The following is a 278,188-nucleotide window of genomic DNA, read 5'->3' as shown; positions in this document are numbered from 1 at the left end:
GCCCCATCTCACCATGCCAAAGCCCAGATCCTTAGCCTGGCCCTAAAGAACAAAGTTCATGGGGCCATGGGGCTGCCCAGGGGCCAGAAAGCCTTGATAAGGGCTGGGTCACCTGAAAGGTAGAGGCCTTGGGAGTCCAGACCCAGGGCTGGGGAGCCTGCACTGAGAATTCTCCCCAAAACCCTGTCCTCAGAACACAAGTAAACACCTGGTGTGTCTCCCTTGAGAAAATAAGGGGGCGGGAGGGCAGAAGATTCCAGGTACCATGTGGACATGCCAAACAGTGGCAGTGCCCAGCTGCGTGGCCAGCCCTCCACCCAGGACAAGGCCCACGGTGACATCTCTGGGCACAGAGTGTCAGCGTCCTACCCCTGCCACACACGCACACCACCCCTGGGCTCTCGTGTCCTATAGGTGACTCCCGTCCTGACGCCCCCACTGGCTCCACTGTCTTTCTCCCTCCAGAAGGGCTCTCCCCTGTGCCACTTTCTAGCCAAGCCCCAGGCCCCAGCAGTTCCCAAGCTCGGGCCAGCGCCACTGCGGACCTGGGGCCTCCTCATACCGGCCCAGGCTGCCCACCAACAAACAGGGCAACATGGGGCTAGCCCAGGGCTGTCAGGAGGGCTCCACTTGGGGAAGGCCCACAGGCAGGAGTCCCAGCCCCTTGAGAGGAAGCAGGTGAGGGACCCCTGAGCTGGGGGGGGGGGTCTGTATATGTGGTGAGAGCCCCCCTGGGCAATTTAGGTGTGAACAGAGGGGTGGAAATAGTGAAGGACATTCTGATCCGAATGGCCAACCAGCCACTGCCCTAGGTCAAGACAGAACCACAGATTCAAGTAAAGAGGTTTCTGCCCCCAGCATTGTCCCTCCTCCACTGGGGTGGCCCCCTGTCCCGGACCTGGGGTGTCCCCTGAAACCTTCAGCCTGTCTGCAGGGTTGTAGCGCCATCTGGTGGTCAGTTCTGGGCTCCACACTTTGGTTGGTGGGCAGAGGGTAAGGGCATCCTTCAAAGAGAGGAAGCACATGGCCCTACAGGTATACTAGCCAGGCCTGTGACCACTCCAAATATTCCCCACTTCACCAGACCCCCAGTTTCTCACTCAAATCCTTTGGGCACATTGCCTGGGTTCAGTGACGGGCCCCAGGATCTCATGGCACAGCCCTGTCTACTCCCAGTAAGAGCCAGGCAGAGGCAGGGTGTGGACAGCAAGATGGGCAAGCACCCCAGATCCCAGTCCTGGTAAGGACCTGGCAAGCTGACCCTGGCACTGGCCATTAGGCTCTCAGGCCAGGCTGACTCCCTGGGCACCACTGTCCAGCTAGCAGGGCAGACGCTCACGGAAGTGCAAAGAAAGGGGTGAGCTTGGCTTGGGTGGGATATTCTGCAGAGGTAGTCTCCAGGCCCAGGCAGGGGTAGGCACCACCAATTCACCCACCCAGGAGCTGTGGGGCCCGACAGCCCCCAGAACTACCATCTCCACAGCCCGGAGCCCTCAATGCCTTGGCTGATAGTAATTTATTGGAGCTGTACATCCCTGAGAGGATTTTCCTTGACATTCTTATTATCCCTCCGATTCTTAAATAAAAAATATGAGCAGTGGGTGTCCAGAGAGTCACCCTAGAAGAGAAGACAAATGGCCTGCCACTGCCCAGGGACAGGACAGACAGAAGAGCAGCCCCTTCTACCCCTAAGCCTCGGCTCTTGAAATGGGACCACCCTAGAAGGACTTCATAGGCCCAGGCTCCACCCCCACCACCGCCCCCCACCCCACCCAGTGCCCTCCCTGCCCTTCGCCGGCATCCTAGTGGGCCCTCCCCCAGTCCATTCTCTGTCCACCAAGTCTGCCCCCACAGGCTAGAGAAGGGAGGGGAGGCACCTATCTCAGCAGCTTTCATGTACTTGCCTGAAGTGTACCTGTTGGCCCCGGGATGGGGGGTCATTCTCTAAGGAGCCCCACCACTCACACGGCAACACCCAGTGCAAGACCACACTCAGATACCCTTGGCCCCAACCATGGGCCACCCTCTGCTACCTGCTCAGAGCTAAGGAGAGCTCACCTCTTCCCAGGCCTTGGGAGGGAAATGAGGGGCCAAGAGTGACCTGATCACCCTCCCCAGGTAAGAGGGATTACCTGCAGCCTGGGGCCACACCAGGAAGCCTGCAGGGCCTAAGGGACATGTAGGGTGGCTCTGAGGCCGGGAGAAGGGAGGGTTTGGGTCAGGAGCCTGGGTTAGGGGAGAGATGGGTCTCCCCCTGAGGGGCTGTGCTGACCCAGGTACCCCGAGTTCCATCTGCTCCAGGACTGTTTCCCACCCTTTGATAGGAATGTGGGGCATCAAAACTTGAAGTCCCAGGCCAAGCAGGAGCACCGCGGCCTGGCTCAGGGCAGGCAGGGCGCGGTCCCCCACGCCTCCTCTTCCTCCCTAGCCAACCCCTGCTCACAGGCTCCAGGTTCCCTGAGGCCACTGGGCATCATGGCAATTTGGGCAGGAAGTGGCTGCCATGGCAACTGGCGTCCAGGGAGGTGCGCTGCCTGGCAACAGGGGCCACGGCCCGCTGCTCCCTCCAATGCACTAGGGCCCCACTTCCCGCCCGTGGACAGGAATTCCGGCCAGTGGCAGGAGCCAATACGGATTCACTCCCCACCCTCCTGTGGGCATCCTGACACCATTCGCTGCAGAACCCCCAGCCACCCGAATCTGGGATGCTGGTTTGCAGTGTTCTTTAAACGTGTTAGCGTATCTATCCCCATTCATGGGAATGCCAGCCCAGCTGTGGATCCTGAGCACCGTCGCTCCCTCTGGGAGCACCCCCACCACTTGGGATGTTCTCCAGCCCTGGCCACGTGGCCAGGACCAGAGGGACGGGGTGAAGAAGGCTTCAGGGAGCTGGGGTCTGTGGGACCAGGCTCTGAGCCTCCAGCCAGGGGGAAGGGGCACAGCCTGAGTGAAGATGTGGGTGCATCCGGGAATGTGGGGTTTCCAGACTGGGAAGGGAGGTGTCTCAAGGTCACAGGCAGGGGAGCCAGAGCTCCTGTGTCACTGGGGGTGCTCTGAGACCTCCTCATACCCACTTAGGGATTGCCACTGCCTTTGGGGCTGACAGCCCAGCCAGGATGTCCACAGTGAGACGTGAGGACACAATCCGCCATTTCCATATGTGACAGCCACCGGAACCACCACCTCCATGGTGGTTTTTGCTCCCCTATTTAACATTTCTGAGCACCCGGCAGGCTGAGGGACACTGAGGCAGTATGCAGCACCCGCCCTGCCCACCTGCCCACGCCCCGCCCTGCCCCTCCCCCACAGCGGCCACCGCTTGGGGCTTTGCCTGGACTCCTTTCCCTTGGCTGCCTCACCTCCGAGGTCCTCCAAGAAGACTTCCTGGGCCCTCCACTTGAGTGGCCTCCTGCAGGGTGCTCTGAACCAAGCACATCCTCACACCCATGAGATTCCAGTGAAGAATTATAGGACAGAGGCTCCCTCCTCCCTCTGCTGGCTGAGCAGCACCGCCCCCCCAACCCCCAACACCACTTGCCTGGCAGTTTGGGGGACCAGCTCGGGGGGTGGGGGGCAGCTCCAGGAGCATCCTTCCAGCTCATCCCTGGGCAACAGGGATTAACCTGTTGTTAAAGCCTGGACAGAAGCCCCCCGACGCACACACCCTAGAAACACAGAGGGGCCTCCTGGGGTTGGGGCCACACATGTGGCCTCTGGATGGCAACCCCCAGCTCCTCTGTTGGTGAGCCCCCCACCAGGGGATCCTGCAGTATATCCCCTGGTGACAAAGAGTACAGGAAGAAGACATCAGCACACGAGAGATTTTAACTAACTTCTCCAGACAGGATGTGGGGACTAGATTAGTGGTGGAGACAAGCAGGAAAACAGGGCTTGCTAGGGGACAGTTCGACATGACCATCCAACGCGGAGGCGAGGCAAATGGTGCTCTACTGATGGTGATGGCAGGACAGCAGGCGACCTGAGGACTCCCCATGCTGTCCCCTATTCCAGACCGCAGAAATGCAGCAGCTAGACGTTTGCTCAGACAGGAGGGCCTCTTCCCTGGGGACTGACATGAAGATGCTCCAGCAGCTCTTAAAGTTAATGGGGAGAGAAACATGCCCGTCAGCTCTTTCCTGCCTCCTTTATACACAGGAGCAGAGTAAAAAGAAAACCCATGTCCAATAGGCGGTCCCAAGACCAAAAAGAAAAAACAAAAAAAACGCCACAAACAGAATAAGGAAAATACAGGAAACAAAAAGTTTCCCTCCCTTCTAAACCCGCTGTATCCCTAAAACAGAGCAGGATGTTCTAGGAAAAGAATAAAGGGCATTCAAAGAACAATAGCGATGTCTTGGCAATTTAAAACATGATTTCTGACATTGAAAAGACTGCCGGCCATGCCTGGCTTGATCCCAGCAGCACTGAGGGACCTTGAGGGCCTCCTCAAATTCCCATAGGAAACGCCCTCTGAGCTGATTCTCTCCCCAGCCCTACATCTGAAAAGCCTGAGGTCAGAGTAAGGTGCTTTCTGGAGACCTGTGAGGTGTCTCATTATTCCCACGTGATAGGCCCCTACAAAATTTAGTGGCTAAAACAATCACGATGTAGCCTGGGGCTTGGCGACTTGGCTTGTCCCTCGGAACCATGCTCTGAGAGGTGCACTGGGCTTGTCTGCCCCTTTGGGCCTCTGGGGACAGGCTGGAATGACAGAAACTTCTTTCTTCCCATGACTTCTCATCTGATAGCAAGGCCATGCCTCTGCAATGACAGAGGGTCCACAGGGCAGCAAGAGAGAGAGGTCAAGGCCCAGCACATATGCCCAAGTGATGCTCAAGGTTAGTCCAAAATCCAGGATGAAGAGAGAGACCCTGTCTCTCGATGTGAAGGGGGCAAAGTCATATTGCAGGGGAGCGAGGGCACTAGGAGGAAAGGGATCTGTGGCCCTCTCTACCATGCAAGGACTTGAATCCGCCTTTCTGAGAGTGTTACTTGAGGATGGGCTTCCACAGAACAAGGGAGGGCACTGAAGAAGAAGATGTGGACCCAGGATGTCCAGGGGCAGTTGTGGGGGGAGGTGGCTACAGTAGCATAGGCCACACCAAGGGCTGTTGGAAAGAAGTGAGGAGAAACAGACCAGGGGCCTGAATCTGGCTCCAGCTGTGGGTGTGGTCTCAGCGGTCATTAAAAAATCTCTGCCACAGAACTAGAAAAAATAATCCTAAATTTGCATGGAACCACAAAGACCCTGAATAGCTGAAGCCATCTTGAAAGAGAATACAAAGGGAGGTACCACAATCTCAGATTTCAAGATTTACTACAAACCTATAGTAATGGAGACAGTTTGTTACTGGGACAAAAATAGACACAGATCAATGGAACAGAATAGAAAACCCAGAAATAAACCCACGGTGATATGGTCAATTGATCTTGGACAAAGCAGGCAAGAATATTCAATGGGCGGTCTCTTCAACAAACCATGTTGGGAAAACTGGACAGCCACAGGCAAAAGAATGAAACTAGACCACTTTCTTACTCAGATTCAACAATCTCAAAAAATAAACTCAAAATGGATTAAGGATTTAAATGTGAGACATGAAACCATAAAAATCCTAGAAGAGAGTACAGACAGTAATTTCTCTGACACTGGCCACAACAACGTTTTTCTAGATAGGTCTCCTGAGGCAAGGGAAACAAAAGCAAAAATAAAATATTGGGACTACTTCAAAGTAAAAATTTTCTCCACAGCAAAGGATATAGCCAACAAAGCTAAAAGATGACCCGCTGAATGGGAGAAGATATTTGCAGATGACATCTCCAATAAAGGCTTAGCATCCAAAATATGTAAAGAATTTCTAAAACTCAACACCTCAAAACAAAATAATCCAATTTAAAAACAGGTAGAAGACATGAGCAGACATTTCTCCAAAGAAGACAAGCAGGCGGCCAATGGACACGTGAAAAGATGCTCAACATCCCTCACCAGAGAAATACAAATCAAAACTACAAGATACCACCTCACACCTGTCAGAATGGCTAACCAACAACACAAGGAAAATCAGATGTTGGCAAGGTGTGGAGAAAAAGGAACCCTTCTGGGACACCTGGGGGGCTTGGTCGGTTAAGCGTCTGCCTTCAGCTCGGGTCACGATCCTTGGGTTCTGGGATCGAGCCCCGCATCAGGCTCCCTGCTCAGCTGGGAGTCTGCTTCTCCCTCTGCCCTTGCTCCTGCTCCTTCTCTCTCTCTAATAAAGAAATAAAATCTGGAAGGAAGAGAGGGAGGAAAGAAAGAAGGAAGGAAAAGGAACCCTCATGCACTGTTGGTGGGATTGCAAACTGGTACAGCCACTGTGGGAAACGGTATGCAGTTTCCTCAAAAACTTAAAAATAGATCTACGTTATGATCCAGTAATTCCACTCCTGTGTATTTACCCAAAGAATACAAAAACACCAATTCAAAGAGATACATGCCCCTTATGTTTATCCCGGCCTGATTTACAACAGTCAAGATATGGAAGCAGCCCAGTCATCCATCGACAGATGAATGGATAGAGAAGACGAGGTATGTATAGTCCACGGAATATTACTCCAGCCATAAAAAAGAGTGAGATCTTGCCATTCGCTACAACACGGATGGAGCTAACGGGTACAATGCTAAGTGAAATAAGCCAGCCGGAGAAAGGCAAATACCATTGGATTTCAGCCATACATGGAATTTAAGAAACAAAACAAATGAACAAAGAAAACAAGAGAGAAACCAAACCAAACCAAAACAAAACAAAACAAAAAGCCACTCTTAACTACAGAAAACAAAGGGCTGGTCAGCAGAGAAGAGGTGGGTGGGGGGTGGGGGTGGGGGGCGGGGGTACTAGGTGGAGGGGATTCAGAGTACACTTGTCATGATGAGCACAGAGTAACAGGTAGAATTGTTGAATCACCGTATTGTACACCTGAAACTAATAGAACATCATATGTGAACCACACTGGAATTTAAAAAAAAAAAAAAACTTCTTAAACACTGAAGAACAATCTTACATCTGGTTCCATCACTTAACAGTGGAGTGACCTTGGGCAAGGGACCCAGTGTCTTCATGCCTCAGTGTCCCCACCTATAAAGAGGATGATAATCGTCCTTCTAGAACCATTAAAGTAAATGTTCAATAAATTATTATTTTTTTAAATCCCAAAGATCGGTTAGGTGCAAAAGCCAGGCTGTGGGATAAGCTCTTCTGTGTGAAGCGGGGGGGAGGGGGGCATGCCGCCCAGCTGGGCAGAATGTGCAGCAGAACCCCAGAAGGATCTTAATGATCAGGCTTTTGGGGGTGGTGGGTGGTGGGAACTGGGGTGGGAGGACCACACTGGATAACACGTCTGGCGTTTGATTTTGTTTTAACTCTGCACCTGCATTATCTGTTACATTTTCAGAAAATGACTAATGCAGGTCGGGGAGCTGGGGTGGGGAAGATGCATGGCGGTGAGGGGAAGGAGCAGAGAAGGACACTTCAGGAACAGGCACCTGGGGGGAGGGGCCCCACCAGCCCTGACTCTGGCCACCACCCCAGCCCATTATGACCTCCCTGGCTGTGCCCAGGCCTTTGTGACAGGCACTCTTGAGGCGGACCTGTGAGCCATGACACCTAGAGGGCCCTCAATAAGAGGGTGGCAGGTCGGGCCAGGCTAGAGCCTGGACCTGGGGTAAGGAAGGGGTTACAGGGAGGTATGGAGGGGCCCAAAACCCTGGGCCCCTGTGGCCACTCCCACCCCCAGTGCCCCCAGCCGTCAGCTTCAAGCAGCCACGGAGGATGCCTGGATTCACCCTGCCAGGGCTTTGTAAGGTGGCCCTGCCTGGTGCCTCTCAGCTCCACTCACTCCATAGAGTCTGCCAGGCCTTTCCCACCTCCGGGGGCAGGGGGTGGGGGGCCCAGGGTCGGGGGTGAGGTACCTGGGAACTTTATGGCAAGCGAAGAGGGCGAGATGCAGCAACAGAGACCGAGAGACCCAGCGGGGGCAAGACAAGCACAAGTGGAGGCAAGGCTGGGGTGGGGATGGCCCCTGCACTCGGGGCGAGAGCAAGGGGCACCCAGGCAGGGGGGGTCCCCCAGCTCAGGGCCCAGACCTTGCCCTTGCCCACCCCTGCCAACGGGGTCAGGAACCCCGGCCTCGCCCAGGGCAGCCCCCTCCCCTCTCCAGAGCATGCCCCTGGATCCTGCAGAGCAGTCCTTCCTCCAGCTGGAGCAGGAAAACCAGAATCTGGTGAGTGAGGAGCCCCTGTGGAATCAGCCCAGGCTCAGAGCCCATCTGTGCAATGGGCTCGCAGCTGTTACAGCTACGACAAGCAGTCCCGTCTCTCTCTCTGCCCCCGCCCACCCCCCCCAACCCCGCAGAAAAGACAGAACCAGGACCTGCGGGAGCAGCTGGGGGCCCTCCTGGGGCCAGGGCAGCAGTTCCTACCCCTGTGCACAGAGCACACGAGCTGCACAGCCCTGGCCTGGGTAAGTGCACGGCGGATGCCCAGCCATGGCAGGACGGAGGGCAGCTGTGACTCCATGCGCCACAGCCCCACCCCGGCTCTCAAGAAGTCCATGACCACAGGTGCTGCCCACGGCCTCGGGGCTGACCCCAGGGCTCTTCCACAGCCCCCCGAGCAGGCCAGTACCCGGCCCCTGGAGGACAGGGCACCCTTGCAGCTGCTTCGGCGCGAGCTGTGCCGGGGGGAGGAGTCCTTCGTGCAGCAGTCGCAGGTAGGTCCCTGGGAGCCAGGCCAGGGGAGGGCGCTCTCTGTGCAGCAGTCCTCAGTGGCCGGAGGAAGGAGCTGACACTGTTGGCCCTGCCTGTGCCCACACTGTGCCCCTCCCCAGAATGAGCTGCAGCAGATCCGACTATCCTTTGAGAGAAAGAAGATGGCCATTACCGAGGTGCCTGCCCGGTTGGGGTGGAAGGGCCTCTGGGGAACCCAGCTGGTGGGACACATCTTGGAAGTGACTCTGCCCCTCTTCTCCCTCCAGGTGTGGGACGGCGTGGCCGAGGTGCACATGGCTCTGAACAACCAGGCTACAGGGCTCCTGGTAGGTCCCCAGAGGGTGACCCCTGAGGCTGAGGGGAACAGGGAGTAGGAAGAGGGTGCTGGGGCGTGGGGGAGCATTAAGAAGCAGGGGAATACAGCAGAGGAGTTGGGGTGAGAGGACCTGTTCTACCTCCTCTGCCCCCCCAGAACCTCAAGAAGGACATCCGGGGAGTACTAGACCAGATGGAGGACATTCAGCTGGAGATTCTGGGGTGATGTGCAGGGTCAGGGGCCTGGGGGGCCTAGCTGAACTGGGCAAGGGGCAGCAGGTGTCCTGACCGGGATGGGATGGCTCAACCCCAGACCCTTCCCCAGTTCCACCGAACCAGACCCAGGGGGTGGGGCAGGCTGGGGTTGGGGGTACACGTGGCCCTGACGGTGCACCCCTCCCCCCATCCAGGGAGCGGGCCCAGTGCCGCACCCAGGCCAGGAAGGAGCAGCAGATGGCATGCGTAGCGGTAAGCCCCACTGCCCACACTCCGGTCTCACCCTGGAGGCCCCTCTTATGGGAGGGGTTGTGGGCTTCAGTGAAGGCGGCCCCAGGGCGGGAGCCCCAGCAGAAGCCAGGTGACCAATTATCCCTGAGAGGTGGCTACAGGTCCCTGTCCTGAGTAAGAACTCCCAGCACAGGGAAACCGCCCTCCCCCGCCCCCAGCTCAGCCCCTGCTCCCCATCATGGGGTCAGGCTCTGACCCAGCCCCCCCTCTGCAGAAAGCAAGGCCGCAGCAGCTGGGATGTTCGGAGGGCCTCAAAGGCCAGCTCTGGTAGGTGGCTTCGTGAGTGCACGGCCGAGCCCAGTCCCTGGGGACCATCCCCGAGGGCACCCCCGCCCCCTGACCGCCGCCGCCCGCAGGCTGCTGGCCCTGAGGCTGCTGCTGGGCGCCCTACTGGCCTGCACCGCTGCCTACGTGTACGTGGTGGACCCCGCGCCTTTCGAGGGGCTGGTGCCTCCCCTGCTGAGCCGCGCCGCTGTCTGGAAGCTCCGGGCCCTGCTGGGCCCATTCCTGCGCCTGGAGGTGGACGACTTCCTGCCCTTCTAGGCCGGAGGCCCAGCGGCCCCAGCGAGGAGGAGGCCAAGCGGCCGGCGTGGCCCCAGGTGCCCAGCGGCCGCGCTGGCCCCTGCCCACGGCACTGCCGCGCACCGTCCCCGCCAGGAGCTGCGGAGAAGGGTAGAGGCGGGGTCTGTCCTGAGGGCTGGGCCTGCTGCTGGACATATAGTCGTGACACACACGGTGCGTGTGAGCTTGTTTCCATGGAAACGGGGGGGTGGCGCAGGCAGGAGGTTTTGCCGCCTTCTGAGGCCAGTCTCACACCAAGGTTTCCTCAGGGAGGGGCCTCTCCCTTAGGGACCGTATGCCCCATCCGCCTGCTGGCCAGGCAGCCCCTCCGCGGGAAGCCCCCAGCCCACCCCAGGCCACCAGGGAGGCCTCTGAGCAGAGGGTGTCATAGGACAGTCTCCACTGAAATTGAGGACCAGGGGTCCTCGGGCCTCATCCCTGGGGCCAGGCCCGATCAGCAGACCAGATCAGGTTCTCGGCCCTGAATCTGCTGACCCACCAACTTGGCAGCCCTTGCATAACCCTCCATCCCCATCTGGCCGACCACACCACCCCCTCCACACTCGACCGGCCACCAGTACCCCCCACCTCCCACTCCTGTCCCCTCCCCCAACCTAGGATCCCTGTCCAGTCCAGCCTCCTGGCATTGCCCCAAGGCTCGGAGGACAGGGGGACCACGTTGGTGAACAGAGCTGTGGAGGTAAACACCAAAAATTTTATTTAGGGCATTAAATTGGGGCGGGGGAAATACCTTTGAGAACAATAGAGAATAGCTCTGTGGCTCACTCATCCCCAAGTGGGAGAATTAGAGGCACCGCCCAGGCAGGAAAAGGGCCAGCCCAGAGTCCCGCCCTGCCCCCGGGGGCGTCCAGGCCCGGGCTGGCTGGCAGGGACTGCAGGGCATGGGGTAGCAGGGCCCTCTGAGCTCCCCCAGGTGCCGCATCTCGGAGTAAAAGAGTGAAGACAGCCGGGCAGGGCTGGGCAGAGCGGTCACCAGGAACACACTGGACTGGCAGGGTCTCCTCCCCGCCCTGGCAGGACCCGGATGGCTCACCAGGCCGGCGGCTCCAAGAGGTTAAGGCATCTGTTCATGTGCTGGGTGTGGGGAGGAGGGAGTGCAGCGACCTGCAGGGGCAACCTGAGACCCCCACCCCAGCCCAACCCGCAGAGGCCTGGGCTCCCTGGGGAGGAAGTGGCGTCTAAAGTGCTCGGTCAGGCAGGGGAGGGCGGTGTGCTGGTCCCAGCAGCTCCGGGGCCCCTGCCTGGGGAGTGGAACCCCATGCAGCAGGTGGGGACTTCCTGAGGTGGGTGGGCACAGGGTCACAAGCCCCAGCGGGCTGGGAGTCAGTCAAGGTGCGGCTGGTGGAGAGAGGACCCCCAGCCCCCGGCCCAGGGTCTGTGGCTGCCTGGCTTCCTGGGCTGTCCTCTCCGCCCCAGAACTGCCTACTTGGTGTCCCGCTCAGGCCCCGAGAGACTGGGGAAAAGGCTGGAGGCAGCTGAGTGCAGGCGGCACATAGTCCCTCGGGGGGGTACCCCAGCGGCCGGGCTCCAGGGGGCCCGCAGCGGTGGGCGGTCCTCGGGGAGGCCAAGGTGGCATAGGTGCAGGCCGGGGGGCACCCTGGGCTGGCCACGCCGGCCCCATCCACGGCTGCAGGTGCCAATCCGCCCCCTGGGGGCCGCAGCGTCCCATGAGAGAGAAGCAGAAAGGTGGAGGTCAGCATGGGGCAGAACTGCCCAGGGCAGGGTCCGAGGCCCAGCTAGCCTCCTGCATTGGGCCAGTCCCCGCCCCAGATCCTCCCAGTCTTTGCCCTGGCTGTCTCAGCCCTAAAGAGCCATGGATTCCCAGTGCCCCCACCCCCAACATCTGGCAGCAGGGCATTGGGGGCGGGGGGTAGGGGAGGCTCAGGTGGCCAAGAGCGTGAGTTCCAGTGAGTGCAGCTGCAGGAGGTGGCAATGGCCCCCACAGGGCCCTCCGCCGATGGGTGGCCCCCTAGGCACCCCCTACTCCATCTCCCCCAAAAGCTCTTGGGTTCCCAGGGGGTTCCAGGGGGTTCCCAGGGGGTCTTGAGGCGGCTGCAACCCCAACCTTTCTTCAAATGCGCTGTTAACCACCAGGGATGCCGCAGACCCACGGGAGCCTCATGCTTGTCAGCCAAAGACCCATCGGCCAGCCCCCACCTCCCAAGCTTCCAACTCCGCTTAAGTCAGTGAAAAGAAACCCACAAAGAATGCCCGTATGCCTGGCCAACGCCTCTCCCAGAGCCTGACCCACTCTGCTCCCACCCCCGGAGCCCCTGCATTGCAGCAACAGCCCTGGCCTTGCTCAAGGAAAGGAGCGAAATGACTCTTTTTCTTTTTTTAATAAAATTATAGATATATAGATGTAGATATAAAAACATAAAACAGACACAACGCAAGCGGACGCTGCCGTGTGCTTACTCTCGGGTCCCTGGCGCCAGGCGGAACTCTGACCCACGCCCCCGTGGGCTTCCCACGAGGGCGCCGAGGCTCCCGCGGGGCCTGGACTTGGCATGTCTTGGGGTAGGGAATCTCCAGTTTGGCAGGGGAGAGGACTCCTGGTCTCATGGGCCCCCTGTGGCAGCGTCCAGCCTGTGCCTGCTCCCACCTGCCCCCCCAGTCGCCTCCCACAAGAGCATAAAGCAGAGGTTAAGGCTTCAATGAAAGCGAGTTTCCCGGCAGTGGGGGCAGCGGGGGCCCGAGCATTAACACATGGGACGTGGCATGGCAGCTCAGCGCACAGACAATGGGGACGCACCCACCAGCTGGGTGAGACAGGACACACGGAGCCAGGACCCCACCCACAGCTGGCTGTCTGTCTGTGCCTCGTCCACCTGTCTCTCAGAACCCAGAGCCATCCCCGAGCTGGATGCCTGTAGGCTGGGGCTGGACTCCCCGAAGAGGAACTGGCCTGGCCAAGCTACAAGCTTCCAGTGGGTCCCTGAAAGGCAACGAGTTAGGAGCAGACGGGTGGTGGGGCCCCGGTCCAGGGCGGCCAGGGACCCAGGACTCTCTGTCCATCTCTGGGCCACGGTGACCCTTCTGTGAGGGGAGTAGGTGGGGACCAGCCTGGGGATAGCCTCAGGGGCACGAGGGCAGCAGGTGTAGATATAACCCACACCCCCTGGCCATCCCCGCCTGTGGGAGCCAGGGCACTGGCACACAGATCCCACGGCCTGGCGGCCCCCACTGAGCCCTGTCAAGCAGATGGGCAGATGGACAGGCGGAGGAAGAGGGGTAGGCTTGTTGGAGGCGTGTTCTCTTCCGCTGACGTGTCCACACCAGGCCTGGGCCTCCTGGTCTCCCGGAGCAGAGCAGTCGGGAGGGGAGGGCAGCCGCTGGGGGTCCTGGTCCCCGGGGCTCCACGGCGGATGGATGGCAGTCAGTCCTCACACTGAGATCTCGTACGTGGTCCCACCCACGCCGGACACCTTCTTAACGAGCGTGTGCCGGGCAGGGCTGGCGGAGGGCCCCGGGGGGCCAGCGGCAGGCCCCAGGCGGGCCAGGCCAGGGGACTGCCCGTTAAGCTTACTTGGGGGGGTCTTCAGCTGAGGGTGGTCCCTGCATCAAAACAAGCACATACACGCGCACACACAGTGAACACGGGACCACGGCATGACAGAGGCCAGCAGAGGCAACGGGACAGATGAGGCAGACACAGACAAAGCCCGGGGTGGCCCCTGCCTCTGAGCTCAGGAGGGCCCACCCAGAGGGTGGGTGGGGGTATACAGCCTGCAGAGAGGGGACTATGTTGCCACAGGACAGACAGATGTCAGAATGGCCATCAGCCCCCTCCCAGGTCTCTCAATCCCTCCCATTGGCACCAATCCCAGAGCCCTGCACTGTCCCAGTGCCCCAAGCTGAGGAGCCCAGGGGTGACTCTGGCTCCTTCCCTGCTCCCTCTTAGGAAAACAAGAGGCTGTCTTCCTGCCCTCCAGCCTGCCCAGTACTGGCCAACAGCATTTCTGACATCGCTGCCCAAACACTCACGAGGATGGGCTGCCCTCCTGTGGCTGCCATCCCACCTCACTGTCCAGCTGCCACCCACTGGGCCGGTTCCAGCCGCAGCAGGGGCCTCCTCACTGAGTCCATGCTCAAGGTGGCAGAGGAGACGCCCTGATGACAGCCACACACCCCAGGCGCTCAGCTCATATACTTGGACCTGACCCTGTGAAGCAGCCATCCCTGCTTCCTATTACCCACCTGCCAGGAGCCTGGAACCAGCCTGCCCCTCTGGGCCTATTTCCCCATCCCCTTACTTCCTGCTCCCAGGCCATCATGTCCTGCTGCCGGATGATGTCCCCCAGACTCAGCCTCCTCGACCCACACTGTCTCCAGGGGAAGAAACCCCGGGGTCCCCCTGCCACTTGGTTGCACCAGCTGCAGGAGAATGTGCAGCCTTGGGGCTCAAGGTGCAAATCCTCCTCACCTGCTATCCTTGGATGTGTCAGGGCATCCTTGGAGCTGGGCAACCCTCACACAGTCTGGGTGGGAGCCTCTAAAGAGGATGAGCACCCCACTGCCCCCAGAGGCAACCACTGGCTTCCCAGATAGCCCCCGCATGCTCAGCTAAGATGTCCTACAGGCAGCCAGATACCTGGCCTGTGCCGGGAAGCCCCCCGCCCCCAGCACCCACCTCTGCACGGCCAGCGAGGGTGGTGACTCCGGGAGGTCCGTGTGGATGAAGGCGACAGCTTTGGGGCCTGCATAGGAGGGTGAGCGGGGAGTGCTGGGTGGGGAGGGCGGGCCCTGGCGCACCGGAGACCTGTGTGAGCCACTGCCAGGCCGAGGCCCGGGGGCATTGTTGTTGGCCAGGTCAGCCTGTAGGGAGGAGGAGGAGGTCCGCGGGGCCCGGCTCACGGCGCTGGACAGCGAGGACAGCGAAGTCTGCAGCGCAGGGTTGCGGGCACCACCGAAGCCGGGCCCCGCAACTAGGTCATCTCTGGAGCCGTAGCGCAGGGCCGGGCCACGGGGGCCCTCGGACAGCACGCTGGCCTGCTGCAGGCTGTAGGAGCTGGGCGCGTCATAGACGCCCGAGTCGCCGAAGAGCGAGTCTGCCTGGGAGCGCAGCAGCCGTTCCCGCTCTTCCCTGTCCTTGCGCTCCTGGATGGAGGCCATGATGGTCCGGGACAGGTTATCGTAGCGCACAGGTGAGGGCTCCCGCGGCCGGGGGCCCAGCACCGGGCTGAAGCTACGGGGCGGGGGCCGCGGTGGGTCACCCACCGCCCCTGGGTGCAAGTAGGGCGAGCGATAGCTGGCCACGCCGGCCGAGGGGTGGGCTGGGCATGTGTGGCCGCTGGGCGAGCCGGGGTTGAGCAGACTGTCGTAGGACAGGCTGCCGTTGCGGTTGGGCAGCGCGTGGGGGGCGAAGATGCTGCGGTGGGGTGTTGGGGGCCCGCCCTCAGAGCGCAGAGGCTGCAGGGCCACGTGGTCCCCAGCCCTCCGGCTGGCCGCCTTGAGGCTCAGGGAGCGCAGGGCACCCGAAAACGTGTCAGCAGCGCTGAGTGGCGGGGATGGGGGGTAGGTGGCGTGCAGGCCTCCGGACGTGTAGTCAGGAAGGTCCAGGCTGGGCTCTGACACAAAGTCCAGGCTGTGGATGCTGTCCTCTCCCAGCGTCAGGGAGTCGGGGCCAGTGACCTGTGGGGAGAGAGGGCACACATCTACTACGGCCCAGCCAGCAGGTGCTCTGTGCCCCACCCCTAGAGGCTACAATCTCAGTGACCCGTGTAACCGACAAGCTGCTCCCGGAAGGTCTCCATCCCCTAACCACCTCTTCCTTGCCCACCACAGAAGGAAGTGGGGACAGGGGAGAAAAGAGCACCCAAACGCTGCCTCCCCAGGGAAGGCTAGGCACCCTTCTCCTGCTCCTACTTCTCCACAGAAGAGGAGGGGGCTGTGGGGACAGCCTCGGGAGCTGGGCCTTGAGGAGATAAAATAACCACACAGAGGCCCAGAGCCCTCTCCCAGGCACGTCACAGCTGAGAACTGCAGTCATGGCCACGTAAGACCAGAGCTGGGTACTGCATCTACCCAGGGCAGGCCCCTCAGAGCCCACATGGGGCAGGGCCTCCTGGGGGACAACCATAGCAACAGCGAGGAGGGGCCTCTCTGAGTCTCTGTGAAGCAAAGCAAGTAGGCACAGGCTTGGGCTGGGGATGAGAGCCTGCAGAACTCAAAACCCAGAGGGGATTTTGACAAATGTGTCCTCAGGGTCCTCAGGCCAGAATCCTTGTGGGACCCAGGACAATCCCATCAAGATGAGGCAGGCAAGGGCACCTAAAGCCCCCCATTCCCAAGAAGGGCTGATGGACACCCCTCCTGGGACAGGACCATGGCATGCTGGCCAAGGAGGCCCAAATTCCCTGCCTAGCCCAGAGATGCTGATGCTGGCTTGAGCAGGGCATCAGTCCTGGGGGGAGGCGACCGACCAGTCCAGGCATACTGGCCCAGTCACAGGCTCGCCTCTTAGATGGCCACGAAAGAGGGTGGGCAGCCTGGGAATGTTTGGGGTTCTGGATCATTCCTCAGGCTGTCCAGGGCTGCCAACTGCTCCGCAGTGATCTCAGAGTACTTATACAACTCAGAAAAAATAAATGTGCTTTCTTAAACAATCTCAAATTCTTCTGAAGCCTTCCCGTGGGCCTTACAGAGTGACTAATAGTGGAATTCCAGGCATCCTGGCACACACTGTCCCTGGGGGCAGCCGCCTACCAGGCCAGCGGGCAATGCCACCAGCCAAGGAGAAGGGGCCAGCCAGGACAGCCTGTGCCAGCCCTTCCTTCATGCCTAGCTGGAATTCCCACAGAGTGAGGTCCTGCTGGCGCCCACAAGGCTCTCTATGACCCTATGGCCCCAGGGACAGGGCCTCCTGGAGCAAGTCCTCCAGGAGTGGGACCTAGGGGCTAAGGCCTCTAGGGACAGGGTCTCTAGGAGGGGGAGAGTAGGACTTCCTGGGGTGGGGCCAGGCCTCCTCACCTGATCACCAGGCCCGCAGAAGGGCGCCTTGGGACCCGAGGGAAAGGCAGGCCGGAACTTGTACATGGCAGGTGTCGGGGGGCTGGTCCTCTGCGCCGACAGGGCGCTCTCTAGGGAGATGGACCACGGTCAGGCTGGGGTCAGTCCATGTCCCTCCCTCTGTCTGGCCACCACCACCTCACCAGCACTGCTTGGGCGTGGGGTCTGCAGGTCACCTCCGAACGTGCCGGCCTCCGCCTTGGGGGGCAGTGGCGGCCCCAGGTCCAGCGGCTTCTCATCCAGCCGGTCCAGACTGCCCTTGGACTGGGAGGGGGCGTGGTCAGTGTTGGGTAGGGTGTGGGCCAAGGGTGGGGCATAATTGGGGATTCCTCCCTGAGCCCTGGGCCCTAGTCCCTTCTCCAGAATCTACCCAATTCCTCCCCCTTCCACTCCAGGCCCCTTCCAACAAAGCTGCTTCCTGCCTCCAAGGGTCTGCCCTTTACCCCACCCCCTACCTGACCCCAGGGCCCCCACCTTGCTGCGGCCCAGGCCAGACTTCAGCCCGTTGTCACTAAGCTTGACCTTGAGTGGGGCAGCTCGCTCCAGGAGCTCAGGCCGAAGGAAGGGCGGTTTCAGGCGAGCAGCCAGCGGCAGCCGGGGGGGCTCCACCACGTACCTGCGCCGGGGGTGGGGGCAGAGGGGTCAATGGCCAGACCAGGGTGACCGGGCCTGAACGCTCACCAAAGGCAAGGCTGGCCGCACCTGCCAGAGGCAGAGGTCAACAGGGCTGAGGGTCCACACCTGCCCACCCCAAACCCGGCAGAGGCCCCTTGACACCCCATCCAGGCCTCACCGGGGTGCCAGAGGGCTGCACAGCACGTGCTCCACATTCCCATAGCAGCCTCGGGTGAAGGGGTTCACGCCCCCGCGGAACTTGCCCGTCACCTGTGGATGTGGGACCCCTCAGCCAGCCTGGCCACCCAAGGTCCAGGACAAGGCTGACAGGGACAGGCAGGGATGGCTGGGGTTCCTCAGCCAACTAGCAATGGTGACCCACCCTCTGGGGATTCCCTGTCCCTCAGAGGGCAGGTTGGGCAGGGTCGGCAGGGTGCCCCCCACCCATTGCCCCCCGATGTTTCCTGCAGGAAAGCTGTCAAATTTCTGGGCCCTGAGTTACTGAGGGCTGCAACGTCCAGAGGTGGGAGTGAGTGGGGGAGGAGCAGCACAGGTGCAGCCCCATACTCCATGCACCACCCTGGGTCTCCTCCCCCTATGGAAGCTGAGGGAGCCAGCAGCCCTTCCCTGACACCCCCCAACATGGGCCTGGTGCAGCCCTGGCCCTCTTGGCTTGTAGGGGATGCCCCCTATGCCCATCGCTGCAGGGGCCCTCCTCGGGTCAGCACCTGCTCATTGGTGGTACGCCCCCGAGTGACCAGCACCACATGGAAGCCAGTGAGGCCGATGACAGGGATGAAGAAGAGGCCAGCCACACACATGACGGCCATGCTGGCCCGTTAAGGCCAATGGCCATAGGCGAAAACACGGAGCCGGTGCCCATGAACAAACCACTCCCACTGCCACCCAACTAGCAATGGTGACCCACCCTCTGGGGATTCCCCGGCAGTCACCCCATCCCCCCGAGGGCCAGCCAAGGATACGTGATGGTGGTGTGGGCAGCTCCCAGCCCCTCAGCGTGGTTCAGCACATAGACCAGGCCAAAGGCGACGACACCCACCATGTGTGCGCTGAGTGACAGCAGGAACAGGAAGAAGTATCGGTAATTGCGGCGCCCAATGCAGTTGTTGACCCAGGGGCAGTGGTGGTCAAAATCCTGAGCAGGAGCAGTGAGTCAGGGCACAGGGTGGGTGGGAGGGGAGGGACATGGCAGGGGGGCAGACAGGGTGGCGGGACGGTCACCTCTACGCAGTTGTCGCAGACGCTGCAGTGGGAGCAGCGAGGTGGGCGGTAGAAGTGGCAGGTTGCGCACCACTTCATTCGGACCTGGATGCCCCGCACGTCCACATTCTTGTACAGCGGGGCCCGGAAGTCGTCCTCCTTATCCTCGTCCTCATCCGCTGTGAGCCAGGGCCAGAGGAGGGTGGCAGGAAAGTGACTTCCCTGCCAGGAGAGTCCTTCCCGCATCTCTGCCAGCCCACCCACCAGGACCCACCCCTGAAAGGCTCTCACATGTCAGCCACTCACATTGTAGTGAAAGTGAGCAAATCACATGCCCTGGCACAGGGCCCTACCTCGGGGGAAGACGCCAGGGTCCATGAAGGTGGCCATGCTGAAGTTGGCCAGGACAAAGAGGAAGATGATGCCATTGTAGACAGGAACAGCTGGGGACACAGCTCGAGTCAACCACGGGCACCTGCGTTGGACAGCAGGGCAGAGTTCGGTCTGGGGGTGCAGCAGATGGGCGGGGATGGGGCGTGGGGACAGATGAACTAGGTAGGCATGGCTACACATAGGCAGGCTGGGCCATCAAAGGCCACCATCAGTTCTCAACGTGGCAGTCGGGGAGGCCACTGCCACCAAATCACCGCTAGGAGACCTCTGCCCATCAGCCTGCTGCTTCTCTCCTCAACAATTGGGGCGGGGCCCCTTGTGGCCTGTACATGGGCTGCCCACATGTGGACAATGACTCCAGCAACCGTCCAGGTGCGTATTAAGAATTCAACTCGCAGCTGAAGACACTGAGGCTCAGAGAGGCCTGTGGGCCCGGGCTCCCACATTTAGGAGGGGTGGCAGACTGGAGGCAGGAGTCCAGGATGAAAAATGAGCCCAGTCCACCTGGCTGCTAGGACAGACAGAAGCAGCCCCGGTCCTCAGGCAGACCTGTCCCCAGCCCAGCAGGGCCTCCTTGCCAGGGAAAATCTGGGACGAGCGGAGCTCCAATTCTCAGTCAGGAAATGCATGGTGGGTGGCACCCCTGTTTTTTCCCTGAGGCGTGAAGTCTCAGGGTCTGGGCCACTGGGCATATCCGCATCAAGCCAGCCCCTTCTTTCTAGTTTGTCATCTTACTATCCATCTGACAATGGGGAACACCCAGAGACTCTAGAAAAGCATGATACCCCCCCGCCATCTTTTACTACCCCCGCACCCATGGCTCAAGGCTGCGCCTTCTTCTAAGAAGCCTTCCCAGATTCCTGGCACCCTACAAGGATCTCACACACCTCCCCAATGGGTGCTCTGCCAGACGCTGTCCTCTTCTGCCCTCTAGGGACCAGACCAGAGCCCTCTCTGGAGATCTACCAGTCCTTGGGCACATAACCTGTGGCCCCATGTCCCAACCCTGCAGCGGGTCCCTGAGTCCAACCACTTGGCTCTCACAAAGTTCCTCTGGCCTCAGGCTCCTGATGGCTCCTGGCTGCTTTGACAAATGGGAGGCTCCTGGCGGGCTGTTTCCCTCCCCATACCTAGCCCCTCTGTGGAACTGGATGGCCAGGGAGATCCCCCGCAGTAGCCCTGACTGAGAGAACAGGGCATCGTGGCCTCCAGCAGGGTGAGTAGAACCCATGGCCCTGCCCACCGCCCCAGCGCACGCTGGCCACGCTGGTGTGCCCACGCCTGCCTTGGCCAGGAGCCAGCCCCGCCACCCCAGCAACCACCTCCATGGCAGCAGAACTTCGCTATTTTTAGTGGAAAGCGAGAGGCTATTTAAAGATTCCACTTCCCACGGCAGCAGGCGCAGCGGGCCGGGAGCCGCAAGTTACCCCTTCCTTTTCTCCAGGACCTGCTGTGGAGGTGGACGTGCTCCCTGAGGACATGGGTTCCCTCTGCAGGGAGGGCCTTCCTCCACTACCCCCTGCCCGGGCAGTCCTGAGTGCCCACTAGTCAATGCCCTCTACATTCCCCAGCCCCGCGAGCTAAAGCATGGCACACAGACGGCGCTCAATGTATGTCCTGGTCTCTGACCCAATCCCATTCAGCAAGGTGACAGCAGACCCTGGAGGCCTGGTCTGCCTGGCAAGGTGGGGTGGGGGACAGAAGCCAAAATGCCAGTGGGGACAGGCTCTCCAGGCAAGCAGGAGCTGTCAGCTCCGGAGAACCAGGAGGCCGGGAGAAGCGGGGGCCCCACTCAGGTGGGGCAAGCCAGCTCCCCATGGTGCCTTCTGGGAGGGGCTAGCTGTGCGATCTGCACAAAACGAAAATGCAGGCCTGGTGTTTAAAAAGTGTCAAGAATGCCAAGGCCAAGACAGCAGAGCACTAAAGGCAAGGGTCAGCTATCATGCACGTGCAGGGCCCGTGCCAGTGGGGCCAGCCCGCCTCTGAGGAGGAAGGGACAGGGAGGTCCTGAGGTGCTCTGGGGCTAGCAGACGTGCACACATGAGCTGCAGCAGGTGGGTGCTGCATGGCTGGCACAAGGACACGGTGCAGGCTTGGTGGGGGGCTGGGGGGGAGACATGGGGACAGTCAAAGGCTCCATCCCCACCATCCGGGTTTTGCCAGTGGATACCAGGAGCCTGTTGCCCAGCTGCCCAGTGCAGTGAACCACAGAATCCTCCCTTCCAGCTGTAGGGAATGGGTGCTTCCGCTTTCCTATTTTAGAGACAAGGAGTGGGTATGGGACAGTTTGTCACATACCTAGACCTCGGTGTGAGAATACGTCAGGGCTGGGATTCAAACTTTCATACAGGCAGGCGGAGGACTGAACCCCACGGGCAGCCCCCACACCCGCACTGGCCAGAGTCTCCCCTGGCCCAGGTGGCCCATACTGCTTTGTCCTCCCTGAGCCTCAATGAACACCTACTCCCACCCTGGCTGGACAGGCTGGACAGCTGCCCCGAACAAGATGCCTAGGGTGACACCTGGAGAGCAACAGGGCCACATTTAGGAATCTGATACATGACAGGACAACATCTGCACTGAAGTGTAGGTGGCCTCTGTCCACTATGGGCGCCACCCCTCTGTGTGCCTGGGCCACACACAGGAGGGAGAGGGGGCTGGGGCCTTAGCTGATGCTAGGCAGGCTTGTGGCTGGGGGGGTGCAGGCCTCTGTCAGGGATCTGAGCCACTGCCCCATCCACCCCCATCACCAGGCCCCAGGCTCGACTCTGACCCAGGATCGGGACCTCCCGGGCATTCCTGACCCCTCATCCTCCCTCAGGAGGCCTCTACACCCAGGCCACGCCAGGAGGGTCCAGGTCTGGGTCAGGCCAAATGAGAACTGGCTCCCCGGCCAGAGCCAACAGGCACATGCACAGACATGTGTCCCCACAAGCAGGGAGGGACACATGCACATGCACATGTGCGATGCACACAAAGACACACAAATACACTCCCGGACACACATGTGTGAACACATGCCAGTGGATATACACATATACAGACACATGTACACACACGACCACATCCAAAAGGCACGTGGACATGAGCTTACACCATGTGTTGACAAGCGAGACACATGTGCATAAATGTTTGTGAGAACAGACCTGCCCGACACACAAACACACAGCCGCAGAGACACACCTGTGCCCTCGTTCATGTACACACACACTCATATGCACATGCGAACACACACAGATGCAGAAATGCCATGCCCTTCCTCAAACCGACCCCCTGTCTACACGCTCTGTCTCCCTGCGGACCAGGCAAGCGGGAGGACGCGTGAGGACATGCAAGCTCCGTGGGCAAGGCCTGGCAGGCAGAAGTGCTCAGGCCACCTTGAGTCTGTCCTAGGCTCCAAGAGGGGCCCCTCCGCCCACAGGGACAACATTCCACTCCCACCCAGGGGCTGGTGTGCTCCAGGCCGGGGCTGGCCATCCCTTGCTGGCTGCAGCCACCCTGTGGGGCCCTGGGGCGGGCCTGGTGGGGGGGGGCTGGCCCAGCTCTGGGGCTAGAAGCCCTCCTCCCAATCCAGCCCCCACCTTCTGAGTGTTAGGGCCACACACCACTGCCATGGGCCCCACCCAGATAGAGGCCCCAAGTCCGCCTAGCCTGGCGGGGAGACACCACCCAGTGGGGGTGGGGGGTTCCACAGGGCCAGTATGCGCGCCACAGCTAAATGTGGAATGGAAAATTTTAACTCAGACGTTTTCATTTAAATCGGGTTCTTCATTAATACTGTTTGTGTTTAAGAGTGATGCACATGCGCAGGGGCACCTGGGCCCAGAGGGTCTGTGGCCACTCTACCCTGGCCAGGCTAGGCAGGGGCCTCTGTCCTCCTGCACCCATCCAATTCCTGCAGGCACCTAAGAGATGAGGCAACTGAGGCTCAGGTGGCCAAAGATACGGTAGGCCACAGGCAGTGAGGCCTGGCAGGGGGCCCACGCCGAGTTTCCTTCCTTCCCGTGTGGCCCCTGCAAGGGGCTCTGTCCACCTGGGCCTGTCCCTCCACCATCCCATGCTGGGTGTTCCAGCCTGCCTGGGCCTCTGGGCATGGGGAGGGCTCAGGCCCATCCTGGGGAGAGACAGTGACATCCCAGAAGTCAGCCCCCTGGTCCTACACAGAGACAAGATGGCCCAGCCTGGCCCCCGGGATTGGTAACCCAAAAGCAGCCCTAGCTTTCTGATGTTTCCAGACTCCCTGTCATTCTCCAAAGTGGCTCTGGGAGGAGGAAGGGTCTAAGGCAGAGACCTGGCCTGGGGGCTCTTGGAAACCCACACAGCACCTGACCCAGCCTGGCACTGAGACACAGTATGAAGGGCTTCTGGGGCCCCAAAAAGAGCAACTCAGGTTTACTGAGCAGAGAAGGGACCTGGGGCCACGCAGCATCCAATCAAGTTCAAGGGGTAAAAGCAGAGAAGAGAGAAGCCAGTGGAAACCCCAAGGGCAAGGTGGAGAAAACACAGGAGTGGCCTGCTCTCTCCTCCCTACGTGTCTAAGTCTGCAGCAGGCCTGGACCCAGAGAAAGGGTAAAAGTGTGACTGCTAGGGTGACCAGAGACCTATCCCAAGGAGGCAACCACTGGGACCCCTGCTTGCCTGGAATTCGGCACACTGTGAGTGGTGTCAGTAGTCCTGGTTCGCCCCGCAGAACCCCTTTTCAGGAACCCAGTTGCTTTGGAGGACCCCGGTGGAGCTAGGGTTAGGGTAGGCCAGGGAACCCAGTGGCCTTTTGGCCCAGGGATTGTGGCCTCCGTGGCTGAGGGGAGCCCTGTCCTAATGATGACCAAGGCTCCATTGGCTAGAGGATGCCTGCACCTGGCCCCCAGCTGGTGCCCCTGCACCCTCAGCTTGCTGCAGAGGCACATGCCACCATCTCTCAGGTACAGTGGGTCACACATAAGGCAGGACACAGGGAAAGGCCTGCAGCGCCCTGAGCCAACCCTGCCCCTCTCTTGGCTGGTGTCCCTGAACCCAGAACCCCCCAGCTCTGAGGAGGAAGAAAGAACTTGGCAGGGTGCAGGAGCATCAGTGCCCACATCTTGAGATGTTTCAAGTTCATAGGACAGCCATGTAAGGGCCTTGTGCAATCACAGCCAAGGGCTTATAACAAGCACACTACCTCGGGACTCAGGTGAGCCTAAGAGGAGAGGAGAGGAAACAGGCAGGCTCTCTGGAGCAGGGTTGGTTTCAGTTTCTTGAAAGATTTATTTCCCTGCATTTCACAAGTTTTTGAAAGAGAACACATATTACTTTTAATGTCAGGGAGGGAAACACTGAATTACACTTTGGAAGTGAGAAATAGGACCAGCAAGTGGAGGCCAGGCTACCAAGAAGCACACCTGAGGCCAGGTGTCGGGGACCCCAGGGCCAGGACTGGGCCAGGTCCCACCTCTCCAGAAGACCCTACACTCGCTGCCCACCTGCCTCTCTCCTCTCTGCCCCACAGCCAACAGCATCTGAGTAACAAGAACATGCCTACTTGCCAAAGCCAGAAATAAGCCCATCCACACAGGCCTTTTTTAAACCCGCTTTTGGCAGCCTGTGCGCCCACCCAGCCCCGCCCTCCAGGTAGGGAGCTCTTGAGCCTCCATGGGTACCCAGTGCAGGCTCGCCGTCCTCATAACTGCTACCCTCACTCTCGCTAAGGCAAAGCAAGGGTGCCAAGCCAGCTCTTGCTCCCCTCGACCCCAGGCTCATTCACCCTCGGGCTGACCTGCCTCGGAACAGAGGCCCCCATGGACTACAGCCATTGGTGACACCTCAGTTTCCCGGGAAGGCTTGAGCAGTCCTTGCTGTAGTCACCTGGGCTGTTTCTCAGCATGGGACTCGGGGAAGCGGGTGGTCCCAGATCTTCATGTCTGGAGCCTGAAACTCCCACCCCTCCTTGTACTGAGGGAGCCCTTTTGGCGGTGGGGGGGGGGGCTGCCCCACAGCCATGGTGTTGTCAGCAGGCTTATGTGTGAGCCAGCCTGTCTCAGATGAAGTTCTGAGGCCCTGCCTGCCTTCTGCCTCAAGGGTCCCAGTGCCCAATATGGCCGGTGTCCCTGGGTGTGGCCTGGCCTGGGCCCTGCAGCTGCGACCCCGAGCCTTCCTGAGAAGGTCAAGGGAGGGTGGAGGGCACTGCCAGGCCAGCATCAAGGGTGGCTTTCGGACAGGCACGTGGCAGCCTGGCCAAGCCACACCTACGCGGGAACAACTTGGCTCTGGCCCTGGACTGGACAACCAGGAGTGGACCCAAGAGCCACCCACAGCTCCTTGTTGGAGGGGCTGGTGGCTCTCAGCAGCCTATATCCCCCTCTCATGCAGCTTGTGGAAAGGGGAGGGCTGCAGCCACACCCTGGGCAGCCACTGCACACACTCCCCTGTTTGGGCCCAGCAACTGACACCCAGGGCCTGGCACAATCATGAGGTGCCAGCCAGGCACTCGTGTCCCCACACAGAACTCACCTGTCCCTGGTGCCCCTGTATAGGCACACTCACTGTTTCTGCCTCAGCCCAGGTCGGGGTGGGGAGCTCACATCACCCACAGCCCAGCCCTGGTGCCAGCCCTGTCTTGCCCAGCCCTCCTGGCCCCTGGCCCCCTGCCCTGCCCAGCCCGCGGGCCTTGTCCCCCCAGGCCTGCCAACTGCATCCCCCGCTGTACCGGCCCCTGCCCCTTTTGGCCCGTCTGCGGCCGCCTGTGCACCCCTCCGGTGACGCGGGGGACTCACGTGAACACGAAGAACAGGGTGCTGGAGCCGACCAGCAGCGCGGCGGCCGTAGCCACCGGGATGTACTTGGCGGGTTTGAGGCGCGTCCCGGGGCTGCGGGGCATCCTGGGCGCCGCGCCGCCGCATCCCTCCCCGGGGCCTGGCGGGCGGGGCCGGCCGGGGTCGGGCCGGGGTCGGGCGGGGCGGGCTGGACGCGGCGCAGGACCCGCGGCGGCGACGGCGACGGCGGCGGCGGCGGCGGTGGCGGCGGCGGCGGCGGCGGAGGAAATCCCACCCCACGGGTAGCGGCGGCGGCGGCGCGCTGATGTCAGCGCGCCCCTTAAGGTGGACCGAAAGGAGAGGCGGGGCAGGGGGGCGGGAGCGGGGAGGGGCGGGACGGAGCTGAGCGCTCGGTGGACGCGCCCCGCCCCGGCCCCGCCCCACACCCTCCTTCCCCGGCGCTGGGCGGCAGAGCCTCCCAGACTCCGGAGCTACCGAGACCCCTGGGCCCCGCCGGCGCTGACGTCTGGCGCGGCGTTCAGGACCCGGGCGCGGCCGCTCCTCCGCTTTGGTGCCCTGGCCAGACGAGTGCCCGCGGCTGTCGTCGCACACCTGCAGTCCTGGCCCACCGCGTGGACAACGCGGAGAACGCCAGGCCCCCTGATCCCGGCCCGCAGGCCCTGGCGCTGGGGCATGTTGGTCCCCTCCCGGGCCTCTTCGCAGGTCTTTCCCTTAACATCTCGGAGCCGGTCCTGGGGTCAGACTGATGTTCCTGTTTCATGCTATTCGCAAATAGGGCCAGACCTCTCTCATCCGGAGACCTCCTGGCATTTATGAGGGTGGGAAATTTGTGACCTTGTTTATTTCTTGCCCATCTCACACCGCTTGGTTATAAGGGTAAGGAGGACAGGGTGTGCAGGATTCTCGGGCTTCCTTGCCCAAACTGCAGGTTCGGGAGTGTGTGTAGGTGGGAGAGCTAGGGTCGGTTGAGCCCCTCAGCCTCCCAGAGGCAGGGTGGAGCGCCCCTTGGGAAGCCTGTGAAGCACTGGGCATCTTGCCCCGCCAGGGATAGGCCTGTGGGCAGGCCCACCTCCTGCAGGAAATCCCACCCGCCAGCTCCACTGGGGCTGCCTACTTAAGGTGGACCCATGCCTTTGCAGTGCCTGGCTGCAGTGTGGCCAAAACAGGCTGAGTGGCCAGGGAGAGCAGTGCAGAACCTCTGGGAGGCTGGGACCTGGGTGAAGCTCTGAAGCCTCCACAGTGAGGACCAGCAAGTCTCTGTTCCCTCTAACATAGCCTCAGGGCTCTCTGCTTGGAAACCAAGACCCATCAGCACCCTCCCAAGGTGGGAATCCACTGGGGCTCTGAAGGGGGGTCCTCACCCTCCTTGGCCCTGGGCACCTGCTCCTCTCTGGCCAGAATCCCTTGCTGCCCAGGGACCGCTTTCTCAGGCCATGCTGCCACAGGCCCTGGGGCTCCTTGGCCTGGAAGCCCTTCCCTGCCTATACATGGGCCTTGTGAAGGCCCCAGCCTCAGTTTGGCAGGCTGCTGGCTGTGGGCCATTAAAAAGACCCTGGGCTGGGGGGCTGAAACTGGGGCATTAGTACAGCTCATTAAGAAAAGAAATGGTCATGGGCCTTTTCCCATAACACTCCAGCTGTAGCCTCTGCGGAGTGGGGAGCCCACCACAGGGGGCCTAGCATAGGGTTGGGGGGCACCCTAGCACAGAGTGGCAGGCTCGGGACACAAAAGTGAGTGAAGAGAGGACTCCTCCTTACCTCTGCCTATGGTGCCTCAGCACCTGGAAATGCAAGGTCCAGGGTCCTCACAAAGACTCTGGCCAAAAGATGCCCCACCCATGGCTTTGCCATTGCTCCTGCTCTTCTGCAACCCAGCAATGGGACCCCAGGCCCTGGAAGCCTCTGGATGCAGGCTCACCCATGGGGAGCCCCCTGCACAGGCTCCCAAATTGTGACTCAGGCCCAGGTCTGACTTTGGGTCTGTGTAGGGGTACCAGGACAGCTAAAAGTTGTGGAGTGAGCACCAAGTGCTGGTCATGGGGAGAAGGGGTGCTTGGTGCCTCCTTGGTGAGGTCCTTGCAGACTTCCTGGGCAGAGGGGAGTCCTGGGTGGGGGGAGGGGAGAAGAGCAGGTGAGACCCAGTGAGGCCTCCGGCCCAGGATTCCTCTCCTGCTGAGTTAAGATCCCAGGGAAAAGGAAAGCAGAGCAGAAAGCTTGCCCAAGGGACTGACCTGGAACAGAAAGGTTTATCAACTCACTTCTCACTCCATCCCCAATACCATCAGCACCCCAATTATGGCCTACCGTTGCCTCTGCCACAGGGAGGAACTCACCTGAAAACACAGTTGCTGAGGGGCTTGAGAGAGGTCCCACTGGCATCCCTGCTCATCCCAGTGGGACCAGAGGTCAGGACTGCACGTCTCCCTTTCTGCAGCACTCTGCAGTGTCGGCAAGCCACCTGTAATGTAGCCTGATCATAGCACATCTCTGTTCCCCAGCCACTGTGAGGGGCCTACCCTGCTGTTGGGGTTGTCCCCACCCCTTGGAGACACAACTCTTTACCCAGGAGGGAAGAAGTCAGCCTGGGGTTTCACATCAAGTGGGATTCATCTTGTATTAGAGCCCAAAGCAAAAACAATGTTCAACAACCATTCTGTACTCAGTGAAAGGGGAGTCTGACTGCCCCTTCCTGAAGGATCAGGCCTGGGCCAACCTTTCATACATCAGTGCATCCTGCAGAGGCCCAGGGGGAAGCAACAGCTGCCTTACGTCAAAACTTGTTCAAGACAGGTAAGGTGCACAAGCTTCAATGTCCCTCCTTGGCCAGAAGGGCCTCTGTGCCAAGTGACTTCAAGAGCACCCAGACCTGTGCCTCTAGAGATTTAAGGATGCCAGGACACAACAGATGCACAGCATCCTTTGGAAGTGCTTCTCCGAGGTTTAGAACAAGATACGTCACGGGACACACACATATGGAGACATCGGATAGAACAGGGCCCCAGCCAGTAGACCATGGCCAAACGTAAAGCACCTCCAGAAGGTGTCAATGGCCAAATGCCAAGTGAGGGTTATCTATTCCAGGGCCAGGTACAAACTTGCTCCACAACCCCTCACCCGCATCGGAAGGCTGTATGGCCACAGTCTGGATCCCCACTGGCCTCCCAGGACACACGTTACATGTGACCACATGCTTTGAAAAGTCTGCCGGTGCACCAAAAACCCTCTTCCCCCACCTAGGACACCATTCAGACGCCATTTGTTTTACCAGACAAGCCCCCAAATGGCACCCATTTACATTCTTGCAAACGGCCCTTTATTTAAAGCTATTGCAGATATCCACAGTTCCACCCAGACAGAGATGCCATGAGTGAGCAGGTAGGCCAATTTTCTCTGAGGACAGCAGCAGGGTATCCAAAGAGGGCTGTGGGGCCGAGCTCCCCACCCACCCAACACACTGCACCAGACTGGACAAGTGTGCTATGGGACCGGCCTTTCCCTCCACCAGGGCCGAGGGCCAACCAAACGCAGCCTTGGCCAAGGTCTGGAAACCTACTTGGCTTTCCCATGTGAAAAGCCAGGGTGTACTCCAGTGCTCTCCCTTTCCCTCCCCCAGAGGCAAGAAACAGCAAGATCCAGCAGAAGCCCACCTACCCCTTGCCACAAGGCAGAAACACATGCCACAGCAAGCACCCCTGCCCCACCCTGGACACAGCGCGGCCCCAGAGGCCAGCAGCAGCCCCAAGCCCGAGCCGGAGCCAGGGGTGGCAAGTGGGCCCCGCAGCGCCGCCCCAGCACCCCGGAGCCAGCGGGCACCCACACTGCTCCCAGGACAGGGCCGGCGCACACATGGTCCTGCCCTCTGTGCAGGTTTCGAATGTGTCGTTTATTCACTATTTTTGATGACTATAAATAAGTGTTTCCACTATGGAAAAGAAAGTGAGCACAGTACATTTTCATGACTGGGGAATGGATTTTCTGAAGTCTTCTTCAATAGGGCAGAAACTTAGAAAAAAACAACCTGAATGTTGGAATTCAGTTCTTTATATAAAGTCCCTTGTAAAAACAAAACAGAATAAAAACAAACTGAAAAGAAGGGGCAGGGCAAAATTTAAAAAAAGAAAAAAGAGGAAAAGAACGGAAGGAAGAGAAAACAAGGGGCGGTGGCTTATTGCTCCTCCTCCGCTGCAGCCTTGCTCTCGGTGTCTTCCGACTCCTTGCTCTCCTCCTTCACGGAGAGAGCTTCTAGCTTCTCAGTCACCTTCTCGGCATCATTGTTTTTGCCCGACCCTGCTAAGACATAGGGAAACACAGTAAGAAAACAAAAAACCACTGCTCTCTGCAGCCCACCCGCCTACCATGTATGTCCCTGGGTGAAGGCGTAAGAACATGCCATTTCACCATGTGCCGGCCAAGCCAGCCTCCAGGGGCACACAAACAAGTAGGAGCTCAGTGGGGGACGGGAGTCAGGGAGCTCAGTTATGTCAGGTCACTTGCTATGGCAGCCATCGTCAGGCCCCAAGCAAGCAGGTGATTGCAAGGACCTCCTGAGGCCCCCTTCACTATGGGCTCTAGCCAGATGTCACTGGATCCCCAGGCTGGGAGCTGTCAGGCCAGGCCAGGGAGCACATGTTTGGGACCCTGATGGCCAGCTCACTCCCCAGGAAGCAATCTGTGTCCCCAGATGGCTGTATCGCCCTTGACAGGTCGAGGTGGTCACAGCACCCCGGGATGTTTCTGTGGCAGACGGAAAAAGCACCCGCCTGGGGCTGCAGCCGGATGCAGAGTGAGTCTGCGAGGAAGTCCCCTACCCAAGACACCATGTCACCTTTCTTTTCTCTCTCCTCGATCTCTTTCCTGCATTCTTCAAACTTTGTTTTGAATTTCTGTGCATCTGTGGAAAGAAGAGAAGAGACCTTCTAAGATCCCTGAGCAGTGAAGGGGACACATCTGAAGGGTGTGAAGAGTCAAGATGCATCAACGGCTCATCCCATGGCCAATATGGACTTAAGGACACAGCCTTGGGCTCACTGCTACCCAGACCAGGCAGTAACTGTTTCTTGAGTCCCTCCTGAGACTGGTGACTATGTCGCGCTGTCTCCCTCCATCTGACTCTGTGACAACTTGGGCACAGCAATATATGGCACTGTGGCCATGCACAACCAAGGGAAGGAGTCTCCCTCCCACTCTATTCTCCACTCACATCAAAGTTCCTGCTAGATGAGGCCCACTGGGCACTTCTGACAATCGGGGCTAGAAAGGGAAATGCCTGCCCCGGGCAGACTGAATGCCCAGTCCCCTTTGAGGTTAAAAGGGAGAAGACCCTGCTCGTCATCTCAAAGCCCAGATGAGGCCTCATCCGCACACGGCTCACGGTGCAAGGCTTGCATCCTGCCCCCAAGAGAGCACCAGACAGCAGGGTGGGACCAGTCCCTACCACACACTTCCCAGGCACTACCAATTCTCCCCGAAAAACTACATGGTCAGATGGGCGGCTGCAGTCAGGCGGTTCCCACGGCCCAGCACCCTGCTGCTTACTTTCAGCATTTAGGAAGCGGATGGCCAGCAGCTCTGGCTTGGGGCACTCGTCGGCAAAGTCAGCATGGGTGTTCCAGACCCAGGCACGGTCGCTGCCCGCGTTCGGCTTCAGTTCCATCATCGGTGTGACTGGGGAAGAGTAGCAATGTGAAAGTCTGGTCAACTGCAGCAAGGCCAACTGGCCCCAAAGGCCCTGGTTGCCAGCTCAAGGTCCTAAACAGAGGACCCCTAGTTGGGGTCCACCAACCAGGCCTAAACGAAGTCCTGTGGGATACGGATCTTAAACACGTTTCTTTGCAAACACCTTGCATTCACTTAAAACCAAGACTGCTCTAAATGTGGAAACAGGGCAGCCTGCTCCCTGACCCCAGAATACCTCAGCAAGTTGTCTCCAGTTCCACTGGAACAAGGGCTCCAACACCAGCCGAGCCGCTCACACCTAGCCCTCCCTCCCTGTGGAGCACCCATCACATAGCTATGTCCACGTTCAGTCATATCATCAGAGACCTGGCCCATTGGGACATGGGGGACAGAAACCGTATGTGGGGTGACCACCCTGGAAGGCATGGGGTCGGATCAGGGCAACCACTCTGACACTGTCCAGGGACTTGGGGGACGAGGCCACCACAAGAGGACACAGTGGGGCTTGTGACCTACATCATGGAAGACAAAGCCACGACCTGGAATAAGCACAGCTACCCTAGTGTCCTTGGGCTTTGCACAGCCCCAAGGCGGAAAAGGGAGACAGGTTGCACAAAGAACAAAAGCAGCCCCAATGCCACCCCCACCGGTGTGCCCCTGTACACCTGGCAGAGATCTCCAGGGATGTGGGTCGGCCCATGCCGAGCCCCAAACACACATGACCGTCTGAACCACGAACAGTCACACCATCTCAACACCAGGCAAGCCCTCGAGCTGTAGGGAGCACAGAGGTGCCACTGCCTCCTCCTGCCACTACCCACTGGCACATCAAGGGTCTGTGACATGTTCCAGGCTCAGAACCTGCCTACAACCTGGAAACAACCCAGTGACCTGACCAGGCTCTGGAAGAAGCACAGGGTGTCAGGAAGACCCCTGGGGAACAATTCAAACTGGAGTGGAGGCCAAGGGCCAGAGAAGACAGGTGGGGATGGTGGGGTTCACAAGAGGACACCCAAGCAGCCCTAAGGAAGGGCATGAAAGGGGTACCTGGGGGGCTCAATCAGTTAAGTGTCTGCCTTCGGCTCCGGTCATGAACTCGGGGTCCTGCGGGTATGGAGCCCTGTGTTACACTCCCTGCTCAGTGGGGCATCTGCTTCTCCCTCTCCCTCTGCCTCCCACTTGTGCTCACTAGCGCGCTTGCTCTCTCAAATAACTAAATAAAATCTTAAAAAAGGAAGGGCATAAACGCCCCTCTGCACCACCCCTCAGGGTCTCTGCAAACCCGTTTGCCCATCCTTCCACACCATCAAGAACTGTTCTGCTCAGGTTCTTGCTGGTCACCCTGTGTGCCCTGATGAGGGGTCCTACCCTGCAAGACATGCAGACATGTCCCTGGATCCAGAAGGCAGCCCCAAGCATGTCTGCTTCCCAATACACACAGCACTGCAGAACAATCCAGAACCCAAGAGACTGATATGGTAGGGAACTTACTATCGCTCCTTCACAGACAAGGCCTGATGCGGCTTTTCCAGCCCCCAGCCCCACCCCCACCATACTGAACCCAAGGATGATGCATCCAAAGTCCTCAGCCTGTCACCACCCACTACCTGTTCAGTCTCACAGGCACAAGGATAAGGTAGCCACCTTCTCCCCCGACTCTTTTTCCCTTTTGTGTCCTTCTTAGGAGACACCCCACAGGGACAAAACACACCCAAGAATGGAAACGCTTCCTGCTGGGCACATCTAATACATACGGGAGAACACGTCCTGACAACACACAACCTCATAGTCCCAAGCCCACACTGGGGCTGTGTCTACCCTGTCAAGTCCTATCTGCCTGGACTCCACACCTCATATGTCAGAAACTTCTCTGAAAGTCTGCTCTGAGTTCAGAGCACGTGGGAACACCTCATTTCCCACTTTAAGTTCTGAACACACCACAAATATGCGCCCCATGTCCCACTGCACTCCTGGGCACCCAGTGCAGCACTGAAGGCAACCTGGCCAAAGACCTGAGGCATCCTCGTGTGGAACTCAGAGTAAAAACACAGCCCCCAGAAGCCACCTACTGTAGTGGTTGGCGCATATCTTCAGGGTCTTGTCCCTCCTCATGAGGAGGCGGATGGTCCCTTTTTCCTTATGCTTCAGAAGCTTAACGTCACCAGTGCCTCGTTCCTTCCACTCTGGGAGATCGTTCTCTGAAGCGAATCGGAATAGCTTTGCCCGCCTTCAAGAAAAGCCATTGAGAGAGAATTTAGATGAGCAAAGAGGGAAATAAGTAGTGAAACACTGGCTTAGAAAGAACACTGGTTTTCTGTGCACTGAACAAATGGCTGTATCTGGCGCCTCCAGAGATGCCCTTTGCTTTCTTTGACCGTCTAGGACTATTGGTCAAAAAACTACCAAAAGAGCAAGACAATAACAAAGTTCAAGTTTTTACTTAGAATAATGAAAGGAGAAAGAAAAAACAATTTCCAACATAAAGACCCAACTTCTCAGCAAACATACCTCCGAGTACACCAAGCTAGCCTGTGGTCACAGTGCTGGGGAGCCCCTGGGGTCCCAGAGGGCCACAGGGATAACATAGAAGCAGGTGAGATCAAGGACCCCTGCCCTCCAAAGGACCAGCCCTTCCCTCTGCTGTGAGATGCCCCCTTTGCTTCCCTGGCCCCCCAACTCAGAGAGAGGGCTGCAGACCTCCGCTCAGGCTGCCAGGCTCTGACCAACACCCTGCCTTCCTGCGCAGAACCACCTCATACTGGGCCCAGCCAAGGCCCCCACCCAGCCAGGCACCGAAGCCCACATGATGAGCCCAGCAGTCCTGCCTTTAGGGCTTTAGGCTGAAGCCCTCCATTCCCTCTCCCCACCCAACCCAAGCAGTGTTGGTCCATTTCCTGCAGAACACTCTGTTCTCTCCCCGCAAGCTCAGTTCAGTGTCCTCACAAGGATGCCACCAGAGCTTTCACCTGGAGCTCAAGGCCCCAGACGAAAAGGCCTGAACTGCTGGCCTTGCTTCCCTCAGGAAGGTCCTGTGCCCAGGGCCGCCAGGAGCAATTCTTAGCCCTTTGTGGGCGCACATGTGTGTGACAGCAACAGCACCAGCAGCAGTCCCCAGTTCTGGGAGAAACCAGTCCCTGGCTATCGCACCATTTCTGGGCAAAGCAGTGATGTAAAGAACCAGTGTCTTCAGGGACACGCCCACCACTCTCTGAGACCAAAGGGGTGTATGTGACTCTCCCTCCCCAGACCTTTGGGGATGGTGGGAAGGGCTCGTCTCCCCAGTCGAGGGAGGGGTCCTCTCCTTAGAGGGAGGGGTCACTGTCCCTGCCCCCCACTCACACCCTCATCTGGCTTCTTCAATAGAATCTGAAGTGGGGGGGGGGCAGTGAGGGAACTCCACAGCTTAGACAGGAAAAACACTCCAGCCTATTTCCATTAGCCTGTAAGGGAGCCTAGTGTTTCCTGTGATTCTGAGTCTTGGCAGTGCTGATTTTGTTACAAACATCTCAACACATGGCTGGTTCCAGTGCTACTTAAAAATGTCCCTTGCCATTGGAGCTTCTCACTGAAGGTGCCAAAAAACATGTGGAGATTAATTTTTAGAAAGTCATTTTGGTAGGCCTAACACTATCCACTTTCACTTATAATTCCAGGTGTTACTCTGTGCGTTAAAAACACTGAACTGGGAGTTCCCAAACTTCAAGATGCTATCATGCAAAAGAAAAAAAAATAATAAAATTTGAAAAAAAAAAAATAATAATAATAATGGCAAACTCCCCGTTCAACCAGAGGAAGGGTGCCAAGGGAGTCTTAGAAGTAACAAGCCTGGAAGGTGGCAAGGACAGGGGGCTGGTAAGATGCACCTTTGTGGACAGAGCAGCAGGGACAGGACACCAGGGAGCACCTGTGCTCACCACAGCACTGGCCACCAGAAGCAGGGGCACCCAGTGAAGAGTTATCCAACCAATGTATTCTAACAGCCGCCCTGATTTCCACATTAGCCATCATACAATTCCAAGCCCTTTCTTCAAGCCTCGCTCCAACTGAAAGTCAGGCCAAGACCCTGACACCCATAAAAAACACAACTTCATTTCACACTAAAGATTCCTATGTCTGGAGCAACACGAGCTTACTTACATTTTAAAAAGCTCTTCTTCATCTTCTTCCAGCGTTTTAATTTCTTGCTCAGGAAGAGAAACTATAGGCTCAAACTGGGGGTCGTGGTTGGACTCGTCGGCATTCTCAGTGGAGGTATCATGGTCCTCATGGGTGTCCTGTGAAATGAGGTGCAGAGAAGTGACTCTGCTGGCCCTGGAGCCTGGCCCCCACACAGAGGTCAGCAGTACCCACAGTGGGCAATCTCTCCTAGTGATCTGCCTCATCCCAAAGCAAGAGATTATGCCCACAGTCTTTCACACAAAGAGAGGTTTGCACCCACATTGAAAGTGCAGTAAGATGCTGAACTTCGGCACCCTCCCCAGATGCATCAATCCCATGTGTGGACAGCGGGACGGAGGTCCCTAAAGTTGGGCCTCCTACTGGCCAAAGAGACACTGTCTCACCACTTTGCACCTCCATTTCCTCACCTAGAAAATGTGAATAATGACAGTGCTAAGATTAAAAGACACAATGACGGAGCAGAGCCTAAAGGAGAGTGCCACTCTTTAAGCAAATAGCAACCCTTTGAATGTCTACTGGTTGGAGGGAAAAAAATAAATCAGTGCTGTTGTTACTGAACAGGGCAAAAAAGTTACTACCCAACTGTTAGTATTTACATGGAATTCACAGTTCTGTCAGCAATTTTATCTTACATCAGAAAGTTGATGCCTCGACAGAAATCACACAAACGAGAGCAGTAAAATCCGGATCCAGTTTAGAAAACCACAGAGCACAAAGGATCATAATTTAGGTTCAAGTCTTACAAACACGTGGTTTGGTGATCTGTAGTCCAGAAAAAGCTGGGAGACTTTGCTACCAAACTCGAGCCAAAAAAGAACAAATATAAGGCTTCGTTGCTTTCCTTGGTTGAACAGCAACTGCGGCTCCGCCGAGGGCAGCTCGAGTAGATGCCCGCAGTCAACAAAGCCGCCCCCACCCTGGGTCGGTGAGGCCACGACCCGACCACCTGGCTGGAACGCGAGCTTTCGCGACAGAGGCCTGTGGCGGTTCAAGACGTGAGAACAGAATGAATGAAGTGCTGTGTAGGCGACGGCAGGAAGGGACGCACGGTTTTGGTGGGAAGCCTGCAAGTGGGCCGAGCCGGAGGAAACCGGCCATCGGCCCCTCATCTCAGTCGAGCAGCGAAGTACACTAGAGATCAAGAACCCGGGCGGCGGGCCTCCCCACGCCCCGATGGGGCTCCCGGCCCCACCTGGGACCGCCCCAAGGTCACGCGGCCGTCCCGCAGCCACCGAACACGCGCGCCCCAGGCATCGCGAGCCCTGGCCCCGAAGGCCCCAGGTCGCGCTCCCCAAAGCTCCAACCACGCGCCACTGAGGCCCGCAGGCACGGAGCCCTCAAGCCAGCGGGGGTTGGCGGCGGCGGCGGCGCGGGCCGCCCACGTGGCCGCCAATAGCGGCCTCGGCCTCCGGGCCCCCACCCAGTCCCCGTCCGGGCCCGGCCGCACCTTGGCGGCCGCCATGGGGGCGCGGCGGCGGCGGCGGCTCGGCTGGCTCGGTCGTCGCTGGCTCCGCGGCCTCTCGGCGGCTGGTTGTAGCTCCTTTCCTCCGCGTCTGGCGCCGGCGCCTCCCGCCCTCCCGCTCTTCCCTCCGCCCCGCGACCCGAACCCCGACCCCTGACCCCGGCGGCGGGAAACGCGACGCGATTCAAAACCAGTGCAGCTTTATTGGCTCACACTGCGGACACTCTCATTGTCCAGCCCGCCCCGCGCTTCCCGCCAAAACGCCCGCGGCGCATGCCCGGCCCGCCCGACAGCCAGAAGAGCGTGCACTCCCGGCGGCCCTAGCGCGCACTTCCGCCCCGCGGCGGCGCGCACCTCTGGAGCTCACTAAGGAGCAGGGGAAGCGAGGCTGGCGCGTGGCGATGACGTCACCGGAAACCAGGATGATAGAGACGTGCGGCCACGGCTGCACGCGTTGGCTGACGGGAGAGTGGCCAGCAAGGCGAGCGGCCGGCGTACCCCATACCTGAGACCCGAACGTGAGCACCGAGGGTTCGAGTCCCACCCCCCGCCCGGGGCGGAGCCGGCGAGGGGTCTCGCGGCGTTGCAGCCGCCGCTCTGAGCGCCCGCTTCCTTTGCTGGGCCCAGGACCGAGCAGCGGAGGCGGCCCTCGAGGGGAACCCCAGTCTGGGCAGCGGACCGACCGGACGATGAGTGACAAGCTCGACAACGAAGTAAAGTGAAGGGAGATGCTGATGGGAGACGGAGGAGGAGATGGAGGAGAACGGGGTGTGGGGGGAGATGGAGATGGAGGCGGGGTAGGAAACCGCTGGGAGAAAACGGGACAGGGGAATACGTTGGGAGAGGGGAAAACGGAACGCGGTAAAGCTGGGTGTAGATACAGTAGCGGAGGTCGGGGTGTGGGGCAAGGGACCCTGGGGCGTTCAGGTTCTAGGGTCGAGCCTTCAGCCCAGTCCTTGCCTCTCTCCACACAGGGCCCTGTGCCTATGGAGGGCTGCGGCCAAGACGGCAGCAGTGCCCAGGGTAGCTCTGCAGCAGTAGCCCCCCAGGAGGAAGACAAGGAGGAGGAAGGGGGTGCTGAGGCGGCTGCAGAGTCCGTGCCTCAGCCAGGGCTCTACAGCTACATCAGGGACGACCTGTTTACCTCTGAGATTTTCAAGCTGGAGCTGCAGAATGTGCCCCGCCACGCCAGCTTCAGTGATGTCCGACGCTTTCTGGGCCGCTTTGGCCTGCAGCCTCATAAGACCAAACTTTTTGGGCAACCTCCCTGCGCCTTTGTGACATTCCGCAGTGCTGCTGAGCGGGACAAGGCCTTGCGTGTGCTGCACGGTGCCCTCTGGAAGGGCCGCCCACTGAGCGTGCGCCTGGCCAGGCCCAAGGCTGATCCTATGGCCAGGAAGAGGCGGCGTGAGGATGAGGGTGAGCCAGCAGCCACATGTATCGCAGATGTAGTGACACCTCTTTGGACTGTGCCCTATGCTGAACAGCTGGAGCGGAAGCAGCTGGAGTGTGAGCAGGTGCTACAGAAGCTCGCCAAGTGAGTGTGGGTGCAGAGCAGCCCCTTGGCCCCAGAGCTCTGCTCGGCTCTGTACTTGTTCGCCCATCCTGTGCCTTGTACAGACATCTTCAGGGTCTGCATGGTCTCTTGGGTAGTTAGCTAGTAAAACCCATGTATAATCAGTGTGGATAGTTGGGTCATGAGGGAGGGGCCAGGTACATGGGCATTTAGAGAATGGCTGGGGATGGCTGCAGGGGAAGCAGACTGAGTCCAACCTTGGCCCCACCTCATCCTGCAGGGAAATTGGGAGCACCAACCGCGCCCTGCTGCCCTGGCTACTCTCACAGAGGCACAAGCACAACAAGGCCTGCTGCCCACTGGAGGGGGTTAGGCCATCACCCCAGCAGGTCAGGTCGTGCTGGTGTGGCCAGAAACTCATCTCATGTTCTTAAAGGATCTCTTCTCACTTATTTCTGCCATCCCTCTTCTGCTTTGCATTTGCTGTTGGTATTTATGGTGTGACTGTTACTTCTTGTCAGCCCCATCCCTTGGATGGCCAGGGTAAGGGCAGACATGTCTCTTTGCCTCCCTGCAGACCGAGTATCGTAATAAGTGTGAGTTTCTGGTCGGCGTTGGGGTGGACGGGGAAGACAACACAGTCGGCTGTCGGCTTGGCAAGTACAAGGGCGGGACGTGTGCTGTGGCCGCCCCCTTTGACACCGTGCACATCCCTGGGGCCACCAAGCAGGTGGTGAAGGCCTTCCAGGAGTTCATCCGGTGAGGGCTGATGGCTGGCCTGGGGGCCTCAAGAAGTTCCGAGGTGGTAACTCTCTGGGAGCAGAGAGTCTGCCTGGTGGTGGGGGGGGTGAGATTCTGGGATTGTGATTTGGCAGGTGTGGCTGGAAGAGAGAGCAGGGATGCTCACCCAGTCCTGGTTGGCAGATGTTGGGGGACTCAGGGCCATTCATGGCTCCCACAGGTCCACTCCATACTCAGCGTACAACCCAGAGACGTATTCAGGCCACTGGAAGCAGTTGACTGTGCGCACCAGCCGCCGTGGCCAAGCCATGGCCATTGTCTACTTCCACCCCCAGGTCTCAGGCGGGGTGGCCCTCCTGGGGGAGGATGTCTGGGCCACAGTGAGCTGTGACGCAGCCTTACAAGGCCTTTTCTGCTGCTTACCCAGAAACTGGGCCCTGAGGAACTGGCTGGGCTGAAGGCCTCCTTGGCGCAGCACTTCATGGCGGGGCCAGGCAAGGCCACTGGGGTGACCTGCCTCTACTTTGTAGAGGAGGGACAGCGGTGAGGAGCTTGGGTAGGGGTGGGGTGGGTCCCTGCAAGGGTTGGTGACACTGACAGATGTAACCCTACCACCCACAGAAAGACTCCCAGCCAGGAGGGCCTGCCCTTGGAGCATGTGGCTGGAGATCGGTGCATCCATGAGGACCTGCTTGGGTTGACTTTCAGGATCTCTCCTCACGCCTTCTTCCAGGTAGCCCTGAGTTTCTGGGCATAATGAGGATACATGGAGGGGGGCGCTTGACATGATGTCAGCATCTGATGGGGACAGTGGGCTAGGGCAGTGATAAGGGATTAGCCTGGGGAGAACATCCAGAAAGGAGAGCCACCAAGCGTTGTAAAAGGTAGGGAGATCATTTCCTATTAGATTCTCTGATCACCTTTTGGGAGGGTCATATGTAGAGGTAGGAACAGGAGTTGGGGTGACGCCAGGACTCTGGTGTGAGCTCTGGCACTTAGAAAAGAGGTGAAGGGGGGGTTATCACCATCAAGTTACTCTTTAAAGCCAGGAGATTGGGCGGAATCGCTAGGCATGATGGGACTGAGGGTCATTCTGAGGACCGGCCCTTTGGCACTCAGACGGCTAGATGGTGAGGGGCCAGGGATATCTGGAGACCTGCGAAGAGGGTGAGTGACCCAAGGATAGGGCCATGGAGGCCCCCAGGCAGGAAGAATGCCCACGGAGTGCAAGTGCTTGGGGGTGAGGAGGGTTGTGCAGGAGAGAGGCCAGTGTGGGCAGTGAGACTGCCGGCCCATTCTCCAGGTGAACACTCTGGCAGCCGAGGTGCTCTACACAGTCATCCGAGACTGGGCCCAGCTGGACACAGAGAGCACAGTGCTGGACATATGCTGCGGCACAGGCACCATCGGCCTGGCTTTGGCCCCAGTGAGCTCTCCTTCCCCACTGAGAACACCCTCTTCCTACCCCACCCATGTTGTCACCTGCCTCATGACCACCCCCAGTGACCCTCCCCCCCAGCCTGGTCCAGATCCTCTTTCACTCCAACACCTCCTGCCATTTCTCTCCCTAAGGCAGTGGGGATGGGGTGGGGTGCCATGAGTCTGTCCTTTCCTGGCTTCAGAGAGTGAAGAGAGTCGTGGGGATTGAGCTGTGCCAGGAGGCTGTGGAAGATGCCCGCGTGAATGCCCGAGACAACGGTGAGAGCCGGCGCTCCGCGCAGTGGGTGAGCAGCAGATACTCCTGCTGCATACCTCAACACAGCACCAGGGACCCAGCCAGGCGTTGTTAGGGCCTGCAGTGGGGTGAGGGGCAGAGAGTACAGTAGGCCACCTACTGTTTGGACTGAACAGTGCGTCCAAGATGCCAGAGCTGGAGGAGGATGAGCTGGCTCCTTAGCCAGCAGGTCTTCCTGGGACACCTCTGACCAGGGACTTAAAGACATCATGCAGACTCTATAGGGAGAGTGTTCTGGGTCCCCTGTGACATGGCTGTGGTTTCATGTCCAGAGTTGAGCAATGTGGAGTTCCACTGTGGGAGAGCCGAGGACCTGGTGCCCACTTTGGTGAGCAGACTGGCCTCCCAGCAACTCGTTGCCATCCTGGACCCGCCCCGTGCTGGCCTGCGTAAGTGGCCTCCATCTGAGAGGTGTCGTGGGGAAGCGGGGGGGGGGGCAGGGGTGTCTGGTTGGCATACCACACGGCACAGCTTCAAGCCTGATGCCCATCCTGTTTGAACCTCCTCAGATTCCAAAGTGATCCTGGCCATCCGAAGAGCTGAGAACCTCAAACGGCTCCTCTATGTCTCCTGCAACCCCAGGGCAGCCATGGGCAACTTTGTGGAGTGAGTGTGAAGTGGGGGGCCTGGGGTGGCCCCAGGACAGGGTGGACCAGGGACCCATGTGGCTGATCTTGACATCCCTTTCCTACCACAGCCTCTGCCGGGCTCCATCTAACCGGGTGAAGGGCACCCCCTTCCGGCCTGTCAAGGCTGTGGCTGTGGACCTGTTCCCGCAGACCCCACATTGTGAGATGCTCCTCCTATTTGAGAGGGTAGAGCACCCCAATGGCACAGGGGCCCTGGCACCCCAGCCCCCACCAGGGCCCCCAGTGGACACCGTACAAGAAACCAGGGCTGCTGCCTCTTGCTAGGTCCCTGGAGAACTAGAACCTTGTCCTTTCAGAACAGGTGGTTCCCCAAGTCCTTGCCTTAGGATGCTCAGGCAGCATCTAGAAGGCACAAGACTTTGTGTTCCATCTGTCTCCGTGGATCCTAGGCTCCCATAGCCTGTCCCCTACCACCCCTCCCCTTTCCGGGTTAGCTGGGATATAATGCTAGAATAAAGAGTTTCTCAACTACTGATGTTACTGTGATTGATGAAAATTCCTTAGCCCACAGCGTTCCCTTTTGCCCACCCACTGTAGGTGCCGGGGGGCAAGGTCAACAGGGCACCCTGAGCAGCCAGTCTGAGCCTCCATTCCTGCTAGCACTCTGCCAGCCCCTCTGCATGGTGGCAAGTCAGAGCAGTGTGCTGACAACATCAGGTTTTATGCTTTTTGCCAGGGAAGCAAACATCTCAAGGCCCAGAGCCAGCTGTACACATAAGGTAGAACACACAGCAAGGGGCAGCCTGTCTACACAGGAAGGCCCTGTGGTCTGCCCATTTTCCCTGTGCCTTGTGAGGTGAGGTTCTGTCCCCAGCCTAGCCCTGAAGGGAAACCATAGGAGCTGGGGCTGGGATTGGACGCTGCCCAGCTGCTATAGGAACAGTGTGACCAGGCACAGATTAAAGGCTGTTTCTGGTGAGTTGAGGGTCCAAAGCCTCACGTGCTAATTAGAAAGAAACACCAGTCATTCCCTTTGGGACAGTTTTGCTTTATGTGTTCAGATAATCAAGGCTCACCCTTACAGCCATAGTTGAGCTGCTGCCTGGAAGGTACACGACGGCCAGTGGCCAAGTGGAGGTGGCATCAGCACAGACTTCCCCCCTGCCCTCCCCACAGCATGGCTGTGTGCACACAACACTCACACCCACAGGGAGTGGGGGGAATACAAGAGGAAGGACATGGGGAGGCTGCAGCAAGGCTCACTGCCTCTAGTTAACACATGTGCACAAAGCTTTGGTTCACAATGGCGCATCTGGCTGTTCCGGGGGCAAACAGTCATATAGTCAAAATGATGATTCACAGCTGCAGACAGGAGGCAAGACAGAAGCAAGTGTCTAATTACAGCAACTTGATCTGAAGGTTTTGTTTTATAAAGGTCAACAGAAAAGCCAACCTTGGTCACATAGGTGGTAAGGAAGAGATACACTGTGGGTGGCACGCAAGACCGACATTCTGTATTCCTGAAAACAAATGCCATCAACGCCTACCACGGGGAACAGGATGGAGAACAGGCATACCTGTGGAGAATATAGCCCAGCAGTGGGCCCCTACAGCCAACAGTGCACCCCTGAACAGGCCCAAGGAACAGGGAGTGGATGGCCACCCCTACCTTGCACATGGGGACAACCCAGAGCCTCAAACACACCCACATCCCCAGGGGCTCAGGGTAGGGACCCACCTACCCGTTGCACCTGTCTGCAGGAGCCACCTGGAGAGCATGGACTGCTGATCAAAGGAACAGGTGGCCGTGAGGCCTGGCTGCACAGGGCAGGTGCCCTTAAAATCCAGTGCAGCCACTGTCACAGGCAAAACCGCCACCCTCCACATGCTTGTGCCAGCTCCAGGCAGGAGCGCCACTTTGTGAGCACAGATGGTCTACATGAACGGTCCTGGTTTCCTCTTCTAAAATCGTGCTAAAATGCTTAACTTGTTTATATCTGCTACGTGATTCCAAATCTATCTTCTACTCTTGCTGTAAAAGTTTCTTCCCAAATGCTAAAATACCATAAAAGCTTTAAAAATTGATGGGTGGACAGATGGACTTGACTGTGCAAAAATCTTTAGTAAAAAGTTGCCAGAGGCCAGTGAAGAGGGCCTCGGTGTCTAAGAAGGCGTGTTTTTAGGACATTAAGACTTACTCAGAGGAAATGAACCACACGCCAGCCCAGGGTAACAAGCCAGGCGGAGACCAGCAGACTGCATACTCCCACTGGCAACAGGTTTCAGGAGTGGGAAAGAATCACCTTGAGGGCTCGCCTGCAATCTCTGAAAAATAGCTGATTCTAAAATTGTGTTTATTTTAAGCCAAAAAGGTCTGAAATACTCCTTCCTATTATAACCTTTTCAGAGTAAAAGGGAAAACACAAGAGGCAGGAAAGGGGCGGGGGTGCCAGCACGCACCTTCTGACCAGACCCCTGCAGTGGCCTGCGAGAACCAGAGGAACAGAGTGCCACAGGACTTGGCCACCACTTTCTCAGTCTGTCATTTCTTGTCTGTGCACGTACTGACACTCATGAAAACCTTCATCAAATCAGTCTGCAGCAAGTCCCCAGAGGCAGAGGTCATTCATAGCTGTTGCCAAGCTCTTGGCTCTCACCCGGGTGGGTAAGCGGAGTCCATCCTTGAACACATCCACTCAGACCTGTGGGCGGCCCCCAAGGAAGAGCTGCGTGGCCCAGCTGTCCCTGTGCACCAGAGCCCCACCCCTCTGGTCCCGGCCTCAGATGCCTGGCCGCAGGGGAGGAACTCAAACCAGAGGCCCAAGGCTGCAGAGTGAGTGGCGGGTGGTCTTGCTGGCAGCAGAGCTGGCAGTCCCCGCGCCTGACCCTGCTGCCTCCCTCACACGTCTACAGTGCACAGGGGCTCGCCGCCAGGCTGGGCAGATGCCACAATAGACATCTTGGGCTTCTTCCGAGTCTCCTCCTGGAAGAAGAACGAAGGACAGGGATACCAATGATGTGGGAACATGTGGCCGAGCCCAAGCTCAAGCAAGAGGTGCCCAAGGTAGGGAGCAATGGGGGTGAGGATGGGGACAGTGAGCTCAGCACATTAGTGCCAGGTAGCCTCTAGTAGGAGGGCACCACTGCTCTGCCATATCAGGTGGAGGGAGGGGAGGCCTGAGAAGTGGGCCACATGGGAGGCTGGCTGGGTCTCCCTGGGTGCCGTCTCACAGCACTACGTGCTGGTTCTTCCCTGGGACTCAGAATACACCCACTTATGTATGTAGTGATAATTAATATTGGGCCAAGGAAGTTACAGCCACCAGGGACAAGCCACATGGGTGGGTCTCTCTCCCTACTCCAACTTGAGGGCAGGGGTGAGGCATCTCCACCAGAAAGGCAAAACAGCAGATACCCCCTTCTCAGGGTTTTATACGGGCCCAGGCAAATACCACAGCTACAAAAGGTCCTAGCCTAGAAGCCTGTCGAGCGGGTGGCTTGAGGAAGTTGACCAGCATCAAGCATTGCCCAGGACCACCTGCTCTGTGAACCATGCTCCTCTCTTCCAGAAATGCCAAGGGCCTGAGGTATAGGTCCATGATAGCAGTCTGTCACCCACTGGACCCTGAGTAAGCGAGGCCTGGCAGGTGCACTGTCCTTGCCTTCAAACAGCTGGTACTAAGTAGAAACACCCAGAAGCCAAGCCCTACACAGCTGCAGGCCAGGGCTGAGAACTCTATGATGTAACTAAAAAATGACATGATTTGATGCAAGTGCCGTGAATGCTGAAACAGAAAAGGAAAGGTACTCTGGAAGTGCTGCGGACTCACTGGAAAGAGGGAGCACTACACTGGCATCAGGAGCCAGGGACGGATTCCTGCAGGCTGACGTCACCCCCACAGCTGCCCGCGTGACCCCGACTCGGCCCTCCCCTCCTGAGTGCAAGGGGATGAGGGAGTCGAGGGGCCATGGCTGGGGTGCTGGCCAGGCCTCCTGCTCACCCTCTCCTCGGCCAGCCTCTTCATTTCCTCCTGCAGCTTGCTCAGGATGTGCAGGTTTGGCTTGTTCTTCTTGGCGTACTGCTGCAGCTCAATCACGCTCTTGTCCGAGGTCTCCTGGGGGAGCACCGCGCCTTGCTCTCAGGAGGGCCCTAGGCAGGCCTCAGCAACACATTGTGGCCAGCGGCCAGAGCTGCATGACCCCACCCCAACGGCCCCACCCTCAACTGGCAAACTGACAAAGCCGCAGAGAACGAGACCAGTCCACGGCTGCCCCAGCTCACTTTCTGGCCTTGTCACCCCCACTTCCACCTCACCCTCAGCAGGAAGAAGCTATGGCCTCTTCCCTTCATAAGGCAAAAAGCACCCTGGCACACAGCTGCCTCCAACTCCTGCCGTCGGCGTCAAGAACTCACCCTGCCCTGACCCTCACAATGTAACAGCCAGAGCACGGCCTCAGCCAACAGCAACGGCATGCTGCCAGATGGGACACATCCTGGCACTGGGAGCCCACCAGCCCCAGACACAGGGCTCTCTGCATGCCCTATGACTTTCAGCATGGGACCAAGCTGTCCTGAGGCCCTTCCTGGGTGAAGTGGCCATCTCTAAGAACGCCTGCTGGGCCTAGGAGTGTCAGACTCCACCTGTCCTCCGAAAGATGTCAGCTGGGGCTGTGCCCAGACCGGACCCTCGCCCTCCAAGCTTGGAAGGGTTTCCATTCATGGGCCAAAACAGGCTTTCTCCCTCTCAATCTTAGTCCAACCAAGATGCTGCACAAAAGGAAGGGACATAAAGGCACAAGTCGGCTTCATCTGCATCTGAATTTTCTCAGCAATTCCTATCGAGGTTCCTCAAAGCACTCTAGGTGCCCAGTGTCACCTCCTTCACTCCATCTTGTCAAGTCCAAAATGAGGGCCTCTTCAGGGATACCACAATGACCATCCCTCCCCTTACTGGGGTGCCAATAACCCGAACTATTTCTGGGAACATTAGGGGAAAACTTAAAAACCACAAACACCTCCCCATATTTCCTTCCACCTCACAAAGCACACAAACCTAAGGGTATTGCTTTAAATCTCAGGAACACAGCAAAACAGCCTAAACTAACCAGATGACACATTCACGCTGTTGAGTTAAAGGTAAACCGATATTTATAGCCAGGAAAAACTGTCCTGCATCTCTTACTCTCTGTCAATCCAAGGACTTCCAGCCCTGTGCACAAGACAACAGGGCTTAGCTGAGAAGCTTCCTCTCCACTTGGGCTGGCAGCACCCACCACCTGCACCTCCTGTTGGGCAGCCCTTCCCATGTAGCCAGTGCCAGACCCAGGCTTCTCAGGGAGGGAGACACAGCAGAAATGACCTCCCATCCCAGACATGCCCAGTAGAGGGCCCAAGAGGCAGCACTAAACAAGAGCAGAGCTACCCAACTCTGCCCCTGGGACAGCGGGACCCCAAACACGTGCTCCACGGTGGGGGCCCAGTTACCTGTTTGACCATCTTGCTGCTCTCGCGGCCATACATGCGAAGTAAAGACCCCCAGTTCTTGACATGTGGGTGCAGCAGCTGAAGGATTTTCTGAGAGGCCAACTGTTTCCCAACTCTCTTGTTCTTACCTGCGAGGTAAGACGAAATGTGGAGAGGGAATCCCTAACACCCAGCTGTCAACATGGCCACCTCTCCTAAAAGGAGCACGCCTGCTGTGCCCCCAGCCCACCTGAGGGTATGTTCTAGAAGATGGGGTACAGATGTGTTCTAGCCCTGCACTGGGCACCAGGTCTCACAAAGATGAGGCCAGGAGCCATCCCACTCCACTTTGCAGAAGAGCCCCCTTGGGGGCTTCATGAACTCAGCACAGGCATAACTGACAGGGCCTCCTTCCCACCACCCCCACACTTCCAGAGCAACAGACAAGCAACAATGGGTGTTGGCAGGCAGAGGGGAGGGGAGACTCCGCCAGAAAGCCCAGAGAAGTTTCCAGAGGGTGCATGCACTTTGGAGGGGTTTCTATACAGAGGGAAGGCAGGGCCAAGGAGCAGAGTGATCTGGAGAACAGTGAGTGCCAGAAGCCTTCTATGGCCAGACAGAGCAAGGCTGGCCACGCTTCCCAGACGGCGGGGGGGGGGGGGGGTGTCAGCGGTGCCAGCATTCCTCCTCTGCCCCTCCTGCCTGCTCTGGAAGGTAGTTCCGTGAAGACAGGTGTCTGCTGGATCATGGGGACAGCTGGGTCTGTAAGTGATTCTGCAGTTTTCCCAGGGACAACTGGTATGTTATCTTCCAATCTAACCAGCACTGGTTTTGTGTATATGATAGTCATACTCAGATTTATGATAGTCATACTCAGATTCCTTTTAAAATAATGTTTTAAAAAAGTGGTTACTCCAAAAACCAAATTCGGTAAGGAGTGCAGGTGGTGCACACAGACACCAGAACACGGGGACACAGAGTACGGCAAGCCAGGGGCTCTGTGGCCATTCAGGAAACCCCTCCTCCTGCCACGGGGACCACACAGTCTAACCCAAATGACCAATCCAATCCCAGGAACCAGGAGGACAGAGAGGGTGTGGGCAGGACTCCCACAGCCCTGCCTTAGGGTGGCTGGCTTTCAGAGGCTGAGAGGAGAGGCCAGTGGACACAGCACAGGTGATCAGCACCCAAGGCAGAAGCTCAGGAAAGATGCCAGAGCAGTGGCCAGAGACCCAGCCACAGAGGCTCAGGGCTGCCAGAGAGGCCACATGGCAGGGTGCGCCCTCCCCAGCGGTCACAGGAAATTGTGACAGGGCAGCGCGAAGCAGGGGGGCAAGGCTTACACCAGCCGCGCACTGTGTGCTTGCCACACGCCATGACATATTCGCTCTTCTGGTTTTTACCAGGAACCACTTCAAATTTGATGGATGTGTCACCCATTCCATGGTTTCTTTAAGAAAAAACAGAGACAACAGGTGACATCAGCTGCGAAGGGAGGAAAGAACTTCAGAAAAGCCCCTGAAAGGCTCTTTGATGAAGACCATTCCAACCCTTTCCCCAAACCACTTCTCAGCAGAGGAAGAGTCTTCATGCCAGATCTGATCTCATGGACTCTGACTGACCGCCAGGCACAAGGGGCCTCTGTGCACACAATGAAAACCTGTCAGCCCAGTCTTTCACAGCACCTCTTAAGCCAGGATAAATGGCTAATGAAGACACTGGGCACTAAAAGAGAAGCCCCCATGACCCCTCTCAGGAGGGGAAACACCCACCCTACCTTTTAAGGCACTCGTGGAGGATCTGATAGGGAGACAACAGTCCGGCCTTGCTGGTCAGCTCGTAGACCCGTGAGTCCTCAATACTGATGTGGTTAAAATACTACAAAACAAGGAAGCCACTCCTAAGTGCTGGACGCGCAGGGCTGCTCCCCATGCTGTCTGCTTTCCCCAGAAGTTCCCTGTCCTCTTTACTACCTCAAGGAGCAGGTCATAGCCCCACCACACTGTCCAGTTGCCCCCTGGGACGGGTTGAGCAGTGCTCTACTAGGGTGGGGAGAACATGCTGCAACAGAGCCTGGTGCTGCCTGGGAGCCCTTTCTGAATCTAAGTGCGATCAGACGCTTAGAAATCTAAAGACAGACAACCTTAGGAGAAAAAATGTGGAGATCTTCATAAGATTATAGAAGAGACACACTAAGTCAGACAAAAGCAGTGTATTCTAAAAAAGGGCAAGCCTCCTGAAAGCTACAAAAGGCCTGGCTGGCTCCCGTTTCAAACAAAGTCACCCATCCTCACTAGTAAGACACCACATAACCCTTATGTTAGGAGGAAAAAGGGAAGTTCTGCACAACAGAGGCAGGCGGCAGCCAGGAAGTGGTTGTGACCCCATTAAGGCTTGGGCCTCTGCTGAGCCACCCCAGTGAAGGGAGGCCATGGCCTACCCTCTCAGCATAGCCCACCTCCCTGTTGGGGACTGCTGGACTTCGGGGCTGCCGAAACAAGGTACCACAAAGTGGGTGGCTTATTTTCTCACAATTCTGGAGGCCAAAAGTCCAAAACAAGTCAGTAGGCCACATTCCCTCTGAAAAATGAGTCAAGGAGATCCTCCTTGGCTTTCCTGGGTACTAAGAGCCCCACACTTTCCTTGGCTTGTGGCAGCACCGCTCCCATCTCCGCATGGCCCTTTCTCCACCTCCCTCCCTTTTCTTATAAGAACATTAACACTGCTTCTCTGGGCAGGGAGACAGGGGTTCCTCTCCCTCCACCAGCAGACTCAATGTGACAGAGTCAAAAAAAGCAAGGCACTATTTCTGAAGAGAACTCCTGATTCTGATAAGCTGAAAATCTCCCTGCTCCCATTTGTCTATTGTCTTCCAACAGGTCCCCACAAGATACCTCCATTTTCAAGTGTCCATATCAGCGGGGATCGGTTTCCAGGGAAAGTTATTCACCAAGATATCAAGCCCAGGCCCCGTCCTCAGTGGTTGGCCAGGTAGCCAAACCATCAGTGGTGGCTGGCGCTCTCACTCAGCCTATGAGCACTAGTCTCTAACCAGCAGCCAGCACCTGGGCTATGGACCAGGCTGATCAGGTAGAAAACAACTGTGTGCTAAGGATCCTCCCTGAGAGAGCCAAGGCACACACACACACAGCTGGGGAACACCCACTCAGAAGCCCAAAGACACCCAAGAGCCGCTGGCAAAGGCCCACGCCACAATTACCCGTACCAGGTGCCATAGCCACATGTGGCTGATGGTTAACCTGTGAGGGACATATAGGAAATGCAGCACAAAGGGCAAAAATGACCCACTGACAATGGTATGGAAGAAGCCTTGCACAGAAGCCTATGCCCAACAGACACTGAAGGACCATGAGGGAGCACCATGGACAGCCCAGCACCCATAAATTCAACAATTCAGAGAAAATGGACTAATTCCTTGAAAAATGCAAACTACCCAAATTGCCCTTTTCAAGAAGCTGAATTCGTAGAACTTTCCTGCAGAGAAAACTCCACATGCAGATGGCTTGATTGGTGACAACTGCCAAACATGTAAGGGGCGGGGGACACAATTCTAGACAACGTTCCAAAAAAACCTCAAGAGAAGGAACAATTGCCAATTCATTTTATGATGTTAGTAGTACCCTGTTATTAATACCTGACAAAGAGAATCTGATATCCCTCAATGAACACACGTGTAAAAATCCTAAACAGAGCATTAACAATACACAACCAGTAACAAATATAAACAAATATATGCCATGCCCAAGGAGGACTTATCCCAGGAATGCAGTTTTTAAATAAATCAACCAAATTCACTCTATCAACCTATTAAAGAGGAAAAGGCCTATCATATCAATAGCTGCAGAAAGGGCCATCTGACAAACTGCCAACACCCTTTCATGATAAGAACACTCAACAAACCCAGAATAGAAGAACCTGTCCTGAACCAGATAGAGGGCACCAACAAAAAACTGACACCTAACATCACAATCTGTGGTCAGAGGCTGGATCACTGCCGCCTAAGATCGGAAACAAGACTAGGATGGCCACTCTCCCCACTGCTATGTAATGGAGCTTCTAGCCAGAGCAGCAAACCAAGAAAAAGAAACAAAAGGCACCCAGATTGGAAAGGAAGAAATTCAACCAACTTTTAATCAGTCAGCCTACTCTGTACACAGAATTCCAAATAAATCTACAGAAAAAGTACTAGAATAATACAGTTAGTGAAGATGCAAGATACAAAGTCAACATACAGACAGTAAATTCCATCTCTCTACAGTAGCAATCCAGAGTCAGGACTGAAACCAACAGTTCCCAAACACGTATGAAACACTTCTGTCTAAATCCAAGAAAATGAAAGCAAGATCTGAACACTGGAGATGACCCAGCAACAATAAAATGACATGGAAGAAAACCTCAATACATGGGGAGACACACTGGGCTTGTGAGCCGAAAGACTCCATACTGTTAGGAATACATTCTCCCCAAATTTATCTACAGATGTAACACAATTCCAATCAGAATCTCAACAGAACTTTCCATACTGACATACTACTTCTATATGTAAGGGCAAAGGAGCATGGTATGGAAGTCCTTTTGAAAAAGAACAAAGTCGGAGGGTTCACAATCTGATTTCAAGAATTCACGTCACTGGGGCGCCTGGATGGCGCAGTCAGTTACGCATCTGATTCTTGGTCTCAGCTCAGGTGGGGATCTCAAGGTCGTGAGACTGAGCCCTGCATTGGACTCCCCACTCAGTGAGAAATCTGCTTGGGATACTATACCCTCTGCCCTGTCACACTCGCTCTCTCTCAAATAAATCTATCTTTAAAAAAAAAAAAGAATTCATCTCATTAAGAAGGTGTGGCATTGAAGGGACAGACACACAGACCAAAGAGATAGAACCAAATGCAGAGACAGACCCACACACACATACATGCTGCTCCCACAGATAGGCAAAGGCATCCAGTTGAAAACACATCTACTGTACTGCCCAGGAGAACCATCTTGGGTGTTTACTTAACTACGCTCACAGGGAATCCTGACAGCCTCGTAGCAACACTAAACACCCAAAACTGGAAATGTGTTCAACACCCCTCAATCAAGGAAGAACACACCCAGCACTGCCCTACAGTAGGCAGTCAGCAGCATAAACAACCATAGACACAGGCACCAACAGAGACGAATCCTACGTGCATCACTGAGCTGGAGCCTGGTTCTCAGTGGGACTCCACTGATAAGACATTTGGGAATTGGCTAACCTAGGAAGACAGCTCAATGCCTAGCAGGGTGAAAAGAGAGAATTCTGACTACAAAAGGACAGTTCAAGAGAATTGGGAGGGGGAGAAGATTTGAAAATGTTCTGTCTTGATTGTGCTGTGGGTTACATGATAAAATGAAAGGCATGGCTCAAAACTCACAAATGTCTACCCAAAAGTGCATTTAACTCTCTATAAATTAAGAAGTAAATTGGGAGGGGGGGGGACCAAAAAGGCAAAAACAACAGGTCACTAATACCTAAATTCTAGAACAACCATGAACCAACCAGAACCCACAACTATCTAAAAAGCAGTAATATACTGAGAAAAAAAAAAAAAATCACCCCAGGTCTTACGAGTGGGTATAGTGCCATTTCTGGTCCTGTGTTTTCGCCTTTTTTTTTTTTTTTAAAGATTTTATTTGTTTGACAGAGAGAGACGCAGCAAGAGAGGGAACACAAGCAGAGCGAGAGGGAGAATCAGGCTCTCCATGTAGAAGAGAGCCTGATGCGGAGCTCGATCACAGGATCCTGAGATCATGACCAGAGCCAAAGGCAGAAGCTTAAAGATTGAGCCACCCAAGCACTCTGTTTCAGCTTTTTTTTTTTCTTTTTTCTTTTATTTCTTTTTGTTGGGGTGGGGGGCATTTATTTTATTTTATTTTATTTTTATTTTTTATAAACATATATTTTTATCCCCAGGGGTATAGATCTGTGAATCGCCAGGTTTACACACTTCACAGCACTTTTTTTTTTTTTTTTAAGATTTTATTTATTTCTTTGAGAGAGAGAGAGAACATGAGAGGGAGAAGCAGACTCTCTGCCAAGCAGGAGCCCGATGTGCGACTGGATCCTGGGACTCCAGGATCATGACCTGAGCCGAAGGCAATTGCTTAACCAACTGAGCCACCCAGGCACCCCTGTTTTTGCCTTTTTAATCAACACCAAGCACATCCTGCCCACATGGCAGCTCTCACACTCTGGATGTTCTATACATCCATGCCACCACTGTGTGTTAACTTCCTCCACTGCACCTCAAGTACAGGAGGACACAGAACTCCCAAAGAACCAAGGCCCTCCAGACCACCTTGGCATCCTACCGTCCCCTCGCCCCCTGGAGTCCACATAAGAAGGGAATGCTGCCCCTACAGCCCCAGCTCTGGCACCAAACCTCCACAGAGGCATCATGGGAAAGAGGGGCCACCACCTACGAGATACTCACAAGGATATGACAGAAACACCGTCACAGTTTTTAGGAGCAAGACAGCAAAATCAGGGGCACCTGGGTGGCTCAGTGGGTTAAGCCTCTGCCTTCGGCTCAGGTCATGATCCCAGGGTCCTGGGATCGAGCCCCACATCGGGCTCTCTGCACTGCAGGGAGCCTGCTTCCTCCTCTCTCTCTGCCTGCCTCTCTGCCTACTTGTGATCTCTGTCAGATAAATAAAGAAAATATCTTAAAAAAAAAAAGAACAAAATCAGTCAGGATTGAGCTGCTCTAATACATCCAACCTGACAGAAAAGCTACTTTCTTCTCTGACAAATTTTAAAACAAGGGAAAAATACAAATGTGTATGTGTGCACACATATACAACTAAATTCTAAGTGTGAAAAAACTTCTCCAGAGAATGAGGACAATTTTGGTCACTGGACACATATTTGGATCCTTGTATCCAGTTCCTGGCATGGAGCTCCTAAAACCCTTAGTATTTCCTCACTCACCTGAGTTTATGCTAATGAGGAGACTAAGGGGGCTAGGTGAGGACCCTAGATAGTTTCATGATGGGAACTTCATGATCGGACTGGTCACCAGAAAGATGAAACACAATTAAGGAACTGTTCGTTTGGCTGTCCATTTGTATCCTTTATAATAAACCAGTAAACAAAAAGTTTTTCCCTGAGTTCTGAGAACAGTCTAAAAAAGCTCAAATTCAGGGCGCCTGAGTGGCTCAGTGGGTTAACCCTCCGCCTTTGGCTCAGGTCACGATCTCAGGGTCCTGGAATCGAGCCCTGCATTGGGCTCTCTGCTCCGCAGGGAGCCTGCTTCTCCCTCTCTCTCTGCCTGCCTCTCCTCCTGCTTCTGATCTCTGTCTGTCAAATAAATAAATAAAATCTTAATAAATAAATAAATAAGCTCTAATTCAAGCAAATTAATGTACCTGAGGGAAGTCATGAGAACCCCTGAATCTGTAGTTGGCTGGACAATGTGGGTGGCCTGGGCACCCCACTGGTGGCCGGAGTGTGAAGTGTACAGTCTTCTGGTACTGAGCCAACTCCATGTAGACCGTGTGAGAACTGACAAGATAAAGCCCCTTGTGTGAATAAGGGAACTTTTACCTGGGATTTCCAAGCTGCCCATGTGGCCTCCTCCACCTAGGGAAACTTTTCTCAGGCTATTTTCTGATGTCACTTCTGGAAAGATTCCTCACCTTCCAGAAAAGCCCCAGAGTACAGGACCAGAACCTGAACCTTATTACAATCCACACAGCCCGAGGCACAAATTCCAGAAACCCACAACATCTGTCCCACAGATGCCTCGGGCAAATGCAAGGAAAAGGGTGCAGCCACAATGACCTTGCAGACTGAGGGCAGGAAGAAGGTGGAGGATCAAAGAACAGAGCACAAAGACTGCCAGCTGGTCAATGTCAAAGCCATGCACCTCCAAAAAAGAAGAGGTAAGTAACCCCAGGCCTCTGATCTCCAGGTGTGAGGCAGTGACAGGGTTGATGGTACAGCTTAGGGAGAGCCTGCAGCCCTCCAGGTGCACATCCCACTGCATGGCCACTATGAGGAGGCCACAATGCAGGTGGTAGGCTGCAAAGGGCAGCTGGGCCATAGCAGGGAACTGGACACTGTGCAACACACATATCCTGCCAAGGCTCTAGGAGCCACGGAACACACCCTGGGTCCCTGTGCTGGCCAGACTGAAACCCAGAAGTCCCTGCTTAGGGAACTACAATGGTGCCAAACACGAAAGTGAACCATAGCCAGAGACACCAGAGACTTTCAGATTAAAAACTGGACTTAACTGCTTATTCATTCAACCACCAACCAAGCAAGATGGTGGTATCGTAAAGGCTACAACACGAAAGATAGATTGTCTTGGATGTTATCTTGAAACCAGCCATTCCTAACCCTTGCTCTACTAACCCTGGAGAATTTTCCATTATCGCAACAAGTCAAAAATTTCTGAAGTCAACTGTCATTTACTGAGTTACTTAAAAGTTTTACCACAATAATAGCCACAGACAAGTAGATGTGGGTCCTTTAAGACCTCCCATTCCCCCACCGCCATCCACCTATCCCCTGCTCCCCACTGGGGTTCAACAGTGGAGCCAGCTCAGAGAAGCTGCTGAGACAAAGTAAAGTTCCATCCTCCAAAAAGGCTGCTGGAGCCACACATGCCCTGCCGGCCTAGGCCAGGCCGACTCCCGGCACCGGAAGGGCAATTACCCTTCCCATTTCTGCTACCCTGTATCAGAGTGCCGAGCAAGCTATATAGCCCAGGCATCATCAACTGCAACAACCAGTCCTAAGGGCCTTAGCGGGCTGTGGGCAGGGGCCCAAGTACCAGGCTCTCCAACATGCCCTGGAAGCCGCCCTAAACACCGCTGTCCCACAGCTGGGTTCTTCAGACTTAGACTTGAAGATGTGAGGCTTTTCTGGAGGACCTAGTCCTTTTGAGATTGTCTCTGGGGATTAGGGTCTGCGACCTCTCTGTGGTCCATCTATGACAATAAAGCAAAGAATATAGACGGCTGACTGCCACAGACACTGCCGTATTTTATAACAGTATCAGTCTAAAACAAAGAAAACAATCTAAGGAACATTTATTCAAGAATGGCAAGACAATGAGTTTTGTAGCATTTTAACTTGGCCCATTCCTGTCTCCTCTTCCCAGCTCTATAGTAGCCTTAGGAACCAGCAACCCCAGAGCCACTAAAGAAGGCAGGATGGTTCCCCAATACTCCGACCCCAGAGAACCATCACTATCTGGCCCAGGTGGCAGGGCTACAGAAAAGCCCCATTTAAAAACCTGCCATTGTGTGATCCAACTAAGAGCTCACTCCGTGAAAATACCCCAACTTCCCAGGAAATCTGTCAAAAATAATCAGTGACAACTATTTCCTACTGCAACTATATGAGGCTGGAATATCAGCTGGCAAGCAAGAGGCAGGTCAGAAAACATAAAAGGGAATGTAGAGAATGAGACAGATGCCCATTAAGGGACTTTGAAAAGCTCTAACTTGCCTGGGGATCTAGGTGGCCACGCACATGCCCAGGAGACCCAAGAAAGCCCAAATTTCTCACCCAACTGATCTGGAAGCTCCATGCAAGTGGGAAGTAAAGGCTAATACACAGTTATCAACTACTAGAGCATTAAAGGTGACCCCAACATGCATAAAAAGTCCCCTGGCAAAGGAGACTTACTGGTTTACGTCAAGAAATATCTGATCTGGATTTCACAGAATAGACTGGAAAAGTCACTGTTATGGGCTGAAATATATCTTCCCACAAATTCATATATTCATAAATTCATATACTGAAATCCTAACTCTGAGTATGCCATTATGTGACCTTTTCTGCAGCCTTATAGATAATCAAGTTAAAATCAGATTATTAGGGTGGGCCCTAAATTCAATATAAAGAGGAGATTTGGAAACACACACACACACACACACACACAGCCTCTTAGTTATCTCCAACAACTATCTCCAAATGAAGGAAAGAGGCCTGAAAGAGATCCTTCCCTCCCAGCACCCAGAAGGAACCAACCCTGCTGACACTTGCAGATGTCAATTGTGAGGCAAAAAATTTGTCTAAATCACCCAGGTTGTGATATGTTGTTATGCCAATGTTAGCAAACTAACAAAATCACTAATAAGTCAACAGCAGCAAAAACAACAAATCTTGAGAAGGGGTGGTAATCTGATATCTAGAGTTGCCACATTATTTTAAATGTCCCAGATTTCAACAAAAGAAATCATGAAACAGGAAATGAAACACAAATGTATATGCCCTACGAGATGCAGGAAAGCAGTCAATATAAACCATCCCTGAGGAAACCAGACTTTAAAATAGCTATAATAAATATGCTCAAAAAAAAAAAGCATGTATAAAGAATTAGTGATTAGAAGAAACCACAAGAACAATATCTCACCAAACAGAGTATCAATAAAGACATAGAAATTATAGGGGCACCTGGGTGGCTCAGTGGGTTAAAGCACTGCCTTCAGCTTGGGTCATGATCTCAGGGTCCTGGGATCAAGCCCCACATCGGGCTCTTTGCTCAGCAGGAAGCCTGTTTCCTCCTCTCTCTCTCTCTCTGCCTGCCTCTCTGCCTACTTGTGATCTCTGTCTGTCAAATAAATAAATAAAATCTTTAAAAAAAAAAAAAAAGACATAGAAATTATAAAAAATTCACCAGAGGGTTCAAAAGCAGATTCGGTCAGAAGAAAGATCAGTAAACTTAAGATAGGCAAACTGAAGGCATGTCTGGGTGGCTCAAACAGTTAAGCTTCTGACCCTCAAACTCAGGGTCATGAGTTCAAGCCCCCACACTGGTTGGGCTCCATGCTAGGTAGGCATGGAGCCTACTTGAAGGAAAAGGGGAAAAAAAAAAGGCAAATAAAAAATATCCCGTCTGAGGAACATTTAAAAAAAAAAAAGACCAGTGACTATGATGTCTGTGTGTCTAAGACTGGTGAGATACTGTGGGAGTGTACCAGCTTACCTATAATGGGAGTCCCAGAAAGAGAGGAGAAATAAAAGAGCAAAAAAATATATGTGAGGAAACAACGTCTCTAACTTCCCAAAGATGAAAAACATTACATATTCAAGAAGTTCAACAAATTCCAAAAATGAAAGCTAAAGAAATCTATACCTAGATATCACTGTCAAAGGCCAAAGAGAAAACCTTGGAAACAGTAAGAGAGAAACAATTCATCAATAATGTGACTCTAAGTAAGATGAACAGCTGACTTCTCATTGGTTGTAGAGGCCAGAAGGCAGTAGGATGACATAGTCCCACCATGAAGAAAAGAATGTCAACCAAGAATTCGGTAACAAAACTATGCTTTTAAAAAGGGAATCGTGGGCGCCTGGGTGGCTCAGTGGGTTAATAAGCCTCTGCCTTCGGCTCAGGTCATGATCTCAGGGTTCTGGGATCGAGCCCTGTGTCAGGCTCTCTGCACAGCAGGTAGCCTGCTTCCCCTCCCTCTCTGCCTATCGCTCTGCCTACTTGTGATCTCTGTCTGTCGAATAAATAAAAATCTTAAAAAAAAATTAAAATTAAAAAAAAAAAAGGGAACCGTTACAACATTCTCAGATCAATAAAAAGTGAGAGAATCTACTGCTAGTAGAACTGTCCTCCAAGAAATACTAAAAGCCTTCCCTCTGAAATAAAAGGAACACTACAGACTGTTAACAAACTGAGGGCACTACAGAAAGTAAAGGTAACTACAGTAAATAAAAGACAGTGTAAACACATATTTTAACTCTTTGTTCTACCTTAATTAAAAGACAACTACATAGGGGCGCCTAGGTTGCTCAGCGGGTTAAGCCTCTGCCTTCAGCTCAGGTCATGATCTCAGGGTCCTGGGATCAAGCCCCGCATCGCATCGGGCTCTCTGCTCAGCAGGGAGCCTGCTTCCCCCACCCCTCTCTCTCTGCCTGCCTCTCTGCCTACTTGTGATCTCTCTCTCTCTCAAATAAATAAATAAAATCTTAAAAAAAAAGACAACTACATAAAGCAATAATTATAAATCCATGTTTAAGACACACAATATATGGGGAGATATCATTTGTGACAGTGAAAGCACAAATATGGGTGTCAACAGAGCTATAGAGGAGCAAAGTTTTTGTATATGATTGAAGGTGGCAATAGTCCAAACCAGATTGTTTTCAGTTTAAATGTGACTGAAATGTGGTTAGGTCAACCACTGAGAAAAGAACTGAAGTATTTAAGGCAAAGAAAGCAGTAATGGAGGAACTGAGGAACAAAAAGACATAGAACAGAAAGCAAACAATGTAATGGCATACATCAATTCTACCTTATCAGTAATTACATTTCAATGGACTAAGTACCCAACCCCACTGAAAAAACAAAAACAGAAACAAAAAAAAAAAAAAAAGTCAATAAACTGAAATTAAAAGGGGTGCCTGGCTGGCTCACTCAGTGGTGCATAGGACTCTTGATCTCAGGTGATTTTTAGTTCAAGCCCCACGCTAGGTGCAGAGATTACTTTAAAAAAAAAAAAAATCTTTTGGGGCGCCTGGGTGGCTCCGTCAGTTAAGCGTCCAACTCTTCATTTTGGGGCAGGTCATGGTCTCATGGGTGGTGGGATGGATGGAGCAGGGTAGCTCCACACTCAGTGAGAAGTCTGCATAGGGATTTTCTCTCCCTCTGATACTTCTCCTACTCTCATTCACACTCTCTCTCAAATAAATTAATTCTTTAAAAATAAAATAAAATGAGGGGTGCCTGGGTGGCTCAGTGGGTTAAAGCCTCTGCCTTCGGTTCAGGTCATGATCCCAGGGTCCTCGGATCAACCCCCGTGCCAGGCTCTCTGCTCAGTGGGGTACCTGTTTCCCTTCCTCTCTCCCTGCCTGCCTCTCTGTCTACTTGGAATCTCTGTCAAATAAATAAAATCTTAAAAAAAAAAAAAAAAAAAGTAAAAGTAAATAAAATGAATCTTCCAAAAAAAAAATTGCTCTGGTAGGTCCTCTGATCAAAAGACAGAGACTGATAGAAGGATAAACACAAAACCCAATTATATGCTGTCTATAAGACATGTTTAGATTCAAAGTTACAAAGAGGCTTAAAAGGTATAAAGAGGGAAAACACATATCACGCAGAGTAATTTAGGGAGTAGGAGTGACTATCAGATAAAACTGACTCTAAGATAAAAACTGTTACTAGAAATGAAGGATACTTAAAAACAGCAAAGGGCCCGTTGATCAAGATGACATAACTATTATAAACATTAAACAGAACTGACTTCTAGTTTCAACACTTGTGACACCAAGTGAGTGGGCTTCCACACCGGGCAGCTCTACCACTAACTGCCAGGAGCTGCAGCAGACTCCACAGCTTAAGGGCTCAGACCCACAAGACTGTTGCCACCACTTGACTTCAAGTCCACGTTGTGCTTCTGACTGAGCAACTGCACAATGCCAGTTCCCAACCCTTCCTCAGCTTCAATAATTTCCCAGACAGCTCACAGAGAACTGGTTTATTACAAAAGGAAAGGGCTCAGGAACACCCAATGGAAAAGATAAATATGGCAAAGTATATACGGCCATCTTTTTAGCACCTCAATGTGTTCACCAACCCAGAAGCTCTCTGAACCCCTCAGTTTTTTGTTTTTATTTTTGTTTTTTAAGGAAGGCTTTACTACATAGGCACAACTGATTACATCATTGGCCATTACTGATCAGCTCAACATCCACTGCCCCCTAAACACACACACACTACACACATACGGCGCAAGCGTGGAGGCTGAAAGTTCTAATCCTCCTGGTAGATTCCACAGGCAACCAGCTCCTATTCAAAGGGATGGTCCAAAAGTCACTTGATTAACATGAACTCAGGTGTGGTTGAAAGGGATGTGTTAGGGGAATCTGGCTGGCTCAGTTGGTGGAACATACAATTCTTGATATTAGGGTCTTGAGTTTGAGCCCCAGGTTGGGTATAGAGATTACTTAAATAAATACAAGTAATGGAAGCAAAGAAGGAAGGAAGAAAGGAAGGAAAGAAGAAAGGAAAAGGAAGGGGAGGGATGGGATAAATTGATATTAAATATAAGAAAATAAGAAAAGACATTCCATTCTCCTTTATCAACCTGCAGCTTTTTAAAGAACTTGGGACAAAAAACAATGTATTGTAGAAGCTCTGCACCAGGAACCAAGAACAAAGACCAAACATACATTTCTTATTATATCGCAATACCACAAACATGTATGTATCTAACAACAGCCCCAAAATACTTTAAGCAAAAATGGAGAGAACTGAAGGGACAAATAATTCAAGAATAACAGCTGGAGACTCCAATACCCATTCTCAACAACAGACAGAAGGAAGACAGTGCACCTGAGTGGCTCAGTCAGTTGGGCACCTGACTTGATTTTGGCTCAGGTTGAGGCCTCAGGGTTGTGAGACAGAGTCCTGAGCTGGACTCCAACTTCATGCTGGGCATGGAACTTGCTTAGGATTCTCTCTCTCCATCTCCCTCCGCCCCATCCACCACGTGCACACAGGGGCTCTCACTCTCTCTTAAGGGAAAAAAACCCAAAAAACAAAAACGGATAGAAGAACAAAGCAGAATACCAACAAAGATATAGAATAAACACTATTCGCCAACTGGACCTAACCGACACCTGCTTCACCCAGTAACACCAGGAAGCACACTCGCCTCCTGCACACACGTAAAACTCTCCAGGGCAGACCGTATGGTAGGTCCTAAGACAAGCCTCAGTGAACTTAAAAGGACTGGTCGAAACCATACAAACTATGTTTTCAAACAACACAGGAATTAAATAAAGACCAACAACTAAAGGAAATTTGGGGAAATTCACAAATATATGAAAAGTAAAATGACCAATTGTTCAAGGAAGAAATCACAAGGGAAATTAGCAAAATACTCGGAAATGAACGAAAACAAACACAACACAGTAAATGTGCTGCAGTAGTACACAGAAGAAAATTTATGGCCATAAATTCCAGTATTTAAAAAGAACACCTCAAATACCCTAACCTGAAGACAGTAAATGTGCTGCAGTAGTACACAGAAGAAAATTTATGGCCATAAATTCCAGTATTTAAAAAGAACACCTCAAATACCCTAACCTGAAGACACTAGAAAAGAAGAACTAAACCTAAGGCTGGCCAAAGAAAGGATATAAAGGCTAAAGCAGAAAAAAATGAAACAGAAAACAAAAAAGCCAATAGGAAAACAAACAAGTTGGGGCGCCTGGGTGGCTCAGTGGGTTACGCCGCTGCCTTCGGCTCAGGTCATGATCTCAGGGTCCTGGGATCAAGTCCCGCATCGGGCTCTCTGCTCAGCAGGGAGCCTGCTTCCTCCTCTCTCTCTGCCTGCCTCTCTGCCTACTTGTCTCTCTCTGTCAAATAAATAAATAAAATCTTTAAAAAAAAAAAAGGAATAAAAAAAAAGAAAAAGAAAAGAAAACAAACAAGCAAACAAAATCAGAAATTGGATCTTTGAAAGATCAACGACAGTGACAAACTTTAGACTGACCAAGAGAAAAAAGAAGACTGAAACTATGAACAGGAATGAACATAGGAGCAGCACAAACAACAAAATATAGCGAGTCACAAGGGAATACTATGAAAGAATGTATGCCAATAAAGGAGACAGTCTAGGTCAAAAGGAAAAATTCCTATGAAGACACAAAGTTCCCAAACCAGCTCAAAAAGGAGCAGAATATCTGAAGAGAAGTACACGAGGGGTGCTTGGGTGGCTCAGTCAATTTAGCATTTCCCCTTGGCTCAGATCATGCTCTCACCGTCCTGGGATCGAGCCCTGCATCCGGCTCCTTGCTCAACATGGAGCCTGCTTTCCGAACCTCTCTCTCTGCCTGCCGCTCCCCTTGTTTGTGCTCTCTCTCTGCCAAATAAAAAAGACCTTCTTAAAAAAAAAAAAAAGAAAGAAAGAAAGAAAGAAAAAGAAGCACACATGAAAAGACTGAATCAGTAATTAAATAATCTCAAAGTCAAGTCTAGACTCAGATGATTTCACTGGTGAATTCTACCAAATGCTTAAAAATTAATACCAACCTTTCATAAACTATTCCACACAAGAGAGGAATACTTTCCACCTCATTCTGTAAAGACAGTATTTCCCCAACACCAACACCACAAGAAAATTACAGACCAGTATCCCTCATAAATACAGCTAAAGTCCTTAACAAAATACCAGCACTCTAAATCCAGCATACATAAAACCAAGTGGGATTTGTCCCAGAAATTCAAGGTTGCTTTACTATTCAAAAACCTATGCAATATACCACCATATGAGTAAAAAAGACAAAAACCACACAATCATCTCAATAGAAGCAGGAGAAACATTTGACAAAATCCAACCATTCCTGAAAAAAAACTCTCAGCAAAACAGAAGGAAGCTTCCTCAATCAGTTAAAACCCAGAGCGAACACCTCGTGGCTTAAAAAGAAGCCAGTCAATAAAGAACCACATATGTCATTTGATTCCACTGATACGAAGTGACCAGGGCTGGCAAATCCATCAAAACAGAAAGAGGATTAGTGGTTGCCAAGGGTTGAGGGGCTGGGGGACAGGGAGAAATCAGGAGTGACTGCTAACAGGTATAGGATTTCCTTTTAGAGAGATGAAAATATTCTAAGATTCGACCACTGCGATGATTGTACAACTCAATATACAAAAATCCAATCAACAGTATAGTTTAAGGGAGCAAAATTTATGGTACATATAGATCAATAAAGCCATTATAAAAAAGAATGCCTTCTTCAGATTTTGAAAATCCCTCACTACACATAACCATAGAATCATATTTACCCAAAAAGGTTTACAAGTAGTTTTAAACAGTTCTTAATACAGAAAACATAACTTACAGACTCTGTCTTAAAGACAGATTCCCACCATAGATCTACACTCCAGAGAGCTGACAGTGCGCATTCTTTACCCCCATTGCAAGACATGAAGGGCAAGCTTGCACAAAGACAAATAAGTTTCCCCTTTTATGAAAGATTAACAAATGAAAACCACCTGGAGCTGGGAGGACTAAATCCACAGCTCGCACTAGCCTGGGAGGTGGGGGTGGGGCAGTGGCGCAGGTGCTGCATTGGAGCCACAGCTCTAGACATAGCAGGACTAGGAAACTCACCTCAAGCTCTTCACTATCTTTGGGCTTCTCCTCAGAGGTCTGTTTGACAAAGTCAGGGATAAGGATCTCCAGCGTAGCCCGGGCTATGAAAAGAAAAACCCCAAGGGTGAGGGCTTGGGCCCAGCTTCCAGACTCCAGAGCAAGCCACATGCCAACTCCTGTGCAGGGCCAAGCTTCCCAGGGCTCAGAGGGAAACGAGGGCCCTGGGCAACAGCAGCGTTTCAGAGGCAGGCATAGCTTCTCCTCCTGAGCAAAGGACGCAGTGGGGCAAGTGCGAGGCTGTGGGCAGCCTCAGAAGCCACAAAAGCTATATGTTCTCTTGCCCTGAGGCGCTTGTAGCAGGCAAGGCAGGAGAGATGTTTCAGAGAAATCACGGTGGTGGCGTGCAGGGAAATGGCTCAGCAGGACCCAGGCCAAGTAGTGAGGCCAGAGGACTGAGCAGGCTGCTGTTGAGTGTGGGAGGGAAAAGCAGTGAAACCGAACAGATGTTCTTGAGAAAGCACCTGCAGGACGGAGCAGAGGGATGGCTCAGTGCTGAGCAGAGACTTCTAAATGAGCAGGCTGCCACTCACCACTGGGGTGAGGAAGTGGGGATGCTGGGGAATGCAGAGGGGTAACCTGTCCCTATAGAGTTGGAGGTGCTGCCAAGACATCCGAGTGAGTTATCTAGAGAGCAGCTGAGGTCTGAGCAGAGGAAGTGGATCCTCCCACATGGGGAGAGCACAGCCCTGCTGCCAGGACGCTTCCACTCCTACCGTGCGCCCAACTCTGTGAGCCCTCTGCCCCATGACCTTGGCAGCACTGGTTTGTTGAGCTGAAAAACCCTTTTGGCACAATCTCTCTAAAATGGACAGGAGGCCTTCCCAGAGGAGTGTAGTGTGTGAGCCCAGTACAGCCTCAGAGAGGGAAGGACAAAAAGTGACATATCTTCCCAACCATCCTCAGCATACACCACAAAAGAAAGCAACTCCAAGGTAAACTCTGAGTCCCACAAACAAAAGCACTTTTGCCACCCGAGATCTGGTAAGAACGTGATGAAGCCGTCATACTTCATGTGGGTACAGGGCAGAGCTGCTTTGGAAGACACTACAGCAGAGGCAGAAACCTTAAGAATTGAACTGTGGGCACCAAGCCTGGTGCACACCGCCAACACCCACCCTAAAATGTGCTCCACATCCAAGAAGAGGCCATGTAACCCTGACGGTGAAGCAGAATGGCTTCCCTTAACTGGAAAAGGAAAACATAGGCCTTCCCAGGGATCTGACCACTTACTTTCAGTCCCAAATCTAGAGATTGGAGGACTTACTTAGAAAATCATCCTCACACATGTCAAAACCACTCAGGAAAATCCCTCTTGGTCATCGAACATGCCCACATTTTGCTCAGTTTACACACCAACCCATAGAATGTGTGCTCACCATGACCCAGTCGGCATTGTGAGCAGTGGGGACAAGGGTAGGAGATTCTAGCCCAGCTGCCACAGAGCAGAGGTTTGAGTTCTCTAGTTTTATTTCTCACATTTTACTTCCTATTTGAGTCTTTGAGCACATACTTTTTAAAAAACCAAGTTAAAAGATTACATAAATCAAATGGCTTTTCCCCATGCCCAGCACTCCCTAGCCAAGGGGAGGGGCAGACACTGTGGGCAGCATGGGTCTCTGACATCTAAGTAGCCACATTACCAGCTTTGTTCTTCGCAAGTTTTTTGCTGCTTGCAGTTCCAGATCCATAGGTCACACCATCAATGGTCACCGAGGCACCAAAAGGTTCACTTGGGTTCTCTTAAAATTAAAATCATGGTTTTAAAAATGCTTACAAGACATTAAAAGCGTGCATATGTGCACACATACAATCTGCTAGCACCAACAGATAAGGCAGGGTTGGGGCTACTGCTGGAAGGGAGACATGGGCACTCCCTGAGGCACGGAAATAGGGCCAAGGACTAGGCAGCAGGCAGACAGCATGCCAGGAAAACTGGGAAACGGAGGACCAATAAGCTGGAAGGGAAACAGGAGGCCAGAGGCCAAGCCAACAGGCACAGGGAACAATGTCTATGAAAGATGGACAGAAGACTGTGAAGAACAGAGATGTACAGACGCAGGAAGCCAAGCAACAACATGAAAACGATGAGTGACGCCTGGGTTCAGGGTTCCACGGGGAAGATTAAACTGGTTTTCACAAAGGTGTGATGCAGATGACAACAGGAGACAGCTGGTGGGAAGTGCAAGCCTGAGGCCCCTTCACCCACCTGGGGGCAAGTGGAGACACAGTGAGAGAGCCTTTCTCAGAGCAGGGGATGAGAGGAAGGTGGGAGTGGGGGTAGTGGGAATGGTGAAAGGGGGAGGCGGGGGCATCTGCCCGCAGAAGGGGTACATGGCTGGGAAACCAACCCGCCCCTCTGCAGCACCCTTCTCCCTGCCATGCCCTTTCACTTCTCTCCCAGCAGAGTGGGGTTAACGGTCAGTTCCCACCTCCCCAGCCATGGCCCCAGTGAGGTGTAGGATTCTTCAAGGCTGAGGTGAGGGAGGTCAAACTTACCACATTCAAAGAAATTATAAACAGGGCGGACCTTGAGGACTCGCTGCATGTACTCGTGCAGGATGCAGACCTCGGACTTCCCATTAGGGTTAATGACAAACTCTGTGACAAGAAGGTCTATCTCAGCAACAGCGTGAGGACCTGTGGCAAGCTAGCTCTCAGGGCCAGCTCTCACCATCCACATTAGTGCCTCACTGAATTAGGGGCTCACCAATGTGAACGCAGTGCACCTCTGCATTCATACGATCGACATAAGCTTAGAAACAAATGCAACTCACACACACAGCATACGTTCTAAGACCATCAAGTGAAAAACAACAGGATCACCCATTTGCCGAAGAGAAAATTTACACACCCCAACTCACCTTTCTTTGTGGGTGCATCCTGCACAGACAGGGTGATGAGCTTCTGATTGGCTGGCAGGATGGGCCTCTCAGACTCGGCCTGTTTCCGTTTCATTTCTCGGTTAAACTGCCGCCGCTCGGCCCAAGTCCTGAATTTCTTCACAGTGACTTGCTCAAAGTCAAAACGCTTTTCCAGGTAGTTCCGAAATTCCTCAAGATCTGTGTGGATTTACCACAGAACAAAACTGCTAACTTCTAACCCAAGAGTCATGATTCCTCCGTCCAGTGAGTAGGATGGTGCTAGGCTGCCCATCAAACAGGTCCTGCCATGCCATTCCCCATTCCCCTTTCCCTTTTCCTTCTGAAGGGCAAAGAAAGCAAAGAATCAGGTCCTTTTATGTTTTCTTTCTTTTAAGATTTTACTTATCTATTTGAGAGAGAGAGAGACTGCGCAAGTGAGAAGAGCACAAGTGTGGGAGAGGGGTAGAAGGAGAGGGAGGAGAGGAGAAATATGGGGCTCGATCCCAGCACCCTGCGATCATGACCTGAGCCTCAGGCAGACTCGTAACCAACGGAGCTACCCAGGCACCCCTGAATCAGGTCCTGTCACTCAAATTACTCAGGAAAATCCCATATGGGCAAAGTTCTGAGATGCTCTTTTAGTCTATTTGGAACAAGAAGAAAAAAAGCTTTAAAAACAACAACAACAACAACAAACCAGCTGGCCTTCAAGACTTTTCTTCCCATATCAAAACAAGTACCACAGCAGCTGAAGCACTGCGCACCTTGCACTCTCCCCTCCAACCACCCTGGCTGCTCGCACACTCAGCAACACACCCAGGCAGCTGCGGCCCTGGCATGCCTCTCCCCACACAGGTCCTACTGGTCCTACTGATCACCACCCACCCCACTCAGTGACGTTCCCAGGGGCCCCCTGCTTTTACTGTTGTACCCACTACCTCTCTCTCTCTCTCTCAAGATATCCTAGAGGCTCACATCACCCTCACTGGTTTCTTACTCAAGTGTAAGCCCTGAGGCAGGGACTCTTGGGCCTCACACTCAGCCCTAAAGAACAATACGTGCAGAAGCAGAGGGAGGAGTTCCACATGCAAGACAGAAATACATGGTTAAAGCGCTGGGCTGTGAAACAATATACCTGCACCCACTAGATTACACCCCTAAACCACGTATTTCTTTACACGTGAACACAAGGAAGGAAGTCTGGAAACAAGTCCAAGTGGTCACCTCTCCCACGGGACTAAAATCAGATGCGAAAACAGGTGTTTTCCGAAAAGAACAAATCCAGGTGTCGTGTGCGTAAAAAGATGGATTTGAAGAAAGAAACCATTATGTTGAGGTCTTAAAGCATAAGCTCCTGTCCAGCTGGGTCCTGAGAAAAGCCCTGATATAGACAGAAGACAGGGGAAGCTGACATGGTGGGGAGGAAGGCAAAAGGCACGCAGGTCAGGGGGAGAAGGCAGTCAGTGCACAGGAGAAGCTGGGGGCCAGTGACACACCCTGCCTTTCCCCAGATGCTTAAGGCTCCAACTGGCCCTCTCCACCAAGGCCACCCCTCCCTCAGCAGTGGTGCCTCCCCCCAGCCCCCACTCTGCCTTAGCTTTTCTAGGCTCCTCAAACCTAAGAGTTACAAGAAAGGCTGGGCAACAATACTCAGACAATATCTAAATAACAATAACCAAAAACCCTAAAAACACCAAGTCCTCTTTGAAAGAGATTTAGCAGGTGAGCTGAGACGTCTGCCACCATTGTAGAAACAGTTAAGACTTGCATGGGTAGGCCTAAGCTAAAAAACACAGAAGAAAGAAGAGAAACACTGACACAGAGCCAAAAGCCATCATGGGGTTGAAGAGGGGGAACATCCACAGAATAGTGGCTATCTGTCAGTACTAAATCTGTAGATTGAAGAAGTTCATTGTGAGTGTATCAGGAGAGATCAAAATGACACCATGTGAGCACGTGCTATTGAAAAATCAGGATTTCAGGAAAGGTCACCAGAGAAAAAGGACAGTCCATACTGACAGCAGCCATGTCCATGGCAGCACCCATGTGGGGTCCGCAGACCAAGATAGGTCCTAAATCATGGAGACAGGCATTTCCCACCATGTAAGAATGGAGAGAGGTCCCCAGAAGTCCCTTCCTCATTGGAAAAAGCAGTACAGGTGGCCTTCAGCAGGAGGAATGTGACCCTAAGGAAGGCGTGGAGTGCAGCCATATCCCTGCAGATGGATCCGAGCCAGCAAGGAAGGAAAGAAAGTTCACCCCAGAAACTTACCAACTGATTCGTCTTTGCACACCTCAACCTTGGCCTTCACCTGCCCCAGGGCCCCAGGGGCAGCCTCAGCCCCCAGTGTGTCCTTCTCATCTAGGGCCCCCGAGTCAGCTCCTATGGAGTCGGGCTCTTCCAGGGGGAACTCCAACTCTGCAGATCGGCTCAGGGGCTTGACAGGGGACACTTCCCCACTGGGGGCGAGCTCACTGTTTTGCTCTCTTTCCTCATTGTCCTTCATTTTCTTGTAATGCAGACATGGAATGCTGCTCAGAGGAGGATCATGTTTCTGTGGATAGTGAAATTGCAACACAGATTACAAGGATGACCCCCGAGTTCCGAACATCTGAAGACTTCCACTTGCCTCTTCCTGGCTACCATGCAAACACAGCACGTGCATATTCAGTCAGCAAACTTACAAGACTAAATTCATGACTGATGCATCCCCTACCCGTATGCTTCCCGTTCCCAGGAAGTACGGCCTGGACCAGGTGACCACCCGAGACTCTCTGTGTAGGTACACTGGGATTCCGGAGTTATGGAATGTCATGATCCACCCATCGGGCAATGGTTCTGTAGGAGGACGGCCACGACCTGCACGGAAGACAAGAGAATTCCACATTCACTTCAAAAACACTTGGGAGTTATAGAGATGGCTTCAAAATTATGACCCAAGGCAGATAAAAATAGCAGAGTCAACTGAGGATAGAAAAGAACGTCTAAAGAACTAGGGGAGGGCGCCTGGGTGGCTCAGTGGGTTAAGCCGCTGCCTTCGGCTCAGGTCATGATCTCAGGGTCCTGGGATTGAGTCCCGCATCGGGCTCTCTGCTCGGTGGGGAGCCTGCTTCCTCCTCTCTCTGTCTGCCTCTCTGCCTACTTGTGATCTCTCTCTGTCAAATAAATAAATAAAATCTTTAAAAAAAAAAAAAAGAACTAGGGGAGTGGGGAGTACCCCACCCCCCCCACCAGACAGAGCCTACCCAGCCCTGCCTGCCCACTCAGCACCACCCATGCATGAACTCTGTTCTCAATGCTGTGCTTGTTTATATGGCTCCAATCCAGAGAATCTAAGTCCCTCCTCAACCAGGAAGCTGTCTGCCTTGTTCACTGCTGTCCTCTTGGGCCTAGAACAGCACGTGGTACATGAAGGAGCCTGGGACGAGGTTCTGCAAGACGCAAGTCCTGACCTCAGCTGCTGTCTGCAAGCTGTGGGAACCATGGTCCTCAATCCCTCATTGCCTGCCTTGGCTGTGGCCAGAGGCGCCCCAGGGGCTGAGTAAGCTTTGCTAATCTATTGCATGCCTGCTGACCACTGCTCCCATGACTCGAGAGCAAGTGTTCCTTGTACCTGAGCTGCACACTCTCACCGGCAAATGAAACACTACTTCCAATTCATTCATTTTTTAAAAATTAAATTTAATTTTTTAAAAAGATTTTATTTATTTATTTTACAGAGAGAGAAATCACAAGTAGGCAGAGAGGCACGCAGGGTGTGGGTGGGGGTGAGAGTGGGAATGCAGACACCCCGCTGAGCAGAGAGCCTGATGCAGGGCTCCATTTCAGGATCCTGAGATCATGACATGAGCCAAAGGCAGAGGCTTAACCCACTGAGCCAACCAGGTGCCCTCAATTCATACGTTTCTAAATCAGTTTTAAAAACACTACTCCCAATCCCTTCTTTGCTTTACAGACAGTCACAGAAAAAAGCTCAAGACATATCACACACTTGATATCTGCCACTGACAGGCCCAGTGACTAGGAAAAGTACAGACTTTACTGAAATTTATAGGAACTAGGAGCAAGTAATTTAGGAACAAAAGAAAAAAACAAATGAAAACTTAAAAACAGAGACATAATGAAATGGCATGAAGAACTCTCACGGACAAGGGAGTAGCCATCCCCGTGCCAGGTCCCCAGCCAGCAATGTTAAGCCCTGGCCTGATATCAGAACGTAACAATACTGGCTTGATAGCTAGCTGATACCAGGATGGCCCACAGGAGGGAGCACTACAGGTCAGAGGTGCAGAGACACTGTTAGGCACTCTCCCCTACCCAGGCTAGAGCCAAGGAGCTGCCTTACACCAGCTTTGGGCTGAGTCAGGACAAAGAGAGACAAACAAAATTCCAGCAAAGTACAATAAGGGACACAGATCCTACTCATTTGTGACAAGTAGCAGTGATAAAATTGGCCCAGTCGTTTGAAGAGTTCACGTGCAGCTTACACACAGCCTGTGAGTGTGAGGCCCATGCTGCAGCTCCTGGAAGGCAGCACTGTTGGGCAGGCTGCCAGGCAGGTGAGGTGGAGCAGAAGGCTGCAGAGGGAAAGGCACAGCAGTGCCCCGTGCAGGCAGGTCCAGTGGCAAGCCTGCAGTCATGGCCAGCACTGTGAACCTAAACCAGACCGCTCATAACAGACAGGGCTTTGTGGCGCCCGGCACACCCAACCCATCCACTCTGCTGTGGAAGACTGCACCCCACCTACACCTCGTTTCCCTCCCATCACGCTTGGCCACCTTCTGCACCCCAGTCCTCAGCCTAAGGTCTCAACTGTGCTCCCGAGTCCCCATGCATCTTCTGTTCAGTCTCGTCGCAAGGCCCAATGCCCAAGCCCCCCAGGCAACTCCAGGCCGACTGCTCCCCCCAACCCCAAATCCAAGTGCACTTTTGGAACACCTTTACCCCTACCATAGGAGCTCCGACCCTGGCCACCTAAAGCACACACACCAGGCTGCAGCCATACGAGCTATGCTTTTAGACAAAAACTGTTTAACAACACCAGCCTGCTTCTAGAGGCTTCTCCTGACACTTGGCATTGAATCCAGAACCCACACTGCAACCATCACCTGCCACAGTGCTGCACCCACCTCTGGCCTTGGCCTCACATCCCCAGTTGTCCATCTTCTCATCTCCCAGCAACAACACCATCACCAACTCCTCACCCCATCAGAAGTGCCCCCCCATTCCCCTGCACAACACCAGCTACTCCGGTGTGCAACCACAGTGGACACCACAATCTGTAACCAGGTCATCGTGCATCTGGTGCACCCCCCCGTGTCTTGTCTGTTTCCCCTCATCACACGTGCCTGTCCTCCCTCAAACATGTGCCCACTGCTCAGACCACTGCCTGGCACCCAAGGGCTCTCTAACCAGCACTTCTGCCACCCCACGAACACATGACTTTCTACCTGGCTGACTTACTTTTTAGCACAGTTTTAATCTTGGTCATCATTGGCTGCACACTTGTCTCTCCATCAGATGGATGGTCACTGTCTCCTCCGTACTTCTCCTCCATTCTTCTCTTTTTGGGAGCACAAAGACCCTCTTCCAGCAGAGCATCAACATCGTTGTCAAAATCATCCTGCAAAACATGCTGTTCAGACACCAGGGCCCCCAGAGCCTGTGTTCCTGTACCGTAGGCAAGCTCAACAGCATTAGTGAGAACAGACACAGAAACGAGGCACTCTCAAGTGGGGGCCTAGGTATGCCTTTATGTTGCGTGATTATCTGAAAAACAAACAGGAAAAAACTGAAAACTGCAACCAACACACTTGACACTTGGCATAGGTGCACACGCCATCAGCAGCACCTTCCAACTCAGGCTGCATAAAGGGTACAAAGTCGACTGCTCAGCCAGTTTTATATCCAAGTTTTAAAACTTGGATTTCTTACAGTTTTTTTCTTTTCCACATTAACATTATTCCACCTCATATGGGTTTTTTTTTTCCTCTGTAACATCAGCTTTCAAAAGATGATGCAGTTCCCAACACTTCTTTGGGTTTTGCTAAGAGTGCTCCAAAGGAGGGGTCGCCAACATACCTCATAGGAGAAGTTCAAGGCCTCTTCATCCACTCTGTCTCTCTGCACGATTGCTTTAGCCGTGAACCCGCCTGCTCCTTCTTCATCTAGCTCCAAATTGTCAGTAAAATCTTCTAACTCATCGAGCACTGCGTACTCCACTCTCTTTTCCTGATCCAGCTCATTCTCCTCATCCTTCTTATCAGCACTCTCACCCCCTATACCTACCCCATTCCCAACACTCCCGCCAAAGGGACAAGCATGCACGTCTCCACTGACAGGGCTAAGGGCCAGACCGCACTCTGCACGAGTGTCGCGCTCCACTCCTGTGTACAGCACCTTCCTGTCCTTACTCCTGCAGCTCTCGGTAAAGCTCACGCTAATCTTTACATCCTTAAGCAACTTAAGGTCAGGGGAGAACTTCCGGACCGCAGGTGCGTGCCGGGCGGTGCGCGGGCTGTGGCCACTACAGTTCGGGTCTATGAGGAGGCGGGCCTTAGAGAAGGATCCTTTGGAGAGAAGAGAAGCTCCGTAGAAGTTGAGCGGGTCCTCAGCAGGGGGTTCGGCCTGTCCATCACCACCAGAGCCAACGTCCATTACCTCTGCATCACTGGACGTTTGCAGGGGAGGTGGTGGAGACTGTTCACGGGGCAGCGCTTGGAGGGGGCAAGCTCGGTTCTCCATCACCGCTCCTCCTGCGGGCTCACGCGGGAGAGGAGAGGGACTCTCATATGTCTCCATAGTAAAAGTGGTTAAGACTATTTTAAAAGACCAGAGTTTTAAAAAACCTTACATAAATCTATACAGCTAACATGCACAAGTCCGTTGAGACCCGGGTGCCGTCCTGCCCGCGCTGCACACGCTGGCGCCTTAGTCAAGCTGGCCACATTGCTCTTTTCATTAATGTAGACAGCTTTTAGAACCACTGCCTCAATTATTGGAAATCACAATGCACTCAGCTTAAATGACTGACGACTAAGTGAGTCTGTCTTCATGCCAAAGTGGCACCTTTCTTCTTCCACCTGCAAAGAGATTTAAAAACATCGTCACAAAATGACAGAAACCTTCTGCTTCCCTGGTACTGAGAGTCAAGTGCTATTAACAGTGTAGTAAAGAATGTGAAATGCTATTGCCTTAGAGAACCTTCTAGGCTTTAAAACAACTGCTCTACATTCTTCCTTCAGAACCTAAATTATAATGTAAGTGCAAAATTAAATATCTTAATTGTCCACTGTAATTCCTACTTCAAAAGCAAAAAAAACAGTATTAATATTAAGGCTCAAAAAAAAATTTTTTTTTAAACTAGGTTAAGCTTCACCGCAGCATTCCCCTAACTCAGTTTAATAGGTAAGCAAGCTCGCGGTGCAAGGTTGCCCTTTCCAGAAACCACATAAGGTGTGTGGCCTCCCTCTGGCCATCAGAGTGATATGGATCCACTCACCTGCTAGGGCTGGGTCAGTCAGAGGGCGAGGGCGAGTGCGAGACCCTCAGCTCAACTCTGCGGCACTAGGGCCTCAGAGGTACGGCCAGGCGCTCTGCCACCCAGGGACCCCAGGGCTCTCCTGGGCCCACAAGGTGGCAGGTGGACCGAGACAGTGATGCAGCGTGCTGAGGTCGCCAGAGGTGGCATGGTTCTGTTCCCAGTAGAGGAGGGGGTGGTGGCTGTGGGGAAGGGAACCTGGCCAGGCTTGGTGGGGGGAGACTCAGGAGACAGCTGGAGCCAAGGCACAGGAAGCCCTGGGTGCCATCCGGAACCTGGCTCCCTCCTGGGGAGGAGCCACCAAGGGTGAAGTGATTCTCATGCCACAATTCAGCCCCTATTTGAAAAGGGAAACTGACAGCTGTGCCAGGCCCAGTGCCTATGCCCAAGGCATAGAGGGCAGTCAGTCCTCCGGGCCAGTGCACAAAGGTATGAAAGAGGCTCTGTTAACGGGGCTGGAGCCCTCAAGAACAGTGAAGACACAGAACTGACCACACTGCTGACCGGGTAGAGGTGGAGAGCAGAGACAAGAGGGAACTGAAGGCGAATGAGACTTCTCCTCTGGAGGGACACACGTGTTCCAGCATTCAGGCAGGAGCCTGCAGAGGAGAATGGATGGAGCCTCCAAGCAGATCTGTCCATTAGGTGCTGAGGCCACAGCTCTGGAGCCGTGACTGACCCCGAAACAGAAGCCCAGAATGTATCAGCAAGGTGACAGTCACCAAAACCACAGGAGAGAGGCTGCCCAGAGAGGCAACACAGACCAAGAAGAGGGTTGAGGATGCAACTCTGGGAAGCTTCCCTTCAGAGAAAGGACTACAAAAGGGATGATGTGAAAAGGCAGGTCAGAGGAACAATCCAAAAACCCAGAGGTCTGCAGGGGGGCTGGGCATCAAATCAGGAGAAGCACGTGCAGATGCAAATGTGTATGCGCACACACTCCCACACCATGCAAACACACACACAGACACGAACATGCCATGCACACGGATGCAGATATGCACATGCATGCCCATGCCCACATAGGGCAGGCTTGACTGGCTGCATGGACAGAACAGAAGACAGCAGATATCACACACTTAAGTTTACAGTGAAGAAGTAGTGCATGATGGTTGTACTTTCAAGGAGACACAACATAAACACCAGAGGCTTACTCAGATTTAATTAATTCATTCTACCAATATTCATTCACTGGCTTTCTACATGTACCACCATGAACAAGAGACAAGGTTCCCACCACCTGGACACAGCTGGAAGGGCAATGACCACTAAGCTGTCACTCTATTTCCGAGATTCTAAAATGTCCTTACATTTCTGAATTCAGTGGGAATTTTACCACAATACTTCCCCCAAACGTATATCTGTCAAAGGTGCTAAAGATCAAGGGAATAAAGCATACAGATAACAAGACTCAGAACTGAGGTAAACGCTAAGGAGGCTGCAGCTGAACAGGCATGAGGAGAACTGAGCAAAATAAGGCCAGTTTCCTGGCAACCAACAAATATCATTTCAGAGAAGGACAGACAGGTCAGCATGTACAGTGCTACAGAACACAGATAAAAATCAGGACCAAACCTCTCGGCTTCTGGTAGGTCTGTGGAAACACTACCAAGAGCCAATCTGTGATTCTGAGAGCTGAAAAGGAGGGGAGAACTGAAAACAAACAGTGGTACAGGATGGGGACACCTGCTACCATGTTAAAAAACCAAGCAGCTGCCATCACCAAAGCACAAAGCAAAGATGATAATGACAACAAAGCAGGGAGGCCTAGAAGAGGTGAGGGGGTGGGGTCAGGGAGCTGTAGAGAAAAAAAAAAGTGTTCCTTCTCCCTGGGAGGTCAGGAAAGGCTGACCAGCCCCAGGCGGCAGCAACTCAAGGTTCAGAACTTAACAGTAAGGCAGTCCCGGACAAGTTCCCTACTTTCCCCTGTAAGCTTGCTCTCCTCATTCAACAAGTTTGCTGAACGCTTTCTATATGGCCCATGTGCCATTCTAGATGCTAAGGACACAAAACAGACAAAATCCCTACCTCACAGAGCTCACTTTTTAGAAAGAGAGATGAAGAAACAACTAAGAAAAGCTAAGAAGTATCAAGAAAAAACAAAACAAGGAGTTGGGGGTGGGGGCACAACTTCAGAAAGGACAAACAGCAAAGACTACACAGTCAGAGACCACCTGAAAGCAGAAGAGAGTGAACTAGGTGGGTAAGAGGATATTTTCCAGATAACAGAAGAGGAAAGGACTGGGGTAGAAGTGCAGTGCAGCAGGTGAAAGCAGCATGCTAAGGGCAACTGAGACCAGGCTCTTATCTTAAGAGATGGGCCACTGGACAGGAGGGTCTAAGCACTGAGGTTGCAGGATCGAGGGACGCAGAGGCAACCAACCCCTTAGGCAGGCCCTGCTCTAAGAGGTGCGTTTTCACTCACCAGTTCTCAGGCACTAAGAGAAAGGTTAAGGACAGAAAGGTTAAGCAACTTGCTCAAAGTCACACTGCTAGAAAGCAGTGTGGTAAAGCCGCTTTACCACCAGGCAAACTGGCTCCCCTCCTAACTTCCTTGGTTTTACACTATCTTACAGTTCAAAAGAATCCTTCTGTGTCCAGAAAAACTTTCATGGGTGAGTGGGGGGGAGGGGCAGGGATGAGAGCAAAGAGAAGAATTAAAAGGCTCACCAGGCAGTTCAGAATAGCACATTAAGCTGGAGGTGGTAAGAAACGGTCCTGAGTGTTGTATGGAGGCCTAAGAGAAAAATCCAGGTGACTCTACGGTCATGAATGGAGCTGTTATGCATTGAGGTGGTGAAGGCAGCATGGGAAGTGTTGTGGAGTGGGTGAAAATAAGGATTTAGGTTTGGCCATGGTTACTTGGCATCAAAGTAACATATGGAGATCCTGAAGAGACAGCAGCTCAGAAGAGAGGTCAGGGCTAGAGAAGGCGATGGGAGATGTCATGTCAAACAGAGAGGGCATTAAAGCCGGGAAGCTAGCTAAGACCACCAAAGGGGGAAGGGCAGCTACTAAGAGGGACCAAGACCAGGCAATCCGGTAAGATTCATGTTTTCTACTACCAAGGTCATGGGCAGATTATAAAACTATCCCCAGGAAGTGCCCTACAGAGTGCCTGGCCATAAAGGGCTCAAAGAGTGACTCTTCTACCATCAGCCTCACTGCTGCTGCAGCTGATTGAACACATGGATGCAAACCTTGCTTGCCAAGTGAACCATAAGCCAGCAGCAGACTCGCAGCAGGCTCCCTGGATCCCTGGCACATGGGGTAAAACCAATAGGCTTGGACAGCGCCCTTCACAGAAGTCCACTTGCTGAGCTGGCATTGGGGCGCTGGCTGTCATGTCCAGTGCTGGGGCTGGTGCCTTTCCGTCAAGCCTCTCACACTGCAGCCTCCCGCCCAACCCAGCAGCAGTATGACCTCATCCATTCCTTTTGTCATCCTCTAACAGGCCTCACATCCTGTACTCACAGGCGCACTCCAGACTATCCATTCACTCCCTTTGGTGAGTGATAGCCTGCGGCAGAATTTGAGCCACTGTGCGTGAGGCCTCGGACTGGGAGTCCAGGCTTCGACCAGGAAACAGAGGGTCTCCGCCTGCTGGTTGGCCTCAGAGTCACCAGCCCTAGCCTGGACTGACGTGCATCAGGTATCAAGGTACATGCAAGCATGCACAACAGCAAATCAAATTCCTACCATGAGCAACCCAAGTCCATCGAATGATACTTGACAGGTATCACTATCAACAGGTTGTCACCTTCCATTTATTTCTACCACGACCATTGTTACAACAAAACCACATTCCGCCTATCTAAGTGACACTCGGTCCACGAGCATTTGGAGAAGAAAAAGACTTAGGCGACTTCTCAGATTTCCCAAACTGTTACACCCGGCAGGATCCTGGGCGAGCACTAACCGGGTTCGTACCTTTCCCGCCTGAAAGCGACGCTACGACTTCGAGCCCCCAGAACGAGGAACCTCTTTACATTCGGGCTTTGCCCGGGCAGAAAGCGACCCGCGTCGGCGCCACCTGGGCCTGGGGCTCGCCCCCGCCCCACCCCCACCCCGCCACGGCGGGACCCCCGCCCCGCGTCCTCCGAGGCCCGCGGCCATGATGCTTCACAAAGGCCGGGTCTCCGCGTGGCTGCCCCGCCTCGCGCCCTCCCGCTCCGCCCCACCCCGCCGTTCGGCCCGGGAAGGAGGGAGGGGAAGGGCGCGCCCTCGCGCAGGCCGCAGCGCCCGCCCGCGGGGCGCCCCTCGCGCCCCGCACCTACCTCCGGCGCCCGCGGCGTGCCCGAGCTGCCCGCAGCTCGACCAAGGGAGGGAGACCCTCACGGCCTGACCGCCACGGCCGCCGCTGCCGCCATCTAGAAAGGCCTCCTAAGCTCTCTCTCCGGACCGCGGACCCGCCTGCCGCGCGGGGCGAGCGGAGGGCGGGCCTTGGAGACTCGTGGCCAATCCCAGCACGCGGGCGCCCCGCATTGGGGGAATCGCGGAGCGGGCTGCAGAGGCCGCCAATTGGCAGCGCGTGGCGCTCGCGGCCACGGCACGCCGCCCAATAGCGCGACCGCGTGGGCGGGACCAGGAGCTCGGGCCGCGGCCGCGCTAACGGTCGCCCCCGGGGCGGGGCCCGCCGCGCGGAGGGCGGCGGCCGCGAGGAGCGCCGGGAACGGGGAGCGCAGGGGATGCCGGGAACAGGAGAGCGCGGGAAGCGCAGGGAGCCGGCGGCGCGGGGAACGCCGGGAGCAGAGGGCGTGTGCGTGGTTTACGTAGTGCGGGCGGGACCGTAGGCACACAAGTCAGTACGTTTCCAATTAAAAGCATTAGCATAATCAATGGAAAAAAAGGACAAATACGCTAAACTGTCCGGCATTTTTCCACTTGCTAATGCCATTTCAGTAACCTCGGAAAAGGGAGGGTATGGGTAAACGGAGAAGAGAGAGCTCTTCCTTAGCCAGAACTCCAGTGAATAAATGTGGAAGGAATAATGGAAGTAGGAAATCTCCGTTTTGGCAGCCAGCACAAACCTACTGCGGACAACAATAACGGATGCTAAAAAATAGGGGGCAGAAGTATGAGAACTGATAGCGGGTTTTTTTTATTGCTTTACAGAGTTGCAAAATTTCTCCCCAAGACACTAATGTCAAACCTAAAATAGTAACTAAAGTGGAGAAAAACCTGAGAGACAACCAGGTAGCCAAGTGATCGAAGTCACCAACAAATGTACACACATCCAAACATCAAATTTATACCCTGAAGGTGTTCGTTGTATAGTAAACTAACGATACTGATGAAGTTCTAGAACCTAGGTGAGGTTTGGTGGGCTGAGGTCCAGAGCCGATGACCAAGAAAGACATCTTTGGTGCAAAATGGTGGGGACAGGACCCGTGGGCAGGAAGAGCTGCTGCCCCGGGTTGTGAGGGGTAGCAGGTTATGTACCCTGCAGTTGGGGGAAGGTGAGGGGAAGGGAGGTTTCAGTGGAGTTTTCATATGCTAAAGAGGGTCTACAAGGTGCCAGAATGTCCCAAGCCTACCGGAGGCCTTGCCCTTGCGGCTGGATCAATGTTGTCTTTAGACCAGCCATTAACATTAAGATAGTTGGGAGACTTTTTGGTGGGGTGTCACAATCCTGCTATCAATCGCCTTTGTTAGTGAGATTTAGGACATTTGTAAACCACGGGAGACTCCTGTCTAGCAGGATTGTGAGCTCTGCAAGTTAACTATTTGCTTATTGTTCAAGGCATTCACGGCTGCCTGAGGGATGCTACACTTATGACAGAGGGGGAGCGGATGGAGAGGGGGGTGCAAGACGCCAGCTTTTGCTTTGTCTTCAGCCAGCCTCAAGCTCCCTCATCATTACCTCAATAAAAATGAAGACAAAAGTCAGCACCAGAAAAGGGACATATTGTGGCCCTCCTGAGAGGGACATGCATCACTTGTTGGTATTTCTAACCAAAAGGCAAAACCTGAAAGATTAGACGAACCCAAATGAGGGGCATTCGAACAAAAAACTGGCAGGTGCTTTTCAAGTGTCAAGATCATTCAAGTCAAAGATAAACTAAGGACCTGTCTTCAATTACAGGAGACACAAGTAAGTGTGAGGTGGGATCTGGACCCTGTATTGGAACCTGGCTCAGGAAAGAGAAGTAGGACAACTGGCAAAATTCAAATCAGGTTTGTAAATTAGCTGGTAGTAGTATCAGTGCGAATTTCCTGGTTGTAATCGTTTTACTGTTGTTAGATGTAGGGTAGGGTGTTAACATTTGGGGGAACTGGGTGACAAGTTTTTAGTAAGTTGAAATCATTTCAAAATGAAAATGAAAAGATTAAAAAAGGCGGGGAGAGAGAATGTTCCTAGTTGAGGAAGGTAGAGGCCTATCCAGGCCCTTCCCTCCCTTTCTGCCCCTTTCTGTTCACCCAGTTACCCCAGTGGTCAGCACCAGGCAATTCACAATAAAAATATGACCAAGCCCCATGAGGTTCTAGTTCCTGGACTTGGCCAGGGGAGGCCAGTCTCCCAGTGGCTGGGCCAACTGCTTTCCTTGGTCAGAGCTCATGGGAACCCTTGGCATGCCACCATCCAGCCTTAGTGAACTCTCCACACTTTGTTGCTTGGTGAGTTGCCTCAGACTTGAGACCTCACACCAACACACTACAGCTGGCTTCCCACATGGCTTTCCCACACGACCTCCCTACAGTTCCCATCTGACTCCAGCCTTAGGTGGATGCCTAGAAGCTGGAGCTCTAGCCCAAACTGAGGGGAAAACTTTTCCCTCTGGTTCCTAGTTTTCCACTTGAGCCCAGCTCACCCATGAGCCAGGTCTCTGCTAAAGGGCCTGGATGATGCTAACTGCTGGAAGATGAGACCAAAAGATAAGGTGTTGGTGGTGGGGTGGGGTGGGGAGGGAGGTGTCTCTGCAGGCCAAAGGCAGGGATCTCAGGCCTGCCAAGACACGCCTCAAGGCCAGGCTGCATTCCTGAGATGGTCTTGTTTACTCAGACTTGGCTTCCATATCAAGTCATTTCCACACCTCTTGCCTCCATGCCAACACGCTTCAACTGGCTGACTTAGAGCCAGAGAGCAGAAGCAGTTCATCTAGGAAGGGGCATCTGAAAAGGAGGTAAATTCCCCCTCCATCTGGGAAAAGAGGACCATGTTGGGGACTCACGGATCCAACACATCTGATGACTAGCTAAGCCATGCCAAGGTCAGATCCAGCCCTTCCTGTGTGGCATGTCAAAAGCACTTCTAGGGGCGCCTGGGTGGCTCAGTCCTTAAGCGTCTGCCTTTGGCTCAGGTCATGATCCCAGGGTTCTGGGATTGAGCCCCATATCAGGTTTCCTGCTTGGCAGAAAGCCTGCTTCTCCCTCTCCCACTCCTCCTGCTCGTCTTCCTGCTCTCTCTTCTCTCTCTTGCTGTCAAATAAATAAATAAAATCTAAAAAAAAAAAAAAAAAAAAAAGCACTTCTAGAACATGCAGCTTCCCAAGGTCCCTTCTAACCACACAAAGGTTCTTACTTCAAGGCCTAAATAAATGGGGGCTTGGGAAGTGCCAGCAGGGTCATTTTTGGTTCAAATGTCTACCTAGCCTGGGCATCAGGATGGCCTTGCTTTCCTAAAGCTCTTGTTCTGACAGGGAGACACACAAGAAACAATCAAGCAAAACACATAGCACATCACCACGCTAACTGCTATAGAAAATAGAGCAGGGACCAAGGCAGGGCTGACTGCAGCTTCAGATAGGATGCCTCCCCCAAGACTTTACCAAAGAGCTGCAGGATGTGAGGGAGAATGTGGTTTCAGTATTTGGGGGAAATAGTTCTTCAACCAGAAGGGACAGCAAGTGCCAAGGCCCTGGGGCAGAAGCTGTGCAGAAAGTACAACCAAGGGCAATGGCAGAGGCAAGATAAATGACACGATGGGGGCGGTGCAGGGCAGCAAGTGAAACCAACATAGGAGGACCATGAGTCTTCAAGGGGAAGAAACCCCAAGACAGGCCTTATCCTCATCCTGCTCCTTCCTGGCCCAAAGGCTCTGCCTCCCTATGTCCCCAGGGACTGAGACACTGTTATGGCAGCTCCTCAAGCCTCAATTTCCTCATCTGTAAAATGAAGGTCACAAATGTATTAGTTTGCTAGAGCTGCCATAACAGAGTACCACAAATGAGTGGCTTAAACCACAGAAATTTATTGTCTCACAGTTCTGGAGGCCAGAAGTTTGAGATCAAAGAGCCATCAAAAAGCCATGCTCCCTCTAAAGGCAAACAGAGAAGGATCTGTTCCCAGTCTCTCTCAGCTTCTGGTAGCTTCTTGGCATGGGAGAGCATAGCTCCAGTCCTTATAGGCATTCCTGCCTGCCTGCATGTCTGTCCCCATGTCCAAATTTTCCCTTTTTTATAAGGACATCAGTCATACTTGATTAGAGCCCACTCTAATGACTTCATTTTATCTTGATTACTTCTGTAAAGACCCTAAGGTAACATTTTGAGATACAGGGGCTAGGGCCAACAGATCTTTTGGGGGGCACACAACTTAACACATAATAGAATTACATCTTGGGCTGCCGCTTCTTCAGGGGGCTCAGGCACTTGGGGAGCCCAGGGTAGTTGAGGGTTGGGGTATCCCTATACAGGCCCTGTCCCTGGGGTAGAGAAAAACATCAGATGGCTTTGCACCTGCCTAGTGGTGCCCCATGAGGGCAGACATGCTGGCCAGGGTGGGTGCCCATGGGATACTGAGGCATCAGCAGTGCCTGGGCTGACAGCCTGGCTCCGTGTGGCTCAGCCAACAAGTGTTTGCCCCTGGGCCTGGGGGTGTGGGCTATGCCACCACTAAGGGGCCCATTCAAATCTGACCATGATCAAGCACTTTTCCTCTGAGTTCAAAGTGAGCCAAGGAGAGCATCAGGCCCCTGAGGGGTGCTCAGGGTGAAGAGAGGGAAGGGTTGAAAACGCAAGTGGGGCCAGGTACAGGTCCACACCCCACCCCAAGCTCTCATTGGCTCTACGAAGGCCAAGTTGGGGGGCCAGCTTCAAAGGCCGATGGAAGCCTGGGTCTCAGCACTGGACACACATGGAACCCCTTGATGCTCAGTCTGGGCTAGTGACAGGAACTCCTGGCTGCTTGCCACAAACCAGGGTCTTAAGGTTGAGACAGACTTCACTTGCCCCCTTGCCCCAAAACCCATCAATTCCTACCATCCCCTGGCCTCTAGAGTCTACCCCAAGTGTAGGCCTGACCACACCATTCCATGGGGTGGTCCCCAAGGGCTCCCAACTATACCCAGATGAGTCCCTGGCCCCTCAGCCCAGCTCAGGAGGCCCTGTAACTGCCACCCACCATGTCCCATGCATACAGGCTCTCTCCAACCCCAGCCTCTGCCCAAGGACAAACGGATAGACAGGCCAGTGGCCCCTCAGGTTTCCATCATGGTGCTCAGGGACCCATGAGCAAAAGAAGAAAGTGAGAAGAGGCTTGTTCTGGTGGGTGCGCCTTGGGAGTTCCTGTAGACCAAGAAAGCAGCCCTACTGAGCCTTTGCACGGTTGTCCCCCATCACACAAGGACCTGAAATGCATTGACTCACCACAGCCTCAGAATTTTATTATCACGGTCGCACGTTCAAGTACAGATTCCTATGAAGTCTGACTCCCCAAGAAGGGAAACAGCAAGGGTTGGCTGTGTCCCCTCATTGAGAGGGCCTTCCCAAGACCCATGACCCCCAGTGGGCAGGTAGGTGCCTGAGAGCCTACCAAGGTGCTCCAGCATACACAGGACCTCTGGTGCTTCAGGCAGGACCACCCTCCTCTCCCGACAGGACTACCCCATGCACACAGGAGACCACCCCCACCCAGGGCACAAAAGACCACCAACCAGCCTGTGCTTCTATGACAGTGGGTTTTCGTGGGGTTCTTGTCATCCTTCAGCCCCCTCTCCAAGAGCAAGTCTAACTGTCCAGAAGTAGACCACGCCTAGGAGAAAGGGAGCCACTTTTAAACACAAGTCTACACCCTGTTGTTTTGATCAAAGCAAAGACCCACTGGCCGGCAGTGCCTGCAGATGTGAGAGGCACATCTCTGTCTGTCTGGCATGCATATGTGTGTACGCTAGGATCGGTGTGTGTGTTTGAGCATGCGTGTGCCCATCTATTACCTGTATATGTGTGTACTGTGCCCATGCACCCGCAGGTGTGCATGGAAGCATGTGCCTTGAGTTTGTGCCTCTATGCTTGGACAGGGTGCAGGCCCAGTTGCCTTCACACACACACAGCACACCTGGGCCTACCCCAGGCCTGGCTGTGGGACTCTTGTCACTCCCACCGGCATAAGGGCAGACCCTAAGCTGGACACACGGACACGGACAGGTCACAGAAACACCAGAGGGCCCTGGTCCTGCCCAAGTCACAGGCATTGTGTGTGGCTACAGGAGGCTCCTATCCATACTGGTCCTTGAGGCAGGGCCTTCCAGGAGCCCAATGGCCACACTCACAGAGAGGGGTTAGCTCTGCAGCTTGAACTCGTGGGTGCTGGTCTCCCAGCAGGAGGGGTCCTTGTCCAGCATGCTACGCTCTGTGAAGGTCACGTGCCCATCTGCGTCCACAAGGATGATGGTGTTGGTTCTGAAAGAGAGCAGGGGGCCCATGTTCAGCCCTCTGCCTGCCTGGTAGAGCCCCAAATGAGGTCTCTGTCACCAGGAACCCTCTCCTGTCTTCCTCCCCCACTACCCATCCCAAATGCTCAGCACACCTTCTCTCTTCCTGCCAGCTGTCCCTAAGGACAGTCCTCACTTTGTTACCACCTGCCTCACCCTGAGAGAGGGCAGGTACCAGGTCCCCAAGCAGCCCCGGTACAGGCTGATACCCAGAGTAGGCACATGCATGCTGAAGACTGGGGGTCCCAGTCAGGATTGGACCCAGCAGCCACACACCTGGCCTGGGAGCAGACCTGGCATTCTGCCTTATGCACGTGGGTACACATGAGCATGTAATTTAGTCAAGAAAACAAGTCTGTGCTCGAGAAGCCTGAGAATGGATGCCCTGCCACCTGCCAAGGGAAAAGCCTGAGAATGGAAAGGCCACCATTCAAGCATACAACCCTTGGGCCCTGAGCATCAGTGCTGGGCCCTGACACCACCCTGGCCCTGCCTACCATCCCATCCCCCAGCTAGAGGGTTTGAAGCTGTCATCTGCTGGAGGATGGAAGACTCCGGCCAACCTGAACTCGAAAACCAAGCATTATGTGTTGACCTCACCATGTACCCACAGTACATGTGATATCATCGTGGCATCTCTAAGCACTTGTCACCACCCAAGCACCCCGTCCCTGAGTCCTTAGTGGCCACAGGCCCCCAAGAGCTTGGTCTATCCATCATAGTCCTCACCAGGCCGGCATAAGGCTGGTACCCACAGGGCCTGGTTCAAGCCGAAATCCAGGAAGATGCTGCTTTGCCCAAGGCCACAGTCTGTCTCCAGGCCAGGTGGGCCAGGTGCACAACAGCACTCCTAGAGCATCCTGGCTGGTCCAGCAGACCACCCACCTCCAAGTACAGCAGGTAGGTTGCCCCAGACAGAATCACGGGGATGGGATAGGCCTCCCAGGCACACAGAGCCAATCTTCCTCTGCCCAGGAGGGAGAGAGGCACAGAAGGAACTTATTGGGGCAGTAGACACCCATGCCAACAGTTTCTCCTTCCCAGGCATTCCCTCCCCCATTGAGGCTGAGACCAGAAGTTGCCTCTTTCTTGGGTGATGTCCCCAAGCTGAAATGATCTAATTCTGCACTGGTCACACACAGAATGTAACAGACCCAAGGACACAGGGCGAAGTGAGGGGAAGAGCCAGGCAGTGAGACCTCTGGCCCCACAGGGATCTGGCAACCTGAGGGAGCCCACAGCCATCCCAGCCCCCTCATGGCTGCATAGGGAGCAGGAAGCAGCCCAGGAAACACTGCAGCGCCCCTGGAGGCCAGTGAGCATTTTGTCCATAGCTGTCACCTGTGATATCTGCTGGCCCCATAGCCCCACAAGCTGAAATGGCAGCTGCCTGTAGACAGGGCAGAGGCTCTGGGATCCAGAACATTCAGGGAAGGCAGGGCTCCTCATGGGACAGGACTGAACGCACCCAGCCGCCCCTCATACCTGGTGCCATAGCCCGGGCAGCGTACACACACAGCCGCGTACTTGCTCAGGAAGGGCTGCACATACTCCCTGCCCTGGTCCTCAATGGCCGGGTCTGGCAGCTGCCTGGAAGGACAGAGGAGGGGTCACTAACACCCCCTCCCACCTACCCACAGCCCCACCTGCCATCCTCAAGGCCTGCAGTGCCCAAGGAGCCTACCAGCCTCACAAGGTGGTTTGGGAACCACAAGGGTTTTCTGGGCACTTTTCTGCTGAAGGCCTCAAGTCTCGGTCCAGTCTTTTATTTAGGGCTCTGTCACTGGGCCCAGACTGCCAGACAGGGACTGCCAGCCCAGCTCCCCCTACCAGGGCCCCCAGGAGCTTTCCCAGGACCCAGGGACAGGAGCACCTATGAACTCAGCACTGGGGAAGGCTCTGCTGAATCAGCAAATGCTTTGGGGGGAGGTGGTCCATCTGGTCAGACCTGTGCAGGCAACACCCCCCTCACCCCCTGCCCCCGGGGAAGGACAGATGTCATCTCTCAGAGCAAACTCACCTACCTGTCTTGGTGAGGTCTGAGCGGTTGGGGCACTGTGGGGCAGGGGCCTGGCTGAGGGGTCCCCAGCCACACACACACACAGACACACACAGACACACACACACACACACACACACACATGCCTGCCCCAAGAGGTACCCTATGGGCATCTCTCCACATGACAGGAGCCCACTTGAGCCCTGAAGCTTGCGTCACTGAAGCTGGCGCTGGGACCACAGCTGTCGAAGTGGCCAGGACCCCTTTTCAGGCCAGCGGGAGTGACAGATAAGAGACTGAGGGCCACATGACTTACATACAGTTGAGCATGGGATGCTGGACCAGTCCAATTAGGGCTTCCCTGAGGGGTGGCTATGCTGAGGCTAAAGGTCCCATGGTTTGTGGTTCCAAAAGGATCATGGTTCCAAAAGGAGATGGACACTAAGCAAGGGGCAGGGAAGGGTTCCAGTAGAGAGAAGCAGGAGGCAGGCCGTTGGGGCTCTCTGAGGGGCTATCAGGTCATCTAGGCAGGATAGGGGCCTGGCCTGAGTATGGGTGACACTGCAGCATGGGAGGAAGGTAGCACGGCCAGCACCTCTGACTCCCAGGTGGGATGACCATGACATGTGGCGGCGGTGGGGGGGGGGGGGCGTCCCTGAGCCAGGTACTGTGTGCAGAGGCCATGGAGGTGCCTTAAGGAAGTTGGGTCAGGAGCTTCTTTCCCCCAGGCGATTCCTGGGACAGGTGTGTCTGTGTCACAGCACTGGTAAGACAGCATGTGGGAAGGACATTAACCCCCAGACATACTCCCAGGCTGGCTGCTTGCTTCTGTGGTTTGCTGAGCACCTGGAGCTTTCTAGAATCTCCCACCAGTTGTGTGCAGACATGGGGAACCTCCAGCTACTCTCTGCCCCACAGAGGCCCACACCGAGCCTCTGAGAGCATTGAGCTTCCAAGTATACTGACCCAGGAGGGGAGCAGTTAGGAGAGGAACAAAGAACAGTATGTCTATCGGGCACCCCCGGGCTGAGGAGCTGTTCTCAGTCACCTCCACAAGCCTCCCAGGGCAGCACAGCCTGCCTGCCTCTATGTCCCAGGACTAGAGAAGAAGTGGGACCCTCTGCTTGTCCCAGCAGGCTCCGCTCACTCACGCCTCATCATTGTTGAGCACATGCAGGAGCTGGGCAATGAGGACATCCTTGGGGAGTGCCTGGCTCCGCTCCACGGCCTCCAGGAAGAGCTGCTTCCCAAAGCACAGCTTCTTCCAGGGCGTCTCCAGCAGCGCATTGCTTAGTCCATACGTTCCTGCAGGGAAGGAGACAGCCCAGCCAGGGCAGAGGCCCCATTGTGGGAATTCAGGGTAAATGTCAGTAATTCAGAGATTACCCACCCACCCAGCACTGGGAAAGGGACTAGGAGGATGGGCAGGGACACAGAGCCCAGACCACCCCACACTTCAGCATCTTCTCCATGCACATTCCTAACCCATCTGTGTGGCGAAGGATGGAGAACTCAGCATAGCAGGGCACTCACAGGAGACCTAAGGCACAAGCGCCAAGCAGGCTTGATGGAGGAAATTGACGACCTGAATTCCAACGCGGCAAAAGAAAGGGGAACCTCAAGAAGGAACCACCTCCTGGGACATCTCACTCCCATCTCTAAGCTAGGAAAAAGCTGCAAGGTGTCAATCTCCCTGAGAAGGTCAAGAGTGGGAGAATAGCAACCTGAGGCCAGAGGGATACCTGCTGGATATCAGTCAGTGGTTAGGGAGTTGGCCAACATCAGAATAGGCCTCTGCTGCCACTCTGCCTGCCTGTGCTCTCTCTCTCTGGCAAATAAATAAATAAAATCTTAAAAAATATATAAAAAAATAAAATAAAATTTTAGGGGCACCTGGGTGTCTGCCCTTGGCTCAAATCATGATCCCAGTGTCCTGGGATCAAGCCTTGCATCAGGTTCCCTGCTCAGCAGGAAGTCTGCTTCTCCCTCTGCCCCTTTCCCCCACTCATGCTCTCTCTTAAATAAATAAAATCTTTTTCTTTTTGAGATGTTATTGATTTGACAGAGTAAGAGAGAGAGAGTATGAACAGGGGGAACAGCAAAGGGAGAGGGAGAAGCAGTACTCCCCCTCCTGCTGAGCAAGGGGCCCAATGCAGAACTTGATCCCAGAACTCTGGGATCATGACCTGAGCTGAAGGCAGATGCTTAACTGACTGAGCCACCCAGGCATCCTTAAGTAAATAAAATCTTAAAAAAATTAAAAAATAAAACCTCAAAAAAGAGAAAAAGAACTACAACTCAAAAATAAAAATACAAGCAACCCAATTTAAAAATAATCAAAGGGTCTGAACAGGCATTTCTTCAAAGAAAACATACAAATGACCCATAAGCACATGAAAAGATGCTCAACATCATTTGCCATCAGAGAAAGGCAAATCAAAATCACCAGGAGACACTACTTTACACCCACTAGAATGGCTGTAATCAAAAGGACAGACATGGGCACCTGGCTGGCTCTGTCAGGGGAGCATGAGACCCTTGATCTCGGAGTCTTGAGTTTGAGGCCCACACTGGGAATAGAGATTATGGTGTTTTTTTTTTTTTTTTAATTTTAACAATCTTTTAAAAAACAACAATAATAACTGCTGGTGAGGATGGGGAAAAATTGGAACCTCATATACTGCTGGTGGGAATGTATATGGTAGCGCTGCTTTGGAAAACAGTTTGGCAATTCCCCAAAGGGATTAAACAGTCACCTTACCATCCAGCACAGCCACTCCTAAGTATATGCATAAAAAAGAGGAAAACACAGGTCTGTGCAAAAACTTAGAACAAATGTCTACAGCAGCATGATCCACGATGGCCGAAAGCTGAAAACAACCCAAGGGTCCATCAGCCAGATGAACGGGAAAATGAAAAGTAGACTATCTAGGCAATGGAATATTATTCAGCTGTAAAAAGGAATGAAACCCTAATTTGTGCTACAACACAGAGAGACCTTGAAAACATGATGTTAAGAAAGAAGTCAGTCAAATACAAATGAAAGCCACAGTGAGATACCACCTCACACCAGTCAGAATGGCTAAAATTAATCAGTCAGGAAGTGACAGGTGTGGGCGAGGGTGCTGAGAAAGGGGAACCGTTCTACACTGTTGATGGGAATGCAAGCTGGTGTAGCCACTCTGGAGAACAGTATAGAGGTTCCTCAAAAAGTTGAAAATAGGGGCGCCTGGGTGGCTCAGTGGGTTAAGCCGCTGCCTTCGGCTCAGGTAATGATCTCGGGGTCCTGGGATTGAGTCCCGCATCGGGCTCTCTGCTCGGCAGGGAGCCTGCTTCTCTCTCTCTCTCTCTCTCTCTCTCTTTCTCTGCCAGCCTCTCTGCCTACCTGTGATCTCTCTCTGTCAAATAAATAAAATAAAATAAATCTAAAAAAAAAAAAAAGTTGAAAATAGAGCTACCCTATGACCCAGTAATTGCACTACTGGGTATTTACCCCAAAGATACACATGTAGTGGTCCAAAGGGGTACCTGCACCACAATGTTTATAGCAGCAATGTCCACAATAGCCAAATAATGGAAAGAGCCTAGATGTCCAACAACAGGTGGATGGATAAAGGAAATGTGGTATATATACACAATGGAATACTATGCAGCCATCAAAATCTTGCCATTTGGGGACGCCTGGGTGGCTCAGTTGGTTAAGCAGCTGCCTTCGGCTCAGGTCATGATCCCAGCGTCCTGGGATCAAGTCCCACATCGGGCTCCTTGCTCTGCAGGGAGCCTGCTTCTCCCTCTGACTCTGCCTTCCACTCTGTCTGCCTGTGCTCGCTCTCGTGCTCTCTCTCTCTCTGACAAATAAATAAATCAAATTAAAAAAAAAAAATCTTGCCATTTGCAATGACATGGATGGAACTAGAGGGTATTATGCTGAGCAAAATAAGTCAATCAGAGAAAGACAATTATCATATGATCTCACTGATTATCAGGAATTTGAGAAACAAGACAGAGGATCATAGGGGAAGGGAGCAAAAAATGAAACAAGATGAAACCAGAGAGGGAGAGAAACCATAAGAGACTCAATCTCGGGAAACAAACTGAGGGTTGCTGGAGAGGAGGGAGGTGAGAAGGATGGGTTGGCCAGGGGATGGACACTGGGGAGGGTATGTGCTGTGGTGAGTGCTGTGAATTGTGTAAGACTGATGAATCACAGACCTGTATCCCTGAAACAAATAATACATAATATGTTAATTAAAAAGAAGAAAGGATGGAAGAAAGGAAAAAGAAATCACAAAAGGCCACATATTGGCTGATTACACTTGCATGAAATGTTCAGAATAAGCAAATGCACAGAGACAGAAAGTAGGTTAGTGGATGTCTGGGACTGAGGGGTGGAGGGAAGTGGGGGGTGACTGCTAATGGGAACAGGGGTTTCTTTTGGGGTGATGAAAATGTCACGGGATTCTGTATCAGTGATAGTTGCACACCTTCACAGATAGACTAAAACCTGCCAAATGATACAGTGTACGTGAGTACATTGTATTGTAAGGGCCTATTTAGCCAGAGCAGCTCCATCCTGGCCCTCCCTCTCCTCCTTCAGGGAATTTACTTAAAAACAAGTCCCCAAAACCAGTCCCAAGTAACAAAGCCCAAATACAAGGGTGATTCAGGCCAAGTGGAGGTATCCAGTCGGCGGGGGGTGCATACTGTCTCCTCGCTACCAAGGAGTATGGGCCCCACCCTTTGGGCGTCCATTCTGACCAAGGTTATAGGCTAGTTCAAATATCTACTATAGGTTAGGGACGCCTGGGTGGCTCAGTGGGTTAAGCAGCTGCCTTCAGCTCAGGTCATGATCCCAGCATCCCGGGATCGAGTCCCACATGGGGCTCCTTGCTTGGCAGGGAGCCTGCTTCTCCCTCTGCCTCTGCCTGCCACTCTGCCTGTGCTCGCTCTTGCTCCTCTCTCTCTGACAAATAAATAAATAAATAATTTTTTAAAAAATCTACTATAGGGTAAATTGTAATTCAATTGGTCACTTATGTGTGACCTAGCAGGGCTGTGCAGCTTTCTCTGTGTTAAAATCTCATTGGTCACCGTGGCCAGGCCCAACCACATGGCCTTTGCCCTTAAAAGCTAGTCTGTTAGGCAGAGGGTCGTCGCCTCTTTGCAAGAGACGGCCCTGGCCGGTCAGTTTGATTTCGATGCTTGGCACGAAATAAAGCTTTGATCTTAGCTTTGTATCATTCTTGCTCCTTTGACCATGGACCCAACAGTATGATATTTGAATTACATCTCATTAAAGCTGTTAATTTTTAAAAAGTGACATGCTCAGGCAGGGTCAAGCTCAGGGAAACAACCTGACATATTTGAAACAGGCTCACTCCCTCCCTTCCACCTTCCCCCTCTGTGTCCCTTACTTCCTCCCTTTAGCAGAAAAGAAGCATCTCCAGTCACAGGATCTCAAATACTGAGAACTGCAAGAGGGCATCATAGGGGCGGTTTCCAGATACTTCCACAGAGGCCTCTGGGCCAACACATAGAACTGGGGGTAGAAGAGACCTCTGTGTCCTTTTGTAAACACTGTCAGTTTTCAGTTCTCTCTGGGCAGTAACTGGCTTCGGGCTAGGGGAAGGTAGTCCTGCTGTGGGTACCCTGATATGTGGACCAAGTGTAGGCCATGGGCCACTATGGGGGCATAAGGCACACCAAAGGCCAAGGAGCATAATCCCTGGAGAGAAATGTGACCGGGCCTCCGGTTCTCAAAAGTACAGAAGTGTCCCCACAGAAGCAGCCCCAACCTTGTCACCGCCCGCCAGAGTAGGCTTACCTGGTGCCAGGACGACTGGCTCGGGCTCCCCCCGGTTTCCGTAGTAGCAAATGACATCTCCCTTCTCTGTGCTGGGAGGACAGAGAAGGTCAGATGGGAATCACAGGGTGCTAAATCTCTCACTGCCTGGTGATCTCCATGGTCCCATTGATGAGGGAATAAAAGGCTGGCTAAGGACAAAGCAAAAGCTGACACCCTCCAACCTTCCCCACTCCTGGGTGGGACATGTGACATTCTTGAGGAATCTCCCACCTATCTTTTTTTTTTTTTAATATTTTATTTATTTATTTGATAGACAGAGATCACAAGCAGGCAGAGAGGCAGGCAGAGAGAGAGGAGGAAGCAGGCTCCCCGCTGAGCAGAGAGCCCGATGCAGGGCTCGATCCCATGACCCTGGGACCATGACCTGAGCTGAAAGCAGAGGCTTTAACCCACTGAGCCACCCAGGCGCCCCTCTCCCACCTATCTTAATGTTAATAACCTGCTAGAGGGAAAAATGGCAAGGCCACAGGTCCCTGGTATCTTATAGGTCCTCTTTACCATATGAAAGTTCTATTAAGGGCGCCTGGGTGGCTCAGTGGGTTAAGCCGCTGCCTTCTGCTCAGGTCATGATCTCAGGGTCCTGGGATCGAGTCCCGCATCAGGCTCTCTGCTCAGCAGGGAGCCTGCTTCCTCCTCTCTCTCTCTCTCTCTGTCTGCCTCTCTGCCTACTTGTGATCTCTCTCTGTCAAATAAATAAATAAAATCTTAAAAAAAAAAATACCTTTAAAAAAAAAAATGAAAGTTCTATTGAAACCTCCCTTTTCCTTCCCCCACCCTCATGGTACATAACCTGCCACCCTTCACAACCCCAGGACAGCAGCTCTTCCTACCCATGGGTCCTGTCCCGTGCTTTAATAAACCACCATTTTGCACCAAAGATGTCTCAAGAACTTTTTCTTGGTCATCAGCTCCGAACCTCAGCCCATCGAACCTCACTTATATTCTAAGACTTTATCACCATCCCCAGCACAGGGTCAGGACAGGAGTTAGTCAGGGCTCCAGCCTCCCAGGGGCCTCACAGCTAAGATCTGAGACCCCTAGCAATGACCTCACTGTGCCTGCAGACACCACTCCCACCCCCAAAGCCCATCCCCATACACCTCCAGACACAGTGGGATGCCCCAGGGCAACAGAGGCTTCTGAACAAAGCACCAAAGATCCCATTTGCCTACTTTTATGTGCTGAGTGTGCATTTAAAAATACTTCAAATGGCTGGGAGCTGGAAATGTTCCCACTCGTAAATACCATAGTATATCTTCCTTGAAACTGCCTTCTCTGCAAACTAGAGAAGGTCTCTTCCTGGCCTGTGAGCCACCTTCCCGCCTGCAGGTGCAGAGAATGCCACATCGGGACCTAAGCCTCCAGACCTAAGCCTCCAAGCTGAACCGTTGCAAAGAGAGGGCTGGGAGGGGCAGCCAGGGAGTCCCTCCCACTGCTCCCAACCTGGCCGCAGGTGGCTTCACATTCTGCTCCTGTTCTTCCTCCCCACAGACTCTGGCTCATTTCTTAAGCTATCTAGCTAAGAGTTAAAAAAAATTTTTTTTTTAATTTTATTTACTTATTTGACAGAGAGAGAGAGAGATCAGAGGTAGGCAGAGAGGCAGTCCGAGAGAGAGGGGGAAGCAGGCTCCCCACTGAACAAAGAGCCTGACTTGGGGCTTGATCTCAGGACCCTGAGATCATGACCTGAGCTGAAGGCAGAGGCTTAACCCACTGAGCCAACCAGATGCCCCAAGACTTCAGAAATTTTTATAGGTAAAAAAGGTAGAAAGCATGAAGACCCATGGATTAGACATCAACTCCTGCTGTGCTTGGTCAGAGACTGGCCATGACTGCGATGAGGAGCTCTTCTCCTTAACCCTGACTTCTTTCTGGCACCTACCACTGGGGTTGCTTGTTGATGGCCAACTTCCTCAGTTGCCCTGGCCACCACCTGTCCTTGAGGGATGTGTCTAGGGAGGCAGGCTCTGACCCTGTGGCCCCAGGAGGCAGGAGAGCTGTTCAGGCACCAAGGGGCCCAAGCCCACCTGTGGGAGCCGCCTGCCCATGCAGGTGTCTACTCAGAGCACAGGGCCCTCATCACCCAGCCACTTGACATGGTTGGTGAGCACTGAGTCCTGCTGGGCTACTGGTCTTCCAGACCAAGTCAGATGCAAGTAAGGTGTTCCCAGCATGGGGGGTGGCAAGAAAGGCAGGGAAGTTCCCCTCTGGGAGCTGTCCATGGTGAGAATGAGAGGGCCAGGGCCAGCAAGTGCCCATGCCAGCACCCACCTCCTCCCATGGCCACTGCAGCCTCCACATCAGTGTGTCGATACATGCAGCAAGAGTGGGGCTGAGCGGGTCACATGCAATGGACACTCTAGGCACAGTTGGCCTGGGGCTCTTGAGGAAGGAGGTGGGCTCAGGCCACATGTCTGGTCATGGGCCCTCCGTGCCGTACTGACCACCTCCCAGGATGGAAGCTGACCACCTTCACTGACCTCTGGGCATCGGCAGTGGGGGTGCACAAGGGGAGGGCAGGAGGGCAGGACAATGGATGCTCACTTCACTAAAGGACAAAGTCACAAAACCCCTGAAGTTCCCAGGCCACATCTGTCAAGTGTGGGACGGAGCACAGACCACCCTGGCTGCCCTGCCCTCTTCCCACCCAATGCCTGAATCCACCAGCCACTCTGTACACCCTGCTTGGGAAATGCACATGGGCCCTGGGGCATCCAAGGCGAGGACATCCTGCCAGGGCCTCTCCACCTTGGCCACCCTTTGCGGCTACAGCATTGCCACTCTCCCACCTGCCGTGATCTGCCTTATGCATCAAGACTGTCAACAGTGTCCCCAATCCAGTCCCAGCTTGATAGTGATGAGGGAACAGAAGGCTGGCTGAGGACAAAAGCAAAAGCTGACACCCTCCAACTTTCCCCCACCCCCACTCCTGGGTGGGGCATATGTGACATTCTTTGGGAATCTCCCACCAAACTTAATGTTCATACCTTGCTAGAGGACAAAATGACCTTGGCAATGGCAAGGCCTCTGGTATCAGGTATCTTGTAGGTCCTCTTTACCATATGAAAGTTCTATTGAAACCTTCCTTTTCCCTACCTGCCCCCAACTCCATGGTACACAACCTGCCCCGGGTGGGGGGGGTAGCCGCTCTTCCTGCCCATGGGTCCTGTCCCCGTGTTTTAATAAACCACCATTCTGCACCAAAGATGCCTCAAGAATTCTTTCTTGGTCATCGGCTCCAGACCTTACCCCACAGAACCTCACATATGTTCGAGAACTTCATCAGTAGATTGGGGCTACTGTCTCCAGGGGCTGCTGGACCCCAGCCCCATCGCATACCGGCAAGGTCTTACCCACATCAGCAGTCCGTCGGTAGCTTGGCCGCAGCAGTTGCACATGGGGCAGCAGTAACTATGTGCCAGGTGCTGCACAGGAAGGGCCCAGCATCCACCCCCACATGGCCATGCAGCTTACTGCTTGCTACTACTGTACCCCTGTATGCCTCACGGGGCCTGGCAACGCCCCACCGGCCATAGGTCCCTACCAGGTTCCAGCCACCCTACTCCTGACTCTCAGCCAGTGCCAGCAACCCTGAGGCTCCAGGCCTCTTGGGGCCCCTTCCTCCTGCCTCTGCTCCTTGCCTATCCTCCCGACTCCAGGGAGGGGAAAACTTCCCCAAATGACTGTATAGCACAGCTTCCATGTCCTCTGGCGACGGGGCCCATGGGCAGCTGGGACAGCTCTGTCGCCCCTTTGGACAACACCAGGGAGGCCCTGGGAGCTGCCCACTGAGCCCCTTGCAGAACATGAGATGAGCCACGCCACATGCTCAGACACACTGCTCTAAAGTAGCCCCAGAGCTCAGCAGCACCTGACTGCCAGCACTGCTGGGAAGCCAGTCTGCTAGGGACCTTCCTTCTCCAGCCTGGGGCCACTGTGCACACCAGAGAACAGGGCAAGTGAGGGGCAGCTCCAGAACAGGGCACTCCTGAGCCACGGGCCTGGGAGGAGACCTTAGGGGCAAGGGGCCGGTGTGGGCCAGGGGTGACCCCGGGACCAGAGATGCCCGCTGCAGTCACGCCACAGCTCACGTGCAGGAGCTGGTGACCATCTCGCTGCCACCAGGAGCCCAGGTTCCACTTCCTGCATCCCCACAATAGTCAGCCAGCCCTGGGAAGCTTAACCATGCCCACCAGGTGCGATGTCCCTGGAGAGGCTGCCACAACCTGGGTGGCAGGGTGGGAACCCCACTTCCTGCCAAGCCCACAGCTCTGCTCCATGGCAGTGGCCAATGGGCTGCCATCTCCCTCCGAGCAGACCCACCTCAGGTCAGCTGCTATGAGATTAAAGCCGTTGTACAGGTGGCCCTCCGCAGAGACCTTCTTCAAGTAGGACAAGCTGTCCATGTCTGTAGTCAGAAAGTGGGTCACAAGTTCACCTGTGGGTAGGGGACAGACACACATGGCCGAGGTGGCAAAGTGGAGTCCCTCATCCTGGGGAGACTGATGTGGGGCCAGTACAGGCTAAACTTAACCCCCCACACCAGCCATACCTCACTGACCTGGCAACTAAGGAGGTCTGCATCCAGAACTCGGTTTTTGTTGGGGTTTATTTATTTATTTATTTATTTATTTTTCTGCCTTTATGCCCAAAATGGAAGTACAGCATGAAAGGAAAAAACCTTCAATGGGGACAACGTGTGTCCGAAGAGCTGTTTTCCTAGGGGTACTGCTCTGCAAACATCTGACAGGTGGCGGGGGGGATGACAAGAGCCAGAAGTGACACTTTGGCCTGGGGCACAAATGTGGAGAGTGTTTCCTGAGAGGGGCTGACCATGTCTGTGCCAGCAGGGGCTCTGTGGGCCAGGCAGAGCGGGGATTCCCACAGTGATGCTAGCCAGTGGGACCCAGAGCCAGAAACACCCTGCTTCCCCTTCCTCCTCCTCCTGGACCACATGTGCCAGAGGAAAGCCCGCCCTCCCCACCCCTGGAACCAGGGTCCCACGGTACCTCGGCCCCGGGCATCCCGGTCCTGCCGTGGCTGCAGGTAGTTGGTGAGTGCAGCCAGCTTCCCCCGTGTGCTGATGCCCAGCCACGTGCCTCCTTCCTTGCCTTCTTCCATGTCAAGCCCTGCGACAGATGGTAGTGTCACCACCAGTAGCACCTACTGCCCCGTCCCTGTGTCCTGGGGAGACAGATGCTCAGCCCAGCAGCCTAGGCTAAGGAACAGGGCCTTGAACTACTCAGGGCAAGGCACATGCCACAGGGCATGTGAGAGAGGCCCTGCCCCCAAGATGACATCTGATGCCCATGGGAGTCCCTAAAAGCTTGCAGTGGAGCCTGGCATGTGTGGAATACATCCTGAAGCTTGGCTCAACATTGGATCAACACTGTGCTGGGAGCACAGTGGCAGCCACATCCTAGCAAAGGCACCAGGCCCAAGCCCACATCCTGGATCAGGTGTGGGGCTGCTGGCTGTCCTCCCCAAGCAGGACACAGCAGGACACATAGGCCCTAAGGTGGGTGCTTTGCTAGGAGGCCAGAGCACATCTAGGCCCACCTATTTGTCTCATTTCCACCCCATAGGCCTGGGCCATGATTAGTCCTCCATGGGGCCTCACCACTGGGTTGGTGAGGCCCTTAAAGCCACAGGAAAGTGTCTTCCTAGATTAGAGGATCATTTCAGTTGAAGACTGCGGCAAAAGCAGCAAAATCATTTTTATAATAATAATAATAAATTGTAACTATAAGAGAAATAAAAGATGGAAAGATCAGAAAGAAAGAAGTTAACTGTCTTTATTTGTAGACAGGATTACAGGTGAAGAAAATCCAAAAGGAATCTACCCCTCCAAAAAAAAATCTCATGGGGGGCCTGGACTGGCTCAGTCAGAAGAGCATAGGACTTCTGATCTCAAGCTCCTAAGTTTGAGCCCATGTTGGATACAGAAATTACTTTAAAAAATTAATTGATTTTATTTTTTTTTAAAGATTTTATTTATTTGACAGATAGAGAGCACAAGTGGGCAGAGTAGCAGGCAGAGGGAGAAGGAGAAGCAGACTCCCTGCAGAGCAGGGAACCCAATGTGTGGCTTGATCCCAGGACCCTGGGATCATGACCTGAGCCAAAGGCAGCCACTTAACTTACTAAGCCACCCAGACACCCCAAATATTAATTTTAAAAAAATCTCCTACGGGCGCCTGGGTGGCTCAGTGGGTTAAGCCGCTGCCTTCGGCTCAGGTCATGATCTCAGGGTCCTGGGATCGAGTCCCGCATCGGGCTCTCTGCTCAGCAGGAGCCTGCTTCCTCCTCTCTCTCTCTCTGCCTGCCTCTCTGCCTACTTGTGATCTCTCTCTGTAAAATAAATAAATAAAATCTTTAAAAAAAAAAAAAAAAATCTCCTAGAACTGGTAAGTAAATAGAGGCAAGAATCAGAAAATGAAAATTTAAAAATACCATTTACAATAGTATTAAACAAAACAAAACATAAGACAACATTTAAGGAAAAACATGTAATGCCTGAAGACTGAAAACCACAGAGTAGCACTAAGAGAAGTCACGAAGCTATGATTAAAAAAGAGATAGATGGGCCCTGTTCCTTAACCAAAGAGTCAATATTGTTAAGATGACAGTCCTCCCCAAACGGCCAGAAGAGTCAACAATCCAAATCCAAATCCCAGGAAGCTTTCTGTTTTATAGAAATTCACAAGATGACTCTAAAATCGCTATGCACACACAAAAGAGCCAGGAGCCAAAGGAGTCCTGAAATAGAACAAAGCTGGAGGACTTAACACCACCTGATTTCAAAAACTTGTTGAAAAAAGCTGCAGTAATCCAGACAATGTGAGTTGGTATCAGCATTGATGAACAGATCGATGGGATACAAAGAAGTCCAAAATAGATCCACATACATGGGTTCAACTGATTTTCAACCAAGTTGCCATAGCAATGCAATAGACAAAAGAGTATCTATTCAATAAATAAGGCCAGAAGAACTGGGATCGATGTGGGTGAGATATGAGCCTCAACCCCTACCTCACGCCAAGTACAAAAACATAAGATAAATCAGACCTAAACACAAAACCCCAAATCAAAAGGCTTCTAGAAGCAAAAAGAGGAAAATATCTTTAAGGCCTTAGGGAAGGCAAAGACACAAACGGAATAAACCATCAAAGAGTAAACCACACTTCACTAAAAGAAAATATTCTGCTTACCAGAAGATGTCATTAAGAAAATGAGTAGGCAATACATTTATCCAACATACCAATCCAGAATGCATAAAAAACTCCTACAAATCAAATGCTGAAAAGTAAATAAGAATTCCACATCCAGCTAATCAACAGTGACCAGATTTACTCTCCTACCTAAAACCACCAAAAAATAAAATACATGAAACAGTGGGTTTCAAGACACCAGACATCTAAAAACAAAGGACAGAGATCTCTGAGATAAGAAACACACTAGATGAACCCCAAGACTGGAGAGGGTCTCCAAGACACTGTATGGGGAAGAGGCCCAGGCAGAGTCCACTGGACTCCCTGGCAGAGGAGAAGGGCTGGGAGCCTGGGGAGATTGAGGCAGCCAGAGTTCCTGGGACAGAGGACCAGAGAGGAGAGAGCTGCACAGAACCAGACAGCTGACTGGTACATGTGTGTGAGGAAACTACTGTGGCCAGGAAAGAACCATTCAGAAAGATTAGAGGAGACAGTGCTCACACAGGGCTGGGAAGAGTGCCTGTTCCCAGAAGTCAGCCTGGAAAACCTCAAGATCCAGGGGGCACAGGCAGGGAAGATGGAAGGATCTGCCTGAGGAGTAGGGAATCATTAGCCTTAGACTGGACATGGCTTCAGAGCCACTTAACCAATCCCAAAAGCAAGACCTGAAAGGATCAAACTGTTTCTGAGCATCTCAGCTGTGTCTCAAAACAAAGCTCAGGAATATTTATAGATAAACAAAAATATTCAGTCCCCAACAAGATAAAATCCATAAACATTTGGCATCCAACCAAAAATTACCAAGCATGCAAAGAAGCAGAAAGCCACAGCCCTGCTTACTAAAAGTTCAATCAATCTATTAAAACTGAACTAGAACTGAAACAGACGTCAGATTTTGCAGGCATGGATATTCAGTTAATAAAACTATATTCTGCATGCTAAAACAGTTAAGAACTTAAATGTAAAAGAGAAAAATTGAATTTCTAGAGATAAAAACTACATTGTAAGATTAAAAAAAAAATACATGGTGGGCTTAAAAGCAGATTAGACACTGCAGAAAAAAAGATTAGTGAATATGAAGATATGGCAGTAAAAATGACCTAAAATGAAACAGAGAGAAAAGAAGGTTTTTAAAAATGAATTGAACAGGGGTGCCTGGGTGTCTCAGTGGGTTAAGGCCTCTGCCTTCTGCTCAGGTCATGATCCCAGGGTTCTGGGATCGAGCCCCACATCGGGATTTCTGCTCTGCAGGGAGCCTTCTTTCTCCTCTCTCTCTCTCTCTGCCTGCCTCTTTGACTGCTTGTGATTTCTGTCTGTCAAATAAATAAATAAAATCTTAAAAAAAAAAATGAATTGAACATCATCAGGGGTGCCTGGCTGGCTCAGTCAGTTAAGTGTCTGACTCTTGATTTTGGCTCAGGTCATGAACTCAGGGTCGTGAGATTGAGCCCTAGATCGGGCTCTGCGCTCAGCCGTGTATCTGCTTGAGATTCTCTCTTCCTCTGCCCCTCCCCCCATTCATGCACATGCATGTGCATACTCTCTAAAAAACTGATAAATCGGAATGAATCTTGGAACACTGAAAAAAATAAAATAAAATTAAGTTAAAAAATTGACAAATCAAATCTTTCATCAAAGTGTGGGACAACCTCAAGAAAACTAATACATGTGTGAAGAGGCAGAGAGAAAGAGATTGAGAAGAAAGAGCAGGACACAGGGAAAATATTTTTTAAAAATAACACCCCAATTTTTCCAAACTTCTAACAAGTTCCCAAGGAACTGCTGATGTTAGTAGCTCAGAGATCACATCTGGAGAACCACTGGCCTATAATTTTGCACACAATTTGGTAATGCTGGATAGTGGGAGGATATGGATCTTAGTGTCTTCCAGCCCCAACTGGTGCAGTGCCACTGGGCCCACCGAGCACTGTCGTGAAGTCGGGCCACCCTCCCACCAGGCAGGAGCCCCGTAGCAGCATGCCAGAGACCAACTCCAAATCACTACAAATTGGCCCTGATTTTGGGGTAGGGTGCAGGCCGGAGTGCCTAAGCAGGTGGCCAGGATGGCCAAAGGAGCCCAACAGGCTAACCCTTCATCTTTGTCCTCATCCACAAAAATACTCAGGAAGTGCCATCAGGCCCTCCCCCCACCCACCCTGACCAGTTCCCCCACCCCCAACGCCACTTCAGTCTCCCATTAATGCCCTACAGCAGCGACACACACAGCCTGCCCCATGCCCATGACCCCCTTCCATTCTACTCTGGCTCAGGATGGTTGGCATCGTACTGGCCGGGCCCACAAGCTCCCTTCAGCCCTCCTCATGTAGCCCTGCAGGCCTGATCCTCAACCTCTGGGAGAGCCATGGCTAGTCCAGCCAAGGACCCCACATACACAGCCCCTCTGGGGTTACCATACTGAGGTACTTGAAGCTTACACAACAGGGGTCTCCTGCCCCCCATTTCTATCCTCATGTCTAGATATTTCCACAGTCTCCTGTGCAGCTTCTGAGGAGGCCAAGACATACCCAAGCGACCTAGCCTCTTGTTTCTCTTGTACTCACCAACAGGGGTCTCACCTCATAGCCTCACAGCAGCTTTCCCTGCCAGACCTCCTGTCCACGACACTGCCCTGCCTCAGTGTCCCCACTCCTGTCCTCTTCCCACACGGCACCAGGATGATCCAGCCTGGGCAGTGTTTCCCTCACACCACCACCCAACCAGTCTATACATGCCTTCTGTGGAAGTTCCTCAGTTCAGCTCTTAAATATTGCAGGCAAAGCTGGGCACACCTGGTGTCCCCAGGCCCTGAGGCTACCCACTCAGCCCACTGGGCCCCTGAGTACCCTTGTCAGCTCTGCCAGGCTCCCTCGTGCTTCCCTGATACCCAGCTCACAGGCAAAGGGACCCTGGCCTGACCAGCACCTGTCCACGTGCCTCCAAGTAGACCCCCATGGACAGAAACTGCTCTCTGTCCATGGGGCTAAGCTGGCAGGGGACACAGATGTCACCTCCACTTCTGCCTCTCTCTGTGGGAACTCCTCACGCAGCTCCCATCTGAGTGTGCTCCAACCAAGCCTCTCCTCCCCAAATGCAGACCAGCTCTGAAGCGAGGTGCACCGGCATGTAAACAGAAACATGTGCAGGTGTACACGCACACACGCGTGTACACACACACACACCACACAATGACGCTTCACGGGGTGACTGAATGTGAACCTGCACCTCCTATGAACCTGACCACACCCCCACTGCGAAAAGGTGGAGCCAAATAAACCAACCGATTCTTTCCAGCTACTTCTCTGGGAGTCCACAACACACGAAAACAGGTGGCCGGTGCTGGGTACACACTTCGGGGCTGGTCACCTCAATGCTGGTCCCAGACCCCAACCTGGGAGCTTCCCCCATGAAACCAGTCAGTGTCTACTCATTTGTTTTGCACTTACAGTACCAGTTAAAGGCACTTGGGGCCTCCTACTTCCCGCCATGCTGTGGCTGCCCCCTGAGGAAAGACTTACCACTGAGGACTTCATTGTTGTTCCCCCAGAAGTCAGCGACCTTGGATGGTCTGTGGTAAAATTCATCCCTGTTGGCTGCCAAGATGAGCCTGAAAGAGAAAGCATGACTAAAGGTCTCTGGGGGAAAACAGAAAAGCTAATGTTTTCCTCCTGTTGACAAAGAAAATCTGCCTCCATAGCAACAAAGGCAAGTCCTAAAGAGGACACGAACTCTCAGGAAACAAAGGTCAGTGATGGCTCCAGGCAGGTGGGTTTCCTAGGGAGCCTTCGGCCAAGGCTGTGCCCTAGGACCCTGCCAAAGAAAAGAGGAGATGCTGGGCAAAGACGCATATCCCATCCTGCCCTGCATACCCCACTCACCCAAAAAGGGTGGTAGGACCTGCAGAGGGGAGGGCCCTTAGCAGCTGAGACCAAGCATGTCCCAAGTGTCCTGGTGGCAGAGAGGTACCCTTCTGTCCATCTGTCCCTTCCCAAGGCCATCCACCGTGAGCCTGTGACTTCCTAGAAATGTGACCATCCCCACCAGAAGGGGCCAGGGTATGCATTGGAGCAGAGCACAGGCTCTCTGGGGGCTGCTCTCCTGAGTTTTGGGGTGTCTGAGGGAAGGAAGAGGGTAAGAACTTCTGTTTCTCTAGTGGTTTGCATTATGAATCCAACAAGTTTTTGTTGGCAAGTAGAAAAGATGTCAACGTTTTCAAAAGAGCTTTAGTTTTAACATAAGAAACAAATATTTTCTAGGTGGCTTTGCCATTTTAAATAAGAACACAGTGACTGAGTGGGACTGCACATCCATGAGACCTCTCTGGGTCTAAGATGTGATGGCCAAAGGATCCTCCGAGCACCATGGGCAGGTACACAGAGAACACGGGACCAGGAGCTATGGCTTGGCCACCTGTGGTCACACTGGGTCTGAAACCAAGTCAGTCTAGTCAGTGGTCAGACCCCAAGGAGTCTTCCAAAATAATTTCTGTATTGACTCTTAGATGTGTAAGAACATTTAGGGGCACCTGGGTGGCTCAATCGGGTAAGTGTCTACCTTTAGCTCAGCTCATGATCTCAGCGTCCTGGGATCAAGCCCCACGTGGGGTTCTCTGCTCTTCAGAGAGTCCACTTGTCCCTCTCTGTCTGCCCCTCCCCCTGCTCACGCATGCACTCTCTTTTCTCTCTTAAATAAACAAAATATTTTTTAAAAAATGATTTTTATGAGCACTTGCTTTCAGTAAAATGTGAGTTAACAAACTTCATAAAACTGAACATGAAACTGGCACCCACACCCACTGCCAAGACCCACAAAAGTCTTTCATCCTGTGTGCAACAGCCCCCTAACTTTGTACCTCCCCACCTAGCCCCAGGCATCAGTAAGGCCAAGGACTGGGGGTACCTCCCCACAGCCCCAGCCCCAGGCATCAGTAAGGCCAAGTAAACCCTCCGGATCTGCCCTGGAAGTGTCACCAGCTTCGGGACACCCATCCAAACTGTGGCAGCTCTCAATCCCCCCAGACACAGCCTTCTGGGCTGCTCCAGGTCTTGGGGACAGGCACTCAGGGAGTTGTCGCTGTCCCTGATACAAACCCCCAGCCATTTCCGGAACAGTCCTCTGCAGCTCGACCTGTCGGACCTCAGCCCCAGGTTGAGGTAGGCAGCCTTAGGGAGAAGCCCCTGGGCCTTGACCCCTATCTTCCACCATATCTGCTTTGTACCTTTCTTCTGTGATCCAATTCTGGATCCACCCCCGCTGGCACAGAGGGTACTGTTCCATGGGCTGCCTGTATGGGCCGGGGACCCCACCAACCCCTGTGGGCAGAGGTCATTCCATGTGGTCAGCAAACAGTGCTCTCCTTCAGACACGCATTCCTGCTCCTCTGCTCACTTGAACGGGTGGGGGGGTGGGCCCAGGGAGGTCGGGGAGGTGCTTCCCAAATTGACACCGGTACTATTGGCTTCTGGTCCTGATTCTTATGTAAGTCTCCAGAAAAGGAAAAAATGGGGAGAGGGGAAAAAAAGCTGACTGAGCAGAACCTTCTGTCCTAAGATTTCCAACTCCCTACTATTTTTAAAACAGGGAGCAGCAACATGCATTTGTTAATAACTAGAAATATTAACTGCTGGGTTATTGCTGCCGCAAGAGTTGCTATTTAGGGGCGCCTGAGTGACTCAGTCGGTTAAGCAGCTGCCTTCGGCTCAGGTGTGATCCTGGGGTCCTGGGGTCAAGCCCCACATCGGGCTCCCTGCTCAGTGGGGAGCCTGCTTCTTCCTCTCCCCCTGTCTGCCGCCCTGCCTACTTGTGCTCTGTCAAATAAAGAAATAAAAATCTTTAAAAAAAGAAAAAAAAAAGGAGTCACGATTTCGCTGAATTGCTAGTGGTTTGATGGGGATTCCATTACATATCTAATTGGGAAACATGTGGGCCTGAGTACTCAAATCAAGGCTCCAAGTAAGAGAAAGTACTCCCTCACTCACCACTTCTGGGTGCTGCAACCCCAAAAGGACATCTGTGCCACAGCACCCAGAGGCAGGGGCCATGCCCACAAGCCAGGGGCTCTGAGGACAGCAAGTTACCCAAAGCTTTGTTCTAATAACTGAAACCACCAACGACTCATCACTGATGCGGATTCCTCACCCTGCGACTGGGGGTGGGTCTGTGCATTGTCTCGAGGTACTGGGTGTGCACCACCTGAGTGAGCCTGCGCAGCACCCGTGGGGAGGAGTTTGTGCACCACCTGTGGGGCAGGGTCTGCGTACCACGGCGGGCGGGGGGGGGGGGGGGGTGTTGCCCACCACCTGCGGTGCACAGTCTGCGCAGCACCTGGGGAGTAGGAGTCTGCGCACAGTCAGGATGGTGGAGTCTATGCACCATCTCGGGGGTAAGCTGTGTGTTCTCTAGAAGGTGAGTCGGTGCACCATCTGGGATGGGCCTGAGCACCATCTGGGTGAGTAAATCTGTGACTATGGGGTGGGGGTGGGGGTCTCTGCACCATCTGAGGGGGCAAATCTGTGCACCCTCCATGGAGAGTTTAGCGCCAGGTAGCAGGTGCCCGGGGCCATGGCCCATGATGTCACCAGCAGTGAGGAGTCCCATGGAAGCCACCAGAAGGATGTGACAGCTCGCCCAGCAGCCCCTCCAGACTGGAGTCAACAAGGAGACTCAGCTCATGAGTCTAAACAGGCATTTTGGGGCACCTGGGTGGCTCAGTTGGTTAAGTGTCTGCCTTCAGCTCAGGTCATGATCCCAGGTTCCTGGGATTGAGCCCCACATCCAGCTCCATGCTCAGCAGGGAGCCTACTTCTCCCTGTCCTTCTGCCTGGTGCTCCCCCTGCTTGTGTGCTTTCTCTCTCTCTCTCTGTCAAATAAATAAATAAAAATCTTAAAAATAAATAAACAGACAGACAGACATTTTGATAAAGATGGTGGTTCTACAACCACGATGGTGTTACCTGACAGGAAGTGTACTGGTTTTCTTTGGGGCCTCACAAATGGCCACACACATAGCATATGCATGCAGCAGCTCAGAGCGGGCCTACTTCTCATCTGAGTCTGCGGTCAGGAACACGGGCCGGATGTGCCGTGTGCTCTGCTCAGCGGCCCCTAAGGTGCCAACTGGCAGGGTGTTGCTGAGGCTCAGCATCTTCCTCATGTTCCTGAGGTTGCTGCAGAATTCCCGTCCTCCGCCGGGGTCACTCTCAACGCCTGGAGCCCACCCCCAGTTCCTGGCCATGGGCCCCTCCAAGCACAGCAGCTTCTCTCTTCAGGAGGGGCCTGGCGGGGTGTCCCCTGATTACGTCAGACCAACACAGGACTGCTCCCATTTGACTACCTCTGAGGCAGCCAATTATGGACCTTCATCACACTGGCCAAATCCCTTCGCGTTTAGCCCCACAGTCCCACACACAACCAGGGAAATGGATGACACTGATGTGTACAGCGGGGGCAGGAATCTTGAGAGCCTACCACAGGGGTTACGGGAGCTCACATTTTACTTTGTTATGTCCTGTAGGGTATGACTTTTTTCCAAAAAGCGTGTATCCCTTTGCAAACAGGGGGAGAACTGGAATCCTGGAGAAAGACCGCTGCCTCTACAGAGGAAGGTCATGGGGACCCCGAAGCAAAGCTGCAGCCAGCAGGGAAAATTTCTAAGTCAGCACCTCCTAAGCTGCTCAAATAATTTCTCCTCTGCTCCACTCCTCACTGCAGTGCTGCAGGCATCAGTACCAAAACTGAAAACGAACAGAACCGACATTAGGCACCCAGACAGTACTCAACATTGGGTAACCGTCGCCAAAAATTGGAGGTTCCAAGTGCCAGGGCATGGGAGGCAGAAGCTGGGATCACCCAGGAGAATCCCACATCTGGGCAGGGGCAACCCCTATAGGGAGTGACACCCAAGGAGACCCCCTTACCAGGGCCAGTTCAGCACCAAGAAGATAGATGGGGAGGCCCGAGGGCATCTGGGGAGTCATACCAGGTCAGTGGGATGTGACATAGGGACGGCTGCCACACCTGGAGGGACAGGTATCCCCAACAGCGAGGGGCAGAGGGATGGTAACATGGGGGACAGGAGGTGTAGGCCATGGGATCCATGATACCAAGGCTGAGCTCAGCATCAGGCCTGGAGATGGTCTGCGGAAGTGGCCATGCTCATTTCACTCCCTGGGCAGGGGCTGAGCTGGCTCCCTCCCTCCCTGCCTGCGCTCAGGGAGTGTCACTCAATGATATACTAGGATTGCTAAATCTGGGCAAAACAGACCACAGGACGCATGCTCTAGTGGGCTATGCTTTCTCTTGTGGGGAAACAGATGATATGATGATCAAATGAGGCCCAAGAGAAGGAGAGATGCTTTGGGAGGCATGCCTTTCACCAGCAGACCTGCAAAGTGGCAGGCCATAGACCAAGCGCTACCATCGCTGGGCCAGGCCCAGGCAGGGGATGACAGGGAGAGGCTCATCTTTCAGGACTCCTGGGAAGCCAGAAAATACACGCCTGTGAGATCAGCATCGGCCAAGGGTAGAGCCGGGGGTGACACTGCCCATGCCATCAAAGGTGAGGCTGTCTCATTCTTTTCTGTAGGGCAGAGATGTTTAAATTATTTACATATACAGTTATACAGTTGACCCCTGATCACAGGGGTTGGGGCACCAACCCCCCTTCTTGCACAGTCAAAAATCCATGTATAACTTTTTTTTTAAATTAAAGCTCTTATCTATTTATTTGGTAGGGGGAGGGGGAGAGAGAGAGAGAGAGAGAGATGGAGCACAAGCAGGGGGAGCAGCAGAGGGAGAGGGAGAAGCAGGCTTCACACTAAGCAGAGCCCAATACGGGGCTCTATCCCAGGACCCTGGGATTAGGACCCGAGCCAAAGGCAGATGCTTAACCAACCAAGCCACCCAGGCACCCCAAAATCCATGTATAACTTTTGACTCCACTAAAACTTAACTGGTACTGGCCTACTGTTCATCTCAAACCTTATGAATAATGTAAACAATTAATTCATCTGTAATTTATATATTATGTGTATTACATGCCATATTTTTACAATAAAGTAAGCTAGAGAAAAATAAAATGTTATTAAGAAAATCACAAAAAGGGGGGCCTAGCTGGCTCAGTCGGTGGAACCCCCGACTCTTGATCTCAGGGTTGTTAAGTTCGAGCCCCACATTGGGTGTAGAGATTACTCAGAAAAAATTAAAAGTCTTAAAAAAGAATCATAAGGAAGAGAAAAATACATTTATAGTATCATACTTTAAAAAATCGGCATGGGGGCACCTGGGTGGCTCAGTGGGTTAAAGCCTCTGCCTTTGGCTTGGGTTGTGATCCCAAGATCCTAGGATCCATCCACCTGTCGGGCTCTCTGCTCAACGGGGAGCCTGCTTCCCTTCCTCTGTGTGCCTGCCTCTTTGTCTGCTTGTAATCTATCTGTCAAATAAATAAAATCTTAAAAAGAAAATAAAAATTAAAAATATATTTTAAAAAAAATCAGCATGTAAGTGGACTGGCACAGTGCAAATCCACGCTGTTCAGAGGCCAACTTTCTATGCAAGGATGGCTACCATCCCGGCTACAAAAGTCCCCTTCGCAACCATTGGACCCGGGAGCAACGGTGACTGCAGGGATGAGCTTAACCCACAAACAAAACCAGGTGCTTCCCATTACCCCAAGTGTCAAGAGGCCACTGCATGTGTGATGAAATTAAGGGTGCCTAAGACAGTGCAAGGAGCACAGGGTCTTCGATCGGTCCCAGCCACATGGATTGGCTTGGTGGGCAGCAGAGTCCAAGTGGATGGTGGCCCCAGGACTTGGCTTGTCCAGCGTGGTGGGAAGAAGTTGGTCTGTACAATGCACAATGATGATACACTATGAAGACATACTTCGCCACCAAACAGAGACATGGGCTGACATGGCCTGGGAAGCCTGTGGCATGGCCATCAAAAGACACTCGAGGGTATCAATTTGGCAGTTCCTCAGAAAGTCAAACACAGAATTGCCATATGATCCAGCAATTCTGCTTTGGGGTATCTGCCCCCAAGAGAAAGGAAAGTGGGACTCAAACGGACACTGTATGCAAATCTCCATAGTGGCATGAATCACAACAGCCAAAAAGGGGCAACAGTGCAGGGGTCTATCAAGAGATAGGTGGATAAAACTGTGGTCTTGCATATGGTGGGATGTTACTCAGCTACTCAGCCTCAAGAAGGAAGGAGATTCAGACACCTGCTACACCATGACCTTGAGGACCCTATGCTCAGTAAAAGAAGCCAGTCACACAAAAATACTATGGTTCCACTTATATGAGGTCCCCAGAGCAGTCAAGGTCATAGAAACAGAAAGGAGACTGGTGGTTCCTAGGGGTGGGGGGAGGGGAATGGGGTGTCAGTGTTTGGTGGTGACAGAGCTTCAGTTGGGGACAATGAAGGGTTCTGGAGATAGACGGATGGATGGCACGGAAGATTGCACAACAATGTGAATGTACTAAATGCCACTGAACTGGACATTTGTCCATGGTTAGAATGGCACACACTCCTATTCCTGCCAGTTATTGGGGGGTGAGGTATGGGGAGAGGAAGACACAGCAGTGGATGCCAATGCAGGAGACAGAAGCTGGTGCACCCCAGGCCAGGACAGGGAAGGCTAAAGCAAGAGGGGTGCTGGGGCAGGTCCTGCTGGCCCCATCCAGGGCCTCTTCCCTATCACACTGATGGCCCTGGAGCCTGGCCTGCTCCCCATCCCACTCCAGGCACCGGGAACCTCTCTCTAACCTCAGATAGGCCTAGGCTTGGCCTCTCCTCACTGGATCTGCTGCAGTGTCCCTCCCGAGGCGTTCTCCCACTTGCTCCCCCATCCTTTCCTCCTATCATGCACATACAGAACCACGGACACCAAGGGCCTGCGGCCCACCCATTCTCACGGGCCAGAGAGCCCCACAGCTAGAGCAGGCACTGCAACCCGAAACGCCTCTTGCCTTCCCACGCAAGAGGGTAAACAAGTGGATTCGGTCAGTCACCAGAGGTGGCAAATGTAGTTTCTGGCTCGGGGCTTTGGAATACACTGGAGAGAAATGCCAAGGCTGTCTCGAATCACAATCCATAAGGAGTCGTGGAAAGGTCATGGCAGTGACACACAGATCCTGAGCAAAAGCACGAGAGACCTCTTTTCCTCCTTCTTCCCGTGTTTATTTTACTGATAGAGACTGGCAGTAACTTCGGGAAACACCACATCCAGGGAGGCTGTGGCTAAATGTGGTTGTAAATACAGCCAGCAACAGATCCAGGAACTGTCAGACACCAGTCTCGTGTCCCCATGAGAGAAATCCTTCACTTCTCAGGTGAAAACGGAGTCATTTTGTTGGTATATAAGGGTTCACATGAGCACAGAAGGGCGCACATAAAACCGCAGTAGCCAAAGGGGTCGACCATGTCTGTGATCCAGTCCTTTTGACTCAGCCCAGAATTTGCCCCTCGTTGCCTCCTCACCATAAAGGAGCTGAACTTTGCGGCTGATACCTTATTAAGTTTTGTCAGTAGAGGGCGCCGGAGAGACACCCCGGAGGGAGAGGCTTCTTGGCCTGGCTACAAGGTGCTTCCTCAGGCTCCTTCTCCAGGATGATTCCCAATACACATGGGGCGTCCCCCAAGCACCCAGTGGCCAGCACCTTTGCCCAGTATCCTCCCACGACAGTTGCCAGCACACTGGAGAGTAGACTCCTAGCAAGTTCTGCTGCTATGGCGCCCCAGCGATTTCTTTCCTAGTCAATGCACCACAGCTGAGCCTCTCCAGCAAAGTCTGGCTCTCAGCCTGAGGGTGGAAGATGGGGCTCTGCCCAGGGCATTCCAATCCTAGTATGGTTAATAATTCTGGATGTTACGCTTCCCCAGCTCAAATAAATCATTGCACCTGGATTCTGCCCACTGGCTGCACCCTGACTCAAAGAGCTCATTCTGCTGGGAGTCGTTCAGGGTCAGCTCCAGGATCCTGGCCTGGCCCTGCTGGCCACTCTTCTGAATGATGGGAACACTGGGGACTCTTCAGTCCCCAGCCCCTGGCCTGGAATGACTTTCATTCAGCACGAAATTAGGCAACATGGTGTCTGTGCAATTTTGCACAGTGACTCAAATCTAAGAAGCTAGTCAAGATGATTTAAATCATTTCTGGTATAAATTTTAAATGTATTTGTTTTTTAATTTTATTTACTTATTTGTCAGAGAGACAGCGAGCACAAGCAGGGGGAGAGGCAGGCAGAGGGAGAAGCAGGCTCCCCACCAAGCAAGGAGCCCCATGTAGGACTTGATCCCAGGACCCTGGGATCATGACCCAAGCCGAAGGCAGACACCCAACCGACTGAGCCACCCAGGCATCCCTTGGTATAGATTTTAAAATGATGAAAACTTTCCAAGCAATTGCACTAGTGATCAGTTTAAAATATCATTTCGGGGGCACCTGGGTGGCTGGGATCGAGCCCTGCATCGGGCTCCCTGCTCAGTGGGGAACCTGCTGCTGCCTGCCGCTTCCCCTACTTGTGCACTCACTCTCTCACTCTCTCTCGCTCTCAGTCTCTGTCAAATAAATAAATAAATAAATAAAATGCTTATTTGGTTTTTTAAATGTCATTTTTGGTTTTGGGTTACCTCTCAGTCTCATACTCATAGATGAATTCCCACTAGGTTGCCCCAGGGAACACAGGGACACATCCAGAGCCCAGGGTCATGGGGAGCGGGGGGGTTGCATTGGATCATGTCTTACCCCTTTCTGGCCTCAGTTTCCCACCTCCTCTGCTGGTCTCCCAGCTTCCCCACCCCTACCCTCATTCCCCAGTATAGGACCCACAGACCCTCTGTTGCCACCACCACCCAGATTTTCCACTGGCAACACAGACCAGCCAATCCAAACGGGGCTTTTGCTCATCAAACCAGTTCTGCCACCCCTGGTGCCCCTGTCGAGACCATAGGAGTGCACCCCTGGCTGGCCGCATGTGGCTCCTCTGTGCTGCCCACACAGCGACCTTAAGCAGCGAAGTCTCTTTATGTCAGTTCAGCGTTCCTGCCACCGAGCGGTACTCACTGCCACACCCCATACTTACTGAGTAACCACCGTGGGACAGGGCAGGTCCAGCCTGTACAGCCTGTCCCCATCCCCACGTGGGCACTAGCAGGACAGTGGGGACCCTGAGGCCAAGCAGAGGCCCGCAGACACAGAGCAAGGGGGTTACCTGTATGCATTTTTAGAGACAGGGCGAGGATCGAACTTAAAGAAGATGATGCACATGGGTCCCTGAGAATGGTTCTGTTCACAAAGGATCACCAGTCTGCGGGAAAAGGAAAAAAAATGCATTGAATAAACAGCAGACAACACAACACTGCCTTCCTGCACTTGCAGTGCTCCCTAGCCCAGAACGACCTGCCTCCGGGATGCCCCTCACCCTTACGGGGCATGGCAGAATATGCCAGACACCATGATGCTCATCAGCACCAGCCAACCAGCTCCCTAAGTGTGCACACACATCAGCATGGGCCAGACTGTCCTGCGCTGCCTGCAAGGCTCACTGGTCCTGGCCACACCACGTGAAGGCTGGCCACAGGAGCAAGAATGAGACCCACAGGCACAGCTGGGGCATCCGGTGGGCACCCTTCCCCACCACACCTGGGTGGCCCTGTGGTTTGTTCCATCCCCTCCACCTAACCCTAACTATCCCATCCCCTGGCAATGGCACCTATTCCAGGCCCCAGCCCCCAAGGAAAGGCTGCATCCCATCTGACCAGCCTGGGGACGCCAGCCCACGCCATCCACCCACGACAGCACAGATGCAGCCTGGGGACCCATGTAAGCAGGTGAGCCCAAGGGGCAAAACACAGGTGCTGGTGAAGTGGACAGGCAGCCAGGTCCCAAGGAGCGAGGACAAAGTGCCTACCCTTGTACACGCAGGCCCTGGGCCTGGCGGCCTCTAGGCCCACCAGATATTTACCCCAACCGAGCTGAGGATGGAGATGAGCTCCTGAGGCCATTGACCCTGGACAAAGTGGCTGTGAGGAGCTCTGGTCCTGTATGTGTGCCTAAGCCAGGGCACGGTGGTAGGGTGGAGCCAGAGGCCAGGGCCAGGGAATGGATGACACAGAGGCTGCGGAGGTATTGAAGGGAGCCAAAAAAGATACCCCAAGAAGAGCCTCATGAGCAAGGGAGGTGAGGGAGTGTTCAGCAGATGTGCGTGCATGTGAGGCATTGAGGTCTGCGCGCATGTGCGAGTGTACAGCCACGGTGGGTATCTGCGTGTGTGTGCTCCCGCCTATGCCTACATGCAGGCATGTGACTGTGTATGTGTGTGCATGTGCCTGAAGGAGGCCGGTGAGCTCCCAGTGAGCTAGCCTGGGGCCCCTGGGTCTGGGGAGGGTCCGTGTGGTACCCTGCCTATCCCACACCCCAAAAGAGTAAGCACATAGTGCCTAGTAGAGCAGGGTTTGGGGTCTGCATCTGTAAAGAGGGTCTGTGAATTGGGTCCCAGCTGGGAGAAGGTGGGATGTGATGCCCAGACCCTGCCCATCCTTGCTCCAGGTCTCAATATAAACCACAAAAACTGTGCCATTCCTAAAGCCATGGCAGGGTTGGGGGGGCCGAGGGGGTACCAGCCTGTTGTGAGGGCTGCTGGCACAGTGATCCCTGCAGGCATGGGAGGAGGAGTGGGCAAGAGGGGCTCTAATTCAGTGCCCCAAGACAGGGTCCTTACCACCCACACACATACAGTCCTGAGAGAGGCGGACCCCGGCCATGGAATGGGGCAGGGGAACAGAAGAGAGGTGAGGGCCCCCCTCTAGACCCGCACAACTGCTCCCAGTTCTTAGGTCTCTGAAGTGAAACATGTTCTGTTTGGGGACTCACAGAAGGAGGACATTCCCACCATGCCAACACTGCCCTCTAAGCTGTACCAGCACCCAAGTGTGGGCGGGTGGGTGGACAGGTGGTAGGGGATCTAGCCACAGAGCATGGAAAAGCCAAGGAGGGGCTGAAGACCGAGGCTGGCACTGTGGACACGACCACAGCTCGGGGCCACATGGAGGTCTTCCTGTGGCTGACACCACGCTGTCCCTGCCTCGCCACTCCTTTCTGCTCACTGATCTGGCTGGCCTGGGAAGTAGAGGGAGGGGGTCAGGAAGAAGGGATCAGCGCCACTACTGTCACCACTGGCTCCCACAGGCCCTAGAGGGATCCCCACGACTCAGTCCCATGTCCCCTCTGCCCTAGCCCCTGCAGGCACGAGCACAGTGATACCATCCCTGTCCTTGGTAGAACCCTCGGTTGTGCAGGTGACATCACCATGGTAACCAGTGCCACTGCAGAAATGCAGGGTGCCAGGAGATGGAGCTGAAAGCAGTGCCTGATGCAGAAGAGGTCCCCGAGGTGACAGCAGCACGCTGGGTTCCCACCCTTGGCTGCCGGGGTAGTGCCCACGAGGGCCAGCATCCTAGGCTTACCTGATGATATCAAGACTGGTGGGCAGGCTGCTGGAACTGACCCTTCTAGTAAAAACAACTCAAAATGCTTGAAAGAATATGAAAAGATCTTAAAAGCACCCAAGAACTAACAAGGTCATGCAGGATTTGGCCAGTATCTCAGAGAACGTGGAAACCCAGAGAAAAAAGAGAGCAGAGTACACTGGCTATTCCCTGGGGCACTGGCCTATGTGGGCAAACTGGGCTCTGGTGGGCGTGAAGGTGAGGGAGACTGAAGATAAGGCCCAGGGCTGCCCCAAGATGGGACTGTAGTAGGAAACCCTCCCCTGAGTGGAGCTGGGACCCTGAAAGGCACCACTCCTAGGGTGAGGGTGGGCTCTATCCTCAGCCACCCCCAGGTGCCACAGGGACAGCACACAAAGTGGGGAAGAAGCGCTGAGAAGTCACAAGAGCACAGCTGGAGCAACACTAGGGTTCCAGGGATCCTCATGCCAAGACTCGAATTGACAGTGCTCCTCAACACCTGGAGAACGGAAGTTCTCATCTTCTTGCTAGACCTCTGAGAAATCCCATCAATCATTTCCAGGACAAAGAGCAGGACAATCAGAAAGAACGCCACATAACGAAACCCAGCGCCATAAGCAAGGAGCAGCGGAAAGTGATCCACAACACATCTCACAAAACCACCAGGCTCTGACTGCAGAAAAATGAAGCTGGAGAACATCTGCAGGAAAAGGATCCAAGAAAGAAGAAACCAGGAGGTCCGCAAAGCACCAGAAAGGACTTTTAGTACCAGAAGCTCTGGGAACCACAGATTAAAACTCAGCAGTGGATTTACAATGAGCAGATTAGACAATTAGACAGATGAGACCAGTCAAATTGTCCAGAACGTGGTCCAGGGAGGTAGAAAGCACATGGGGCCTCCTGGAGTCCTAAGTGCCCCAACCCACCAGGGGCAGCAGGTGGTCACCTGCCACTTGGCCATTGTCCACCACAGAAGACACAGGCCTTCTCACTCCCAGGGAGCTGGTTTCTCCCACAAAGGAGAACACTACAGGAGAGGTTAACTGCCACTGCCTATGGCAACCAGGCCAACCAGGGTCAGTGGGAGGAGCCCTGCCAAGCCACCACTTCTGAAATCTGAGAGCCCCACCAGGACAGAGGATGGTTCTGAGGCTTACTCCACCAGGGACATGCTGTCTCACCAGGAACATGCAGCTCTGGGTTATCAGAAGAGGGCATGATGTAGGCCTTGGCCTGCTGTGCACCTCTCTAGGCTGTGTGCCTAGCTGCTGGACAAGGCCATCCACTGGGAGCAGCTCTGGCTACTGATGCTCACAAGCAAGAGGTAGAGCCCTCCAACTTGGCTGTAGGACCTCACCATCCTAGCCAGCCCATGTGGGTGGCAGCCCAGCCCTCCAGACAGTGGCAGCAGGGAGGGCTCTGTGGTTGGAGGGAAGGCCACTGATTGATCTTCAAGCAGCCTGGCGCCAGACGTGTGGGCACAAAGCCCAGGGCTGCGGCCTCGATGAAGACGTGGTCATTGGGAGGGAAGGACCAGAGGAAAGCCAGCCCCTGGGGAGGGGACCATCAGGAACTGCCTTTCTCTCCAATCCCTCACCCCCCCACTCAAGCCAGGCCCGCTGCCCACTGCCCCACCCCTTCTCAGCTCCATGTCCCATCACCCCCTGCAACCTCTTTCACCTAGGCAGGTCTCATGGGTGCAGAGCCCTTCTCCCAGCATGCCCCCACCTAGGCCCTGGTGAAATCCTCCCTGACATCCTACTTGTTGGGCCACCTTCTCCCTCCTGCTGACTTGCAGGGCTCCCCGAGTGAGCTCTGGATGCAGCCACTGTGGTCCCAGGCACTGTCCCACAGGCTAGGCACAGGGCAGGCAAGAGGCTGGAACCACTAACAGGGGCAAACAGCGTTCTGCTCTTGCCATCGCACGCCTGCCTGCCTGGCCACTCGGGGCACTAAGACAACACTGTTCTCCACTACCCATGGTTCCGAGGCTGGCACAGTGGGAAAAAGATGGGGACAGGCCTCTGTAGGCCCCACCATGCCAGCTGGGGCAGGGGTTCATCCATATTTGGTGGTTTCTTTCCTTGTCATGGGGAACTCACCTTGGAAGGACACCGGAGCTGGTAAAATGTATAAAGGAGGGTGGAGTCCCAGGCAATAGTGTGCCTGGCTTTCTCAGTGACATCCCCGCCCCTCTGGTCCCCACCTCCACCAGGCATGTAAGCCTGGGCCCTCGTGGAATGTCTGCATCCCCGTGGCAGCCTCCAGGCCAGGGGCAGCCCAAAGTTAGAGGAAGAGACGGGCAGGAAGATCCTGGGGAGGTGTGATCAAGAACCTCACCCATGGACCTTGGCAACCTCGGGGGGGGGGCACCTTGAGGCAGCAAAGCTTGGCAGCATCCAAGCAGTGAAGGAAGCCGCACCCAACCCTGCCTGTTGCGCCCAGGATGCTGTGGGCCCCAGGAGGTGAAGGAGGCAACAACGGTGGTATGCACACCCACCCCCTGGCTTGCAGATGGCACCTGAATGTCATACACCCGTCCTTTTCACATGGGAAGGGTTCCCCTTCCCCTCATTTGGCCTCACAGCAACCAGGAGAGCAGCACAGGTAACCCCATGCATGCAAAGGAGTACCCCCATCAAAAAGGGGCAGGTGCCACAGAATCTGTTCCTCTGGGAGGGTGACACACAGACCCAGAGAAGGCCAGGCCCCCGGTGCCACAGAGCAAAGGACAGGACAGCCAGGGAAAACTTTCCCATGCCAGGTGCTTCACAGGGGTGATTCCCCTCTCCCCAAGAGCTCTGGCAGTGTGCCTAAGGTCACACAGGAGGCCTGTGGAGGCATCTGCCGGCAGCGCTCAGAGCAAAGGGGCAGGCACATGTGGGCTGTTGGCCTCCCAACCCTGCGTCTGCTCCCAGGCAGCCTCCCAGAAAGCCACGACACCCCCAGCACCACACCTCAACACCACTCTGGCCCACCCACAAACCACCCCACCCAGTGCCTTCATGGAATCGCTAAGAAGCCAACATGCCCGCTGCAGTGTTCTCTTAGTGGTCAACCCTTGGAAAGCTGGTGATAGGTGACAAAAAGTCCCCACGTCCACACATGGTCCCACTAGGGGTGCTGTCTCACAAAAGCCACAAACTCAAGGGTGCAGCCGGGCCTCGGAGCTGCCCACAGGGATGGAAGAGCCCAGACAGCAGCCCAGACCCATGTGAGCAATAGGGCTGGAAAATGGAGCCTATGAGGTGGCCAACCATCCTGACGGGGGCCCCAGAACCCCCGCAGGGCACAGAGGCTGAGGGTGCGGGGTCGCCTATCATTTCAGGCTGTGTGTACCCGAAGAGATGCTTCCTGGACTATTCCACAGAGAAAACAAGAGGGCTGGGCCCCACCGGTGAGGAGGCGGCCTCAGCAATCACTCGCTCAAGAGCATCAGCCCCATGGCTTCCCAGTGACACCACTTTCCAGAACTCACAGAGACTCTTATAGCTGCAAGCGGCTACCAGGCAATCTTCGTCACAAGCAAGATTTCACCTGAGAAGCCGACCTCTGTGACCCAGTGATGACTCTGTTGTAAAAAACTACCCAGGCCTTTCCTGGAACTGAATAGGGCCCTCGTGTGGGAAACAGAAAGGCCACAGCTCTAAAGTAAGTTCTCTCTCATGGCATCTGACAAAGGCCCCCAATCCAGGGACTGGGACTCAAGCTGAGCAGGTACATGAGGCCACACATACACGGACGAGAGCAGCACCCCCACACTACACCTCACACCTGCCCACAGCCTGGGACGCCAGCTGTGTCTTTGGCCTGCCTAGAAACACGCCGTGGAAAGGAAGCTCTGCGTCCCCCGGGGTGGCCTCCCCCAGCCCAAGTGTGTGCCTCTCCCAGGTGCCCCCCACCAGGAGCCCAGGGCCCACACTCCCTGTACACACCTACAGTCCCTGGGCATACCTGAGCTCCGGCAGGAAGGACCTACAAGGTGTGAGGCCAAAGCAGAAAGTTCACTTCAAACCAAAGCCATGGGCTGCCCCTTTCTTCTCTCTGAGAAAGCCAGAGGAAGTCCTCCCAGCTCCCCGCTCCTGCCTTCCCCTACTCTGAGCACTTGGTACGCAAAACTCGAAGAATGGGTCCTGAGTCTCCTATCAGTTCTTCTTAGCACTGGAAGCTTTCACGCACTCCCAGCCCATCTGCTGATAAGGCTTTTGAGAGTTCTTAGCATGCTCCACACTGCCTGCTACTCTTCCCCCTCCCCCACTGCTGCCTCTGAAAACTGCCCACTCCAGCTGGGGCCTTCCTCTTCCTCCCCTGCCTTCCAGAAGAACCAACAGAGCTGTCCTACCAGCCAAGGGCAGCCAGGTACATGCCGACATACAGCATAACCAGGCTTTTCATCTGACTCAAGCACCAAGCCTCACTCCACACGGGGTCTAACAAGAGCACTACAAGGAAACGACTTGAGCTGGTGGGCAGACAGCCCGGCCAAACGTGGGTCAGGGCCACACGCCAAGACGCACAGTGACAGCTGCTGTGGCTCAGGTGAGGGCCGTGTGGGGACAAGGCTTGGCACCTGGATGGACCGATGGTGAGGATCTCCTTCCCTGGCCCAGGAAGGCACGTCCACAACCCCACAGAGGCTCATCAGGAGAGAAGGCAAGTGGGGCCCAAGGGCCACAAGGACCACACCTTGCTGTTGCCGCTAGCCCAGATGAGGAAGGGTATGGCCAGGGGATGAGGAGACCTCAGCACTGCTGGGGGTGCTCACTGATCCCTGTGTCCCTCTTGTGCACTCCAGATGCCACCCAGATGCTCGCCCACCCAGCCTGGGGGTTCACAGTCATCACACACCAACTGTGCCCACCACCCACCCCACACCAACCAGCACCATCTCCTCCAGCATTTGCAACAAGGCTGGCCCCCTTCCCTTCCTCCCAGCACACCCATCCTCCCACACCTGCGACCCACTCGTCCATCCCCAGCCCAAGGCTCCACACTGCCTGTGGCCACAAACAGCAGCTCCCATGGGCCAGTGGAGTCTGTGGTTGTGGTTCCCACCATCAGGTTATCCAGGAGCACATATTCTCATCTGGTAAGTTTCCAAGTATACTCACTCTGCAAAAGCCCTGTATCTTGTCGGCAGTACGCCTCCAGATATTTCTCAGTGAAGTATGGGTGTATGCCATGGGGTTACACACACACAGGATCCCGCTGCCCTGTCCTCCTGCTGACTGGCTGTGCAGAGCTGTCCTCACCAAGGGGCAGCTGTCCCCCAAGCCTGCTAGCCGCTGCTTGGCTTCCCCAGAGGACATACCCCTTCACTTGGCCACTTGGCTCTGCTGGATGTTTCAGTCCCATCACGTTTCTAGCCCCTGCAGAGTGCCACAGAGGAGCCCCATGCCCAGGCCCTGCAAATGGGCTGCAGACCTTCCTAGGGCAGAGACGGAGGAGGCGGAATGTCTGGGTGGAGGAAGATGCTCTCAGGTGAGCAGACCTGGCCCAGCTCCCCCCAGACATCCAGTGCAGGTACCACCGGCTGGGTAGAGGTGGATCCCGCCAGCACCACAGCCTGCCGCTGCTGCCTTCCTCGGGGTGGCAGGAAACACTCACCACAGTTATACTGGCAACTCCCAGGGCCACGCACCTTACAGCCACCTGCCTGCCCGCATCCACGAATCACCAATTTGGGTATTAAACCCTGGACTTCTGCCGCACTGATCTGCAGGGCGGTGCACGTGGTATGGGCAGGCTCACCGCCTATCTGTTCCACCAGTAGCCAATATTTCCTCCCCGTCCTGCCCCTGTCCTGCAGCCTTGCCCGTGCCACTGCCCATTGGAAAGAGTCTGTTTCTTTACCACACGTTTTCCCCATCACTACCGCAGAGCAGCCGCCTTCCCTGTCCCAAAGCAAAAGGTCCTTTCCCTTGCCTTCTTCATATGGTTGTATCTTGACTTAGTTCTCAGGTGAGCCTGTGTCCTGCTCCAGCGGGCAGTGTAAGGTATGGACCCCCCCCTTGCTTCTCAGGTGCCAGGCGTCAGGTCTGTCCCACCTCAGCCATACCCTGGACATGCAGTCACTGGGCTCCACAGGGTCCAGCATGTGAGGCAGGCCTCTTAGCTTCAGCACACACTCTGGCCAAGTCTCCCTCTTGGCTATTCAAAGAATCTTCAAAGAGCCTAATGAATGGTGCTGGGCCATGCCCCACCCCCGCTCATGATTACCGACCCCCCCACACACACTGGGCAGGAAGCACAGCAAGCTGGTAAGTCTTGAATGAGCCCTGAAGCCCTGGATCCCTGGATCCTTGGCTCCCTGGCTCCCCAGCAGCCCCATGGCAGCACAGAGAGCACACCGCCTTGGCACGGGTACCAAAGCCAGAAATGAGCCAACCTCATCCCTAAGGACACAAGTCAGGGAAGGGCCATCTGGTCTGGGGAAAAAAGGGGACAGCTGGGTGCTCGAATACCTTTTTAATATGGATGCTAGTGGTGTGGCTGGTGGGCTCCCTGTATAAGCCATGGGGCTGGAAGTTTAAAACACGTGCACTCTCGCTGCAGGTGTGTTTTATGTGTCCTCTCATGGGAAGGCTGGTATAGCGAGGAAAGCAAGGCCAAGAAAGAGCCTGTCCGTGGGAGACCCGGCCAAGAGCAAACGCAGCACTGGTGCAAAACCTTCAAAGCAGAACCCAGCGCAGCAGGGCTGCTGTAGAATTCTGCACAATGACACCAGCCCCTGAGCAGAGAGCAAAACCACACCTGACAACAGGGGTGTCAAGGGAGGTGAGGGGACCTGCCACCTTGGTGGGAGCACTTTCCTTTATCAGCTGGATGGAGGAGAGACGGCCAAATCAGAATGCAGCCAAGAATGATGGGGATGCGCATGAATGAGTGGGGAGCTCTTGTGGCCTCCAAGGGCCTAGACTCCCAGAAAGGGAGGCTCCCCGTTCATATCACGTTCATCTCCCAATGGCTGGCTGCACACGTGAAGGCAGAATCTGCAGCTCCATTTCACTCGGGATGTATGTTCAAGGTTAGCCAGCCTGTCTATCTGGTCTTGAGGGGCCACGTAGAGGACAGGGCCTTTGGGCTTCATGTACCTGGGCTAAGGAGCCAGACAGCCCGGGCTCCCCCAGTGCAGACCAGGCTATCACTGTGGCAGTCCCCCGGGGCGGAGCTGGAAGGCGGGTACTGCTCTTTTCGCGTGACGCATCATGTCCTCCCGGTGGCTGCCAGCCGAGGACGTAAACACACATGGGAACACAGTGTCGCTGTGCTGTTTGGGAGCCTTGGCTGAGAAAGCCCTGACGTCTGTAAATATTCTGAGCAGCCGGCCCACTGCAACACCCCACCCTCCTCCCAGCTCGGCAACCGAGGATTCTACAGTCTGTGTTTTGTCATTTTGACTAAGTGGCGTTTTACCGCGACCAATTTTCCACAGGGTTACTCCCTTCTGAGATCTCCACAATGTTTGGGGAGCACTAACTCAGCTCCACGCCAAGTGTCACTGTCCCTGCTGTTCAAAGGAGCAATACAAATGAGAGGAAGAAGGAACATTAGAGAAAGCTCTGGACACAGGGCAGCCCCTCTACCTTAGCCCCTTCTGACTTCCCCACAAGCCAGGGGCCAGCCCGGCCTCACAGTGACCTCTGCTGTCTCCATGCTTAATAAAGGACAACAGAGTATTCCCACCAAGATGTACTTCAAGTGACAGGAGCCACCGAGAGATGGTGGATGGCCTTTTTTAACTTTAAAGTGCGCACATGTCATTTTTGCAAATCTAAAAAAGAAAGTTAAGAAAGAAAAAAAAAAAGTTGCAATGAAAATCAAAATACAGCTTGGTGACCTGGGGTGACCTTGTTTTCACGGAGCCCATCACCCCACCTCACAGTCTGGACCAACAAATGCCAGATTCCATGGTGATGCCCTCACACACTGACATGTCGCCAAAGGATGGACCCAGTTCCTGCACATCTGGAGCGTCAATGACAAGTGCGGCACCACTTCTAAAAGCCCTTCCGGCTTCCTTGTCGTAGGCCTTTGATCTCCAGACATGCTCTGGAGGCCCCTCATTTCTCCACATAAGTCCTTAGAAGGAACAGGCACACTTCCTCTGTGGGAAGGCACCACACCGCCTCCCCCTCTGATGCAGAAGCCAGGCATGCGAAAGAGACCCCAAGATACCACACACAGTTACACCCATGGTGAAAAGTGATCAAAAAGCCCACAAAATGAGGTCACAAAAAAAGCATGAGGCAATAACAATAATTCAGGGGCTGGGTAGGCAGGGCAGAACTGACAGCCTGTTTCCTTCATTCAGGGAAAGCTGTTGTCACCACCACACATCAGAGCATGCAGTCTGAGTGGACTGCAGTCTCTGGACATGCCAGTAACATGAAGGCATAGGACTGGGGCTGATAGTCAAAAACCAGATAAGGTGGGAGCACCAGGGCAGCCTAGCTACCACATGGGAGCACTAGGATCCTGGAGAGGAGAGCACAGAGCTGTGTCCTCCTGCCTCCACCTCACCAGACAGGTCACCAAAGCAGGCAGGATCCTGAGACAGTGGCCCAGGTGGAGCGGAGGCACTGGGACCTGGCCCTGGCTCTGAGTGACCTTGGGAACACCCCTCGCCCCTCAGTCCGAGTTTTCTTCACCGTGGACAGCAGCCAACCAATGAATATTTATCCAAAAAGGTTGCTCAGGGGATTAATAAGCAAGTCCGAGAAAGCATTTCCAAAGTGCTACAAGCTGTAGGCGCCCCTTATAGCTGCCATCAAATCCCATCTGCCTCGCTGAAGAAAGCTCTGAGTCCAGAAAGCAGCAGCAAAATAGCAGGCAGCAGGTGGGGGGAGCAGGTCGCCAGGCCAGGCTAGCATGTAATATCCCTGCTGGAGGAAAAGGCCTGAAGCTCAGGGACTGGTCCAAGGGCAAAAGGCTCACTCTACAGCTGTGGCCCAGGGGGAGCCCATGAAGCACTTGACGTGCTGGGGCAGGGGAAGGGGTCTTAAAGCCCAACACCAGGGCCAGCCCTTGCCCTGGGTGCAGTCCTGCCCAATCCCTACCCCTGAAGCCCCAGGGGTGGGGGGATGGTCTGACTGACTGAGCCACCCCAGAAAAGGCATGTCCAAGAGCAGGCATGACCCAGCACTTGCTGCCTACTCAAACATCAGCTGTCACCCAGCTGCCCCGCAACAGGCCACAGGGAGGTGGCACCGTGACTCAGGGCTTCAGAACTGAGGCCCTAAGCCCACCCACCCTGCAGCGACCACGCAGCTCCCAGCCCCGCCAGTCTTTGCTTTCCCGCAGTGAGACCGACCGGCCTGCCAACGGACCGTGCCTCCCATTCTGGCGGGGATTACTGGAAACGCCTTCCAGTATCGCATGGGGCTCTTCGTCCGGGTCAGTTTGGTCTCTCCGGACCCAGCCGCAGGACTTCCATTCCACGCATTGGGAAAGGGAAACAGGCAGGGTGGGGAGGTGCATCCCTGCCCCTCCCCTCCCTACTCGCGCCCCCAGAGCCCCACGCCCGGGATCCCTCGCCGGCCCTTCGCCGAGAGAAGTCCGCCGGCCCGGGCCCCCAGCCGCACACTCACCGCCTCCGCCGCCGCTGACTTCCGGGTGCCGCGCCCGCGCGCCACCGCCGCCGCCCAGGCCCCGCCCCCACGCCCTCCGAGCGCTCGCCATTGGGCTGCTGCGCCAGGGGCGGGGAGGCACGCCGCGACCGCGAGCACCGTTGGCTGAGCGTGCTGTCGCTCGGGGGCTACAGCCCTCCCGGCGCCCCGCCCCCAGAGCTGCGCCAAGCTTCGGGTCTGCGCGGGCGTCTGGGGGTCTCGTGACCCCCGCCGCTTTCCCAGGCTTCCAGGCTCCCCACGCCAGAGGACGCCCATGGGAAGTCGCTGCAGCTTGCGGCCGCCCCAAGGGCATGCTTTCGTGGACCCATTAGGGCTGCGGTCTGAACTCCAGGGGCCATAGGTCACCAAACCACCTGGCGGCCTTCTCCGGGAGTGATAGAGGGATGCCCACTTCCGGACCCGCCCCTCAGGCTGGCTCCTGTTCCACACCTACAACTGGCTCCAGACCTGATCATCCCACCCTTTTCCTTATGGCTCTTAGTTACGTTCAGCCTCTACGCTCTGGCTTTTGCACCACCCCCCATTACCCCTATCCACCACCCCCACCCCCCACCGCAGTCCTGCCATACTATGGACAGACCCTGGACTGGGCTCCGGATCCACCCAGGCACTGTGGCCTTGAGCCTACTTTGAGGCGGTCCTATAGGTCCAAGCCCTAGGCTGAAGAGTGGGTCCACCCTCAGCTGTAATATGTGAGCAAGTGAGCAAGAAGGCGGGAAGGGGCACTGACTGCCCCTTTTAAAAGGACAGAGGCGGGTGCCTGGGTGCCTGGGTGGCTCAATGGGTTGGGCCTCTGCCTTCTGCTCCGGTCGTGATCTCAGGGTCTGGGGATCGAGTCCCGCATCGGGCTCTTTGCTCATCGGAGAGCCTGCTTCCCTCTCTCTCTCTGCCTGCCTCTCTGACGACTTGTGATTTCTCTCTGTGTGTGTCAAATAAATAAACAAAATCTTTAAAAAACAAAAGGACAGAGGCAGTTGCTGGGTTCCCTGCCTTCAGTGATCTTAAGGCTGTGTATAGGGTCTAAGTGAACTATGACAAGGAAGACAGTTACATTAAGGATAATAATGTGCTAAGCACTCCAAACCCAGGGTCCCAGTTCACAGGTGTCATTCCCCCCATTTTTTACAGATGCAAACATTGAAGCTCAGAGCAGTTACACCACTTTTTAAAAAGATGACAAGTGGCAGTGGCTGGGTTAGATCCAGGTCTTTTGTGAAGACCTAAACTGTCCTGATCCCGACTCAGAGCACTGATGCCCCCTGGAAAATGAGTTTAGAGAGGGAAAAGACCTGATGGGTAATCAGCAAAGGCAGGAGTGGATCCCAAACCTTCATGACACACCCAAATGCCTATTCCACCCATCTCTCTCGCCATGTTTTCTGTGCTCCTCCTGGAACCCAACAGGAGCCCTTTACAGACATGGAAACTGAGGACTCCAGGTGTCCAAGGACTCATGGGCAGCAAGTGACAGACTCAGCTTGATGCATGGTCCTTCCTCTCACCATCTGGCAGAGAATCCTCCTGGGTTGGTACCAGTGATTTCCCTCTGGACAGCCAGTCCTTTCAGCCCACCTAAGAGGTGATAGTGTTAAGTAAGACTTGGGGCTTAGGCGCATGTGACCATGCTGTGGGGTACAAGACAGCAGTTGCAGAGTGGTCTGCCCCAAACCACTGGGCCATATGCCTCAGGGGAATGGGACACAGAATGGTGCTTTCCTGTTGCTAACAAAGAGGAATGCAGTCATACGTGGGTTGGACAGAGGTTCAAGTCCTGGTCTGTCACAGAAGTATATGCCCCTGGGCCAGCTCCACTTCTAGCTACACTCTCCCCAACTGGATGGATACATGTCAGGTACTCCGATATATTGTTTTTGTCTCCGCTGACTACAGTTGACAACATTTAGTGCTAGGAAGCAGATAAGATCAGATAAGATGGGTTGGGGTGGTAAGCTGAACTCTGGGGTCTCGGGGTTGGAAAGAGTTCACACATCTTTGGTTGGGGAGCTCACTGCCTTATTTGGTCACCTTTTCAGCCTCTGAGCCTTTACCACTGTTAAGAAGTTCTTCCTGACCTCCAGCTGAAACCTTTTTGTCCCAATAGCTTTGCTCCCATGTGGAGCTGTCCAGCAGCGGGGTGTAGAGGGTGGGAGAGAGGGAGGAGACTAGGTTACTGGTCCCTGTGCCAATGGTCACATGGTAGGGGCTCTCCACCCTGCTTTTTGACTGTTATTGACCCCTACCTGCAGCCTGGGTCATGGTGAGGCCACTGCTAGAGAGTGGCCTTGAGTCATCTTGGAACTGACACTGTCCACCCTACTCCTCTGTGTGTGGCTGGTGATCCAGTTTGGGGGACAGAATCCTGCCAGGAGTGGGGGACAGGGAGGCCGTCCTCACCTAGGACAATCTTGGAGCACAATTCTCCCCTTTGCTCTCTCACCAGAGGTCTGTCCAGCCCCTCCTTCCACCACCAGCAAGTGTGTGGGGAAGGGAAGATGCTGGACCACAAGCTCACTATGAAAATAGGGCTCCAGGAGGACCATGAGCCAATGCCCCTGGAGAAATCTGTAGGGACAGTTGGACTAATGAGATCCACTTGTAATGGAGGGAAGAGAATACCCTAGCCCACACAGCAGCTGGCTCAGAATGTCACCAATGGTGCGGTTCCACAGGACAAGAGATACCTTGCTTACGGAGGCCTCTGCGTCCCAGAGAAGGACACTGCCTTCCATCTGCCCAGAACCACAAGCAACATCACTATGCCAGAGTGTCAAATAGCTCTCATCTCAAGTGCCAACCCCAGTTGACTGGGGGAGTGACTGCCTGGCTCTAAAAGGCTAGGGTAGATCTGCTGTGTGTACCAGGTACCACAGGAGGGACCCAATGGTGGTACCAGTGGTGAGTTCCGGCCCTGCATCTCTTCATTTTCTTTGTTCTGAGCAAGTAACTATGGTGTGAACACTCTGGACCCCTGGTATGGGTGGATAAGACATGAATGTCTGGTCCCCCCATTAGCAATGTCATGGGCCTGTGACTCCCTGGGTGGATATAGGGAATATGGTGGGCTGAGAATCTGGTCATCTCCAGGTGCAACCAGGACAGGAAAGGCTTAGAACTAAGCGTGAGCCAGAGTCACTGGCCAAGGGGCCATCATCTCCTGAACCCCCCAAAATAAGCCCCAATGGACAGCACCCCCACTGGTGCCCTCACCACCACAAATTTAAGTGGAGCTGACCAAGGATTATGGTCCCATTTGTGGTCATATATGTGTGCCTCGCGTCCCTGAAGGGAGCAGGGGGCTGCTCTCCACCTGACAGAAAACTGCAACCTGTGTGAAATTCTGCTCAAGTAGTTGCACCTCACAGGGATCCTCCAAGATCCCGGGTAGGGTGGAGGAAATAGGACACCAGGAAGAAGGGGCGGTGATAAACTCACAAACTCCTCCCCCTACCCCTTCCCCAGCTCTGAGCTGTGGTGATGTGACGGAGATGAGGGAGTGCAGTCCTGTGGCAGTCCTGCAGAGTGGGCTGAGCCAAGATGTCCGTAGATTCAGGCCCGGTGGCGGAGGAAAACCTCTATTTCACCGAAAGTCCCTTCCCGCCCTCAGAAATACGGCTCTCTATCCAGCCTCGCTGAGTTAAGATCGGACCTCTGCCCCTCGGTGAGAACCGCGGGGTGGAAGAACCCCCAATCCCGGGAGGTTTGAGTTCCGGTGATCTAAAGCAAGCAAGAACAGTTCTGAGCTTCAGTTTCCCATCTGTAAAATGGGAAAGCAGCAAACTCTTCCTCGCGGATTGTGTGAAGAATACAATTAGATCAATATTGACAGGAGGGCGCGGCACGCAGCGCCCGGCGAACAGCTGGCGCGGGAGAAGGATCCCAGCGAGCTAGGGGCAATGGTGGAGGCAGCGAGCCTGGAGTCCGGGGAAGGGGCGCGGGGGCCTGTCAATCCCCGCTCGGGGCCGGACGCTCCGGGGACGTCCTCGAACGCGGCCGAGAGGGGGCGGCCCCGACTCCCAGGCCGCCGCAGCGGTACCGGCAGGTGCCGGGGCCTCGGCCACTCCACGAAGGGGCCGGTCGTCGGCCGGGACGGACACCCCGGGAGCCCAATGGCAAGCCGGCGTCTGCCAGCGCCCGTCCAATCGGCGCCGGTTGCCGGGCCGCGCTGGGTCTCCCGGCCAATGGGAAAATTCGCGTTCGGATGGGGCGGGGCAGAGGGTCGCGTAGCCGGCCAGACCCGCTTTGCGCACGGGCCGCGCGAGGGGCGGGGAGGGCTGCTCCCGGGGCTGCACGCTGGGCCCGGGAAGGGTCCGCCCCCGCACCGGTCCGAGTTGAGCACCCTGCGGGCCGCTAACCGCTCGGCACCCTAAGGACGCCGCGCTCGGTGCGCCGAGAGACCCGGGGCCGCCCGTCTGGGGGCGGGGGCCACGCTGCGGGGCCGCCCACGCCGCGCTCCAGGTAGGCTCGGGCCGGGGGGCGGGGTCCAGAGGTCGGTGCCGGGACTGGGACGAGGCCGGAGATCCGGGACGGGATCCAGGTTGCGGTCCAGCAGGGGACGGGGTCTAGGTGGGCGGCTGAGACGGGAAATCGAAGTCCGGCCGGGTATCGCGGCCCGGGGAGGATCCGGGCTCCGCCCCACCTGCTCCCTCGCCCGCGCCGCGGTGCGCGAGACCCTGGGCCACGGGGGCGGGTCCCTTTGTGCGCGGCCTCGGGGCCGTGGCCAACAGGGCCGGGGCATCCCGTACCGCGCGCCCCCGCCGAGACGCGGCGGGAACCCGCAGCCTTGACCGCCCAACGCGACGCCGGGCGCCTTGCAGCTGGGGTCCAGCAGCCACGGAAACTTTCCAGGGGCCCGAGGGGCGGCGGGGCCCGGGAACTTTCCTGGGGCGGCGCGGCACTGGAACCCTCTGGGGCACGGTGGGCCAAGGGGATGTCCCAGCTCCTGCTGCTCCCGCCGCCTAGAGGACGAGGGAGGGGATGCCCGGAGTCCCTGCTTGTTGCCCTGAACCGGGCCTCCCTGACCGGGGATCCCCCTGTTCCGCCACCCTTGGGTCCCTTCGGTGGGACACCGGGCCCCTGGCAGAGGTGGGTCCTCCCCACTCGGGGTGGTACTCAGCCGGAGTTTGCTGGGGTGTGGCCCCAGGGCAGGTGGCCCGAGATCCAGAGCCTTCCCATTTTAATCTTTAATTAAATGTTGGGTGCTTAAAATATGTCACTGTTTCTAACCTGTGCGTAACGTATCGCTGAAAAAAGAGCTCAGGGACTCTGGTTGTTTTCCCTCTAGACCCAGGCATGTTTAGAAACAAGAGAAAAGAATCACTTCCTTTTGGGGTAGGCTCTCAGTGTAACCTCGGGTGGTTACGCCTCTTTCGCAGTCATTCCAGTTGTCATCTACATCACTGTGCAGGACATGCACCGAGTCAGGATTTATAAACACAGGGGGTTGGGAGATGAGCTGTTCAGTGATGTAAGGGCAACATCTCCCTGTGAGGACATGCACCAGAGGTGGACTGAGAACCTCCATCCCCTCCCTCTGCCTCCACTTGAGAAGCAGGCCACCACCAGAGGTCTGTTGGTCCAGAGCAGGTCATGCCTGTCTTGTGTTCAGTGTATCTCTGGACCTGAGGTGGTGCCGGACACAGGATACAATCAAAGACCTCTATACGGCATACTGCACCCATGGCCAGTAGGCCCTGGGTCTGGCCATAGCATGTGGAGCTGGGAATTCAGAACACACCCTTTCCCACAGCCTTGCCCTTTCCCACTCCCAGTACTGTGTCTGTCCCCTGCTCCCTCAAGTCTGTGGTCCAGTGGCACCCAACACGGGTCTGGGTCCAGAGTGTTCACTATGCTCAGGATTCTGGTCCTTGGTTCACAGCCAAGCCACCCTCTGCCATGCTCTTCTTCACAGTCTTTTCTGCATAGACACGAGTACCTGCAGACCACGACCCTCTGAAGTAAACTGGGCCAGCTCTCAGTCCTGCTCAGTTAGCTTCCCCATGCCACATTGGGGTTGCATGGTGCCGCCTCCAGACGTGGCCTGTCAGGTCTCTTCCCAGTACCAAGGTCTCTGCCTCTCTGAGGTTCTATGAAGGCATCCCTGTTTGTGCTACATAAAGATTCAGGGTAGATTTGCCACACCCACTTCACCCCAAGAGACAGGCCCGAGGGGCATGAACAGTGGGGTCCTGCACCTTCGAGGGGATCCAGGAGTGACACACAGCTGGGGAGCAAGAACACCAGGCATGCCAAAACCCTAGCCAGTCCCTAGCAGCTGCCCTGTGCCCTAGTTTGGCCTCGGCAGAGGGACGGAGGGTGGGGCAAGCCCTGTGGACTGCCCAGGGGGCCATCGGGGGTTCTGGGGACTTCCCTGTGGCGGCTCAAGTTGGAGGGAAGGCATCTGTTTTCTTGCCACCAGCTTTGGTCAGGATAGTGATAAAGTCTTGGGCTGCTCAGCAGGAGACCCAGAATTAGGAAGTAACTAGAGGGAACACAGGGTCAGGAATCCCTTATTGGGCTTTCCTGACTGGGACAACTGCACAGTTCGGTTTATTTCACAGGTTAGGAGGATGAGTCCAGAGCGGTGGACACCCATTTCATCCACATCTGTCCCTCATCCCTTTCCTAACCTTGTGTCCCGCACAGACTTTTCCCATTGCCCCAGTGGATCTTGAGGAGCCAACGGCCTCTAGGAAGGTAGCGACTAGTGGATACTGCCACCAGAGGGCACCCAGGCCTGCCATGGCAGGCAAGACTAGCCCCACCCAGCCGCCCTCAGGGTTGGGATCCTTCCTGAGGAACCTGGTGGGGAGCCCAGAGCTCTGCTTTTTCCAGACTGCCTGTCCAGGGTACAGAGCTGGAGAGGAGCAAGGATCCCCGGGGTGAGGCCCTCCGTAGCCCCCAGAGCCCCTCACTGCCTTTAGTTCAGGCAAAGGGGAGACCCCGGGCCTGAATGGCCGGGTGATTGAGCACAGGCTCAGGCAAAGACCATGAAAACCAGGCCCTGAGGGAGGCCTCCTTCAGGCTTGTGCCCCAGGTGACCCCTTGGCTTCCGTTGGTTGACCCTGCCCCCATCTAAGGGTGCGGGTGCAGACCCTGAGTCAGCCTGTCAGGGCAAGGCTGGGCCTCTTCCACTTAATCTCTGAAGAAGGTGCCACAGAAGTTGGTGTCTTTTCACATTGCACCCAAAGTGGACAGCGGCCTGGAGGAGCGTGTTAGGATTTGTCATGGTGGAGGAGGACGTGAGGCTTGCATGCAGAACAGGCTTCTAGAAAGACCTGCCTGACCCCCTCACCACCACCCCTGCCACTCCCACCTGGGGTCCTCATTACCTGCCATAGCCCTGAGTTGCCTGCCCAGCCGGGGCCCCATCCCTCATCTAGACTTGGTTTGTGATCGTGGAGCTGCCTAGTGCCAGGGACACACGACCCGACCATGGCTTTTCAGGCCTGGCTGCTTGGCAACCCTGGTGGGCTGGGCTCCTGCCCCAGTCGGAGATGCCACAGGCCTTCCAAGGGTGGGGGCAGACTGGACAGATTTTCAGGTCACTCCATTGTGGGGAGGCCCATGGTGTGGATAGGCTTAGGCTTAAATGGCCGGGTAGAGTTATTTCACTTCTCAGGATCCTCCTCATTTGGGGGAGGGAGCCCCGTAAGAGGGAGGTTTGGTGGCTCCCTTAGCCCCAAAGCTCCTAGTTCGGGATGGGGAGTCCTCGGCCAAGTAAGTGACTCCAAAGCCTACAGATCAGCCCTGAGGGTTTGCTAAGAAGGGATAGCCGAGACAGGTAACCCTGCACTCTGATCATGAATCCTGTCTCTCGTTCTCTCACTCTGTCTGCTCCCTCAGGGCTCCTGTCAGGCTCTGCCCTGCCCCTACCTCCTACACAGTGTCACCCTGGGACCCATGCCTCCCCAAACCACCACCACCCTGCATCCCCCGGAGCCTCCCATTTCCCCTACTCTCCTCCTGCAAGAAGCCTTTGATGCCCCACTCCCCTCCCCCCACTGGTGTCTACTACTGGCTCTCTTCTGTTTATGGAGCTCTTCACCTGGCTGGAGCCCCACAAGGAGGGAGCATGTTCTTCTTGTGGCCAAATATCCCCAGCTGAGGTGGGGGCACTGCGAACAGGAAGACCTAATTTCAAATCCCAGACCCAGTTTGCCCATCTGTAAAATGGGGTTTGGGCCAATCCAAGGCCCCTAGCAAGAGTGACATGAGGGCACATAGCCAGCGCCTTGTGAGGCTCTGCACAGGGCCAGCACTGAGGGGGAGGTTGACAGTTATCTGGACTGATAAGAAAGGCATGTGGTTCTCTGTGGGACAAAACCTATGTGAACGCTTAAGCCAAAAACAGAAGTGTCCCAGAAACGTCACACTGCAAGTTGAGCTGCTTCCTGAGCCTCAGACTTCAGGGTGGGAACAGCAGGTCCTCTGCTGCAGGCGGAGCGGCTGTTGTGGGTGGGCAGGCTCCCTCCCAGACTGCCATCCCAGGCACACACGAGAGTGAGCGTGCTCAAGTACAGACGTGTGCACGCACGCACAACTGCCTGGCTCAGGCCACTAGTGTTTCCTGCCTCAGCCCCATGCATCCTGATCTTCCCACGATCCCACCATGACTCAGAGCCCCTCTTGGTGATGGAGGGGCTGCTGGGAGGCAGGGACACCTACCCTCAGGGCCCCCACCCCGGCCACATCCACAAAGGAAGATTTTGATAGAGAAACAGTCTGGAAAACACTATAGAGCCCGGGGGAGAGAGCTTCTATCACCTCTGACCATCCCCAGAATGGCTTTCCATTTGTTTGACCCAGACCTCTCCTCCTCTTTGTGCCACCCTGGCTTTGGTTTGCAGTTCTAAAGATTTTTATTTTTAAGTAATCTCTACACCCACAGGGCTTGAAGAGTTGCAGTCAATTAAGCATCTGCCTTGATCTCAGATCATGATCCCAGGGTCCTGGGATGGAGCCCCACATCACACTCTCTGCTCAGCAGGGAGCCTGCTTCTCTCTCCCCACTACCCCTGTTTGTTTTCTCTCTCTCTCTCTCTCTCTCTCTCTCTCTCTTTTTCTGTGTCAAATACATTAATAAATCTTAAAGAGTGTTGCATGCTCTACCAACTAGCCAGCCAAGTGCCTACCACCCTGTTTTTCATTTTTATTGATGCGAACGCTCTCTGGCCTGGTCTCTAGCCTTAGGTACAGAATGTGTCCTCTGGGTCATGGGCTGAGATAGGAAGCCCATGGGGGCTGCAGCTCCTACGTGTAAGGGACACATAGCCATAACTCTGGCCACTTGGTCCCAGGGTCTGGAAGTGGGCTGCCTGACCAATAGGAATGTGGGTTCTTAGGGCAGCCCCAAGAAGCATCAGGACAGGCAGATGGCTTGTTACACAAGGCAGGAATGGGTTCCTGGAGAGGAGAGCAGAGCTAGGCAGGTGTTGAGGTGGGGGGCAGTGGGACCCTTGTGCAGAAGTTCTCCTTGCTGTACTGTTTATCACAATGAAGCACACCCGGCCTTCTGGAATGGGGAAGAAATTATTATCCATCTTCAGCTGAACAGTCACAGTTTTGAAGGCCAACAGAGGTAGAAACATTTTTAAGGGATGGTGATAGTCTGACATGGACCGCAGACACCATGATTCCAGTCGAGTGGGGATAAGAGAACATGCATGAAGGTATGGGCTCATGTCAGGAGCTCTGTGAGATGACCTCAGGGTCCGGGATGACACTGCCCCACCAGGGGTCTGGCCTCATCCAAAAGGGACTTATCCCAACAGGTTGATCTCACAGGGTACCCTGTGGTTTCCCTGCAGGAGCTGGGGCTGGCAGGATGGGTGTTTGGACATGCTGATCTCCCCTCAAGACAGGTAAGTGTCCTGAGCTTGGCCTGGGGCCGTCCCCTTCTTTGCATGGGACAGAAGAGTGTCCTCCTGGGCCTGGCAGGTGTGACTGAAAGAGGGCTGGCCCCGGGGTGGTGGATGCTTCTGGTCATCCTCACTCCGGAGGCTAATACCAGGACATTGGCTGGATCTGTTCTTCACCTTTCTTGACTTGGAGGCCTGCCACGCTCAGCTCGGCATAGCCTACCCAGCTTGGCTCTTAGCTCAGGTGGTCTTTGCTGCCCAAGGGAGACTAGAGCTCCCAGCTGGGGACATGCTGGCCCGTGGTCCTGGGCATTACCAGTGTTTGTAGGTTTCCCTGGTAGTCGCTCCTCCAGTGAAGCTAAGGCCTGGAAAGTATGGCATGGTCGGGAAGCAGTATGCTCCCTGTGTCCTCCAGATTCCTCTGAATGATGGGAAAGTATGTACTGCCAGCACACTGGCCTGGCAGAGTTTGCTGCAGTAGTTGTGTTTACAGAGTGGTGATAGCTAATGAGAGTGCCTCTGCTCATTCTTGTCCCTCTGCTATGCGTGTCCAGTCCCCAACCCAGCCATCTGCTCCTGCCCCACCGGGTGCTGTCTCCATGAGAGGCTTGGCCAACCCAGCCCTGTGGATGCTCAGTGGTCCTGAGTATCCAGGGTGGATGACCCGGCCCAGCCAGTGCCATGCTGTGTGGTGAGAAGATAGTGGCCACAGACCTAGGAGCCCCAAGGCCTCCAGACTCCTCAGCGCTCTGTGCCAAGGACAGGGGGGGACAGGGCCTGGCTCCTTCCTCCCTATCCCACATGACTGTGGGCGTGGGAAGCTGCCAGCTGGCTGGTGGTAGCTGTGCCTCTGCTGCCACCTGGCGGTATCCCACCTGGGTCGATCAAGGTCAGGCCTGGCAGCTCAGTAGCAGGCTGTTGGGCCATAGTGGGGCCTCTGGATTGGGGTAAAGAGGCTCAAGCTGCATCCAGGGCGCAGACCATGACCTTGCTTGTGGTGTGTGTGACGTGGTATCTGGGGGCGAGTTTGGCAGGGTGCTGGTCCCTACCCTCCTTAGCTTCTGGTAGGCCACCACACGTCAGGTTGGCCAACCAGCCAAACACCGAATGATAGCTCTGGTCACAGGGTCTCCCTTATCCTGCCTGCCACTCTTGCCTGGTCTCCCAGTGTTGCTTGCTTGTTTCCTGTCCCTGTTTATCCCTTTCTGTCTCCTGCTCCTGGCCTTCTCCCACCTTTCCTCTGGTCTTCTCTGTGTCTCTCTCAGCCTTTTCCTCTCTTTTGTGTCTGTCCTGTCCTGTTCTTCTCAAGTGTGGTCATTGATTATTCTTGTCTGCCATAGCAATTGACTGCTCATGTCTGCCCTGGGCACTGGAATACTCATTGTGGCATCAGTGCCATCTCTTCTATGGGCTGGGACCATTTCACAAATGGGAGCAGAACCTGGGTCCTAGCTGGGGGCTCCTTGCTCTGTGGTCCCTGGGGTATAGCCCTGTCCACATTAAGAGGGAGAAGGGGAAAGGGAGACCTGGCGACTCTGTTGGGAAAGGGGCCGTGTATCTCCCATATTTGCCTTCAGCCATTCTGTACCCAGTTGCTGAGCTCCACATCAGAAGCTGAGTGTTGTGACCCCATCAAACACAGGCCTGCTGTAGAGGAGTCCCTGGCCTGGCCAAGAAGGCAGCAACAAACAGAGAAAGTGACCAACCGTAGAACTGTAAGCCAGTGATGAGAATTGTGGGGCCCCCTGACAAAGGGGAGCTGGAGGCAATGCAGGAGTGATGCTGATACCCGGGGGTTGCAGGGGCCCTTCACTGCACCCATTCCAGCACTGATACCACCTCCTGCGGACCACACTGCCCCCTGCCCAGCCTGGTCTCGCCCTGTGGCAGCCTTGTAGTCAGCCTCCACGTAGCCGTGCCGAGCATGGCCACACTTCTGTGACTGCTGGACCCATGCTGGGGTTTTTTTGGGTTTTGATGTGTTTCTCAGTCATCAATCGGAATCTTTATTTTAAAGCATGAATTCTTCCCTCATCTGTGTGCCTGCAGCAAGTTCTTTCTTAATCTTTCAATTTTTGTTTATGATGGCTTTTCATGTTCAGAAATTTTTCATATTTTGTGGTGAAGTTCAATGAACGTTTTCCTTTTTCAGTCATTTCGTTGTCCTCCTTGAGCTTCTAGTCTGGTAAAGGCACCCCTATCTTTTCCTGAGGTATTTCTAGTTTAGTGTTTTGCATTCAAGCTTTCATCTGTCTAGAATTTATTTTGACATAAGTGTAAGTTGTGGATTTAACTTAGTTTTTCACCTGTATCTGAACTACTTCTTTCTTTCTTTCTTTCTTTCTTTCTTTCTTTCTTTCTTTCTTTCTTTCTTGTTTTAAAGATTTTATTTATTTATTTGACAGAGAGAGATCACAAGTAGGCAGAGAGGCAGGCAGAGAGAGAGGAGGAAGCAGGCCCCCCTGCTGAGCAGAGAGCCCGACGCGGGGCCCGATCCCAGGACCCTGGGACCACAACCCGAGCTAAAGGCAGAGGCCCAACCCACTGAGCCACCCAGGCACCCCTCTTTCTTTCTTTTTTAAAGATTTTATTTATCCATGGGGCGCCTGGCTGGCTCAGTGGGTTAAGGTTCTGCCTTCAACTCAGGTCATGATCTCAGGACCCTGGGATTGAGTCCTGCATCAGGCTCTCTGCTCAGTGGGGAGCCTGCTTTCCCCTACCTCTCTCTCTGCCTCTCTGCCTACTTGTGATCTCTGTCAAATAAATTAATAAAATCTTTTTTAAAAAAGATCTTATTTATCCATTCATTTGAGAGAGAGAGTGTGTGTGTGTACACAAGCAGGACAGAGAGGCAGAGGGGGAGACGGAGAGGGAGAAACAGGCTTCCCACTGAGCAGGGAGCCTGATGTGGTGCTCGATCCCAGGACCCAGGGATAATGACCTGAGCCAAAAGCAGACACTTAACCAATTGAGCCACCCGGGTGCCCCTCGAACCATTTTTTTTTTTTTAAACATTTGATTTATTTATTTGACAGAGAACACAAGTAGGCAGAGAGGCAGAGAGAGAGGAGGAAGCAAGCTCCCCGCTGAGCAGAGAGCCCGATGTGGGACTCGATCCCAGGACCCTGAGATCATGACCTGAGCCGAAGGCAGCGGCTTAACCCACTGAGCCACCCAGGCACCCCTCGAACCATTTCTTGACTAACATTTTCCATCACCAGAAGTTGGAAGCATTGTGTAAGGTGTCCTCAGGTTTGCGGTGCCTGTGGCAAGCATCCAGCCCTTAGCCAGTGCCCACTGCCTGATTAAAGAGATCAGGTTGGAGCCTCCCCTTGAACAGTCTTTGTTCTCAAAAGTCATGGTTATTCTACACGTTTACCCCACATGTGCTTGCTGGAACCACTCTGCTGGGTCCCTCTCTTTGAGACTTCTGTGGGCTTCACCTTAGGCTTCCCTCTTCGGAGCCAGTCAGCCCTCCCTGTATAGATCTGTGGCATGTCCTCCACTGGTCTCCCCATGTCTCAGGGCTCTCACAAGAGAGCCTGTCCACACCCCCTCTGAGCACCCTTGTTTTCTGAAAAGAGGTCCCTGCGTGGTAGAGTCCCTCAGAAACAGGGCCCCTGCTGGTGTGGCCGGAGAGCCTGGTGCAGGGTGCTGTTCTTGTTCCTGTGCAACTCTCAGCCAGGCCTCTGGGGACCTCTGGAATCAGACTCCTGGGTCATTTCCAGGTTGGCAGGTACCCAGAGGAGCCTCAAGCCTTTCCCACCCCCACAGCCCATGCTTCTCAGGCAAAGCAGGAGGAAGAACATTCTTTACAGAGGACTTGGGCTCAGACCCTGGCTCTGCTCACGTTGCGGACCTTGTGAAGGGCTTGGCACCGGTGGTGCTCCGCTGCAGTGATGGCCTGAGCGCTGCACTCACTTCTGGCTATGCCATCCTTGTTCCCGGTGATTCACAGCTGCTGGTATGGCTGGTGCAGCAGCAGGGCTGACTGAGAGAGGCCTGCATCGCCCAGGCCCCCGGGCGAGATGGTACTGGGCTGGCCCACGCAGGCTCTCCTGGCCCAGGGTGTCTCTGCAAGCCTAGGTAGCATTTACCCAGCCCTGCTTTTCCCGGGTCCCCAACCCCCAGCTTATCTGGCCGGCAGGAAGACTGCCCATTATCACTATCAGGTGGGGAGATGGAATTATTACCCCCATGCCCACCCCCACCCCGCGCATCTTGCCAGGTTGACTTTGGAGCTGATGAGTTTGGTATTTCAAATATGCCTTTAGTTAAACTTTTTCTTTTTAAAATATTTTCACTCTCTGGTGAAATCCTAATTAGGCCATTCATTCGTCTGAATGTACTTGCTGCTCTCTGCATTTTGCAAGATAATGAGGTTTCGAGATGCTGCCATCCCCAAGCTATCAGGGCCTTCACTTTCTGCCCTGGAGGGAGATGCTGGCACCCCCTGGGCCAGACCTGCCTGTGGGATCTGGGCCACGGTGCCCAGGGGTGGGGGAGCACCAAGTGCACAGATGGGGAAATTGAGGCCTGGGCTGCTAAGGAGTCTGGGATGATGTAGGTGAAGGGGTCTCAGCCCCAGCAAGGCCCACCCTTCACAAAGCAGCATCTCCCTTACCCCAGGCTAAAGATCAAGGCCAAGGGAAGTGTCTTCTAGCTCCTGGTAGCCCAGGCTCCTCTGGATGTGCCTTAGGGGCTGCGAGCAAGGGAGAGGGCACGAGACTGACCCATAGATGCCAAATGACCATGGCATCAAAATCCCCTGTTAAGCTTTTTAAAGATTTTATTTATTTATTTATTTGAGGGAAATGGGGAGAGAGAGAGCAAGCACTCACAGTCCTGTGGGGAGGGTGGTTGGAGCAGAGGGAGAGGGTAGTAGAGAATCTCAAGCACACTTTTGGGTGGTGGGCTTCATCTCATGACCCTGAGATGATGACCTGAGCTGAAATCCAGAGTCAGATGCTTAACCAACTGAGCCAACCAGGCACCCCCCCACCCACTTCTATTTTCCGTTTTTTTTTTTTTTTAAGATTTTATTTATTTATTTGACAGATCACAAGTAGGCAGAGAGAGAGGAGGAAGCAGGCTCCCTGCCGAGCAGAGAACCCAACACGGGGCTCGATCCCAGGACCCTGGAATCAGGACCTGAGCCGAAGGCAGAGACTTTAACCCACTGAGCCACCTAGGCACCCCTGCTATTTTTTTATTTTTAAGATTTTATTTATTTGATGGAGAGAGAGAAAGCACAAGCAGGGAGAGGGAGAAAGAGGCTCCCCACTGAGCAGGAAGCCCTATGCAGGGCTTGGGGCCAGGACCCCAAGATAACAACCTGAGCCAATGGCAGATGCCTAACAGACTGAGCCACACAGGCACCCCTTCATTTTCCTTTTTTTAAAATTTTTAATCTTATTTTATTTTTTCAGTGTTCCAAGATTCATTATTTATGCGCCATACCCAGTGCTCCATGCAATGTGTGCCCTCCTTAGTATCCACTCACCCATCCCCTCATCCCTCTCCCCTCCAAAACCCTCAGTTTGTTTCTCAGAGTCCATGGTCTCTCATGGTTCCTCTCCCCCTCCAATTTCCCCCAATTCACTTTTCCTTTCCTTCTCCTAATGTCCTCCATGTTATTCCTTATGCTCCACAAGTAAGTGAAACCATATGGTAATTGACTTTCTCTGCTTGACTTATTTCACTCAACTTAATCTCCTCCAGACCCATCTATGTTGATACAAAAGTTGGATATTCATCCTTTCTGATGGAGGCATAATACTCTATTGTATATATGTGTATATATGGACCATATCTTCTTTATCCATTCATCCATTGAAGGGCATCTTGGTTCTTTCCACAGTTTGGCAATTGTGCCCATTGCTACTATGAACATTGTGGTGCATATGGCCCTTCTATTCACTATATCTGTATCTTTGAGGTAAATACCCAGTAGTGCAATTGCAGGGTCATAGGGAAGCTCTATTTTTAATTTCTTAAGGAATCTCCACACTGTTTCCAAAGTGGCTGCAGCAACTTGCATTCCCACCAGCAGTGTAGAGGTTTCCCCTTTTTCCACATCCTCTCCAACACTTGTTCTTCATTTTGCCTTTTAAAAGAAATTATATATGCGTGCTTATTTGTAGAAAATGTAGAAGATACAGAAAAGAAGGAAAATAAAATCATACCTATCGTACCCGTACAGCCCAGCACTTTCTACTCTCCTTTCTGGGGAGGTGATTTCCACATGTGCATGTGTAAGAGGGCTGGAGGTTGGGGTGCCTGGGTGGCTCAGTTGTTAACATCTGCCTTCTGCTCAGATCATGATCCCAGAGTCCTGGGACTGAGCCCTGCCTCGGGCTCCCTGCTCAGCCATAAGCCTGCTTCTTCCCCTCCCACTCCATCTGCTTGTATTCCCTCTCTTGCAATATCTCTCTCTGTCAAATAAATAAATAAAATCTTTAAAAAAAAAAAAAAAAAAAGAGGGCTGGAGGTTGTGATCCCCACCCTAACCCCCACCTCGCCAGCATCTCCCAAATTGGTGTTGGGATGCTAGGCCAAAGCAGATGCATGGGCTCCCTGTTTCCAGGTAATACTTGTGGTTGGCTGTGCTGGTCCTGCCTTTCAGGGCAGGGGCAGACACACCCATGTCAGTCCCCCTCTGTCCCTGAGGCCCATGCACCCCTCAGCTAAGAGTTCAGAAGCACATCCCATCACAGACTCAGGCTGTTTGGAGTTCTCTACCATCAGGGCCACTGCAGTAGATAACTTTTGCCCAGAGCTATTTTTCTACATTTAAACAACTTGGGCTTGACCTTGAGGTTCAGGTACTGCTGGGGTGTGTGTGTGTGTACACACAGACACACTCATGCTGGGGACAGAGCCTTGGTGGGATCCAACAGATGCCAATGCGTCCTGAGAGTGGCCCAGGGGCATGCCCATGAAAGCCCTTCTCCCAAGAGATAGCTAGGACCACTGTCTTCAGACAGCCTAGCCAGGGACCTGCATAGGAGATGGGCCTCCAGGAAAGGCAGACAATCCAGGGAGGAACACCTCCTGTGAGGACCCCATCTCACTTCCTATGCACTCAACTGTGCAATGGGAGCTCAGGGTGTCCCTGCAGGCGTGTGTGAGCTGACACCACTCCTGATGTGCTGAGGGACGCTGGTGATCAGGAGTCTAGGCTGGTCCCTGGCTCTGTGGGCATTGCACACAATGGGTGCTAGGGCCTCCCCAGCCCCTTGGCCTTTGCTCCTACCAGGCCGTCAAATGCCTACTTCCCCACTCCCAGGCTGATGCCCAGGGGATTTGGAGCCCTGGCAGTGCCAGCACTCCCACAGATGATTACCTCTGAGGTGAGTCACTCGGACCCTCTGGAAGGGCGCTCTGATGGCTCTGAAGCCAGAGCTTCAGTGGGGAGTCTCCTCTGCACACAGCTGGAGGCTCCAGGCTCAAGACACCTCAGCACCTCCACTCTTGTCCAGGGGACCATGATGGGGGAAGGGCACTAGGGCTCTGAGAGCGCCAGCTGTGCCCCTCGGAGCATATCATGGGCTGCTCAGTTCACCCATCATAGGGTGCAGAAGACAGGACAGGGCTGAGAGGGAAACAAGAGTGGGAAGGGGCGGGGTGCTGGAAGGAGGAAGGGCGTGGATGTAGGAGTATAGGAGACAAGGCAGGTAGGGGTGCAAGAGGAAGTGGGGGTGCAAGGAGGCAGACATATAGCGGAAAGGGGGGTTTTCGGGAAGGCGGGGGTTCAGGGGAAGGGAGAGGCAAGGCTGTAGGGAGAGGGCAGGGAACAGGGGAAGTGAAGGTACCAGAGAGGTATGGGAGTACAGAGTGGAGGAGCAGGCATGGAGGGAGAGGCAGGGCTGCAGGGGGAAGTAAGGGCAGTGTGCAGAGTGAGGCAGGGATGCTGAGGTCAGGAGCCAGGCCAGCAAGTACTTGAAGGGCCCAGGTTTAGGCCCTGTTATAGTATGTTCTTTTTTTTTTTTTTTTTTAAGATTTTATTTATTTATTTGACAGAGACACAGCGAGAGAGGGAACATAAGCAGGAGAAGTGGGAGATGGAGAAGCAGGCTTTCCGCTGAGCAGGGAGCCCAATGTGGGGCTGGATCCCAGGACCCTGGGATCATGACCTGAGCCGAAGGCAGACGCCTAACGACTGAGTCATCTGGACACCTCTATAGTATGTTCTAAGTACCCTGGCCACACACTGAGCCTTCTGAGAACTTGAGCCTGGGAAAGGGGCTTTCCTGAAGACACCATGAGGGCCGGTGTGGGTTCTGGGACTCCCGACCCTCCTGCCCCCCCATCAGTTGGCACAGACTACCAGCCTCACCTGTCACCTCCTGTCTGGGATGAGCAGCTTATTGCCACCCGGGGGGGCAGGTGACCTGTCCAGGGCCCCAGAGGATGCAGGGCCATAGCTGGGACCCCAGCTGGGGCAGGGACTTGTATGGGACCAAAATCATCTCCTCTCTTGGGCCTCCCCAGCATGGGGGTGGGGAATTATGATGGGGAAACTGAGGCTCAGCAAGCAGAGCTGGGCCCTGTTCCCAGGCAAGCATATCTTCCCTTTCCAGCTGTCTCAGTGACAGTTCTCTGGCATTTGCCTATCTGCAGGGAGCTATTGGTTATGATGAGATTATTTTAGTATTTGTATTTGAAGAAGTAATTGCGGACATGTCTTTGCCAAACCTTTGAAACAGGGCATTGCTTAATTTTTATGTTTTATTTATTTATTTGACAGAGAGAGAGAGAGAGAGATCACAAGTAGGCAGAGCAGCAGGCAGAGAGAGAAGGGGAAGCAGACTCCCTGCTGAGCAGAGCCCGATGTGGGCCACGATCCCAGGACCCTGAGACCATGATCCGAGCCGAAGGCAGAGGCTTTAACCCACTGAGCCACCCAGGCGCCCCATTGCTTAATTTTTAATTTTGTCTTTAGAAAAGGGCCAGGACATCCAGTGGTAGGGGTGGAGTGGTCAATGCCCCAGAGCATGTTCAGGGAAGGAGGCCATCTGCTGACACAGGCAGCAACCTTGTGCCCTGTGGGAACCCTAGGCCCTTGCATGTCCCCTTGCTCCAGGTGGCTCTGTCCTCTGCTGGGACTCCACTGCCCAGAGCATGAGCATGGTTGATGGGCAGGAGGAGTGAATCTCAGACAAGACCCAGGGCCCAAGAATAGCAGCCTTGGGTAGGGGCAGGGGGCTGGGTGGCCTTGGAGGGGTGTTTGCTGTCCCCTTCCCTGAAGCTAGTGGGGGCTGTTTCAGCCAGGGGAGAGGAAGCCTTTCAGCTGGGCCTGGTTCTCTTGCTCACTCCTTTTTTAAAAAATTTTATTTATTTGACAGAGAGAGAAATCACAAATAGGCAGAGAGGCAGGCAGAGAGAAATGGGGAAGCACACTCCGTGTTGAGCAGGGATTCCCAATGTGGGGATCGATCCCAGGACCGAGGCCATGACCCGAGCCAAAGGCAGAGGCTTAACCCACTGAGCCACCCAGGCGCCCCCTCTTGCTTACTCCTTTAGCCAATATTTATCTGGTTTCCCCCCTGTGAGATCCCCCATGGCCTCAAGGACAAAAGCCACATCTGGTCCCTGTGACACCCGCAGCCCTGCTCCTTGCTGCACCCACCTCCGGACTTGGCAGGCACTGCCTCAGTGAGGGTCTCTCTGGACCTACTCCCTGCATCATTCTAGATGCAGAGATGCTCTCAGCAAGGCAGCATTCTCCTAAGTCTTCAGGAGCCCATGGCAGTCCTTCTCCTGACAATTCTCCAGTTTTTCACAAAAATCGGCCTCCCTATGGAACACGTGCTCGGGTTCCTCAGTGCCGCCTAGGCCTGGGAGGCACAGTACTCTGTTGGTCTAGATGCTGTTTTCTGGCTGTTCGTCCTTGCTTCCTTCTTGTGACAGAAACGAATTGAGTGCCTGCCATGTACCAGATGCTGGCCGGCAACCACTTAGCTCTGGCCTATAACCCAGCAGAGGCCAAGGGGGTCACTTTCCCCATCAACCCCCTCACATTGGGTACCACACGTGGTGGCAGGGGAGGTCTTAGATTTGTTGTAATGTTTGGCCCATGCAGAGGCCTGAGAGCTGGGGACTGCACTTCATAGCATGATCCTGGGCTCACAGGCTGATTTTCTGCATCTTCTCTAAGTCCTGTCCTCTCTGAACTACATCTATGAGAAATTTCTATTTCTGCCATGTCAAAGGTATTCAGAAATGCATTGGTCAGGGGCTCCTGGGTGGCTCAGTGGGTTAAAGCCTCTGCCTTCGGCTCAGGTCATAATCCCAGGGTCCTGGGATTGAGCCCCACATCGGGCTCTCTGCTCCGCAGGGAGCCTGCTTCCTCCTCTCTCTCTGCCTGCCTCTCTGCCTACCTGTGATCTCTGTCAAATAAATAAATAAAAAATCTTAAAAAAAAAAAAAAAAGAAATGCATTGGTCATTTCAATAGGAATCTTGGTTTGGGGACTTAGATACCTGTGTGCTAACTATTTTAGGTTTGTCCTAGTTTATTCATATTCATTCTTTTAAAAAAATGTATTTTGGAATCATTTATGTTGTTGATTTTCTGTTAGTAATTGGGTATTACTCCTGGGAGAGCTTTAGAGATAGAGAACAGGGAGCTTGTTACAAGGATGTTTTAGCATTTTTCATTCAGCCCTGATACACTTGTATTCATAGTCATTCTTTACTGTTTAATAATGAAAGTATTTAAAGCTGTGAATTTGCCTCTTTCCCCCCAGCTTATTGAGATAAAATTGACATATAACACTGTGTGGGATTATGATGCATTGTGATGATTTGGTACATATATGTATTACAAAATGTTTACCACAATAAGATTAGTTAACACATCTTTCATCTCACATAAATTACCATTGTTTTGTTGTTATAATGAGAATATTAAACATAGGAATTTCTCTTATAGCAACTTGTAAGTATATAATCCAATGTTGTCAATTATAGTCACCATGCAGTACATTAGATCCCTGGAAATTACCATATAACTAGAAGATATCTTCCATATCTCCTTTGACCTGCATCTCCCATTTCCCCATCCTTGGCCCCAATAAGCACCATTTTACAACCCATATATTTTTATGTGTGAAGTTTGAATATATATTTCACTGTTTGTAAATAGTCAGCTTTGTATGATTAACATTTATTTATTTATTTATTTGAGAGAGAGACAGTGAGAGAGACCATGAGAGGCAAGAAGGTCAGAGGGAGAAGCAGACTCCCCTTGGAGCCGAGAGCCCGATGTGGGACTCGATCCCGGGACCTGGGGACCGTGACCTGAGCTGAAGGCTGTTGCCCAACCAACTGAGCCACCCAGGCGCCCGATTAACATTTTTTTAAATGATTTCATTTACTCATGAGAGACAGAGAGAGAAAGAGAGAAGCAGAGGCAGAAGGAGAAGCAGGCTCCCCAAGGAGCAGGGAGCCTGAGGCAGGACTTGATCCCAGGACCCCAGGATCATGACCTAAGCCAAAGGCAGATGCTTAACCATCTGAACCACAAGGGTGCCCTGTGTGCTTAAATTTTTATCTTTTTCTACTTATTTAAAAGAATGTTTTGCATATTCTAAGAGCCACAAGATGGCTCTTTTTAAATTTATACTTTTAGGGGTGTGTAGGTGGCTCAGTGGGTTAAAGCCTCTGCCTTCAGCTTGGGTCATGATCCTGGGGTCCTGGGATCGAGCCCTGCATTGGGCTGTCTGCTCAGCAGGGAACCTGCTTCCTCCTTTCCTGCCTACTTGTGATCTCTGTCAAATAAATAAATAACATCTTTAAAAAATAAATAAATAAAAAATAAAAAATAAATTTCTATTTTTACTTGGTAAAATACACCAAATTTACCATCATACCCATTCTTCAAAGTCTCATTCTGTATCACTGGGTATATTCATATTGTTGTACAGCCAACCTCCAGAACTTTTTCATCTTGCAAAATTGACCCTCTGTATCCATTAATGAACCCATTACCCCCTTTCCCCAGCCCCTGGAACCACCATTCTATGTTGTCTTTCTAGGAATGTGACTCATTTAGATGACTCATAAAAGTAGCCCAATACAGCATTTGTCTTTTTATTACTGGATTATTTCACTTAGTATGATTTCTCAAGATTCCTCATGTTACATCACGTGTCAGAATTTCCTTCCTTTTAAGGGTGGAATCATCTTCCATTGATAGTAACATTCCATGATCCGTAAGTGTGTATCACATTTTGTTTATCCATTCATCTGTTGGTAGGCACTTGAGTTGCTTTGCCTTTTGGCTATTGTGAATAACGTTGTTATGAGCTTGAGTGTTAAATACCTCTTCAACACTGCGCTTTCACCTCTTTCGGATATATACTCAGAGGGGGAATTGCTTGGTCATACAGTATTTCTTTTTTTTTTTCAGTGTTTCTATTTTTAACTTTCTGAGGAACCACCATATTGATTTTCTTAGTGCCTGTGCCATTTTACATCCCACCAGCTGTGTCCAAGAGCACCAATTTCTCCACATCCTTACCAAAACCTGCTATTTTGTGTTTTGGAGAGTAGTCATCTAATGGGTGTAAGACAACATTTCACTGTGCTTTTGATTTGCGTTTCCCTAACATTAGTAATATTGGGCATCTTTTCATATACTTGGCCATTTATGTATCTTCGTTAAAGAAATGTCTGCTCAAATCTTTTCCCTGTTTTTTTAACTGGGTTGTTTGTTTGCTGCTGTTGTTGAGTTATAGGAGTTCTTTATGTATTTTGGAAGTTATCAGTCATGTATCAGATACATGATTTACAAATGTTTCTGCCATTCTCTGCATTGCCTTTTTACTCTGCTGATTGTGTCACTTGAACAGAAGTTTTTAATTTTGATAGGGTTCGATTTACCTATTTTTACTTTTCTTGCCTATGCTTTTGGCATCATATTCAGGAAATCATTGCCAAATCCAACATCATAAAGCTTTCCCCCTATGTTTTCTTCTAAGAGTTTTATACTTTCAAGTTCTTATGTTTAGATCTTTGATGCATTTTTAATTTTTGCATATGTTATAAAAGCTTACGACTTTATTCTTTTCCATGTGGATATCCAGTTTTCCTAGCACCATTTGTTGAAAAGACAATGCTTTCCCCCATTGAATGGTCTTGACAACCTTGTAAAAAATAGTTGATTTTATATATATATATGTAAAGATTTATTTTTATTCTGTTCCATTGATCTATTTCTGCCTTTATGCCATGACAACACTGTTTTCATTACTAAAGCTTTGTAATAAACTTTGAAATCAGGAGTGATTTCAGTGAGACCCCTAACTTTGTTCTTTTTTATGATTGTTTTAGCTGTTCAGGATTTTTGAAATTCCTCATGGATTTTAGGATGGAGTTTTTGCTTTCTGTAAAAAATGATTTTGTAAAAAATGATTTTGATAGGGACTGAATTAAATTGGTAGATCACTTTGGGTAATATTGGCATTTTAACAATATCAAGTCTTCCATTCCATACGCATGAAATGTCTTTCCGTTTGTGTATGTAGGTATCTTTAATTTCTTTCAGCAAGGTTTGTAGTTTTCAGTGTGCAAGTCTTTCCTCAACTTAGTTAAGTTTATCTTTCAGTTTTTTGTTCTTCTTGATGCTATTGTAACTGAAACCGTTTTCTTAATTTCCTTTTCAGATTATTCATTGTAAGTGATTTGTTCATTGATTTTTTACCCTACAACTTTACTGGTTTATTAGTTCTGAGAGTGTGTGTGTGTAATCTTTACGATTTTCTGCATTTAAGATCATATTATCTGCAAACAAAATTTCACATTTTCCTTTCCCATTTGGATACCTTTTATTTCTCTCTGTTGCCTTACTGATCTGAGATTTCTAATAGAAGAGGACTTGAACAGAAGTGGCAAAAGCAGCATACCTGTCTTATTCTTTTTTTAAATTTCTTTTCAGCGTAACAGAATTCATTGTTTATGCACTACACCCAGTGCTCCATGCCATACGTGCTGTCCATAATACCCACCACCTGGCTCCCCTACCCTCCCACCCCCTCCACCCCTTCAAAACCCCTCAGATTGTTTTTCGGAGTCCATAGTCTCTCGTGGTTCACCTCCCCTTCCAGTTTCCCTCAACTCCTTTCTCCTCTCCATCTCCCTATGTCCTCCATGTTATATGTTACGCTCCACAAATGAGTGAAACCATATGATAACTGACTCTCTCTGCTTGACTTATTTCACTCAGCATAATCTCCTCCAGTCCCGTCCATGTTGCTACAAAAGTTGGGTATTCATCCTTTCTGATGGAGGCACAATACTCCATAGTGTATATGGACCACATCTTCCTTATCCATTAGTCCGTTGAAGGGCATTTTGGTTCTTTCCACAGTTTGGTGACCGTGGCCATTGCTGCTATAAACATTGGAGTACAGATGGCCCTTCTTTTCACTACATCTGTATCTTTGGGGTAAATACCTAGTAGTGCAATTGCAGGGTCATAGGGAAGCTCTATTTTTCTTTTCTTTTCTTTTTTTTTTTTAAGATTTTATTTATTTATTTGAGAGAGATAGAGAGATCACAAGTAAGCAGGGAGGCAGGCAGAGAGAGAGGGGGAAGCAGGCACCCTGCTGAGCAGAGAGCCCGATGTGGGGCTCGATCCCAGGACCCTGAGATCATGACCCGAGCCGCAGGCAAAGGCTCAACCCACTGAGCCACCCAGGCGCCCCTCTAATTTTTATTTTCTTTTTTTTTTTTTTTTTTTTTTTTTTTTATTTTTTTTTTTTAAAGATTTTATTTATTTATTTGACAGAGAGAGATCACAAGTAGGCAGAGAGGCAGGCAGAGAGAGAGAGAGAGAGGGAAGCAGGCTCCCTGCTGAGCAAAGAGCCCGATGCGGGACTCGATCCCAGGACCCTGAGATCATGACCTGAGCCGAAGGCAATGGCTTAACCCATTGAGCCACCCAGGCGCCCTAATTTTTATTTTCTTAAGGAATCTCCACACTGTTCTCAAAGTGGCTACACCAACTTGCATTCCTACCAACAGTGTAAGAGGGTTCCCCTTTCTCCACATCCTCTCTAACACATGTTGTTTCCTGACTTGCTAATTTTGGCCATTCTAACTGGTGTAAGGTGGTATCTCAGTGTGGCTTTAATTTGAATCTCCCTGATGATTAGTGATGACGAACATTTATTCATGTGTCTGATAGCCATATGAGCATACCTGTCTTATTCTTGATCTTGGGAGAAAAGCTTTAACTCTTTCATTATTGGGTCTGATGTAAGCTGTGGTGTATGTACAATATAATTTGTAGCATATGTAGTATGAAGTCCTTTGTTCTCTATAGCCTTTATCATGTCAATGTATTTCTTTCTATTCCTAGTTTGTTTTATGTTTATATCATAGGAGAATGTTAAATTCTGTCAAATGTATTTTAGGTATCAATTGAAATTATCATCTCCCCCCATTATTTTGTTAATATACAGGGCATTATGTCAGTTAATTTTCATCTGTTGAGCCATCCTTGAATTCAGGAATAAATCCTACTTGGTTTTGGTGTATAATCCTTTGTACTGCTGAATTCAGTAAGCTGGTATTTTGTTGAAAAAAAATTTTTTTTTAATTTTATTTATTTGACAAAGAGAGAGACAGTGAGAGCAGGAACAATACAAGCAGGGGGAGTGGGAGAGAGAGAAGCAGGCTCCCTGCAGAGCAGGGAACCAGATGCTGGGTTCCATCCCAGGACCCTGGGATCATGACCTGAGCCACCCAGATCCCCTTTGTTGAAGAGTTTTGCATCAGTTTTCAGAAAAGGGCTGTTGAAGCATAGTTTTCTTTTATGGCTTTGGTATCAGGGTGATTCCAGCCTTGTAGAATGAGTCAGTATTTCCTTGCTTGTCAATTTTTGGGGATGGTTTGAAGATTAATGTTAACTCCTCTTTGAGTATTTGTTAGAATTCACTAGTGAAGCCGTCTGGTCCTGGGCCTTCATGGGAGGGTTTTGATTACTGATTCATTCTCCCTGCTAGTTAAAAGTCTGCTCAGGTTATGTTTCTTCATGGGTCAGTTTTGGTAGTGTGTGTGTTTTTAGGAATTTGTTCATTTCTTCTAGGTTATGCAATTTGTTGGTGTATAATTGTTCACAATATTCTCTTATAATCTTTTTATTTAAAAATATTATACAGAGTAGAGACATACTGAACACAAGAGAGAGGGTTTTTTTGTGTTATTAATTTTTTTTTATATTTTTCAAGTTTATTTTTAAGCAACTGAATTTGTAAAATTAAGGTAGCTAAAAATGTTCCTTTGTCTTTCTTCATTTTTTTTTCTAGTTTCACTGAGTATAATTGACAAATCTATAAGCTACTTGCATGTCATGGTGATAGAATGGTGATAGAATATACAAATACATTGTGAAAGGGTTCCTGCTGTCTGGTTAATGAACACATCCACGATGTCATAACTTTTGTGAGTTTGTATTGTGTATGTGAGTCTGTGTGTGTGGTGTTTGGGTTTGTTATTATTGCTCTTTTTGACTTGGTTGGATTTTGTTTTGCATTCCATGGATTCATACCTAATCTCCCCTTTTTTTTTCATACCTAGTCTCTTACACTCATCAGTCCACAGATCCACAGATACCCTGAGACGGTAAAAATACTCCCCACAGGCAGCTTGCAAAGGATGGCTAAGGACAGCTGAAGTCCTCGTAAGGCACGCAGAGTATCAGGGCCTTGCTGGAAAATCCATTTCAGCCTCTCAGCAGCCCTTGTTCCCCGAGACATGGGGTCTGGAACTTCTGCCTGTGGTGGGGTGACTCCCAGCTGAAATAATGGGGTTAGCCTGGACTTCTCCAGGCTGTCCAGAGCTCCCAGTGAACCCTCGTTGCTCCCTCCCAGAGAAAGACCCGTCATGTGAATGGCAGATCATGACTCTGAAAATCAGGGAATTTCACCCTGAAGTTTCCTTAAGAAATTTCAGAGCACGAGGTTCACACGTTTTTAGTGATGTTGAGTTAAGGAGGCCAGGCATCTTTTTTTTTTTTTTTTTTAAATTTCATTTATTTATTTGACAGAGAGAGAGATCACAAGTAGGCAGAGCAACAGGCAGAGAGAGAGAGAGGGGGAAGCAGTCTTCCTGCAGAGCCCGACGTGGGGCTTGATCTCAGGATCCTGAGATCATGACCCCAGCCGAAGGCAGAGGTCCAACCCATTGAGCCACCCAGGCGCCCCGAGGCCAGGCATCTTGTTGAACAAAGCTGTCAGCTGTTCCTTGCCATAGGAGTGTCTGCAGCACAAGAGATGGTGAGTGGGCGACAGGATGCACGGTTGACATCTGTGGATGGACAGTGCGGCCTCTCCGGGATGTGGACAGCATCGCGCCATGGAACGTTTGAGGCACCGGGCTGTGCTGGCAGGTCGGGCCAAGTGCACCGCCCTCCCACGCTGCGGAGCTGACCTCAAGCATTTAGTAAATGGGCAGGGTGGGGGGAATCCTCAGCCTAAATGCAATCGTAAAATGGAATGGAATCGTAAATTGCAGAAAGAGATGCATCCAAACTTTTCTGAGCTGGTTTGGAAAGCTTCGATTCCCACCTGTACACTGACAAGCCCACTAGAGGCCTCCTCTCTTGAGGGTGGTGGTGGAGGTTTCTGTTTTGTGGGTGCCACTCTGCTCTTTCTCCCGCAGGGGATTTTTGCGATGTGGTGGTTAGTTTCCACATCTCTTGGCTTCGCTCTTTCATCAGCTGCATGTCATTTTCTGTGGCTTTGGAAGGACTGGCCTGAGTTTGCTTTCTGCTGCCTCCCTGTGTGCAGATTTGCTGTGGGGACCCCCTGTCTTGCCCTTTACCGCCTCTGCCCCTGCTTTCTTTAAGTCTCCACGGGGGCCTCACCATTTGTGATCACGCCTTTCCTCTGTGGTCTGTTCCCAGTTCATTGGTTCAACACCGTCTTCCATCTTTGGAGGACACATGTCGGCCATTCCCTAGTACTTGCCCTCATAAGTGTGCTAAATACGAGTTAGCCAAGAGCCACTCCCTCAGGTCCTCCAAAGGCAGGAGGATTTGCCCTGGGTGCTGGTGTGCTGTGGGCAGCTCTGTGCTGGTTGGGTGCCTCTGTCCAGGGTCTGTGGCCCAGCCACCCTCACCCGTCACAGACAGGCTTTGGTGTGGACCCGAGGCTGGAGCCATGTGCAGACTGGATGTCTCAGACAGGCCTGGCCTCTGAGGTCCTGATGGGGGGCAGCCCATCAGGCTCCTGATGGGGAGTTCAGGACAGGAACGGGGTCTGCATAGGACGCTGATCCTTACCAGGAGCCACAGTGGCTACGGAGCACTCATCCTCCCTTCCCCTCCCGCAACAAGGACCTGGCAGGACCTTCGGGCCACCCACCACCCGTTGTCCACTGGGGCAAGTGAGGTCCATGGGGCAACTGTGGTTGAGTGGGCAGTGGGCACACCGCATGGCTGGTGTGGGTGTCCTATGGGGGCATCATCCCTCCCTGTGTGCATGTGCATGTAGGGGTGGCTGCCACATGTGCCTGCAGGTGAGTTTTGGGAGGTCCCCAAATGATAGGCCTCCCTCCTGCAGTGCTCCCACTGCCTCTGGGCAGGGAGGGGACAGAGACAAAGTCAGCTCCCTGGAGGCTCTCCTGGTATGTGTGGGAGGAGCCAGAGGAGACCCTAAAGTCTGTGCTTGGTGGGGGTGAGGTGGAGCCCCCTGCCCTTTCCCACTGAGTCATTTGCATGTAAAAGGGAGGAGTTTGTTACTGGCGGGAGGTTGGTGGTGTCTGGACTTGTTGCCATGGGCACTCATGAGCTTCGAGCAGCTGAGCTGGCTCCCAGCCTGGAGAGGGGGTTAGGAGCAGCAAGGCTGGTGTCCAGCTAAGCTTCTGGAAGGGAAAGATGTGCCTGGGGGCCCAGGAGAAGCCAGAGCTGGCTGTGGTCACCTGCTTGTTGGCCCTGGGCAAGAGCAGACTAGGGGGGACCTGGCCCTTGGATGCTGCCAGCCAGGAGCAAGGCTGGAAGGGCCTGGAACCTCCCTCCCCAGGGCGGACCCTGCTCTCTCGCCCACACTCACCTCTGACCCATCCAGAACCGGATGGCCACAGCCATCCCACCTGTGCCCACGGCAGCTGGAGGGCCTTCCTGCCACCTGTGGAGCTTGTTGGCCCTATCCCAGGTGCTGGGCCATGGGTGCTGTGCTGGCAAAGCCTCGTGGAGTCTCCGTGCTTGAGTCCCCAGTGTTGTTCCTGAGGAGTAAGGGAAGGAGTGGCCCATTTCTGGACCCATCTCATTCTTCCCAGGGAACCTCTTTCTGGAGGCTGAAGCCAATCCTGCTGAGCCCCAGGCCCCATCTCCCTGGATGGCAAGAACCTGGGCTGGTCTTTGTTGGAAGCCCCCTTTGCTAGAGGTCCCCCCTCATCTGCTCCCTCCCAGGGCTGTGGTGAGAATTGACCTGGTATTGCTGATTTTGGTCCAGTGCAGGCATACTGGTGCCCACAAACAGCAGGCAGGAATGTGATGGGAAAAGTAGGCAGGGAGGGTGAGGCGAGGGAGTTAGGGGGTGCTTATTGACTCAGAGGGGCACCACCGTGTCAGGGTTGGCCCCTTGGCAGCCTCCCCAGGACCTGCGTAGATCTACCCACAAAGGGACTGATCTCTCCCGGGGCCAGCTCTGCCTCGTGCTGCTGCCCCAGGGGCCATGACCCCCACCCCAGCGGCTTAGTTAGCAAAGCTGCCGTGGGTCAGGCTGAGGTTGCTTGGGGAGGGCTGCCGGGCAGGGCGCCCAGCATGCAGGGGCACTGCCAAGTGCCTGGTCAGCAGCCATCAGGGTAGCAGGGACCCGCTGGATGGGATGGGGAGGGTTTCCAGGGCTGGGCGTCTGGTAGGGTGAGCGAGGCCCCTGATGGGGCAGGCTTGCTGGCGTTGGGGGAGGAGTTCTCTGTGCTGGGCTCCGACACCAGGTCCGCATTGCTCTCAGGTTCTCCTCTTGTCCAAGTCTGTCTTGAGGATGTGGCTGCAGCAGGCCAGCCCCAGACCACAACTCAGGGCCAGCTGCATTCTCCCCCGGGGGAAGGCAGGCAAAGATGGGGACTCCTTGCAGCAGGGGAAGCCAGGCGAGAGAAGCAGGGGATAGCGAGCTGGGGTAGGTCTGGGTGCCATGCGCAGCCCCCTTAGTGGACCTGGTGCCAGACTTGCTGTCATTGGACCTGTTCACCCCCCAAGGACTTCCTATACCCAGTTCCCACTGGGTCCTGAGCCTGGCTTGGTTCCCATCAGGTGGGAGTTATCCCCACTGCCTGTCCCTTTTCCTCTTATCTAGGTGAGCATGTTTCTTCTCAAATTGATGGGAAAGTTTTGGAAATCCCCCAGACTCTAGCAGGCAGCCCTGGGGCTCCTCCCAGGGACCCTTCTGTGGGCAGCTAGGGCAGGTGGCACTGGGTGTGTGTGTTGGCGGGGGGGGGGGGGAATTGGTCCCAGCTGCTAATCAACAGACTTTGCCACCCTAGCTTCCTTGGCTGTACAACCCAGAAGGAGAGTGACTGGGCCGAGGGGCCCTGCCTCACCCCCCAAAGGCTTATTGGCCACAGGCTCCTAGGGACTGCACCTCTACTGCCCCTCAAAGGGGCTTTGTGCCACCACAAAGAGGCTCTGTCCCTCACTGAGAAGCCTGGGTGTTGCCATGGTGACAGAGGGGGCCAGGAAGAAGGGGGTCCACCGTCTTGGGGGGAAAGGGCGTTCCTAGCGTACACAGGCCAGGAGCCAGCGTGGGTGACTGCTGCACTTGCCTCCCTGCCACCCTTGGCCTGGCCTGGCTAGACAGCCTTCCAGCTGTGCTTTAGTGGGGCTTTCAGGACGCTTCATGGACACCTTGGCCCCTTGATAGGGGCTGAGCTCCCAGGCTCTGGTGCCAGTCAGATCTGTCTGCTTGTGGTCCCAGTCTGGCTTTGAGGCTCAGCCCCCTCCTCGGGAATGCCTTGGTTCCTATGCCTGCCCCAGGGTAGGGTAGGGTGGGACTCTGAGCCTGGGTCCTCAGAACTGGCCCAGCCAAGCTGCTCTGCTGTCCTTGAGATGGAGTGGGGGATGGGAAGAATGTGAGCCTCTGCTGGAAGGGTTGAGGGGAGGCCACTCAGGGGATCTCGGTGGCATTGACCTTGGAAGCAGCCGGCCAGCCCACCTCAGACAGTAGGATACTCTGGGGCTTGACCCCTCCCTTGCTCCCCAGTTTCGCCTGTCATGGCTGAGGTAGAGTGGGTGGGCTGCTGGTGCAAGTAGAGAGGGCACTGTGACTGCCAGCCCCTACCTTCCCTATCTGGAGCTCCACAGCTCCCCAGCCCTGGGGACCTTGGGGTGTCCCTGGGCTGGCTGCTACAGGGACGGCCGAGGAGGTGAATCCTCTTTGCCCACACCCCACACTTGGAGCCTGCAAGGTATCACTGTGGGGCTGTGGCTGCAGCTGGAATGTGAGTCTGCTACTGGAGGGATAGCAAGGGGGCTCCCCTGAACCCCAGCTTGGGACCTGGGGGAGAGCTGTCCATCCCCATCCCATGAGTTCTTGTTTGTTTGTTTGTTTTTGTTTTTTGTTTTTAAAACAAGCTGTGGCCAGTTTTATTAAGGAAAAATTCTGCGTGATATACTTTTCACCAGTCTGTTCTGGCATGCTTCTAATGGTATCAGAATCACTTGGATCAATGATACTCTGTAGTACCTCCCACATGCTGTACCCCATTCAGTGTTATTGCCACTGTAGTGATGGACACCAGTGGCCAACATGGCGTAGTATTCTATTTCAGATTTCCTCAAGGCTGGGCAGTTGTTGGCGAGGATGACCAGCTTCGTTTTGCCAGCAGGAAGAGAGTGAGAGAGGAGGAAGCAGGCTCCCTGCTGATCAGAGAGCCCGATGTGGGACTTGATCCCGGGACCCCGAAATCATGACCTGAGCCGAAGGCAGCGGCTTAACCCACTGAGCCACCCAGGTGCCCCCAAAGTCTGCTCCAGCACGTACTTTCCACTTTTCATAATGAGCTGGAACCTAGAGTTGATTAACTCCAGAGGCTTTTTGGTCTTCTTTTTTTTTTTTTTTTTTTTTTAAAGATTTTATTTATTTATTTGACAGAGAGAAATTACAAGTACACTGAGAGGCAGGCAGAGAGAGAGAGAGAGAAGGAAGCAGGCTCCCTGCTGAGCAGAGAGCCCGATGCGGGACTCGATCCCAGGACCCTCAGATCATGACCTGAGCCGAAGGCAGTGGCCCAACCCACTGAGCCACCCAGGCGCCCCGGCTTTTTGGTCTTCTTTGCGGCCACCATCTTCCTGCCTCAGGTGTGGGACGGCCCCAACCAAGAGCAGCCGCCACAATGGCCAGGAGAGAGAAAGGGCTCCATCCCATGAGTTCTGACAGAGGCAGTTCCCAGGGAACCAAGGAGACTCTGGGAGTGCCTCAGTTGGCACAGGGAGCAAGTGTCTGTAACCTGTCCCAGTGGGAATCTTGGGCCACCCCTTTAGGTGCTTCTGGTGATGGCTCCCTGTAGCTCAGGCCTCCCACCAAGGAGGGGCAGCAGCTGGGATATTCACCTGTCTCTGCCTGCACCCCCGCCAGAGCGAGGCCTGTCTGCCATGTCTGGCTGATACTCCCAGCTCTAGACTCTCAGTTCCCAGACCTCAGGCACTCTGGGTCCCCACAAGTGTCCTTGCCTTGACTTGACCCTGAGCCTCCTTCATCAGTACCACCATAGCCCCTGGCCCTTCTGGACCACCTGCCCAGCAGCGCACCTGTCCTGGGGCTAGGTAGCACTGCCATGGACCTGGCCTGCACTTGACCTAGGATACCCCAGTGGCACAGGGGAAGAGCCCCCCCCCCCGATTGTTCTCCTTGCACATGCAAGTCGTCCTCCATATGATGATCAGATGTGTGCTGGACAGCCTGGGGGCAGGTCACTAAGGGGCCATCTATCCCACACCCGCCCCCACCAGGGAATCTGGTCCCTTGCAACAGGGGTGCCTCCTCTGCTGGGAGAATCTAATTTCCAGGCTGAATCCAATTACCATTCTGTCCCTGGAAATCCTTCTGCTTTCCTCAGCCCACAGGTGGCACTGCCTTGGCCCCTGGGGAGCTGAATTCCCAGGCCGCATCCTTCACTTGTCTGCCTGCTGGGACAGGCAACTGCTTTTCCGTCTCTTCCTTACCTTCAGCTGTAGCAGGAACTAGGCCCCTCCCTGAGCCCTGGCAACACCGGTGGGTACAGAACTCTGCCACCTAGACCTGAGGTGCTTCTCCCTATAGTCTTTCCACAGGGCGTGGGATCACTTGCTGTTTTCCACGGTCATTGCTTTGCATCTTACATCTCTGGCCACATTGCTCGTTTATGGCCTTTACTCAATTGGAGTTGGGGTTCTGGTTTTTCCTTATGGATTTGCAAGTGTGCTTTATAGATGAAGGGTGTCACTTTACTGCTGGGTGTCACAAAGACTTGATGTCCATGTGTTGATTGTCTTTTCGTTGTCTTTATATCTTTTTCTCCTGCTTTCTATTTTGGAAAATTGCAAATGCACAACAGTAGAGGGGCTGGTGTGATGCCTCCCTAGGCGCCCCTCACCAGCTTCTGCCGTGATGAAGTCAAGGTCTAGAAGTAAAGCCATTGCCTTTCATCTGAAATGCTCTCCGCATATGTTACTCTAAATGGTGTCCCTTCAAAAACAAAACCACCTTAAACCACAGCATGTGACGCTGTTTTGCGAGGATGTACAGAAATGCTTTGTTCTTATAAAGCTGAGCTGGTCTGTCTTTCCTTGGCAGTTTGTCCCACTGCTTTGAGGGTAAGAATAGCCTTGTCCCGCCCAGACACCCCAGCCTTACACTGACCTCCAAGCAGCACTGCGGTCCTGCTGGGTTTGGACAGACGTGGACTCTGCCCTGTGTGAACTCCCCGGCCCTGGCCGCCTCCAACGGTGGCCCAGTGCCCATCCTTGTGGGCTGACCAGAGGCTATCCCTGCAGCTGTGGGCACTGTCTGATCATAGTACGGGTGACAGGGTAAAGATGGGCCCCCATGAAGCCTGGCCAGCAGTGTTTGGAGCAGGTCTTCATGCTGGCAGTGTGGAGACATGACGCCCTCCTGGGCAAAGAGGGCCTTGGAACCACCAGGCCAGGGTTCTGCTGCTCACACCACTTCCCTATCTAGGTGGAGGGTGGTGGGTGGGGGGTGGGAGGAGCAGAATGGGTTTCAATCAGTGGCCAGTCCTCTCTTCCTGCTCTTGGGGACAACTGGCAGTGGGCCAACAGATGGCTGATGAGGAGTCGGGACTGGAGCCCAGGCCTCTGGCCTGCCTCCCCCTGCCGGCCTGACCCTTAGGAAATTCCTCTAATTCCTCAACCCAGATTGGACTCAGGCCCCATAATTTGATTTTCTGGAGCAGGGTTTGGCTCAACTCCTCGTGAGGAAGAATGTCTGGTTCAGCAGGAAGACGTCAAATGTGGGTTTAGGTTTTGGGGGAAGGATCAGCGTCTTCCCCTAGCTCCTCTGGTGGTATCTTTGCTTTCCTGATAGACCCAAGTGTTGGCCACAGTTGTGCCACAGAGTGCTCAAGCTCCATGCTCCCCCTGCCTAGCAGCATTTCAGAGCCTTGTTCTTATCTACCTGCGCACCCATTCATCCACCCATCTGACTCTACCCACCCACTTCCAACCTACTCATTCACCTGCCCATCTGACTCCATCCACCGCCATCCTCTCGCACAACCACCTGCCTACTCACCCTCCTATCCATTTCCCCATCCATCTTGCCTCCTGTCCTTTCATCCCTTCATCCACTCAGCAATCTATCTACCTGGGGTCACTGGTGGGATGTCCAAGCAAAGGTAGGTTTACCCCAGGTTCACTGCCTTCATTCCTATCCGGGGTCAGTGAGACTGGGTCTCCACTGCATGTTGGTTCCTGGGCTGTCGGGTGTGGTGAGAAGCAGCCTCCATCAGGGACTGCAAAGCCAGTCCAAAGCCAAAGCTGGGATCTGGCTGAGGGTTGTGAGGGCTCTGCCTGATGGGCAGTGTGGAGCCCTTGCCAGGTGAATGGAAGCTGTGGTAACCCTGGCCAGAGAGGAGAGCAAGGGTCAGCAAAGACCCCCACAAGCATGGTGCTTCCCTGCTGGCCTCAGGCCCTGCCCAGGATTGGGCCCCTCCCTGATGTCCCCCTGGGGATGATGTCTTTAAAGTTTCATGGTCCATCTTAAAAATTCATGCATAGGGGTGTCTGGGGATCTCAGTCCATTAAGCAACTGCCTTTGGCTCAGGTCATGATCCCAGGGTTCTGGGATAGAGCCCCGAGTCTGTCCATCAGGCTCCCTGCTCAGCAGGGAGTCTGCTTCTCCCTCTCCTGCCCCTACCCTCCTGCTTGTGTGTGTGTGCACTTGTGCTCTCTCTCTCTTTCTCTCTCTCTCTCTCAAATAAATAAAATCTTTAAAAAACTCATGTACAGTTTGCTTTTCATGTCATCACATATTTATTGTTTTAATATTTTGAGTTACCATCAGAAAAGCCGCCCTCTGGAGCACTGGCTTGGCTCGCCTGTGCCCACACACACTCCTATGCGCAGCCGTACACCGCGGAACCAGGAAGGCCACCACGTTAGGACCTTGCATACCCTAGGCCTGTCCTCAAGGCCACTGAGGTGAGGAGGCTGTGGACTACAGGCCCAGCATCCTCCCCACTTACAGGCAGAGAGAGGGGTGCACCCTCGGGCTGGGGCACAGAGCCTGGGCCCCAGACCCAGAGTCTTTGGTCTTCATGGATGACTACAGGGTATTCTTCCTCCAAGCCAGCTGGCGTTTGGGGGTGTCTCCTGGGAGACACACAGTCATTTAGCTCCAGCTGAGAGAACTGGGCAATGGGAAGGTCATTGTGGGGTTGCTCCCTGTAGCCTTAGATTTCTGGGCCTCTTGCTGGCCCCCAGCCAGAGTAAGTGGGCTCCCTTTATGGGGGGGGTTCCTTGGACCCCAGAGCTGGAACATGCTGGAAGGCCCAGGGCAGTGGAGCTGGAGGCTGGGGCTGCCCGTCCCCTGCTGTCCCCTAGGCCTGGTCTGAAGGGGAGCCTGAAGTCAATCAGGAACCCATGTCTCGGCACAAGGAAGGAGGAAAGTCACCTAGGTACAGGGCTCACAGATGTCCTGATCCCAGCCTCCCAGGGCCTTGAGACCCGTGCTGCGACCAAGGACTCGAGTGACCCGGCTCCATCCCCTGCCCCACCTTGGGCTGCCCCCCAGGGAGGAAGACCCCACCGTGCCTACTTGGGGCCACCAGGCTCAGTCCTACTCTACTGTTGGGTGGTACCAGCTGTGGGGGTGCGTGCTTCTGGGGCCCCTACCCAGGTAGCGGTGGGTATGCCCAGGAGGCTGTGTGCACACAGCAGTGGACATGCCATGCTCTTTGTCCCTTACTCCTTGCTGGCCCCAGAACCCAGTCTATACTTTCCTCAACCCCTCTGCCACACGCCTCCCCTCCCCCCAAGATGGTCACCGCCTCTCCCAGCCCAACATGCTGACTTGCTGCCCCTCTGCTGGGTCACGCTGACAGTTTTCTTTGTGTGGCAGGTGTTGAGGAAAATGAAGCTTAGCTTCTGGGACCTATGCTGGCCTCTTGCTTCATGGGGCCTGGTTTCCCCAGCTTCAGAGTGGGCTGGGCTCCATGGTGTCTTGAACTCTGTGTCCACACATGCCCCCCAACCCTGTCCCTGGCTCAGTTGGTACCAGTGGCCAGGCCCAGCACCGACCCCTCCTTTCTAGGGTTCTGTTCTTGCAGCTGGCCCTCTGAGAGTATTGCCTACTGCACCATGTCTCTAAGTTCAGGCCCTGTGCTGTGAAGGGGCCCTGGGGCCGGTCGAGTCAGCCTCAGCAGGCTGGTGTGGGCTGGGCCAGGAGGAGGCCCTGAGCAGTGCTGGGCATCGCACCGCACCCCGAGTGCCTAGCCATGTGGTCTCATGGCCCGCACCCCACCTGCTGGCCTGTTGTTGTGAGCGGGTCTGTGCTCCATATCCTTCCCCTGCTTCTTGTTGCTCACGAAGAGCACATAGGCTGGGCTGCCAGGGAGCCAGCAGCGAGGAGAGTGCTGGTGTGTGGCTGCAGCTGCTGAGTCCCTGCTGCCCCTTCCCACACTCCTGGGGCTCTCCCTACAGATGGGGCTTTACATGCCTGGGGCCCTGCCCTCCACCTTCCCTCCTTATCCAGTATGAGCTGCATGGGCTGCTTCTGAGTTCAGAATCTCAACCAGATTTTTACTCTGTCATGCGGGTAGATAGCACTCTTGTCCCCAGCCAGTGTGGCTGTGAGTGGAGGCCTACCTGCTGGTCTGTAGGCCATTGTCATCCCCTCACCTGCCTAGGGGTCCTGCCCGCTTGGTGGCTGTGGAGTGCCTTCTCTCTCCCTCCCCACGGGGGCACCAGCTCTGCCACACGAGCTGTTGTGGGCCCTACCTTCTCTGGGCCGGAGCACTGCCTCCATGAGTTGGGCCTGTGCTGGCCCCATGAGGTTGGGATGAACCGGCATGCGCTGTGGGCAGCAGAGGGCCTGGGTGGTCTGAGAGGTGGTCATACCAGCTCTTCCTACCCTTCCCTTCCCAGAGGGCCCTGGATGCTCGCGGTCAGTGGTTCTGCTGGGCCTGGCAGGAAGCAGGGGCTCCCAACTCAGAGCCCCACACTCTGCAAGGAGGGAGCTGGCTGCTTCCGGCCTGTCTCGGATTAATGGCTTTTAATTTAGAATTTAATCAATGCAGCTTCTCTCTGAAGAGCTGGATGCTCTGGTCTGGGAGTGAGTCATATGATCTGTGAGTGGGTTGGGCAAGAGGCCTATGATGGCCTCTCTAGGCCTCTGTCCTGGCTCCACCTTGACCTTGCTCTGCTTTGCCTGCAGCCTGCTGGCATCCTGGTCATGGAGGACTGCAACATGCACTCAGCTGCCAGCATCCTGGCCTCGGTGAAAGAGCAGGAGGCCCGCTTTGAGCGACTGACGCGAGCTCTGGAGCAGGAGCGGCGCCATGTTGCCCTGCAGCTGGAGCGTGCCCAGCAGCCCAGCATGGGCAGTGGTGGTATGGGCAGTGGGCAGCCCCTGCCAATGGCCTGGCAACAGCTGGTCCTGCAGGTAACACCCCATGACTCTGGAAGGGTGGAAATGGTCAAGTAGGGGAACAATCAAGGGGCCTTGGTGGACCACAAGCCAGTATTGGATGACTTATTGCAAGATATCTTGGGGCCTCTGAAGAGGGGAGGAAAGTGGGATCCCAAGGGGACTGGAAGCCTCACTTGGGTGTACAGGGCACCCTGTGATGAATGGGCAGGACATAGCCCAACCCTCCAAATGGCACCCTCCACTCAAGTGAGTCCTCAGAGCCCAGGTAGCTGGGCCAGGTCTATTCTGGGCAGCTCAGCAGTCACTCTGGTGACACTGAGGGTTTTGCCAGCCCTGGAGTCTGCTTGCCATGATATCCTCCTTTGTCGCATGCATCAGTGAGTCAGCCCGAGGGGAAGACTTGAGCAAGGCTCTGGGGTCTGCCTACGGCTCAGAGGGCTACCTAGAGCCTCAGTTTCTCCACCAGCCAATGCCCTTAAACTGGGCTCAGGCTCCTGCTCAGCCCCAAGAGGCGTGAAGCCCTGTCTGCTCTGTGGCCAGGCCCTAAGCATATGGCCTGGACTCCTCCTTCCGGCCACTGTATCCCAGTACCTAACCTACGGATGAAACACAAGAGCATCTGGTTTATGGAGAAGGAGGGACAAAACAAGAAAACGGGGGAGGCCTGGAGTTCGGTGTGATTTTTCAGTGCATATTACTGACTGAGGGACAAGGCAGGGGCTGGCAAGGCACATCACAGGAGCTCCTATCACAGGAGCCAGGAGAAGGAGGGCCCTGCGTGGGAGTCCACTCTACAGACCTCCCACTATTGCTCCTCCTCACTACCAGATCCAGAGGCTGGTGGCAGGGGGCGCAACCTACTTAGTCTCCTCACAGGGTGATCCTAGAGGGCTCTCCCAGTTGTGGTCTGCTTCTCTGGCTCAGCTACCTGAGCAGGAGTAGCACCATTGCTCTCCTAAACCTGGCAGCCAGACCTCCTCCCAGTATATCCCCCAGCACCTGCTCTCATCACTGGGCCCCTACTCTAGGCAACCAGACAGGCTCTTGGCAGCGTGGGGCAACCTGTACCTATATGGCTGGAGAGAGAGGGAGCAATGTATCAGTCTCCGTTGAGACTGACTCAGTTGGGCCTGACTCTGCCTGGCCAGGGCACGTGGGGCTCAGAAAGCAGCAGCCCATGTCGGGACAGGGGACCTGGCACGTGACCTTCCCCCCCCCAAGACCGTTGATGGTCTCATCTGTCAGTGGGCAATCCACCTACACAACCCAGCGTGGTATACAGTCAAAGCCAAAAACGTGTCTCTAGAGGGCCCGTACGCACCAGCAGTCCCCACCATTGGGAAACTATCTTTCCAAGCCTTGGGTGCTGAGGTGGGCCAAGGAGCCAGTTCTCAGGAGCCCAGGACTGAGGCAAGGTGGGTCCAGGTGCAAGAGCCCACCCCCACCATCCCCTGGATCTCAGGCACCCCAGAGGCTGAGGCCTGCACCCCCAGATGTGGGGAGTGGAATAGCCCAGCTGGGCCACATGGGGACAGTGACAGTCAGTGACTTTAAGGCCATCCTTCAGGCGCCAGGCCCTCTTCCAAGCTCTCCCAGGCCGGAAAGGGCTTTAGCCTCCAACCCAGAGGGCGCTGCTGAAGGTCGGTGCCCCCACAGTGCCCCCATAGCCTGGACCTGCCCCGGCCTCTTGGGGCCTGTGGACTAAAGACTTAAGGCTGTGACCTCTCCCCGCCCACTGTCCTCCTGGCCTATCCTTAGTTTTCTGTCTCTGGGGAGGAGATGGTTTTCTCAGGGCAAGATTGGAGAGAGCCTGTGTTCCCAGGGCTGGGGGTGGACTGGCAGGTCTGATGGGACATTGGGGGAGGCGGGGCCACATCCGCTGACCAGGGCTAGCAGCCCTGATCCCAGAACTGCTTCCCAGATTTGTCTCAGCAGGAGATGCCTAGTGACCTACCTGCTGGGCCCAGGGCTGCCTGGAGCTGGTCTTCAGGGTTAGAGCTGGGGTCTGTGAAGCTCAGGGCCAGTGGCGAGGCGGGTCACTGGGACTAAGTGGGGTTGAGAGGGGTAAGGGGTTGAGAGGCCAGGGGCTACTGCTGTGTTCCCCAGGCTGCAGCGCTGTCCTGGCCACCTTCCTTTAATCCTCCAGCAGGAAGAGCTCCCGGCTCCAAACACTTGGCTAGAGCAGGGCCAGCCTTCAAGCAGTGTGTGTGTTTGTGTGTGTGGCTGGGGAGATGTCTTTAGGGACCTGGCCAGCCCCAGGTTAGGCTGAGGTGGGTTTGTGGCTGGGGTACTAGCATCTGGTGAAATTAGGGAGAAGGCAGAAGCAGCTGAAATGTAAGTTCCCTCAGGGCAGTCCAGTCCTCTTGCTGCTGTCCCTGTTCCAGGTGGCTCCCTGTGGGGTTGCCAAGGATGGAAGATAATGGGGCCAGTGGTCAGGGCAACTCAACCCTGTGCAGATGGGGGAAACGAAGGCTTGGAAGGACATGTAGCCAACACTCAGAGGTGCCTGAGCATGCTGGCTGCATGCAAGAAGGGTAGCCCCGGGGCGGGGGGGGGGGGCGCTGGATTTTCTGCATGGGGTCTGGGGCAAAGCAGAAGGGGGGCAGGAAGCCAGGAGCCTTCCTCTCTTGCCAGACCCATGGAACCTCCTTGCACTGCCCCTTTCCCTTATTCATCTCAGAGCCTAGTTTCCTTATCTGTGATACAAGAGCTGTTGGCTTGCCTTTGTGGGGTATGACCCAAGAAGGCTCCAGAGCCCAGCCCAGCCCTTCTGGGTCTGCATTTCCATCCAGCACCACCAGACTCTCTGGGGCGTGGCTGTACCTTCATTCCTGCCTGGTTTGGAAAAGTCCTGATTAACCAACCAGCCACTGTGACATCACTCCCCCACACCCCCATCGGCTTCTGAGTGCATCAGAAGTATGGAGGAGAGAGGGTCTGTGGCCCTCTTGGCGTTGGGAGCATTCACCCAGAGTCACCCAACTGCTGAGCACCCCACAACCACTCTCACCTATTTGATCTGCTCTGACACCCCTAAGAGTGTGGGGGAAACCCTGAGCCTCTGTGTCTTGATGGGGAGAACCCAAGACAAAGTGGATCAGTGCCAGGTCCATCTGGCAGGCCCCAGCTGAACTTTGTTGAGGCACTTAATTTGGGGGGGGTGGGCTATGCTGGGGTTTGGGCAAGGGCCTGGGGCCCTATCTGGGTCACTTGAGAGCCCTTGTCATGCTGAACATCGCTGTAACTACTCTCTGATCAGCCCTCATTTCACAGCAGGGCAAAGTTTCTCGCAGTCCAGGTGAGCAGCCTGTGTCAAAGAGGATGGCTGCCCTGGCCCCAGCTCGGCCAGAACTCAGTTTCCCTAACTCTGCAGGGGGAGAGGCCTGTGAGTTTTTTATTGGAGGTAAAATGAGGCCTGGGAAACAGGACTCAGCCAAAGTCACTCGGCGGGAAAATATCAGCCCCGCCGGGGAAGTGGGGGAACGAGGAGTCCAGGCCGGCTGCTGGGGAGTTAGGGGCGACCTCGGCCCAGCTCTGGCAGCTGAGCTGCTCCCAGCGCGGGGTTGGGGGTGGGGGGCGGGACCTCGCCCCGCCCCTCCGGCTCCCGCCCCACCACCCCGCTGGCCCCCGCCCCGCCCCGCCTGGGCGCGGCCCAGCTCCATTGGCTGCTCGCCGTGACCGCCGCCAGATCCGCCCCCGCGGGGAGCGAGTCCGCCGAGCCCGAGCCCGAGCGGCCGAGGCGCCGGAGCCGAGCCCGGTTCAGCTGCCGCCACCGCCTCCGTCGTCCTTACCGGCCCGCGCCGCCCCCCCTCCCCGAGCCCGGCCCGATGCCGGCCGAACTCAGACAGGTTGGAGGGAACTTGGTCCCAGGCGTGGGGGCACCGTCCCGGGGGCCAGGCGGCAGAGGGCGGGGCACCGGCCTTCCCGGGAGGACCCGCTTTTGTTCCGCGGAGCCGCCGGCCGGAGGAGGCTATTGTCTGCGCTTTGGGCCGGCGCGTTCTGCCCCGGGGCGGGCGGGGCGGCGGAGTGAGCGCGCCGCCCGGGGGGGTGTGCAAGGCGCGGGGCGGGGCCGCGGGGTTTCTGGGGACCCGTCGCGGGCGCCCCGGGCGGTGCGACTAGGCGCCGGGAAGCGAGGAACAGGATCGGGGTGGGTGCACCCCAGGGCAGCGCCCAGGACAGGTGCCTGGGTCGCATGTGGTGGGTGAGGGCCTTCCTGAGCAGCCCCTCTGCAGGAGGGATGCCGAGTCCGGAGAGGGCAGCCGGGCTAGGCCTCTAGCTCCCTGGGGTCTCGGTGGGCACCCCCTCCCCTCTACACTCTCAGCGCGGGCTCCGACTCTGGGGACCTGCGAAGGAGCTTCCGGAGCTTTAATGGAAGCCCTGTCTGCCGAGGCACTGCACGTGAGGGGAGGGGTGGAAGAGGGCCCTGCCCATGTGCAGAGGCGGTGTGGGGGGGGTGGGTCTCCGAGGAAAACCTGGTCAGTCAGCCTCCCAATGCTGGGAAGGAGCGGGAGGGAGGCATTTGGGCATCCAGCGCCTCCGTGCTCAGAGGGTTTGGGGTGCGGTAACAGGCAGGGAAACTGAGGCTGGAGGAACAACTGCCCCAGGCCCCTTGTGTTTGGGGGCCGCCTGCCTCTTCCTGGCAGCTGAGTTTGTGCCTGCTATGCAACTTTGGTATGGCCCCTAGGGTCGACCTACTAATTGTCCCATGATGTAAGGGGCAGCTGGGGGCAGCTGGGGCCACTATGTAGCTGATGGATGTGGCTTGGGCTTGGAGAAACTGCAGTAGGTGACAGCCAGCCCTGCTATCCCCCACAGCCTCGCTTCCCCAGGCTGCTGGGCACCCACTGCCCCATGGTGTCTTGGCCACTCAGTGTGGACTGCAAGCCCTGGTAGGTGGCCTGCTGCCCTGGTGAGGTGATGAGCCCCCCATCTGCCTGGGCTGGGTAGAGGCTCTGGACATCAGGAGAGGACAACTGTAGTGGCCAAGAGCTTGCCCTCTGATGAGAGATGCCAGCATGGATTATCTTGGACTCTATCAGGGATGGCAGTGCTGGGGTGTAGGCGGTAGGGGGACATGTTCATCCCTTCATCCCTCCATTCATTTATTCAGTGCCGGCTGTCTTGTGCCCTTTGTGGGCCAGGACGGGATTGTGGGAGCCAAGTGTGGGATCCTACCTTAACCCATTCTCTGAGTGTGCGGTGGGACCATGGGCAGGGTGGGGCACCTGGCTTGTGGTTTGCTCTTCACAATACACACCATGGGTGCTCATCTGTGAAGTGCGGTTGGTGACATTGATCCATGCCTCTGGGACCCCAGTCCAACCCCCCTTCCCCATTATGACTTGGCTTGTTTTCCCATCCCCTCCCTCTGCCATTCCCACACGTACCTCAGATGTGGTTGTGGGCCTTTGCAGCCCACAAGAGTGGTGGCCCCTCTGTATGTTGGCCCACATCTTGTATTCTACTCCCCATGTTCCTTAGGTCCAGCCACCAAGGTGTCCGGGACTGGCACTATCCCGCTTGTCCTTTGGCTGTGATATCCTGGGTGCCTTCTGTTTCCATATGAGGAAGCTGAGCCCCAGGTGTGTGACAGGGCCTATGGCCCTCTCTCTGTGCCTCTGGGGACCCTCTTGAGAGCAGTGGTGGCTGGTTGGGTTTACCTTTCTGAGTACTGGCCACTCTGGCCTCGGACTTGGAGTCTTGGGCCAGGCCCCTTCCACAAGTTCAAGGGAGCTCCTGGGAAACCCGGGGTCTGGATAGCAGCCCCACTCTGGGCCAGGCCTATAGACCTTGGACCGGATAGACCATGGATGGGAGTGCCATGGGGATAGTTTGGGCTGTGGAGGAAGGTGATGGGAGACAGGTCAGTGGTCCCAGGAAGAGGGGCAAGAATGCAGCTAGGGGTGGGGAAGGGTGATAAGAGATAGTTGACAGGATTTGACGTGGGATGCAAAGGGCTGGGGGTTATGGGTCCAGGCTGGTGTTCATGTATGGGGTGCAGAGGGGCCCTGAGCTGCATGGCCAGGGGTCTCTGGGTTCTGCCTTCCCAGGTAGGTAGACATGTGGCCCTAGAGCAGAGTTTTGAGGTAGGATGAAGATGCAGGCACCCCAGTCAGCTGCCTCTGTTGAGTGCCATCTGTTTGCCAGTCATCATTCCACAGACCCATGCCACCACCCCAAAGATGTTGCAGAGGCCTGAACCGTGTTTTGACCTTGGGCCTTTCCCCACCACAGGCTTTGGTTCCCTACTCTGCTGCCAGCTCTGAGACCACCCGGAGTGGGTGGTTGAGGGAGTGTCCAAGTAGTCTGGTCACAGGGGTGGGAGATAGGAGGAGGTGACGGAGATGTGTTGGCACATGCAAGTCCCTCTGGGGTCAGCAGGCCCTGTGTACCGGGGACTGTTAGGACAGCATGCAGATGGACACGCTTGGGCCCGTAGGCCAGGCTGGGTGCTTACACATACACCTGTGTCTGTGCACGTGTCCCTGTTGGAAGCACCAGGTACATGCACACATGTCCAGTTACTTATCTGCATGTGTGCCCAGGCGTGTGTAACGGGGGCCGGGCCTTCCTGTGATCACCGGCTGACTCACACTCCTGCCTGCCCGCCTGCCTGGGTGAAGTCATCGCCTGTTTTTAGCTCCCTGAGGTCATTTGCCAGTGGGGGCTCTTGGGGCCTCAGGATCCCACTACCGGGCTGCCTGGACTGGGCATTGGTGGGTGATGCTGTGAGGTTGCCAGGCATTGTGGTGGGGTGGGGTGGGGTGGGGGGTCCTGGCTCTTCTGGACCCCCATCTCTTCATCCCCTGTGCTACACTCTGTCAGACCCTCATCACAGGCTAGAATGAGAATAAACTGAGTCACGGTAGCATTGGAGTCTGAGGTGTGCTTCCTCCTCCTCCTCCCTTATCACACCCAGCCCCTAACTGGGGAGTTGGAGGCTCTTCTCTCCACTCTCAGGGCCACGTCCTCCTGGCAGTGCTCTGGTCCCCTCTTGTCCATCTTGCTCCTCACTCCTCCCCTCCACTTGCAGCCAAAAGGCTGTGGCCCTAGGCCCCTCCATGCCTGGCCCCCCAGGGCCCAAGAGAGAGAGCTCAGCACCTGACACACATTTGCTCCCACAGTTGCTAAATACAGGTGAGGCAGGCGAGACACCAGTGACAGGCTCTCCCTGAATCTTCTGGTCTGGAACTGTCCCGGCTCCCAGGGCCTTCAGAGAAGAGCCCAGGCCGCCTACCCTGGCAGCCCAGCCACACGTCCCTATTCAGGGTCTCAGCTTCCTCCTCCTCCTCAGGGAACATCATTCCTCCTTCCTGGCCACGTCCCCATCACGCTTTCCACCTACAACCCCAAATTGAGTGGCAGCCAAGGCTGCGGCCCACAAGGGGTGAGGTGTTACCTGGAAGGCCTTGCAAAATGGCCTTCCCTGTGGATGCCTGAGATCCCCTGTCAGTGGTTTGTGGAGTCCTGGCTAAGCCGCTCCCTTCTGTCAGGCCTGTTTTCCTTTCTATGAAATCACATACTGTTGTTCTCTTTGGTCCTGCTTCTGGGAGCAGAGGCTGCATTCTGGGGCTTCGTTCCTGTGTCTCCAGAGCCCAGGGCATACGCCTGTCCTAACATGGTGCAGGCCTATATCTGGACCTCTGAAGAGTTTGCGGGGGTCCAGAATCAGCACTGTGTGCAGTTGGGGGCTTAAGCGTTTTATCAGGGCAGGACCCAACCTGAGGAGACTCTGCACCCCAAGAACCTTGGGAAGCCAGCCCCAGGGCAGCCCTGGGCATCTAGGCATACAAACCTCCCACACCCAGGAGCAGAGTAGGGCTCTGGTGGTGGGCAGATAGGGTTGTGGCCTTCCTTGGGCCTCAGCTCTGTTTCTGGATAGGGCCTCAGAGGCCTGGGGGCCCAGACAGGGGACCCATTCCTCAAGGCACAGCATCTGGGCCACAGAGCAGGGCCTGTCCTCCTGCTGACCTGGCCCCCGCTGCCCCCCGCTGCCCAGGAATGTGTTCCTGCTTGCCTGCCCACGGCAGCTTGGGTTTCAGCCCCTATCCATGCTGGTCAGATGCTAATCCTGGGACGTTGGCATGCTATGGGGACCCGTGCTGTCAGAGGCCCAGGGGTAGATGGACTTCAGCTCTCAGCCCCCTTTGCCAGTCAGCACAGTCAGTTCAGCTCTGTTATGGAGCCTCTGCTTTCCCATTGGCAAGTCTGGCCCTAGGTGTAGGGCCTTAAAAAGGCCTCTGTCCAGAGTTGTCTTGCCTGGAATTCCACCACGGTCATCCCGAAGCTGCAGTTGGGGAGATCTTGGAGGGAGGTATATGGAGAGGGGACACCAGGGCTCCCATCAAGGACTAACTGGGGACACCTGGCCTGAATCACCGCCTCAGGGTTCTGAGAAAACACCCAGCACCTCAACAGGGAGCGCCAAATGCTGGCCCAAATGAGGTCGGGCGAGGCTTTGCCCACTCAACACCCCAAGAGTGTCCAGGCCGGAAGGAGCAAGGGTATTTTGGGCATTCTGAGAACTGGGTATTTCCGTCCTGCGAGGGCGTCTGGCTGGCCTTGGGAGCAGTGGGGGCCTGGGTGTGGCCCTGGGGAGTCAGTGAGTGGTGTTGAAGCTGCTCCCCGAGGCCTCTGCATTCAGGGTTTCTTGGGAAGAGGCCCAGGACACAGGGAGGCCCAGCCGGGGGTAGGGAGCTGTGTCCAGAGTCCAAGCTCCAGGTCCCACCAACCTCCTTGGGCCACCAGGAACCTGTAGCAGCCAGGCCTTGGAGCTCAGCTCAGGGAGGCACCAGGACTGGGGGAGGTCAAGCCCCAAAGACCCCCATGAAATAGGGCAGCAGGATCAGTCAGCCCCATGGCATTCAGAGGCAGGAATGGGCTAGGGCTAAGATAGGCTCTGGGGCCTGTGGGTTCCAGGGGTGGGAAGAAGGCCCTCCCGGCCTCTAGGCCAGCACTAGCATCCACACTCTAGGGCCAGCAAGCTGTGGGTCCTCCCACTGACAACCCCTCACCCCACCCCACCCCACCTAGGAGCAGAGCCCGGGCAGCCAGGCCTCACTGGCCACAATGCCAGAGGCGCCCGAGGTGCTGGAGGAGACCGTGACAGTAGAGGAGGACCCTGGCACCCCTACCTCCCATGTGTCCATTGTCACATCAGAAGATGGCACGACTCGGCGCACTGAGACCAAGGTATGGCCAGGCCCAGGCAGTGGACAAGTAGGCCATGTAGCCACGGTTGTTGCATGTACAGAGGGGCCTCCCAGGGCACCAATTGGGCTGGTGTCTGGGTCTCTCAGGCTGCCCAGCCTGCCCACCGGCCACCCACTTCCCCACCAGGTCACCAAGACGGTCAAGACAGTGACTACGAGGACAGTGCGCCAAGTACCCGTAGGCCCAGATGGCCTACCCCTGCTGGATGGAGGCCCCCCGCTAGGCCCCTTTGCAGACGGCCCGCTGGACCGGCACTTCCTGTTGCGCGGGGGCGGTCCGGCAGCCACACTTTCCCGCGCCTACCTCAGCAGTGCGGGCAGCTTTACCGATGGCCCTGAGCCCCGTGATGTCCCCAGCTATGGCAGTCTCTCCCGGGGACTGGGTGTGCGGCCCACACGTGGCCCCCTTGGCCCAGGCCCCGTCGATGGCTGCTTCACACTGCCTGGCCGACGTGAGGCCTTCCCTGCAGGCCCTGAGCCTGTGCCGCCAGCTGGTCGCTCCCAGCCGGAGCGCTTCCAGGCAGAGCCATACGGCTTAGAGGATGACACCCGCAGTCTGGCTGCTGACGATGAGGGTGGCCCGGAGCTGGAGCCTGACTACGGTACTGCCACAAGGAGGAGGCCTGAGTGTGGGCGTGGCCTTCGAACCAGGTGAGGACCCTCAGTCTGGCCACCGCCTCTGGGAAGTCTGTGTTCCATTCCCCCAGCAGAGAGTCCTCTGCAGGAGGTCTTAGCTGCAGGGGCTAAGTTAGTTAGTTAGTTACACACTGGTTTCAATCAGCTTCAATTCAAGGACAGCAGCAAGGGAAGCTTCTGGATAGTGGAAGTTGCACCAGGCACCCTCCCTAGAAGTCTGGAGGATTAGGGAAGTCAGTGACCATGCCCAACACCCACTGTCCCTGCTCCAGACAGATGACCATGAAGGTAGGAACACAAGAGGTTCAGAGCATTTTCTCTGAGTCTGAGGCTCCAGCCTTTCCCCAGGCCTCAATTGCCCCTGTGTACAGAAGCAACCAGAACTAGGCTATCAAGCTCTTCCCAGCATCGACTCTGGTTCTGTCACCTCAGCCCTCAGTTTTTCCATCTGTAGAGTGAGAACATGATCACAGCCTCGGTGTGAATTATGCTGGGTGACCACAGGCAAGACACCTGACCCCTCCTAGCCTCAATCCCTGCTCTAGGAAGTAGGTTTGCTGGTGACATCCCACAAAGACATCTTGTACTCTGGGGGACTGGGGGCCTGAATGCCCCTTATATGGTCCCACCAGGATGGCTGTGTGCAGGGAGGGTCACCTCCTGCCCCCACATCCTGGCAGATCTCATGTCACAGAGATGGTTCTCACGGGAAAGCAGGATCCCAGTCACAGATAGATGTTTCATAGAAATGCATTTAACTCCCAATTGGGGAATGCTGTATGGTGATGGGAGTGAGTGAGCTCCCCATCTTAGGGGGATCCAAGCCCCGATAACCACTGGCTGGTGTTTGGCTAAGTTGCTGGCTGTGAGTCAGTTCTTGCTGGCCTGGGGTGTGACTCGCCGCACCCACTCGGTACTTGGGACGCCATACGAATACTGTAGACCTATCCCCACCTTTCATGGGTTCGTGGTCCACGATAATGAAGATAATGGTGGGTGGCCTTGGAGTCGACATCCTCAGGCAGTGCTGAGATATTCCTGTGCCCTGCCTGCCTGCACAGGCCCTATGAGGATGTGGCAGATGATGGCGGTGAGCTGATGGAGGAGCGGCCCCCGTTTCCAGCTGCGACGGCCCCCCTGGCCCAGCCGGAATGGGGCAGCCTGGGCAGTCTGGACAGAGTGGTACGGCGGTCGCCCTCAGTCGACAGTGCCCGTAAGGAGCCGCGTTGGCGGGACCCCGAGCTGCCAGAGGTCTTGGCTATGCTGCGACACCCCGTGGACCCTGTGAAAGCCAATGCGGCTGCCTACCTGCAGCACCTGTGCTTCGAGAATGAAGGCGTCAAGCGACGCGTGCGGCAGCTGCGGGGCCTGCCCTTGCTCGTGGCTCTGCTGGACCACCCGAGGGCAGAGGTGCGGCGGCGGGCCTGTGGGGCACTGCGGAACCTCTCTTATGGCCGGGACACGGACAACAAGGCTGCCATCCGGGACTGCGGTGGTGTGCCTGCCCTGGTGCGCCTGCTGCGGGCTGCCCGGGATAACGAGGTCCGAGAGCTCGTCACCGGTGAGTGACGCCTGGCCTCCCCCCATCCCTCAGGGAGAGGAGAGTGAGGCTCCAGGGAAAGACCCTCCCCACCACCACCCACCCATTCAGTCAGGAGTTCAGCTGCTGGGAGTAGGCGTTAGGCTTAGGCTGAGGTCCCCAGTCTCTCTACCTGTGGACTCTCAGGCACATTCCCTTTCCATCTTCTGCCCCCACCCTCTCAATCCCCATATTCTAGGTCTAGCCTGGTCCCACCCTCCAATGGGGCTGGTGCTGGGGGATGGTGCCTTATGGGACCCAATTAGCCAGGTAGGGTCATGTGACCACCTTTAGGTGGGGCCAGTGGAGCAGTAGTGCCACCTGCCCCCCCCACCCCCGGGTTCGGAAAGGATGGGGGAAGAGAATGTACCTGCTTGTCCAGCCACGGGCTCCCTGCCAGCCTTTCCTCTGTGTCCCCCGCCCCGCCCCGTGCTTCCTCCCAGTAGGTAGCTACTGTTAGGTAACTTGCCTGGACCAGGGTGGGCACCCAGGACCTCTCATGGCTTTTGTTATCTTCCTGCCTTCTGGGGCATGTCCTGAGTGAGGTCTCCTGGGGAGGATGGAAGGTCACTGCTTGTGTGGTGAGCACGGGCTGGTTGATGGCACCCTGCAGGCACACTCTGGAACCTGTCATCCTATGAGCCCCTGAAGATGGTCATCATTGACCACGGCCTGCAGACGCTGACCCACGAGGTCATTGTGCCCCACTCGGGCTGGGAGCGCGAGCCCAATGAGGATTCCAAGCCAAGGGATGCTGAGTGGACGACAGTCTTCAAGAACACATCGGGCTGCTTGAGGTGTGGGTGGGTGCTGGGCTCGGGCACTCTTCTCTGCAGCCACCCAGGACCGTTCTTGGTCAAGGAGGCAGGAGCCAGGCACCAGAGCCTGTACACAGACCTGGGAATGTACTCATGTCCTGTATAATCTGGAAGGCAATTAGCCACCCAAGTCTCAGGAGCCTCCTAGCTAATGTCACAGTTCCTGCCCAAGTCCGGAGAATGGGGCCTGATGGGGCTGTACTCAGCCCCAGGGGCAGCCTCTGGACAAGGTCTGCCACGCTCTCATGTAGGACTCCATGTCTCCAGCCCTGCTCAGCTTCTACCCACATTCCTATCACCGTGACAGCCAGGTTAGGGGGAGCCAGGACCCTCATCTTCCGTCTGCCTCAGAGGCCTCATTGCACATCCTGGTGACCTCAGCCCCAGTCCTCCAACCCTGGCCATCACAACAGAGTCCCCACAGGGGATCCTGGGTTCCCATGGCCCTGCCTGTCCATCAGGATGTAGCCCTGTGGCCCTCTGAGGTCCTCCTCTCAGGGTAAGGTTGAACTCAGAACTGCCACTGGGGCAGGGGGAGCAGAATTACCTGTGTGTGCATTCAGGACTCTGGACCCTTCCAATTCTGCTGGGCATCAGAAAAGGCCCCAAGCTCCACACAGATGCCAGGCCAGGGCTCCCTCCTAGGGTCGCAGTGGTTGGGACACTGTCAATAGCCCTAACAGGCTGATGTCAGTGCTGTTCTTACAGATGAAGACCTGACCCCAAGGCCTGGTGTGGGGGAGGGGCTGGGAAATCCCCGTGGGAGCCAGGGGTTACCAGGCTTGCTCTTGGCCACCCAGGAACGTGAGTTCGGATGGCGCAGAGGCCCGGCGGCGGCTCCGGGAATGTGAGGGGCTGGTGGATGCCCTGTTGCACGCCTTGCAGTCCGCAGTGGGCAGAAAGGACACGGACAACAAGGTGGGTGGGGCAGGGGGCAGGGCTGATGTCCCTAGCAGGTCTCAGCTGGGTGAGTCTCATAGCCTCCTCCAAAGGGTTAGGAAAATGGAGCAGGTACTGGGCCCAGGGGGCCCTGAACTATTGGGGCAGCACAGGAGAAGTAGGCATGCAGTCTGGGGCAGTGCCCTGGGCATGGGCCACACCGAAGCGGCCACTCCGAAGTGGACATGCTATGAAGTCCCCCACCAGCTCCTACCCATAGTGTGTTCTCCACATTTTTCCTTCCTCAGTCCCTCCCTGGGAGCCCTCACCCCTGTAGGCCCCCTGGCTTTGGTCTCCCTGTCTTTGCACCCTCAGCTCCCTCTTTGCACACTGACTGTGGCCAGGCTTCCCTGGGAAGGGTGGGCAGTCTCTATGCTCACTTGGCCCTTCTCCACCATTTTTCCTCTCCCCGCAGTCGGTGGAGAACTGTGTGTGTATCATGCGGAACCTGTCCTACCACGTGCACAAGGAGGTGCCTGGGGCCGACAGGTACCAGGAGGCTGAGCCAGGGCCCCCGGGCGGTGCTGCGGGTTCTCAGCGCCGGAGGAGGGATGACGCCGGCTGTTTCGGTGGCAAGAAGGCCAAAGGTGTGTGGGAGGGACTGGGGTACTGCACTCTAGGACTCCCCCTGCTACCCCAGGTTGAAGGGGCACCATACCTGCGGACACCCCGGAAGCCAGAGACCACCTGGTCAGCTCGTGATGGGCAGGTGGGGAAGCAGGGAGCCGGGAAGGCTGTAGGGTCATCCAACTGACAGGCCAGCTGTCCCTCATCTGCACTCTGGGGTCCCCCGTGGAGGGCAGGGGTGAACCTACATGGTTGTCCCTGCTGCTGCCTGGACTCAGTCCCTCAGCCCCAGGAAGAGTTCTTTGGGCCCCTGTTTGGAAAGTACTGAAGTCGATGCTGCCTCCTGGCATTCACAGAGCACCTGAAGACCTTGAGATGGCCTGGAGGCAGTACCCCACCCTGCCTTCACGCCATCCTACCCGGCGTTCACTGGGTGCAGGTTCCGGGATCCACATTCTCAGGCACCTGCTGAGTTGCATCTGTGCACCGCCTTGACCTCCTCCCCGCTCCCCCCGCCCCCCACCCACCCTGTGTGGACCTGTTCTGAACCCAGGCCTCCCCTTTCTTGTTCCACTTGCGGGCACTCAGCCCTCCCCAGTGATGGGGGTGGAGTTCCCCGACCTATCTGTTCAACCCAGGGTATGCATTGGGAAGTTGAGGCCGCCTAGGAGGGCATGGTGGGGGGGTGCTGCCCACTCAGGCTCGTCTCCTCTCTCCTGTGCTTCCTCCGGCCGCCCAGAGGAGTGGTTCCACCAAGGTGAGTCCCTGTTTGTCCTGCTGTCCAGGCCCAGTGGGTGCAGTGGGCACCAGGGAGGTGCCGCCCACCCTGTTGTCCAGGCAGTCATCGCTATGACAACTGCAGGGCGGTCCAGCCTCAAGGCCCTGCCCCATCCCCAGGCCCTTTCCCGGGCAGCCATCTCCATGACAACTGTGTGGACATGGCAACGGCAGGAATGTCAGCCCTGGACTCACTGGGAGGCCAACGGGCTGTTCTCTGTAACCTCAGACCCAGCTACCCAGGCAGGGCTGGGCCTGGAGCTGGAACAGGGAGAGTCAAGGGGGGGGGGGCGGGGTCTGGGTGTATATGTCCCCACAGGCCCCAGGGAACAAAGTCTGCCCCTGGGAATGAGGTGATATGTGGCTTAAAGGGACCACACAAAGTCCCCGTGAGGCTGGGCAGAATAGGGAGCCCAGATCATCTGAACTCGGCTCTGCTGCCTTTCAGAGGAGAAGATGCTCCCTTATTTGAGAAGAGGGTGACTGTGAGCTAGTGAGCTCACCTCCGCCACTTCTCTGTTCCAGGGAAGAAGGATGGTGACATGGACCGGAACTTTGACACACTGGACCTTCCCAAGCGAACCGAGGCTGCCAAAGGTGAGTGGACAGCGGGAGAATTAAGCCCAGGCCCATCCAGGTAGCAAGGCTTTGTGCTACCAAGCAGGCTTGAAGGGCCTTGGGGATCCCATGGGGAAACAGTCCACAGGTGTGCCCCCCCAAGAAGGCTGTCCAGTCCCTGGGTACCTGCTGTGGGTTCAGAATCAGGGTCAGTCCCGTGGGTCACTCCAGGCAGGGTGGGAGACAGAGGCACAGAGAGGTCAGGCATTTACCAGGTCACACAGCATGTGAAACAACTAGAGGGGATAGAGTAAGGCCTTCACTGAAGGGCAGAGACCAGTTAGGCAGGACCTCTGGTGTCAGCTGAGGGGCTCATGTTCACTCCGGGGGTTTAGGAGCTGAGGTGGGCTGTCAGGTCTAGTAGGGAGGCTGATCGTGCAGGAGGCAGAGTGGTTTGTCTTCTCGTCCCCTGTGTCTGTTGCAGTCCTTCTGTGTGCTGGTGCTGTTCTGTACACTGGGAATCTAGCCTCAGTAAGACAGCTCTGCCCTGGTGAGCCCCAGGCCACGGCCCACCCTGCAAGCCCAGATACCCCCAAGCAGGGTGGAAGAACCCAGCCATGGGATCTAGGGGAAAACATCACACACAGAGGAACCAGTGCCGGCAAACGCCTTCAGGGGTAAATACCCTGAGTGGTAGACGCACTTGGAGCATCTGAGGAAAGGAAGCCCAGCAGAGCTGGAGTGGAGGGACTGTGAGGCATGAGGAATGGGGAGGGGGTGAGAAGATGTGGAGTGGGAGGATAGGAGAGGAGGAATAATGTCTGGGTACAGGACAACTGAAAGGCTGTTCAGCTCCTCCTCTCTGGAGTACCTTGGGGCAACTTTGCCGCACTGGGGGGCCAGGGCCTCAACTGATGGGGAACCAGGAGTGGTTGAGCGGGGTGCGGACTGAGAAGGCGGGCCCTGTTGCTAGGGATGTGCACTGGTAACAGCCTAAGTTACATAGGAGAGAATAGGGCCATGTTACTAGGGAGGATGGGTCTCACTGCTAGGGCTCCTCCCCCCCAGTTAGTTGCACGGCCTATCTACCCAGGAGGGCTGGCCCTGTTGTTAAGGAGTTTGAGTCCTATTGCTAGGAGAGCGGCCCAGGTTACCACCTCCCTCCCTACCCCAGGCCTCCTGGATGCTCTGGATACCAGGCAGGTCCAATACCATTTCTTTGGCAGCAGGGTCAAGGGAACAATGACCTGGCTTAGAGCCCCTGCCTCCTCACTGAGTCTCTGTTCTTCCATGAAATGAGAATTCTTTCTCCCTTGGGTGGCTCATAAGGGGTGAACATGTGGTTAAATTTTCCCTGACTGCACATACCCATCCCTGGCCCCAGCTGACTCTTTCCCTGGGGGCATTGATGGGAGGAGGGGAAGAGGGGGTAATGGGGGGGCCTGGGTGACTGTGGGCGGTGGGTGCTCTGTGCCCAGGCTTTGAGCTGCTGTATCAGCCCGAGGTGGTACGTCTCTACCTCTCCCTCCTCACGGAGAGCCGGAACTTTAACACCCTGGAGGCTGCTGCTGGCGCCCTACAGAACCTCAGCGCTGGCAACTGGATGGTGAGAGGCCGAATATGGCAGGGAGGGGACACAGAGAATCCTAGGTACCCCATCGGTGCCGGCCTCTGCCTTTGCCCAGTCTTGGTGGTGGGGGGGACCACATGGGACATGGTGCCTCCCCAAAGTCCGGGGAGGTTCGCAGCACAAAGGCTGCAAGGTGGAGGTAGAGTTGAGATGCTTGGTTAGGGCTTTGTCCTGCCGGGGAGGAGGGTCCAGCCAGAGGGAACAGTCAGGACTCAGGTAGGAGAGTCTAGGCCTGTGGGCGGGACTCAGCATGCTGAGCACCCTCCCCGCTCCACTGCCACAGTGGGCCACCTACATCCGTGCCACGGTGCGCAAGGAACGTGGCCTTCCGGTGCTCGTGGAGCTGCTGCAGTCCGAGACTGACAAGGTGGTGCGTGCTGTCGCCATCGCCCTACGCAACCTTTCCCTGGACCGGCGCAACAAGGACCTCATTGGTGAGGATGCTGGTGGGGTAGAGCCAGGATGCAGAATCCAGGGGGCTGCTCTGAGGTGCTCCCCCACATCCCTGGGCAGGGTGGGGAGGAGGTCAGGGGCCCAGCCCTGCTCCTGTCATTCCATCCCAGCCGCTGGAGCTCAGGTCTTCCCAAATAGTCTCAAGGCCTAGCCCCTGTGCACAGTGGGTGACTTTGCAGCTCCCTGAGCGCTCTCCTGGTGGATCCCACTCCTCCCTGCTGGGGTGGGCAGAGGTGTGTCCTGACAACGGCCCCTGCCCTTCAGGGAGCTACGCCATGGCGGAGCTGGTGCGGAACGTGCGCAATGCACAGACTCCGCCACGACCGGGTGCCCGCCTGGAGGAGGACACGGTGGTGGCCGTGCTCAACACCATCCATGAGATCGTGTCCGACAGCCTGGACAATGCGCGCTCACTGCTACAGGCCCGAGGGGTGCCAGCGCTGGTAGCACTTGGCGCTGCCAGGTGGATGAGGGTGCAGCCTGGAGAGGGGGCCGGGGGAGGGCGGGGCCGGTGGGGAGGGCGGGACGGACCAAGTGCTGACCCCGCCCTGGGCCTGGCCGCAGCCAATCGGTGCGCGAAGCGAAGGCCGCCTCCCACGTGCTGCAGACTGTGTGGAGCTACAAGGAGCTGCGCGGTGCCCTACAGAAGGATGGCTGGACAAAGGCACGCTTCCAGGTGCGGCCTGCCTGGCTTCTCTTTTCCTCCTCCACTTCTCCAGGTTAGGTCCCCCACAGGAGTGCCTCTGACCCCACACCCTGTCTGTTTTGTGCCCCTGCCCACTCCTAGTCAGCCACTGCTACTGCTAAGGGACACAAAGGAGCACCGAGTCCTGGAGGCTTTGATGACAGCACCCTGCCACTGGTGGACAAGAGCTTTGGTGAGTATGGGGTCAGGGCGTGGAAAACTGTATCTGAGTTATAAGAAATGCTCTTCCACCTAAGTGCATTGACTGTGAGGAGGCAGGTGAGGGGTGGGAGGGCCCCTTTCCTGGCTTGCAGCCTCCTACAGCCTCTACACCCATGGTGCCCACATTGATGAGGGAGGGAGTATGTCCGTGGCAGAGGACCGGCAGAATGGTGCTAAGATGTTAGTGACAAAGGATACCCAAGGTCACAGAAGCCATCCCTGCTGTGGGTTTGTCTGTCCTGGTGTCCCCACTGGTTCTTGGAACCAGCCAGCCACCTGGCTTGTGCTTTGCAGATGGTGAGAAGCCAGGCAGCCGGGACGTGATCCCCATGGAGGCACTTGGCCCAGGTGAGTGCCGATATGGAGCTGCTTGTTTCCTGTGGTGGGGGGCAGTGGGTGGCAGAGGGGAGTGGAGGCTCTGAAATGGGCCAGGTGGTTTTGCCTTGTGTGTTTGGTGCTGGGAAAGCCTACCAGGGAGGTGCTGGTTGGAAAAGAGATTTGATTTAGGGGTGTTGCTGGGGGCGGGGCAGTGGGTAGCCAAAGGAGGGGTCTGTGCCCAGCCAAGGTCTTTGGTCTGTCAGCTGAAGGGGGCTGGAGGGTTCTGAGCCACCATGAACCGACCTGGCTCAAGTCTCCAGCACAGTGTTGGAGCAGGTAGGGGTTATCTCCCAGTGCACCCTGTCCCAGGGGCCCCCTGTGCCTGGGCTGAGAGGGAGAGCTGCTTCTGTGATGCCTGCCCCTGAGTTCCTCTCCTGTCCCCACCCCAAGACGGATACTCCACTGTGGACCGGAGGGAGCGGAGGGCTCGAGGTAGTGACCCTGCAGGGGAAGCCTCTGAGAAGGAACCGTTGAAAGTAAGTGGCTGTGGGCAGGTACCCAGGGCATGCCTGAGAGGGGCCCTGGCTAGGTGCTGAAGGTGCTGAGTTTAGGCCACCTGATTCACTGGGATGGGGCTCACCTGCAGGGCAGCTGGGCTGGGAGACAGAGCCTGGGGGACTACCCCCCACCCCCAGCCTCAGAAACTTTACTATCAGAATTAGTCTCTGGGTGCAGGTGGTTTAAAGCTCACACACACTGGGACAGCAGGGGCACGGGACAGAGGGCCCTGCCCCAAAGAAGCACAAGGGCCAGGAGAGTCTGAGCAAGCATGTCTTCACCCTCCTCTGCTTGTGTGGTGTGGGGAGGAGGGTTGGGGGAGGGCCCATCGTTGTCCTGCCTACAGGGCAGCTCCTGTTAACCTGTTCTGTGACAGTCTCTTGGCTTTGGGCACAGGCCTTGTGTGTGTCTACACATCAGTGTGTATCTATGTGGGCCACACTAGCTCAGCTCCCCCATTGTGTGCACCCTGGCTCTGGCCTCGCCCACTCAGCAGCCCAGCCCCCACCCGTCAGCGCTGACTAACCTGCTTTGTTCTGCCTCTAATGCCCGCCTGCCCACTGCGCACTGGTCTGCTGCAGCCCGACCCCAGCAGGAAGGTTCCTCCTGGGCCCAGCAGGCCCGCAGTCAGGCTGGTGGACGCCGTGGGGGACGCTAAGCCTCAGCCCGTTGACTCCTGGGTCTAGTTGCATGCCTGGTACGTTCTCTCGTCTGGTTTTCCATTCAGCTGTTTCCTGTGCTCTGGGAAGGGGCTTCTCGTTAATCTCTGCTGGCTGCATGTTCTGTCCCTTGGTGCTCCCTGGTGGGACTCTGGCTTCAAGCTCAGCAGGCTCAAATGCCCATCTCTGGGACAGGCTGGGGTTTGAGATGGTCCTGCCCCCCGGGCATGCAGTGCTGGCTCAGGCACTGTGTCATATGGGTCCAGAGCAGGAACAGGGCCCCCACATTTAAATGCCCAAGCTCAGTGCCCCCCAATGACCAGCAAGTCGGATTGGCCCTGATAGTGAGATTCTCGAGGTCAGCCTCCGCCACCTACAGCAGCTGCCTTTGTCCTCACTTCCATTGGCCTAGCCTGTGGATGGGTCCGCCCAGCACCCCCCGTCCCCCGCCCCCGGGCCACCCTGCTTAACCTTCCCCTCTCCCTCCTTAGGTCTCCAGCGTAGCCGTTTGTTCTTAGGGATCTGATCATGGGAAGAAGGGAACTCCAGGGCTGGCCCTCACAGAACCTGCTGTGGAGCTTGGAGCCCCCTGGCGGCAGGGGTTGGCAGCGCCTCTCACCCAGGAGCCAGGGCCGGAAATTCTGGACATGCTTCCCTTCCTGCCCCTCGTTCCCTCCCTCCTAACTCCCTAGGCTGAGTTAGCTGTTTACTGACATGGTGCTGTGTGCGAGTGAGAGAGAGAAAGAAAGCCAGTGGAGCTGCCAGGGTGGGGCCCAGGGAAGCGGCAGGACAAGGCACCTGGCTTTGCTCTGGGGCTGGTGGTGTAGGAGCCTGTGCTCCTGTGTGTGCAGGGCCCCAGAGGAGCCTGGCGGCGGGCCCTGAGAGCAGGCAGTGGGGAAGGGAGGAGGGGGCTCAGAGAAGGAGTTTGACTCTGGAAGGTAGACGGGATCTGCTGGGCTGTGTCCCACCCTGCATGGCAGGCAGACCATGGTGGGGAGGGGGTGGTGCTAGCCCATACAGAGAGGCTTTGGAGGTAGCAAGATGGGGGTCAGGCTGTGCTTGCCCCCCACCCTGCCCTTGGCTCCATGGCACCCCAGTGTAGCAGGAGCTTCCCTGAGCGGCTCTGGCCTGGCCGTGGATGCTGAGCCCTGTCTGCTGGAGCCCCAAGTCACAGCTCTGGGACTGACCTTCGGCAGCAATGGGGAACTGCTGCCTAGTGCCTGCTGTTCGGGACTTAAACACAGAAGAAAAACACTGACAAAAAGCATTAAAAATGAAACCAAAATAAGACTGTATTGGTAAACACCTAAATTTTTGTAAGAAAATTTAAAAATTAAAAAAAGCAACAAAGGAACTTCCTATTTCCTGCGGCTCAGATCTCTTGCCACCAGCTGCTTGCCCTTCCCTGCTTGCCAGGTGGGGCATGGGTGTCCATGTGCTACATCCCGAGGGGGCTCAGCTCCCTGGCTCCGGGGGGGGGGGGTTCTTCACAAGTCCTCCCAGGTCCACTGTGATCTCCTTTCTGCACACACACAGAAGAAGACTTGCTTCTGGGTGGTTGGCTGGGCCCCAAGTCCCATGGTGGTGTCCTGCCCAGAGGCTGGTCTGCACACAGGTGGGCTCAGCCAGAATTGGGGGGGGGTCCCTGGGGAGCCTCTGAGGTAGCTAGGGGGCCTTGGGGCCAAAAGGCCAACGTTGGGACCGGGGATTTGGGCAGCTGTGGATTTGGGGAGATGAAAAGCAATTCTATCTCCCTTGCTCACTGGGCAGCTGTGGAAGCACCAGAGCTGACCCGGGTCCTGTCTTCCATAAACAATGCCACGTCGGCTGGGAGAGTTGCTTCTACTTGTGCCACATAGGGACCCCAAGGGGCCAGGTGCCAGAGAGCTCACACCCTGCACTGTGGCGGGGACCCCACGTCCACCATTCCCTAGTGCCTGCTTGGTCAGAGATGGACAGGCAGGCTGACCAACTGCTGTGTCCCAGTTTCCCAGGACAAGCCTCCAGATGGGGGCTCACCTCAGCCTGCTGACATCCCCCTGGGGATGCAGCGGGTAACCTCAGCCTGACCACATAAGCTGCCCCCCCCAGCCCCATATCCCAGGCCAGCATTAGCATCCAGTGAAGGAGAGCACTACAGGAAAGAAGGAGCGGGGAAGCAGTTAAAAAGAAGCACTATGTTGATCTATGTAAATATTTAAAATTTTAATTCCTCTTTTAGCATCTTTTAAACATGATACCGGTATACAAGATTGTTAATAGCTGATTTTAGTAAAGAAGTTGCATTTCATTCTTAAAAATGAAGTCAAAGAATCCAGGAATCACAAGTGGGTGTGAGTTGTTAGGCACGGTGCCATTACTGAGGCATTGCTGCCACCTGGTGACAGCAAACCTCAAGAACAGACTACGAGTGCACAGTCCATTGGTTTCCAAATGTTCCTACTTTAAGGGTCTACTGCAAAGTTGATGCCTGAAGACCCATCCGTGTAAGAAACCCTATTGATTGAAATGCTGGTGGGAGTGACACTGTCACAGGCACCACCCGTCCTGATCTGGTACTCACAAACATACTTTACAGATTTATTGCAGTGAATGTGTATGGTGAGCTGGCTGCACTTGGGGCAGACCGGGAGTGACAGCCCAGAGTTGCCCTCTATAGAGGGGCCAGGGCCAGCAGGCTTGTGGCTCAGAAGCCTCAAGTGTCGTACATTTGACCCCAGAACCACAAAAGTGGCTTGGCAGGAGCACATCCCTGGTGCCTTTCATAAGCAGGCTTAGCAAGGGATCCAGGAGCAGGGTGGGTGGTCATGGCTGTGTTGGGGTGCCCGGACCAAGGTAGACAGCCTTCTCTAGGCCATCTATTGCCTTTGAGTACTCCAGGTATGAAGGGAAGTGTGTGCACTCAAAGTGTCTGTTCCCACGCACGTATGCCAGGAATTCTGGTGTTCCTGGGCAGATGACGTTGTCAGCCAGCAACACTGTCCCCTTCCGTAGCAGGCCACACTCCTGCAGGGGAAAGATGGTGGGAAGGGGTGAGGGTGATAGGGACCCAGCAAGCCAGTCCCAAACTGGGAGGGTAAGTGCTCTTGGCTAGAGGGTGGGTCCGTACACTGGCCTGTGCCTGGCCTGGAGTCAGCCCTGCTCCAGCTCCTGGGGCCACACTCCTCTCCCCACTGCCTTCCATCTCCTCCCTGGCAGCTGCGCACAAGTCCTGCCTCCAGAATATGGCTCTGGGAGAGAAACTCGCTCCCCATTAGGTCCTGTGTCCCTGCCCCTAGAACAGCATGTGGCAGCCACACAGTTGTTCAGGGATGCTAGCCAGAGGAATAAGTGGGAAGAGACAATAGAACCAGGATTCAGGCCACGGGCCCGACTCCAGGCCAGTGGGTCCTTCAGTCACCAGGTGCCAGGAACATGGGGCTTTTCCAGGTGAGCTGCCTAGTGCCCAGTGTATTGGCTACCGCTGTGCGCCATCGCTGGAGATCCCCAACAGCCCGACCAGGGTGACTCTGCAAGGATGGGGGCAGTGGCAGGGTAGACCTCACCACCCACAGGGGTTTGATCTGGACATTCCCAAAGTCTGGCAGGTGAGACACCCCTCTACCAGCATCTGGGCCTGGGAGCTCTGCAGAAAGAAGGACCAGCTGGACACGGCCAGGGAGGAGCGCTGGGGACAGGGCTGCCCAGCTTATAGGAAACAACAGAAAGAAAGCTTGGGAGGAAATGCTGGCCTGTGGGAGAGGGGAAGCCCAGGGCAGTTGGTCACCCCAGTTGCCTTGTCCTAGATTTAATTTTGGAAGTGCAGAGCTGCTTTTTCACATGATCATAAAAGTTAAAAGAAAAATAATAAGCAATCTGAGACATCAAAAGCAAAATCAGAGTGACCCCACAGGCATGTCTCAAATTGCCAATAGGACCACATGAAATGGAACATCTCTAAGTGGTTTAAAAACACGGGCTTTAACTCTGCACCTCTCCAGGGATGTGCCCTAGCACAGAGTCTTACAAGTGTCTCAGTGCTCCTGGAGGCCATGGTCACTTCCAGCCTGTGGGCTGTGTGGGGGAAGCCGAGGATCCTCCAGCGAGAGTGGGAAACAGAGCTGTGAGATCAGGGAGGCTAGGGACAAGCCATGAGCCAGAATGGAACAGAAAGTACCACTGTGAATCATGGAGCATTTCCTCATATAAAAAGAAAGCTCCCTAGCAGTCTTGCCTAGAAAGCTCTAGAATGGAGAGCTGTCCCAGAGGAGGCGGCCCTGGCCCAGGCCCCGGAAAGGTGGCTTAGGTCTCTAGCCAGAAGCGGACAAGGTGAGCAGGAGCTCAAGATGGGTCAGTCAGTGGCCTGAAAGTCATCAGACCCTAAAAACCAGTGAGTTGACCAGGAAAGAAGGAATGAAAGAAAGCAGCTCTGGGCACGTTTGTAGGGTGCTGGGCCCTACCCACCCTTGAGGAAGCTGGAGACAGCAGGAAGGAAAAGGCAGCACCTATCCTGCCTTTCCCTAGGCATCACATGCCTCCCAACAGAGGACACAGACCCTCTGGAGAACTCTGCCCAGAAGCCTACCCAGTCTGAGCAAACCTCGTGCCAACCCCTGCCTGTACTGGATAATGGTTTTAAACTGTGTCCACAGTTCCTTTTCCACTGGGAGTGCGCTGGGCTCAGTGACTCGCTTCTAACAAAGGGAAGGAGGCAGAAGTGGCGGTGTATGCCTTCCGAGACCACAGCTCCACTGTTGCCCCTTCTGTTTCCACCCCCTGACCCCACATGGGGGTTGTGAGGACACCCGAGCAGCCCCGTGGAGAGCCCGTGAGATGCGGCACTGAGGACTCCTCAGAGAAGCCATCTGATTTCAATTTGCCATCTGCCCTTGCCGGCCTCCAAGACCAGCCAAGAGAGAGGGACAGCTGGGCTGCTGCAGAGCCGGGCTGACAGGGCAAAAGCCAAGGGCTGGCAGAGCCCAGCTGCAGGGCTAAAGAATGTGTATTTTAAAAAAGCACAGCCATTCCCAATTCGTGACTTCTTTTCTTTTGAGATAATTACCAGCTTTGAACAAGCAGCACTGAGAAAACTATCAGTTTCCTAGTTACTAAACGGCAATATTTGCTACTTTCCTATAAATGCAGGCCCCACAATGATCACATACACCAGAGCTGCCGAAATCCCTCCCTCCCTGTGCAGGCCCAGCTGGGTTGGCTGGCTGGCCTTTGCCCAGCCTGAGGCTGGGCCCTCCCCCAGCCAGCCATGCTCCACACATAGCTGCCTGGCTCCTGGCCCAAGGGTCCCCTTGCCATCACCCACACTGACCACCTGTCTCAGCAGGTGGCCAGTCCCCTGTCCCCCTCCACTCTCAGAGCTCGGCACCTCGGTGGACTTACCAGGTCTCTGTACCACCCTCTATGGCCATCCCTCCCCACCCTCCAGGCACCCAATGGAGACCTTTCCTGGTGACAAATCTGACCTTGTCCTCACCTGCTTAAAACCCCGCATGTTCCCCTCAGTGTGTGCGGTTCAAGGCCTCTACATGTGGCTCTGACTTACTGCCCTAGGTCAGCCCATCCCCATATCCTGTACGCTCCTAGACCCCAGGTCAGAGCAGGTTCCCTCCTGCCATGTCCAGGCTCCTGGGTTTCCACGTCGGGACTAGATCCACCGGACGCAAGGTCCTGGCCAACTGCTAGCCACAGCTCCGGTGGCCAGGCATCCCCCCATTCATAGTCCCACTGCACAAGGCAGAGTGGCCAGCCCATGGGGAACTGAGGTGGGTAAACACGGGACAAACGGAATCACTCCATGCTGACCGCCAGGAGGGGTAGGCCAGGGTGGGGCAAAACTTCCAAGCCCCCGGTGGAAGGCCAAGGAGCCAGTAAGTGTGACCTTGACCTCCCAGGTAGGGGAAGGTAGTAATCATCGATATAAGTTCTGTGCATCGGCTCACGAAGGGCCCACCCTGTGCCCCACGTGGGGACAGGGCAGTCTCTCTGGTCACCACTTGGGGCTAGCCAAACAGCAGCACTGAGGGCTGGGACAGGATGGGGTGTGAGGACAGGGACCGAGGGGTGGAGAGGAATGCACCATAAGGAGCCTCAGGGGCAAACAGCCAGGAGATGCCCCATTGGTGCTCACCCCTCCCTGTCACCCAGCCTAGGCTACCTAGCGGGCTTGGCCAACTCCTTCTGCCTAGAACCCCCCTCCTCCCATCTCCATGCCACCCTCTGGCCCTCCACACTCCCTGCCCAAATCACCTCTGCTGCTGGGGCCAGCCAGGGCTGCCCCTGCACCAGCAGCCAGCAATGAGGCCCATGTGGGTCAGGTAGCTGCACAACTCACCTCCAGGAGCCGCGTGTCCGGCAGGTACCGGTCCTTCCAGTGGTCGAGGAAGACCATGTCTAGTGTGTCCACGTCGTATTTCTTCTTCAGCTGGGGGATGACATCCTGGGATGCCCCGACCACAATGGTGACCTGGAACAGCACTCTGTCAGTATCTGTCCTCACAGACGGCTCTGCCTGGACACCAGCTTGAGGGTCATCACCAGTCTTCTTTGGGGTTCTGGGGAGACAAGTCCCCACTCTGCACCTTGGGAGTTTCCTCTGCGGGGTTTCTGGGAAACCTGGCTTGGGAGGCAGCACAAGGCCACGTGTGACAGGATGAAAGAACTACGCTGGGGTGACCCAGGCACTTCCCTTCCCCCTTGCACCCAGCCCCTGGCACCTGGGTGTCTGTACTCTACGCCCCGGGGCGGCCACAAACCCTGTCCTGCAGGCCCGCGAAGTCCAGCATCTGCTGGGTGATGGCAGCGTAGTCAGGGTTGAGCTCAATGGTGAGCAGGCGGGCCCCGGGCTCCAGCAGGCGGGCCATGCGCACGGCCGAGTAGCCGCAGTAGGCGCCCAGCTCCAGCAGCACTGATGGGCGCTGCTCCTGCACCACTGCATCCAAGATCTGGCCTGTGGGGTAGAGGGAAGGGTGAGCACAGCGGGAGGAGATGACCCACTCCTGGTCCCAGACCTGCTCCTTCCAGACAGAGCATCGGCCCCTACCAATGATTGCCTCCCCACCCCCACTGTCACCACCCACCTACCATCGCACTAAATGCACCCTCAGAGCTTCCAGAGTTCCTTGGGCCTCTGGGTCTCAGCACATGCTGGTCCCTTTGGCCTCTGGGTCTCAGCACAAGCTGGTCCCTCTCTTTTGCCTGGTTCCGGACCCCAGCTCATCCTAACCCAGAGCTGCCGTCTGCGGAAGCCCTCACGCCACCATGCCCACGGGCTGCATCCTGACCTCCTGGGCTGGACACTGTCAGAGTCTCCAAGGGGACTGGACAATGGCTATCCTATCTGTCCCCAGGGCCCAACTCCCAGGGGTGCAGCATAGCACAGGCCTGTGCCCCAGCCTGGAGTCCAAAGATCAGGAGGTGGAACTGGGGCCCCAGGGCCGAGCAGAGTCCAAGGAGCTCTGTACATGCCCTCATGCCCAGCAGGGCCAGCTAGGAGCCCACCGGCTGCCGTGCACCACCACCCAGCTCCATCAGAAGGCATGCCAGGGTCAGGCCTACCGACGAACGTGGGCTGACCTGCTCTGTGGCAAGGAAGGGTCCTGGGCAGTTTATTGAATGCTGTCCCTTCTCACGAGGACAGTGATGTGGCCGTCAGGGGTCTTTGCACAGCCTTTGCCCCTGGCCGGGGAGGAGCTGGATGAGCAGCTCCAGGGACCTCCAGGGCTCCAGGCAATCCCCCACCCCAACGCCCAGAAACACAGCAACAACAGACCTCCCCTTTCCAGGGCCAGGCTGCCCCCTCCAGGTCCCCTTTCCCGTGCCTGCTACCTGCCGCCTAGACTACTCACCTTTCTTGTCACCCACGTTCATAGCCCACTCCTTTTGCGAGCAATAGGTATCGATGGCCTCCAGCACACTTTGCGGGTCCCCAGCCACTGCGTGTTGCAGCACATGACGCAGGATGCGCTGCTCCTTGGTGTCGCCCATGAAGAGGTTGTAGAGGGGCTGCAGGACCAACTCGTTCCAGCAGATAAGGAGTTTGCCCAAGCCCCAGCGTCGTCGTCGCAGGCAGAGAAGCACCAGCAGCACCAGGCCCAATGAGAAGGCTGCCAACAGCAGGGGTGGGGCCTCCGGCATCTGAGACAGGGCAGGGATAGGGTGGGGTGAGGAGGAGGGGAGAGAAGGGGGAGGGAAGAGAGCCGGGGCGTAGGGCAGTGGGTTTCTGTGCTTTGCAGCCTGCCAGGAAGCCCCGTAGCAGGCTTGGGGGCTCACAGCCCCTCGGCATTAGTGCAGACCTGCCCCTCCTGGCTTACCCACCCTCTCCTCAGTTTGGGGGTGCTGCTATTGTCCCCCATTGCTGATGGGGGCCTTCAAGAGCTTAGCCATGTGTCCCAGTGGCCCAGCTCATCTCAGTGCTGGGGGAAGGTAGACCTCTTGTCTGAGGCAGTCCCCTGTGGCTGCTCCCTCGGGTACACAGGGCAGGTGCTGGGTCTGGCCCTCCTTCCTGGGGACCTGCTAGTCACAGCCCTCCTTCCCCCATACTCTCCCAGACAGCCCTGATGGAGGTGGGCACAGGGCAGGCCCCATCTGCGTATAGCGTTCTTGGGTCCTCATACCGGAAGTCTGTGGCCCTTTAAGTGAATTTCCAGGTAAGAACACAGGCAGTCCCCAGGCCAGGCACAGGAGGCAGAGACCCACTAGCCACTCCCCCTGGGGACAGCCACCCTCGCTACATCTGTCCCCGGTGAAGGCCAGACCTGCCGCCTGCACCATAGGTAAAGGGGACCCGCCAGCTATAGCAGACAACCACGGGGATGGCACCACGTCTGCCTGGCAAGCCCCTTTCAGGTAGCTAGGGATCCACCCAGACAGGGCCCCTAGAGACACCAGCAAGATTGAGCCCCTCAGCCCTGGGCTCTTGGCGGGCATGGAGCAGACTTCACAATATTCTGGGCAGATGGCCAGAGTTCAGGCCAGACACCTTATAAAATGGGAAAGGAAAAAATAAAGAAGAACATGGGAGGCTTCGGTTGGGGCCAATTGTCGCTCACAGGTGACTCACAAGGAAGGGCCATGGAACCCCAGCAGCCATGCAGCCATGCAGCCTAGAGGCTCTGTTTTGGAAAGGCACATCCAGGAGAGCAGGCAGGCTGAGGGCCTTGGTGGGAAGAGCGCTGGAGGAACGCTGAGGGCCCACCACGCGGGACCATGAGGAGATGGTGGGTGGTTTGGGGAACAGGGCAGAGGAGTGGGAGACTGAGGCTCTGCCCCAGGTGAATATGGACACTCAGATTCTGGTGCTTTAGGCATTGTGGTCTACGGACACGGAACACTTTATCAACGGGTCGGAGTGCAGTCATAAGGGGCCCCAACCCTCAGCCCACACTTGCTCTTCTGCTCCCAGGGGCCACCCTGACTTTCCGAGCCGCTCTCCCAGCCGCCTCCTGCCCTCCGTGCTGAAGGGTGGGTGTGTGCACTCCTTCTCTGAGCTCAGCAGCAAAGCAGAGAAAATTGGTGCAGGATTCTTTTGCCTTTAGATATCACTAATGGAAACCATAACCTGAAAATGACCTGGGTCCAGATATCTGGGCCTCTTCCTCTAGGCCAGCCTTGCCCCCTAGGGCAGCGCTTCACCCTTCCATCCTCAGCTGAAGGCCCCAAAGAGGTAGGGAGATGTCAGCCTGGGACCCCAGGGAAACAGACAATAGCAGAAGGCCTGAAGTCCTGAGCGGATGTGGCAGGTCTCAGCACCAGAGGCAGTGTCCCTGCGCAGGGTGTGCGCCTTGGCCCCACTGTGCCAGAAAGAGTACACCTCAGGAGTCTTGTCTGCCATAGCTCTGGGGCCCACCCTGGCTGGGCAAGGGCCCACTGAGAGGCAGCATGCACCGTGCCCCAGGGGGCTGGTGAGGGGAAAACACGGAGTGAGGCAGGGGAGGATGCAGTGGATAAGGGTAGAGTATCTTTCAGTGGACAGCCGACAGGAAACAGTGAGGGGAGGCCCCTGCAGCCTGAAGGAGCTAGAACTTTCTACTGCTCAGGATTTCCTAACCACACATCTGTGTTGCTTTATTTGTCATTACCATTATTACTCATAGCACTGTTTGGGTGATGCTACAATGCACCACTGTTTTATTCTCTGCATTTAAAAAAAATATGCAGTAAATGTTGAAAATAATCAAAATATCAAAAATGAGAAGTAATATTTTACTTAGGTATCCCATTACTTGAAGGACTCTAGAGTCATAAACTATAAATTTCAATCTCTGTAATACTTGCCTTGTGTTAAAAACCTGGCTTGTAAATCGCTAATCTCTAGGTCTGTCTGTTTATAACTGCACAGCACTGTGTGCCTCGGGGCTTACAAGAGGGCACAGGGAGGGCTGCAACCTGGGGGAAGGCTCTGCTTTGGCTCTGAGTCCTGGTTACCTAACAGATATGCGAACAGAAAGGGCAATGCTGGGACTTTAAACCACTCTGGGGGGAGGGGGAATCATCGGGAGGATAAAGGAAACTCAACGCAGGGCCAGGAGGCCAGAGCACGGAAGCCAAGCAGCACTCTCAGATCCTCTCTGTTCTGTATAGGTTCAAAACAAGCCATAAGGGAAAGTTTTTAAGTGGCTCGCCGAGCACCGTCTCAAACATGGCTTCTTGACCACATCGAGGGCTGGAGGCAAAGCTTCGGTGCAGGATCCTGGGTCTCCTATCTCTCGTGGCTGTTGACCTCAGGGTAGCAGTGCAGGGAGAAGCTGCGCACGGACTTCAGGGTTTGGACGAAGAGGCTAGGCCTTTATAAGGCTTCCACAGATGATACATTTAGTATCATGAGAGCATGAAAGAAATAAAGGGAGACACAAATTAATGGAAAGACATCCCATGTTCATGGACTGGAAGATTTGATATTGTTAAGATGTCAATATGAAAGTCATCTACAGATACAGTGCAATTCCTATCAAAACTGCAATGTCATCTTTTGTAGGAGTAGAAAAGTCCTCCAAAAGGTCATTTCAAATTCAAAGAGCCACAATACTTGGAGAGAGAACAAAGTCGAAGGACTCCTACTTCCTGATTTCAAAACTACCACAAAGCTACAGTAAATAAAACAGTGTGGTACTAGCCTAAGGTAAACATATAAACCAACAGAACAGAACAGAACGAAGAGGCCAGAAATAAACCCCCATGTCTATGATCAAATGATTTTTTTAACAAGAGTGCCAGAACCACTCAAGAGGAAAGAATAGTTTCTCTAATAAATGGCTTGGGGACGGGGCACCTGAGTGGCTCAGTGGGTAAAGCCGCTGCCTTCGGCTCAGGTCATGATCTCAGGGTCCTGGGATCGAGTCCCGCATCGGGCTCTCTGCTCAGCAGGGAGCCTGCTTCCTTCTCTTTCTCTCTCTGCCTGCCTCTCTGCCTACTTGTGGTCTCTCTCTGTCAAATAAATAAATAAAAAATCTTAAAAAAAAAATGGCTTGGGGACAAATTTCCACATGCAAAAAAAATTAAGTTGGACTCTCACACACCACATACAAAAAGGAACTAAAAATGGATCAAAGCCTTGATTTTCAGAGCTAAAACTATTAAAACTCTTAGAAGAAAACATAGTAAATCTTCATGACCTTGAATTTGGCAATGGATTCTTACACATGACACCAAAAGCACAGGCAACAAAAGAAAAATAAATTGAATTTCATTAAAATTAAAAGCATCAAAGGACATTATCAAAAGAACGAAAGGAAAACCCACAGAATGGGAGAAGATATTTGCAAATCATACATCTGATAAGGGTTTAATATCTTAAATATATAGGGGCACCTGGATGGCTCAGTCAGTTAAGCATCTGACTCTTGGTTTCCACTTAGGTCATGATCTCAGGGTCGTGGGATAGAGCCCCATGTGGGGCTCTATGCTCAGAGGGCAGTCTGTTTGGAATTTTCTCTCTCTCTGCCCCTCCCCCTGCTTGTGCCACATGGTCTCTCTCTCTCTCTCTCTCTCAAAAAAAGGGGGTGGTCTTGATTATATATAGAATTCCTATTTTGCAACAACAAAAAGACAAACAACCCAATGAGAAAATGGGCAAAGGACATTTCTCCAAAGATCTACAAATGACCAATAATACGCATGTGGAAAGATGCCCAACATCATTAGTTATTATGGAAATGCAAACTGAAACCACCCGATATACCACTTTACACCCATTAAGGTGGCTCATTTCCCAAAAATATTGGTAAATGTTAAATAGCAAATGTTGACGATAATGTGGGAAAACCGGAACCCTTGTGGGCTGCTGACAGCAGTGAGAAACGGTGCAGCTGCTGTGGAAAGCAGTTTGGTGGTTTCTCAAAAAGTTAAATATAGAACTAACCTATGACCAGCAATTCCACTCCTGGGTGCACACTCCAAAGAATTGGAAGCAGGGATTTGAACCGAAACCAGTGCCCCGATGTTCCCCGTGGCATTATTCTTAACAGTCAAACGGGGCAAAAAGCCTGTCTATCCACAGAAGAAGGGGCGTGTTGCGTCCCCAGGATGAATCGCACTTCGTCACTAACATGAATGAAACACTGATTCATGCTACCACTTAGATGAACCGTGGAAGATGTTATGGTATGTAAAAAAAATATAGATATAGATAGATACTATATGATAAAAATATATATATAATATAAATATATAAATAAATATAAATATATAGTATATGATAAAAATATAGATATAGATACATATAGTTCAATTCTTTGAACTTTGTAGGGCAGGCAAAATCCACAGAGAACGAAAGTAGAACAGAAGTTGCTGGAGGCAGGTGGAGGGGACAGGGAATTACTCCTGAATGGGTATGGTGTTTGTTTGGGGGATGATGAGAAAGTTCTGGAAATAGTCACAATGGTTACATGACGCTGTGAATGTATTTAATACCACTGAATTGTACGCCTGTAACACTGAAATGTCTAAAATGGCAAATTTTAGCTTAAGTATTTTTTTTTAAGATTTTATTTTTAAGTAATCTCTATACCCCATGTGGGGTTTGAACTTACAAACCCCAAGATGAAGAGTTGCCTGCTCCATCGACTGAGCCAGCCAGGCGCCCCATAACTTAAGTGTGTTTTACTGTAGGAAAAAGAACACTGGGAAACAAACAAACAAAATGGACAACCCTGTTTCTGGCCCTTCCTGTTCTAAAAATGGAAAAGGGACATGCCATTCCCCATAAGGAAGCAGGATCCAGAAAATCAAGTGCTGCTCCTATCTCCCTGGGGGATCCAGGGCACTCAGGCATCTCTTGCTCTAACCCTGCTGATTGGCCCTGGGGGGGCAGCTGGAGGACGGGTACAGCTTGGACACCTGCCTCCACATTCATGGTCCTTCTTGGAGGCAGGGGAAGGGGCCTTCCTGTCTCAGCAGAGTCTGCCCGCCCCGTCTGCTTCCTTCCAACAGGCCTACAGTGTACAGCCAGCATCCACCTCAGCCAGCATCCACCTCTCCACAGACCTCTCTCCCCACACAGCAAAAATAACACCCAGCCCCAAACCCTCCTTATCATAAGCTGGTCCTTCAGTATTCCCCCAGCAACTATGAAACTGTAGCTTCCATCAACTCTGATTACCGTTTATCATCCTCCAGACCCAAAGGGGGCAAGCAAGATGCTTGGCAGCTGGGCCAAGACCCCCAGCCACCCTTGAACCAAGGTTAAGGATAGGCGGATGGGCCCTTAACACCCAGAGCCATTGGTCCCAGGACCTTCAGTTTCATGATCCTTTGTAACCAAAGTGCTTCCCCACATACAGCCTGACACACAGCACAATTTCACTGAGACCTGCACCCCCAGTGTGTGCGTGTGGGGGTGTGGGGGCTCCACTCCCCGCTAAGTCTGCCCCTCCCTTGTCCACTCCGCTCTTAAACTCCAGCCCTGCAGGATGGCCAGCTCGGGGGTGCTTCTGTCTGTCTCTGCATCGTAGCCAGATGGCCTACCATTTTGTCAGCTGGTCAGTGATCTTTTTACGCATGTAATGTATCCTAGATGACACTCTTTTTTTCTCTAAAGGAAATGCAAATGTTTTTCATAAATACCTTGCAAGCAACCGTCGGTGGATAAATTACCGAGACTCTTAGAGTTCTATAAAATGATGAATCAATGGTATGACATCGTTCCTAGGCTCATTTAAAAAAACCCGCGAAAGTGCACTAGAACTTTTGGTCCCTTTGTGAGGCTCTGAATCTGCTGTTAGGCCCACACTGCCATCACCTCCTTCTGAAGAGCAGGTCTCTCTGCCCACGCTCGTTCTGGACACTAGGGAGGGCCAGGATGCTTGTGCTTGTATCTGAGGCTGCAGGAGCAACAGAAGAAAAGCCCAGGCCAGAAGGAACTCAGGCCCCTCCCTGACCCAGAGCTACAGCGCCAAGCAGCCCAGCTCCCCCAGTCACATCTGACACTGTCTCAGCCCCTGCTTCTTGGAGGACCCCCACCCTAGGCCCAGCCCCTCTTCTGGTCAATAGACTCATGCACTAGAAACAGGGCCAGCTGTCTTGGCTCTAAATGGGGGCCAGGCCTCAGAGTGCACAGAACATTCTGGGGGCAAAAACAGGCAGGCTGGCCAGGATCCTTGTGGGGAGAACAGAAAAGATGGGGGTGGAGTGGGCCAGAAGATGCCTGCCAGGGTGGGATGGTTGGCTACCTGCCCCACTGGCCAGCCGTCTAGGACAAAGCCCAAGATACCGCGCTGCCTGGGTACTGCGAGAGTTCTGGCAGTGCACGGGCAGTTTCAGCAAAACCTGAGCAGCTGCCTGCTTCCAGCCCTGCCCCTGTGTACACTGAATGCGGACTCCCCATCTTACTCCTCGCACGCTGGATGGCTGCCTTTTGTTCCGTCTCCGGTCTGCCGCTCATTTAGGGCATCTGGTGGTGGTTCTGACTCCCGATCCAGTGCTCCTGACAAACATCCACTATGGCAGTGACGGCAGGTCTCAGTTTCATGATTCTGAATATACTCTCAGAGGCTGGGCGAGAGGCCAGGCTTCTAAACAGCAGCTCTGGGGCTGGAAGTACTTCCTGGCTGCTGGGGAGGCCTCTTTGTCTCTCTGGTTGATCCAGCTCTTCCCACAAGGAGCTTCTCCGTTGACTGAAACCCCCTTCTCACACCCCTGCTGACAGTGTGTCACCATGGTGCTAATTCTGTCCGCTTCCTTTCTGATCAGCATAACTTCGCTAAGGATAATTTGGAACCTCAGTGGCATTCATGGGAAACTGCAGATCTCCCCAGAGTGGCTCCTGAGACCTCTCCCTTTCATCCCCTCTACTCCTTCTTCCTCCTGTTCTGCCTTTTGTTCTCTCTCCAGCTCCCTTGCATCCTCTGATCTGACCCCTGGAAGCCCCTACCTCCTCCTTCCTGTCCCGCCTGCCAGACCTTCCCCTCACTTCCAGCCCTTTAGCTCCCATAGTCACTGCCACAAAGAACCCCCTGTCCATTGGGAGCTCTCAAAGGACTCAGGAACCCCCAAAAGTACCCACCTGAGGTTGAAAAAGAAAACAAAAAAGCTAACTAGAAACAGACATTTAGTCCATGGCCTCCATAAGATTATATATCAGGGCAAAAAGATCTTAAAGGCCTCCTCCGTGAAGACTGGTGAAAAGCTTTAGCCCTCACGTTGAACAGGTAACTAACCGGTTCTGTCTGCTAGAAACACAATCCAGATAAAAATATCAAATGAAACAAAGACAAGGTCCAATTCTTACGTAAACTAGTGAGTTTTATAGAATCGTATTTATGCCTGATGCATGGCTCAAAGTTTTATTTATTTTTTTAAAGATTTTATGTATTTACTTATTTGAGAGAGAGAGAGCATGAAGAGGAGAAAGGTCAGAGGGAGAAGCAGATTCCCAGCAGAGCCGGGAGCCCGATGTGGGACTCGATACCGGGACTCCGGGATCATGACCTGAGCCGAAGGCAGTCGCTTAACCAACTGAACCACCCAGGCGCCCATAGCTAAAAGTTTTAAATGAAAAACATAAGATCTCCATTTACATCAGTTTGTGTGTTTATTTATGTATGATGCATGGGTGTGTGTGTGTGTGTGTGTGTCTGTATAGCATTTCTCTACCTCCAGATGGTATCACCAAATTCATTTATAAGATCCCTTAAAGGGGCACCTGGGTGACTCAGTGGGTTGGAGCCTCTGCCTTCCGCTCGGGTCATGGTCCCAGGGTCCTGGGATCGAGCCCCGCGTCAGGTTCTTGGCTCCGCAGAGAGCCTGCTTCCTCCTTTCTGCCTGCCTCTCTGCCTACTTGTGATCTCTGTCTGTCAAATGAATAAATAAAAAATCTTAAAAAAAAAAAAATCCCTTGAAGTAGTTCTAGCTTTATCTAATTGGCTTAAAGAAAAATAAGCACTTAAATAAATTAAATCTTCCCCAAACTCCCAGAAATAGAAGAATCAACTCAACTGTTTTTCAGGTTTACATAATTTGGGTAATCTCTGGTAAATAAGACTAACTTAATATTATTGATTTAATGAAACAGGTATATCTTCAGTGTTATCGACATTAAATGTAATATAAACATACATTTTTATTCTACTTTGGCTTCTTAGTCAAATAAGCTAATATTTTATCTATTCAATGTTTAAGATTGCACATATGATAAATCTGATTTTCATCAAACTGAGTTCCTATTCTTTTCTTTTTTTTTTTTTTAAGGTTTTATTTATTTATTTGACAGAGAGAAATCACAAGTAGATGGAAAGACAGGCAGAGAGAGAGAGGAGGAAGCAGGCTCCCTGCCGAGCAGAGAGCCCGATGCGGGACCCGATCCCAGGACCCTGAGATCATGACCTGAGCCGAAGGCAGCGGCTTAAACCACTGAGCCACCCAGGCGCCCCACTTTTCTTTTTTTTTAAAAAGATTTATTTATTTATTTATTTGACAGAGAGAAATCACAAGGAGGCAGAGAGGCAGGCAGAGAGAGAGGAGGAAGCAGGCTCCCTGCTGAGCAGAGAGAACAATGCGGGGCTCGATCCCAGGACCCTGGGATCGTGACCAGAGCTAAAGGCAGAGGCTTTAACCACTGAGCCACCCAGGCATCCCTGAGTTCCTATTCTTTACTTAAAGATTTATTTACTTATTTGAGAGAGAGAGTGAGCACAAGGGTGAGGAGAGGCAGAGAGAGAGAGAGGGAAAGAACCTCAAGCAGACTCCCCATGGTGCCAGGAGCCCAATGCAGGGCCGATTCCATGACTCTGAGATTATGACCTGAGCTGAAATCAAGAGCGGGTCACCCAGCCAAGCCACTGAAGCACACCCCTCAACAATCTTCGTGTTTTATAATATATCTGCCTCGGAGTGCCTGGCTGGCTCAGTCAGTAGAGCATGTGACTCTTGATCTTAGGGTCGTGAGTTCGAGCCCCATGTTGAGGGTAGAGATTACTTAAAATATATTTGTATATACATATCTGCTTCTAAAAACTGTCTCCAAAGACACTTCTGGTAACTTGGTACCTTAGAGTTATGCCAAGTTAAGTCAAATAACAGATATTCATTGAATATGTAAATGATTTCTACATAAGATAAAGTGCTGAAACAGTCATTATTAATTATAGTTTAAGTTTTAGGGCGCCTGGGTGACTCAGTTGCTTAAGTATCTGCCTTCGGCTCAGGTTGTGATCCTGAGGTCCTGGGACCGAGCACCCCGCTCCCAGAGCACCTCGCCCCCAATAGGGCAGGGAGCTTGCTTTTCCCTCTTCTCTGCCCCTCCCCCTGCATGTGCTGTCTCTTGCTCTCTATCTCAAATAAATACATAAAATCTTTAAAAAATGTATTTGTGCAATGCCTGAGTGGCTCAGTCCTTAAGTGTCTGCCTTAGGCTCAGGTCATGATCCCAGGGTTCTGTGTCTAGCTCCCTGCCTGGCGGGAAGCCTGCTTCTCCCTCTCCCACTCCCCCCACTTGTGTTCCCTCCCTGGCTGTCTCTCTCTCTGTCAAATAAATAAAATCTTTAAAAAAAATGTATTTGTACTATTCAGAGTATATACCTCTATAGATTATAACTTGGCATATTCATAAAACTTGCTGATCTGTTACAGAATGCTGGTGTATGACTGATGATTCATAATCATTTATCCTAGTTTTCTCTATAAAATAAAGGTTGCAAATGGCTAAAATTTATAATCAGTATATGAAAATAAAACTACTACAAACAATAAGAGTGAAGGGAGACAACTTTGTATACAAAGAATTTGAGGAAAATACCATGTGTTTCACATGAAAAGTATGCAAAGAATGTAGGATTTGTTTTTGGTAAGGAAAGGAGGAAAGCAATTTTATTCTAGAGTTACATTTTCAAAAAAGGGAAGGTATAGAACAAGAATCTGAATGGATATAGGAAGTTGTAGGTCAAAGCTGGCTAAGATTAAATGGGTTTGTATACAAAGTTTTTGAAATGACCTTTACCATCAGTAAAATACTAATGTAAAACTAGAATTTGGTTTTCTCTCTGCTCAAGCAACACAATTTCTTGGATTAGTGGTCTGCTTATAACAAGAGATCATGAAAGGTTTTTCTTTACCTTTTGGGTAATCTTTACCAACCTTTTCCTTTTGTGGAAACAAAGATTCTCTCCTATCAAAATAATTTCCTGTGTTTCATGTTGTTATTACTGTGTTCTTGATTACATAAGAGAATCTAGTCTTCTCAGTGCCAAAAAAGCCAACTTTGTTTTTTTAAACAATCATGTTATCACTTATATTTATTTATGAATTCTTTTATTGTCGTTTAGGTTATGTAAAAAAATTGTTTCACAGTCAACTGGGATCCTATTTAGCCAAGCATTCACACCTTTAGATATTTTTGACAACTCTGTCTTCCCCAAAACAAATCCTAAATGAAATTCTTTTCTTTTCTTTCTTTCTTTTTTTTTAAGATTTTATTTATTTGACAGAGATCACAAGCAGGCAGAGAGGCAGGCGGAGAGAGAGAGGGGGAAGCAGGCTCCCCACTGAGCAGAGAGCCCAATGTGGGGCTTGATCCCAGGACCCTGGGATCATGACCTGAGCTGAAGGCAGAGGCTTAACCCACTGAGCCATCCAGGAGCTCCATGAATTTATTTTCTTGACTTCAAACTGGCTTTGGGATTTCCCAGAGGGCCTCTAGAAGATCTCAAAGGGTTTGTTCTTTTACCTTATAAAAGAGAAGAGTTAAACTAAGTAGTTTTAATATTTTATTTATTTATTTTTTAATATTTTTAAAAATTTATTTGAGAGGGAGAGCTCAAGCAGGGGAGTGGCAGAGAGAGAGAGAGAAACAGGCTCCCTGTAAAGTAGGGAGCCTAATGCAGGGCTTGATCCCAGGACCCCAGGATCATTACCCGAGCTGAAGACAGACACTTAAACCAACTAAGCCACTCAGGCGCCCCTAAAACTAAGTAGTTTTACTAACACGTTGGATTTAATGAAAGTCATTGTCAAATTAAGACATGCTGCTTAACCTTCCAAGAGTTTTGTGAGTAGATGTTATTTGATATAAGGATGTCATAATTTACATAAAGTTCCTATACATTTGTGAGAGCCCTCAGTGACTATGAAATATTCTGGTACAATGTTATCATCACCATTCCAGTTAATACTTTAAATGGCATGTATGCTACAGAAACAACCAAGTTTCTTTGTCAGTTGTGTTGTTTTTAAAAGGGACTCCCAGCAAATTTTTAACCCCAGGTCATTTTAAGTCTTTGTCACCCACAGATAGTTTCTGTTTGGAGAAATTCTTCTCCAAAAGCATCTGCAATCAGCTATAGGCCAGAGTGCTTCATCTTCAACAGAAAGAGACTGTCTCCGAGACCCATGGAAAGGACTATGACAGGTCCCTGGGACAGACTTCTGGTGGCCTTGCCTCTGAGATCATCCCATGGGACTGAGTAAGGAGCTCCAGAACTCTAGTGCAGAAACCAGTGGGCTTGTGAAACTAGGCAAGAATCAACTAAATGGAACTGGATGAACTGATAAAAGATGATTTTAAGTTTATATGGCTTTCATCTGGAATATTCTTGGCTCGTTAGTGTTCTATTTTCCGGGTATAAAAAAACAAAACAAAACAAAACAAAAAACACCTTTTCTTTTTTCTATTAAGCTATCTCTGAATCATCCCACTCTAGCAAGTTATATTTTCGTAAACAAAATTGAAGCATTTATCTTCTTCTCCCTGCTTGATTCCTCCAAAAATTGGAATCTATTGTTGAGTATTCTTATTTTCATGGCAATATAGTTATCTGCATAGGTTCAATAAAAATCTGTCCTCTTTGCAATAGGACATAATTTTTTTTTAAAGATTTTATTATTTATTTGACAGAGAGAGATCACAAGTAGGCAGAGAGGCAGGCAGAGAGAGAGAGAGAGGAGGAAGCAGGCCCCCCACTGAGCAGAGAGCCCGATGCGGGACTCGATCCCAGGACCCCGAGATCACGACCCGAGCTGAAGGCAGCGGCTCAACCCACTGAGCCACAACCAGGGAACATCATGTTTGAAAATGATGCATGGTATCAGATGACCAGAAGGTTTTGAGGAGCTGCAGTCAACTTTATAAGGAGCAACACTCACAAAGCCCTCTGGAAAAAACCAGCCTGGTATTTGGCTTAGAAATTCCCAGCCTTACAAGTGAGTAAGGAAGGTCACTTCCTGGCAGACCCAGGAACCCTAAGATATTTGGGGGAGCTTGAGAAGAGAGGAAGTCACCCAAATCTATAGGTGAAGTCTAATGGCAAGTTCTTGCTTTGGCTTCCTAGCCTTGACAGGCTTTTAAAATTCCAATCTGAGATTCCCCATGAAAAGTTCCACAAAGCAAACTTAACAAGGCCTATGAGGTCAATTGCCTTTTTTGTTGTACTTATGTAAAAAATCAGGCCACATTTAATGAGACCAGAATTATTTTGTAAAACAAGAATAACCTCCCTTTGACTATATTAAAAAAAAAAAAAAGAATTACTTATTTATTTGAGAGAGAGTGTGTGTGCGGGAGCACCCGAGTCGTGTTGGAGACAGAGGAAGTTGGGGGAGAGAGAGAAGCAGACTCCCCACTAGGTATGGAGCCCAATCAACCCGGAGATCACAACGTGGGACAAAATCAAGAGTCAGACACTTAACTGAACCACACAGGCACCCCTTCCTTTGATTATCTTTGATCAAAAAGGGAGATGGCTCTAAGGGAAATGTTATGTCTCAATGGGGAAAAATAATACACCCTTGTGGGCTATCAGATTTTAATCCTATTTATTGTGTTTGAGGGGACTGGGACTGCCATCCTCCCATATTACACATTTTACGGGCCCTCACCAAACCCTCAGGTCCTCTAGTTTCCTTCAGTATCTGGCTACAACTCTCCAAGTCGATGTTTCCAACTTTTCCTCCTTCCCTCCTGACTTGGCATCACTGAGAACTAAAACCTGACTACCCAGACCCTTCCTGGGACACTGGTTATCTTGCTGTCACCCTTTTTCCTCCAGGATCTGAAAAGCCCCTCATGCTGAAGCATGCAGACAGCTTGACATGCCCCTCAAAGAGCTCATCACCGCAACAAATGGTGTGTGCCTGCCTTCGTTCCTAGAGCTGCGGCTGCATGGGCCCCTCCCAGTCCATGGGAACTCCCACATCTCCCATGTTCTGCTCTGTCCATAACCTTGACTGTGACATTGATATCTATACTGTCACCACAAATACTCAAACTACAAACTGGGAAATTCACTGAATTTGTCCTCACTCCATAATCTACACTTGATCTTAGCCAAAAGGCCGAGAAGCGATCTTACTCCATAATCTAGAAATGTTTACACATCAATGTCTAAACTTGTCCCAACTGGCCACCTGTAGGGCTCAAAAACCAGGTTTACATTCAGCTCCGACCATTCATCTTTGCTTTTCTTTCTGTTTCCACAGAAATGTCCCTCATTCAAGCCTGATCACTGGAATCATCCTGCAAATATCCTCTACTACTAAGCCCCAACAGTTGGCTCCACAAAAGGTGATCAAATGGAAAACAGGTTTCTGTTAGTCAGCAGACAGAACATCTCTTCTTTCCTTCAACAGAGGGGGACCTGCCGCAGACTCTCTCCTTGACCGAACTCTATCCAAGCTCCTCTGAGCCTTCAGAACTCTCAATTAGGTCTCAACCTTGGCCTATGAAGACTTCAACAAACACTAAATAGTGTCTAACAGCTCAAGGCTGCATCCTTGGGATGACCTTGGTCTCCTTAAGGTGTGTGACAGAGAACTCAAGGGTTCCAAAAGAAAGGACTTTCAGCCAACACCTGAGGATAGGGCTCCATCTCCCAACTTCAGGCAAAGCAGAGAAGCCTAACTTCCATAAGCAACACTTAGCATATCCAAAAGAGAGTCACAATGACAAACTGCTTTTTTCCCACTTTAGTATTTTCTCATTTTCCTGACTCAATCATTCCCATCCCCCACACACTTACTCTTCCTTTAAAAGTGCCTCTGAACAAATCCAAATGGAGCTCAGCTCTTTCCCCTACTATCCTTGGCTACTGAATAAAATCTGTCCTTACTGTGGTAACTACCATCCAGCTGTGTTCATCTATGGCAACCCTCTCCCCACGAGGCCTGGCACTACTCTCCAAGGAGGGCTTGTGGGAGTTGGGAGGCAGCAGGCAGTCTGGAAAGTTAGCCCCAGGCAATAGGTCAAGAAAATTCCCTGACTCTTATAATCTGAAAGGCTGTTTGTTATGTCAGGTCCGTTCTGGGGGTAACTTCCTCTTTCTCAATCTTTCTCACTTGAAGTTGAGGCCACACCAGCTGGACCCAGTCCTGTGGGGCGCTGGGCTCTGGTCGCTTCCTTTCTGGGGTGGCAGCCATTCCTCTGAAAGGAGAAGCCTGAAGGTTCCACAAGTTTTCCCCTGGAAAGATCACTGAGCTCCTCAGGGCCTGGATGCCCACAATTCTCCCAAACCCGAGGGTATGACCCCTGCTCAAAGACCAAGTGTGACCCTTCCTTGGTGAGTCAGGCTCTGACCCCGAAAGCCCAGGAGTCAAAGCCCTCCCCAGGAGACAGCTCCCACCTTAGTGTATGGATCCCCACAGGAGGCTGGATCCCCTATCTTTGTCTGGAACCCCATCCCCAAGTCGGATCTTCACACTCCAATACAGATCTTCCACTCCCTCAACCCAGTCTGGTATCCCAGCCCCTTCTTTTCTGTCCAGAGACTCCCACGCAAGGTCGGATCCTTTCACATGGTTTCTAATTTGCCACCCCGCTTCCGGAGCTCCTAGGACAGATTCCCAGGTCCCCCACCCTGGATCAGATCCGCCCCAGGTCGGGAGACCCGCACTCCGGATCAGATCCACCGCAGGTCCCGAGACCCGCACTCCGGATCAGATCCGCCGCAGGTCCCGAGATCCGCACCCCGGATCAGATCCGCCGCAGGTCCCGAGACCCGCACCCCGGATCAGATCCGCCGCAGGTCCCGAGACCCGCACCCCGGATCAGATCCGCCGCAGGTCCCGAGACCCGCACCCCGGATCAGATCCGCCGCAGGTCCCGAGATCCGCACCCCTGATCACATCCGCCCCGGGTCCGGAGACCCCACCCTAGGCCGGGTCGCCGCGGTCCGCCGGCGCTCTCACCTTGCCCTCGGCGGCGGCGTCCTTCGTCTGCAGGACCCGCCCCGAGCCGGCGCGCAGGCAGTGCGGCGGACAGCCCCGAGCGCCTAGGAGGCCCCGCGCGGCGACAGCTGCGATGGCGGCTGCGCTGCGGGGAGCCGGCGGGCGCTTCCGGTGGCGGATTCGGGCTGCTGCTGCTGCTGCGGCGGCGGCGGCGGTGGGCGGGGTGCGGGGCGCGACACGGAGGGCAGCAGGTAGGGCGGGGCGGGGAGGGGGCTTTCTGCACGGACTGGGCAGGGGGTACCCGCCAGAGGTTGTCCACGTGGGGGTGTCCCCGCGAGCAGCAGTTGGCTGGGACAGCAGTCTGCCGGCTTCCACCCACCCCAACCCCCTTTCCAGCTGGGGAAACAGTGGGGGACCCCGCCGGAGGTTCTGCTGGGTAAAATGTTCTGTGCTCGCTTCCCCACCCCTCAGCCCAATATTAACTATAGTCCTGATGATGGTGGGGGCGGCTCCCCTCCTGAGGTAACCAGAGGCCATCACCCGCAGACCTCACTAGTCAGACCTGGCCGCCTCCGTTCCGGAGACCCTAGTGGCCACACCCAGCAGGTGCACAGTCGGCGCACTGCATGGAGTCTTTGAGGGGACGGGGACGCTTGCAAACTGATGGGCAGCAAGCACCGGCTGTCTGCAGAGCTTTGTGGGTGTCCTGGGGTGGGGGACAGTACCTGGCTTGTCCTCCTGGAGCCATCAAGGATCATCAATCAAACCAGGGTCATTTATCAGAGCACCAGGCTCAGGAGGCGGTGCCACGCTCCAGAGCAGGGACTGACTGGGTGCGGGGTCAGCTGCCTAGCCAAGCAGATGGGCTCAGAGCGAGCACAGAACTCCCCAGTGCCAGTCACAGGGCCACCACTTGCCATGGTGACATGGCCAGCCCCACATGTAGTGATGTGCTCCCCACCACATGCCTGCTTGGTAACTGGCCCCCAGACCTTGCCCCTGGATGACTCCCCGTGGGGCACGAGTGTTGAGGGGCCTGAGCAAAGAAGGGATGAGGCCTCCTTCACCAAGATGGTGGCTGTGAGAGGGAGAGTGGCAGGGCGCATGGCCAGCTGTGGAATGGTGCTGACAGTGGATATGGGAAGGCAAAGCTGTGTGCTGCTGTGGCCTTGGGGAGCTTTGGGTCTGTGGAGTCCTAGGAAAAGGGGAGATAATGTTGCCCTTAGGATGGCTTTGCTGGCCCTTGGGACCTTGGCCAAGGTCCCCAGTCTTTGAAAGCATCCTTGGTGCGTGGGTCAGGATAGCAGCTATGCGGTGGGGCCCTCACCCCATTGGATGCAAGTAATAGATGCTGCTGCTGCCGTTACAAGTCCAAGGCCTTTCAGGCCACTGTAACCATGGCCTTGTGGCAGAGCACGATGGCCGTGGGGTCAAGCTTTTTTGTTTCCAGCCGGCCAGCCCCAGAGATTCTATACCCATGGCCCTTGGGCAGCAAGGGGAAGGAAGCCCCAAGGCTAGAGCTTACTTAGCTGCAGTGGTCGGGTAGACAGGGCCTGGGCACAGTGCCAGCCCCCAACAAGCATACACAAGGTCTGATTCTGAGCCCAGCTTTCCATCTGAGAGCAGGGAGGCACATATGCCATCCCAGGATTGGGGGTGTGGCCCATGCCACTCCAGAACAGGAACCAGAATGACACTATCACTGGTGTCACCTGTCCCCTAACACCTGCTACCAGGAAAGAATGCGCGGTGGGGAGGACAGCACCGGAGGACTCCCAAGGTGGCTCCCTGAGGTGGTCAGCATGCCTGTGGACACCGCAACGCCTCTACTGGCCCTCCCAGAGTATTGCACCATTCACTTGGCCTTGCCATGCTTGCAGGGAGCAGAAAAGTCAAGGACGATGGGCTCAGAGCGAAAAGAAGACAGGCTTTTCTGGGATTGAGCCCAGAATGTGCAGTGGGGAAGGTGAGGCTGGAAGGCTGCCCCAGGCACTAAAGTGGTATGTCCCCAGGTAGCCCTCTCAGAGCAGCACCTGCTTCATCCGCCTTCCCTGTCCTTAAGGTAGAGTCTTCGTCCAAGTGTTTATCCAACTGTCAGAGCTCCAAGGTATGAGCAGCAGTTGGGGAGGGCAAACCCACAAAGATAAGCTCGGTGGCTTGCTCTGCCCTCTGCTGATAGTAGGCAGAGGGGACAGTGTGGAGCTGGGACAGTTGGAGCCAGGACCTGCTCTGTCAGCAGGAAGGACCAGCATCAGCACCTGCAATGGAAGGTAGGGGTATTGTCCTGGGCAAAAGCTTCACGTCCCCCACCCGCCCCCCCAAGCCCAGAGCAGCCAGAATTGAGTGCTCCCTGGGGGAACCTGCAGCTGCTTCTCTCCAACCAGCAGTTTGTCTTCGGTTCTTTGGGCTCATATCAAAGCCACCAGAATAACTGTCAAAAGTTGAGGCCTCTTCAGACCCCTCTGGGTTGAATCTGGAATTGGTTCTCCTTCGGACTGGCTGTTTGAACCAAGCTGTGGCTCCATTTGGTCCCATGTTTGCCTGTGTGCACATTTCAGGTGCCCTCAGATGGAGTGGGTACAAAGCCAGGGTGGGCCTGGTGGCAGCAGGCTACCAGCTGAGCATCAGGACACAGCTCCTTTAGCCAGCTCCCCTAGCTTCGTCAGCTGCAAGCCAGGGCCGCCTCTAGGCTGGAGTTCCTGTGTTCTTGCAAGATCTCAAGTCCTGGACCTGTCTGTGAGTGCAGGGACCTACAAAGCCGAGGTCCCTGAGGAACACAAGACCTCAGGAATATTTTCTACAGCCTTGCCCACCAGGAAAGTCAAGGTGGCCCCAAAGGAAGATACAGTCTTTTCATTTCTTTTTTTTTTTTTTTAATATTTTATTTATTTATCAGAGAGAGAGGGGGAGAGAGCGAGCACAGGCAGACAGAATGGAAGGCAGAGGCAGAGGGAGAAGCAGGCTCCCCGCCGAGCAAGGAGCCTGATGTGAGACTCGATCCCAGGACGCTGGGATCATGACCTGAGCCGAAGGCAGCTGCTTAACCAACTGAGCCACCCAGGCATCCCAGTCTTTTCATTTCTGAGGCCCTAGTTCAGCTGGTCTGGCCTTGGGTGGCAGAGCCTGATTTGATCCCAGGACCTGGGTGCTTGGCCCAGGAGCAATGGTCAGCTCTAGATACAGTGCAGCAGCTGGCACCCTTGCCTCCCTCCCCACATACTGATGATTTTCTATGATTTCTTCCTTTCCCTACAGGGAGTGGACTGGTGCTTGGTGCTGGGTATCTCAGTCATGGGCTCTGACTGACAGGCCACACCTAAGGACACTCCTGCTCCTCCCCTACCTGCCCCCCCCCACTCCCTTCCTCACCCCCTCCTCCTTTCTGGCTGTCCCTTGCCTGCCTTCCCTGCCAGCAGTTTGCTGAAGAGAGACAGAGAAAGTGTTCTGCAGGGCAGCAGAGATGTGAGCCAGCCTCTGTGCTGGGTGTGGGAGTGCCTTGCCTCCAAGGTGACATCGTGGGGACCCCAAAAGGCATTTCAGAGTCCCTTCTATCCCAGGGCTCACAGTGCGCCAGGCACTCTGAGAGGCTGGGCTGTGCTGCCCAATGCAGAGACTGCTTTTGATTTTTCCTCATGTAGAACAAAAGGTGACTGTTGGAACTGAAAGACAGACTCAAGGAAAGTGTTTTAATCCACGTCTGGCTTAGAATATTCAGCGAATTTTAAGTTCAGAGCCATTCTGCCACTTAAATTACCTTCTTCTTGACCTGATTGTTGCTGCAAAGGTGGTGATGCTCCCTGGGCCAACCTCACCTGCCGTTGCTTAGTTTCAAGATTCGCGATGGTGATGGATACTGAGGTTGCCTTCTGCCCGGATGTGGGATGCACTGTCACCCCAGACCGCCACGGGCTGCGGGCTTTGCTCCAACGACATGGATCCCATACCACATTTAACCGGGCAGAACTGCTTACCCTTTGGAAATCATGCGGCACCTTGTGGGATCCGTGCCCCAGACTTGTCCTGGCCCTTCCTCTCACCTCTCCCCCCTTTCCTCCGCAGGCAGGCAGAACTATGATCTTCTGGTGATTGGCGGGGGATCTGGCGGCCTGGCCTGTGCCAAGGAAGGTATGTGTCCTGTGCCCTGCTCTTGCCAGCGTGGCAGGGCCCCCCCACCCCCCAAGAGGGCTGTACTGTTCTCAAAGCTGGGTGGAGATGCACCCTGAGTGGCTTTGTGGAGGGCATTATCTCTGTAGCTGGGGTCCTACATCCTGCCAGAGTCACCCCAGGGGCCTTGTCAGTCCCTCCTCCCTGCCATTCCACAGTGTCTGTGCAGTACCTAGTAGGCAGGAGGGTAGCCTGGGTGTTAGCCAGCTCTCCTGGGCTCCAGTCCCGGGCCATGTGGGATCTGCCCCCACCCATCTGACATGTCTCCCACCGCCCACACCTTGCTCCCTTGTGCTACTCTAGCCACTCGGCACCTCGGTGTTTTGCAGATGCTTCCTGAAGGTCTTTCTGGCCTTGCTCCATGCCCTGGCTGTCTGCCTGGCCTGGTCTTCTTCTCTTTGCCTGCCTGGTTAGCTCCACTCACCTTCCTTCAGCCTTTGCTGCTGAGACGGCCCTACTTAGAATGACAGCCTCACCATCTGGTCCCCGTCCCCAGCTCCACTGTCCTCATTCTTGGCCCCCGGCATGTCCCACAGAGATCCCGGTTTGTCCTGCTGTCTGTGTCTTTTTTTTTTTTTTTTTTTTTTTTTTTTTAAAGATTTTATTTATTTATTTGACAGAGAGAGATCACAAGTAGGCAGAGAGACAGGCAGAGAGAGAGAGGAGGAGGAAGCGGGCTTCCTGCTGAGCAGAGAGCCCGATGCGGGACTCGATCCCAGGACCCTGAGATCATGACCTGAGCCGAAGGCAGCGGCTTAACCCACTGAGCCACCCAGGCGCCCTGCTGTCTGTGTCTTACTCTCTCTCCTCAACTGGGCACCCAGATGGGCCTGGGCACCCTGGGGTGCTCAGTGAAGATGGGTTGAATGAAAGGGCTGGCCCCAGAGGCGTCCGGAAACCATACGTTGCAGTTTGCCACTAATCTGGGTGGGGAACAGACCCAGCATTTCACTGTGGGGCTCTGCACTCTGCTGGAGGAGTGCTTGGCTGTCTGCTTGCCTGTCCAAATGATAAGGAGACAGATGTGGGTGAGGGAGGGGGGAAGCCAGGGGAGAAACAGGGCTGCAACAAGAGGGAGTTGAGCAGGTACCCTGACCATGAAAGGACAGCCCTCGGACGTTTCCCTTCTTTCTTTCTCTCCTTCCTTTCTTTTTAAAAGATTTTATTTATTAATTTGACAAACAGATCACAAGTAGGCAGAGAGGGAGGCGGGGGTGGGGGGGAAGCAGGCTCCCCACTGAGCTGGGACCTGATGCGGGGCTTGATCCCAGGACCCTGAGGTCATGACCTGAGCCAAAGGCAGAGGCTTAGCCCACTGAGCCTCCCAGGCACCCCATTTATTTATTTTTGTTAAAGGTTGTATTTATTTGACACAGACACAGCGAGAGAGGGAACACAAGCAGGGGGAGTGGAAGAGGGAGAAGGAGGATTTCCTCTGAGCTGGGAGCCCAGGACCCAACGATCATGACCTGAGCCAAAGGCGATGCTTAACTGAGCCACCTGGGCACCCCAGATCCTGGGTTTTTAGAATCATGGCTAGTCGGCATAAAGGAAATTTGCTGTGCACTACTCTTCTCCAAGGGGCAAAGGAGAGTGCTGGCCTGTGTCAGAGGGGAGGAAACTGGGAAGTCTCCCAGCTGAGATGGGAGCCCACAGAGGGACACGAGTCCTCATCCCACTGGACCACAGAGCCACCGCAAGAAACAGTGTCTAGACAGCCAGTTGTCCCAGCGATGTCCCTTACAGCAGAAGAAAGCCCTGGATGTTGTGTCCGCACCAGTGTCTTACCTGCAGAGGCCCATCTCCCTTCACCTGCCACGGTTCCTAGGTCTGTCTTTGCTTTTTGGAACAGCGACATTCTCCTTGTGGATCATCACCCTTTTCTATAGCATTATTGAGCTATAATTGACATAAAACAAACCAGACATATTTAAAGCAGACGACTTGCTATACGCTTTGACATAGGCACACACCTGTGGAACCAAGCACCACAATCACACTGGCAAAGGTAGCCATCACCCCCATATTCACTTGCTGGGGCAGCTCTGGAGGCTGGAAGTCTGAGATGACAGTGCCGGCAGGATTGTTTCTTCTGAGCCCTCCGTCCTTGGCTTGCAGATGGCCATCACTTCCAGGGTCCTCACATGGTCTTCCGTCTGCATGTCTATGCCCCGATCTCCTCTCTTTATGCTCCCCAGTCAGATTGGAATAGGGCCCGCCTATATGGTCACAGTCTAATTTAATCACCTCTATCAAGACCCTGTCTGCAAATAGGGTCACATTCTGAGGTTCTGGGGAAGAATTTGGAGGGGACATGACTCAGCTCCTAACAAACCTCAAAGTTTCCTCAAACCTTGGGAGCCCCTTCCTGTTCCCCACTCCCTGCTGCATCCCCAGACAGTCAACAATCTGCTTTCTCTCACTGCAGATTAGTTTGCATTTTCTAAAATTTTGCATAAATGAAACCATGTCATATGTGTTCTTCTCTGGCTTTTTTCACGAAGCCTAACTGTTTTTGAGATTCGTTGGTGATGCTGTGTGTGTCCGGGGCTCATTCCCTTCTATCACTGATCTGCATTCTGTCGTACACATACACCATGTTTTGTCTGTTCACGTACACGGGCAGGAGGACGTTTGGGTTGTTGGCACTTTGGGGCTACTGTGAACGGTGCTGCTGTGAACATTTGTGGTTGTGTGTTTGCGTGGATGCGTGTTTTCAGTTCTCTTGGATAAATGCCTAAAAGTAGAGCTGCTAGGTTGTGTAGTATATTTCTTCTTTAGGTATTTTTTTTCATATATTTTTACAACCTTTTATAGTTTTCAACTTAAAGCTTTTGTCAGATTTGTCCCTAATGTGTTTCATATGTTTCCAAATAGCTTTTTTAAAAAAAGATTTTATTTATTTATTGGACAGAGAGACACAGTGAGAGAGGGAGCACAAGCAGGGGGAGTGGGAGAGGGAGAAGCAGGCTCCCCGCCGAGCAGGGAATCCGATGCGGCACTTGATCCCAGGATCCTGGAATCATGACCTGAGCCGAGGGCAGACACCTAGCAACTGAGCCACCCAGGTGCCCCTCTAATATCATTTTTTGAGATTAAGTCACATACCATACTATCCATTCATGGAATGTGCATAATTCAGTCATTTTTAGTATATTCACAGAGTTGTAAAACCATCATATCAGTTGTAGACATTCTTATCACTCCCCAAAACTGCTCTGTACCCCGTAGCATCCACTTCTCAGCCCCTCTACCCCTCAGCCCCAGGCAACTACTAATCTGATTTCTTTTTCTATGGGTTTGCCTATTCTGGACATTTCATACAAATAGGTGGTCTTAGCGTGCTGTTTTTAGCATTCGTCCACAACAGAGTGTATGCTGGCACTTTTTTTTAATGGCTGAATATCATTCCATTGCATGGACATACCACATTTTATTATCCACTTGGCCATTGATGGACATTTAGTTGTTTTCACTTTTGGGAATTTTATATTCCCACCAGCACTGTCGGAGGATTCGAATTGGCCCCTATCTCCTGCTCCCCCACTGGGGCCAGCCAGGTGCCCCAGCTTTGCCCATTTTGAAATTGGGTTATTTGTGTTTTCATGACTGCTCCATGAGCTCATATACATATGTTCCATATTCTTACATAAACATAGTCTGGATACTAGACCCTTCTCAGACATGTGATTTGCAAATACTTTCTTCCATTCCTTCGATTATCTTTTTACTTTCTTGACGGTGTTCTTTGCAGCACAAGCATTTTTTATTTTGATTAAAGTCCAGTTTACCTGTTGTCTTTTTGCCATGTATTTCGTATCTGAGAAGCAGTTGTCTAATACAAGCTCACAAAGATGTATACCTGTGTCTCCTCCTAAGACTTTTCCAGTTTCAGCCCTGACACTTGGGCCTCTAGTCCATCTCGGGTTCACGTAACAAATATGGTGCTAGGTAGTTGCCTGGGGGTTTGCTGAAGGCATCTTGAACTCTTCACGGTCTACCTGCAAATTATATGGTCCAATGCACGTATAGTACAAGAACCTTGCGATGGCTGCTTGTTTGCACATCTCCCTTCCCAGCCTTTATCCCATGTGGCCATACGTCTTACTTTGACATGTTATGAGGTTCATAACCCATTGTTATATTTTGTCTAAACAGTTACCTTCTAGAAAGGTTAACGAGAAGTCACCATTTCTGGTGCCCTTTCCTGTGTATAGATCTCAGTTGCCGTCTGGCATGACTTTTCTTCTACCCTGAGGATGTCCATGAACATTTCTTGTATGATGGCTCTAAGAATAATGGATTCTTTCAGCTTTTGTATGTCTGAGGACATCTTTATCTTGCCTTTATTTTTTAAAATATTTTATTGATTTATTTGACAGAGATCACAAGTAAGTAGAGAGGCAGGCAGAGGGGGTGGGGAGCAGGCTCCCTGCTGAGCAGAAAGGCCCCATGTGGGGCTCGATCCCAAGCTTCTGAGATCATGACCTGAGCTGAAGGCAGAGGGTTTAACCCACTGAGCCATCCAGGTGCCCCTGCCTTTATTTTTTAAAGGTATTTTCTTGGTGAGGCAGGTGTGTGGGCAGCACCTGGATGGCTCAGTCGGTTAAGCATCCGACTCTTGATTTCAGCTCAGGTCATGATCTAAGGGTCGTGATCTCAGGGCACTGCGTGGGGCTGTGCACTGAGTATGGCCTCTGCTTAGGATTCTCTCCCTCTCCCTCTGCCCCTCCCCCTGCTCAAGCATGGTGTCTCTCTCTCTTTCAAATAAATAAAAATCTTTAAAAATTACATATTTTCTCTAGCTGGAAAATTCAAGGTAGACAGTTTTTCTTAGTTTCTTTTAGTACTTTAGAGATGTTGCTGTCCTGGCTTCTCACTATGTTGTTTCCCGTGTCATCTGCTGCCCTTTTTATCTCTGTACCTTTGTCATGTGTCTCTTTGTCTTAGGTGGTTTCCAGGATTTTCTCTTTTCATTGGCTTTGAGTGGTTTTTAAAAAATACTTTATGTACTTATTTGACAGAGAGAGAGATCACAAGTAAGCAGAGAGGCAGGCAGAGAGAGAGGGGGAAGCAGGCTGAGCAGAGAGCCCGATGCGGGGCTCGAACCCAGGACCCTGGCATCATGACCCGAGCTAAAGGCAGAGGCTTAACCCACTGAGCCACCCAGGTGCCAGTTTTGAGTGATTTAAAGAGGGTGCAACCTTGGTGCAGTTCTTTTTTTTTTTTTTAACCTTGGTGTAGTTCTTAATTATTTTTCTGCTAGAGTTGACTGAGTTTCCTGGGTCTGTGGGTTGATCATTCTCATCAAGTTGTGAGAATTTTCAACCATTATTTCTTCAGGGAATTTTCCCGTCCTTCCTTTTCTCCTTCGCTTTTGGAGACATCAATCACACATATGTAGGCTACTCAAAGTTTCCCTTCAGCTCTTGGACACTCTCTTCATTTTGAAGAGTTTCTATTCCCGTGTTTCCAAATTCACTAATAAAAGATTCTGCGAGGTTTCATCTACCATTAATCCTATGTGATATATTTTTTCATCTCTTGTAATTTCATATCTACAGATTTGACTTGGGTCCTTTCTTGTATCTTCCATGGTGCTCCTGAACTTTTCGAACATGTGGGATACAGTGACAATACTTGTTTTACTTCTTTTCTGCTAAATCTGTGTCAGTTCTTGGCCAGTTTCTGTTGACTGATTATTTCTCCCTTGGGTCTTATCTTTTCCCACTCCTCTGCATGCCTGGTCATTTTTTATTGAATTCCAGATACTTTGGACTTTCTCTTCCTGGCTTCTGGATATTTTTAGATTCCTAGATACATTTTCGAGCATGTTCTGGGATGCAGGGAAGAGAGTTTGATCCTTTTGCGTCTTCCACTTAAGATTTGTTCAGTGGGTCTGGAGCTGGGCCCAGTTGTTCTCAGTGACTAGGGTCTGACCTTAGTACTTACCCTGCTCTCCAGAAATTATGTGTTTTCTCCAGTCTGGCTTCTGGGAACAGGCACTACTTCCTGCCCTGTGTGAGTACTTTGTCCTCTAGTCTTTCTGAATGGTTCTTTCCGGGCCACTGTAGTTCCCTCACGCACATGTACCGATCAGCTATCTGGGGTTCTGGACAGCTTTCTCCTCTCTGGTCCTCCATGCCTGGAGCTCTGGCTGCCTCGGTCTCCCCAGTCTCCCAGCCCTCTCCTCAGCCAGGGAGTCTAGTGGACTCTGCCTGGGCCTCCTCCCCATGCTGCATCACCGTATTTATTTCCCATCATGCAAGAATCACTCTCCTTAGTCTTCTGATGTTCAGTTTCTTGAAAGCATTATTTTATGTATTTCTTCTGGATCTTTGGTTGTCTCGGATGCAAGGATAAATCTAGTCCCTGATGCTCCATTGTAGTCAGCTGTGGAAGACAGACCTTGGCATGTGTGAAGAGTCCCCTTGGCTGGATTTTTTCTTTAAGATTTTATTTATCTGATGGAGAGATAGAGAGTACAGGTATGCAGAGTGGCAGGCAGAGGGAGAGGGAGAAGCAGGCTTCCCGCCGAGCAGGGAGCCCGATGGAGGGCTCCATCCCAGGACCCTGGGATCATGACCTGAGCCAAAGGCAGATGCCTAACCGACTGAGCCACCCAGGTACTCCCTTGGCTGGAGTTTTTAAAGCAATCACTGCAGTCCCATTATTGGTCAGTCAAATGAAATGGGTTTTTATGTGAAGGCTTCTAAAACTTTGTTCTGCTCTTGGTCGATGACTATGGATCAAGAGCGTTCTGTAGTTTGTCCAACATTCATGGGTCACGAAGTTTAAGTCAGGCATGCCCTTGGGGGCAGTCAAGTCCAGAGCCCAGGTTCACAGTGCAGCTCCCCAGGCAAGCCAAGGGGAAGCCCCACGATTAACCCAGGCTAATTGGTGACAGGGTTAACACCTGGGACTCGTGGCCCTGGGAGGAACCTGGTGGCAGCCAGTGGGGGAGGCCAGAAGACTCCAGGCAGGAGGTGCAGTTTGGAACCCAGATCTCCCTCCCCCTTTGGAAGTTGGCTGACTCTGTACGTGCCATTTGACTTCAGAACTTTCAATTCCTCACCCTGAGAATGAGGCAGCAAATACCCACAAGAGTAGATCTTGGGTGGGAGCCCCCCCCCCGATGTCTGGTGGGGACCAGAGGAGGTGAGCGAGTCCACTGGGAGGGCTTGGGGAGAGAGCCAGGGGAAACTCTGAGTCCGGGGCCTCTCTCGGTGCGTGGGTGCCCTGTGATGCCTGCTAGTGTGCACCAGGTGGGCACTGGGCTCCTGCGGAATGTCTGGGCTGGACCCGGCTGTGGCAGGAGGTAAGGGAGGGCTGGGCCCAGTGCTGCGGTAGTGGGCTTATGAAGGAGGGAGGGTGTCCCACTAGGTCCTGGCGCTGTGGTGGGTGGGATGAAGGCTGCAGTCGAGAAGCCCCACGGGGTCTCACCGTGGACAGCACAGCCACGTGGCAGCACACAGCGGGGGAGACCAGGCGCAGAGTTGGTAGGAGGCTCCTTCCTTGCCTTCGTCTGGTCCTCAGCCCCAGCCCCAAAGCAGCTCCCCACCCTCCCACTTCTCTTGTCGTTCCAGCTGCTCAGCTGGGAAAGAAGGTGGCCGTGGTAGACTACGTGGAGCCTTCCCCCCGAGGTAGGTAGCCCCGGAAGGGAGCCGTCTGTCCTGGGGGAGCAGGAGGATGGGGTCCTGGTTTACCTATGGGGGTGGCAGCTTTAAAGTCTTGCGATTTAAAGACCACTCTGACTATAGTCATGGAGACTAAATTTCGAGGGCAGGGTTCACCCGGAGCGCGCTTGAGTTACAATAGCTAAAAGGACTCTTACCCGGCTGGAGAGGAGCAGGAGAGCCTTCCAGACCCCGAATGTGAATCTAAGTAGGGTCTTTCCAACCTGCCAGGTACCAGGTGGGGCCTCGGTGGCACGTGCGTGAATGTTGGCTGCATCCCTAAGAAGCTGATGCACCAGGCGGCGCTGCTAGGGGGCATGGTCCAAGATGCCCCCCACTATGGCTGGGCCCTCCAGCCGGTCCCGCATGACTGGTGAGGAGCCCTGCCCATTCCCCTCACTTCTGTGCTCCTGGGGTGGGGGAAGAGGGTGGGGGAGGAGGTTTGCTGCCCCCTTAACCCTCATGGAAGTCAGCTACCAGACAGGAACACTAACCAAGGGGCGACCCCCTTCCCCACATTTCGAAAAGTCTGGAGGCACTTTGGCTATCACTGCTGATCGGGGGCTGCTGTGTCTCCCGGGATGCTTTCAAAGGTCCTGTGCACATAGGACACCCTCACAAGGGATGGTCCAGGCCCAGGGGCCACTAGTGTGCAGCGAGAAATTGATGGAGCTTCCGCAGGTGGCACCAGGTCTGCTCCAAGCTGCACACAGGCCCCTCAGTGGTGCTCAGATGACTGAGACTCAGGGCCACTGATGTGTCCCGATGGAGGGGCCCAAACGGGGCCCAAGGCCCCCGTTTTCCTTGAGGCCCAAGGCCCACAGGCCCAGACCCAGGACAGAGACAGTGGCTGTGGGCATAGATGTCATGTTTTCCACCTTTATTTTTATTTTTTATTTTTTTAAAAGATTTTATTTATTTATTTGAGGGAGAGACAGTGAGAGAGAACATGAGCAAGGAGAAGGTCAGAGAGAGAAGCAGACTCCCCGTGGAGCTGGGAGCCCGATGCGGGACTCGATCCCAGGACTCTGGGATCATGACCTGAGCCGAAGGCAGTCGTCCAACCAACTGAGCCACCCAGGCGTCCCTATTTTTATTTTTTGTTTGAAGATTTTATATGTTAGAGAGAGAGCATGAGAGGGGAAAGGTCAGAGGGAGAAGCAGACTCCCCGCTGAGCAGGGAGTCTGATGCGGGACTCGATCCCAGGACTCCAGGATCATAACCTGGGCCAAAGGCAGTCACTTCTCCAATATCCAGCTGAACCACCCAGGTGCCCAACGTTTCTCCACCTTTAGAATCAGCTTGTTTCTCGGGATTTGCATCTCCTCGCTGTTTGCATCTCCTCATGTGTTGTGGGACTCAGCAGTTCGTGCTCCTGTGGCGGTTTCTGACCTGTCCTGTGTGTTCCTAGGGCGACAATGGCCGAGGCCGTGCAGAACCATGTCAAGTCTCTGAACTGGGGGCACCGGGTCCAGCTGCAGGATAGGTACTGAGGCCTTGGTCAGCCCTCCCACCCTCTCTGGGGACCTTTCCTTCCTTTGTGGGCACTCTCTCGCCAGAGGCCCGGCAGTGACAAGACAAGAAGTCCCTGCCCGTGGGGTGGGATGTATGCGTGCAGGGCGGATGGGGCCAGGGCCCTGGGAATGAAAGGCTGGCCTGTAAGCTGGCACCAGCAGAGCCTGGAGTAGCGGGGGTGGTGGTGGTGGTGAGGGGCATGTTGGCAGGACAGCCGGAGCCTGGGTCTACACCAGGGAGGAGGCATGCTTGGGGCTGGCGCTACGGAGTCCAAAGGCCAGAGAGTGGGGGCGCAGAGAGGGCCATCCTGGTGGCCGATGCCTTCCTCGAGGCAGGTGACCTTTCTTCTGGCAGGATCGACCACAGTGATGTGGAAAGAGCCCAGTGAGTCCCAAGTTGCTGTTGCAAAGAGAATACCCAGCCAGCATACTCTGAACCCCACACCTCACCACGTCCAACGTGATCATTCTGGCCTGAAATGGCCGGTTCCCATCAGCCCTCTGGGCTCCCCCAGCCCCGATGCCAATGGTTCCTTCCACCAAAGTGTCTCCCCAAGGAGCTGCTGCCAGAAGGAGAGGTGCCCCATGCTGCACTCGGCTCTGGCCAGGCTTGGCTCCCAGTCCTATAGCTCTGCCCTTTGCCTGTGCACGTCATGGAGGGGACAGTGTGACCTCTGAGGTCTGGTGGCTTTCATGTGAGCACTATGCGCTGGGCTCCAAGGAGTCTTCCTGGGGCTATGCAGTAGGCAGCCATTTTGTGCCCATGAAGCCCAGGACAGCTGAGCGGGGGAAGTGACCCACCTGCCCATCCCGGCCATCCCCCGCCACCTCAGGGAGCTAAGCTGCATCCTACCACTTTTTCTCTGTGTGGGGCTCAGTATTCCACAGGGAAGTTTGTTGGAAGCACAGGGTTCTGCCATGCTTCCTGCTGGCCCCAGGCAGCTCCCAGGCAAGTGCCAGGCAGGCCCCAGCCCACCTTCTGAGGTGCCCACAGAAGGAAGCCAGTAACAGTGTGGCTGTTACTGGGCCATGGGGGTAAGTGAGGGCTTGGTTCTTACAGCCCAGGCGGCAAATGGAGTCACAGGGCACGACTGTGGGGAGGACGTACAGTCGAGGTGGGGAAGCCTTACCAAAGGCGCCAAGAACCCACCATATGGAGTGGCCTTCATTATTAGGAGGTGTGGATCATTTCTGCACATCACGTACCTGACTAGCATTCTGTCCTCGTCATACCTGTTTTCCAGCCTTACTATCCCCTAAAGGCAGGGGGTGATGCCTATCTGGTGGGCACCATCCCATGTCTGCCCAGAAGTTGGTCGTTTGGGTGGCGGGGGTCACTGGGAGGGAGGGCCTCTGCTCCCTACTAGAATGTGTCCAGGTGACAAGGCTAGACTCTGGGGAAGCCTAGCCATGTCTGTCATCACACGCCGGGGCTGTACTTGGGCTCTTGGGGCCATCCCAAGCTGGCTTCTGTCCTGGCAGTTCTAGGGATCCATGGCCCTCCTCCCCCTGCACACTTCCCAGTGCCGCTCTCCACTCACCTCTTGCCCTGGCCTGGGCAGGGGACGGGGGCTGTGGGCCCCGAGCTCGCCTTTTAACCATCTGCTCCCTCTCTGGTCCCATCGGTGATGCCTAATTTGCAGAGGAAATATTTAACAGTCTTTTTTTTTTTTAATTTTGCAGAAAAGTCACGTACTTTAACATCAAGGCCAGCTTTGTCGATGCACACACGGTTTGCGGTGTCTCAAAAGGCGGGAAAGAGGTGAGAGCCTGGCTCTCCCGAGTGGCTCTGCTCGGGTGGTGTTGACCCTTCCAAGCACTCCAGCGTTGTTTGACCTCAGTGCTGTTCTCAGTAATGAGCACGGCAGGAATTGACCACAGATCCCTCTGAGGCTGGTTATGATGCTTTATGGATGGTGAGACGCATCACCAAGAGGCACATAGTGCCCAGCTGCCTGCTGCGCCAGGGCGATCAGACCCTCGCGGAGTTTTGCAGGGGTTGGAGGCGATGAGACACCTGCAGGTGCCATGTAAGCTGCAGGGTGCTTGGAGTTAGAATGTCTCCCTGCCCCCTCCTGCTGGACTCCCTCCTGGCTGGAGGACGCTGGACAGGCTCCCAGCTCCGAGGGACCCCTGAGCTGTTGGCCCCAGGGTGCACACTGCAAGGCAGGGGCTGTCATTAGAAAGCATGCATCTCTGCCAGCAGCCTCTGCAGACCTGCCTGACCACAGCTTCCTCCGTTTATTCTCAGACTCTGCTTTCGGCTGAGCATATCATCATTGCTACCGGAGGGCGGCCGAGGTACCCGACCCACGTGAGTGTCCCCAGCACACAGCCTTACCTCGCACCCTGGGCACGTTCACGGTCTCCCGGCTCACGCTTCCCACACCAGTGGCACCCCCTACTCTTTCTTTTCTTTCTTTCTTTTTTTAAATCAGCATACTCTTTCTTTTCTTTAAAAAAAAAAAATAATTTTTTTTTTTCTTTATTCACTCTGGTCACCTTCTCATGCTCTCTCAATTCCGTTCTATGGACGCAGGCCAACAGGGACTCCCACATCCCCCCACTCTTCACATGGCTCTGGGACACCCCTGCCGATTCTTCCTTTTCTCCTCAGCGTCAGGGTGTTGGAACATCCAGGACTCAAGCCTCTCCTTCCTGCCCCCACTCTACATCATGACATAAGATTCTCCTACCATAAAATGCACCTTTGAAAGGGTACGATTCAGGGGCTTTTGGTTAATTCACAGAGTTGTGCAACCATCAGTCTCTACTACCTCATTCCAGAACATTTTCATGCCCCTGATGAAATCCTGTCCCGTGAATGGTCACTGATGTTCCTGGCTCCCCAGCCCCTGGCAACCACTAGTCTGGTTTCCATCTCTGTGTAGATTTGCCCATTCTGGGCACTTCACATAAATGAAATCAGACAACATGTGGCCTTTGTGCCTGGCTTTCTGCACTCAGCAGAAGGTTCATCCACGTGGTAGCCTGGGTCAGACCTTCATTCCTTTCTATGCCTGAATAACGAGCCATTGTGTGGCTGGACCATAATTTTGTTTGTCCACTTGTCCGTTGATGGACATCCGAGTTGTTTGCACTTTGAGCTGTTGTGAATAACGCTGCTGTGAACAAGTTTTTTCATGGACTGAAGTTTGCACTTCTCTTAGCTCTAGACCTAGGAACAGAGTTGATGGGTCATATGGTAACATAGTCTTTAACCTTTTGAAGAGCCGGCCGTCTGTTTTCCAAAGTGGCTGCACCATTTCTCGTACCCCCTTGCCCCCCAATGACGTGTGAAGGTCAAGCTTTCCTGGTTCTTTGTATTTCACAATTTTGTTGTTATTTTCGAGCAATGAGTAGTTCAAATAAAGTAACGCATGAATTCTGGAAATCTGAATCTTTCTCCACTACAGGGTTTTGTTTATTGCCATTGTATGTCTGAAGCGATTTTATAAAGTCTGTTCTTTGTCAAGGGAGGCCACCGAGGTCTCTGCTCGTTGGCTTAGTGCTCAGTGAGTAACTAGATAGAGATTTCCTGAAACGCCAGGAGAAATGGTCCAGTCTTTGCTGAGGGATTCTGTAGGCATTTGAGGGCAAGCTTTGGGCCGTCAGTCAGGTGCCAGAAACTCTGCCTTAGCTCTCACTTCCTGCCTGAGCAAGGCCCCGAGGCCAGCCAAAAGTGAGAACTCAGGTTGTCTCAGGCCTTTCCCAGGTGTGTGTGCAGCCCAGGGCCTACACCCAGCCTTCTAGGTCTCCAGGAGTGTGCAGGAGCTTTTCAAAGCCCCCGTGGACAGCTTACTCCTTGGCTTTTCCTTTTAAGCTCTGGGATGGTGCATTGCTTGTTTCTGCTGTCATTGTCTTGGGCAGCTGTGACATACATCACGGGATAGATCCTTCTCGGAGAGAGGCTTCTGGCCATGGGCAAGGTCACGCGAGGTTGAAGACCAGCCTTTTGAGTTGGGGTCTCTTGGGGAAGCCCAGCCAGGTCGACCGATCACTGTTTCCTGGGAACTAGCTCTGTCATGGCTCCAGCCCAGCTCTACTCGCCTCTCCCCGATATGGTTTTTAAGTTGCTCACCCTTGCTCAAGGTTGCTGCCGTGCTGAGGGATGGGTCTAGAGTCTGTCACAACACCACAACTCACCATTCTTACCAAGTTTCAGCCATTTTTCTTAACTAAATATTCCCTGTGTTGTCGCAGCCTTTTGGTTCATTTCTGGAGTACTCTACAAGTTGAATCTGACTGTTGTTAGTTGTCTGGCTGTTTTTATGGAAGGGTGAACACTGGGAGGTCCTTGCACCACTGTTTTATGCCTGCGTCCCCCTTACCGGTCCAGTCTTCTGTGAGGGCGCTGCTTTGCCCTCACTCCCACAAGGCAGGTGGAGCTAAGGAAGGGGCTATACGGTCAAGGTCATGGAGAGGGGGATGGGAAGTAGGAAGGGGCTTGGCCAAGGCCACATATCCTCATGGGTCTTCCAGGGGCCCTGGGAAGCAGACAGCACAAGCCCTGAGCCTCCACACAGGCTGCAGCAAAGTGCACAAGGCACACAGACTACCTGGGCCTAGAGGCCACTTTGGCCTCCAGATGGCGGAAGAACAAGGCACTGGTTCTGTTTCTCCTCAGATGCCCAAATCCCAAGCCTCCCCTTTTGGTTCTGTGCTTTCTCTGGAAACAGGGAACAGAGGGGGTATGGTGGAAAAGGCACACTCTGGTCCTCAGAGGAACACTATGCCTGCCTCCAGCTGTTGGGCCCGCAAGAGTGGCCTCCGGAGGGGATGGGTGGCTTGTGCACAGAGAGGGCCCTTGGCTGGCTTGCTTGGCTCTGTCGGGTGGTGGAGTGCTATTGTTCAAGGTAACTGCCGACAGAGGTGGGCAGCCATAAGCAACCCCTCACCCTTCAGCCAGGCCTACCTTGGTTCCGCATAATGGCCCCGAAGGCCACAGTCTGCTCCTAGATGCTGGGCGGCCATCTGGGCCCCAGCCTGCTGGACCTCGCCTAGGCGGCCATCACATCTCCCCGGGCCAGCAGGGGATAGAGCAGGAGCTGTCTGGCCCCGGGGAAGGAAGCTCAGTGGCTGCTCTGCTCTCCTACCGCCTCCCCCCCCCCACCTCCTCCCTGGGAGCCTGCCAAGGCTTGCTTGGGTTTGAGTCCCTTTGATTTCTAGACCTTTTGGTTTTCTTTCCACAAACCCAAGAAATTCCTGACTTTATTTTTATTGCCAATCGGAATCATAAACTGTTTGCATCCCGCTTCCTCTCCACCAGCACATCTTATTGTTCTTACTCTCTTGGGCCACGGAGAGGACGCTGGTCCTTGGATCTCCCCCACCTGCTTAGCAGCCCCTCCTCAGGCTCTGCTGGGAATGAGGGGAGTCCATGCAATTTCTGGGCTCCTTCGAGGGTGCCCAGGAGCATCAGGCCCTTTGGGGCCGGCCTGCCCCTCCACACCCTCCACTTCCCTGCTGCCCTCCCTGAGCCTAGCGTCTGGATCAAGGACAAGGCCCTGGAGAGCAGGGAGGAAAAAGCTGCGGGCCCCACACCGGCTCCCAGCCACCTCGAACAGCCAAGGAGTGCTGGGTGCTTTGCCCAGAAAGTTCATGGTGCTCCTAGTCAGATAAACCCAGGTCACCTGTCCTTAGAGGCCACAACCTGATGGTCAGTGTGTAGAGCAGGAGTGCACCCCCAGGGGTGGGTTGGGGTGGTTCTGCTTGAGTTGTGTCTATGAAGTGGTCATCTTCTTTGAGGGGAAAGTCTCTGGGGACAGGCTGAGTGACGCTCTTCTCATGCTGACCGTTTTTTTTTTTTTTTTTTTTTTTTTTTTTTTTTTTTTTTCCCGGATAGATCGAAGGTGCCCTGGAATATGGAATTACAAGTGATGACCTCTTCTGGCTGAAGGAATCCCCTGGAAAAACGTAAGACCCCATGTGTGCCTTAATGGCGATCTTTTTTTTTTTTTTTTTTTTAAAGATTTTATTAATTTACTTGCAGAGAGAGACACAGCAAGAGAGGGAACACAAGCAGGGGGAGTGGGAGAGGGAGAAGCAGGCTTCCTGCTGAGCAGGGAGCCCAATGCGAGGCGCAATCACAGGACCCTGGGATTGTGACCTGAGCTGACGGCAGATGCTTAATGGCTGAGCCACCCAGGTGTCCCTGTTGATCCTCTTTTGTTCACGGTTTCCAAGCATCAGAGCCATTCAGAACCACACATTGGTCCTCTCTCCCTAGTGCATTCTTTCCTGTCTACAGACAGGGAGGATGGTGTTTGTGCCCCCTTGGTGGGGCTGTTGCCTGTCTTGGAAGTGATGACCCGTGTATTACCAAATGGACCAGCCACTATCTCGGGCAGTGGTTTTCAAACAGGGTTCCCGGAACCGCAGGCTTCCAGTGGGTCCATCAGGGACATCACAGAAGAAGGATGTTCCAGGAGGAGAAAGTAAGGCCAGGTCATCTGGGAAATCCGTTGGCCTTTCTACAGGCCTTGATTAAACATCCCCTTTCCCCTGGCGTGAAACTTGGGCTTCTCTGAAAAGCAGCAAAGTCTCCAAAGTTCTCAGAAACTGTAGCCCAGGAAATGAGACGTGCAGTGTGTGAGCAGTTTTACACTCCCTGAGTGGGTATTAATGCACTAAATGCATTTCCTGTCCCCACAGAGCAGACCATGGGGGGTTCCAGGTCCACACAGGCCCTGGGAGTAGCGGCTGGGGGACACCGTGCTCTCAGGGACTGGAATGGCCACCAGAGGGCAGCAGAGGCTTTGTCGTCAGCTGCCTTGGGACTTGGCTTTGACAAAATACAGGTGGAAAAGTGTGCCAGGGAGGATGGCTGTGTGGGCACAAGTGTATGTACAGGGCAGTGTGTGTGAACGGGCATGCATGTGCTCTCCTCCTCGATGTTTCCCACTTCCTGAGGCATCTCTGGCTGGGGTCAGGGCTTGATTCCCTTGAGTGGATATGCTCTAGTTTATCTTCCCACCACTCACGAGTGTCTCACTAGGCTTTTTTTGTCGGCGTTATGAAATGCTGCTGTGAACACCTTTGGTGTGCATCTTATCTGCTGGCATAATGCGTCTTACGTGTTTTACATACCTGTCGGGGGTGGGGGGGTTGTCCTGTAAGCAGAAAACCCAGGTACAGGGCTTTCCACGTCCTGCTAGCAGGTGCTCCCTCCTGGTGGGCTGTCCCCCATTTCCAGGCACACCTCTGCCTGCTCCCCACTTCCCCCTAACGGGGCTGGGCCATCAGCTTTTTCATGAGTGGGGAAACAGGAAGGAGCGTCTCCTCCTGCTCTAGGGGCAGGGGTAAACGGCAGTTGTTTCTGCCCCAGGCATGTGTGGTCCCTCCAATGAGTGTGGTCAAGCTCACGCTGACTTGGCCCAAGGCATGTGTGGTCCCTCCACGATTACTTGGTGACATTATTTCATACAGAAATAATTTCATACAGAAGTTCGTCCCTCCACAATTACTTGGTGATATTATTTCATATAGAAGTTCGTAATTTTCATGCTGTGACACTGATCACTTTTTTCCTTGATGCTGAACTGTCTGGGTTATCTGTTCTTTTATCTTTAGCTCGCTAAGGGGTTAAATGTGACCTTGAGTCTATTTGCCCTTGCTATTTTTAGTCGTCGTTTCATGTATTTACTAGCCGTTTAAAACTGAGTGTGTCTGTGAGTGCATGAGTGTGTGAGAGTGTGCGTGTGCGTGTGCGTGTGTGTGTGTGTGTTGCTGTCAGCTTGGTCCATGGCCTACTTTCTATCGAGTTTTTCTTTTTTCTTATCTGTTCCTTATCTTCCAGCTGTTTCGCGGGCTCCGGCTGTGATCTCAGGCCATTTTGACCGCACGTTTTCTTGGCTTGTCATGTCATTTCACTTGCGTGGTGTACAAATGGTTTTTTATTTTTTATTTTTTTTTCCTAACCTACCTTAGATCTTTCTTTACACTTAATGGCTTTTAGATTTATTGCATGTTCAGGAAGGCCTGCTCCACCCCCAAGATAGCTTTCAAAAAAGAGCCCTTGTGTTTTCCTTCAGGGCTTCCATAGGTCGCATTTTCCTCTACATTCTTAGGGTGTCGGCAGTTCATGTTTGGTGTGGCATGCTGGTGTGGTGTGTGGTATGGTGTGTCAGGGCGGGGTGGCACCCGGGCTGCTAGGGTTCCGGTGTCACTGACCAACAGCCCCACAAGCCAGTGAGAAAGCTCCGTCCCTGAGTGGAGTCCAGTCCCACTCTGGCTTCTGACTCTGACTTTCCTGTATTACTGGCCCAAGTGCTTGGCCCTGGCCTCAGATCTCCTCAGTTTTCTTTTGCACTGATTGCTGTGGGTGGAGTGTAGACCCGTTCTTCGAGCCTCTCCATAGTGGTCCTCCAGCTGTGGTTCAGACAGCTCCAGCTGCCACTGGAGTGTGTGTCCTGTCTGAGGCCCCCGTGCACTTCGGTCACCTTAGCCTGTAACCAAAGGCCAACATTTGCTGAATCCCGGTCTTCTGTCAGATTAGTTCCTCTATCTTCTGTTGTTTCCTTTGTTTGCTGTTTTCCTGTCTCCGTGTCCAGGAAGGGGTCAGTTTGCAGTGATCGCCTCTCAAGCCACTCTCACAGGAGGCTGGGTGCGCAGAGAGGCTGGCCTGGGCCATCACTTGGGCTGGGGAGGTTGGGAGGCCCAGGCGCGCCGGTGTGCTACTGGTGCTCAGCGCAGTGGCCCAGGGCCTGGTCCCTTCCTCCGCAACCTTACAGTCAGGGCAGCCAGGCCGCAAAGACACCACCCCAGATCTTTAGGCCAGGAGAGCAAGCACTGTGTTTATTTTCTTCAGAAATAAAACATTTAGAAGATTTTTTTTTTTTAAAGGAAAAAAAAAAAGCTCTTTCGTTTAGAAGGAATCTAGGTATGTTATTGTTGAAGGAAAAAAAGTGTTTGCAATGTATCAGTCACCCGTTTAGTTCTGAGCATGATTTATGTGAGGAAATGGTTTTTTTAAAAAATTAAGCTGGAGATATATCCCTGTACGATGCTTCTGTGAAAATGCGGCTTTTGTCCGGTGCCGTTAATGCAAGTTGTAACAGTGTGATATGGGAGGCACTGTTTACATGCTGCATTCCTCTCCTGCAGTCAAAATAAGCCCGGAGGGTCTACAGTAGCATTTCTGTATTTTATCAGCTTGGGCTGGGGCTGAGGGGGAGGCCTCCACTCACACTTGGAGGGGCTGTTTCTGCCAGATTTATTTGCCTTATAAATATTCCCTGTGTTTATTTTAACTCGCCTTTAAAATGGAGCTGAAATTAATATGGACCTGAGGGCTGGCCCCCTGGCCCTGTCGTGCCTCCTGTAGCGGGTGGGGCATCTCCGCTGGGTCCCGTCGGGAGGCATGGCCTGTGGTAGAGGGTACCCAGCGAGTGTGGTCCCCACCAGTCAGCTCCCCACGATCCCATCAGAGATTCCCGAGGGGCATGGCTGGCCCCGCGTCCCTTGTGTGCTCTGCAGCATGCACATGGGCTCTCCTCCCTCCATCCCTTCCCATGATGGGGCATGGGCAGCATCGAAACCTTTTGGGGTGCATTCAAGTGGAGCACAGGGGCCAGTAGCCCTCGGGGGGGCCCACAGCCCTTCAGCCTCCTTTGGTTGTTCCAAATCTTTGTCCCCTTGAGGCACGGACCCCAGTGGCCACAGAGGTGTTGTGCCTCCCAGACATGTGAGGAGCCCCTCCCCACTGTCTTGCTTTGCTTGAATCCAGCCTTGGGGAGCCCAGGGCTAGAGAGATGGCAGAGAGGGGATGATGAAGCTCAAGCCCGGCTTTTGGGAAGAATGAAATAGTCTTCACGACATGGCTGGGTGCCCGGCGTGGCACCCAAAGTGACAGATCATGTATGGAAACCTCCACTGTATGCAGCATGAGCTCCCAAGTCTGTGAGCAGGGCCCTCGGAGGCCAGGCTGGGGCTGGGGGGAGCCCTGGTGCCCCAGACCCTTGGAGCCACACCCTCGGCCCGAAATGGGACCACAAGATTGGCATCTACTCAGCCTCAGCCACCCGAATGCCAGCTTTGTGGCTGGCACAGGTTGAAGAAGTAAGGAAGATTCTGGGGGAAGAACAGGGTCCCCTGGGCAGGGAGCCCCTTCAAAAGTAACAATCAGGGGAATAATGGTCACTTCCAGAAATTATCGACCACCAGGGGAGGAAGTGGGGGTGCAAAGGGAGTGCACTGCCCTTCATGGGGAGGCTTAGAGACGGCATCTGCGTGTCCCAGATGTCCAGCCCGGCGACTCCCCGGCAGGTGGAAGGGAGAAAGGTAGGCCAGCTCCCCACAGTGCCTTCAAGGAGGCAGGCCAGAGAATATCGACTCCGCCTTTGATCCCATGGCCTGGTGATCTTGGCTCACTCAGCTGGAGGACCACCTCTTCCACGCCCTCTGGGCCTGGGCATCCTGGCTGGGACCTGGGCCTGGCCTCCCAACCTTCCCCGGGCCAGGATCTTCAGGTCTCCACCGCTTGTAACAGTTTAGGTGCCCTAAGGGTGGGGAACCGGGGTCACTCTGCTCCACACCCCCTCAGCTCCCCCTCGTCAGCACGCCCGCCTGGGGTTCACTCCAGGTCTGCAGGCTAGCTCTCTGCACAGCTGGGCTCTGAGCTGGCAGCTTGGGGGTGACCCCAGTGCCATCACCTTTCTCTGACAGCAGAGGACTTGAATGAGACTGTAGCTACCTGGGGCAGCTCTTCCCCCATGCTGGCCTGATACACTCACTACTCTTCCCAGTTGCCGGCCGAAGAGTGTCCTGCCTTCCACAGCTGCTCTTTCCTTGTGGCCCAGAGCTCTGTGCAGCAGGGTGTTTCTTTAACTTAGGCTGACCTTATACTGCCTGTCAGACCTGGTCCTAGAAAGAGCATTTTTTTTTGGACCCTTATTTCAAGTCTGGAAGCTGATTAGGTATTATGATCATTCTTCTCTTTCCCTGAGCACAAAAGGGAAGGATAAAATTTTATCCTGCAAAGAACCACAGCCATTGGGTTGGAAAACCTCCTTGCTGTGAATTTTTCTCATTTCCTGCTTAATACCCATGTTCGTTTGGTGTGACACCTTGTATCCAGCAAAAGGGAGACAAGCTCTCTGCCTGCAACTTGTCTGCCATCCCGTAAAGTTCTCTCCCGGGTGTGTCGAGGGCCGCTGGGAGGAAGACAACCAGGAAAACAACAACTCGGGGTGGCATTGTTAAGAGGCCAGAACAGAGAGGCTCTGGCTGGGCGCAGGTGGGCCCAGTGTCGGACCCGGATAGGTGGGATGGGGCTGGCAGATCCCAGGCAAGCCTGGAGCTAGCCCCCACTGGGGAGGAGGCCTTGCCCCACGCCCATGGCCTTCCCGGGGCACCTGCGCTCGGCAGCCCGCCTGGCATTTCCTGCACTGGTGGGGCTGCCAAGGAGCCAGGTGCCCGCTCTGAGGCCCTCATTTTGTGTGTTCCCCTTTGGGGAGCGGATCAGGGGCCTTCAGACTCGAGAGGCAGGTGGAGGGCTCTTTAAGCTGGGGCTTCGAGGGTTTGAATTAAGGCTTTTGTTTCTGCTTCCTCCCCCATTCAGATTTTGAACAAGAAAGCCTGCCCTGTGATTAGGCTAATCCCACGGTTGTTACAGCTTCACATGAAATGTTTGCACACCGAAGGGCACAGACAGTAGGGTTGCCCAGAACACATGTACGATCGCATCAGGGGCTCCCAGGATGGAGGGTGGTGACTGGCCACATGGGCCAGTGCCCTTGTGTCCAGGTCTCTTAATGTAGTGACAAGGTGAGGGTTTCCATCCTGCGGAGGCTCACTTGGGCCCTTCCACCCCGGACCTGACAAGCTGGTCCTGACTTCTGCTGCTGCCAGCACCCCTGTCCTGTGGCAGGTCAAGGCCGGCACTGGTCCTTGCTCCTTGGCAGCTGACCTTGGCCCTGTTGTTCCCAGGCCCCCTTTCTGGCCAGGAGTTTCCTCAGCCACCAGAGGAATTTCTGTGCAGTTTCAAGGCTACAAAAAAAAACCCCAAAAACAAAAAAAACGAAACAACAACAACAAAAAAACCCAGAGCCCAGAGCCCCTCTTCTGGCCCTCCCTACCTCTTGCGATCTAGAGACTCCAGAATCTGTCTGTCTTTGCTCTGGCGTTTTCCTACTTCAGCTCATTTGAAGGGGGTTTTCTGAGTTCTTGGAGCCTGGGTTCTGCAAAGAATAATGACCATTTGACAAATTGGGGGTAGGGTGGAGTGAAAACCAGTATTGTTGATAAGACAAGAAGAGACTTCAAATTACCTTCCAGAAGGCAGGACGCGTGTTTGTTTATGAGATTTGAGCTCTACACATGCAGTCAAGGCACCCACTTTGGAGTGGCTGAGCTGGCTGGCACCAGCCTCCTCCCAGATGTGCCCTCTGTTGGCAACTCAGAGCTGGTGGCCTGAGAAGGGTGGGTCCCCGTGACTGGGAGGTGAGAGTGGGAGGCCCAGAGTGCTGAGGTGGCTCAGGGATAGGGGGACCTGGGGGTTCCACATCTGTGTGGCCGCCTGCCTACTTCCCTGTCCGGCTTCCCAACCACACAGGGCAAGAAGTGGTGAGGGACCAGGGGGCAGCAGAAACAAAGCAGTCATGCCAAAATCCGGAGACTGCCCTCCCGCATCCTTAGCAATGTAATACAAGGGTCTGGAGATGTCCTGCAGGTAATAGCTGGCAACTGGCTAGCTCCTGCTGGAGGGCCCACGTCCCAGAGGCCAGAAGTCTCCAAGACAGGCCAGGACAGCCCTGTTGTCCAACAGAGGGGCTCCCATATCACACGACAGCATGATGTGGCTGTGGCTTTCACATCTTAGAGGAAAGCTTGTGCTTCTCACCACATACATCGAGCACAAAAGAAGTTAGATTGTGTCATTTTGAAAACGTCCTTCTGCAAAGACCTACCTGTTACACACCTGTGTGTGTTGCCACATCCACGTGTGGATCCACGTGAACGCCACCGTGTCTGTTTCTTAGACATTGCCAGGCCCATATGGGACCCTGAATGCATCTCCGTGCTCCTGCCAGCTGCGGGGCCTAGTGTTCTTCTCAACTTTCTCATGCGGTGAGCTCTGTTCACTCGCCCCGAGCGTGACTCCAGCCCAGTTCTGTCCCCGGCCCCCGAGAGGAAGCCGTGTGCCAGTTGCCTCCCGCGGGGCACCTGCGGCAGTATTCCATGGGATAGACTGCTTTTTGAAATGGAATTATATCATTAGTACCTGCCGGGATTAGTGCTGACATTGGGCTTATCCGTCCTTACATCACCTCCTCTTGTTCAAAGGCTGAAGGGGTGATCTGACAAGCCCACCCACATGTTGCCACCGGGGCCAGGAATTTTCGGTCTGTGTTAGGCTGTGCGCATGTGTGTGTGTGTTTGTGCTGGTGTGCATATGTGTTCACATATGCAGAGTGGAGCTGAATCACAAGAGAGGGCTTATGCCTCTAGGGTAGATATTTTAAATGACTCTTCTGGGTCCCAGTGTCCCTCTATGTCTCCCGCTGCCCCCAGGTGTCCTCATCTTTGCTCCAGGGAACTGGCCCTCCACGCCCTGGCCTGTGTGAGGTGGGGCTGGACAGCCTGGCCTTCCAGGGTCCGAGGATGTTCTGAATAGCCACTGCTTTCCCAGAATCCTCCCTGCTGTCTGGTGCCCTCCCCATCCTGCAGAGCATGTCTGCCACTGGAGATCCAGAGGGAGCCCCATGGCAGAGTTTACATTAGGACAGAAGGAAGACCATTCCCCTTGTTCCACTGGGCTTTTCCTCCACACACCCGTGGACTCCACATTGGTCGCTCTCCTGGGATCTCTCGCAGGACATGGGCTATTCTGTCACTGACCACTCACATCCTTCACCACCTGGCAATTTTCTGATTCAGTGACACTGTGTTTGTCATTTATCTCACAGTCAGAGCCTCTGGGAAGTGGGTTTTGTACCTTGGGACAACCTGTTTGAACAGTGAGCCTCAGCTGATTCATCAACAGTGACACATCAGCTGACCAGGCACCTTGCAGGGAAGCTCAAGGGCCCTGTCCCCCCCGGCAGAGGCCCCCTTCAGGACAGCTGCATGGGGGCCATGGTGAGCCACGTATGGTACTCACCATTCTTTCCCTCTGTGTCCTTTCCTCTAACAGGTTGGTGGTCGGGGCCAGCTGTATCCTTTGCTGGCGTACAGGTGACAGCCGGCTGTGCTCACAGGCCTGAGAGGGGACACCCGGTTCCTACAGCCCCTCCCCCATGGCCCTCCCTTCCAGCAGGGAGGACCGTCTGCCTCCTGGAGTCAGGCGTTTCCAAGGCCACTCAGGGCAGATGACCTGTACCCGGGGGACAATTTGAGGGTGACCTTTGAGGCTAGGGCTTCCTGGAGGCATTTCCTGAGCTGTACACTGAGACGCCTAAGCCCTTCAGGGCAGCTGGACACAGCCGTGAGGCAGGTGGTGCTCCCTGGCGAGCAGTCCCATCCGGGCCTGTTCCTTCAGAAGGAGCGGTAACATCAGAGAGGCTCAAGGGAGGAGCCAGGGAGGATCTGAGGTCAGGAGAGGGGATAGCTGAGGGAAGGGGAAAGCTGGGACTGCTAGCTGGGAGCCAGGTTCGAAGGTGGCTCTTCCTGTTCTTTTATGAAGGACACTCTTCCCTTCTGTTGCTACTCGGACCCCTTGGGGGTCCTGGCACCAAAGGCTGACATTAAATTACAAGGAGCCTGGACAGATGCCCCATGGAGGCAGAAGCCACCTGGCCTTGGGTGCTGGAGGGTTCCCCTGTGCCGTGGCTCTCAGAGTCCCCTCCTCACTTTGGGCATGTGTTCCTGAGGTTGGGGTGCAGGAGGGGGTCTTTGTGGCTTGTGTTGGGAGCCTCTTCCAGGCTGACTGGAGATTGTGGGGGAGCAGGTGGCTGGCCAGAGCACTGGGGGTGTCTGGCCACAGCTGCTGCTTTCCCAGAATCCTTCCTGCTGCCTGGTGCCCTCCCTGTCCCTTGGCTCCTGATGTCATGATCCATTAGCCTTCCTTAGCCTCTGGCAGACGTGGCCCTGGAGTGTGCTGGGTTCCTCACCGGTCTCGGATTGGACACCACCGTCATGATAAGAAGTATACCCCTCCGGGGCTTTGACCAGGTATGGCCGTGGGTGCCCCAGCTCCCACCCTGCGCTCTCTCCCAGGCGGGTGCAGGTGTGGTCGGGGAGTGAGGTCTCGGTCTTTCAAAACTGGCCCTTGTGTTGAGTGAGGAGATTGTTCCTGAAACAGAAAACACCTGCCAGAGTGTGGAAGGAGGGGCTGGCCCATGGAATGTGTGGTAACGTCCCCCCAGATCGAAGGGACATTGCTGGGCACAGCAGGCCAGCCTCATGGACCACAAGGTTGGGTCAACCCTCTAGTCCCTCAATTAGAAAGCAGAAAGAATGTGGTGGCTAGTCCGCTGTCCCCCGTCTTCCCTGCTGAACTCCTCTGGTGTCTGAGCAGGGTGCCACCTCTGTGGGGAGCACCAGGTTGGGAAGCAGGTACCAGACTGGTAAGGCCATGGGAGCCTCAGGAGGTGGCAGAAAAGAGGAATGTATGAGTCAAGACGAGCACTTGGTGGCTGTCCTGGCTGGCGGCCCACTGCCCTGAGTGCTCAGAGTGTCCCACACAGCCTCTGAGGCCCCGCCAGTTCCACGTCCTGTCCACTGCATGGGGCCAGCGCCTCTCACGGCCTGCCTGTCAGTTGGCCACTCCTGACAGCCACATGGCAGGAGCTCAGAGGGCCACCCTGTGGGGTCTAGAGAGTACAGGTTGTCCTGACCTGCGTTAGGGCCATAGACGCCCTGCTGATGGCAGAGGCATCCATGTCAGGGGCACGTGGTTTGCTGTTTGTTTGTTTGTTTGTTTGTTTGTTTAACTAAAATTCTTCAAGGAAAAGCCACCTATTAAAACCCAAGTCTAGGGGCGCCTGGGTGGCTCAATGGGTTAAAGCCTCTGTCTTCGGCTCAGGTCATGATCCCAGGGTCCTGGGATCGAGCCCCACGTTGGGCTCTCTGCTCAGCAGGGAGCCTGCTTCCCTTCCTCTCTCTCTGCCTGCTTCTCTGCCTACTTACGATCTCTGTCTGTCAAATAAATAATAAATAAAATCTTAAAAAAAAAAAACGAAACAAAAACCCAAGTCTAGGGCTGTCACTGTCAAGATGTCAAAATGTCCTCTCACGTGCCTGAGAAGGAAGACAGACCCGTCTGTCTGTGCTCTCCGGCCTTGTGAGCTCTTGCAGGGGTGGGGAAGCAGTGGGCCTGCCATGTACAGCGCCCAGCCCCAGCCCACCCGGTAGATGCTGTATATGCTGTGTGCTAGCTTTCTTGCTTTCTTTCTAAGATTTTATGTCCGAGAGAAAGAGAAAGAGCAAATGAGTAGGGAAAATGGCAGGCAGAGGGAGAAGGAGGCTCTCTCCTGAGCGAGGAGCCCGATGTGAGATTTGATCTCAAGACTTCGGGATCATGACCTGAACTAAAGAGAGACCCTTAACCGACTGAGCTAGCCAGGCCAGGCGGCAACATCTGGGAAGGTCTCGGTGCCTCGGGCCATGGGTGGAGATCGCCAGGCGCAAACCAGACAGGAGCCATATGAGGCCACGCTGTAGGACACTGAGAAGGACAAGGCCTATGGAGTGGGGGGCCCATAGGGACAGGGACCACTCAGAAGACTGGCCTTCCAGCCCAGGCAGAGGTTGGAGACCGATGAGAGTGGATGCCCTGGGACATGGGGGCACAGTGGGGAGGCCAGGTGACTCAGGCCCTGCCTCAGAAGGATGTGCAGCCCCGGTGGCAGGCACATGGTCTGGCCATGTGGCTCAGTTGGGCCCAGTAGTGTCCCCATGGACTGCGACAGAGACTCCAGGCTCGTCAGGAGTCCAGAGGGAGGAGCCGCCTACACTTGTGTTCCCGTGACTCATGTGACAGTCCTGAACAGGCAGGGCTCCTCATGGTGTATGTCTCTATATGAGTGGGCACCAGAGGATTTAAACAGTGGATTCTATTTCCTCTTCAAAGAGGAAGCTTTGTCTGACTGGGGCTCTGGCCAGCACAAGCCCTGCCACTGCCCCCCCACCCCCGCAGTGGCCCCAGGAGCTGAGCCCCCATCTGCAGCCAGGGGTTACAGAGCCTCCGAGGCTGGGAGGAGGGAGCCCTCTCTGCAGATGCCAGGGTCCACCTCCACCCACCCCACCATGCCTGTTGCCTTGTATATCTTGGTGGGGAGCAGAGGGGCGCACCTACTGTCCCAACTCCCCAGAGGCAGAGAAGGTGACAGCATTTGGCAGTGGTGGCAGGAATGGAGCCAAGTGTCATCTCATTCAGCCAGTCCAGAGCCCCCAGGGGAAAGGGGTGCTTCTCTGTCAGTGTTTTCAGTGAAGACTTAGTTAATCAGCATGTAGAGAAGACCCTGAAGGTCAAGTGCATCCTAACCCAAGGACCCCAGATTCTCGGATTTGGAGCTGGCATCAGGTGCTCTCCCAGCTCCGCCCTCCGTTCCACTGAGAACAAGGGGACCCAGAAGTGGGGGTGGACAGAGGCTCCCTAGCAGCCAGGGGGCCTTGGACCTTCCCCTTCGAATGGACCTTTCTTGGGCTCCTCTAGGGCTTTTTCTTTTCTTTTCTTTTTTTTTTTTTTAAAGATTTTATTTATTTATTTGACAGAGAGAGATCACAAGTAGGCAGAGAGGCAGGCAGAGAGAGAGAGGAGGAAGCAGGCTCCCTGCCGAGCAGAGAGCCCGATGTGGGACTCGATCCCAGGACCCTGAGATCATGACCTGAGCCGAAGGCAGCGGCTTAACCCACTGAGCCACCCAGGCGCCCTCTCTAGGGCTTTTTCAAGCAGGCAGGAGACCATGTCCTCTCCTCCCACAGTTGTTAGGAGTGGATGTTCTCACTGCCACCCAGGCCTCACAGCACATCTCTTATGCTTTGCAGCAAATGTCTTCCTTGGTCACGGAGTACATGGCGTCTCAAGGCACCCGGTTCCTGAGAGGCTGTACCCCCTCCCGAGTACAGAGGCTCCCAGATGGCCAGCTCCAGGTTACCTGGGAGGACCCCAGCTCTGGCAAGGAGGACACGGGCACCTTCAACACTGTTCTGTGGGCCATAGGTAAGGGCACACCGAGCCACAGGTGAGCCGCATGGAGACCAGCAGCATCGCCTTCCCCTTCCTGCTGTCTCCAGAGCTCCCCTTGTCCTGCTGGCTTTCGGGTGGGCCAACTGTCATAGTATACCTCTTAGGCCATCGGAACAGCCCGTGGAGGTGTTTCCCTCACCTCCATTGGGTTGGTTTGAGCTCTGCAGGAATAAATGCCTCACTGGCTTTTGTGGAAACCACACTTTGCAGATCTCCCAAGATGACGTCAGTGATGGGGCCGAGGCCTTGGGCCTTCCTCTGCTGCACATGGCTTGGAAGCCAGCGCACCCACATGTGGTTGTGTTCTCATCCTCCCATTCTCTGAGAGGTGTGGGTCTAGCTTTCTGTGGGGAGAGGGGGGCGAAAGTCGAGCAAGCATGGCTGGACAGAGTTAGCCTGTTGCTGCCATTGCCGGACGTACTCCCTCCCGGGCTGGCTCCTCCCTGCACCGCAAGGGAGCAGGATGGAGAGTGGGGATGGAGTAGGGAGACACCTGCCCAGGGCCTGGGCCTCAGCTGGTCTGAGGGAAGGGACATGGGCTCTGAGGAAAGGCGCCTTGGCCAGGAGCCAGGCGGGAAAAGCAGAGAGCTCAGAGTGTCCGTCGTGAGCCTGCCTGTGGCTATGAGTGGGGTCTGGCCCTGTGCACTATTTCCAGTTCACCAGGGTCTCTTTGCACTGAGCCTGGTCCATTGTCCCTCCTCCGTGAGCCCGGGCTCAGAACCGTGTAGCTGTCAGAATCCTCAGCCACCCCCACGTCGGTTTATCAAATGTTTACTGAGTGCTCAGAGGGGCCGTCATGTCAGCGTCTGTCAGGACCTGGTTGGCCTAGTCCCGGCATCCCCTGCGGGGAGGCTCCCAGGAGGAGCCGGGCTGTGTCACAGAGCAATGTGCTTCTGAGAAGCTTCTCTGGTTTTCCTGAGTCCTCAGAATGCTTGGAAATCAGACCATGAGATAAACTCTGAGGGAGTCGGAGCCCTTCACTTGTGTGTGGTCAACACAGGCAGATTTAAGGAGCAAGGAAAACTCCTTGCAGTTCAGTTAGTGCCTCTTGCCCAAAACTTAGTAAATGGCCATAGGAAATACTCTTGTTCAGTTCATAAAAGTAAATTGAAGTAGGTTTATTTTGGTAAACACCGTGAAAGATTCTATAACTATTCAGGTCCAGAAGTGTAAGTTGACATTTATCTTAAAGTCCGTTCTAAAAGGGGCAGTGGCAAGTCTCTCCCCTCCCGTCTGCACTCCCAGTCTCTTCCTTTGTCCCCTGATAACACCTCGGGGACCCCAAATACCCACATCCCTTCTCTCGCTGTTGGACAGAGGCAAAGGCCTATGCCAATATGCCGTCCGCTCAGCCTACGCTGAGGGCAGCAGCTCAGAGGGCAAGGGGCTGTGCCCTGGGGAAGCCTCGAGGTCCTCCCAGCTTCCAGACAGGTCCCTGGTGGGTGACAAGCCAGGCCCCCGGTGCACATGCCTGCCCTCCCCTCTGCAGGAGTCCGTTTTATTTTCTATATTTTCAAAAAGAGCATCCCCCAGACAGTCTGCCCAATGTGATTGATGCTGGGGGTGGAAGCTTTTCACAGTCCTTGGCCTTTGACCTTGCTTCCCGAGGCGGCGCTGTGGTGGCGGCGGCGGTTTCTGGCACGCCTCCTGGGGCTGTACGGGCATGTGCTGACTTTGCTGCTAGCTCCCGGGCCAGGTTTTGTAAACAATTGGGAGCCACTTCCCAGTTTAACAACTGGGAATGTTTTCTGCCGGTTTACCCCGATAAGCCTTTAGCCAAGCATCGTTTCTGCTTGCAATGAAGGACGATCAGTGGGCCAGGAGGTTAAAATAAAGCTCTCTTGGGGCCCGAAGGGCTGGCGCAGCAAATAGCTCCGGCACCATGGGTCCTGCTTCAGTAGCGAGTGCTGCGTGCACACCAGCGGGACTTTGACGTGTGCGAAAAACAGGAGGGAAGGATGGCCCTCGTGTCAGGAGGACACACAGCAAGGGCCACGAGGAGCTTCCGTGGGGCTGAGCTTGTGCTTGGCACCGGGGTCATGGCTGGTGAGGACGGTCTGCGCAGGGATGGCGAGGAGCTGCAGTCTGCAAGCCGGGAGGACTCCTGAGCCTCTTCCTCAGCCCAGCCTTGATCTCCACGTGGTGGATTAAACACATTAGCAGTTAAAGCAGTTAATTGCTGTGCAGGGGGCCGGCTCATTGTTTGTCTCTGAATCACCCACCCACACCAGGTGTCTCAGATAATAGACTGGGAACTCGCAGCGAGGAGGATTTCCTGTCTGCAGATGTGCCGATTACGGTGCTGAGTGAAGACAGTCAGCCTGCGCCTGCCGCGGGCTCGAATTCACCCTGTGCAGTTAACCAGTTGTGGCCTGAATCCTCAGCCATCGGGGGCGGCCGTTGGGGGCGGGGGGGGGAAGCAGGGGCAGGATGGGGCAGGACAGGGACACTGACGGGACACTTGCGTGTGGAATCGCTTCCCAGCTGGAGCTCGGCTGAGGTTCAGCTTCGACTTTGTGTCCGAGGCTGGACGAAGGGTGGCTGGAGCAAAGCCCTAGGAAAACCGGCCGCTCAAACTCTCCTGTGCCCCCCAGCATCTCTAGCCTCCTGGAAGGTTTCCTGGCCCCCTCTCGAGGCAAGGGTGGACACTCTTGGTTCTTCCCTCCCTGGGCCACAAGAGTCCTGCCCACAGTCAGAAGGCCCAGACGGCTGGTGTCCCCACCACCCGGAGTGCCAGGAAGGGCCGTCCTAGCCATTCCTCAGCAGCCCCGTTGGTCTATTAGGAATCAGCCACTTCCTCTTCCTCGGATTTTGTCTTAGCAGGGAAATTGGTATCACCCACCTGGGTGTGAAACCCACAGATAACTTCCAAGTCTCTAAAATGGCATAAAGAGAGCCAGCAGGCGCTGGAGGACTGGCTTTCTAGTTTCTTGTTTTTGTTTTTGTTTTAAATCTTATTTATGGGGGCGCCTGGGTGGCTCAGTGGGCTAAGCCGCTGCCTTCGGCTCAGGTCATGATCTCAGGGTCCTGGGATCGAGTCCCGCATCGGGCTCTCTGCTCAGCAGGGAGCCTGCTTCCTCCTCTCTCTCTCTCTGCCTGCTTCTATGCGTACTTGTAATCTCTCTCTGTCAAATAAATAAATAAATCTTTTAAAAAAAAATCTTATTTATGTATTTGGGAGAGAGAACATGGGGTTGATGGTGGTAGAAATAGCAGAGGGAGAAGGACAAGCAGACTCTGTGCTGAGCACAGAGCCCAACGGGGGGGCTTGATCCCACAACCCTGAGATGATGACCTGAGCTGAAGACCTGGATGGTCCACTGACTAAGCCACTAGGTGCCCCCCTACTCCGGCTCTCCAGCTTTAATCCAACCACCATATTGAGGACCTCCCTCCCTGTAGAGCCCACTTACACAAAGTGTACCCATGGACCACAGCCGGGGAGGTGCTGGCACCTGTGGAGACAGGGATGGGGCTTGCGGTACCCGGGGAGTGGAGTGCGACTGCCCAGGGTGGGCTGCAGACTCGGGCTCCCCTCTCTACCACGGGGACTGCTGGCTTTGGTTTCCAGGGGGCCGCCTTGCTCAGCTACATTTAGCTAATGGGTCCTCCATCCCACAGACACCCCTTCGAGTCCTTGTGGACTGTCTCCCCACCCTCCACCCCCCACCCCTGAGTGCTGAGCAGCAGCACTAGGACCTGGAGGCAAAACAGAAGTGAGCCCCCGAGGCTGGGAATTCATGGGTGTGTGTGGAGGTGATGTCTCTTGAGTCCAGCAAGAAGGATGAAGCAGTCCAGGCTCCTGTGCCCCCTGATAGCCATGAGAAGAGCCCAGGCTGGTGTGGGGCTGCTGGAGAGGGACTAGCAGGTGGAGCGTGGGTGCAACCTTGTTGAGAGAAGCCCAGTCCAAGGCCCCTGGGCCTGTTCTTTGGGGCCGTGTCATGCTGTGGCTGTAGGAAACTGCACGAAGCTGTGTTCCTCCCGGGGGGGGACCTCGGAGCAACCTAACGCATTGTGACAGGTTCCCACACGTGGACTCCCCAGGTCACCTAAGGCCCACCTTTCTCAGCTCCCCAGGCCTGAAAGGGGAGCACTGCTCCGCTCATGAGCCTCACATATTCTAACACCTTTTATTTCAGTTTAAACGTCAAGTTTGTAACTAGCCACGTGAAGAGAGACCAGTCTGTGTGTATGTGGTGTGTTTTCTTGGAGGGAAAGGAGATGTTCAGGGAGTTCTTCCTGTCGCCCCCCCCCCCACAGGCCAAGGGAAGCGGCTGGGCCTGAGACCTCAGCCTTCCCCTGCCACACCATGTGGCCCTGGGTGATGGACCCCAGCTCGTGAGCCAATACCGTCGACTCTGGCTGTCATTCATCTCTGCTGTGGCTCACTGTGGCACCAACCCATTGCAGAGGCAGGGCAGCGGGAAAACAGCCTCCGTGCTCACAGACTGGCCCTCTGCCCTCTGGGAAGCCCTGCACTGCGGCAGGCCGGAGAGCTGGCTCCTGCCCGTGTCCAGGGTCACCTTGACCCCCACAGCCGTCAGACCCAGGCCAGCCTACCTCCGCACTTATGGTCTTTTTACCAAATCAGATTCAATATTTGTGATTAGAACTTAGTGGAAGCAAGTTGTTTTTTAAAAAAAGAAGAAGAAAGTCTTAGTGAAAATGGTTATAAAGATAAATAGGCATCTTTTTTTGTTTTGTTTTGTTTTTGCATTAATGTGCACTATCTAAATTTTGCAAGCGCTACTGGGAGCCGTCAACCAGCAGGAAGGTTATATTGATATTTGTAATTGTTACAGCAATAATTACCACCTACCAGTGAACGTGTCCCTTCCTGGGGGTTCCTGTGGACCAAACTGCCACTGGGCCTGGGCTGGAGGCTACACCACGTTCCAGGGCTGGCTCTGGGGGTTTAGGGCCCATATGAGCTTATTTTATGTGTTGTCGGTGCTGCACACAGGCTTGAATGGGAAAGGCCCATGTTGTGTTTCATGCGGAGTGGACAGTGGTGAGAGGTGTCCTCAGGTTGGCCTGGGGGGCAGTGGCAGGTGCTGGTGGTCACAGTAAGCCTCCAGCCTCAGGTCACGCTAAGGTGCTCAGGTGGTGGTAAGGCTCACTTATTCATTCAGCAAACGTTGAGCCCTACCTGGACCCCAGGACAGCAGGTTGGGTCCTCTGCCCTGTTCTTGGGGCCCCTAAGGTGTAGACTGGGGTTCTGGGGCTATTTTAGCAGGGGCCATTTGAGAAAATAAAAGGAGCCCTTTGCTGTTGTCATCCTTTCCCCTAAAGTCCCAAAGATGACAAGAGACACATAATAAACTTTTTTAAAAGGTGAGCCTCAAGGGATCGATACTAGAGGTGCCAAAGGTGTGAGTTCTGCCTTCCCTGTCTGGCCCAGGGTGACTCGCAGGCCAGCCTAGGGGGAGTGGCTGACTCTTGGGGCCCATGCATGTTTCCCCCCCAGGAGGGATGCGAGGAGGGGTGCTCTGTGAACCTGTGTGAAGCTGTTGGTCTGGTCTCCTGGACCTCCACCCTCCTGATACTCGCCTACGTCTGTGTGATCAGAGCCCCTCATTCGCCCTGTCATACTCCTGCTGGCACTTAAATCTTAACTCATTATACGGATTGCCCTTCACTCGTCGGAACGTGTGCTCCAGGCAGGCGTGAAATTGGAGGGAATGCCCGTTTTCCTGTAACAGGGAGACAGAGGCCCAGGAAACTGCATATGTCCAGTTGTCTGTGTCCCTGGGCCCAGCTGAGCAGGTAGGAAGGACCAAAACTGCCATCTGGGGAGTTTTTTTTTGACCTTCAGCTTTCTCCAGCCTTCTCCAGCTGGCTTGGTGAGCGTGGGGGCCGGGCTGCCTCCCCAGACCAGTAGCGGCAGCTGGTGGGACTCTGGGGCCGTGAGAGGAGTGCTGGTCTGGTCCAGCTGCCCCGGGAGCTCTCAGGCTGATTGCGGCTTCCTGCACTACTTCAGGGCCCCAGGATGTCCTAGATGCCAGGACTGTCTTATGTTGGTAACACCAGGGTCACTTAGAGGGACTCAGCAGACGAGGCTGAGCCTGGTGAGGGAGGCATCTCTAAGGATCCATCCACACATTGGTTTGGACTCTGCGTCTGAGGAGGAAGTGAGAACATGTTTGTTTCTGGAATCTTGACACCCTTGTTGTTTGCAGTAAATAGGAGTGTCACTCAGGTATCATGTGAGAAGCTCTTGCAAGGCAGTCAAGTCATGGAGATACGCATAAATGAAATTAAAAAGGCAAGGAATGGGCAGTTCACAAGAGGAAATACAGCTACTGAATATGTGGCCCAAAGTCCTTAGTTTTACTGGTAAATATACTGGTAGTCAAAGAAGTGGAAATTAAAACTTCAGTCAGAGGGAAGGAACAAGCCCCAGAAGGGGCCACCATCCAGGCACAGCTCCCTGCCCTGGGCCCGGGGAAGCCCCGCCTGGTCGGCGGGCCTTCCTCTGAGGACTGTCCCGAGGAACTAAACCGACACACAGACAGACTGCCATCCCCATGCCGGTGGTGTCCAGGGAGCAGAGATCCGGGAACCAGGCCTGGGAGCCGTTCAGCTGTACTCAGCAAGCCCGAGCTGGGTACCAAAGAACCAAGACCCCAGGGAGCAAGAGATCCCGGGCCTTCCGCAATTTGGGCGTATTCTGTCTACCCCTGCTGCTGCTACCCCTTTTAAGTTTATCTCCATATTCCTTGAGACCTGGGATGTGGTTAGACTGACATCTCTGAGGTGTAGGGTTACCGTGGTTACCACGAGGCCCAAGGAAATGCTTCTCGTCTCCCGGGACCTGCCAGGCAGGAGTGCTGTGTGGCCAGCGTCAGAGCAAAGTAGTCTGTGGGCAGCCGGCTTTGTCCTTGGACGCTCCAGCCTCAGCCTGGAGCAATCGCCAGGAGACCGTGAGCCTGGCAAGCTGCTGGAGGCCCTGCTCCCTAAAACCGGCAGTCTGGGGCGGAGCCTGAGGGCTCAGCTCTGAGTCCCCTACCTGCAGGGACTCTTGGCCCACCCTGCAGACCCCCACCAGGCCTGCCCACTGGGCCCAGCTCTTTCCTTGCTGAGGCGCAGCCCCTTCCAGTCCCTTCCTAGTTGCAGGAGAAGCTCCCAGGTGACAGCTGGATCCCCTACTCAGGAATCAGGCCTGGGGCCCCCATGCTGCCTCCTCCAGGCAGGAAACTGGCCAGCGTGGCGTGATGCGCTCCACACACCCACGCGTCTCTGCTCACTCAACTAGGGCCGGCATTGGTGCTGTCAGAGGGCAGGGACCTCCAGAGCCTCAGGTCGCGTCGCCAGTGTCTGGTATGCTGGGCAACGGGTGTCCACCCACCCAGCACCTGATTCTTGCGGCCAAGCATACTGAAGAGGCCGGAGCTGACTCCCCATGAACTTGAGAAGCACGGCTTAGCTGAGTCTCTGTGTTTTGACTTCCCACTCTGGGAGAGCAGCTGGAGACTTAAGGTTTCCCTTTCACAGGACTTGGTCTTCCAGATGCTCAGCTTAGCATCACCAGCCACCCGATCTCTCGTGTATCTGAGACAGCACGAGCTGTGGGAATTGTGCCTTTGAAACTGTTCGTCTTTGCCTTTAGGACATACCGGGAGCCCTGCGGGGCTGCCTCTGCCCTCCCAGGGCCCCCCAGGAAGAGCTGACTCCACCACCCCTTGGCTTAGTGAGACCACACTGTCTGAACTAGGGGAGACCTCTGCTGGCACTCGGCGGTGACAAGGCCCAGGGTTGGAAGCATGTGAAGCTCGGCAGGGAGGCTGCTACCGCTGTCCCCTGCTCCTGCCAGCTTTGTACCCGAGAGTTGCTCACCAGGATTAGCCAAAAATGACTGCACCCAGGGGTGGTTATGGTGTGTGGTTTGGGCTCTTCCTTTCTGCCCATTTCTAATCTCTGCTCTAGAGGTCTCCAAGCTGGGAATATCTGCTGACCAGGCCTCTAGCCCCACTTGCTGCCAGAGGGGGTTTGCGTGGCCTGCCCCGAGACCCTGAGCAGGGCTTAAGTCTGTGCCTTCTCGCTGCCTGCTCTGGAGGACATTCTACTGCCCAGCTCTGGGGACACAGGGCCACCGCCTATTCACACAGACCCAATTTGAGGGCAGGAGAGACTCATAAATCCATCACGAAGCACCATCCTGAGCATGGGCCTGCGGGAAGAGCATCCCGTGGGAGGGTGGGAACACCGGGGTCGCAGAGAGAGTGAGAAGGAGCATTCCCTATCCCAGGAAGGGCCATGTGGGGACTCAGGAGGCTATGGGCTCACTTGGGGCCCACAGGCGTGCTCCGCAGAGACTGAGATGCACATGCACCTGGCACTGCTGGAAAACGTGCACAGGCTTATTCTGTGAGATCCCGGGTTGTGTATGTCCCCTGTCTTCCCCTCAGGGTCCGATGCCTTCAGAGGCTGTGAGGCCCTGTCGCGCTGTGTCCGCAACTACGGCTACAGTGACCTTCGATCATGCTCTGCTGTGTCCACAAGGCATCCAGGCCCGAGGTGGGCTGGCGGGCTCCCCAGAGCCTGGCCCCTGCCGTGGGGAAGGGTTGAGATCACTGTCCAGCGATGGGGCGTGCATACTGCTGGGTCATCTCTACTTTTAGACTTTTTCTGTGGTCAGAGCCTTTAGAACTTTGTATTAAGAAAATGGAGAATGAATGAATTTCCAACTCAAATGTGACTTCATGGGGTTTTGCCTGTCTTCTTTGAATGGCTTGTAAGCTTTATTGTCAGGATCTAATCGTACAGTGGAAATATGGGTTGGCGTAGTCTCCTGAGCAAATTATCTTTGTCTGTGCTGGGTTATCAACCACATATCCAATTTGGCCCCTGGGTTTCAGATTGTTTACAAATTATAGGGACTTTTTTTTTCCTTTTCCATTTTTCTTTTTTGTCGTTTGAATATGTGAACTGCTTATATAATTAAAAAACCAAAATTGTATCACAGGACTTTAGAGAAGTCTTGTCCCCGCCTGCTTCCTCCACCCCTTTCCCTTCCTTTCTGTTCCTCCTCATCCTGCTTCCTCCTCTTGTCAACTCTGTGCAAGTAACGGTGTGGGGCTGCGTGCGTGTGTGCCTCGGGCGTCTGTGTGCGTGCGTGTGTGTGAGGCTGCAGAGGCCGACAGCCCCTCCACGCTGTTGTGCTTGATATTTTGATATATTCTTGACCCATGCCAAGTGGGCATGCCGAGAAGCATTCTGATTCAAGGGAGGAATCTCAGTGGGAACTGCTGAACGTCTTTGAGCCTTGCACTTTATTTCCTTCAGGTCGCATTCCAGAAACCAGAAGCCTGAATTTAGAGAAGGCTGGAGTACACACCAGCCCCACCAGTCAGAAGATCCTGGTCGATGCTCTGGAAACCACCTCCGTCCCCCACATTTATGCCATCGGAGATGTAGCAGAGGTACGGCCTGTACATACCACCTGGTGTCACTTCCCCGTGCCCCCACCCGAGCTGGGCCTCAGGGACCTGACGAGGCTCACAAAGGCTGTGGGCCAAACCCCAAGTACTACTGGTAGTCTCAAGTGCTGGGAAGGATTGGGCACCAGCCTCTGCTTACTCAAATGTTTCTGTGGGGGGTGGGGGGCTGAGGGGAGGCTTAAAAACGAAGAGCGCCATCAGCAAATCCCTCTTGTCTGCTCTGAGGGAGGGACATCTGTTTGCACACAACATGGGTCTCGACTTCCTGAAGGTGGGCTGGCGGTACAGAGCCCTAGAGATGCTCCTGGTGGGCCGATCCTTGGGGCTGTCTGGCCCTGTAGCCCTGAGCGTGACCTCCTCACCTCAGTTTACCCTCTCATCTGAGGATGGGTCAGTACTGTCCCTGACTGGGCTGTCAGATGGGGACACAGCCCCACTCACCAGGCCTGCCTGCTCCTCTCCTTGTGAGTCCCTGGCAGAAGCCCTGCCCCCCAGCCTGGGAGGCATCTGGTCCGCACCCCTCCCCTCTTCATGGCCCCATCATGGCTGGTCAGTCATGGGACCCCTGCTCCCCCGACCACCTTCCCAAAGCCCCTGGAGCAGTTGGCCTCTCCTATACATTTGCATCATGGCTTAAGGAAGTTGGCTCAGGTGGGGCCTTGGCCAAAGAAGCCTGAGAGATACACCAGGGCCCCCAGACCCCAGCAGGGCTCTTGCTGGCCAGTCCTGCCAGCATCATCAACGTGTTAGTCCTGGGGCTGCCATTACAAATCATCACAAGCTGGGTGGCTTAGATTGTTAGAACTGTATTCTTGCACATTCTGGAGGCCGGAAGTCTGTGTGGGCAGGGCTGGGCTACCTCCGAAGCCTCTAGGGGAGGACACGTCGTCATCCATCAGGCAGTGCAGACTTGGAGCTACAGCACTCTCTGCTGGTCTGTGTGTGTGTGTGTGTGTGTGTGTGTGTTTACACGCGCACGCATGTGTGTCCTTGTTTCTTTCTTCTTGGGATCCTCATTGGATTTAGGGCTCACCCTAAGTGACCGATCCTAAATGGTCTCAATTCTTTCCTTAATTACGTCTGCAAAGAGCCTCATCTCCAAACAAGGTCCCATTCTGAGGTTCCAGGCAGACATGAACTTGGGGGATGCCTTAAACCCGCTGTGATGTGTTCTAGCATCAGCCACTTTTCTGGGTTCTTTGCTGCAGGAACAGACAGAAGTCGTAGCTCTTATGGTGACACCCTGGTCGTAGTCACAGATTGATAAGTGAGTAAGTGAACTGTTTGAGGGAGATGTCAGAAGATGCTTAGTGTGGCGGTCAAGGGAAGACCTGAGGGAGGAGTAGAGCGAGCTAGAGGCCCAGGCCAGCCCAGTAAGGATGCTCGTGCCTGCCCCAGAGTGTAAGCACTGCCCTGCCCCCACTCACCCCAGAGCCCACTTTGGGAAATGCCTGGAGGTGGGAGAACCGGAATCTGTGGCAGGTGGGTCCCTGGGTGGGGCATCCCAGAGCTGAAGGAGCACAGGTGGCAGTTGTCCCCGTCCTTCCCTCAGCCTCTGCTGTAGCTTAAGATGGCTGGGTCTTCCGGAGAGCCTGACACACTCATGGAGACAGACCAGGGCAGGAGCCCATGCAAGGCTGGGCTTTCCCTTTGTTCTTGAGGGGCCAGCCTACCCATCTGGCACAGGCCCCTCTTGCAGAGACCTGACTCCATACAAACCCCTCCTGCAAGGACAACACGGCCCCTGCTGTGCCCATTGTACCAGACGGATCACTCCCTAGCTGTGCTCCGTGCTGGCACATGAACCACAGGGCTGCCCCTTGAGTCCCTCAGGCTGCCCGTGGACCCAGGCTCATGAAATGGTACATGAGGGGAAGCAGACCACCAAACGGAGACAGGACCCCGGGGACAGCTTGCTGGAGCGTGTGCTCAGAGCTCCAGCCCATCTTCCCACCAAGACCTTTCTGACTGTCCAATTGACCTGTTGGTGTGGACAGAAGTGAGTGGCTTCACGTGCCCCCTGGACCGGGCAGTGCTGTTGCTCACGTGATCTCCGATGGTAGGGACGTGGCATTCTCTGGTGGCCCCTCTGTGTTCATCCTGTGTGCTGCACTCCAAGATAGCACCCATGGTCCTGGGAGAGAGTGCCATGCAGATTATACCAGGCTTTCTGCGTACCCCAGGAGCTGAGTGCGAACATAGAGGAAACCATAGTATTTCAGACTGTTTTGCCAGAAATAGTACACACAAAGGCGGCATCTACTGAAATATTAAATCCACTGAGTTGGAAAGGTCCTTCAGGGCAGTCCAAAGAGTTAACACTAAACCAGTGGTCCGGTGTGCAGTGGGGAAGAGTCCCACAGGCGGGCGGGGCGGCCATTGTCTGGTGACATATTGTGCTGCGCGCATGGACGTTTCCGCACTTAGTCAGGCCCGGTGGAATGCACGGGCTGCTTTCACGAGTTTATCTCTGCGGATCTCTATTCATTTCTGGAATGTCAAACAACATCTGCATTTCCTGCTGCTGCAGAGGTGATTGGCAGCCGGTCCCAGGCCGACGCGTGTAGGAACATGGGGGGCTGTGCACCCCCCACCCCACCCCCCTGGCTCCTGGAGCGGGACACACCCTGCGACGGAGGGGCCTCCAGCAGCAAGGCATTCGGATTTGGGATTTGTAATGGACTGTGACGTGCAAGCCAAGCTGCATGTCAGGCACACACGAAATCCTTCTAGGGCCCGTTTTAGCCTGAATCCTGGTTACTACAGACAATTAAGTAGGAGCGGGTACTCCGAGCTCTGTCCTGAGGGCAGCTCTCCAAGGTCACCAACATGAAGAAGGGGTTCAGAGGGAAGCCACAAGTCAGGGTGGGTAGTGTGGCGGGGCTCACTGGCAGCTCACCTGCTCTTCCAGGGATGGGGGCCATAACCGCAGGTGGCTCCCCAGAGCAGGACAGGGAGAAGGAAGCAAGCAGGATAAGCAAACTGTCCCAGGGCCCTGCGCCCAGAGACAAACAGGCTTTGGAGGTTTTGGATGGGGAGAAGCTTCACTAGGAAGGCATGGGCGGCGGCAGGGGTCCTGTGGAGACTCCCCCAGACGTGCTGAAGTAACCCTGGGCTCCTCCCATGCATCAGGGGCGGCCTGAGCTGACACCCACGGCCATAATGGCAGGAAAGCTCCTGGCCCAACGGCTGTGTGGTCAGTCCTCAGACGTGATGGATTATGAAAACGTGAGTACCCTCTGCCCTTCAGTGAGCTGCATCCAGCCTGGAGACAGGGTAACTCTTGGTGCGGGGACGGGGTGGGGGGCGTGCATGAGCCTGTGTGCACGCTCACAGGCATGTGGACCTCTGTGTGTGCACGCACACACTCATGAGTAAGGTTTAGCTTTGTGGGAGTGGCCTCGCAACAAGCAAGGGTAGCTCCCCCACCCCCTCTGGCAGACTGCTAACTTACATGTCCGGGGACCTGGCCTGAGTGGGGATCTTCAGTGTTGGGTCCCCAGGCGTGTACCTCACTTGGGACTGGCTTTCCAGGTTCCCACCACCGTCTTCACCCCACTGGAGTACGGCTGTGTGGGGCTGTCGGAGGAGGAGGCTGTGGCTCGCCACGGAGAGGAGCACGTGGAGGTATGTTGGGGCTCCAAGGACAGAGGGCTGCCAGGACACAATGCCTGTGTGGCGCTCACACCCTGACGACAGCCCTTCCCCAACCCAGACCTGGCAGGCAAGCAGGAGCATTGGTGTCCCTGCTTCCTGGGGCCTGCAGTTTGTCAAAGTGGGGCGGGGGGCCCAGAGTGCTGGCCAAGATATGGCATGGAGGGACACTTGGGACAGGAGTGCTGGAGGACAGTCCCAGAAACCAGGGCAGCATTGGGCTGTGGCCCTTCACGGGGCATGTGTCTCCCTCTACCTGGAAAGGCTCCGACTCTCCCAACCTTCTCTTGCCATCGGCTTCTGCTCCCAGAGTCCTGCTGCCCCCACTCTACCACAGCACAGCTGTGGCTTCAGGTACCCCCACCTCCCTGCCACCCCGGTCTCTGTTCCTGATCTGCGATTCGTCCAGCTCTCACAGGCCCCCCAAAAACCCGGATTTAAGTACTCCCCCCGCAAAGGAAGACTGCCTCTTGAGTGTGCTCAGTCAGCTTGCCGTGGCCCTGGGGTGGCCCCTGAGGGTACCCTAAGTGGCCTGGCAGGAGCGGGGAAGCCGGAAGCCTCCAGCATGACTTCATCTTGCTACTGCAGCAGCTTGCAACGGACCGGGAGAAACTAGCCCCTGTGTGGCCACCACCACAGGCCTCGTACCCTCTGGGAATGAGTCACTGGGTTCCAGGGCCTGCCCCTTGCCCCAGCGCCCCGGTCCCCTCCATCAACGGGCCAGGCCTGACAGGCCAGCCTTCCCCCCAGCACTTTATTTGCTATTTTTGTTTGATTCATCACAAGTACATGGGGACATATGTTCGTGGCATTCTATAATGTTGTTTTATGTTTCACAATGTTGAATGGCCAAATACGCTTTGTTTGTTTTCTTTTCAATTCTGTCTTAGTTAGAACAATATTCTCTGAAGTTCCATTAATTAATAATGGCTGTGCAGCACATGTGAGGGCCCTGCTCATTTTTTACTCAGCCGCAGCCCCGAACACGCTGTCGAGCCCTTCTTGGGTGCTGAAAGCCTCTGGCCGACAGCTCCGGTGTGGGCCAGGGGCCTCCCCAGGCCTGCCTCCCCCTCCTTGCTCAAGTGAAGGCCCAGCCAGCACTAGGGTACCCTTGGGAGGCCACAGAGCCACTGGGTGGGCTGAGCACCCCCTTCCACTGCCCATCATCACCCCATCTGCTCCTCAGCATCCACCTGGTGTGACGCTCTGAGACTCGGGCTCTGTGACAAGACATGGTGGGCTCCACTTAGCCAGTCTGGGGCCCACTCTGCTACTGTGGTCCGTGGGGGCCTTGGGTCTAGGTGGGAAAGGTTCTGTCTTGCAGACAGTGTGGCCCTGGCCAAAGGTTGGTTTTGTGTGGGAGTGAGAAGGGTGGTATTCACAGCCAACCCCACCATGTCCTTACCCCACCCACAACATGCAGGCCACGTGGGCAGTTCTGGGTCCCCACCCCATCCCTGCAGCCCAGGAAGCTATTGACTCTAGGAATTGGTATCTTGTCCCTTAGGTTTATCACGCGTATTATAAACCCTTAGAGTTCACAGTGGCTGAGCGGGATGCGTCCCAGTGTTACATAAAGGTGAGTGTCCTTGTGGGCCATGCCAGGAGGTGAGAGGCAGGGAAAGAGCTGGCACCCGGGGGTGGGGAAACTCCCTGCAACTGCCCATCCCCCCCGGGCAGGCCCGCCTGTGCAACCCCGGGGCCCTGTCACTAGCCAATCGGACCATTGATCATGTGGCTTTCAGATGGTGTGCTTGCGGAAGCCCCCACAGCTGGTACTGGGCCTGCACTTCCTTGGCCCCAACGCAGGCGAAGTTACTCAAGGATTTGCTCTAGGGATCAAGTAAGTGGGGAGGGATGTTAGCGTTGTGCACTGTTTTGGCGCCTGTGGCTCTTAAAGTTGGTGGCGCTGCAGTGGGAAGTCTGCGGCTGTGATGTTGCTCTTAGGTACCATCATCTGCATGCTTGGTAGACCATCTCCTCAGACACGGCAGCTCCCGTCACAAGAGAGGCAGCTTTCTTCTCCAGCCAGCTCTTAAGCCAGCCATACTGTGTCATTCTGTGGCCAGGCCACCTGGGGGGCCAGGGGAGAGGCCCGAATCCAGGGCCAGCGAGGGTGGGTCCCAGTTTGGGTCTTCTCTACTTAGAATGAACAGGGCTGGGGCCCTCCTTCACGGGGCCCAGCACACCTGCAGTCATGAGCAAGGTCCGCCCACTGCCCCAGGGCCGGCATGTGCTGTGCTTTGCGGGGTCCCGGGTTCCCAGGCTTGCCTGGCACTTTTGCTGCTGGAGGCTCTGGGTGGGAGTGGTTTGTCTGGGGGCAGAGGGGTGTGGGGCTGTCAGAGGCAGGAGGGTGGAAGGCAAAGTGGAGCTGAAGGAACAGAGAAGGGCTGCATGGGCCACCCCACCATGTGCTTGGGGCTTGGGGCTGTGGCCAAGATCTAGCCTCAGAGGCTGGTCTTAGGAGGTCTTAGGACAGGGTGAGAGGTCGAGGGGCAGGCCCCATCCAGGAAGACTGATGGGGGCTATGAGGGACTAGTCCAGACACCCCAGGGGCACCCCAGGCTTCCTGGCAGGTAACAGTAATAATTTTAGGACAGAGCCAATAGAGAATGTGAACGGGCCATTCACAGGTAAAGAAAGCTAAAATAAATAGTAGAAAGATGCTGTGCATTGTTTGGAATTTTTAATGTAATTAAAACACCAAGAAACCATTTTGGTCAGTGAGGGTTGAAAGGTTTGATACCGTCCAGTCTGGTGGTGATCATTTCCAGCACCTGCACTGTGGAGACACTGAAGGTTTGAGCAAATCAGGGGAGTGAGGGGACCCATGTTCAGAGATAGTCAGGAGGAGGGTGTGAACCGGACGCTCCCTCTGGGGGCCTTCTGCCCACAGTTTGAAACACACGCTTGTTCAAGTTGGGAACTCGCGCACCAGCTATTGCAACATGTGTGTATAGATGGAAGGAGGGCTGTTTGTGGCGGCCCCTTCTGCTGACAGTGGCAGCGCCCTGCGGGGAGTCCTCACTTACTGTGCCTCTGAGGAGGGGCCTGGTGCCCCGTGGGTGGTTGCCGCTGCAGGGGGAGGGGACGTGTGTGTGACAAGAGCTGGGTGCTGAGCAGAAGAGCGCCGTGAGCAGGACCAGGCCAGGTCGGCGCAGGGCTCATCAAAGTGGGCTCGACCTAGCTCACTGGAGCAGGTGGGGAGAGGGAGCAGGCCCACAGAAGGAGTATCTGGAGCCATGGACCCAGGTAGGTCTGCTCCTGGCGGGCTGGGAGCAGCAGGAAGCCTGGATGGAGCCGGTGAGGGGGCTGAGGGGAGTTGGGAGGTGGGGCTGCTTGGCATTTGCTGGGAGACACGTGGGAGACAGGTCCAGCAGAGGTGTGTGTGGGTGTTCCTGGCTGCTGGCTGGAGAAGAGGGTAGTGTCCAGGCCTGGGGAGCAACGAGGAGACTAGGACTTCCAGGGCCCTCCCATGTGCCATCTTCTGAGAGACGGGATGATGTGGACGTGCCACCCCGTGTGGACTCCTCTCCTGAACCCCTCCCCCGCCCCGCTGTGTGCAGGTGTGGGGCCTCCTATGCACAGGTGATGCGGACTGTGGGCATCCACCCCACCTGCGCTGAGGAGGTGGCCAAGCTGCGTATCTCCAAGCGCTCGGGCCTGGACCCCACCGTGACGGGCTGCTGAGGGTAAGCAGCCATCCCTGCCCAGACAAGGGCACGTGGCATGCCTGCAGCCCCCCACAGCCAGGTTCTTCGGAGGCTCACATCCAGGTACACAGCTGGGGCAGGCTCTGGGTTTAAGGCTGGAAGCATGGGGTGGGGGGCGGGGGGTGGAGGAAGTGTCGCTGTGACAGCTCTCTCCAGATACATGGGAGGCCACAGCCACCGTGCCAACCTCAGACATGGGAGCCCTGTGCCCCAACTACAGGAGCTGAAGAAACAGGGCTGGGAAGGAGGCCCTGTGAGGGCACCCCTCCCTCACAACAGGACACCCTCCCTCCCCAGACACTGGCCTGGCTGCCGCTTGTCCCCAAATGCAGGAAATGTCTTGAGGCTGGGCTCACACCCTAGTGGCCTGTCTTGGCGCTGGGGGGAAGCTGGGGGACACTGGGCTGACTGAGCTCAGTGGGCTGTTGGGTAGGAGAAGCAGGCCTCCCTTTCCAGCTTCACTCCATGCAGAGCTGCACTGGCTCGTTTCTCTGTCACCCAGAAGGTGGAGACGCTGCCTTGTGCATGGCAGTGGCCCACACATCTGGTTCTGTTAGAGCTTTGCAAAGTTTGGCCCAGCCGGACAGCAGGCAGAAGCCTTGGGGTCTGTTCACCCCAGCCCTCTTCTGAGGAGGAAGAAATTAGTGAGTTCCTCCCTGACCCCTGCCGAAAGGTTGCGTGTGGTCAGGACCTGTTCAGCTGGTCCTGTGAGACATTCTGCAAGCTCTAGCAGCCCCGCCTGGGGTGTCCCTTGTAGCTGTCGGCCTCTCCCAGGTTTGGGGTACTGAGGGCTGAAGTAGAGTATAGACAGAGCAGGGAGCACCCCACGAGACACCCTCAACCAGGCCTCAGGGCCTGAATGGCAGCTGAAGGTCCCATGGATTTGGGCACAGGCCTGGGGCTTCTCTTGGGGGCATCCTGGGCACCCACTGTCCTACAGCCTCCACAGCCAGGGCTGCCCTTGATACGGACAAATGAAGGGCATCTTGAAGAAACTTCTCATCAGAACATCGTACCTAACAGAGCTGTTTTGTAAAGAGCCAGCTGTGTTTTTATGATTTCAAAATATTTTTTAATAGTGTAGCGTTCCCTGCGACGCATCAGGCTGGTGAGGGCAGGGGCTCTCTCTGGGGCCCATGTCTCACCTGTCCGCAGAGACTCCTTCTGTGTGTGGGCACGGGAGACATGGCCAGGCCAATGCAGGGATGGCGTGACTCTCCCATGCTGAGCACCGCCCCCCCCTCTTGTAGGACACCAGAGGCTGAGCCCAGGCAAGCCTCACCCCTGGAGAGCCCCGGAGGTCGTCGGCGTGGGTGGCCTCTGGACGGACTGCCCACGTGCCCCGCAGGGATGGCTCCAGGGCTCGTCAGCCCCTGCACCTCGCGCACCCTCCTGCCCAGGCCAGCCCCACCAGCCCCCAATGCCAGAAGATGACGGTGTGTGCAGAAACCCACCCTGTGGGCTGCCCACATCTGAGCTCCCCACCTGGTATTTCTGGAGTATAAATAAAGAGGGTGTTTTTCTGAAGTGTGCCCCTATCTGTGCTGTCCCTAATGCACCCCCAGGACGGCCCGGGTTGGGGTGGGGCCTGGCCGCCCCAGGCCTGTCACACACAAACCTATTCTCCTCCCCTCACAGTTGTCAGTCAGGGCACCGCTCTTGAGCTGTCCGCATGCCCCACGACCCCTGCAGCCACACCTCAGAAGACCCTGACCCTTTCTCCCAGGCACAGGGAACAGAGCCAGCACCACCCCCCCCCCGCCCCCTCTGCAGGGTCTACCTGCGCCTCACAGCAAAGCAGACACTCAGCAGGGGTGGGGAAGCCGCTGGCTTTGTTCCAGAGCTACTTGCCAGTGTTGTGGCCCGGTGACAGGAGCTGGCAGGGCTGTTGGAGGCTTTCTGTCCCTCGAACGTCAGGCACCTCATTACATTTCCACCGTGGCTCTCCCAGCCGGCGTGTCTGCTGCTGCGCTCGGGCTAATCCTGCCCATTGGGGCTTGACGGGCCCCAGGAGCGCCCTTCGGCACCCGGCCGCACCTGTCAGTCACTGCAGAGAGACAGCGCTGACAGTGAGGGGCAGGGCCATGCATTGTGCTGGGGCTTTAACGGTGGTTAATCTCGTGTCTTCCTTAAGAAAACATCACTTAGTCTGCCCGCCCGGGAGCCCTGGATGGGACCCTGCTTGTCAGGGAACAAAGGAATGTCTTTGCACCTGATGGGCCTACGGGAGCCTCAGACGCTTGCTCGCCTGGTGCGAAGCGTGTGCAGGAGCTCTCAGACACCCAGTGAAGACGCCAAGTGCAGGGCTGGGCCAGCACCCTCCTGACAAGTGCAGCGTGAGACCAGCCGTGTCCCATTTAACGCACGGTTGGCGGCCACGCCCCTGCCTTGGAAGGTGTAGCTCACACTCCCCTCTGTGCGGGGGGAGGGGGGGGTGTTCCCTTGCCTAGCAGGCACTGGGAGAGGTCTGCAGAGGTCAGCTAAAACAGCTGAGCTGCTGGGGGCGGCAGGGCAGGAGGGGGCCCCTGGAGCTGGGCCGTGCCCCTGCCGTGGGACAAACATGGAGCTTGAAATGGCTCCGCTGCTTTTCTGGATGGCAGAAACGATGCAGCCCGTGGGGGAGCTCTCAGCATACACCAGACAGTCTCTGGTGCTAGGACTTGCCACCTCCCTGCCCACCCCACTAGTCAGCCAGAGGGCCAGCCAGCCTTTTGTCTGTGGTGCCATAAACCCCATCCCCCCAGCACCACCAGTGGTTTTCTCCATGCACCCTCTCCCTCAGGACGGGCTCTGCTCTGGCACACCTGCTGAGTCCATAACAACCACTCTCACGCTGTGTCTGGCGAGGTCATCCAGCCTGTGCCTTCCCCTAGCACAGAAAGAAGCGTCTATGGTGCTGGCCCCGCCAGCCTCACTGTCCAATCATGGGAGGACTTGGGACAGCCCTTGTCAGGGATGCTGCCTGTGTGGTCCTGAGGCTTCACAGCCCCCGCCTCAGGCCCACTGACTCACTGGGCATGGCAGCTCTTGCCTTCCTGGTAAACTGTGGGTAGAGGCCTGGCCCGGTTCACAAACAGTGGGCATTCCCAGCGAAGGCATGCCACAGAAGGTCATCACCTGGGCCACCTTTGGGGACATATCCTGCATCAGCTTATGCCTGCCTGGCTGTGAGGTTTGGAACCCAGGGTGCCCTACATGCCCCCACTGCTCTGGTGAGGCCTAGCAGTCCAGGGTCCCCTGCCCAGCATTCAGGCAGGTCATGCACTGGGGTCTCCAGTCTGAGTTAAGAGCATGGGGGAACTGGGCGATGTGTTGGGCGATCATCGTTTCTGTTCTGCACATCCCAGGGACTGTCCAGGTCCAGACTCACCGTGTGGCCCAAGACCCTGGGCACACCCCTGCCCTGTCCTGCCTCCTCCCAAGGAACTCAGGGAGGGGACAAAGTGGCACGGGCCAGGTGTTCTCCACCTGGCTCTGGGGCTACCTTCCCACCACCTTTGCCTGTTTTTATGGTGCAATGAAAATATGATTTTAATTTCTCAGATTGTTCGTGTAACCTATAATTAGCCCAGCAATGCCCTGCATGCTTCTACTTATGGCTCCAGATTTCGCAATGATGTTGCTTAGGGGGTGGGGGGAGTGCTGCTGCTCAGGGGCCAAGCTACCCCTTCCCTTGCCTCTGCCTCTGCTGCAAAACAGAGCAGGTCACCCTCTGGTCACCCACCGTCCCCCTCCTTCTAGCCCCATGAGGCTCTGTCTCTAAAGGTCCTGAGGTCCCCAGAAAGGTGGGGGTACAGAGAAGGGGTGACAAGTTACTATGGAGGGCTGGACCAGGAGCAAAGGGGCTCAGCAAGCAAGGAGCAGGTTGGGCCTGAGGAGGACATCTAGGGCTGATGGGGGGCTGCAAGAAGGGGGATCAGCCCACAGAAGGTGGCCCAGATGCTCAGTCTGCAGGTCTCCAAACCTGGTCGCTGGTGCCCACCATGCCCCCCATATCCCACGGCTCTGCTGGGACCGTCAGCTTTTTTGGGTAGCCATCAGGGAACTCTCCCTATACATGCCTCAGCCGTGTTCGCATGTGGCCGGGGTGTCCTGGCTGGGGAGGCGACCACGGTGCCCAGCCAGGGGCCCTCACAGATGGAGTTGCCCCATGAGAAACAGCTTGGCATCAGATGGTGCCTGTGGTTTGGGGTGTCTGTGTTTGTGGCCTTAGGTCTGGGCTTGCCCCTGAGGTCCCTGGGGTGGCTCATCTCCCACTCCCGCAGTGTCTCGGCCACATGCCTCATCTCACCGGGCTCAGGCAGCAGCACCAAGGTGTAGGCTGGGCTCTGTGCCATGGACCATGCCCCAGCCTGAAGCGGGCCCCAGGGGCAGGGCTGAGAACCTTGCCCCTGGCTCTACATGCAGAGCTGTTGGGAGCTACGCAGGTTGTCTGGGACCCTGTAAAACATGACACCCAAGTTAGCCAGGCAGTGTGCTCACTGGAAGCTGTGCCATTTTCAGAGACTTAGGGCCACCAGGCCCTGTCACTGAACCCTCCAGACCCTGTTCAGGCTTCAGGTGCCCAGACCATTCTGGTCTGGGGGCTCCTTTGCAGCGTGGGCTTATAGAATGCACAGGAAGCCCACATGTAGGCATCTAGTTCTTCCAAATATGCCATGTGAGGCTCCCTGGTGCTGGGCTGATGGTTGGGGTCTGGGCCAAGGTGGGGGCCGGGCTGCCAGTGGCCATTCCTATCTCCCCAAGCTGGCACACTCCGATCCAGCCAAGTCTTCCATGTCCCAGACTTTTCTCACCCATCTCTGTGTCCCTCTGGGAGCCACTCCTTTACCTCTCTCCACTCTGAGTGGTCCCTGAGTGCCCCTGGTCTGGGCCACGGCCTTGTCTTTGTCCTGCCTAGCCTGACTAAGCCTGCCCTGGTCTCCATCCACCAAACTTCTTCCTCATCAGTGCCCACTGCTCCCACTCAACCCACCATGGGTCCTTGTCAGGGTGTATACAGGGGACACTGTGGGCTGGTCACTGCCAGAGACAGGTCGCCCGTGCCCCAGCCCCCAGGTGAGCAAGCAGCAGTAGGGTGTTCTCTTTCTGAACCAATTCTTGACCCAGATGGTGGGGGTACTTGCATACTTGGCACTATCTGGGGCCTAAGCTGGGCCTGGCTCCTCAGGGTGGAGGGTGCCCAGCCTCAGAAGCAGATGCTTGCTTCTGGCCTCAAACTCACAAGCTGTGGATCTTTGGCTTGACAAGGGGCTATGGCTTTGCCCTCACTTCAGGCCAAGTCATACTGTGGAAGAGACAAGAATCAGAGAGCACAGGACCAGGTGTCCCTCCAGTGGAGCCACACATGGGCCTGAGCCCTGCCAGCCTTTAGCCTCACACCACTAGGGGCCCCACTGCTCGTCCACCCAGGGCCCTGATCCCTATACCTTTGCCTTCCATTCTGCTGACAGGCCACCTGGCATGAGAGCTGGCCAACTGACACCAGAGGTTTCTCCTGCTCCTGCTCCTGCTCCAGGGTCTGTCCTAGAACCCCATGCCACAGCCCCAAGCCCTCTTGGTGGGGTCACCAGCACTAAAGACCTCTGAGGACTCCAGGCTGAGAAAGTGGCCCTTGTAGCCTTTGTAGGCAGCCCTTTACACCCCCGTCCTTGTTTCTTCCTTCCCCGGCCGCCATCTTAGACCTGGGCTTTCTGGCTGGCTACTGAGTGGCCCTGGGAGCCGCCTTAGGCCTGTCTGATACCTGGCAGGGGCATCAATAAATAAGTAGAGATATGCCCTGGATGCCTCCCTCCTGGAGCAGGGTGGGGCGGGGACGAGATGGCATGGGACCCCGGCTCTGCCCACCACAGGTCACTCTGTACCACCAGGCTGAGGGAGGTGTTTGACGTTCCACATGAATGGCTTCTCTGCTGGGTTTTTTCACAGGGGTGGGTGTGGGTGGGGGGGTTCCTTCCCCCAAATTGTGCACACACCAGCTCTGTGCTGGTCACTACCCAGGCTGGGCATCCCAGCTCCAAACGGGCTGGACTGTGGGGGGAGCCAAGCTGCCGGGGACCCCCCTCAGACAAGCTGGTGAAGGAGGGAGGTGCACAGGTACCTTTGGAGGGGGCAGGTTCAGCCACAGCCTGTGGAGATCACTAGGCAGGAAGTGTGGTGATTAATTGGGAGAAAGAGACATCAGTTCACACGTACAGGCCAGGTCACGTCTGTGAGTGTGGAAGGATCTGTGCCCAGCACTCCTTGGGTCTCACATCAAGCAGCAGGGCTTGTCTCCCTGCCCTGCCTCCATGACTGGTGTCACCACTTCCTGTTTCTAGACCACCCCCCCCATACTAGCTCTGGATCTCTGAGGCAGCCCTGGGAGGAAGGAGATCAGACCTGGGGACTGTTTCACAGATGCTGCTTCTGGCTCCCCCCTGAAGAACCCCTTTGAGCAGGACTGACCCACCATCCTGTCCCCCCAGTCTCGCCCCTCCCCGACCGGCCAGCCCTTGCTGCACAGCACAGCCTCCACTGAGCTCTCGGGTTACTGGTCTCACCACCCGAGGGCTCTGGGAGCCCTGCGTGGCCTGGTGCCTGGCCAAGCACCTGTGCCTTCGAGGGCAGTGAAGGGGCTGTGGCGTCAGCCTATGGGGCCCAGCAAAGCATCTTAGAGTTGAGACCGCCTAATCCCAGCCCTGATGTGCTTTACGGTGCTTGGGTTTCCCTAATCCTGAAACCCAAGCCAGGGTCCCAGCAGCCAGTCCAGAGCCATCGGAGCAGGCAGCAAGAGGACCCCCTCCCATGGGCCCGCTGGGTTTGGAGATGACCCCCTAGGACAGGGCAGAGAGCTGGTGCTTATGAGTGAAAATCCGACCCTGATGAACCCCAGAGGAGCTCAGGAAACAGCACAGCCCTCTGTTGCCTGGCTGGTCATGTCCCGGCCTCTTCCCAGGCAGAAAATCCAAAGGCAGCGGCAACAACAGGAGGGACTGGCAAGGCAGACCCAGCTCAAGCCCTCTTTGCTCTTGGCCTCTCGAGTTTCACAGGACAGTGATCCGGCCTTGTGGTTCCACAAAATTAAACTGTTTTTTTTTTCCTAATAAAATTGGGATATTTGGCTTATAACTGATGATCAAATAACACCAAATCCTTGGGAATGACGTGGGACCATAAACAAGAGATGGTGTGACCTTGTTACATAGCAGTGGGGGGTCACTGGAGAGCCAGCTGGACCCAGCTCCCTGCCTTCACCACTGGCCACTCACCCAACTAGGGCTCCCAGGCACTGGGCACCAGGCTTATGGGTGTGAACATCCCAGCAGAAGGCACCCCACCATCTCTCTTTTTATAGCTTTATTAGTGAGGCACACAGGCCACGTTTGGTGAGAACAGCTAATGGTGCCTCGTGGTCTTTAGCATCTTTGAAGAATTTTCATACCCATAAATTTCCCCAAGCAGATGTAATTAGCTCCTCAGCTACCAGGGTCAAGATATGGGACTGAATGTGGGGAGATCAAAGCAATGTCCAGATGTGTTTTCTTGGGGCCTCCCACTTGGTGAGTGAGACCGATGCCTAGACCCCCCAGAAGTCCCCATGGGGTGCAATGGTGCAGCCGGGGCACAGGCCTGCCGCCATCCTCCCCGCGGAGGCCTCAGCGCCAGGGCCCCACCAAGGGAGAGGGTGGATAGGAGGCGAGACCTCCTCACAGCTTCAATGGCTCATTGTTCTGCCCTGAGTGGCTGGAATTGGGCCGGGTGATTAGAATAATAAAGTCCTAACAATCAGCCAGTGGTTGGGTTTCCATAGCTTAGGGAGTATTTGATTTTCAAAGTCTTTGGCAGGGGAGATGGTGTATAAATGGAGTGTGTTGTTCACATCAGCCTGTTCTTTGGAAGTCAGGGTCCCATCCAGCACCTTACTGCTCTCAAAAAGATGCTTACCTGTCAGCTCCGCAGTGCTCAGGCACGTCAGCACGGGAAGCTGCACCAGGAGGCCCAGGCACGGCATGAGTGAGTCCTGCCTTCACAGGCTCAGACAAGCCCTGACCCCCAGCGCAGCCTCTGAGGTCTGCCATAAGACCAGACACCCACCACCGTGGAGGCACTCAGTGGGTTGGGGGCTCATCTTACTCGTGCCTTGTACCTTCTCCCACAACACTTTAAGCCTTTGCCCATGCTGTCCCCTTAGCCCCAAACTGGGCCTCCACCATCCTGTCCTGTCTGACTTCCCTTCCTTGGTTAAGATTCAGTGCAAGGATCCCCCTCCAGGAAGCCTTCCCTGATATCCAGCAAGGGACCTGCCGAGGGCTCCCACAGAATGGAGTTTCCCTCTCAGATGAGCCACCCTCATTCACGTCTTTGTCCCCAGCATAATGCCTTGTACATAATAGGTGCTCAAAATATGGCTGCCAAATAAACATTGGCATGAAATCTTCGTGTTTTCCATACCAAAATTTCCATGATGTGCCACTCTGCAAGGTCTGAGGGCTGTGCTCTCGCCACACACTATGCATCCTTGGAAAAGGGGTAATGGCTTAGAACCCAACCCAACTTCCTTCAGCTTGCCGCCTCCTGGTTCTGACATGCCAGGGCCACATGAGGTGAGTGGAACACGAGATTTGCTTCAAGCATTTCATAAGGCACCGTGTGTCTTCACCACAAAGGCAGGCACAGCAAGATCGGTGCCTATAAAGTAAGTGTAAGATGGGGCCGGTCTGAGTAATGACTGAGCAGCTTACCCAGGGCTAACTTTCCTGAGTTAGTAATGGCCAATTCTAGATGAAATAGAAAGGGCTCAGTCGGTTAAGTGTCTGCTTCCCTTCAGGTCATGATCCCAGGGTCCTGGGATTGAGCCCCGCATTGGGCTCCCTTCTCCCTTCTCCCTCTGCCTGTTGCTCTGCCTGATTGTGTTCTCTCTTCTCTGTCAAATATATAAATAAAATATTTTTAAAAAATAGAAAAGATAACTATTTGAAGGCACTAAAGAACAAGTAAATAAAAGTAGTGGAAACTAGAGGGAATCCAACCTTTGAAAGGAGAGAAATGTCCTGGGTGAGATCCGCATTTGTACTGCTTTTCCCCTAAGGACCCTCTGCATGACATGGCATGGGTGACTGAAATGTGAGCAGAAAGCTGTAATCCTTTTGGCTCGATGTTCCAGAGAACAGAGTTTAGGTCAGTCAGAGCATTTGGAAATGAGGAAGAAAGTCCCCGAAAATGTGCATGTAAATCCTTGGTTGACTCCTGGACTGCCCTTGTATGAATGAAACTCAAGGGGTCTCGTAGGAAGATAACAATGGACAGATATTTCGGCTCTTGCCTACCACAAAGGAGAGAGAGTGCGGATCTCAAGACCTGCCAAGGTGCGGAGACTGTGCAAACACCACGGCTTCTCCATTGAAACCACTGGAAGTCCATGCCTTAGGAGAAAAAAATTATGTTCCAGGATGAAAGGATTTGTGAAATGAGGACCAAGGACAGAACTACAACAGACCTACCCTCGCAAATATAAAAGTAAGCTTCCGAAACTTTAAAATGAAACAAAAACAAGTTAACATGCTTCAGAAGAAAATCCAAAGCCTCTACCAAGTGCCATTTATAACGTCCAAAATGCAATAAAAAAGTACTAGATGGGTAAGAAACATGAAAATGTGATTTTTAGCCAAGAAAAAACAGCAGCTAAGAGAAAGCATCCCTAAGTCAATTCATTCTATTTTATTTTATTTTACTTTTAAGATTTTATTTATTTATCAGGGGGGGGTGGAGAGAGCGAGCACAGGCAGACAGAATGGCAGGCAGAGGCAGAGGGAGAAGCAGGCTCCCTGCTGAGCAAGGAGCCCGATGTGGGACTCGATCCCAGGACGCTGGGATCATGACCTGAGCCGAAGGCAGCTGCTTAACCAACTGAGCCACCCAGGCGTCCCAATTCATTCTATTTTAAAACAGGTATTATAAATATGTTTAAGTACTCAAAGGAGAAAAAAATAAAAGGGTCGCAATGAATGAACAGAAGGAATTTCAGCAGAGAAATGGTAACTGCAAAAGAGAACCAAACAAATTCTAGAGCTGAAAAGTACAACAAATAGAATGTAATTGGATGGACTTTAAGTGACCGTAGGATGAGATTGGAGATGACTTCTGCTCAGGTCATGATCCTGGGATCCTGGGGTCCTGGAATCAAGTCCTGCATAGGGCTCCTTGCTCAGGGAGGAACCTGCTTCTCCCCCTGCTTGTGCTCTCTGCCCCCTGCCCCAACATATAAATAAAAATCTTAAAAAAAAAAAAAGAGAGAGAGAGAGAATGACGATACAAGAAATACAGACCAGAGGGACCATACTAGGGGCTAATGTAATTGTGGCTCAGAAGGAGAAAAAGAATAAGAATGGGGCAGAAAAAAAATCTGAAAAAGCAAGAACCAAAAATTTAATGAATTTTGGATCAACTTACATATGTAAAAATATCAGCAAATCCCAAGCAGTATAAAAATGAAGAAAACACGAAGGCATATCTTGGTCAAACTCTTGAAAACCAAAGATAAAGGGAAAATCCTGAAAGATGCCAGAGGAATAAGGACACATCACATTTCTGGCATCAGAAAAACATGGAGATTGGAAGCAATGGAACAAAATTTATGTGTGAAAAAAAAATAAAGCCAACTCAGAAAATCTATGTGCAAAGACAATATTCAAAAATGAGGGAGAATGGAAGGTATTTAAATGATGGCTGAAATAATTCCTCAGCTGACACACACCGCAAAAAAATGCAATAGGAGTTTCTTCAGGCCAAAGGGAAATTGCACCAGATGGAAGCTCAGATTGACTGAGAGCAAAAAAGAGTACTGGATATGGGAAATATGTAGGTCAATTGGGAATAAAAGTTGGTGCAGCCACTCTGGAAAACAGTATAGTGGTTCCTCAAGAAGCTAAAAATAGAGCTACCCTATGACCCAGCAATTGCACTACTGGGTGTTTACCCCAAAGATACAGATGCAGTGAAAAGAAAGGGCACATGCACCCCAATGTTTATAGCAGCAATGTCCACAATAGCCAAACTGTGGAGGAGCTGAGATGCCCTTCAAAAGATGAATGGATAAAGAAGATGTGGTCCTTGGGGCTCCTCGGTGGCTCAGTGGATTAAAGCCTCTGCCTTCGGCTCGGGTCATGATCTTGGGGTCCTGGGATTGAAACCCACATCAGGCTCTCTGCTCAGCAGGGAACCTGCTCCCCCCACCCTCTGCCTGCCTCTCTGCTTACTTGTGATCTCTGTCTGTCAAATAAATAAAATCTTTAAAAATTAAAAAAAAAAAATAAAAGATGTGTTCCATATTTACAATGGAGTATTACTTAGCCATCAGAAAGGATAAATATCCACCATTTGGATCGACATGGATGGGACTGGAGGGGATTATGCTGAGTGAAATAAGTCAAGCAGAGGAAGACAATTATCATATGGTTTCACTCATACGTGGAACATAAGGAATAGTACGGAAGACCATGGGGAAGGGAGGGAAAACTGAAGAGGGGGAGATCAGAGGGTAGGATACAAACCATGAGAGACTCTTGACTCTGGGAATCAAGCTGAGGGTTGCAGAAGGGGAGGTGAGTAGGGAGATAGGGCACCTGGGTGATAGGAATTAAAGAGGCCACGTGATGTCATGAGCACTGGATGTTATACGCAACTGATGAATTATTGAGCACTATATCTGAAACTAATGATGTACTATATGTTGGCTAATTGGTTTTAAATTTAAAGAATAACTAAATATAATAAAACTTTAGAAATGCTATTTTCTTAAAAAAATTAAAATAAAATTCTATTTTCTTCCTTCTCTTATTTTCTTTAAAAGGGACTGATTACTTAAAACAAAGATTGTAACCATGTATGACTGGGTTCATATGAATGGAAAATGTAACAATAGCAAAAAGATGGTTGCAGGGCGCCTGGGTAGCTCAGTGGGTTAAGCCGCTGCCTTCGGCTCAGGTCATGATCTCAGGGTCCTGGGATCGAGTCCCGCATCCGGCTCTCTGCTCAGCAGGGAGCCTGCTTCCTCCTCTCTCTGCCTGCCTCTCTGCCTCCTTGTGATCTCTCTCTGTCAAATAAATAAATAAAATCTTTAAAAAAAAAAAAAGATGGTTGCAAATTGGCTTATATGGCTGCAATGTTCTTATACTTAATGGGAAGTGAAGTGGTACAATATCTACTCTAAGTAGATTATAGTAAATTAAAGATGCATCTCCTAGAACAACCACTGAAAACAATACAAAGAGGTACAACTAGGGGCGCCTGGGTGGCTCAGTCATTAAGCATCTGCCTTCAACTCAGGTCATTATCCCAGGGTCCTGGGATCAAGCCCTGCGTTGGGTTCCCTTCTTGGCAGGAAGCCTGCTTCTCCCTCTCCCACTCCCCCTGCTTGTGTTCCCTCTCTCGCTGTGTCTCTCTCTGTCAAATAAATAAATAAAATCTTAAAAAAAAAAAGAGGTACAACTAAAAAACCAATAGAGTAGTTAAAATGAAATACTAAAAAAACCTCGATAAGCCCAAAAGAAGGGAGAAAAGGAGGAACAGAAAAAAAGAAGGAAAGGAAGAAAAGATGGGACAAATAGAGAACAAATAGGAAAATGGTGGCCTTAAACCTCATCAAACCTAATTAATATTAATAATTACATAAATACATGGATTAAACTCTCTAAGTAAAAAGCAGAGATTAACATATTTGATTTAAAAAAGCAAGATCGGGGCGCCTGGTGGCTCAGTGTGTTAAAACCTCTGCCTTCAGCTCAGATCATGATCTCAGGTTCCTGGGATCAAGCCCCCAGTCAGGTTCTCTGCTCAGTGGGGAGCCTGCTTCCTCCTCCTCTCTCTCTCTTTGCCTGCCTCTCTACCTACTTGTGATCTCTGTCAAATAAATAAATAATAAAAGAGTAAAATCCAACTATATGTTGTCTACCTTTAGGTAAACAGACAGATCCAAGCTGAAAATAAACAGATAGAAAGAGATACACAATCCAAAAGTTAAACATTAGAAAGCTGATATGTCAGGGTGTCTGGGTGGCTCAGTTGGTTAAGCATCTGCCTTCAGCTCAGGTTGTAGTCCCCGGGTTCCGGGATGGAGTCCCGAGCTGGGCTCCCTGGGAGCCTAGGCTTCTCCCTCTCCCTCTATCTCTGCCCCCACCCCCTTCTTGCACTTTTGCTTTCAAGCTATCTCAAGTAAATAAAACCTTAAAAAAAAGAAAAAGGAAAAAAAAGAAAGCTGATGTGGCAATATTAATATCAAACAACATCGACTGCAAGAGAAGGGATTTTACCAAAGATGGGCGGGGTCATTTCATAGTAATAAAAGGCTCAATTCATCAGGAAAGGATAACAATCATAAATGTGTATGCACTTAATAACAGAATGGCAGAATTACAATGAGAAATGGATGAATCCTAATCACATTTAGAGATTTTAACATCTGTTTCTAGCAATTGACACAACTAGAGATACTTCAGGGGAGCAGAACAATATTATCAAGCACTGAAACCTAACTGATATTTATAGAACACTATGCCCAACAACTGCAGAATAAACAGTCCCCAACAGAAAGCCACTTTATTTTCTCCTGTACTCTAAAGTGTAGCTTTTCAGTTTGAGCTTTATTAAAAACTTTAACAACATATATAATTTACATGTGATAGACTGCACCCATTTAAAGTGAACAATTTGATCCTGTGTTGATAGATGTATATTCTCAAGAAACCGTCCCAACAATTGAGATATAGAAATCCCACCCCCCCCCCCAAATATTTCCTTGTTCCCCTTTCTACTTTTTCAGGCTCCAGGACACCATTGATCAGCTTTCTGTCACTATTGATTAGGTTACATTTTCTATAAAAGGAGTCATAGAGTATATGTTCTTCTGCATCAGATTTCTTTCTTTCTTTCTTTTTTTAAGATTTTTTATGTGTTTGACAGAGAGAAACACAGTGAGAGAGGGAACACAAGCAGGGGGAATGGGAGAGGGATAAGCAGGCTTCCTGCCAAGCAGGGAGCCTGATGCAGGGCTCAATCCCAGGACCCTGGGATCATGACCTAAGCTGAAGACAGATGCCCAACGACTGAGCCACCCAGGTGCCCTTGTATCAGATTTCTTTTACTCAGTTGTATATCAGTAGCTGGTTCTTTTTTTTTCTTGATGAGTGTGTTCCATAGTACAGATGTACCACATTTTGTTTATTCACTTACCTCTTGGTGGATAGTTAGGTCATTATTGTCTATTATTAGTGAAGCTGCAATGAATATTAATGAACAATTGTTTGTGTGCATGTATGTTTTCATTTCTCTTGGAAATGCATCTAGGAGTGAAATGGCTAGGATCTATGGTAGGTATATGTTTAACATTACAAGAACACCGAAGAGTTTTCTGAAGCGATTGTACTAGATTCCCACCATCATTCTTCACATTTGTTTTATTCTTCACATTCTTTGCTCATACCCATGGAACTTTCACCAAGGAGGCTACACACTGAGAGAAAACCACATAAAAAAAAAATCACAGAGGGTGCTTGGGTGGCTCAGTGGGTTAAGCTGTTGCCTTCGGCTCAGGTCATGATCTCAGGGTCCTGGGATGGAGTCCTGCATCGGGCTCTCTGCTCAGCAGGGAGCCTGCTTCCTCCTCTCTCTCTGTCAAATAAATAAATAAAATCTTTAAAAAAAAATCACAGAAAGATATCTTGAAAATCCCTCAAATATTTAGAAATTAAACAACATACTTCTAAATAACCTAGGGATAAAAGGACTCAAAAGAGATATTGGAAAATATTTTGAACTGACAATAATAAAAACATAACACTTCATTGTTTCTGGGATGCAGCCAATGAAGGGACAAGAAGCAAATGTATAGCTTTAAAACATTTGTGTTAAAAAGAAAAAAATACTCGTGTCAAAAAGAAAACTACTTGTATTTAAAAATACTTGTGTTTATGATCTCTGATCACACAACATCCTGAAGAAAGCAGAAGAGCAAATTCAGATCATGGGAAAGAAGATGGAAAAAGTAAATATAAAAGTAGAAATCAGTAACATAGAAAACAAATGATGGTCAATAAAATTAAATATTGGTTATTAACAAAATTACCATTATCAGGAATGAAAGAAAAGAAGAAACATTGTTAAAGAGTCTACAGGCATTAAAAAGATAATAAGGCAATGGAGCTCCTGGGCAGCTCAGTTGATTAAGCATCTGATTTCAGCTTAGGTCGTGATCTCAGAGTCCTGGGATCTAGCCCCATGTCAGGCTGCCTGCTCAGTGGAGAAATTGCTTCTCTCTCCTGCTTTCCCTCTGCCTCTCCCCACCACTCATGCTCTCTCTTAAATAAATAAAATATTTTTTTAAAAAATAAAGATTTTGGGGCGCCTGGGTGGCTCAGTGGGTTAAGCCGCTGCCTTCGGCTCAGGTCATGATCTCAGGGTCCTGGGATCGAGTCCCACATCGGGCTCTCTGCTCAGCAGGGGGCCTGCTTCCCTTCCTCTCTCTGTGATCCCTTCCCTTCCTCTCTAAAAAAAAAAAATAAATAAAGATTTTATTTGTTTAAGAGAGAGAGAGCACAAGTGGTATGGGGGCAGAAGGAGAGGGAGGAACAGACACCCAGCTGAGCAGGGAGCCTGACAAAGGGCTGGATCCCAGGACCCGGGATCATGATCTGAGCCAAAGGCAGAGGCTTAACTCACTGAGTCACCTTATACCCCAATAAATTGGGGTATCTTTTAAAAAAAGATAATAAGGCTGGGTGGCTCAGTGGCTTAAGCCTCTGCCTTTGGCTCAGGTCACGATCTCGGGGTCCTTTGATGGACCAGTGGGGCTGGTCTCTCTGCTCAGTGGGGAGCCTGCTCCCCCCGACCCTGCCTGCCTCTCTGCCTACTTGTGATCTCTGCCTGTCAAATAAATAAATAAAATCTTTAAGAATAAATAAATAAATAAAGATAATAAGACAATATTATGAACAAAGTTAATTCAATAAATTTGACAATTTAGAAATGGACGGATTCCTTACACAGGAAGAAGTAGAAAATATAAAAAGCTCCATGTTTATCAAAAGAATTAAATTCCTCACTAAAAACTATTCCATTAAGAAAACTCCCCGTCCAGATGGTTTTACTGATGAATTTTATCAAACACTTAAGGAAGAAATAATGCCAATATTGTACCAATTATTTCAGAAAACAGAGGAGGAAGAATCTCTTCCTGTCATTTTATGAGGCCAGTGTTACTCTGACAATGACGTTCTAGGAAAAGAAAGTAACAAACCAGTATGCCTCAAGAACATTGATGCGAAGGTCCTCCACAAAATATGAGAAAGTTGAACCTAGCAATACATACAAAGAACTGATTATGGCCAAGTGTCTACAGGCACTTGGAATGCAAAGTGATTTTGCATTCAACACGCAATCAGTGTAATTTATAACACTAATAGAATGAAAAAGAAAAATACTGTGATCATAACAATAGGTGGCATAATAGCGTTTGACCAAATTCAACACCCATTTATGAAAAAACAAAATGCTGAAAATTAGGACTGAAAGAAACACCTTCAACCGGATAAAAAGGTGTCTATGAAAAACATCTGCGGCTGACATCAGACTTCATAGTCAAAGATCAAACATTTTTCTTCTAAGATTAGGAGTAGGTCAAGGGTGTCTACTCCTACCACTTTTCCTGAACTTTTAACTGAAAGTCCCAGCCACAGCAACAAAGGAAAAAAATCATGTAGTTATATGTACAAATATGTATGTATGCATACACATGTCTAGATATAAATATACAAATGTCATATATATATATAAGAAAGAAGCACACTTGTTTTTATTTGTAGATAACAGGGTTATATCCTTAGAAAATCCTAATGAAACTATAAAATAATTACTAGAACAAGTAAGTGAATTTAGCAAAAGCTTAAGATAACAGGTCAATTCTAGTTTTACGTTCCAGCAGCGAAAAACTGCAAACTGAAAAAATGTAAAAGTACTATTTATAATAACATCGAAAACCATAAAATGCTTAGGGATAAATTTAACAAAACACATGCGGATCTGTGCACTGGAAACTGTAACAATTCCTGAAAGAAACTACTGAAGACCTAAATAAACAAAGAGGTATAATCTGTTCATGAATTGGAAACGTGATATCGTTAAGAAGTTCCCTATCTCCAAATTTACTTATAGATTCAACACAATCCTAATCAAAATCTCATTAGAAATTGACAAGCTGACTTCTCAGAGAAATTGGCAAGTTGGTTCTAAAACATATGACAGTATAAAAAAATTAGAGTAGCTAAAACAATTTTGAAAAGGAACAGAAAATTGGAGGATGTAACTATCTGATTTCAAGTTTTACTCTAAAGCTACATAAGTAATCAAGTATGTTTTTTTGCCTAAGGACAAAGATCAGTCACAGAGTAGAGGGTCCAGAATTAGAACCACACAAATGTGGTAACTGGATTTTAACAAAATTGCCAAGGTAATGCAGCTGAGAAGAGGACTATTTTTATTTCAACAAAGGGTGCTAGAAATTGGCATGTCCATATGGATAAAAATGAACTTCAACTCATAACTCCTATCATGCACAAAAATTGATTCAAAATATACCACAGACATGCTTGTAAGAACTAAAACAATAGAACTTCCAGAAGTATACATAGTAAAAAACTTCATGATGTTAGGGTAGTGAGGTTTTTTTTTACGCTACAAAAAGCACTAGCCACCAAGATGGGAAACTTCTAGTCTTCAAAAGAAAATGAATTGTCAAGTGACAGACTAAGAGAACATATATACAATACATATATCTGACAAACACTTCTAAATGAAGAATGGATGAAAAAACTCGTGTAAATTAATAAAATATGACAAACAACCACATTAAAGCATGGACATCATTAGTTGTCAGGGAAATCAAAACCACAAAGAAATACCACTCCATTCCGGCCAGAATGATTACAAGTAAGAAGACTGACAATACCACGTGTTGGTGAGGAGGTGGAGCTATTGGAATCCTCATGCCATGCTGGAGGAAGTGTAAAAGTTCTAGATACTTTGGAAAACGTCTGACAGCCTCTTATAAAGTTAAGTATATGTACCTACCCCATGACCCAGCAAGTCCACTCATAGATATTCCCCCTAAAGAAATTAAACCCTAAGTCAACACAAAGAACTTTTTCAAGAATGCTCATAGCTTTGTTCTTGATGGCTCCGAATTAAAAATCACATGAATGTGATTTTTAACAGGAGACTGGATGAATGAATTGTGTAGTCATATGCAACAAGTGCCACACAGCAATAACAAATGAGACACTTGGAACCATAAACACAGATGAATCTAACAAATACTGTGTCAAACACAGAGTCCACACTCTGGGATTCATTCCATGGTTAAGAAGTTCCAGAACAGGCAAAATAAAGCTATGCAGTAGAAATCAGAACAAGTCCTGTGAGGGATGGAAACCCTTTCTGGGATATAGAACATTCTATAGCTTAATTGTGTGTGGTGGTGGTTTACTGCACAACATTTATGGAACTGTGCGTTTAAGATTTGTGTATATTATTGAAGTAAATCTTGTCCCAATTTTAAAGAGAAAGAAAGAATGTAAAGAAACTGACAAAGACAACAATGGTTTCTAAAAGCTTGTCTTACTTAAGATTGCTATAACAGAATACCATAGACTGAGTGGTTTATAAACAACAGAAATTTACTCCTCTTAGTTCTGGATGCTGGGAAGTCCAAGACCAAGGCACCAGCAGATCTGATGTCTGGTAAAAACCTACTTTCTGGTTTATAGACAGCCAACTTCTCCCTCGGTCTTCATGTGGCAGAAGGAATGAGGGAGCTATGTGAGGTCTCCTTTATAAGGGCACTGATTTCATCCATGAGAGCTCCAAGAGCCACACCTCCTAATACGATCACATTAGGGGTTAGGATTTCAACGTATGAATTTTAGGGGGATATATAAAAAGCTGAAGCACTGGGCGCCTGGGTGGCTCAGTGGGTTAAGCCGCTGCCTTCGGCTCAGGTCATGATCTCAGGGTCCTGGGATCGAGGCCCGCATCGGGCTCTCTGCTCAGCAGGGAGCCTGCTTCCCTCTCTCTCTCTCTGCCTGCCTCTCCATCTACTTGTGATTTCTCTCTGTCAAATAAATAAATAAAATCTTTAAAAAAAAAAAAAAAAAAAGCTGAAGCACAAGGAACCCCAGGGGTGCCAGGCTCAGGTGCCCAGACACCTGGCTAAATTAGAAGGGTCTCTGAGGCATCTATGCTAATCACTTAGGGCACAGCCCTACCAGAAGAAGAGAAAATAGACTCTTTCTGCAAAGTGGGACCTTTGAGAAAGGCACCAAAGGATTCAGCTCTATATTTTTTAGGGAAAATTTTGGTAGAATTAGAGAGGTGCTGGCTGAACAGAGAGACCCTGGTATTCCTGGTTCTGGGCTCAAGCATCCACCAATGGGCTCTGGGAAAGGCCCCTGATGAAGGTCAATGGTGAAAACTGAAAGCTTTGCCTCTAAGATCAGAAACAAGGCAAGGATGTCTGCTCTTGCCACTTCTATTCAACTTAGTGCTAGAAGTCCTAGCCAGAACGATAAGACAAGAAAGAGAAATAAGCAAATTCAAATTGTAAAGGAAGAAGTAAAATTATCTCTGTTCACAAATGACATGAAATTCTATGTAGAAAACTCTAAAAAGATTCCACAAAAACACTGCTAGAGCTAATAAATACATTCTACAAAGTTGTAGGATACACACGCAAAAAAAAGCTGCATTTCTATACAACAACCATGAGCAATCTGAAAAGGAAATTAAGAAAATAACCCTACTTATAATAACATCAAACAGAATAAGATATATGGGAATAAATTCAACCAAAGAGCAAAAGACTTGCACACTAAGAACTACAAAACATCACTGAAAGAAATTATAGAAGACTTAAATGGAAAGATATCCCATACTCATGGACTAGAAGACCTAATATTATTGAAATATCCATACCATACCAAGTTATATACAGACTAAAGGGAATCCCTATCAAAATCCCAACAGCATTTTTTTTTTTTTTTGCAGAAGTAGAGAAACCCATCCTAAAGTTCATATGGAATCTCAAGGACCCCCAATAACCAAAATAATCTTGGAAAAAAGGAGTGAAATTAGACTCAAACTTCCTGATTTCAAAACTTATTTTTAAAATATTTTATTTATTTATTTGACAGACAGCAATCACAAGTAGGCAGAGAGGCAGGCAGAGAGAGAGGGAGGAAGCAGGCTTCCTGCTCAGCAGAGAGCCTGATGTGATGCTCCATCCCAGGACCCTGAGATCATGACCTGAGCAGAAGGCAGAGACTTTAACCCACTGGGCCACCCAGGCGCCCTTGATTTCAAAACTTATTATGAAGCTACAATAATCAAGACTGTATGACATAGTGACAGCCATAGACATCAATGGAATAAAATAGAAATCTCAGAAATAAACCAAAGTTTATATTGTCAGTTGATTTTTGACAAGGGTTCCAAGACTATTTGATGTGGAAAAGGACAGTCTTTTCAACAAGTGATACTGGGAAAACTAGATAACCACATGCAAAGCAAAAACAAAAACAAAAAACCCTGAAATACCAAGTTATATAAAAAACAACTCAAATGGATCAAAGACCTGAGCTTAAGGGTTAGAACTATAAAACTCTTAGGAAAAAAACAGGGGGAAATTTCCACAACATTGGATTCGGCAACGATTTGGATATGACACCAAAATAACAAAAGAAAACAAAGGATAATTTGACTTTATCAAAATTTAAAAGCTTGGGGCGCCTGGGTGGCTCAGTAGGTTAAAGCCTCTGCCTTTGGCTCAGGTCATGATCTCGGGGTCCTGGGATCGAGCCCCATGTCTTGCTCTCTGCTCAGTGGGGAGCCTGCTTCCCCCTCTCTCTGCCTCCCTCTCTGCCTACTTGTGATCTCTCTCTCTCTCTCTGTTAAATATATAAAATCTTAAAAAAAAAATGTAAAAGCTCTGTACCTCAAAGGAAACCATCAAGAGACTGAAAAAGATAAACCACAGAATGAGAGAAAATATTCACAAATTTTATATCTGATGAGGGATTAACATCTAAAATCTACAAAGAACACTTACAACGCAACAACAAAACAACAAGAAAAGCTCAATTAAAAAATGACCAAAGGACTTGAACAGAAACTTCTCCAAAGAAGATATACAAATGGCCAATAAACACATGAAAAGATGTTGAATTTCTCTCATTGCTAAAATTAAAACCATGCAATACCTCTTCACACCCACTAGGATGGCTACTATCAAAAAAGAAAAAAAAAAAAAAAAAAAAAAACCACAAACAAACCAACCAACCCAGAAAAGAGTAAGTGTGGGGATGTGGAGGAATTGGAACCCTTGTGCATTGCTGGTGGGAATATTAGACGATGCAACTGCTATGGAAAAGTCTGGCAGTTTCTCAAAAGGTTAAACATAGGGTTACCATGTGATTTGGCCATTCCATTACTAGGTATGTACCTAAAAAACCTGAAAACAGGACTCACATAAATAATTGTACACCCATGTTAATAGCAGTATTAGTCACAATAGCCTAAAGATGGAAGCAAACCAAGTGGCCATCAACAGCTGAATGGATAAGCAAAATGTGGTACATACATATTATTGAATATTATTCAGCCTTATAAAGGAATAAAAATTCTGATAGGTGCTACACTGCAAACCTCTTTAACATTATTGTTAGTGAAAGGACAAATAATGTATGGTTCCGCTTAGATATGAGGTACCTAGAATGAGTAAATTAACAAACAAAATGGAATAGAGGTTGCCAGAGGCTGGGACAGAGGTAGCAGCCACGAATTAGAATGGGCACGGTTTCTGTCTGAGATGATGAAAAAGTTCTGGAGATGGGTGATGGTGAAGGTTGCCCAACAGTGTGAATATGCTTAATGCCACTGAATTGTACACCTAGAAATGGTTTTAAAAAGGGTAAATTTTGGGGCACCTGGGTGGCTCAGTTGGTTGGGCAACTGCCTTTGGCTCAGATCATGATCCTAAAGTCCCAGGATCAAGTCTGGCTTCAGCTCCTTGCTCAGCAGGGAGTCTGCCTCTCCCTCTGACCCATCCCCCTCTCATGCTTTTTCTCTCTTATTCACTCTCTTGCTCTCAAATAAATAAATCTTTTATTTTTAAAGGTAAATTTTGTTATGTATATTTTATTGCAATTAAAAAATATTTATACATAGAAGCTGGCCTGAATGAAAGCAATCTGAATAAAAAAGAGTGATTTCTGGGGCACCTGGTGGCTCAGTTGTTAAGCATCTGCCTTCAGGTCAGGTCATGATCCCAGGGTCCTGGGATGGAGCCCCGAATTGGGCTCCCTACTTGGCAGGAAAGCCTGCTTCTCCCTCTCCCACTCCCCCTGCTTGTTTCATCTCTCGCTGTGTCTCTCTCTGTCAAATAAACAAATAAAATCTAAAAGAAAAGGTGATTTCTGATAGCTTGGCTGGGTTGGATTAGTTTTTTTTACAGGGAGCCTGCTGCCTGCTCTCTGCTGACCGGCCTTGAGTTGGCCTGAGCTGCCTAGTGCCTGAGGTAAGTCAAATTGTCGGGAACTCCCCCTCTCCTTTGAGGCAGGAAGTTTAAATTATCAGGTCAATTAGGAAAGATACAACCGAAAAATACAAGTTTCATTCACACTTCAAGGAGGCGTTTCCTGGCTGGGTGCCACTTTTATTATTTTTGGCCAACGCAGCTGAAAGCCCCACAGACCCAAGTAAAAGTACAATGCGATCTTTGATTCACGTTTCAAAGATCAAAGAGAGAGAGTTTGGGTGTAAATGCAGATAACA

At 53.6% G+C, this 278,188-nt stretch overlaps 9 protein-coding genes, 1 long non-coding RNA gene and 1 other non-coding gene across 38 annotated transcripts; 4 read left to right on the top strand and 7 right to left on the bottom strand.

Moving 5' to 3' along the window:
- Positions 1–3,807: 3,807 nt before the first annotated feature.
- On the bottom strand, positions 3,808–7,615 carry LOC106004837. Its single transcript, XR_001177884.2, has 2 exons — positions 7,036–7,615; positions 3,808–4,094 (listed from the first exon to the last, which is right to left on the bottom strand). It is a non-coding gene; the product is annotated as an uncharacterized LOC106004837 (long non-coding RNA).
- On the top strand, positions 7,615–12,349 carry CCDC188 (coiled-coil domain containing 188). 7 transcript variants are annotated; one of them, XM_013051366.2, is made up of 10 exons: positions 7,615–7,695; positions 8,150–8,253; positions 8,385–8,492; positions 8,637–8,741; positions 8,859–8,915; positions 9,006–9,065; positions 9,212–9,276; positions 9,465–9,522; positions 9,776–9,828; positions 9,918–10,215. In XM_013051366.2, exons 2-10 carry the CDS (start codon positions 8,194–8,196, stop codon positions 10,102–10,104), a joined length of 753 nt encoding a protein of 250 aa, XP_012906820.1. In that variant the 5' UTR covers positions 7,615–7,695; positions 8,150–8,193; the 3' UTR covers positions 10,105–10,215. The 7 variants fall into 7 exon arrangements, 6 of the variants coding, with proteins under 6 accessions (XP_012906820.1, XP_012906821.1, XP_012906822.1 ...); XM_013051367.2 differs by having other exon boundaries at positions 7,616–7,695; positions 8,191–8,253; XM_013051368.2 differs by having other exon boundaries at positions 7,642–7,695; positions 8,230–8,253.
- Positions 10,816–26,368, bottom strand: ZDHHC8 (zinc finger DHHC-type palmitoyltransferase 8). Of its 5 annotated transcripts, none has more exons than XM_013051362.2 (11): positions 26,136–26,368; positions 19,344–19,465; positions 19,012–19,169; positions 18,753–18,925; positions 18,498–18,600; positions 17,948–18,039; positions 17,629–17,770; positions 17,298–17,418; positions 17,116–17,225; positions 14,777–15,777; positions 10,816–11,791 (listed from the first exon to the last, which is right to left on the bottom strand). In XM_013051362.2, exons 1-11 carry the CDS (start codon positions 26,237–26,239, stop codon positions 11,566–11,568), a joined length of 2,352 nt encoding a protein of 783 aa, XP_012906816.2. In that variant the 5' UTR covers positions 26,240–26,368; the 3' UTR covers positions 10,816–11,565. The 5 variants fall into 5 exon arrangements, with proteins under 5 accessions (XP_012906816.2, XP_044921272.1, XP_044921273.1 ...); XM_045065337.1 differs by having other exon boundaries at positions 17,331–17,418; XM_013051361.2 differs by lacking the exon at positions 10,816–11,791 and adding an exon at positions 12,464–13,701 and having other exon boundaries at positions 26,136–26,366.
- Positions 26,369–29,996: 3,628 nt separating this feature from the next.
- Positions 29,997–37,714, bottom strand: RANBP1 (RAN binding protein 1). 2 transcript variants are annotated; one of them, XM_004742629.3, is made up of 6 exons: positions 37,437–37,714; positions 35,948–36,084; positions 33,880–34,037; positions 31,670–31,798; positions 30,960–31,025; positions 29,997–30,424 (listed from the first exon to the last, which is right to left on the bottom strand). In XM_004742629.3, exons 1-6 carry the CDS (start codon positions 37,449–37,451, stop codon positions 30,300–30,302), a joined length of 630 nt encoding a protein of 209 aa, XP_004742686.1. In that variant the 5' UTR covers positions 37,452–37,714; the 3' UTR covers positions 29,997–30,299. The 2 variants fall into 2 exon arrangements, with proteins under 2 accessions (XP_004742686.1, XP_004742687.1); XM_004742630.3 differs by having other exon boundaries at positions 29,997–30,421; positions 37,437–37,706.
- LOC123387700 lies at positions 30,802–30,927 on the bottom strand. The gene has a single exon (XR_006602207.1). It is a non-coding gene; the product is annotated as a small nucleolar RNA SNORA77 (small nucleolar RNA).
- Positions 37,715–37,849: 135 nt separating the features above from the next.
- Positions 37,850–42,566, top strand: TRMT2A (tRNA methyltransferase 2 homolog A). The gene is made up of 12 exons (XM_004742632.3): positions 37,850–38,164; positions 38,426–38,988; positions 39,248–39,356; positions 39,545–39,726; positions 39,929–40,043; positions 40,136–40,251; positions 40,330–40,441; positions 41,012–41,134; positions 41,331–41,406; positions 41,716–41,832; positions 41,953–42,049; positions 42,141–42,566. The coding sequence occupies exons 1-12, from the start codon at positions 38,141–38,143 to the stop codon at positions 42,355–42,357; spliced, it is 1,851 nt and encodes a 616-aa protein (XP_004742689.1). The 5' UTR covers positions 37,850–38,140; the 3' UTR covers positions 42,358–42,566.
- A 499-nt stretch (positions 42,567–43,065) lies between these two features.
- Positions 43,066–79,519, bottom strand: DGCR8 (DGCR8 microprocessor complex subunit). The gene is made up of 14 exons (XM_045065336.1): positions 79,352–79,519; positions 73,616–74,616; positions 72,998–73,157; positions 70,251–70,393; positions 69,806–70,088; positions 67,534–67,731; positions 67,169–67,270; positions 66,313–66,411; positions 64,631–64,713; positions 49,275–49,375; positions 48,841–48,947; positions 47,519–47,646; positions 46,035–46,148; positions 43,066–45,016 (listed from the first exon to the last, which is right to left on the bottom strand). The coding sequence occupies exons 2-14, from the start codon at positions 74,333–74,335 to the stop codon at positions 44,933–44,935; spliced, it is 2,322 nt and encodes a 773-aa protein (XP_044921271.1). The 5' UTR covers positions 74,336–74,616; positions 79,352–79,519; the 3' UTR covers positions 43,066–44,932.
- A 5,133-nt stretch (positions 79,520–84,652) lies between these two features.
- Positions 84,653–125,906, bottom strand: TANGO2 (transport and golgi organization 2 homolog). 6 transcript variants are annotated; one of them, XM_004742619.2, is made up of 10 exons: positions 125,586–125,856; positions 114,016–114,111; positions 104,317–104,405; positions 98,600–98,719; positions 97,914–98,028; positions 93,549–93,619; positions 88,876–89,029; positions 87,211–87,315; positions 85,564–85,693; positions 84,653–85,046 (listed from the first exon to the last, which is right to left on the bottom strand). In XM_004742619.2, exons 1-9 carry the CDS (start codon positions 125,750–125,752, stop codon positions 85,573–85,575), a joined length of 1,038 nt encoding a protein of 345 aa, XP_004742676.1. In that variant the 5' UTR covers positions 125,753–125,856; the 3' UTR covers positions 84,653–85,046; positions 85,564–85,572. The 6 variants fall into 6 exon arrangements, with proteins under 6 accessions (XP_004742676.1, XP_004742677.1, XP_004742675.1 ...); XM_004742620.2 differs by lacking the exon at positions 125,586–125,856 and adding an exon at positions 125,863–125,906 and having other exon boundaries at positions 84,653–85,693; XM_004742618.2 differs by having other exon boundaries at positions 84,653–85,693.
- A 4,220-nt stretch (positions 125,907–130,126) lies between these two features.
- ARVCF (ARVCF delta catenin family member) lies at positions 130,127–184,816 on the top strand. 8 transcript variants are annotated; one of them, XM_013051350.1, is made up of 20 exons: positions 130,127–130,356; positions 135,708–135,761; positions 163,636–163,863; positions 172,885–173,043; positions 173,191–173,714; positions 174,761–175,260; positions 175,892–176,075; positions 176,897–177,014; positions 177,451–177,622; positions 178,342–178,359; positions 178,905–178,976; positions 180,416–180,543; positions 180,851–181,001; positions 181,285–181,483; positions 181,585–181,696; positions 181,808–181,898; positions 182,222–182,275; positions 182,696–182,781; positions 183,385–183,500; positions 183,954–184,816. In XM_013051350.1, exons 3-19 carry the CDS (start codon positions 163,654–163,656, stop codon positions 183,487–183,489), a joined length of 2,883 nt encoding a protein of 960 aa, XP_012906804.1. In that variant the 5' UTR covers positions 130,127–130,356; positions 135,708–135,761; positions 163,636–163,653; the 3' UTR covers positions 183,490–183,500; positions 183,954–184,816. The 8 variants fall into 8 exon arrangements, with proteins under 8 accessions (XP_012906804.1, XP_044921263.1, XP_012906806.1 ...); XM_045065328.1 differs by lacking the exon at positions 163,636–163,863 and having other exon boundaries at positions 130,128–130,356; XM_013051352.2 differs by lacking the exon at positions 178,342–178,359 and having other exon boundaries at positions 130,128–130,356.
- An 830-nt stretch (positions 184,817–185,646) lies between these two features.
- Positions 185,647–207,199, bottom strand: COMT (catechol-O-methyltransferase). Of its 2 annotated transcripts, none has more exons than XM_045065331.1 (5): positions 207,064–207,199; positions 191,304–191,592; positions 190,212–190,405; positions 189,791–189,922; positions 185,647–186,468 (listed from the first exon to the last, which is right to left on the bottom strand). In XM_045065331.1, exons 2-5 carry the CDS (start codon positions 191,590–191,592, stop codon positions 186,268–186,270), a joined length of 816 nt encoding a protein of 271 aa, XP_044921266.1. In that variant the 5' UTR covers positions 207,064–207,199; the 3' UTR covers positions 185,647–186,267. The 2 variants fall into 2 exon arrangements, with proteins under 2 accessions (XP_044921266.1, XP_044921267.1); XM_045065332.1 differs by lacking the exon at positions 207,064–207,199 and adding an exon at positions 194,086–194,734.
- TXNRD2 (thioredoxin reductase 2) lies at positions 207,176–256,861 on the top strand. Of its 4 annotated transcripts, none has more exons than XM_045065330.1 (18): positions 207,176–207,293; positions 211,102–211,167; positions 218,793–218,849; positions 219,114–219,255; positions 220,295–220,369; positions 222,081–222,159; positions 222,649–222,711; positions 226,243–226,313; positions 234,532–234,551; positions 235,417–235,508; positions 238,326–238,500; positions 247,813–247,949; positions 251,100–251,195; positions 251,502–251,594; positions 253,129–253,200; positions 253,367–253,464; positions 255,188–255,397; positions 256,585–256,861. In XM_045065330.1, exons 1-17 carry the CDS (start codon positions 207,176–207,178, stop codon positions 255,309–255,311), a joined length of 1,578 nt encoding a protein of 525 aa, XP_044921265.1. In that variant the 3' UTR covers positions 255,312–255,397; positions 256,585–256,861. The 4 variants fall into 4 exon arrangements, with proteins under 4 accessions (XP_044921265.1, XP_044921264.1, XP_012906813.1 ...); XM_013051359.2 differs by lacking the exon at positions 207,176–207,293 and adding an exon at positions 207,376–207,478; XM_013051358.2 differs by lacking the exon at positions 207,176–207,293 and adding an exon at positions 207,610–209,312.
- Positions 256,862–278,188: the final 21,327 nt, after the last annotated feature.

The sequence above is a fragment of the Mustela putorius genome, unplaced genomic scaffold, assembly GCF_011764305.1.
Source record: "Mustela putorius furo isolate JIRA1106 unplaced genomic scaffold, ASM1176430v1.1 tig00003858_pilon_pilon_pilon, whole genome shotgun sequence".
Classification (NCBI taxonomy): Eukaryota; Metazoa; Chordata; class Mammalia; order Carnivora; family Mustelidae; genus Mustela; species Mustela putorius.
This window is presented reverse-complemented; position numbering and strand designations above follow the sequence as displayed.

Bases quoted from the DNA above. Each gene is read 5' to 3' on its own strand.
- ZDHHC8 (XM_013051362.2), bottom strand. From the start codon at position 26,239: ATGCCCCGCAGCCCCGGGACGCGCCTCAAACCCGCCAAGTACATCCCG. The intron at 18,926-19,011 runs GTGACCGTCCCG...GCTCCTGCTCAG, and splicing joins TCTGCGACAACTGCGTAGAG to GATTTTGACCACCACTGCCC. The intron at 18,040-18,497 runs GTGCTGACCCGA...CCACATCCACAG, and splicing joins GGCGTACCACCAATGAGCAG to GTGACGGGCAAGTTCCGCGG.
- TRMT2A (XM_004742632.3), top strand. From the start codon at position 38,141: ATGAGTGACAAGCTCGACAACGAA. The intron at 39,727-39,928 runs GTGAGGGCTGAT...TGGCTCCCACAG, and splicing joins GCCTTCCAGGAGTTCATCCG to GTCCACTCCATACTCAGCGT. The intron at 40,252-40,329 runs GTGAGGAGCTTG...TACCACCCACAG, and splicing joins TTTGTAGAGGAGGGACAGCG to AAAGACTCCCAGCCAGGAGG.
- CCDC188 (XM_045065340.1), top strand. From the start codon at position 7,720: ATGGAGGGGCCCAAAACCCTGGGCCCCTGTGGCCACTCCCACCCCCAG. The intron at 8,916-9,005 runs GTGCCTGCCCGG...TTCTCCCTCCAG, and splicing joins AGAAGATGGCCATTACCGAG to GTGTGGGACGGCGTGGCCGA. The intron at 9,829-9,917 runs GTAGGTGGCTTC...CGCCGCCCGCAG, and splicing joins GGCCTCAAAGGCCAGCTCTG to GCTGCTGGCCCTGAGGCTGC.
- ARVCF (XM_013051350.1), top strand. From the start codon at position 163,654: ATGGAGGACTGCAACATGCACTCAGCTGCCAGCATCCTGGCCTCGGTG. The intron at 173,044-173,190 runs GTATGGCCAGGC...CTTCCCCACCAG, and splicing joins CTCGGCGCACTGAGACCAAG to GTCACCAAGACGGTCAAGAC. The intron at 181,002-181,284 runs GTGAGGATGCTG...CCTGCCCTTCAG, and splicing joins GCGCAACAAGGACCTCATTG to GGAGCTACGCCATGGCGGAG.
- RANBP1 (XM_004742629.3), bottom strand. The intron at 34,038-35,947 runs GTAAGTAAGCTC...CTTTTCTTGAAG, and splicing joins GAAGAAGAGCTTTTTAAAAT to GCGGGCAAAGCTATTCCGAT. The intron at 31,799-33,879 runs GTAGGTGGCTTC...ACTCTTCCCCAG, and splicing joins GATATGCGCCAACCACTACA to TCACACCGATGATGGAACTG.
- COMT (XM_045065332.1), bottom strand. The intron at 190,406-191,303 runs GTGAGTAGTCTA...TCTACCCCACAG, and splicing joins GAACGTGGGTGACAAGAAAG to GCCAGATCTTGGATGCAGTG. The intron at 186,469-189,790 runs GTGAGTTGTGCA...TTTCCCCTGCAG, and splicing joins CGGACACGCGGCTCCTGGAG to GAGTGTGGCCTGCTACGGAA.
- TXNRD2 (XM_045065330.1), top strand. From the start codon at position 207,176: ATGGCGGCTGCGCTGCGGGGAGCCGGCGGGCGCTTCCGGTGGCGGATT. The intron at 207,294-211,101 runs GTAGGGCGGGGC...TTTCCTCCGCAG, and splicing joins CGCGACACGGAGGGCAGCAG to GCAGGCAGAACTATGATCTT. The intron at 253,201-253,366 runs GTGAGTGTCCTT...TGTGGCTTTCAG, and splicing joins CGTCCCAGTGTTACATAAAG to ATGGTGTGCTTGCGGAAGCC.
- TANGO2 (XM_004742618.2), bottom strand. From the start codon at position 125,752: ATGCACCTCCCCACCCTGCCTGTTTCCCTTTCCCAATGCGTGGAATGG. The intron at 104,406-114,015 runs GTAACCCCCTTG...TTTCTCTTTCAG, and splicing joins GTCTCTAAAAATGCATACAG to GCTCATCTTGGCAGCCAACA. The intron at 93,620-97,913 runs GTGGGTCTGCTC...CTGTCCTCCCAG, and splicing joins CTCATAGCAGCTGACCTGAG to CACAGAGAAGGGAGATGTCA.
- DGCR8 (XM_045065336.1), bottom strand. From the start codon at position 74,335: ATGGAGACATATGAGAGTCCCTCTCCTCTCCCGCGTGAGCCCGCAGGA. The intron at 48,948-49,274 runs GTAGGGTGGGTG...TTTTTCTTAAAG, and splicing joins CTCCACGAGTGCCTTAAAAG to AAACCATGGAATGGGTGACA. The intron at 47,647-48,840 runs GTAAGCCTTGCC...CTTACCTCGCAG, and splicing joins GCACACAGTGCGCGGCTGGT to GTAAGAACAAGAGAGTTGGG.